Source organism: Pogona vitticeps, chromosome 6 (genome assembly GCF_051106095.1).
Source record: "Pogona vitticeps strain Pit_001003342236 chromosome 6, PviZW2.1, whole genome shotgun sequence".
Lineage (NCBI taxonomy): Eukaryota > Metazoa > Chordata > Lepidosauria > Squamata > Agamidae > Pogona > Pogona vitticeps.
Window position 1 is genome coordinate 102,047,812 of NC_135788.1, and position 257,850 is coordinate 102,305,661.

The 257,850-nt window shown below is 42.8% G+C and overlaps 8 protein-coding genes and 1 long non-coding RNA gene across 25 annotated transcripts; 5 read left to right on the forward strand and 4 right to left on the reverse strand.

Annotated features, from left to right (window-relative positions):
- The first annotated feature begins 3,631 nt into the window (after positions 1 to 3,631).
- Positions 3,632 to 25,588, forward strand: ASPDH (aspartate dehydrogenase domain containing). 3 transcript variants are annotated; one of them, XM_020808208.3, is made up of 8 exons: positions 3,633 to 15,589; positions 16,985 to 17,047; positions 19,060 to 19,204; positions 19,783 to 19,867; positions 21,193 to 21,342; positions 22,812 to 23,038; positions 23,148 to 23,287; positions 23,954 to 25,588. In XM_020808208.3, exons 2-8 carry the CDS (start codon positions 16,993 to 16,995, stop codon positions 23,989 to 23,991), a joined length of 840 nt encoding a protein of 279 aa, XP_020663867.3. In that variant the 5' UTR covers positions 3,633 to 15,589; positions 16,985 to 16,992; the 3' UTR covers positions 23,992 to 25,588. The 3 variants fall into 3 exon arrangements, with proteins under 3 accessions (XP_072860538.2, XP_020663867.3, XP_072860537.2); XM_073004436.2 differs by having other exon boundaries at positions 16,988 to 17,047; XM_073004437.2 differs by lacking the exon at positions 21,193 to 21,342 and having other exon boundaries at positions 3,632 to 15,589.
- A 6,695-nt stretch (positions 25,589 to 32,283) lies between these two features.
- Positions 32,284 to 50,361, forward strand: JOSD2 (Josephin domain containing 2). The gene is made up of 5 exons (XM_073004438.2): positions 32,284 to 32,421; positions 37,024 to 37,210; positions 41,614 to 41,739; positions 43,895 to 44,089; positions 48,479 to 50,361. The coding sequence occupies exons 2-5, from the start codon at positions 37,068 to 37,070 to the stop codon at positions 48,579 to 48,581; spliced, it is 567 nt and encodes a 188-aa protein (XP_072860539.2). The 5' UTR covers positions 32,284 to 32,421; positions 37,024 to 37,067; the 3' UTR covers positions 48,582 to 50,361.
- Positions 50,362 to 61,947: 11,586 nt separating this feature from the next.
- On the forward strand, positions 61,948 to 108,252 carry LOC110086939 (RNA binding protein fox-1 homolog 3). Of its 4 annotated transcripts, none has more exons than XM_073004440.2 (12): positions 61,948 to 62,239; positions 77,894 to 78,118; positions 92,595 to 92,738; positions 93,476 to 93,529; positions 95,111 to 95,203; positions 96,297 to 96,357; positions 98,207 to 98,260; positions 100,645 to 100,780; positions 101,764 to 101,803; positions 102,543 to 102,625; positions 102,711 to 102,783; positions 104,537 to 108,252. In XM_073004440.2, the coding sequence occupies exons 1-12, from the start codon at positions 62,153 to 62,155 to the stop codon at positions 104,579 to 104,581; spliced, it is 1,095 nt and encodes a 364-aa protein (XP_072860541.1). In that variant the 5' UTR covers positions 61,948 to 62,152; the 3' UTR covers positions 104,582 to 108,252. The 4 variants fall into 4 exon arrangements, with proteins under 4 accessions (XP_072860541.1, XP_072860542.1, XP_072860540.2 ...); XM_073004441.2 differs by lacking the exon at positions 61,948 to 62,239 and adding an exon at positions 76,750 to 76,837; XM_073004439.2 differs by lacking the exon at positions 61,948 to 62,239 and adding an exon at positions 76,832 to 77,608.
- Positions 87,104 to 91,564, reverse strand: LOC144583679 (uncharacterized). Its single transcript, XR_013537605.1, has 2 exons — positions 90,523 to 91,564; positions 87,104 to 90,167 (listed from the first exon to the last, which is right to left on the reverse strand). It is a non-coding gene; the product is annotated as an uncharacterized LOC144583679 (long non-coding RNA).
- Positions 108,253 to 126,551: 18,299 nt separating the features above from the next.
- Positions 126,552 to 134,772, forward strand: THAP7 (THAP domain containing 7). 3 transcript variants are annotated; one of them, XM_020808246.3, is made up of 5 exons: positions 126,552 to 126,642; positions 128,908 to 128,987; positions 129,240 to 129,392; positions 131,519 to 131,635; positions 134,010 to 134,772. In XM_020808246.3, the coding sequence occupies exons 2-5, from the start codon at positions 128,908 to 128,910 to the stop codon at positions 134,560 to 134,562; spliced, it is 903 nt and encodes a 300-aa protein (XP_020663905.3). In that variant the 5' UTR covers positions 126,552 to 126,642; the 3' UTR covers positions 134,563 to 134,772. The 3 variants fall into 3 exon arrangements, with proteins under 3 accessions (XP_020663905.3, XP_020663906.3, XP_072860544.2); XM_073004443.2 differs by lacking the exon at positions 126,552 to 126,642 and adding an exon at positions 127,472 to 128,740; XM_020808247.3 differs by lacking the exon at positions 129,240 to 129,392.
- A 2,638-nt stretch (positions 134,773 to 137,410) lies between these two features.
- Positions 137,411 to 168,233, forward strand: LOC110086936 (olfactory receptor 6N2). 9 transcript variants are annotated; one of them, XM_078378023.1, is made up of 5 exons: positions 137,414 to 137,667; positions 140,187 to 140,565; positions 142,572 to 142,676; positions 157,438 to 157,494; positions 159,599 to 163,840. In XM_078378023.1, exons 2-4 carry the CDS (start codon positions 140,289 to 140,291, stop codon positions 157,446 to 157,448), a joined length of 393 nt encoding a protein of 130 aa, XP_078234149.1. In that variant the 5' UTR covers positions 137,414 to 137,667; positions 140,187 to 140,288; the 3' UTR covers positions 157,449 to 157,494; positions 159,599 to 163,840. The 9 variants fall into 9 exon arrangements, with proteins under 9 accessions (XP_078234148.1, XP_078234149.1, XP_020663866.3 ...); XM_078378022.1 differs by lacking the exon at positions 157,438 to 157,494 and having other exon boundaries at positions 137,411 to 137,667; XM_020808207.3 differs by lacking the exons at positions 157,438 to 157,494; positions 159,599 to 163,840 and adding an exon at positions 144,097 to 146,518 and having other exon boundaries at positions 137,420 to 137,667.
- A 175-nt stretch (positions 168,234 to 168,408) lies between these two features.
- Positions 168,409 to 181,761, reverse strand: LOC110091313 (long-chain fatty acid transport protein 2). The gene is made up of 10 exons (XM_020815385.3): positions 181,033 to 181,761; positions 177,767 to 177,976; positions 177,296 to 177,451; positions 175,595 to 175,719; positions 174,571 to 174,765; positions 173,233 to 173,323; positions 171,510 to 171,708; positions 170,280 to 170,377; positions 169,944 to 170,074; positions 168,409 to 168,747 (listed from the first exon to the last, which is right to left on the reverse strand). Exons 1-10 carry the CDS (start codon positions 181,508 to 181,510, stop codon positions 168,571 to 168,573), a joined length of 1,860 nt encoding a protein of 619 aa, XP_020671044.3. The 5' UTR covers positions 181,511 to 181,761; the 3' UTR covers positions 168,409 to 168,570.
- A 1,232-nt stretch (positions 181,762 to 182,993) lies between these two features.
- On the reverse strand, positions 182,994 to 204,681 carry LOC110091316 (long-chain fatty acid transport protein 2). 2 transcript variants are annotated; one of them, XM_073004447.2, is made up of 10 exons: positions 203,679 to 204,681; positions 200,236 to 200,445; positions 198,676 to 198,834; positions 195,543 to 195,667; positions 194,461 to 194,655; positions 192,538 to 192,628; positions 191,010 to 191,208; positions 188,293 to 188,390; positions 187,546 to 187,676; positions 182,994 to 184,277 (listed from the first exon to the last, which is right to left on the reverse strand). In XM_073004447.2, the coding sequence occupies exons 1-10, from the start codon at positions 204,154 to 204,156 to the stop codon at positions 184,101 to 184,103; spliced, it is 1,863 nt and encodes a 620-aa protein (XP_072860548.2). In that variant the 5' UTR covers positions 204,157 to 204,681; the 3' UTR covers positions 182,994 to 184,100. The 2 variants fall into 2 exon arrangements, with proteins under 2 accessions (XP_072860548.2, XP_072860550.2); XM_073004449.2 differs by lacking the exon at positions 198,676 to 198,834.
- Positions 204,682 to 211,328: 6,647 nt separating this feature from the next.
- On the reverse strand, positions 211,329 to 234,514 carry LOC110091312 (long-chain fatty acid transport protein 2). Its single transcript, XM_073004446.2, has 11 exons — positions 234,408 to 234,514; positions 233,620 to 234,178; positions 225,109 to 225,318; positions 223,900 to 224,058; positions 218,570 to 218,694; positions 216,169 to 216,363; positions 215,530 to 215,620; positions 214,531 to 214,729; positions 213,957 to 214,054; positions 213,619 to 213,749; positions 211,329 to 211,716 (listed from the first exon to the last, which is right to left on the reverse strand). The coding sequence occupies exons 2-11, from the start codon at positions 234,095 to 234,097 to the stop codon at positions 211,540 to 211,542; spliced, it is 1,863 nt and encodes a 620-aa protein (XP_072860547.2). The 5' UTR covers positions 234,098 to 234,178; positions 234,408 to 234,514; the 3' UTR covers positions 211,329 to 211,539.
- Between the last annotated feature and the right edge of the window lie 23,336 nt (positions 234,515 to 257,850).

Genomic DNA, 257,850 nt, shown 5'->3' on the forward strand with positions numbered 1-257,850 from the left:
ACTTTCGCCTGGTCTGAATAGGCTCCTTAGATGGAGAAAGGGGGGGGGGGTTGAGTGAAAATCCCACATCTGCAATTCTTCTCTACCCATTGTCATGGGTCATTAACAGTAGTTAACAGTGGCCTACACCCCTAAGGAGTGAGGGATTTTCTATATGCACATCTATGGCCTCCCTGACCCCTCTCTCAAAACATCTATCTTCTTGGTCCAAAATAAGTACATTTCAGTGGTCTTGGACACTCATCCCTCACTCAACAGGGGTGGAGGCCTTAGATACTATCTGTCTCCTATTTATCATGCTGCCCTTTTGTCTGTCCCCAGAAAGATCAGGACCACACCCACCAGAAAGACCACTGTCAGTGACTGTTAACAACCCATGACAATGGGTGGAGGACTGCAGAAGTGGAATTTTTACTCAACCCCCCCCCCGGTCCATATAAGGAACCTATTTAGACCAGCAGGAAGTGAAACCAACGTGGAGGATGTATCGGGGATTTCCTACCAACCCTTCTCAAACGGAAGAAGCTGTACATTGCACAAATAATATTTATTAAATAAGAATGGAAGGGAATCCATATTTTTCATCTCTCCATTTCACACACATCTGCATACAGGCCAATATCCTATTTAATGCCAGTTAGTTGAGACCCATTAACTCAACAGAATTCACAACAGGTTGATTTACCATTCAGCAATTGATTCAGTGGGTCCACCCTTAACTGGCTATATCTTTGTTTCTTTATTCATATCAGAATGCTGCACGATTTAAAATTATGAATGTATATAAAATATATATAGAATTCAAACAAATTATACAGTATAATTAAAACAATTAGATTTTTTTTATCCAAAGCCGGCTACTTCAATAGCATTATCGGCCATTTACTAGATCTTCTCTAGCTGCCTAGAGTGGTCTTATAGACTAGATGGGCAGGGTACAAATCAAATCAAATCAAATCAAATCAAATCAAATCAATCAATCAATCAATCAATCAATCAATCAATCAATCAACCAACCAACCAACCAATCAATCAATCAATAAAATTCTTTTGTACATATGGTGGGGCATAAAGTGCATGCACATATATGCTGCACTGATTGAATTTTTCCACAGTCACAGAAAATTTGTCCCATATCCAAGCAGCCCCATTTTACTTGATTGATCTACCTACTCTGCTTCAATGTCTATTAAGTGACTTCCAGATGGTCCAGTTAGAGTTTTGTCCTGATGGAGCACACTCTTCAGCATTCATCCAATTGGCAAGGTATGTTGTTTTTGTTCTCCGTACCCTCTTCTGGTTTAACATTTAGAGCTTGAGAGGTGTTCAGAAAATCTTTCCTCAGCTTTAGCTTTTAGTGGGTGGGGAGTGTTTGGGAATTTTATGTGTGTGCATGTGTCTGGTCTCTGGGTGTCTGTGAATTTCGTTGTATGTGTATATACTTACAATGACAATAAATTATTATTATTATCTGGGCGACTGGAGTCCACAAAGTGGATGGGTTTGATGCTGTATTACCTTAATTCATTCATTATTTGCTAGCATCTCTTGATGTACTTCTGGAGCAGCAACGCCAGATTTTTTTCATGGGGGGTAGGTTTCAGGCAACTATTAATAATCCTGCATGATTCATTAATAGCTACATCCGCTCGTGTGGCATGTGCTGATTCATACCATATGACACTAGCATACTCTGCTGTGGATTAGCACAATTTCTTAAGGAAGTTGTTTCTGACAGCAGCTTTCTAATTTATGTTTGGACAGTTTTTTGTTTTTGTTTTTTTTGTAGGTCAGGGTTTGATCCAAAGTGGCACCCAAATACTTTGGGGTAGGGCAAAGTTCCAATATATTGCCTTCTTAGCTAACTCATAGCTTCCTCTCTGCTACCATGTTCCTTAATTGGAAAGCACAGGCCTGTGTTTTTAAAGGGCTTGGTTTCAGCTGGTTGCTTTTATAATAGAAGGAAAGATTTTCTAATGCAAAGGTGAGCTAGTGCTCAGTGGCCTCAAAGGTTTCCCCCTGGAGTGTCAAGGCAAGATCATCAGTGTAGATTAAACTTCCAGTGTAGTTGGTGCTAGCAATAAGATACTGACTTTATTATTTTTAAATTGTTGCACAGTGGCTCCTGACTCTTTAAATCACAAAGGCTTCCTCTAAAATCTGAGGGAAGAAGAAGCTGCTGCCCTAGCAAGTCTAGCAGATGACAGAATGAAAGACAACTGGGATAAAAACATATTCTTCTCCTCAAATTAAGTTTTTCACATGAAAACAAACATGGATGTTTAGGCAGGCCTTCCCTTCCAGTTAATTCCTGTCCTCTTTCCTTTTCTCTCTCTCTCTTTATTTGATTTATTTTTATTTTTCCCATCTTATAGAATCATCTAATTAATTAATTGTTATAAATTTTTTAGAACTTGTTATCAATTGTTGTAAGCCGCCTAGAGTGGTCGAAATGACTAGATAGGCGGGGTATAAATACAATAAATAAATAAATACAAATAAATAAATAAAATAAATGAGGTGTTTCTGTGGCTTCAGGTGGCTTCAAAACCGGGACTTCACCTGTGACTTTAGGTAGTTTTAAAGCCCATCATGCGGCAAAGGAAAAGCTGGTCTGAGAAGAAAGTATACCCAGTGGGTCTTTGTTTAGGGACCAGCTCTAACTTTAGGCAAAGAGCGTCAGCTACCCCAAATAGCTGATGGTGAGGATAGAGAACAATTTCCAGTAACCTCGGAAATTCGCCCTGAGCTTCCATCCTTTCCAGATTGTCTCCAGGAAGAACTGGGAAAGAATCCCACGGGAAGCCTTGAAGAGCAGCTGCCGACCAATGTCAAAAATACTTTGCTAGATGGCCCAAGGCCTTGTGCTGATGGTAAAGCAGCTTCCTCTGTTCCTCATTAGCAACCCAGTCTGCTTTAGTATGTGGCTGGGTAGGCAGCACAGTGAGTGAGGTTTGCAGCTGTGGGGCTACAGCTTGAGAACTAGATTCCCCACTGTGCCCCTCATAATCCAGAACAAAGGGAATGGTAAACCACTTCCAAGTGCTGTATACCTTGAAAACCCTGGAAACGGTTGTCATAAATCTGAATTATTTATTAGTTGGAGCAAGGAGTACTACATTATCCCTTTCCTTAGACAACAGCCTTTCCTGGGCCACCCTTGCCCTTGTTGTCTACAGTCTCTTTTCATCCTGGCTGTGATGCTCCTTGTTCTTAGTCCTCTCATGTCTCTCTTTGAGGGTTGGACCAGTGAACGCCCACCACCGCTATCAAGTAGTATCCTATTAGATGGCCATTGTGCATCCTCCAGACCTAAAACCTTGAGGCCTCCTTCCTTCACAGAATCTCATGTATAATTTCTTCCCCATGGAGTTGAGCACCAGGCACATGTGTGCACACACACAGGTGTGCATACATCCTCAGAGAGGGAAAGGGGTGGGATCCGGGTTCGGCATTTCTTTGCAGATCTCTGCATCTCTTGGTCCAGCCTTCCCTCCCTCCCTCTGCATCACCGTTGCTGCTGCGGTGCTGTGCTTTTCACTGCCTGCCAGCGTGACCATGGCAACAGGCTGGCATGGCAACCTTCCTGTTCAGGAGGCAAGCAGGAGGAAGGGGAGGGATTGTCAGATTGAGAGAGAGAGAGAGAGAGATGGGGAGCAGGGAACGGGGTGGAGAAAGAGTTGTCATGCTTGGGTGCTTGGATGGACAGATTCACCAAGGGAAAATGACGGAAGATGGATTGCAAGGTCCAGAGCACCAGCAGGGCGAGACGCCTGTGGATTGGATGCACTGAGTGGAGAGAGAGAGAGAGAGAGAGAGAGAGACAGACAGACAGACAGACAGACAGACAGACAATCAGTCAGTGTCAGTTCTGTTGCTGGGTGTATGTCTTAAATTCCTTAATCTTTAAAAATTGAAATGGATTGTATTATCCTTCCGATTGCTCTTTGATTACTTCTCTTGGGCTTTCATCACTGTAAGTGAGCATTTACCAGTTAGGTGGTACATATATTTGAGGGAGCAAAGAATCAATCAGTTACTCAACATGTGTTTCCTTGACCTCATAAGAATGTGAATGGGTTGTAATTTTCTTTCACCCGTGTCAGGTTGCTGCTATAGAGGGCCCCAGTCTCTTGCAGAGAGGTCTTTGGGATTTTCTAATAAAAGAGGAAGGTTTAATGCTTCACCTCTATCCCCCATGAATGTGTAGGAAACAGTTTATGGGATGTAGGAATGAGATCTGTAGATGTGTAGAAGTGTTTCTTTTTATTGTGCCTGAATAGAAAAGTTTGTATACCTATGTAAAAGATCATCTTAACATTGCATGTGGGAATTATTAATGCCCGCAATTATTCCTCTTGATTGTACCTAAATATATTAATTATGGGACTGAGATATTCAATGTGCTTGTTTTATTACAGACCATTTTAGCACATAACATTTCACATACAGAACTTAGCCTTCTACCTGAAGTACAAAATAAGCTCCATTGAAAACAGGTGATTTATTAACGGGTAAACCTGCACTGGATTGTGATATAACACTGCAATTTCAAGAAGACGCAGAGCGTATCTGCTCAACCCAATCATAGCAGCTTGATGTCACTTTAGCTTTCATGGCCCCGTTATACAGAATTCTAGGACCTATACTTTGATTGAGTATGTAGTCTTCTCTGCTAAAGCACTCTCGTGCATCTCTTTAGATGGGAATACAGCAGAGAATTCTAGGTGTCACATGAAACTGCAAGTCACCAAATTTAGTAGGGTGAAACCAACCCTGTCAAGTGGTATCAGACTAAAGTAACTGCATACTTTGCCTAACAGGTGCCCTGTTACTAGGAGATCGCTCTGTTGATCTCTGTGGGGCTTTCTTTCCAGTAAACATACTGAGGACTGCCATACAGACAAATAAATACATTTTGTCTGTCTGTCTGTCTATCCATCCATCCATTCACCTATCCACCCAGTTATTACTCAGCATAAGCTAACAGAACACAGTCACATATAAATTTAAATGGATAAAGAAAGCATGCCATCAGTTTGCTTCATGTGAGTGTATGTGAACTGTACACTCCTGTGCACTGTATGTTGAAACACTCAGTCCAGGCTATTTGCACATTTCTGTGGCAACCGTGGAGCAGAGCAAGGAGGCCAAGGGTGGTCATGGAGCAGAATAGCAACCCCTCCCCCCCCAAAAAAAAATCATGTTAAATCTGACATTGGTGGAGTAAAATATGTTAAAATAGAAAATGATGCAAAGCAATACACATGGGGGAAAGGAAATGGAAAGTATTGTCCCCTTATAAATAAGTTGAGCTGGAGAAGACCAACAGCTACACCTCACAGTGAAAGCCAAGATCTCCCCTAAACACTCCAGTTGTGAAAACACTGGGAGGGTCTCTGAGTAAAGTTGATGGACTGTGTTCCTTGCAGTCCCTCACCATAGCATTTGGCTTAGCTGTAATGCAAAGTAAGGGATTTGCGTCAGTGTAGCATATTGTCTCGACCATGGATTTCTAAGTTCCCTCTCTTCTTATTTGCTTATTATAACTTACAATATTATACTTCTGGGTTCTCTCTCCCTCTCTCTCCCTCTCTCTCTCTCTCTCTCTCTCTCTCTCTCTGTGTGTGTGTGTGTGTGTGTGTGTGTGTGTGTGTGTGTGTGTGTGTGTGTGTGTGAGAGAGAGAGAGAGAGAGAGAGAGAGAGAGAGAGAGAATGGCTGCAGTTTTGTACGAGTTTTAAGTGGTTAGGCCAGAAGTTAGGACATTAGAATCTGTCTTTCTCCTCACTCCCTCTCCCCTCCCCCTTGGCCTATGTGCTAAGCAATAAAATGAATCTCTTCCTTCACTTTTTTTTTCACCCTTGTTGATATCATACAAAAGCCAAAGGACTGAACCCATTCTGTCTGTCTGAAATCCAGTATTCTAAGTCACAACTAGAGTAGGCCCATTGGATCAATGGAACTTACAGAAGAGTTGACTTACCAGATCTCCATTTAGACAGTGGTCCAACTCTGGGCGCAAGCTTACTAGAAATACGGTAGATTTCAACCTTTATCTTCTATTTATATTTTGCACTGCATCTGAAGTTTTCAGGACAGGAAACAGATAATGAAACACAGTTAAACATTTTGAAGCATTTTAACAGTTTCAAATAATGTAAAACTATCAACAAAATAAACTAGTGTATGTACTATATACAGTACTAAATCAGAACACCTGCAATTCACCAAGCAAAGATCACTAGGCTACAAGTATGGTAGGAGTCAAGTATATGTCAGCAAAGATGGACACTCCATCTGGATAGCCTTGGCATACACTTGAAAAATTTTCCACAGTATAAACTCTGAATCTAGTACGCAGTTTCACAGGTCGTTGATTGGGCATGTGTATAATTGCACATATTTAATATTTGCTTACAAAGTGTGAAAACTACAGTGAACCCTCGACTTACAGACGGCTCCACTTACAGATTTTTCGAGTTACAGACTTCTCTGGATGCAAAATTTAGTTTCAACTTGCAGCCGGAGAATTGACCTACATACCGGAAAAAAACAAAAACAAAATGGAACAAAAACGGCCGGTTACAGGATTAATCGGTTTTCACTGCATTGTAGGTCAATGGAGCCTCGACCTACAGACTTTTTGACCTGCAGCTACCCTTCCAATACGGATTAATTCCGTAAGTAGAGCATCCACTGTACTTCATAGCACATCCTTCAGCTGAACATTTCAACTCTCAGAAAGTTTATCTTTGAAAGCTTGTCTTGTCCTCTCCACAAAGTTCAACAATATTTTTACCTTTGGGAAGAGCGGAGAGCTTGGCAAAGTAACATTTTGAATTACAACTTTCAGGGTAGTTTAGTACAAAATTTTCCCACAGTCTGCTTAGAATAGTCCTGTTAAAATAATCAAAAGGACTTGAGTTGTGGCATGACTTAATCTGGATGCAGCCCCCTGTTTTGTAGCAACCTGAGTTTAGATGTCCGCTTGTTTACATGGTTTTGTCCCAACAGGTGGTTCATCTGAAGAAGCTGGTCATTCCTTCTGCCAGGTAGTGTTTGCCTCTGATGATATGAGATGCCATTTTGCAACTCTTTCTTCTAAATGGACATTTGGTGTGTAAAGAAACAAAGCAGAACTCCAGGAACTAGATAACAGATTTTTTGATGATTCAGTTTGGTGGCTAAATCAGTTGCTGTGTGGTGTCAAAAAAAGATAGATGCATGGCAACATCTATAGTATATGATCCACCTCCCTTTTACCTTGAAACAAGTGACTATACAAGCAATATTGAGGTTGTTTTCTCTGGAGGTTAGAGTTCATAAATTGACCTCTGTTGTCATTTTGAAGAGAGGAAAAAAGAGGAAAAAAAGTAGAATTCTGGGAGCGGTAGCCCCAAAATGTTACTTTATGTAGCCCCTCCAATGCTCTGAGCACTTACAGAGGGAGCTCTTATTGCGGCCAGTGGAAAATATACATATGGCTGTTTCTAGTAGCAGCTTTGTGGGATATTCTTTGGGACAGCAGAAAGGGAATTTAAAGAGGGCTATTATCAATTAAAAGAACACAAAAGGAACATCCTGAGACTTGAACTTGTAAGGGAAGCCCATGCAAAGCATCAGAACAAGGCCAGGGCTGAGCGGGGATTTGAACTAAAAACAGCCACCTCAAAGGCCTGTATTCCATGTCAGAATAGCTCTCCATGAACTTGCTGCTTCTATGAACCAGCTGTAAAGCTGCTGTGACAACACGAGGCTGGGAAAAAAAAGATAGAAAGAAACTTTCTGCTTGAAGGCAGAGGCTCTCTCATCCTCTCAGAGGATAAAGAAAACAATAGGTGGAAAGAAGCAGAGGTGGTGTTTCAGCTGTCAAGCCACCTCTTTTGCAGCTGCAAAAGAGATCAAACCAGAGATACCTAATGAGAAAGAAGATACTGTACCTACCAGCTGGGCTGGATTCCCCTCCCTAGGAGACTCTCTCTTGTGCCCACTTCCTACTCCACTTCCCACCCATCCATCTCTTTGTCTCCCAGCACCACACGGTGCTTCCTATTTAGGCTGTGCCAGCTTTCGTTTTTCATTCCCCTCCCATCCCCAGGCTGATGTTTCGTCTGCCACTATCTTAATCCTGGTGGTGGGGGCTGATGGGAAATGTCACGTATGAAGAGCACCAGGAAGGCTGATTTCTAGAATGTGTTAGATACAGGAAGGTGGAGGTATGAGTTCTTAATAAGAACAGTAATGTGTTGCCAAGTCAATTCTGACAGTGACTTTTTCCCCCAGGGTTTTCCAGGTGGAGAGTACTCAGAAGTGGTTTCCCACTCCTTTCTTCTGGAGCTGCCCTGAGATTGTGCAGCTTGCCCAAGGCCACCCAGGCTGGCTGTACTTGCAGGAGGCAAAGTGAGGAATCAAACTCTCAACCTCTGGCTTTGCAGTCAGATACCTAACTCACTGAGCTATCCAGTGAGTTAAGAACTCGTGAAGAACTGAGTTCTTAGCTGCATCTTATAACCTCCACCTACAGTATATACCCTGCATCTCTATAGCTTTAGAAAGAAACATGGGGGTTTGGGGGAGGCAGGTAGACCGTTGCCTCAGCACAGGAACTTAAATTAAGCGGCTTTTGCTGCCCCTTCCAAATTCTGCCATTCACTAACATTTGGAGCAAAGCGCCTGCTCTGGTAAGCACAGCAGTTTCTTCAGAAATTCCATCTGTTTGTTGTTTTCTGCCTGTTTAAGCTGATGAGATCACGGTTTCGTGAGGCCAGAAAGAGACAATTAACATCTTTGCGAAAACTGCAGCAGAGCGAGGGAGGGGAGTTCTCTGAGTGGCACCTGTTTGCCTGGTGGTCTGCCTTCCAGCAGTGTCACGGGAACAGAGGGCAACATCTGGAGACAGTTGTTCTAGGCATGAAGGGGAGCAGAGGAAAGCTACAACTCCCCCTGGTGGCAGGAGGGTCAAGTGCCAATGAGACACATCCCAGTTGCAGGGGAGTCCATAGAAAGGAGAGGAAAGAATTAAGCTGTGCACCTTCTGATGCCTCACAGACAGAATCATAGGATTTTGGAGTTGGAAGGCATCCTGGGGATCATCTAGCACACCTCCTTCCTTCTATGCAAAAGGGCTTCAGAGCTACAGCAGAGAAATGGGCATCCACCATCTCCTCTGAATAGCTGCAGTGGAAAGGATTCCACCAGGGCACAGATACTGCTGAGGAACTGATCTTCCAGCACAGTCAGAAAAGATGGCATTGCTGTCTAAATGGGGTTTGCTTCTGCTGGACAGATGAGAGGAGGTGAAGACAGGGACCACCACTCTCCAACTTCCTTTGTAACACTTAGAAAATCTCTCCTCTCCACCTACTGTATGTATGCCAGAGAGCTTTGGATGTTCCTCGGAAAAATAACATGATTTAGGCATTACTCATTGTTTTTTGAAGTGGTGCATTAGTGAGCTTTTTGCTTCAAGCTCAAAAGTAATGCATTAGTGACATGATTGAGTTTCTTCCTTCCTTTCTTTCTACAAAAATAGGAAACGTTCATGTTTTAAAGTGGGGGAAATGAACCCAAACCCTACCGAGTTCTTCTTCTTTTAAAATAATACTTCTTTTAAAGAAAGAAAGATGCCCCAAATTCCCCTAAAGGGGCGCACCATATCTAGTATTTTTGTTGTTATTATTGTTATGTGTTGTCATGTCACCTCCAATTTATGGCACACCTATGCATGAGCGATCTCCAACATGTCCTGTCTTCAACAGCCCTGCTCAGTTCCTGCAAACTCAAACCTGTGGCTTCCTTTAGAGAGTCAGTCAATCTCATCCTTGGTCTTCCTCTTTTCCTGCTCTCTTCAACCTTCCTTAGCATTATTGTCTTTTCCAGAGAGCCTTGCCTTTTCATGATGTGCCCAAAGTAGAACAGCCTCGGTTTCAAATCCAAATACTGATAAATCATCCACTAACAATATTTTAAGAAGCACCTTGATAAAGCAGGGCCAGCACTGCTGCTTCCGAAAGGTTAGAACAGCCCCCCCCCTCCCATTTTTTTATAATTCCCAGAATGTCCTAGTTTGCACAGCCACAAAAAACTACCTTTTCCAAGCTCTGGGTAAAATGATGTGGCCACCTCATGCAGCAGATGCTGGAAGAGCAGAGAGAGGCAGCAGCATTTTAGTGGAGAGCACCTGTAGAAGTTTCTTCTACTGTTGAGCCCAGAGATATGCTTACAGACCCATCTGCCAGCAGAAGCTGGCAAAAGAGCCAGCTCTTGATCTGCTGGCAGAGGAGCCTAATAACAGGAAGTCCTGGGGAGTCCTCCATAATCTGGAATAGGGCCATCTCTTGGTCTTAGTGTCCCATTAGGTTTGCACTGTTTGGCTACAATCCTGTTCCCATTGCTCTGCAAGTCTGTCCCATTTAATCTACTCTCTAGATACATAGGTATTGCCCTTCTTTGCTACATGTGGACGTGTGGGTTAACTCATATTAGGGAGCTATTCCGGCATGATGCTGATTGTCATAATGTGCTTAATGCACGCTTTAAAATAATGTAAATAGCTGTGTGTGCATGTGTACATACATACGTATACACATACAATAAGCAGCACTATACAATCGTGATAACCATTTTCTTCCATGCTGTGGTCCAGTGCACAAATTCCAGCCATCCACCCAGACACAACAATAGGACTGCTGAAGAACCCTAACAGACAGCTGTTATCCATGTGAAAATAAAGGGTTTCTTTCAAGGTGTAAATAGCAGCTGATGGGAGGATGTTCACTGGACGAAGAGAGAGGCGAAAGAGTTAAACTTCCACTTCCCAAAGCTTTGGACCTGGTGTTGATTCATGCAATAAATCTCCTTATGCCTGCTTTCACCCTTAGCTTCCTTTCCTCCTCTGGATTAAATTTCACCCTTCGTTCTGCAAAATCCTTGGTGGTCTGACTTTCTCACAGTGTGCAAGTTCATGAATTTTCCCACCCCAGCAAACTGTACGTATTTCAGACACATTTTTCTGTTCTGTGCAGATGATCCTGCCATAGACCCATGAATGTATGTAACCCAGCCTTCCTTAATTGGATGTCTTCCAGAGACACTGGACAACAGTTCTCATCCTCCCGAGACATAAATGTTCCGTAACATCTCCCTGAAAGCCTCTCTCTGGAGATTTAGGAGTTTTTCTCAGCCTTGTCTGGAGATGTCAAGAATTGAATACAGGACTTCTTGCATGCAAGCCATGTGCTCTGCCAATCTAGGATCGAGGGCTGTCTGTACTTCCTTTGAGAAGAAAGCATATTAAGGCTCAACTGGATGTGAATGTGTGTCTTCGCATTTATTACTCTGGTTTTAAAAGTGGAAATGACCAACAATAGATACTGTGTGCCTGTGGGTTATTGGGACCCTAGGAGGCTTGAATGAGAGGTAACTCCTTCCTCTCCCACTATGATCTTGACGTAAGAGAACTTTTCTGAAAATGCTATTGCCTTCTAATCCACTCATTAATTCCTTCAAACAGAGAGTGCAATCTATTTTTTCCCTACAGGTCACATTTTGGGCCATACTTTTCGGTATAAGGCATCTAATTTGTCTGCAGGTTCACCGGTACAACTGTGCAAATTCAGTATTTATTTAGAATAAAAAATTCAGCATCTTCTTCTTCTTCATCATCATCATCATCTAGACAGAATAGAGCCAAGATTGGCAATATCGTAAAATCATTATCAAGTGATGACAATTATAAATACTTTGGCATACTAGATCATTTCCAGCATACAGAAGTTAAAGATTTGACACAAAGGGAATGCATCAAAAGACTGCAACAAAATAAAATAAAAGCAAAATTAAATGATGGAAATACAATCAAAGCCATAAATACATGGGCAGCTCCAGTAATTAGATACCCAGCTGGAATAATACATTAGACTCAAAGTGAGTTAGAAAAATCGGATTGAAAAATGCTGAAATTAATGAACATGCATCACACGCTGCACTCCAGAAGTGATGTGGACAGATTATATTTAATGCAGGAAATTGGAGGTCTTGGGTTACTATAAATACAACAGATAATAAAGGAAGAGGGGAGGAAAGCTTAAATGATCATATTAATAGAAGTAGAGAAAATTTCCTTAAAGCGATGGAAATGGAAACATCTTGAAAATAATGGAAATGTAGGTTGAATACAAGAAATAACAATTTGAAAATAAAATAAATACCTGGGAAAATAAACCACTGCTGGGACAATATCTGAGGGATATTGTTACGACAACAACTTAACTTGGGCATGGCTAAAACTGGGGACCATAAAAAAATAAAAATAAACTGAAAGCTTGATCTTTGCTGCACAAAAACAAGCACTTAAAACTCATGTCATAAAAGTTAAAATTCAAGGAATTCATATAAACAGCAAATGTCGACTCTGCCAAGAAAAAGATGAAATTGTGCTACACCTCATCTGCGAATGTTCAGAGACTGAACAGACAGAACACAAAACTAGACACAATAGCAAAATTAATACAGTACACTGATCATTATGTAAAAAGTATAATCTGCCAAGATCCATGAGAACATTAGGTAGAGAAGATGTCAGAAAACAACCAAGTGGAGATCTTATGGGACTTTTGGATTCAAACGGACAAACATCTTGAGCATAATGTACCAGACGTAACAGTAATAGAACAAAGAAATGTCTGGATTATTGACACTGCAATTCCAGGAGATGCCTGAGTTGAAGATAGAAGAATAAAATACAGAGACCTCAGAATAGAAACAACTCACTTCTGGATGAAACACATTTCAGTAGTCCTCATAGTTATCAAGGCATTGGGAACAACATTGTGGAATTTTATAAAATCATTATAATCAGCTGCAGATCTCTAAAATAACAGCATCAGAGCTGCAAAATATGGTGATATTGGAAACAGCATACGTATTTATTATTTTTGAAAACTTGGAGCACTGGGTAGTTAGGACATACTTGCGCAAAGAACATTATTACACCAATATTTAAGTAATACTAAGGTTTTTGGTTAAAACTTGTATCTGTTATATAATACCAGTCAAAGTTTGTCTTTTGAATTTAACAACAAAACAACTTTTTTTAAAAAATGCAACCTTGCAAAACCCATGCTTGCAAATGAGGGAAGAGGACTACAGACAGTAGAAACAAACCAAAGTGGACTTAGAGGAGCAATAGTCAACTGAAATTAAAGGTGATAAATGTGCCAGTTAGGATACTTCCTGGGACTGTAACTGGAGAATTTCGTCCTCTTGGGAAGTTACTCATACCAGGGCCAGTCAGACAAAGAAAAAATAGAAAATGTATTGGTAGATTCCAATCTGTTACTTGTAGATGAGTGAGGAACATGCCTGGTTACCATTTCAGTAAAAACAAACTAAACTTTTGCTACTTGAACCTGAAAACAAATGAAAACCTCACACCAAAATTCTGTATTTCTGAAGACTGTAATGCATTTCAGAGGAAGGAAGGAAGGAAGGAAGGAAGGAAGGAAGGAAGGAAGGAAGGAAGGCATGTGCTTAGATGACCATAAAATACATTCTTATTTCCCCTTCTCCCCTATTAATAATTCTTGAACTGGGCTTCAGTCACACTTAGAACAGAGAGTTTGAAATCAGTATACTTAAGTTATTCATGACACAGTCAACCAGCATTCCTCAGCCATGATGTAGGCCCTCCTACATCATTGTAGGAGGACAGTGCAAATTGTTAGTCTGACACATCAAGAGGATTTACAGATTTTTTTTCTAAATAAAGAAGCTTTAGGATGCAGTTTTGCCACTTTTGCCCCCCCCCCCTAGTCTGAGGAACTTTTTTCAGAACAAACAAAAAAGTCCAAATGTCATGTGTAACAGATATCCTAAATCAGGTCTGGGCAAACAAAACCTGGGGACATGAGATGAAATTCTCCCTCTAACCCCTAGAGCAGTGGCTCCCAACCTTGGATCTCTAGATGTTCTTGGACTACAGCTCCAAGAAATCCTAGCCAGCATAGCTAGTGGTGAAGGCTTCTGGGAGTTTTAGTACAGGAACATCTCGACAAACAAAGTTGGGAACCACTACCCTATAGTCTAAAGCTTTGAGGTTTATAAAAAAAATCTGGGTTCCTGGGGTCTGCCCTCTGCCCTCACCACTGCTACATGTATGTATCATCTACCAGTTAATGGCTGTTGGTAGGCATGGAGATAGACATAGAAAGAATCTTCACCAGGATGGTAACAGCAGAGTTGGCTTGGCTACCAGATTAAGAAGAAAGGGTCAACCATTTGGTGGCAGACACAGCAGTTCCAAGGCTGAATGAGCTTCTAGTTGTTCATTTCCTTGCCTCGGAGAACAGAACAGAGATGGTCATACAGCTGGGTCTCAACCCTTCAATGAGCTTGATGTCCCCAGATCAGATCATGCCAGCTGGAGGATAACAGTAACCTCTGCACCATCCCCAAATAAGACTTGGGAGGAGTTCTCATTGTCACCCGTAGAAGACACACATACCCAGGACCATAATGAGGGTGGAGAAATTTGGGTTTTTGTTCCAAGCTGCCAAAAATATCTGCTGCTAGGACAACCAACCCTACCCATTGCCAGCTGCTGTGGGATGGGCACAAACTAGAGATGGACATGAAGTACTTCGTGTCCCTTCATCACAAGTTGTTTGCATGTCAGCACAGCTACTGTGCATTTCTTTCCCCACCCCTTGCCAGCTCATCCACTGACCTGATGGCATGCACTTCTCCTTCTTTCCCTGTCATGTGACCATGCAGTCTGGGCAGGAGCCTAGACTTCCCTTCCCCACCTCCTCCAGCAGCTGGCACTGCAGGAATCCCTGCCTGGTCTCTTTGTCTGGGTGGTCAGCTGCTGGAGGAGGTGGAGAAGGGAGGTCCAGGCTTCTGCCCAGACTGCAAGATTGTGCAATGGAGAGGTCAGTGAGTTTGCTGGGGGGAGCTCAGCCTGGAATCAATATGGCACTCAGATCCTGGCATGCCTCTTCCTAGATCCCCTTCCCGTTGCAGTTTGGCACATACCACAGCAGCAATAGCAGCTCTGGTGGAATTTCTTTCAAATTGTGGCAGAGGGGGGAAGGGGGCTATTCTCAGTGACAGAAAATCCAGCAACATATGCACTGTTTGAAACTGAAGGTGTTGCTCTGGAAGAACAGGAAGTCATCTGGCTTCTGCTCTACTCAGCTTCTGTTTGCAAAAACCAGAAGGAAACATGTCTATGATATCCACACAGACGTCTCCTGGGAGTAAGCTGCTCCTTGAACTCAACGCTCAGAAATGCAGAGGAGTGTGTGAGGACGGCAACACAAATGTTTCTACCTGTGCTGATTCACCTGTGAAGGTGCATTCACATATCTAAGGCACTACTTGACAGACCAGCTACCAAGAAGCCAGTTGGCTGAATCGGGGAGCGCATTCTGGTAGCATCTGCCTGCCAAGAGCTTTATTCCCTGTAGAATTACAGAACCAGCCGAGGCTAATCATTAACATCCCCCAGGGACTGATCAGACCAAAGGGCACCTTTGTCTACTGGGATCCTGGAGTTGTTTGCAAGAAAAAGACAAGCGGCAAGCTCAGGTGAGTTTATAATTGTGGAACCGAACCTGGGGTTAAAGGACTATAGGTGAGATGAGACATGGGGAAAGTGTGGTTATAGGAAGCATGATAAAAATCACTACTTAACTTACAAGGAGGGCAAATGGGAATGACAACAAAATGTTGCAGTGCAGAGTATTCTCCATTAAGGATCCCACCAGCTCCATTCCATCCTGATCCCCTAGTAGTCAGTCAACATTTGGTGGCTACTGAGCATGGCCAGCCCTCACTGAAATGTTTTCATGGTCCTTTTCCCCAGCTTCCCAATCTTTCTCACTTTGGGCTCTTCCCACCCTAAAGATCTGCTAATACTTCTGGATATTTTTACCTCTGGGAAGGATGGAATGAAGGTACTCTTCCAGACAAGACTCTTTATTATGCAACTAGACTTTTTTTTTAGGGGAGGGCAAGACATGTTCACCTACCACTTGTAACCACTGTGTTTACCTGCCATTTCATCCTGTTTTTCTTATTGCAGAAATAATGTTAAGGAGGAAAGGATGTGATAGCTGTTTTGGGGTGTCAGTTTAATAGTGCTAGAAGTGATCTATCCAAACGTAACAAAAGAAGATGGAGTGAAATGATGGGTCGGGAGTGGAAAATCAACATATTTTCTTAAGTCTGTTTCGTACACTTGCCCAAAACAGCCTCTCCTTATGACCTCCTTATGACAGGCTACACAAACAAGAGCGTTCTTATCATCTCAAAAACAAATGCTTTACTGTGGAATCTGTTCATACATCCAGCTGGAGAATGAGAAACCCAATGGCAGATATTCATGTGGAAACACACCTCTTAAATTTATGATGCTCATTCAGTGACAATCAGTGGTGGAGTTGGATTACTTTTGAAATGGAAGTTCATGAAAGTCTCCAGAAAGAGTTCTATCATCATCAATAACGTCATTATCTTGAAATTTTCATCTTTACATCACTTCATCTCACACAAAAAAGCAAGTCTTTTGTAAAGCTGATGGATCTTAATTCCCTATTCAAGGCCAGGCCTTCCTCTCCCCCACTGCATTACAAAAAAGGGAAAGATTACAACTGTGTATTGTGACTGGAAAAATAAATCCGCCACTACCCTACAGCTATTTTAATGATTGCAGCCAAGCACAGAAGCAACATGGAAGCCTGAGGGGGGTGGCAGATGATATAACCATCCCTGCCAATCACAGTGTCCCAGTGCTTCGCTCCAAGAGATCTGGCTACACTATAACATGGCAGCCAAAGTGGCGAAAAGAACGGGAGCTCTTTCTGTATGTGTTATCTTCTATAAGTGCAACCTGTTCACAATAATACACATATACTGAACATTCCATATTCTCTGTGGCAAACCATATCATTTGGTGTGTTTTTTTTCCTGTTTATACTGCAGCAGACCAAATGTCTGGAGGACAAAAGAAGAGACGGGTTGGAATAGTGGGCTATGGACACCTAGGTAAGTAGTCTTGAATCAAGAAATCGCCTCCATCCATCGTAATTGAAATATGGGTCTGTATACCCCCTCCCCAAGTTGCCCATATAGGTCCAAATGTAACAGTTGAAGATGAGGTGGGCTACAACAAGAGCGTTGATTCTAACACCATCAGGAACTGCAATTTTAACCAGGCCAGACGTACCTTCTCTGACACCCGTTGTCTCACAGCTGTGGGGAGCGGTTCACTTCACCCTCTCCGTCTCTTCCGTTTTTATTGTTGGCCAGAGGCCCAAATGTGCTGCCCAAGACCACACCTTAGAGCGGCTTGAACCTCAGCCTCCAGTTGGCGGAGATACTGAAACTGGTGTCTACTGATGCGGGAGGCTGAGGTGACAGGACGCTCCCCAAGAATGGTCAGAAAACCATTTGGATCCATCAGCCTCCTGGGGTGGATCATCTTAATTTCCACCACCACCACCCCAAGGGATAACGATTTGTCCTTGATAACGGAATGGTAGAGAGTTCCTCCAGAGCTAGATCAACAACATCTACCCCAGTACAGAAAGCCAGTATTAACAGTACTAGGTATCTGTGCTAAATTTTGGCAAAGTTTTCAGATATTCTGTAATAATGTAAGCCTCTTCTTTCCAGGTCTGCATGGGCTCAAAACCCATAGTCACCATCCCATCCCAATAATTGTTCTCTCCCATCCACCAGACTCTTCTTCCACCCATCAACCACTCTCTGAAACCATGTTGTCTTCTTTCACCTTCTCTCTCCTTATCCACTTTGGAGCTCTTTCTCTTCTCTCGCCTGTCCAGGTGATCTTTCTCTCACCCTAGTGCTCTTTCTTTTCCACTTTGCCCTCTATTTGCTCCTTCCTCACCATCTTTTCCTCCCTCCACTTAGTACTCTTTGGGTATTTCCCTCTGCATACTTTCCAACCTCTCTCTGACTACAGCCTCCAGTCTGATGTCTGCCACCTAGGGCCTGAAGATGGTACTACAGGTTACTGACTCATTTTTATTGACACCATGGAGAGTGTGGTGACTGTGAACGCACATGGGCATCTCTAAAACAGTGGCAGCTCCCTGGGAGCTGATCCTTCCACACAGGAAGCATCATTGATTAATTCTGGCATGGATAACAATAAATTAATTACTCCATTTTTAGGGACCAATTAACCGTAAGGATTTCACCTTAGTACGCCTAGCAAATTTTAGGTGTCTATCTTTTGTCAGCTTTGAAGCTATTTTGAAGACAAACACACATGCACATTTTACACAATCTGGGTCTGAGAAGATAACTGTTCATAAAATGAACTGCAGCAGTGCCCTTTTCATCTGACAGTTAAATGCTTGGCCCATTAAGCTGGTGATGATGAGCCTTCCCCATGAGTGACTTTAGTGATGATTCTTCCATGCCACTGAGCTGGTGGGCCACAATGGCTCTTGTCCTTCCACTGGCATCTATTCTCTCCCTTGTGACCATAATAAACCATATCACTTACTTAACTTTATTTGCTCTTCATAACCGGAGGATAAAGAGCAGGCTGCCAATCCAGGGGCAAAGAGAGGAAGCGAGGTGGAATTGTAGACTAGGAGGAGAACAGAGCGCTCTCAGCAGCATGCCAATTTGCCTTACCAGTTCTGGCTAATGGCAATTCTTCTCGATCTGTGCTGAGGGCCAGTTGTACATTTCTCTCTGTTCCTGTATTTGTGTCCCTTCCATGAGAACATCGGAATGATCTTGCTGGGTCAGAACACCATTCTGTTTCAAATGGTGGACAGCCAAATATTTCTTGATACTCACGCATGAGACTCCTCCATCAGTGACTCTCTTTTTTTTTAGGGGGGGAGGGGTTGGCTTGGAATCACTTGGTCTGTGATTCAGGAGTCTTTGTAAATGGCACAGGGTTTCGTAGGTGAGTGTTGTCCTTCTGCAGGGAACAGATCTGGCACGCAGCAGGTGTGGGAGAAAAAGAGCCAAGGTCTGCCTTTGTGATGCTTCTCTTTTCTGCCTTCTGTCTCCAGGGCAATACCTTGTGAAACAGCTCCGAGATAATGGTGTCCAACATGGCTTGGAGCTGGCCTTTGTTTGGAACCGGGATGCCAGGAAGCTGGAGGGCACGGTACCACTGGAGCTGAGGTTGGCAAAGCTAACCAATGTATTGGACTGGTAGGTAGATAAGTCCAGCGAGGGACTATTTATTGGCGCAGCAAGAAGAAACAGAATGAACCCACCATGAGCCTACAGTTACCTTTTGGACTCTCATGCCCACAATATCTTACATACACAAATGCATGCACACACTCAGAAGCACTTCATGCATCTGATGAAATGGGCCATAATCTAGGGAAACATACCCGTATTTTTCGCTCCATAAGACGCACCTTTCCATAAGATGCACTATTTTTTTAGGAGAAGAAAACAGGATAATATAATCTGTTTTCTTCGCTCCATAAGACGCACAGACTTTCCACCCCCCTGTTTTGTGGGGAAAAGTGCATCTTATGGTGCGAAAAATACGGTACCTTTTAATCATTTTTGTAAAAATGACCAAAACTTTACATTCATGTATTTACTTCATCATAATTTGTTTTAGTCACTGTTGAATAATAAGAAAGGAATGGTTTATTTTTTACAATTGCAACTATAACTGTAAGTAATTAGTTTTAGGAAGATGAACTGTAACTAATTCCTACCTAAAAGCAACACTGGTGTTCTCACTTTGTCTCCATCTTCTCTCTCCGAAGGCATGCCGACATCATTGTTGAAGTGGCACATCCCTGTATTGCCCAAGAATACGGGGAGTCTTTTCTCAAAGCTGCAGATTTTATGGTGAGGGCTCCAAATGCCTTTAGAGAAAGATCAATGGGGATGATGCTCTTCCCTCCCTTCAACATCCTTTTTAGGACATATATAAAATATAGACAAAATTAAAAGCAAATGACAATGCTAAGATAATTAGATTTAAAAAAAAAAAACAGGAACAGGCTACTTTAATACCATTATCTCAGCCATTTGCTAGACCTTCTTTTGTACAAGTGATGGGGCGTAAATTGCATGCACATAAACACTGTGTTGAGGACATTTCTCCACCAGTCACAGAAAACTTTTCCTGTATCCAAGTAGCCCCATTTTACTTGATTGTCTACTTCAAAGTCTATTAAGTGGCTTCCAGATGGTCCAGTTAGAGCCTTATCCTGATGGGGGGGCACTCTTCAGCATTCGTCCATTGGGCTAAGGTGTGTTGTTTTTATTCTCCATAGGTTTAGCCAAACCTCTTCAAGTTTAATGTTTAGAGCGTGAAAAGTGTGCAGAAAACTTTTCTTCAGTTTTATTCATCATCTTGGGCTTTGGTATCCACAAAGTGGATCAGTTTGATGCTGTATTAGCTTGGCAATAGCAGCCAAATAATAGACTTTTTCAATGGGGGTAGGTTTCAGGCAGCCGCTAATAATCCTGCATGATTCATGAAGAGCTACATCCGTTTGTTTGGCATGTGCTGATTTACACCACACTTTTATAATTGCTCAAGTTAAAATATTCTTTCCTGCCTATTGCTACAAACATGTCTGATCTCAAAACACTTTCACACATCAATATCAAGCTTCCTTACTTATTCTTCCCCCTCTGGCTTTCCAGCTTTTGACCACCATTCAATAGATTGTTTGCAGGCTCGCCCAAAACCATATTGCTGTCTGAGCAGAACAAAAATTGGTGCCCTCGCCTAAAACTTGGCAAGTTATTTTGGCACCTGAAAACTAAATAATTTTTGATACTTGACAACTAGAAGACCACAATCAGCCCCACCACACCCCATGAAATAAAAATGCAGGGATAAATCGAGTGTCAGGTCTATCTTCAACCAATGTGTTAAATGCAATGTGTTATTGGCCACTCTAGGCTTTTGTTTCAATGAGTCTCCTCTGCCTAGAGCTAGCGTTAAATCCAGCTCACAATAACATTACTGTCATTGTGAGCTGAATTGGGCACCCAAAACCTGCCCCCTGAGGCAGCATTTCCTTCTTCCTCATGGAGGCCCTGCCCCTGATAACCTGGCACTCAATGAACACAGAGGCAAGAATCATACCTCACCTGCACAGTGGGGCTTCCTCAGACTTCTCAACATTAACCCCTGCAAACATCTCCATGTCTACTAGGTGGGTTCGCCGACCGCCCTGGCAGATGTAGGCACAGAGCAAAAACTACGAGAAGCTGCAAGACGAGCTGGGCACACCCTCTACATTCCCAGTGGGGCTCTATGGGGTGGCCAAGACATCCAAAGGTTGGATAGGGGAGGGATGCTTCAGGTAAGACCTTCCTATGGGAGAAGATACGAAGAGGGTAACTTAATTAACAGAAGGGTACAGAGAAAGGAATACTGAATATCTTAACTAATATTTAGAAAATGTTATAGTGTTAACACTTATTACATGTACATAGCACCCTTTTTGCATCATGGAAGACAAGGGAGCATAAACAGGATTTCCAGCAGATCCCTGATCCTGTAGTGGTCCAAATACTGCACTGCTTAATCTTAAACTAGGTGGTTGAATCACAGATCTTCTGGATGATTTCCAGAAGATTCTGTCAACACCTGAAGTGTAAGTCAGGATTTATGAGAGCCTTGCTTGGGCAAGCCATATTCTATGTTCAGAACTGTTTCGAAAAAGGAACGAGGGAAATACTGTATTTATCACATCTATTACTAATATAATCCCATATGTTGCATTATCAATATCCTGGCAACTGTTTTAGAGGTCGGGTGGAAATCATGTGGTGTGAGAATAGGAGGCATCCCTCAAGGCTATGTCTGTGATCCACAGAAACCCTTCCTTTCTCCAGAAAGCTCCAGGGCATGAATGTCTCCCCTAAAGCAAAGCAAACACATCCTGTACCTTGTTTTAGCACAAGATGGCCTCGTGGCGCAGTGGTTAAAACGCTGTACTGCAGCTAAAACTGTGCTCACGACCTGGGGTTCAAATCCCAGGTAGCCGGCTCAAGGTTGACTCAGCCTTCCATCCTTCCGAGGTCGGTAAAATGAGTACCCAGCTTGCTGGGGGGGCAATGTGTAGCCTGTATAATTAAATTGTAAACCGCCCGGAGAGTGCTTGTAGCGCTATGGGGCGGTATATAAGTCCAATAAATAAATAAAAATAAATAAATAAACGTCTAATGGTCTGAGGTTCTTTTTTTTTTTTTTTTGCCCTTTTCCAGACCATAAGGGGTTACACACATGCACAAACTCTTTTATCTCTTAAAAAAAATTAACACACACATACACCATGGGAAACCTGCACTTCCATGTCCATTCGCTTCCAGTTTGATTTTTTTTTTTAAGTCTTGTTTTGGCTTCACCAGGTCCAAGGAAGGAATTGTATAAAACTGGCAGACTGTGTGCCCCAGAAGCTTCTGGGGGCATGATTTTGCCATAGGGTGGCAACACTGTGGGAGGTTGGTGAGTTATAGGCCTGTCTCGGGACTCCATAGGGGGCCCTGGGAGGCAGTGATTTGGCCACCTCTGCCTCAGCTTTTAAAAATCTGTTTTAGGCCTTAAAAAAAAAAAGAAACCAGATTTTACATTCCAGTCACCTCCAGTTTCACTGGACAGAGACAGACGGTGATGGATGGCTGTGGGTGATGGGACATGGCCCTCAAACCTTAATGGTGGAATAGCATTAAACCAAAGAAGATCCCTGCCTCAGGAATCTTATAAACTTATAAATTTGGGAGGTTTCTGTCATTGCCTTGACTTTGTTTTGCCATTTTTTTTCCTTAGGCATTAACCGTCACCATGGCAAAACACCCGGACAGCTTCCGGCTGGGTGGGCACCTGGGGGAACTGGCTAAGGGTGCCCGGCAGGAACGTGTGGTGCTCTACAAGGGACCTGTGAGGCAACTCTGTCCCCTGGCCCCCAACAATGTCAACACCATGGCAGCGGCCTGTATGGCAGCACCAAGCCTGGGTTTTGATGGTGTACAAGGCTGCCTTATCGCTGACCCCGCGTGAGTGCTTAAGCTCGTCTGCAAGGGAGGTTGATTCTGGTGAGGAGATGGTCTGGAATGATCTTCCTTGGAAACCATGAGCCTAATGGACTCTGGTTCTTCTTTACAGCCTCTCCAACCACCACGTGGTAGAGACTGAGGTGACTGGGCTTGGAGGTTTCTCTGTCCACACCAGGCGCAAGAATCCAGCTGCTTCTGGTGCTGTCACAGGCGAAGCCACCTTTGCTGCTTTCTGGAGCAGCCTCTTAGGTGAGGATAAAACTCTCCCGCGCCTTCTGTATATCTGTAGTAGACAGACAGTGACATCATTTTGGTACCACTTTAACTATCATGGCTTCGTCCTATCAAATCCTAGGATTTGTGATTCAATGAGGTGCTTAAATGAGTTTAGGAGAGATAAATAAAAATGGGTAAATATTCATCCCTGGTGTCTTAGAAAGCCCACGCAGCAAAGCAGAAGCCATTGAGGTTTTCATAGTAGCACAGTTTGTATAATGATCGTTCTCACCCATATGAGAAAACGTGCAGATAGCCCTAGGAAAAATATCTGACTGCCTTGCTGCTGTAAGTGGTAAGCCAAATAAATAAATAAATAAATAAATAAATAAATAAATAAATAAATAAATAAATAAATAAATAAATAAATAAATAAATAAATAAATAAATAAATTTTAAGTTCTGCATCATTGCTTGCAAGGCTAAGACAAGCAAGAATTTATATCCCAGTCATAAGTTACTTTTTAAAAGTAACTTTACAATGTTGTAAAACCCATTTACAAGCTTTACTCTGAAGGCCAATACTGTACTCAGAAAATCTGGATGTCTTTTAACTGGACTTTTGAGAGGCCACTTTTCTCTCGGAGCGGATGAGGCAATTCTCTAGCCTCCGGCTGATGTCTTCTTTTCTCTCCACAGTATGTCAAGGCCATGGAGGCCAAGTCTTTCTTTGCTGAGCGGCTACACTCTCAAGAGGATATGCTTTTGGTGCTGGAGATTCATTTACACTGAGCTGGCAGGGCAGCAACCCTCAAGCCAAGACCCCTCCCCAATCTCCTCCCACACCTTGTTGCATGTTTTAGTAAAATGGCGGCGAACCTTTTTCGGGCCCAAGTGCCCAAACTGGGGGCGGGGGGTGACTAGCAGGAGGCATGCTGCGGTAGTGGTGGAACCAGAAGTGGTGGCGGAAGGGGGAATCCCGGGCATGGAGGTGCCTTGAGACCCCACTCTGGATCCGCCGCCAGTGCCAGCTGCTCTGGATCCTGGCCCCCCACCTGTCGAAGTGCCAGCCATAAGTTTGCCATGCCATAAGTTTGCCATCGCTGTTTTAGTACATGAACAATCAAAACATGCATCTGTTAATCCTATAACAAATCTAATCTGCCTATCCATGCTAGAACTGTCCCTGAACAAAGAACATGCTCGGGTATCCGGGCCAGCCCTATTATTAGGCAGAGTGAGGAGCATCGAATGTGAGTAATGGTAGTAGCCCCGACACCCTCCTGGCTGTTTTCAGCTGAACTCCCTGACTGTCTCTGTGGAAGGAGATTTCTTGGCCACACAGCCTGTCTTGGAGTGTCCCCTAAAATAAATGAGTATAATGCCTTCGATGGACAGGGTACTAATCTCTCACCAATGTTAAATTGAGTTTCAATCAGAGCTTCGAAACGTTGCTGTTTAAAATATAACTCCTAGAATTCTTGCGATGCTGGCTGGGTAATTTTAGAAGTTGTAGTCCAGAAAGTAACTCCTCTAAGTACTGGTTGAAACGGGCCCTCCCTTTTGTCTTCTACAGCAGTGGTCCCCAACCTTGGGCCTCCAGATGTTCTTGGACTTCAACTCCCAGAAATCCTGGCCAGCAGAGACGGTGGTGGAGGCTTCTGGGAGTTGTAGTCCAAGAACTTCTGGAGGCCCAAGGTTGGGGACCACTGTTCTACAGGACTATCTTGGCCTTCACTTCAGCGGTGCCCAAAATGCTACATATTCCACACTAGATCTTCAATTTCTTTCTTTCTCAACTGGCTCAGCTCTGGTAGACAAAAACTGCAGACGGTCAGTGGGCTCAGATCATTCAAGGCGATGGACTGGTCAGACTGATATTGTCTTGTGGCTACCCAGTATGGGAAAAATGGGGTTACCCCAGTGTTGTTGGACTGCTACCCCCACCAATCTCTCACCATTCCATGTGCTGGCTAGGGATGATGGGTCCTGCAGTCCAGCAGCAGTTGATGTGGCACAGGTTCCAGAGCCCTACCCATAGTAGAATTTCTTTACATTTGCCTGAATCAAAAATAAGCAACAGAAGTCTATACAGAGATTCAGAAAGCTGCTTTCAGGGTGGGGAGTGAGGGGGATATTTCCATATTTCCACATTCTAGGCTTACACTAGGGCAAGCTATCCCTCACCCCTCCTCCCACCTATAAAATGCTAGTTTGCCAAATTATTTTTATGCATTACTTAAACATGTAGGCTCATTTTATCCCATAGCAACTGTCCATTCTTGAACTTCTCTCAGTTTTGGTCTCTAATAAAAAGACTGATTGAAAACTCAAGTTGATCTGGTTTATTGTCCACCACAGGGTTGCCCTCACTGTGAACCTCTTTAAATTGTTAAGGAGTTTAAAAGAAGCTCTGGAGAAAAGTCAGTTCTTTTCCATAAGCGGATTCTTCTCACATATCTAAAGTTTTAAGAATTGTTTCAAAACAGGTGACTCATGTTTCCACCTCAAAGGAAGAGGCCAAAAGTTGTCTTGCAGCTTATCCTACCCCTTGAGTCAGAAATACAGAGATACCCATTGGTCAGAAACAAGTTTAGCATAATTTCTGACAACTGTCGTTCAAAAAGCAAGTTTTTGAAGCTCTGGTTTAAAAAAATTGTTTTATTCCATTTATATCTCACTATTCTTTCCATTATTTCAGAGCGGTATACCTGGTCTCTTCCCCATGACTTGATCCTCATCCCTGTCCTGTAAAGTAGATCAAGCAAAAGACTGTAATGAGCCCAGGGTCACCTAGGAAGTTTCCTAGGGATTTGAACCCAGCTCTCCTCCCTCTTAATTCTAACTACTATGATTACATCTCAAGGATGACGTCTCTCTTTATGGTCCTGCCCAACTGTTAAGATCATCAGGAGAGGCCTTTCTCTCGGTCCGACCACCCTCACAGGTGTATTTGGTGGGGACACAGTAAAGGGCCTTCTCTGTGGCTGCTCCAAGACTTTGGAACTCCCTCCCACAGGAAGCCCACCTTTGCTGTCCTTCCACAAAGAACTTTCTCCTCAGGCAAACTTTCCCTTAATGAGTGGGGTTTTTTAATGGCTCGTTGTGACTTACTGCTTTGAACGTGGCTTTGGTATTGCTTTTATTTATTATCTTTTAGTAGTGGTCTCTGTTTGGTTCTTTTTAGTATTTGTATACTGTCTTTTTTTTTAGCTTTTAATACTGTTTTTAGTCATCACTTTGGGTCCTTCCTGAGGAGAAAAGCGGCATAACATTATTTTAAATAAATAAATAAATAATAAATCAATCAATCAATTTGTGCCCACTTCCCGGGATAGACAAGGACCTTTCGTTCCCAAGCTTTCCCATCTTCTCAGCTCTCCAGTCTCGTAGCCTTCGTTCCATCAATATTTTTTTTTTTTTGGCACGCAAAAACAACTTTAAGGCTGCAGCCCTCGGAACGCACTTTGGAAACAAGCTTATGAGAGAGACATCTCAAGAGAGCCTTTCTTATAATTCATAGGTGTTTTAGAAAGACAGGGAATTGCTTTTCCAAGTGGCACTCTAGGCAGCACTTGCTATAACAATGAAAAGATCATATCCTCCAGCAATTAGGAAACAGACAGAACACGCATTGTCAATTTAAAAAATAGAAGAGAAGGAAAAGCAGGCTAGGGAAAGAATGCGCTCTGATGCCCCCAAACCCTTCACTGAATATCTGCCAATCATAATAAAGCTGTCTGTCAGAACCAGCGGTTGGAAAAATTACACTTTGGGTTGACAATTCGATTCCTGGAATTCATCTTACCACAGGGAGTTACAGTCTGAAAAAGGAACTTTTATGAGCGTTCAGAGCCCTAGCTCTGAAATAATAGAGCCCAGCTTAATGAGATTTGACATGCAATAAGGAGACCATGGGAGTGAAGAGACAGGGCACTCAATTTTAAAAACACATTGTTTTTAATGTTTCTGTGGCCAGTACCTTGTAACTAGCCTCATCTAGGTAGAAGAGAGATTTAATAAATTGTCAAACAGTAAGTCAACATTTAGGTAATCCCATCAAGTCAATGGGTCTACTGTAGCTTGTATGGTCAAGCCATAGTACGAGATTCTAGCATCCTCACCAATCACATGGGGATAGACATCCTTAACTAGCACATAGGTTTGCAAGAAATACAGACTGAGATATGTGGGGTGGGCAGTGCAAGGGACAGATATATAGCTCTCTTTCTTTACATTTTAAGCAATAATAATGTGGGTATCCAGTAAAGAACATTGTACAGTAGGACGCCCATATCTACAGGGGATTGGTTCTAAGCCTCCCCGCGGATGCTGAAAAATGTGGATTATAGCAAATGCTATACATAGCATGGTCTCTGGCTCCATCTAGTGGCCAGTTCTGGTAACTTCATAAATTAAAAATACTGTATTTTTGGAGATTTTTCTTCTAATATTTTCAGACTATGGATTAGTGAATCAGCAGATACTGATCTTGCAGATAAGGGGGTCCAACTATACTTCAAATGTTACATCATGGCTTCTATTCTAATATATCAACTCTGCTGGGCTGGGGGAGACGTAGTCCTTATTCTGATGAGAAAAAAGAAAGAGTCCAAGAAAGCAACTTTTCCAAGCCATGGTGCTTCTCTTGTACTGAAAATGTGAAGCTATGCCACGAGCTATTTTTCAATCTAGTGAGATGCTTCATCCACTGAAACAAAACAGAGCTTAAAATTGATATTTATTATTTGCCTTTAAGTATGTCATTTTCCTCCAACATATTCAAGGGAGAATAACGGTTTTCCTCCCCATTTTCTCTGCTCAGCAACCCTGTGATTTCAGTCGGTTCTGAAAGACAAGGGACGGATCCAGTGGGAGACGTGAAACCAAATCTCCAAAATCTTAGCCCGTTCCTCTGACTATTGCATCACACTGGCTGCACAGTGTGTGCGACCGGCTGTGATGTAATAGAGTGCAGCCAGCTGGGAATGATGGGAGTTGTAGTCCAACACAACCAGAGGCTGCTGGGTCCGGCTGCAAGAATGTTTAGAAAGCCGTTATTTCAAACATCATAATGCAAGAAAAGGAGTGCTTACCGAAAGTCCAAAAATAGTGTCCAAGTTGTACGGCATTCTTGGTAATGAATACATTTTACGTACAGTAATTGGTGTGCAAAGGGCTTAAACAGCGAGAATGAATTATTTCAATTCACTCTCCAGACCGACTGACCTCCTGCTGTGAGGAGAAAATGGAGCGGAAAAGATGCCCACCTTAACATAGTGAGGAGGTCTGATTGTGTCAGAAGAGCCGAAAGCAGAGCTGTCAGGATGCTAGACTCCATTAAGAGCCTGGACTCCTCCTAGCAGGGGCAACCAAACTCTAATTGTCACACCTGGAAACACAGGAGTATGATGCAGCCACCCACTCCAGGAGTAACAGCAACATCAGCAGAAGAGAATGGATAGTTCCAAAGGTGATGGGAGTTGAGAAACATCTGGGGGGGACAGTTATTGGGCAGCAGCGATCATGCTGGTGGGGGATCCTTGACAGACAATGGCAGTGACACTCAAGCTAACTCTTGTTAGTACTGCACAGAAGATGGCAATGGCAAACCAATGCTGAACATTTCTTATTTAGAAAACCCTATGATGAGACAGACTAAAGTGGAATAAGAGATAGTGCTGGAAGATGAGACTTTCAGGTCGGGAAACACTCAAGCAAATACGGGGAACAGCAAAGGACAAGTAGAAGCAGTGCTGTCACTAATGGTGCAATTAGATTAAAGCCAAAAGGATGTCTAGTGGCTGATGTACTCATAACTGAAAGTCTGATGCTGCATAATATGTACAATTGGGAAATGGAACATGAGAAGCATGAATCAAGATAAACTGGAAACCGCAAAGCAAGAAATGGAATGTATAAACATTATACTGCCTGGTGGCAGTGAAAACTAAAGTGGATTGGAACAGGACATTTTCAGTCAGACAATTACAAAGTGTTTTACTCTGGAAATGAGAAACTCAGAAGAAAAGTGGCTCTAATACTGAGGAAAGACGTAGCACTGGCAGTTGGGGGCTATAACGTAATAATATCCATCAGACGTGGGGAAAATCTATCAACATAACCATCATTCAAGTCTATGCTCCAACTGCAGATGCTGAATAAGATGTAATGGAAAGCTTTAATGCAAGCATTCAAGAGGAAATTGATTACACGCCAAAACAAGACATGCTTATAATCATAGGCAAGGTACCATCTAATTTTCACCCCTACCCCTGCATGTATGCATGACTCTCCCCCGCCATGCTGGGTTCTATTACGACCAGAACCTAACGTGATCACTACGTGGAGGAGGAAGATAGCTGTGCGCTGGGAGGCAGAGATGTCCACATGCATGTTCAGTTTAGCAGGAACCTTGATCATAAGTGATTGGAATGCTAAAACAGGAAATTGACAATCTGTTTATTGCAAATACATGCTTTAACCAATACATGCTTCAACCAGTCAAACAACTGTACATGTGGACATCCCCAAATGGCCAATATAGAAATCAAGTGGACTACATAATTGGAAGAAGATGGAGACGCTGTATTCTCTCTGCCAAAACAAGACCAGGAACAGACTGTGGTACTGATCACAAACTGTTAATATCAAACATTAGCATAAAGCTGAAGCAGAGCACAAAAAGAATCCTTGCGCCAAAATTGAATTTAAACAATATTTCTGATTAATTAGAAGTCCACATAAAGAACAGATTTGCATTACTAAACTCAATTGACCATAGTTCTAAAAGAAATGGGTGTGTTTCAGCACTTGATTGTCCTGATGCATATCCTGTATTGTGGAGAAAAAGCTACAGTGAACATAATATGGCGAGACAGAATAGTTGCCTATAACCAAAAGTGTTGGGTAAGAGTGCATCTCATCTCGCTATCTGTTTGATCTGTTCACAGTGTTTCCCAAAAATACGACAGTATCTTATATTAATTTTTGGTCTAAAAAATCCCATTAGGGCTTATTTTCAGGGGATGTTTTATTTTTTTCATGTACAACAATCTGCATTTGTTCAAAGACAGTCATGTCATCTTCTTCTGGTTGCTGCACAAGGGTGGAGGGTGGGGTTTCACTTAACTGGGGCTTACTTTGGGGTTGGTCTTATTTTTGGAGAAACAGGGTATATGCTGAACATATCGTATGGGAAGTTGGGCTAGATTCAGCAGGAGGAGGAGGAGTGAAAATTGTCGGAAGAAACATCAATAATTTAAGATATGCAGATGACACCGTCTTACTAGTCGAAAGCAGCAATGACTTGACTTGAAAGGATTTCTGATGAAAGTGATAGGACTGCAGCTGAATATTATGTAAGACCAAAGGAAATACATAACTGTAATGTTGACAATGAAGATGCAGTATCTGCAGGTATTGGTCCCACACACACACACACACACCACGAATGCAAAAAAAAAAATGGAAATATTGATACACTGCATGGTCTCTGGCTCCCTCTAGAGGACAATTCTAGTAAACACATCCTGGAATATGTATAAATATTCTGGGGTGTTTTAGTCATTTCAGGCAGTGGATAAGTGACTTCGGCAGATACCCACAGTAGTGCCCCATATCCATGGGGATCTCTATCTGCCTGAGTTAAACACACTGTGTTTCCTCAAAAATAAGACAGGGTCTTATATTAATTTTTGCTCCAAAAATGTATTAGGGTTTATTTTCCGGGGATGTTTTATTCTACAGTCATGTCATCTTCTTCTGGTTGCTGTACAAGGGTAGAGGGCAGGGTTTCACTTAACTGGGACTTAGTTTTGGGGAAGGGCTTATATTACGAGCATCCTAAAAAATCATACTAGGGCTTATTTTCAGGTTAGGTCTTATTTTCAGAGAAACCATGGTTTTCAGTATTCATGAGAGATTTTGCAACCAATCCCTAGATATGGGGTCCCTATTGTACTGCAACTTCCACATTTATTATGCTGGATAAGGTGAACAGGGGCTATAGTTAAAAGTCATTCGTTAATCTAACGAAGCTGCCCATTCACTCCTGATTACGAGGCATGAATGATGGGTGAGGCTGATAGTCACTATAGTCTACGAAAACCTAGTGATTCTTCCATCCTTTTTTTACATAGAAAATAATAGGTTCAATGTTTGTATAGCTGTATAATGTTTCTACACTTATTGTTTTAGTGTCAGTGTTGTCTTTTAAAGATGTAAAGCTGCCCCTTTATACTCACCATTCTTAGTTTTAAATACTGTATTTTAATGATATCAACCACCCTTTCATACTCAATTATTTTCAGCTTTAAATGTTGTCTTTCAATATTATGAGCCGCCTCGGGTCCTTTTCAAGGGGAAAGGCGGGGTACAAATATTTTAAATAAATAATCAAGGAAATATCAAAACATTTAGATATGAGGAACCACCATTACCTCGTGGCGCAGTGGTTAAAACGCTGTACTGCAGCTAAAACTGTGCTCACGACCTGGGGCTCAAATCCCAGGTAGCCAGCTCAAGGTTGACTCAGCCTTCCATCCTTCCGAGGTCGGTAAAATGAGTACCCAGCTTGCTGGGGGGGGCAATGTGTAGCCTGTATAATTAAAAATTGTAAACCGCCCGGAGAGTGCTTGTAGCACTATGGGGCGGTATATAAGTCCAATAAATAAATAAAATAAATATTACATATGTTTATTTATTAGCCGCCTAGAGTGGTCTTAATTGACTAGATAGGCGGGATATAAATAAAATAAAATAAAATAATAAATATTTATTTGTTTGTTTATTTATTTATTTATTCCATTTAAACCCCCTCCTCATGAGAGAGGCTGGGAACTGTAATACTGTACACAGGAGGAATCTCGACGTTCACGGCTATCCTCTACGTCCAACGCTCCTCCCCCGCCTTCTCTCGGTGCATTCTGGGATTACTAGTTTTCTCAAGGCATTGCTGGTGCATTCTGGGAACCGTGGCTCTCCGCTTTCTTCTTCCTCTTTCCTAGTGCATGCCGGGATTTGGAGTTCGTGCGTCCTGCCCAAGTGCCTGCCGGGAAGAGTAGTCTCCCCTCCTCTGCACAGTCAGCCTGGCCACCAAAACAACCGTTTCGGGGCCAGTCATGGTGGGGAGTTTTCCTTCCTGGAATTTTTCCAGCGTCTCCAGGGTAAGATGATGCGCCCCGTTTGCTTGCTTCTTTTTCAATTCCCCAGGACACGGGTGTCCCCCAAACTGGCTGGATGGGGGGAAAGGAAGGATTAAAAGTCAGGAAGATGTGCAAATGGGAGGCTAGGAGCAGATGGTTTTGATTATCCCTAGAGCTTGTGATGGGGGTGAAACATTCGAAAATAGTGGTGCTTTAGAGCATGTACAGAGTGTGCTACTAACTTTTAAATTACTTCTTCTGCGTTACTAACGGAATGAGTTGGGACTGCTTTGCTGGTCCATATTTGCTGGCCTTTGGTAATTTGGCCGGCGGGGAAGTGGGTGGAAAAACTAGAGTATTTGCAAATTAGAGATGGGTGCTTGCAAATATCTGATAAAATATGTAGCTGATGAAGTGGGCTATATAATCTTGAAAACTTCTGCCAAACCACCACGAAAGTCTTAAAGTGCCTCAGTACTTTTCCTTATTACTAAAACCAGCAATCAGCTTTCTGATCTCTAAGTGCACTTGTATTCTCTTTAGCGTTGTGGATAAATGAGTATTTTCGATGTAATGGGTCATAAAATTTCCTGTGTTTCAGAACAGAGAGGGCAACGATGAGGATTATAGTTTAGAGGAGGGGTTCCTGCTAGAGTTAATTTTCCATCAGCTCTAACTGGCATGGCTGATAAGTGGGTAGGGATGGGAGTTATGGTCCACAGTGTCTGGAGAGTCACAGATTTCCTGCCCCTGGTCTAAAATTTTATCCTTTACAAATTTATCATTTCATAAAAACTGCTTTGTGAGGATTCTGACTTGCAAATTGGGCTGCTTTCAATGGTCACACCTACAACATGTTCACCCATTAGGCAACACAAGACTTTTGATGTAGATGGAAATTTCATTTCAGCCATAAATTTATCTTGATGATTTTTTAAAGGGAAAAACCTCCCATCTTTCAACCATTTTTACAAAATATTAGAATATATTTAGTTTCTGTGTAGGTTCATGGTGTGTGTGGAAATTTTTCCCCTTGCTGTTCTGCCTTACTGTACTACAGTATACAGTATTTGAGTTTGCAAAGATTTGGGCAACACATCTCTTTCAACTGTTTACTGGACTACAGTTCCAATGATTCCCTGCCCACTTTGCTAGAGGTGAGGCTCATTGGAGTTGGAGTTCAACAATGTCTGGATAGAAACATATTGCTATGCCTGAACATCCTCCTAAGAGCCCTGCAGATGTTTATAGACCTGTGGGGGCAAATTACCTATAAAAAGGGATAATTCCAGAATGAAACCAGAGAACAATTTCCAGTCATAGCAAAAATTCATCTGGGTATCAAGATATAAGTCTTTTCATTGTTGTAATGATCCCAGGCAACATCAGCATGTTCAGTTCTATAAGCTTTATTTTTCTATGCTGTGTCTATGCTCTATTAACCACAAAAATTCTTCAAAGCTGTTGAAGACATCCAGAAATCTTACAGATATGAAAAACTGTAGGCACAAACACTTAAAAATATTTGAAAATTAAACTTACATAAGTTGCAGGCAAACACCGAAGTCCGAATTCAATCCAGAATTCAGGAGCATAAAAGGTACAATAAAATACCAAAAAGAATATTTTAATTACATTCTAAAAATGCAGACAACAATGACAAAATAGCCTAAAAGGCACAATAAAAAAAGCAAAGAATGCAACCCTAAAGGACATCATTTAAAAGTAAAAAAGCACTATAGCTTTAAGTAATCTTTAGCCTTTGACTGTATTGGTGAGCACATACAGAAAATTATTCTAAGTGCTCGCCCTGCCAAACCAGTTTGAATCTATGATGGAATATCCATGTTGTCCTCGTTGCTTCTGTTGCTGCTACATGACGCCGCTTTGATGTCTGTGTTATTGGTATCCAGTGTATGCATTGTGTTGTTGTGTGTCTCCTGCCTTCCTATACACTATTAACATTTCTCTCAGACATAACCTACTGACTTTTGCTGGACCAGTAAGTTACAGGGTTTTCATCCACAATGAAAAAAACTTAAAAAGGGAAATTTCTATTGCTTTTACAACTCCTATAAATACAATTCCTGTAAATCAGAATCTGGCAAGCTGCTACCATGATGATATAAGTGTTATTACTTTGACTAACAGTTACTCAGCCAGTGGGTTACACTGAGTGTAAAATAAAGGCAGTGTAAATTACCGGATCTAGTAAAATAGGATAGAGCAAGTTAGTGTATCTGCAAATGCCCCCTACCAATCATGTTAACATTTTACATATTGCAAACCAATTATTTCAATACACTTTCAGTTCTCTCCTTTGTTTACTTACTGAACTGTCAGCCCTGAAAGACATTCATTTGTAAGGCAATGTTATTGTACAGTGACCTTGCTTTCAGACTGGGCTGTGGAGCGGGCTGATTGTTTCACCGTTATTTTTTAGTAAACAACTGTTCCAACTTCATTGTAAAAGAACAATACACATTTTGGGGGGGGGGTTGCTTTTTCTACATCCCTTTAATCAATTAAATTTTTTATATTCAAAATTTTACATATTGACATGTTATTGAAGGAATTCTTATCATGATATTCTTTGGGCTCTCATGTTGCTAATGATGAGTATTGCGTTGATGTCTCTGCTGAGGGTTGGCAGATCTTCCCTGGGAAAGTACAGTGGTGCCTCGCTTAACGTTTGCTTCGTTTAACGTTTTTTTCGCTTAACGTTTATTTTTTCAGAGGCAGATTGTGCTTCGTATAACGTTTTTCCCTATGGGCGATTTTCGCATAGCGTTTTTGGGACCATGCTTCGCTTAACGTTTTTGGTTTTAGGTCCCCTGCTTCGCTTAACGTTTTTTTTGTTTTCAATTTAAAAAGTGTCTTAGAAGGGTCCAAAACGGTTCTAAATGCTTGGATTCGTTAGAGGACCCCTTAAGTCATGTGCAAACCTGATTTGGCTTTGATCTGACGTTTCGTTAATTTTTTGTGAATTTTTGTTTTTTGGCCCATAGGAACCAATGGACCTGTCATTGGTAGCTCCATGCTTTCCTATGGGGGAGAAAACAATTTACAAAAAATTAACGAAAGTTCAGATCAAAGCCAAATCAGGTTTGCACACAACTTAGGGGGTCCTCTAACGAACCCAAGAATTTAGAACAGTTGCTGAGTCTTCATTAATTTTTTGTGAATTTTTTCTTCCCCCATAGGAAATAATGGAGCTGTCAGATTTTGACAGCTGTCAAAAGTTGGGGGAAAAAAATTCACCATTAATTAACGAAAAGTCAGATCAAAGCCAAATTAACTTTTGCATCCGTTTTAGAGGGTGCAGAAGCTAATCCAAGCATTTAAAACCATTTTTGACCCTTTTATGACACACTTAATTTTGCAAAAATTGACTTCGCAAAGCCATTGAAACCTATTGAGTCAGCTACAATACATTCCAATGGAGGATACATTGTATCGTTTAACGATGTTTCCTATGGGTTTTTTCGCTTAAGGACGGCAATCCGTGCCTATTGGAACGGATTAACCGGTTTCCAATGCATCTCTATGGGAAATGGTGTTTCGCATAAAGTTTTTTTCGCATAAGGTGTTTTTTTTTGGAACCAATTAAAAACGTTATGCGAGGCACCACTGTACTTGGTCAAGGAACAGAAGCGTGTTGATAGAGAAATACAGGGATGAAGGGCAGAGGAGAAGGCCAAAGGAAGGACTCCCAAGGCGCCAAGGACTATGAGAAAGAATGAGTAGAGGCAGCTAAAGATGGCAAGGGGGGGACAGGGGTAAGCCAGACAAAAGAGAATTTACTGATATGATTTGACCTGAGCTTGGAGAAATTGGTGTTGGAATTTTATTTTATGATATTTTTAGGCTACCAGAATCTCCCAGCCAGGGGAGATGCTGGGATTCTTGGAAAAGCAGTCCTCTATATATATATCAATACATGCATGCATGCATGCATGCATGCATGCATACATACATACATACATACATACATACATACATACATACATACATACATACATACATACATACATACATACATACATACATACAGTGGTGCCTCGCTTTACGATTGCCCCGTTTGATGACGAAACCGCATTACAACGAAACTGCATTACGATGAGCTTTTGCGATCGCAAAACGATTTTTCCAGTGGGGGAATTTCACTTTGCGATGATCAGTTCCCTGCTTTGGGAACCGATTCTTCGCAAAACAACTATTTTCCAACAGCTGATTGGCGGTTTCAAAATGGCCACCGGGTAAACAAAATGGCCCCCCGCTGTTTTCTGGGACAGATTCCTTGCTTCACAGGCAGCGAAAATGGCCGCCCTATGGAGGATCTTCGCTGGACGGTGAGTTTGCAGCCCTTTGGAATGCATTAAATGGGTTTTAATGCGTTTCAATTGGTTTTTTCTTTTCGCATTACAACGTTTTCGTTCTACAGCTATTTCGCTGGAACGAATTAACGTCGTAATGCGAGGCACCACTGTACATACATACACACAGAAAGAGAGAGAGAGAGAGCTTTTGATATAACTGGCCAAAACATTAGGCCGCTAATGGGTTTATATTGATCCGTTTAACTTCTCCATCAATGCCATTCTTGCTTTTCCCACCTCCCAGGGCTGATTTCTCGGAGCAGGACTTTCCGGGCTTCTGTAAATGTAATGTCTGGAAGCTCAGGACGGCATGAGGCATCTGGGATTTATCACGAGAGGCAACGCCTTGAACTGTGCGCTGTCCATGCCCTCAACAACGTTCTGCAGGAACGGATTTTCACCCAAGAGGCGGCTGATGAGATCTGCAAGAGGTGAGTCATTTGTATGCCTAGTATTTTGCTTCTTGTCAGTACCTCAGAGGTGGGCAAAGTGCTTCCCACTTTGGGCGACTGGAACTCTCATCAGCCCTTCCCAATGTAGCCTGTAGCCTAGAGTGCTGGAAGCTGCAGTCCAAAATCTGAAGGGCCACACTTTACACATATTTTCACAATCCCAAAAGGAGGCAAACATGATCCGGTATGAATATTCTTAATAATCTGAGCCTGGTAAATGTCTGTGTCTCATACTGCAGCCTGCCCCCCTGTATCACCTGACCAGTAGTTACCAAATGTGAGTGTTCACACATTCTTGGACTACAGCTCCCAGAACTCTAAACCAGCACAGCCAGTGGTGAAGGCTTCTGGGAGTATTAGTCCAAGACTTCCGGGAACCCAAGGTTGGGAACCTATGGCCTAACCAATCTATGTTTCCTGGTTGAAAGGAAAAAAAAACAACAACTGTATCAAGAATTCTTATTCTGGAAATAGAAACAAACCCCAGACTTCGTCATATGGAAAGGGGGACGAGCTGTTGGTTCTCTGGATGGTTTTGGATAATCTCCCAGCTGCCTTATTTATTTATTTATTTATTCATTCATTCATTCATTCATTCATTCATTCATTCATTCATTCATTCATTCATTCATTCATTCATTCATTCATTCATTTATTTATTGCATTTATATGCCGCCCATCTAGACATAGTCTACTCTGGGCGGCTCACAACTTAGAAGATAAAAACAATTTAAAATATACAGTTTGACATTAAAAACAAAATGATATAAAATGTAATATAAATTTACAATTTTAACAGTTAATTTAAAGCAAATAGTCCCAAGATGGCAAGAATCCCATGGTCCATGGTAAGGGATTCTGGGAATTGTAGTCTTCTAAGACGTTGGAAGAGCCCAATGTTCTGCATCTGACTGAGATTCAACTCTCGTCCCTGATGTTTATCAAGTGGTAAAACCTAATGCCACAGAGTTGTTTCTTTTGCATACACCTACTCACTAACATGACCATAATTTAAACCTCAGGTTTCTGGAGTCTGCAGAATGTGGAAACTGGGTGTTGGTACAGGAAGTGCATTTGAACTGGCAGACTGACTGAATCTTTAAAAATGAGCGCATGGCCAATCCTGAGGGAGGTTCAAATGTCTGTGGGGCTTCTGCATTTAAGTCCTAATTGTGGAAATGGGCAGGGCCGAAAAAGATGGAACTGGGCAGATTTTCATCTCTGTTAAACCGTCTGCTTTGAGCTTCAGGAAGACAAATAATTGCCTTTCATTATACCTTGGTTCCACTTGGGCAGATATTTTGGTAGGAATGGAAAGAGTGATTCACAAGTTTTGGTTCTGGTTTCCATGGAAGTGGCTGTGGTGGTGGAGGGCGGAGGTCGAGTACAGGCCTCCTCCTTCCCTCCATCTTGACAATCATGAGGACTAGAAACAAAGTTCTATATGGAATTATGCACATGCTGAACTGTGGAGAATAAAAAGCCTGTCTTATACAAGAGCACTGTAAACAGCCTAGCTTCTGGATCCAAATGCAAATTTCTGTTCCTTTCCTACATGTCAAATGCAGAAGAATGATGGGGTACAAATATTTTAAAGAAATAAGTAACAATGACTTCTGTTTAGGCTTTCTGAGGGGCTGTTTTTCCCCATCTCCCATATGAACATGCCTGGATTTTAAGATATTTGAGGGAGCATTTGCTCTTGGTCTTACCGCTTCTACAGGCATACATGGAGCAGATACAAGAGGGCCTTTTTGGTGGCTGCTCCTAGGCTTTAAACTACAGTATCTTCACAGGAGACCAGGCTAGACTTTTCCCTGCTGTCTTTCCACAGGCAGGCAAAACCCTTTCTTTTTAGACAGACTTTTCATAAGAAAATGGTTCCTAATAAAAGGGAGTTGTTTTTCCTATATTTTATATGTGTTTCAAAGTGGGTTTGCGTAGTACTTATAATGATGAATATGTTTAATTTTTTTCTAATGTTGCAATTGATTATATATTTTATTTTTAATTTTTGAGTAAAATTGTATTTAAAATAAAACACTACAAACAGACAAAATAAGGGTCAGCAGCCCACTGCTACAAAACACTGCCCCAATCATTACCAAACAACAATTGATTATATTTTAAACAATTGATTATATTGATTACATTTAACAATTGATTATATTTTAAATTGCTTGGGTTTGTTGTTTTTTAAATTTTTCTAAGCTGCCTTGGGTCCTTCTTATGGGAGAAAGGCTGAGTTCAATTAAACTAATATGTAAAAATAGATATAGAAATAAATATAAGAGGTTTCACTCTACTTTCTTAAACAGCTCCTCTTCAGAAGCATTTGAGCAAAAGGATACTGCATGTACACAAGCTCATGCTTGGCAATACTATAAAGGAGGCCCCTTCCTCTCAAGTGCTGTGAAGCTGGCAGGATTTTACCAGACACATGGACGTGGCTTTATGGGCCCGTAACTAATGGGAGAGCCACCTGCGCTTTTAATGAGTGGAACTAGCAACTGCGCTGGAATTTTGCGTGAGAGGCTGGGATTTAGTTTTATTTAAAACCATTGGTCATCAGGACACTTTAATTAGCACAATCCTGATAATATCTTGTGCTCTGTGACCACTTCAGTGGAACAGATATAAAGTACCGAAGAAAGCCTGTGAAATACTGCTCCTTCTGCAAAATGGGAGTGTTGATTTATTGTTCATTTATATAGTGTTGTTCTGGGGCAAGTAGGAGCCTGGAAGGCTTCCCTGGAGTTCAGTATTTCTTTGCAGCAGCTAGGATGACAGTTGCATAGAAAAAGAAGGATGCCCCCTCTGTTGGGGATGCGTTTTCCCAGTGTAATTCTCCTGGGATAAGATTTTCACCAGCTTGAGTAAGCAAGCAAACAATAAAATAAAATTAAAATGTGGAATGCATGTTTGAAACGCACATAACTTTATTTTGGACAAGTTTAGGGTAATCTAAATCTGCAACACAAGAATAATAATGTTGTGCCATCTGTAGGCATGGTATGTTAGAGAAACAACAGAAAAGCAGGTCTTTGCTTGGAGGAAATGGGTCTTAAATTCAGCAGTGGAGGAAATATGGCCCTCCAGATGTTGTTGGATTCAAGTCCCTATCATCCTTGACCATTGGCTGAGGCTACTGGGAATTGGAGTAAAGCAAGCAATTATTTGCATGTTTCTGCATCTGAGAACAGGCAAATAGCAGACAAAGATGGAAATAATCATGGCTAATGCGAGAAGAGGGTGTGTTATTTCAGTTCAAAGTACTGGGATTTAAGTGTCGTTGTCGTTTAATCGTGTCCGACTCTTCGTGACCCCATGGACCAGAGCACGCCAGGCCCTCCTATCTTCCACTGCCTCCTGGAGTTGGGTCAAATTCATGTTGGTTGCTTCGATTTAAGTGTACTGTAGTACAGTTCAAAGACTGAAGAGTGGTGCAGAACATTCACACCAGCTGATGATCTGCTTCATCCATCATGTCTCACTGATAGGTGTGATGGAGATTGGATTTCTACAAGAATTGGGGGAAATCGGAGAGCAGCTAAATCCTAGCTTGGGCAATGGCTCTCATCCACAATCAGTGTGATGATGAGGGTTGTCAAGTATGTACTGTAAGTATAGCAGCAGCATGCAGGCATTCTGGGAGGCGGTTCTCAGGCTAAGAGACAGTACAGAGAAAGTACAAAGAGGGCTACCTCCAGCCCTTCTGTGTAACCATCCTGAGCAGAATTTTCCCCTCCCCAAGCAACCATTCTACAAAGCCGATGAGCCTCTTAGCATTAAGAAAACAACCCCGAGTGTTTCTTGTTTTCCCTTCTTATTTCCATCCCCCTTTTCTCTAGTGACGCATCTTTTTCAGTAGTTAGTCTGAAGTAAGGGACTGTCTTTATCTCCCCCTCCCCCCAATCAGTATGCAAAGGCATGTTTATCCTTGAGAAACGAAGACTGAAGGGAAATATGATAGCACTTCTCAAATACTTGAAAGGTTGTCATACAGAGGAAAGGCAGGATCTGTTCTCAGTTATCCCAGAGTATAGGACACATAATAATGGGCTCAAGTTACCGGAAGTCAGAATTAGGCTGAATATAAGGGAAAAACTTCTTAACTGTTAGAATAGTATGACAACGGAACCGGTTGTGTCAGGAGGTTGTGATCCCTCCAACGCTGGAGATACTCAAGGGAAAATTGGACAACCATCTGTCAGATCTGCTTCGACGTGAATTCTATGATTCTACATCAAGAAGATTTCCATATTCTAAATGTTATAAATATATCCGAGGAAGCAGAAGACTTCCATTGGGCTCACTTCTTCTGCGTCACTGTGTACTTTTTGTTTGTAGGGAAACTCTCTCTGATGCTTTTTTTTAAACAGGCTGGCCCCTGACACCAGGTGGAACCCCCACCGCAGCTTCCTGGGAACAGGTAACTACGATGTCAACGTCATCATGGCAGCTCTCCAGAGTGTCGGGTTGGAGGCCATCTGGTGGGACAAGCGCAGGTGAGGAGGTGGAGCCATTGCCTTAACCTTTCCCCCCACCCCCCCCACCCACCCACAGTATTGCCTTCCAAGTTCCAGCTTGCTGACTCTTTCTCCTGTAACTGATTTGCTAAACTTCCTTCTGTCTTCCAGTGGCTTCCTCCTACATTTTGGCTTGCCTGTTAATCAATCAATTCAGATGCTGTATCATAATGCTTTAGAGCAGGGGTGGGCTACCTGTGGCCCTCCAGATGTTGTGGGGCTGCAGTACTCATTACCCTCATCATTTATCATGGCACCCAAAGGCTGATGGGAGTTATAATCAACCAACACAGGCAGCGACAAGTTGCTCATCTCCTGGACCAGATCTTATTAGAGCCTGCTTTTTCTGATCTCTCTACCATTCCTTCTCTCAGACTTTTGTTTTATCATTTTCCTGGATTTTTTCTGTTCTCTAAATCCTTGAAATTGTGGATGTAGTGCATCTTGGAAATGATAGACATCATATGTTGGTTTTGTGAGTTTAGGAACATAGGCAGATGCTGTATATCAGATCACCCTATCAAGTTTACCAGTGTAAGGTTCAGAAAATGATCTTTTTTTGGGTTATGATTCTCAGAATCCCTGAGCTAACATGGCCGCTGGCTGGGCACATGCTAGCTGAAAGATTCTGGGACAAGCTCCGTTTCTCTGGCAATGGCTTTCTGGTCTCAAGCAGGAGGTCTTTCCCGCCATCTGGGAGACAGGCAGCCTGTAGCTGTCCAGATTTTTTTTACTGCAACTGCCATGAGCCCTAGCCATCTATAGCCAATAGTGAGGACTCGTGGAAGATGCAATCCAGCACAAGAGAGAAAATTTCTCAGATGTCAAATCCAAGACTGCCTATGTGCAAAGCATGTGCTGTTTATAGAACTCACTCTCTCTCTCTCAATCTCAGTCTCTCTCTCTCTCTCTCTCTCTCTCTCTCTCTCTGTGTGTGTGTGTGTGTGTGTGTGTGTGTGTGTGTGTGTAAAAGTAAGGGAATAATAACACAGTGGTTACCAGCAGTAGGCTCACAGGTGTTTGGTAATACTCTTTCCAGAAACCCTCAGTTTTGGCTGCTGACTAGGACTTCTGGGAGTTGCAGTCCAAGAACATCTGGGGCTAGAAGCCACTGCTGTATTATTTATACTCACATGTTCACACATACACCCCCCTGACTTGGAACCCTAGGTGTTCTTGGATTACAGCTCCCATAACTCATAGCTGCCATAGCCTAAGCTTGGGACTTCTGGGGATTGTAGTCTGAGAACATCTGGAGCCCCAAGTTTGGAAATGACGCTAATAAATTTTAATTCTTGCATCTCTTTGGAAAGGCTTGAGAGTTCATAGAAAAGTCTATTTCAGAAGCAATATTGAAATGTACACCTATGCTTCTAGAAAGTATTTCAGTGGAAGACACTGAACAATTAGATGTTGCTGCGGGCAGACCTACAAGAACGAGAATCTATGTTGCTTAATAAGAGACCTTGCAGGGGCAACATAGAACCTAAAGGGACTCCCTATATGCACAGACTTTGAGAAAGATATATTTATTAAATTTAGATCTGGCTTTCCTTTGAAAATCTACAGCTTACTCTCAGACATGGTTAAGAAAGGAATACCGTGGATGTTCTAAAACCTGTATTTTGTTGTTGGGATCCTGAACAATATCAATCCGTGGTGCAACAATTTGTTGCAGGTTTCCATGGCTTTTTATTCCTTTCCATGTAGATCACCCCACCGGTTTTCCATTTGAGCTGTGAGTAGGTCAGCTGCCCCCACCAGTGATACTACAACACCCACCATGCCTTTTTGGTTTAGGCATTGCAGCAGAAGAGCAACAGATTGGAAAAGTCTGGATTAATAGTGCCAAGTGGCAGCATCTTATTAGGAAACTACCATAGATGGAGTCAGATCATGGGTCCACCTGTCCCTCTGTTGTTGACACAGACCGGCCGCAGTGGCTTTCCAGGGTTTCCGTCCAGGTTCTTTTCTAACCCTAGAAAGTGAGACTGGGCTCTTCCATAATACGTGCAAGGCACGGGTTCTGCCTGGAGACTATGTTCACTGGGGCGCTTGCGAATGATCTGTTTTTCTTCTTTCAGATCAGTATGCATTCCTTGCCAAGCCCCATGTTTTTCTCTTTATCTCATAGACCCTTAGAACAGCTGTCCCTGGCAGGGGTACTCGGATTCATCATCAATGTCCCCTCCAATGTTTGTCTGGGCCTCCTCTCCCTTCCTGTGAGGCGACGCCACTGGATCGCAGTGCGTCAGCTTGATGGCATCTACTACAACCTCGACTCCAAACTGAAGGCGCCTGCTCCGATCGGTGGCGAAGCTGACCTCAGGTGCTGATAATACGGTGGTTTTAAGGGGTGGGGTGCGTGTCTTGTTTGATTCAAATACTCTATTTTTCTGTTTATTTTGTTTTTTAAAAACTTCTCATTTTCATGACGTGAGTTCATGGGGGCTTACATAAAACATTTATTGGAGTAAATAAGAAGTGTGACATATCATACAGGCCAATCAAATAGCATTAATTAAAACAGCAGTCATGGATGTAAGTGTCACTAAAATAACAAGGATAATTAAAAGCCTTCTGGAAGAGTCGTGTTTCTCTCAGATGTCAGAATACACATTTCTCTGCATTTTTACTCCAAAGCGAGGGATGTGGTGGCGCTGCAGGCTAAACCACAGAAGCCTATGCTGCAGGGTCAGAAGACCAGCAGTCGTAAGATCAAATCCACACGACGGAGTGAGTGCTCATCGCTTGTCCCAGCTCCCGCCAACCTAGCGGTTCGAAAGCATGCAAATGCAAGTAGGTAAATAGGGACCACCTCGGTGGGAAGGTAACAGCGTTCCGTGTCTAAGTCACACTGGCCATGTGACCACGGAAGATTGTCTTCGGACAAAACTCTGGCTCTATGGCTTGGAAACGGGGATGAGCACTGTCCCCTAGAGTTGAACACGACTGGACAAAAAAAATTGTCAAGGGGAACCTTTACCTTTTACCTTACTCCGAAGCAGTAAGTGGGACTTACTCCAAGGTAGATATTGATAGTTGTTGAGGCCTGGTGAATCATTGTTAAGCAGATATTCTATGAAGTGTGAACTACTACTCAGCCCTCTCTGTTTGTATTGGCTGCTAGTTATATTTCGTTCAGTAACTGCCTCTGGTACAAGACCTCAGGTATCAAACAACAGAGTATGAAGTGAGGGACGTGTGAAATAAGATGGTCCTCAAGATAGACAGGTCAAAAGAATAGGTTAGGGAGCAAGAATAAGTTAGCCTGGCCATAGACTGTGTTGCCTGCTCTGTGAAACAGCGAGGCTTCTGTTTATCCCCATGTACCTGTCCATGGTTGTGCCCTTTGTGTGAAGGGTTAAGCCAAAATAATACAGGTACTTTAGACCTGTAGGGTTATAATTTTATTTATTTTATTTATTTTATTTTTATACCGCCCATCTGGCTATTAAGGCCACTCTGGGTGGTTTACAGATTCAGGCATTATAAATCAACAATACAAAAAAAATGACCAGATCTCTCTTCGTATTTTGGACCAATGCTGTCCCCGCCCAGTCTCAAGCGACCAATGGTCCCAAGTCTGTCATTGACCCGCTGAACTATCCTGGGAGTTACATCAGTGTTGATTTATAATCAGCAACTGTTTCAGTGGGTTTATAACAAAGGGAACAGGTTATTGGAATTAGGCCTTAGAACAGCCAAGGTCTCTGAAGAACCCCTTTCCCTATATTAGGTTGTGAACGTTGTCTGTTTGTCTCCCTTCACTTCATTGATGGGAACAACCTTTCGCTAAGGCTGTTTTTGAGGTTATTTCCAGGTGCCTTCTCCTCTGGAGAAGAGGTAGGTAGTGCCTGTAGGCACAGTTTTCTCTGTGGTAATGCCCCAGCATCAGGGATAAGGCTGTTTCAGTGGCATTCAACCAGTCTAGTGCAGTGGTCCCCAACCTTTTTGCCTCCACGGACTGGTTTTAGCGTGAGGTTGGGATGGCGGGGCATCAGTGTGTGGGCGGGGCCGTGCATGCGTCTGCGCATGCGGGGGGGGGAACAGGAGATTTGTCTCTGCAGCCTGATCCTGGCAAGGCCGCGGACCGGGATCAGTCCGCGGACCGGGGTTGGGGACCCTTGGTCTAGTCCAGTGGTTCTTAACCTTTGTTACTCGGATGCTTTTGAACTGCAACTCCCAAAAACCCCAGCCAGCACAGTTGGTGGTGAAGACTTCTGGGAGTTGCAGTCCAAAACTCCTGAGTAACCCAAGGTTAAGAACCAGTGGTCTAGTGCAGTGGTCCCCAACCTTGGGCCTCCAGATGTTCTTGGACTACAACTCCCAGAAGCCTTCACCACCACCTTTGCTGGCCAGGATTTCTGGGAGTTGAAGTCCAAGAACATCTGGAGGCCCAAGGTTGGGGACCACTGGTCTAGTGGATGGTGTAACAAAAATTATACATAGCAAGATGCATTTGAATCACTTTGAAACTGTAACAAACTGTCTGCACTGTCAGATATGTTGACAGCCCCTTAGCATTAGCAACCAAGAACTTTTTAAAAAATGTTTCAGTGTTACAGTGTAGCTCAAGGTAGAGATTTTTGCTCCACCACACGCTTGGATGTACAATTCCACCAGTCCCTAATCATTGGCCATGGTAATGGGGCTCTTGGGATTTCTCAGAAGGCTTCCCATTACCCATGCATGCTACGTGTAATATAAGGCTGACTGTCTTCTGATAATTGTACCACTATATTTTGTGCATTTTGTCTGCATAATGTAGTAGAACACTCAGAAGAAGCATATTCTCAGAGAATAATTGAGTTGAAAGGGGCATGTAAGGCCATTGAATCCAACCCCCAGCCCCAGCCCAGGAATCAAAATCAAAGCAGCTCTGACAGATGGTTGTCCAATTTTTTTCTTGAATGCCTCCAGCCTTGGAGTGCTCACCACCTTCCAAGGTAATTGACTCCATTGTTGTACTGCTCTAGCAGTTGAGAGGTTTTTCCTGATATTCAGGATATTCTCCTTGGGCTTGTGTTGTAAAGGACTGAACAGCAAGTAATTCCCAAGAACCTCAGCTTGCATCCGAAATTGGAATTTTGTGGGGTTTTTTTTAGAAAATAGATTAAAATATTGCAGTGATGCTTTAATCCCATTTTGTTTTATTGAGTTTTTAATAAGCAGGAATGTGATTTTCCCCTAGTGTTTCTCTTTCTCTCTTGTTTCTGTGTGTGTTATGATTTTTTTAAAATTATGTGGACTTTATATCTTATTTTGGATTGTCAGTCACATTGAGTATTTGACAGGTGGAAGTGCAGGAGTATTAAAATTATATTTTTTAAAAAAACATATGGGAGCTAGCTAGCAGCCTTGTAGCCAAGGGATATTGCAGGCAAGAACATGCATTGCTAGATTCATGAAATGGAATAAGAGAAAGTGATAGGTGTGTTTCTGTGTGTGTGTATATATATATATATGCCTGGAAGGTCAGCGAAGGATCAGCTGAGCTAACAAGATAAGGAGACATAAGGTAGGAAAGCGAAGAATGTAATCCTGGCATCTAGGGTGTGAGGCACGAATGAAACCCATAATCAAAACAGTTGCCAGAGCATCAAAGCATAAAAGCTCAACATAACCTCTTGCCCTCAGAGCCACAGCAAGCCAGTTTGTCTCCAAAGGCAGTGAAGCGCTGTGCTGCTTCTCTGCTGAAACCCAACCCATTCACTTTCCTGGAATTCTGTTCCTTCTCTTGAAACTTTGCATCTTGGGTAAAGTGCTATTGCTACTGAACTGAATGGGCAGAGCTTAGAAATTTTGCTTGTTTGTTGGGAGATAGTTCAAAGAACTTCTGAGGTCGCATGCTGGCTGGGGGGGCGGTCCTTTTGCGGTCCAAAAAAGAGCATGTTTTCCAGGTTCCAAGAATAGGTAAGTTCCCATGGTCTGGAAATTGGCACTGATCAAAGATGGAGTTTGGAGAGGGACTCTGGTCTTTGGAAGCAGGATCAGGAGTGCCAAGAATGGGTTTTTCTAGCTAGCTATAGCGATGAAACCAGAAGATGCCAATTCACCATAGCATGTGATTTCCTTCATCCATGTATCTTGTATTTAATGTGCTTTGTTTTGTGATTGGTCATTAAACAGTAGCCATGGGGCTTTCAGGACTTTGGAGTTTTTTAAATTATAACTACCACAATTCACCAGGAATTCCTCCAACCAGAATAGTGGCAGCTGTAGCCAAAAAAAATCCAAGTCCTCAGAGGATTCGGCATACACACCTAAGGCCCACCATATTTTTCCTGCAGCCATGGAAAAGGGAGAGAGTTGGTGGGACTTGCTAAGCTCTATGGAAACTGCAAGGAGTTGTAGTACTGGTAGCATCAGCTCATTAGGCTTTGTATGCATTGGCTGTCAAAAAAAACTACCAATCCCACCATCAGTTGTAGTTTAGCAAATCCACCCTCCGCAGGAATTCCAACTGGGGGAACTGTAGTAGTTATAGTGAAAAAAAATTCCCAAAATTGCTGTGCCTGTTAAAACAGTAATTGCAGGCTTAATTTGCAAGTCTGACGTTGAGACGCAGATCTCTGAAGAGAACAGAGCTGCAGGAGAGAAAATAGTTTATCTGTAGGAAATACACCATCCTCTTATTTGACCCTGGGTTGCCTCCAAGTGGCCCAGTTAAATTACTGACCAGGTTTTTTATTCTTTTATCTCCCTTTCTGTATAGGGTGTTCCTGCAGGAGATACTGTCCGAGGCCCCCTGCGAGTTGCTGCTGATTGTGCCCCACGAGACAGACGAAGCTGGAAACTGGCTAAGCACAGTGAGGTGATCGCCAGTGCCCGAAGATCCATCTGGGCCTGTGGTTGAAGTGCTCTGCTCTATCCCCTCACGCTGGCTGCTGCATGTCTTACAGAGAAGAAGGGAGTGACAGGCTCCTGTTTACACACTATCGCTTTAGGAGCAGACTACGAAATCTGTCGTCCTCTCTCTGCCAGGAAAAAAAAAAAGGGATTTCCTGCTCATTGACTTTGCTTTTTAAAGACTAGATCTGTCACAAGTCTGTATGGAATAAAGGATGTGGTATCCAAATGGCGGAGGGCCTTCTCCTAACATGACCAAGTGGAGCATACAAATCATTGTGCAGGGTTTTCATACAGTGACAGAGTTTACTCTTGAAAGAGATTGTGCGTGGGTAAGTGGTGGGGTTAGTGTATAAGCAGGGCTTGATAGTAATGCACACCCCATGTTTTGTTCCCAAATCTGTATCTGTCAGCGTAAATGCGCCTGAAACCTGGAGGTTCTGCAGCTGGCCATTATGGCAAGCTGTCTTCCCTCTTCTGCAGTATCTGTGATATTTTTGTAAAAGCTATTTCAGTTCATGCATGCCCAGTGGATTTATTCAATTTGTTTTAAGCCTGTGCACCTGTAATTTTTTTTAAAAAAGGTTGTTCTGAAGGATATTTGGAGGTGGAGGGAGGACTAAGGTGTTGAAGAGCCCAAGACACTACACTGTTTCTTTAGGGAGAGACACTTTTCTGGGATTGGGGGGGGAAGTGAGAAACAAGGAGGCGCTTGGGAACTCTTGAACTCAGAACAGTGGTGTCTTTAGTTAAATGGAAACATACAGAGGCAACCAGGGCTCTTCCTACTCTTTGGGGGAAAACAGGAGACATTCTACAGCAGGCTATAGAGAATATGGGATGAACAGAGTAACTACAAATGAAATCAGAAAGGGAGAAAAGAGGAATAGGGTGGGAAGTGGTGTTGGGTTTGGGATTGCAGTGCATCGAGGAGGAGCAGAGACCCAAGCCCTAAGCAAGGCTTCTGCGCTGTTAACAGCAGGCTGTGGTGCCAGCCCCAGCTGTTTTGCTGCCTGACCTAAAGGATAAGATGGCCACCCCATCCAACATTTGGAGCTGTGACTGGTAGCTGGTGGAGTACTGGTCATGGAAAAGTATTGCCTGGCACATCTGAGGATAGCAGGCTGTTTTAGGGAATCCCAGTGGGGTTATGGTGCATATTCACCTCTGTCTCCCAGCAAACGGCCAGGGGGCCCGGGATCAATAGCTCTGGGGCTGCCATTGTTGTCTCCCAGCATCTACCATCTGAGGCATTTGCCTCACTCCACTTGATAATAGGGCTTGACCCTGTTTAGCTGGTGGAAATTCACGTTGGTTTTGGGGGACCAATGCCGGTTGAATTTCTGCCTGTCGCTCAGCTCTTAAAACACAGAGACCTCTTGTAAGGCAGGAGAAGGTGAAAGTGGCCCTTTCTGTGCTAGAGGCTGCTTTTTTAAAAAAATGTGTGGGTTTTTGTTTTGTGTGGGTTTTTTTTTTTTACTTTAAATAAAAGCACTCTATTTCTCTGGTAGAAGGGTCCCTTATGCCTCTTGTGAAAGGTCAGAAACTAGCATGAGGACTGCACAGTAAGACGCCGTGGTGCTGCTGAACTCTTTATCCTTCCATTTTTATGCCCTTCCTTTAAAAAAAAAGTTACTTCACTCCTTCAGCCAACCTCCTTCAGCCACTTCAGCCAACCTTGAAGTTCTTCGCAAAGCTGAATGAAAAAAAAATATTCCATGACGCAAAACAAATAAAATGTGTGCTAGAGTCTGTGATTCTTCCATGTGGAATGTGATGGTGGAGAGTGGGGAAGAGGTGGATGGGTATGAGTAAGCCAGCCATAATAGCTTCCTTTTCAAAACAGAGCAAAACACGGGGACGTGGAATTTCCCAGTGGATCAGCTTATACTTGGAATATAATTTTTGATACCTCAAGCGTTGAGCAATATTTGGGTGGCTACAGGGGAAGGAAAAGAATTTACTGATATTTTTCATCATGTGCATTTGCTTAACATGTGCAGTACAATCATCATCTGTATGAATCACCACCACCTCAGTGTGCCCATTTCACTCATTGCCAAAAACAGAGAACATAAATGTTTGATCATTAGTATATGTTGGTTTGTGAGTATAGATGTGAATGTGAGAATACCATAATTCAAGGATGGGGAGACTGTTCCTTTCCCAAATGTAGATGAGCTGTTCCTCTTGTCATATGGAATCCTTGGTCATGCTGATGGGAACTGGTCTTCGGCAACATGTGGAGAGCCACAGAGTCTGAAACTCAGCTATAATTGATATAGTAGGGAAGACTACATCCAGATGACCATGTGGTGTAGAATCTGGATGCTCCAGTCTACACTGTAACCACCATACCATACTGTCTCTGGCATGAAGATTTTAAAAAAGAAACAGGAACCTTGAGGTTGCTGATCAATATAATCATCCTTTTAGAACAGCAGAGCTGTGCAAACTGCTTGCCAGCTGCTGCTGAATAGCTCAATGGTTTAGGTGAGGTTGGGAGTTTGGATGCCTACTCTGCCTCTTTGACAGGAGCTGGACTCAATGATCCGCAGGTCCCTTCCAGCTCTGCTGTTCTAAAATGATGGTGATTATATTGATCAGCAACCTCAAAGTTCCTGCTTCTTTTTTTAAAATCTTGATGCCAGAGACAGTATGGTATGGTGGCTACAGTGTAGACTGGAGCATCCAGATTCTACACCACATGGGGGGGGTCTGTGAATCTCACCAAGTGACCTTGGAGCTGTCAGGTTATCTCTGTGGGAATTACCTCACAGGGATGTTGTGAGAATAAAACCATGGAGAACGAGAGCCATGTACGACACCTTGAAAGGTGGCATATTGTACTATAAATGGTCCAAAAAGATAATACAACTGGGTCAGACAGCTCTTTAAAATAAGAGCACAATTTCTAGTACAAAGCTGTCCTCTGACAGCCTTTCAGATAGGGGAGCGTCCTTTGTAAAGTAGGGCACATGGCCACTCCTCGAGCAGAAGAGAAATGGGATTGTGAGCATGTGCGCTTATGCAGATGCTCTAGCTTGGCAAACAGGAAAGATGAGCATCCCTGTGACTCTTAACCTCTTCTTTTTTAAAAAAAATGCCCTGAGGCTGAAAACTAAAAGGATAGGCCTCTCTTTCTGTCCTAAACACCCTTTGGCCTCCTCCAGCCACCTGGGGAGCTAGTTTGTCTTGCTTTGCACCCTGTAGAAAACTGTGGATCCTTAGAGACAGGATATGGGAGCTTTACAGGTACAACTGGGTCAAAATAGTTAGTAGCCAGTTCTGCCAAACAAAAGCTATTTCCCCTAAGTGATGGAAAGGAGAAATAGAGGACAGCCGCAATAGGGGAAATGGCTGAGCAGTTGTTTATCTTTTCATTTGACCTCCTCTCCATTGCGTTCTTTTGTGTTTCTTAAAATAATTTGTATACCTTTTCTTCTAGCTTGATTACTAATTCTTGGTTGTTGTGACAAGGCGCTTTGCTTTTGCAATATATTGATTTCTTTTTATCAATATTAGCAACACCACATCCTAACAAAAAGAGCATTCTTGTTTTTAATGTCAAGCCCATTTTGGTTCTCTGTTGCTGCCTTGCTCATCATGATAGGAAAGTCTAGGGTATTTTGCCATATTCTTTGAAGTTTCACCACATTTTCTCTTTAAAACATCACTTTTTCCTTTTATCCCTCACTCATCAGTCAGTAGCAAGACCAGTAGGCAGTCTCTAGCCTTGTAATAATGATCATGTGCCATCAAGTTAATTCCAGCTTCTGGTGACTCTTTTCAGGGAGATCTAGATAGAGAGTAATCAGAAGTGGCTCTCCATTCCCTTCATCTGGGGGCATCCTGGAGCTATGCAGCTTGCCCAAGGCCACACAGGCTGGCTTTTCTGAGATGTACAGTGAGGAACTGAAATCCCAACTTCTGGTTCCACAGCCAGAGACCTAACTCACTCAGCTAGAATCCTATTTCCTTACTTGATTGTGTAACAGCAGTTGAGTAAGGATTTCTCCTGCTCTTGCAATACCTCATTCATGCTACCTGGCATATATTGATGATAAAAACAATATTTTTAACCTAGCATTTAGGTGTCAGCATGCTCTGGGTAAGCAAGACGCTTTCATATGGTCTATTTAAATGTGGATGCTGCTCCTATTTAAGTATGCTTATCATGGCATAGGATTAAATTGTTAATTGCCTAAATGAAGAATTGGTGGTTTCAGCTGTATTTTAATTACATTTTTAAGACTTAAAATTTTAAGTAATTATGTTTTGCAATTTTCCTAGAATAGCCCCGAAGATATTAGCAATTTTCAGTGTGGAAACAGGCCTTCATGAAATTGATACTGAGCTAAAGCTTTATTAGGAAGGACCAAATAGCAAGTTTTTTTAAAAAAAAAAAACTTCAGAATACTGCATCCAAGAGCTGGTGAAGAGAAAGTTAGCTTGATGTTGAAACTGCATTTAAAGCTGAAATCCAAGTGGTGTTTCCTGCACATGTAGAAGCATTTTCAGGAGCACCTTTTGCATTTTCCAGGCTGCCTATTATGTGACCAGTCACAACAATGACCATGAGATCAGAAGAAAACTTGGGAATCTAATAGACAGCTGGAAGAACAGCTTGTTTCACCTGCAGGATTATCTAGCATGATTCTGGCTCACATCTCTTGTTTAAATACTATGGGAAACTTTGACGGCTGGCTCAACCTTTTGATACTGTGTGGCTCTGGCATCTAACCAGAGATAAGAGCTATTTTGCCACATGGATTGCCACACCTCTTCTAAAGGGGACCGCTATACTTAGGTGTGATGGAGAATCCTAACCTTCCTAATCTAGGATCCTAATCTTCTCCAAAGATGGAGAAGCTGTATCAGTCAGCAAAAATAAGACCTGGAGCTGATTGTGGCTCTGATCATCAGCTTCTCATAGCAAAATTCAAGCTTAAATTGAAGAATGTAGGAAAAACCACTGGACTAGTCAGGTATAATCTAAACCAAATCCCTTATGAATACACAATGGAAGTGAAGAACAGATTTAAGAAACTCAATTTGATGGACAGAGTGCCTGAAGAACTATGGATGGAGGCTCGTAACATTGTACAGGAGGCAGCAATAAAAACCATCCCAAAGAAAAAGAAATGCAAGAAAGCAAAGTAGCTGTCCAACGAGGCCTTACAAATAGCAGAGAAGAGAAGGGAAACAAAATGCAAGGGAGATAGGGAAAGTTACAGAAAACTGAACACAGACTTCCAAAGAATAGCAAGGAGAGGCAAGAGGGCCTTCTTAAATGAACAGTGCAAAGAAATAGAGGAAAATAATAGAAAGGGGAAAAACCAGAGATCTGTTCAAGAAAATTGGAGCTATTAAAGGAACATTTTGTGCAAAGATGGACATGATAAAGGACAGAAATGGCAGGGACCTCACAGAAGCAGAAGACACCAAGAAGAGGTGGCAAGAATACACAGAGGAATTATACAAGAAAGATTTGGATATCCCGGACAACCCAGATAGTGTGGTTGCTGACCTTGAGCCAGACATCCTGGAGAATGAAGTCAAGTGAGCCTTAGAAAGCATGGTTAACAACAAGACCAGTGGAGGTGATGGCATTCCAGTTGAACTATTTAAAATCTTAAAAGATGACGCTGCAAGGAGAACAAACCCCTAAAGGAAATCAACCCTGAGTGCTCACTGGAAGGACAGATCCTGAAGCTGAGGCTCCAATTCTTTGGCCATCTCATGAGAAGAGAAGACTCCCTGGAAAAGATCCTGATGTTGGGAAAGTGTGAAGGCAAGAGGAGAAGGGGATGACAGAGAATGAGATGGTTGGACAGTGTCATCCAAGCTACCAACATGAATTTGACCAAACTCAAATTCATGTGGCAGTGGAAGACAGGCGTGCTCTGGTCCATGGGGTCATGAAGAGTCAGACACAACTAAACAACAACAAAGAATCCTCACCAAACAACAGCACTGAAAGAAAATTCTACTGCCAATCCGGTTAGTTTCCGGATGGCAAATGGAAGTGAGTTTTGCAACACTGCATTTGCCTGAAGCAGCAAAATATTTTGGGCTAATCATGGGGTCCAGGCCTTGTGCCTGAATGCTGACTTCATTGCTTCAGCATAAAGCCAGTGTTTGTCTTTTAGTTTCCTGTGACACTCCTTTGCTTAACCTTCAGCCTGAAGGAGAATTTGAAAACTGTTCAGGTCATCCTAAGAAAGGTAGTGGCTCTATAGCTCAGTGAGTTAGGTATCTCACTGGCTGGGAGTTTGCTTCCCCACTGTGCCTCTCAGTAGGAGAGCCAGCCTGTGCAGCCCTGGGCAATGTGCTTAATCCCAGAAGTGTATCCAGAAGAAGGGAATGGTTAAACTGAAATACCTAACACTGAAAGGGGTTGCATTGAGTCAGAATACCTTGGATAACAAAGGTAGTGCCTGGCCATGATTCCGTACCCCACCCCCCTTTTTAGTGTGATCCTTGCTATCTTTCTTTTGTACTCTGGGGGGCAACAGAGAACTATACTGATTGATAGTACCTCATACTTAAAGAACCACAGCCCTGAGATGTGATAAGTACTGTAATTAGATTCATTGTTATGTGCTGTCACGTTGCTTCTGAAGTGTGATAACCCCAAAAGAATGTTTAGGGTATATGGGATGTTCAAAGAATAGTTTACCATCACCACTCTCCAATGAATTTTCATGAATGAATGTGGATTTGAACCCAAAGCCCCTGAGTACGAGTAGGATACACTATCTGCTCTACAAAGTTGTGTTTCCCATCACTATAATGTTAGCTTTCCCATATCATGACATGTTCTACATAATTTTTAGTCCACAGATTGCCCCCTCAAAGAGAGTTTAGTTTAAAAGCACATAGCATATCCTCTGGGTTGCCCATTGTTGCATCTGACGAAGTGGGTTGTATTCATGAAAGCACTCACTGAAATGTGGTGTGTTTTTTTAGTTTTAAGGGTGTTCCATTACTCGTTTTGTTTTTGTTGGTTATGAAACAAACTGACACTGCTACTTGTCTGAAAAATTAAACAACATACATACCGACATCATTTGGTAATAAAATAATGGAGGATCCTAACCAAAGCCAGAAATGGCCCTGAAAGATTTTTCAAGTGGATTTGTTTGTTTGTTTAGTCATTTAGTTGTGTCCAACTCTTCGTGACCCCATGGACCAGAGCACGCCAGGCCGTCCTGTCTTCCACTGCCTCCCAGAGCTGGGCCAAATTCATGTTGGTTGCTTCGATGACACTGTCCAACCATCTCATCCTCTGTCGTCCCCTTCTCTTGCCCTCCCTCACACTTTCCTAACATCAGGGTCTTTTCCAGGGAATCTTCTCTTCTCATGAGATGGCCAAAGTATTGGAGCCTCAGCTTCAGGATCCATCCTTCCAGTGAGCACTCAGGGTTGATTTCCTTTAGAATGGATAGGTTTGTTCTCCTTGCAGTCCAGGGGACTCTCAAGAGTCTCCTCCAGCACCACAATTCAAAGGCATCAATTCTTCGGCAGTCAGCTTTCTTTATGGTCCAGCTCTCACTTCCATACATCACTACAGGAAAAACCATAGCTTTGACTATTCTGACTTTTGTCAAGTGGATAGCTACTGATAATGCAAGATTTATTTGAAGGAGCAGGTCATAACAGCCCTTTTAACAGAGAACAAGTTCTCACACTGGCTTCATGGTAACAGCCAAGAGTAGAGAACTGCTGGTGAGCTTAGTGGTTGAGGCATCTATCTGCAGAAGCAGAGGCTGGGAGCTTGATTTATCACTGTGCCTCCTTGACAGAGGTTGGACGTGATGATCTGTAGAGCATTGGTCCCCAACCTTGGGCCTCCAGATGTTCTTGGACTGCAACTCCCAGAAGCCTTCACCACCACCTCTGCCGGCCAGGATTTATGGGAGTTGAAGTCCAAGAACATCTGGAGGCCCAAGGTTGGGGACCACTGCTGTAGAGTACCTTCCAGTTCTGCATTTTAAGATTCTAAGTAAGAGGCATGCTGTGGTCAAATCTCATCTGGAATTCCATGTCTAGTTTCTGGGTACCACCATTTAAGAAGGATGTCCACAAACTGGAAAGTATCCAGAGGAGAGTGAAAAAGATGATGAAAGTTTTCAAAGAGGCAGCCATGTTAATTAGTTTCAGCACACATTTTGCTAAAAAGAGTTGTGATACTTTTAAAGACTAAAGGTTATTTCAGCATCAACTTTGGTGGATTGTTTTATTTATTTATTTATTTAAAGTATATTTGCGCTGCCTTTCTCCACAAGAAGGACCCAAGGTGGCTTAAATCATTAAAAGACAATATTTAAAGCTAAAAACAGTAAGTATGCAAATATTAAAAAGCGCCAAAGAAATACCACACTAAAAATGGTAAACAAAAGCAATATAATATAATATAATATAATTAATATAATATAATTAATATAATATAATATAATATAATATAATATAATATAATATAATATAATATAATATAATATAATATAATATGGGTCATCAAATCCAGCCCCTTTCAAAGAAGCACATTGGGAAATTGAACTCCCAACCGATGCCTAAATTACTGAGCTATCCTGCAGTTCTCTCTCAAAGACTTTCAAAGCAGTAAGGCATAACAATCAATTTGAAAACCCCACTCAGGCAGCCAGTCACTGAGGTAACACTTGTCTGAAGAGAAAATCTTTTGCCTGCTTGCAGAAGGACAGCAAAGATGGTGGTCAGCCTGGTCTCTATTGGGAGGGAGTTCCAGAGTCTGGGAGCAGTAACAGAGAAGGCCCTCTCCTGTGTTCCCACCAAATGCACCTTTGAAGTGGGTGGGACTGAGAGAAAGGCTTCTCCTGATGATCCTAACACCCAAGCAGACTCATAAAAGAAGACGGATTCCTTGAGATAACTTGGACCAAGCCATTTGGGGTTTTATAGCTTAGAACCAGCACTTTCAATTGTGCCTGGAACCAATTCGGCAGCCAGTGGAACTGCAGTAACAAGGGAATTATGTGATCCCTATGATCAACCCGAGTTAACACTCTGGCTTTAAGCTTTTGGACCCACCGAAGTTTCTGATCACTTTCCAGAGGCAGCCTCATGCAGAGTGCATCCTCAGAAAAACCTTCACTGAAGTAGATTATAACCCACGAAAGCTCACACTGCAATAAACTGGTTAGCTTTCAAAGTGCCACAACTTTTGTTCTGAAAAGGTGATAAAGGATCTGGAACCTAAGCCCTGTGAGGAACAGTTGAGGAAGTTTGGTATTCTAGGCCTAGAGGAGGGACCATCAAGAAGTGGTATGACAGCCATCTTCAAACATGTAGAGACAAGCAAGCTTGTTTTCTGCTTTTCTGGGGGCCAAGACCTGAACCAATGGATTCAAATGACAAAAATGGGGATTTTGGATAAGAATTTGCTGACAGGGAATGCTGTCTAACAGCTGAAAGGATTTTCTCAGAAGGAGGTTGGGTGGGCTCTGCTTCCATAGAGGTTTTTAAAATAGCCCTGGAAGGCTGTTTGTCAGGGGTGATTTAGCAATGGATTTCCTGCATCAGCAGGGGCCTGGACTAGATGGGGTGGGCAGGGTGAAGGGTGGCCCTGAAGCAACACACAGTCCTTCAGCTCTTTTCATGGCCTGTCCTGGCACCCATTTCATTCAACAGCAACGTAAGAGTTAATTGCAGGTCCTAGAATCAATGAACCTTTTCAAAAGGCCTCTGTAACATATGTTGTTGTTACATGCAATCAAGTTGGAACTGAGTTATAGTGACCCTAACAGGGCTGTCAAGATAAGTGAAATATTTAAGGAATGGCTTTATCAGGTCCTCTCCCCCAGCGAGCTTCCATGGCTGAGCAGGGATTCGAACCCTGGTCTCCAGAATCCTAGTCCATCATTCTTTTCACTACACCACATTGTGTATCCTCCTATAGCACTTAACATCCCTCAAATATCAATTTTCCCAAACCAGAAGTAGACTTTTAACCACTTCTGGTTATATGTGAGCTTGTGTGTCTGTCTATCTGTATTTTTCAATCTGTGTGATTTCTAGAGATATCAGAAACAATTCTGGCGTGAACTGAAGTTTCTCGTGGAACTCTTCACTTCTACACCTTTGTCTATAAAAGTAGTTCAAGTCTTACTAAGATGTTATGTTGTCCTTAGAGCACCATTTAAGCAGGGTGAATGTTCCATGTGGCCAGAATCAGGTTAAAAAAAAGGATTGACATGCACAGTACCATGTTTAGTGGTAGAATATGCCAGAGGTTTGTGCCATGGTTAGATATGGTACTGCCAAGACTACACCATATACTGTATGTCTAAGCAGTACTATGATCATATATCCTACCTTAACAGATGACTGGCTTCTATTGGGAGGATTCTCCCATCTAAGTCTGGGATGGTGGTGGTTGTTATTATTAATCAGTTTGTCACATTTCTATCCCACATTTCCTCTAGTGAACTCAAGATGATATACCTTGTTTCCTTCTTCCCTGCTTTACCTTCAAAACAACCCTGTGAGGTAGATCAAGTTGAGAGAGTGTGACTAGTCCAAGGTCACCCAATAATTTCATGGCTGAGTGGGAATTTGAACACAGGTCTTCCAAGTCCTTGTCGAACCCTTTCACTCTGGCTAGAGAGCCATGAGAAAGGAGAAGAGCCGATATTAGCACATCTGGTCAGTCTTCCCCACTACATAGGCGTGCATTGTCTTTCACTTTAAATTACAGTTGTTTTTTTCTAAATGTGCATTGTTTTGCATATACAGAAAATCAACAAGTGCAAACTTGATGCAATTCTGTGTTTGCTTTAGTCCTCTTTGTTCTGGTGATGCAGTTCCTCTTTTTTTGGCAAAAGTCTAAGTAAATTAACAAGTACATGCATAAACTAAGGACACAGCAGCTGTGAGGCTGTTTCCATGAACACCAAAGGCCACTGCTTTTCATATGTCACATCTACATTGCCCCACATTAAAAAAGATGCAATTATCTCTCTGTCTTTCTCTTCCCAGACACTATGGTATTCTTCACCTATTATCAGTCTCTTGATTGTATGCAGTTATCATGCTGCAGAGTGGAAGAATACAGATTTAAGCTACATTTTTTTAAAAAAACTGAAAAACCTATGGATATTTTTGGCCATGGGCAAGAGTACCAGGAACTACTGACCTAAATACACTGTTGTGAATCCATTTTTCCCCTCATGCAGCCAGATGAGATACTAACTATGGGTATCTCACAACCATAGTTTGTTGTAAGAGTTCACACAGCATTAGCTTGACAAGATCAGTATTCTACAATACTGTCGCCTGAAGAGTTGTAAATGATATTCCAGAGTTTGAATCATTCGGTCTTTTGCAAACAAAAAACTGCTGGGACTGCCTTAACACCAGTGTTTAAAGCTTGGTTTGTATCGGTTATTTGAATTTTTGAACTAAGAAAAAGGATGGGAGAAGTGGTGGGAAACATGGAAGAATTATAAATAGGTGACACTGGCTGGACTTGTGGGCAGCCCTACCATTGGGCAAAATGAGGAAGCTGCCTGAGACAACAGTTTCTGAGGGGTGGGTCTTCTAACATCACAGAGGTGCAACAGGCAAGAGATGGGAGAGTGAGTGGAATTGCTTCTGGCCCAGTTGATTCTGGAAATGGGGGCATGATATACTCCCTGCCTTGAATCAAAGTGCATGCAGCCCTTCCTTCCTCTCCTGGCTTTTTAGGGCATTGACACTGCACAACACACTTGGGGGGGGGGGAAAGCAGCACAAAAATGTAACAAACAAAGAAAGACCTCTGAGTTAAGCCAGTGTGCCCTGAGGGCAGCTAGGAATGAGTGGTTGTGGTGACCAGCTTTAAGGCCGCTTCATATGCCGAAATCACATTCCTCGTTCAATCCGCCTTCAGAGGCACTCACCTTGAGATCTGTCTCCCCATCTGGAGAATAATAGCCATTCCCTGAGACTTCATCCAGAGCCCTGAGACCTGGTAACCTGGCAGTGGTGCCAAAGTATTGGAAGAGAGAGCCATGTATGATATACAATCTCCTCTGTTCCTCTTAGATCTAGCCTGCGGTCTTCAGGTGCAGTGGAAGATGTCCCATTGTTTGAGCTGAAGAAAGAACCAGATAATCAGCTTTTGTAAATAAAATATGAGCGGCAATGTCATCGCCTTTGCCTTGGGCAGCAAAATAGCATGGGATGATCCTGGATGAACCTTGTCTAAAATTCCATGTTTGGGATGGAGTAATGTCAAAACTTCTTCTGAAGGTACAGTACACTGCAAAATAGCTAAGGTTGGAAAAATCTCTGCAAAATCTCTGCCTCTGCTTTAATAAGCTTTTGTGTGTTTTATATGTAAAAGATTTGTAATCTTCCTGTTAGCTCAGTGGTTTCAGATTGGGAGTTAGATTCTCCACTGTGCCTCCTGAGAGTAGGGCCAGCTTGGATGGCCATGGGCAAGCTGCAAAGACCCAGAAATACCCTCAGAAAAATGGAATGGTCAACGACGTCAGAGTATTGTCTACCTGGAAAACCTTCAAAGAGATTGCATAAGTCAGAAATGAGTTGACAGAACTATTATTATTATTATTATTATTATTATTATTATTATTATTATTATTATTATTATTATTATTATTATTATTATTGTTATTGTTGTTGTTGTTGTTGTTGTTGTTGTTGTTGGTGGTGGTGGTGGTGGTGGTGGTGGTGGTGGTGGTGGCGGTGGCGGTGGCGGTGGCGGTGGCGGTGGCGGTGGCGGTGGCGGTGGCGGTCGTGGTCGTGGTCGTGGTCGTGGTCGTGGTGGTATTGTTATTGTTATTGTTTATTCACCCTCCCTGCTTAAAGGCTGTGGGCAACACAGTGTAAAACTATGAAATACTGAGGGTACAAGCCAATCGAAGTCCAGCATTTGTAAAGTTGCTATCCTCAACACATTTACTTGAACAGGGAGTTGTACTAAATCCAGCAGGTCTTGCCTCTGAGCAGACACCATAGGATAGTGCTAGAAGTGCCATTGATTTTTTTTCCCACAGGAAGAGATATAAGCCTATGTTAAATAGTTCCCTTGAAACTGGATAGATTTAAACACATTTAACTCAGCTGGATCATGTGCTATATAACTTATCAATTGCAAATAAATCCCGGTAAAATGGGTCGATAATAATAGTTCAGAACTTTTAAAAGATTGAAACATAGGCTACTTCTCTATCCCTGCGACAGAGAGATAAAATATAATGGTGGCAAGGTAGCCATAAACTTGTGGAGAAGCCACGTTTACTGCAGTACCTCATGTTTACTCTGTGCGCCTCATAACATTACATCTCCCTAGTGAGATTCTACCCCCTGATGCAGATGCTTTTGCCCAGCCGGTTTGTGACAGGAGCTTGTGTTCTCAACAGCTGTTGGCGTCTTTCAATGGCACCGTCCCATCTGCCACTCAACACTCCCTCAGCCGGTGCCAAAGCTGCTCCGACAGAGGTGCTTTTGACTCCTATTGGGACTGGGCAGTCAGGCCTGGACTGTATTATGTGCCATGCTCTCCCCTCCAGCTGTGGTTCTGCACCCCTACAGCCTACCTGTCTACCCGCCGGCACCTCCATGTTACTCCGGGCTGGTTCAGGTACGACCCTTTTCCGTTCTCGCGTGTGGGCGTCGGTGTGGGTCCTGCTGGCCGTGTCATTGACAGGGCCCAGCTGTGGCTGGCTGGTGGTCTTGAGGGGACAGCTGATAAAGCCTCCCCCCACAGATAAATCCCTTCATTCCTGAGTTATTTTTACAGAATTGCTCAGAGAGAAATGGGGAGGAGAGAACGTCTTTTCCTTGTAAGGGGAGAGATATTTATGGCTCATGTGGGAACAGAGATATCAAACCTTTTTTTTTACCTGATTATATGGATTCTGTTCAGTATATCTATCAAATGGACCCCGTTAATAGGCAGGCCTCTCAGGGGTGAAATCCCTGGAGGTTTAATTACTCACTAATAAGACAGTTAAAATGGGGATGCCACACAGAAGATCGTCATGTTGGTAGATAAAGACGATAGATTTGACAAAAGGGAGAGACCTTGTGAAAAAGAGTACATACTGCTCCAACTTGGGGGTTTGGCTTTCTTTTGGAGGTCCATCATCCTAAGGACCTGTTTCCTTAAACTCCCTAAGTTAGTAACAGTGGTGCCAGTTGCTTTAGATTGAAATGCCGTATCTGAACTGTTCAGAGTTGACGACATGTCTGTTTACATGCACAAATTTAAATGTTTTTCTGAACTACTTGGAAGAGAAATAGGGTTACGTAGGTTGCCAGATCTCAGGAGTCCTGGATGAAATTTCAAGAAATTGCTATGCTTCTCTGGGTCTCTAGGCAGGAAGACAAATCTCAGGGAAAGTGGCTCACTAGGGTCAATAATGGTCTGTTGTTGTTGTTTTTAAAAAATGTGAGGTGACTTGAAGGGCTGGAACATTCATCTCTACCCATCCTGAGCTGGCACCAGGTTCAGTGGTTCAACACAAAAGTGTTTTACTGGGTGCACAAGCAGTGTACACCAAAAAGCCAGGAGGAAGAGACAAGGCTGGTGAGAAAGCTCTTGCTGCAAATAGGCCCATTATGCCATTTGCAGTGAGGAAAGGATTATTGTTATTGTTGTTGTTTCAACTTACATAGCACCCTATAGTCTCTGAACATTTTACAACATAGTTATACAAGGAACACTTTGCCCCCCAGCGAGCTGGGTATTCTTTTCATCAACCTCAGAAGGACGGAAGGCTGAGTCAGTCTTGAGTCAGCTACTTGAACTCATTGGGACCGAACTCAGGTTGTGAGAAGAGGCTTGACTTCAGTACTGCATTTATACACTGCATCATAGGGAGTAAAGTGTCAGCACTGTAACTCACGAGCCTTCTTGTTTCACAAGGCCTGACGGCACCACTGTTGAGCCTGGGGGTGAGTGGGACTTAGGCAGACAGAGAGCCTTCTGCAATTTCCAGCAACAGTGTACATCCTTGGAAAAGCTTGCCATGTGCCATGTGTGCTAGTCATCAGTCCTCATTAACTGTGAGCCCTACCAGGAATGATGGCAACTGCTCAAACGGCTGAGTGAATTTTGCTGCCTGCTCGATTTTCAGAAGAGCACTTCGTCCCCAGTTCCAGATTGCCATGTTGCCTGGTTAGCCAGGCTTTCCTCAGACAATTAACCTCAATTCCCCTTGTATCAATTTCCACAGCTAGCTGTTCACCTGGCAGCACTAAGTGTATAATGACTAACTGGGCAGATCACCCAGCATATGTAGGGTTAGTAAAATTCCTTCTGATACTAAAATGACTCCACCATACTGTGGTTACATGAAGGATGCTACTGAGGCACATCTCTTGAACCATGAGCGGCTTTGTTGGTAGCTCCAAAGAAAATGGCTGCTATCTTAAGAATTTGTTTCCATTGTGTACAAGATTTGCTCCCTTTGGATATTTGCACACTGAGAGGGATAGCACAAGTTTGTTTTTCTCTCAGATTGTCTTTTGTGCTTGTTTTAGTTTTCTCTTTCAAATAATGTAGCGGCGTGGCCAAAATGCTCCCAACAAAACCAGTTGTTTGACATGCTTGTGGAATTATTCGTGACTCTCAGCTTCTCTTACATCTGCCAGAAGGCAGAGAGGAACACCTATATTTATTTTACTTATTTTAAGACTATTTTTGTAAAAGAGTTTCTCCTGTCATGTTTATAACTGTCCTTTCTCCTGAATGCAATGAGCAAAGGTGGCTTGCGGGATGGTGAAAGCCATTCAAATCCCCACAGAAAGCCACAATTTAAAGTGAGACAACAAAGCCCACAAGTAACATGGCAACAAAAGTGGACACATCAGAGTTAGGCAACAACAGTGCGGATGACAAACCAAGGCAGGCCCCAGAGCCATTTCAGGACCCAGGCAGAACACCTACTGTATAGGATGGGAAATATAATGGAAAAGATATAGTTTATTGACTATTATTTATCCTTTACGGTAGCCTAAAAATATGTTGCCCAAGGCTGCAGACTGCACTTCTTCTGTGCCATTAAAGTAATGCAAATGGTCTGAGATTTTTGTTCTTGTATCCAGGAGGCAGGACATAATTATGGCTGTCTTGTGCTTTGTAACATCCCAGATCAACTTCAATATACTTATGGAAACCAGGCAGGGGGGAAAAGGCCTTGGTGAGCTTTCTAAATATTAAGCTTTTCCTTCTCATATACTATAATAGGCACAAACCCATCCCCCCAAAAATTTGGGGTTGGGAAGGATATTTTATTAACTATAAAACATTTGGCAAAAATCAGCCCGTACAAACACTTTTTTCCCAGCTAGAAAACAAATTATTATTATTATTACAGTATTTGTAATTATATCCAGCCTTTTCTTGCAATGAAATCAAAGTTGCAATCATAGCAGTTTGACTCTTTACCTTCACAACAGCCCTGTGAAGTGGATCAGTCTGACAGAGACAGATTGAGCTAAAGTCACTCAATATAGTTGTTAATTCACTGAGGTCTATAAACTGAAATCTCCTTAATCTTAATCCAACATTTGAACCATTACATCACACTGTCTGCCCAGTGTGGTCGTTACTAGCAGAAGACAATCTGTCCCAGGCTTTTTTTTATATATACTCAGAGGGAAAAGAAGGGAAAAGCTATGAAGCAGTTACTGAGAATGCATCTAGGCACATATATCTTTGGTGATTCTGGTGCTGCAAGGGAGGTGAAACCACTCCTGGTTTTACTCTAAACTTTATGGGTCCTTTACACAGTTGAGTCAGGATAGGATAGTGCACAGAGTACTGGACCACTGAAACTGAGGGGACCTGCATTCAAATCCCCACTTAGGGGGTTGGCAATGGTAAAACCACTGCATAAATATATCACTGACCTTGGAAACCCTACTAGGATCACCATAAGTCAGAACCAACTTGGTGGCATATAAAAACACACATCCCAAATGCTAACTCTTGTCTTGTATATCCAGTAGTAGAAGACCTGGAATGGATCCACTGCCACCAGGACATGGGAGCTACCAGCCTCCACTGCTTTAGTGACGGCTGGTGTCCATTGGGAATGGTGGGGCTGAAGGCACAATGGTGGGAGGAGGGTGACAAAGCAGAGACGGGACTATTTGAGTTGGCATATTTTTTCCTCTTCACAAATAAGCATGCATTCCCATGCAAGCATACACATGCCTCAGCCTAAATGCATAATGTTCCTACTTAACACTGCTTCCTGGTGTGCCTTATTACCAATTTAGGCAGTTGAGTTGCTCACTTGCGTTCATGCTCTTCCTCCCTTCCTCCCCCTCAATGTGATGAGGTCTACAGTTCCGCAAGAGGTGATCACGGGAAGGACCTTGATCCTCCATGTCAGGAGAAAGAGGAGACCAGGAACAGGTTTACTGGGTGTAGCCTAAGCCTGAGGTGGGGCAGTGCCCCAATTATACTAAGTGTTTACATTAGTGTGGACTTACCAAAGTCTTATTGATTCAATGGGTCTACTTAGTTGGGACTAACAAGTGGATATAGCCCAGTAAAACGGATCCAAGGTCCCCCAGTATGTTTCATGGCCAACTGGGGATTTGAACCTAGGACTTCTTATTCCGAGTCCAGTACTCTAACCACTGCACCACACTCCCTGTATGCCTAGTGTGTTCTAGGAAGCCAGTGAATGGACAAGCATAACTTGCAACATTTCATAGTTGTGAATTGTCTGTGTGTACTTGCAAGATTCGTAGTCTCATACTGAAAATTATTGCCTAAATGTGAATCTTCCCCTAGGAATGTATACCTCCCATGTATACATTGTTCATCTTCTTCTGCCATCGTATACATTTATTTATTTATTTATTTATTTATTTATTTATTTATTTATTTATTTATTTATTTATTTATTTATTTATTTATTTATCTATCTATCTATCTAATCTATCTAATCTATCTATCTATCTATCTATCTATCTATCTATCTATCTATCTATCTATCTATCTATCTATCTATCTATTTATTTATTTATTTATTTATTTATTTATTTATTTATTTATTTATTTATATTTACTTACTTATTTTATTCTATTTTATTTTATTTCTGGAGCTTTTATACCACCCAATCCCATATGATATATCCATGGCTACCTCTGGGTCATTTTAGAAGGGGATTACAGAAATTAGGAAATGAGGAGATGATGCTCTTAATGACTGCTAGTCAAACTGGTTACATACTGTATTACCTTCAGTGTTAGACACAAGGAGCCTTTCAATAGCAGCTGCCAGGGATCCACAAGTGGAAAGGGAAAGTCATACCGTTGTCATTTCTTGTGAGCTTCCTTTTGGGAAATCTGCACAACCACTGTTGAAACCAAATGGTGGACTACATAGCTCTTTGGCATGGCCCCACAGAGTTTGTCTCGTGATCTTGGATTCCTTTGCAATTAAATAGTCCATCTTGGCACTGCCGGAGCAGAAAACTGTGTCAAAACTCACTACAGCAGCTTGTACCGTATTTTTCGTGTATACGATACCCCCACGTATAAGACGCCCCCACTTTTCTAATCCAAAATTAAGAAATCTAAGTGGGGCTTAGCAAGTGTAGGGGGAAAGGGATAAAAGTGCTACAGAATTGCTTTGATCTCTGCTTTCCCCTCCATTTGTTTTGTTCTCTCCTCAGCTTGCTTCCATGTATAAGACGACCCTCAATTTTTAGTCTAAAGATTTTAGACAAAAGTATAGTCTTATACACGGAAAAATATGGTAAATTGCCATCCTTCAATGGCTTGGGTGGCATTTGTTGTGAATTACCTGTGACTCAGATGTATTTTGCAGGACTTCCTCTTTAGGTAGGAGGGAGGTTATAGGCAGATCTTGGAAACAACAGCTAAAATCCAGTCGCGTAATTTACACCACGTAAAACTGATGACTTCACATTCAGCAGCAGTTTTTTTGGAAATTAAACATTTCTGATCCTCACATCCACAGAAGATACCAAGGTTTCATGGGGATCCCTTTCAGGGAAACTGCTTGGGATTGTACGATGGGAGGGATCTTTAATTTCTGAAAATTTCCACCAACACAATGATCTTATAATAATCATGTGCCACCAATGGGTCAACTGTGATTTATGGCAACCCTTTTTCAGAGTTTTCTGGATAAACACAGAGAAGTGGTTTACCACTCCCCTTTTCTGGGGGCACCCTGAAACTATGCAGTTTGTCAAAGGCCTGACAGGTTGGCTCTACTTGCAGGAGACACGGTGGGGAATTGAATTCCCAGCCAGATACCTAAACCACCGAGTTACCCAACCAGTTAGAACGATGATCTTACCTGATCATTACATTAAAATTTAATTTAAAATGTCCACCAAATTCCTAATTTCCAAAAAATTACCATGCTAGACAATGTCATCAGCTTTGCACAACCTAACTTACACTACTGGAGTTCAGCCAATGTTTAAATTTAATGCATTGGCATGAAAGTTGGTGGTGATGAGTTAAAAAGGAGGGCAAGCCAATTAATGTGTCCAAAGAACAATGTTTTAAAATAAATGTTTTCATTCTACTTTCAAATGTTATTTTCCTGAGACTAGATGCTTTCCTCTTGGTCAATGCAAAAGTAACCATTTTAGCCTTGACATGTTATTTCCAAGCTCTGGTTATAGGAAGTGGTATAGTAACATTTTGGATCCATGTGCATGAATTTGTAGATCCATGCTATAAATCCCCAGGTGGACTCTCAGAAATCGTGACCAGCACAGCTAGTGGTGAAGGCTTCTGGGAATTTTAGTCCAAGAACATCTGGGAACCCAAGGTTGGGAACCTCCTAGACCCGTTTCTCTCCATCTTTCCTCACTGCTCAGATATATAGCACAAAGGTAGATGTTAGTGCATTTCTAGCATGTCCCTGAAGTGCAAAACAGGGCCAAAGGATAAAATAAGGACTGCCTCTGGTATATGATAAAAACTGGACATAAACACTAGCACGCTCTTACAATGTGTCATGCTGTAACACTCTATAGCATGGACTCCCATCACATCCCAAGCAAGCATGAATCTTCTCAGTAGCTTTGCACACTGGAGGGGACCCATTGTGCAGGCTGGTCTGTGTCCATTCTGCAATTCTTAAAATGCACACACATAAAATCAGAAAAAAAAAACATGTTAAGAGACGGAACGTGATGTTCATCAACTTGAGTGACTTTAAAAGGCGATTAAGAAATCCATCATCTGATGAATTGGGCTTCAATCCAAAAGAGCACATGCCAAATAAAACTTGCTAGCCATTGTGATGCCAAAGGAATTTTGCGGGTTTTGTTGTAACAGGCGAACTTGGCTTGCCTGCTAGAAAATGCACGCAAGATGAGGCTCTCAGGAACCATATCCTACATAGGACGACCAGTATCTACTTGATGAAGAACATGGGCAGATGGGTTGTGTTGCATTTTTACATTTTTTCCCTGCTTGTGAGTTTCCCACTGGGCCTTTTGGTTAGCCATTATGGCAACAGAGGTGGACAGCAGTCATCTTTAACACAGCTTTGCTTATGTTCTTTGAGACTTGTAAGGTCACATATCTTTATCTACTTGTTCACAATTCTGTTTCTTCAAATCCCCCGCAAAATGCAACTGCTTGTTTTCAATACAGTCCAGAAAAGAATGTTCCCATCATCATCAGTTCTTAATGTTGTTGCCAGTTCCTGTAGGAGGTGGAAGATTATTTTAATCACACATAGTGTCAGGGCAGGACAATACAGTTAACACATTGTTTGAAACTTCCTTAAGAAGAAAAGACTGTCTGCTTGTTCTAACATGAGCTTGTCTGCCCTTGTTATATAGTTGGCCATTGGGGGACAAGCACGGCTTTGGCTTCATGTATGGTTCCTTGGGCAAATGGATCTGAAAGAGGTGCATGCCAGCAGAGATTATACTATAAAAGGAGAACATACACGTTTGCCTTCGTGTACAATCTGTCCTTTAGTATGACAGTGGGACATTGGAAGCTGCTTTATAAAGTCAAACCATTGGTCCATTGAGTTTAGGACTTTCCATTCTGACTGGAAGTAGCTCTCTAGAGTCTCAAGTAGCCGTTCTCTCCATCACCTGGTTTCTTATTTTTTTTATTATTATTATTTTATTTTAAAAGCCAGGGATTGTAACTGCATGAAAACCCTGTACTCTAGAACTCAGCTATGATCTCCCTTTCAGTCTGAAAAACTAAAATAAATCCTCCCCTCTGGGGGAAGGAGGAAGAGTAAGACAGTTATTATTTCAGCTCATAACAATGGAAGGAAAGCATGTAACTGAAAGTAAGTCTGGCGCTTTATAATGTCTACTTCCCAACCCCGAACCTCCCTGATGTGGTAGATCAAAGTTCCTAGTTATTTGCTGCTAGTCTGACTGGATAATATAGTCCAACACTGGGAGATGGCTGGACTAGAAAAAGAAACTGCAAAGCAGTTTGTATTGTGCTCAGTAAATTAAATTAGGGTAAAGGAATAAGGCCTGTGTAGCCAAAGAAAGAAAGAAAAGTCTTGTTTATCCAGCTAATCTAATCTGGCTTCCATCTTCGGTCTTTAAAAAGTGTCCCTGTATACGTGCTGTATTTAAGACTCTGGACCCTCAGCTGCTTCCCTTTTGGGGGCCCTCTTGGCCGTGAATGACAAGAAGGCGCTACAGTCAAGTGGGGAGCTATTTATAAGGATGGGAAATTGAGCCAACCTTGATAAGACATGGTATCTGGGAGAGCTGTTTTTCAAACCATCCAGTGATAGTGTGTGGGTGTGTGGGTGAGTGAGGAGGGCTAAATCCTGGGAGCAGGTTGCAAGCCTGGAAAATGTCATCTATTTGTTTGCTCCCTTTGTTTCCTAAATGAGCATGCAGCTTTATAGGAAACAGGTGCCTCTCAAATATGCTTCGCTCTCCCCCCCCTCCCCGATTTGCCTTTCAGATCAGATGTTCCCTATGAGACCCTGTGGATGGACCTGTTTTCTCTAGTGCATGTGGTTATGATCCGATGAAAAGTGAATTTGAACTGAGGTTTTAAGGTTAGCATTGAAAATGCACTCATTTCAGCCATCTTAGAGTGGTCTTGACAAACTATAAAAAAAGTGTCATGACGTGTACAGTACTAGGAGAGTGCTTAAAGTAATGCAACCATGAGAGTAATGTAGGGCTAAGATACTTTTCTTGATTTCTTCTAAAACAGAAGTGGGCAGGAGGTTGGACACAATCATCTGTTGCAGAGATGGGGAACCGGAGGCCCTCTAGATGATGTTGGACTCCAGTTCCCATTAACTGCCTGGCCAAGAATGAAATTGGTTGTTAATTCACCAACATCTGATAATTGCAAATTAGCTAGACCTTTAGGCATTTTGCCATGCATTGTCAAAAATTTCCAACTCTACAGCATAAAAAAAGGAAATAAAATTGCATGTGTAAAATAAATTGTGTTTTAGTTGGATGTGGGATGAATGGGAGAGAGTCCACTTAAGGTGAATTTCAGATGTTTAAGAGCTGGTCTGAATTTTCCATTTGTGTTATTTAAGGAATCTAAAAACACAAATGGAAAACTCAGACCAGCTGTTAAACATCTGAAAATTGAAAGTGGAGTGGTCATATAATCTGTGTCACAGCAGAAGGATACTCAGAGAACAACCCTCTATTTGAAAGAAGTGCCCAGTCCGTGTCTGGCTGAAAGTTCAAGAAGCATAAGAAGGGAGAATGAGGCCAGTTCTCCATCAACAGTAAATGTGTGAAGGAACCAACCAAGCAGACATGCAGGTCATCTGCTCACAATTTTTCTTATCATGACAAGTTATATTGTAATTCAACTTAAATCAGAGCAGGCAGTCTCGAAATTCATTTTACGCTGATTTTATCAAAATCCTTCTCTCTCTCTCTCTTTCTTTGGATACATTTCCTTTTGGTGATAAGAAAGAATAATGCTTAAGTGCCCATCCTAGATGCCTGTAAAAAGTGAGGGAGAGAAGGAGTTAGATCGGATATGCATGAAATAATAACTTCTGAGTACAGATGCAAAAGCAGCCTGAAAGGTCCTTTCCTGCAGGGTAACAATATTTACAAGCAACACACTCGTCTTCCTGTAAGGTAAGGGTAAAGGTTCCCCTTGACATTTTTAGTCCAGTTGTGTCCGACTCTAGGGGGTGGTGCTCAAGCCGTAGAGCCAGCGCTTGTCCGAAGACAGTTTCCATTGCCACATGGCCAGCTTGACTAGGGAACGCCGTTTCACCTTCCCACTGAGGTGGTACCTATTTATCTACTCGCATTTGCATGCTTTTGAACTGCTAGGTTGGCAAGGAGCTGGGACAAAGCAATGGGAGCTCACTCTGTTGCATGGATTCGATCTTACGACTGCTGGTCTTCTGACCCTGCAGCACAGGCTTCTGCGGTTTAGCCCACAGCGCCACCACGTCCCTTGCGCCACCATGTCCCTTGCGCCACCACGTCCCTTGTATTCCTGTAGATGATACTAAAGATGACTTGGAGCCTGCCCTGACCTTTTGCCTTTCATGAAACAAAAATTTAATGAAAGATTTCTATAAAAACAATTCAAGCACGTCTCAGTGAAATAGCAAGATACATTCCAGTAATTAAAGAAATTATATCCCCTCTTGCCTACTAGAGCTGAAACAATAAATTCATTTTGGTCAATGTGTCAGTTTGTGAGATTTCTAAAGCTTCCACGAGCCATTCTTTGACTGTTCGTTGGCGTTATTATTTACGTACACTGGTGAAGGGTGTCATATAATTCACAAAGCAGACGGAGAGCTAAATGTATGATGTAGCAGATAGAGATTTTGCTGCCTTCACACATCCCCCACGTCCCAAGGCTGCAACCTTTTCTTGTGAGAATAGATTGTGGTAATGGACAGGTAGAGCAACCTGTTCCCCATTTGCAGGTGTCTGGCTGTATAGAATCTGTGATGAGAGGAAACTGTCTATCCACCCTCTAAAGCACTTCTCTCCCAGACACAAGGAAAAACACATGAACAGCCTCCAATGTATTTGGAGGAAGCACTGTTTCCAGGGACAACCAGAGCTTTCAGATCTCAGCACTGGCAGTCCAAAGCTCAAATGAAGTCTCAAAGCCATCTCATGTGGCAGTGAAAACAGACAATATAGACGTATCAGTGGAAAGTTTGCATTGAACAACCTGCAAATGCACTGAAGTTCAGTTCACAGTACTGGACATCCTTGATAAAGTTAAGCTGCAGTCTTCCCAATGTTACTGAACTCTAATCCACAGCATTCCTGGCTACTGGAGATGATGGTTGGGGAAGATGGGAGTTGGAGTCTGCCAATATTTACCAGGAAGCAACAGTTAGAACTGGATATGGAACTAATGATTGGTTCAAAATTGGGAAAGGAGTACGACAAGGATGCATATTGTCCCCCTGCTTATTCAACTTATATGCAGAATACACCATGTGAAAGGCTGGACTGGAGGAACCTCAAGCCGGAATTAAGATTGCCGGAAGAAACATCAACAACCTCCGATATGCAGATGATACCACTCATGGCAGAAAGTGAGGAGGAATTAAGGAACCTTGTAATGAGGTTGAAAGAGGAGAGTGCAAAAAACGGTCTGAAGCTCAACATCAAAAAAACTAAGATCATGGCCACTGGTCCCATCACCTCCTGGCAAATAGAAGGGGAAGATATGGAGGCAGTGACAGATTTTACATTCTTGGGCTCCATGATCACTGCAGATGGAGACAGCAGCCATGAAATTAAAAGACACCTGCTTCTTGGGAGGAAAGCGATGACAAACCTTGACAGCATCTTAAAAAGCAGAGACATCACCTTGCCAACAAAGGTCCGCATTGTCAAAGCTATGGTTTTCCCTGTAGTGATGTATGGAAGTGAGAGCTGGACCATAAAGAAAGCTGACCGCCGAAGGATTGATGCTTTTCAATTGTGGTGCTGGAGGAGACCCTTGAGAGTCCCCTGGACTGCAAGGAGAACAAACCTATCAATTCTAAAGGAAATCAACCCTGAGTGCTCACTGGAAGGACAGATCCTGAAGCTGAGGCTTCAATACTTTGGCCCTCTCATGAGAAGAGAAGACTCCCTGGAAAAGACCTTGATGTTAGGAAAGTGTGAAGGCAAGAGGAGAAGGGGACGACAGAGGATGAGATAGTTGGACAGTGTCATCGAAGCAACCAACATGAATTTGACCCAACTCCGGGAGGCAGTGGAAGATAGGAGAGCCTGGCGTGCTCTGATCCATGGGGTCACGAAGAGTCGGACACGACTAAACGACTAAGCACACACACAATATTTACCAGACTATATGCTGCCTGTCCTTGTACTGTTGAAATCCAAGTGCATTAACTCAAGTTGTTTACCTTGAAAATCTACCTTGAAAAGTGTGGAGCAAACAGTAGTGAAGGGAGGGGAATTTTGAAGAGGAAAACCAGATAGGAGTAACTTTAAAAACTCCCTGCCGGGAGGATGCGTTATCAGCTCCCCACTGTGGCTGTGTTTGGAAAAACACAAAATGCTGAGTGAATCCATTACAGATCTCCTGTGTAAGGTGCAGTTTATCATCATAATGCAGGTGAGGGCTCACAGTGAAACACTGCTCCTTGGGAGTGAAAGATTTTTACGTGCAGTAAGCTAGTGTAGCAAGGAGAGGGCTAGACCTGGCAGCAGCCTTTGATCTAAGCACTAAAGGTAAGACATCTCCCCTGCCCCACTGAGATCACAGGATGTCTCTGGATAGACTAAACCCCTTTTCCCGAATTCTGTGTGAATAGTATGTTTTAGCCTGGAGGAGCATTTAGTTCAAGACCCCTCCCCATGCAATCTAAATGGTACACTCCAGATGCTATTTTACCCTGTCTGTGATGACAACTTGGCCAAAACTCTCTCCTACGTTTTTGTACGACATCCTTGTCAAATAGCAATGGAGACATCTGTGGAAGAGCTTCTCCTCCCATCTGTTCCAAGCTCTAGCAAAGGAGATGTGTGGGAAGCCAGCCCGGAAGATCAAGCCCAAGCTGGTGCAGGGATTGTGTGTTTCACTTGTACCCGAGCACCAGTCTCAGTAGGAGCGGCATAAAATCTGTTTGGCACACGCAACTCACAATTCACAGCATGGGTTGCATGTATAAATGCCTATTAACTTCCTGGACCCCCTGGTGTGCTGAACGATGAGGGCACAAGAGAGCCATCATTTAAAAGAGAGCCTTCCAGTTGAAGACTTTTTTTTTTTGACCAACCAGAAAAAAACCAAAATCAACACCACACCTTTAAGTCCAATTAATTTATTTCAGTGTGACCTTTCATGGATTATAGTTCCCTTCTTGAGAGACAAAGAAAGAAGTGTCTAAAACGTGCATAAAAATATTGTGGCGTTCAGTCCTGTGCGTGAAGAAGTAAATTGAAATCCACAAAAGTTGACACTACAATCAATCAGTCTTGACAGACTAATTAGTCTTGAAAGTGCTAGAATCCTTTTGCTTTTGCTGAAACAGAGTAACAATGCTGCCTTTATTAACTGTCTTTTTAACCAACTAATTAAGCTGTGAAAATAAATGCACATACCACCTGGAACTTTTTTTTTTAAGGCCTTTTTGGAGATGTTGGAAAAAGTGTGAGATAACAGGCAAGAGCTACCATATTATTGCTAAAAAGAAGAAGAAGAAGAAGAAGAAGAAGTAAAGGTCATTTTAATTGTTCCTTTTCAAGTCCAAGCTGAGAAAGAGACAGACATGCTGCAAGCAGATTTCAGATTTGTGAGATCTATTTTGTTGCTCCATAAAGCCTTGGGATACACTAACCAGAGTCCGGTGCAAAAGATTAAAGAAACTGATCCCAGGAATTTGTTCAGACTGTCAGAGCAGAGTGTAGCTTTATAGCACTTCTACACATACAAAAATTCACCCATGTTCTTTTCAATTTGTCTTTGTTTCAGATGTATATGTTGAAATAGATGATATTGATCTTTGAGCCCACCAGGAGAACAGGAGAATAATTAAATATTTAATTGCTGCTATTCTTAAATAAATGGAGGTCAGAATCTGCTCAGTCATGTCGGTAGACCAAGATCTACTTTCTACAGACATCTGACAGTATAGTGGCTAGAATCTGAGATTGGGGAGGCTTGGATTCAAATCCCTGCAACCTTTATGCACATTGAGTGAACGTAGGCACTCTCTTGCACTGTCCTACCTTACTGGATTGTTGTGAGAATAAAATGCAGATGGGGAGATGCATGCTGCTCCCTGTACTTGTGGCACAATGATTAAACTGTAATGCTTCAGTCAAGACTCTGTCCATGATTTGAGTTTGATCCCAGTGGGTTCAGGTAGCTGGCTCAAGGTTTACTCAACCTTCCATCCTCCTGAAGTCAGTAAATTGAGTCCCCAGCTTGCAGGGTTGCAGGGGAGTGTGTAGCCCACAGAATTAAATTGTAAACCACCTAGAGAGTGATTTAAGTGCCACAGGGCAGTACATAAGCAGTACACACTTTGCCCTGTGGAGGAAGGATGGGGCAAAATGTAACAAACAAACACAAATGTGTTGATAACTGACATTAATCAGTTTAGTTCACTAAATTGGTCAGCTAAAGCCTCACTTAAGTAATCTTACCAGTGATAGCAGTACACTATTGAAGACATTTTGTACGTGTCAGGAGCCATCTGTGTCTTTTAAAAAAAAGGTTGAGTGGGAACATGATCTGCCCTTTTTTAGACTGAGGTACCAATACATATGGGAGAATTTTCTCTCACTACATTCTCTGTTCTGTTCCTTCCAGGATTAAGCCCCTTGGCTGGCTCAGAGATTAATCCCCCCCCTCTGCCATTGGACAGGTGGGGCAGGTGCATGGGCTGCAGAGCTGAGCCTGTCTCACAAACTGCACATTCCAGGGAAATCTACAGCTGTTTGCTCCTTTTATCTGCCCCCCCCCCACAACCCAAAACCCACAAACAGCTGAAAGACAAAAGATCATCCACTCCAGCAACTCCAAATAAGGCGAGGGGACAGGGGGAAGGAATAGATAAGAGGGTAGCCAATTGGGGAGCGTTCCTGGGTTGTCATTTCTCCTCATTGGTTGCAAGAACTGCACCAGGGGTGCCTTTATAGTCCTCCTTGGTGAAAAGAAGCATGGGCTGGGTTCCCCCACTTTCTAAGCATCCTATCCTGTTAAGAGTTTCTGAGAGGTGGCAAGGGATGGGGCCTGTTGGAGTAGGTGGGTGAGAACCTCCAGATCTTTCCCTGAGACCTTTTCCTAATTGTCATCTCTTGGGCATCGGGAGTTTGGACTCGGGTTCTGCATGCCGAGGGAGGGATGATGCTAGAAAGCACCAGGAATCACTTTGAGCTTTGATTCCTGGATTCTCAAGGGCAAAAGGGAGGGATGAGTTTAGCAAGCAGGCTAGAGTGGAAGCTCTCTCTGTGTTGCAGTTTGGAAACATTGGGTTTTTTAAGACTGCAACTTCCAGAATCCCAGCCAGCTGCTGGCTACGCTGGCTGGAGCATCCTGGGAGTTATAGTCTAAAAATCCCAAAGTTACCAAGTTCTGGTGGGACTGGAAGTCTTTTTCTTTCTTCTAAGGACATGAAGATGAGATGCACGGTTCCAGCGTTTGTTGTCAGCTTTATAGTGGAGGTCCAATTGGGCACAAATTCTAATAACCTTATAATGCATGGATCCAGACGCAAAGCAAATTTTATTTGATTTCCTTTCTATTATTTTTCAAAATGTCTTTCTGTGCATTGCGAGGGGAATTACTTTATTCAGGTACTGCTTTATTCTGGAAAGCGAAGGGATGTTCATAGCTTTTGGCAGATTCTTAAAGGGTCTATTTCAGGATATTGAGGATGTGCTGGGAAATTCTCCCTCAAGGTCTCATTTCCCATGGATGAACACCGAATGGCTATGGAAAGGTCTATTCCTCTTCCCAGCTTCTGATCAACATTATAGGGATCATAGCGGTAGCCTGCCTCACAGGAATGTTGCAGTAAGGTGGTTAGATACAGAGGGAAGATTGGTGCATAGCAATTCTATTATTCATTGGATCTGGCACAAAAGAAAGCTAGAGCCCCTTGAAATGGCAGCAGTATATTAGAAAGGGTTAAGGGTTACTGAAGTGTTTCAGAGTGAAAAAGCAGATATGAAGACAAATTGTCTGCCCAGTTCTGTATCCGCAGGTCCCACTCACCTTTTTCTTAAGGGCCTTCCTTTGCTTTGGCCTTCCTGGTGGTTGCGATGCTCGGTCTCACACTTTGTTTTTTCTTCCTTTCAGGGTAGTCCAGATGCTGCTGTGCCACCCGCTGAGGCCATGACCCAGACGTTTCCGGCTCAGTACCCTCCACCCCCACCGCAGGCCCGGCTGCCTCCGCAGTACCATCTCCACCCCAGCGCCCCCTCAGAGTACCCGTCCCCGACAGCCCCGGAGCACAGCCTGCGCATCTTCCCTGAGCAGGGGGCGGCTGCACCAGAGCCATTACCGCTGCCCCCACCTCCTGCGGTAAGGGGGAACTGTAAGGCCATAATGTCTGGGCTCATGCTTGCAGATCAGGGGCTTCTGATATCTAAAATTAGAGATGGGAGGGAGAAAGACTTCCAAAGGGAAGAAAAAAAATCAAGCTCTGAAAAATGAGTTTTAAAGACAGCCATTCCCAGAATTTCACAATGGCCATGGGCTGTGCAGGCAGGAAAATTCTGAGAGCTGTTGTCCCAAAAAGTGAGTTTTCTAAACTCTGACTAGGGCTTAGTCCAGAAATGTGTCACCAAAGGTAGCAGAGGCAACTCGGGGTTTGAGAAGGTCCTCTGCAAAAAATGTCCTCTGGCAGGCCTCCTCTTATATGGCTTGCTAGGAGGTTTGGAAACACCATTTTAAATTGCCACAGTGTCTCTGGTACTTTGCCATTCCTGAACTTTCTGGGATGTCTAAAATGGAGGCTCCCAACTGCTCAATACAGGTGGTTTGGGGAGGTGTCGAGACACTGCTGGGGCCTTGGCAGCTAAGTAATTTAACAATACCTTTGCTGCTGGCAGGACTGAATATTGGAGTTAAACTTAGTTTCCCATTTTTTTTCTCCTTCCATATTTACCCCAGGGTTTTCTCTTAGCCCTGTCATTTCCAGACATGCTGCAGGGGTCTCTCCCTCACCCCATGACAACAGAGCATCGAGTAGTCTTTAAATACTCATTTTGTCACTTTTGGACACACCACAGGCTACCCCTCAGGAATTTCCCTGATAGAATTTCCTTCTCCTGTGGTAGGGCATGAGTAACGTGAGGGGAAGAGAGAGGCCAATAGATTTTTAGTCCTTCTGTGGGCTAGGGAGGAAAACCACCTCGGCTGAGGTAGGGAGACTCTAAAATATTACTGCCTCTTCCCCCCACCCCGCACCCCTGGTCCTGCTTTCTGTCACTCTCTGGAGGCTTGCCCCCATCTCATTTCCTCTCTGATGTGCTTACTGTGTTTTGAGTTATAAGGTGTTAATAGGGACTAGAGACCTTGAATATTTAATTACTGCCATTATCTATGGGCCACGTTGGGCTGGATGGGAAGTTGTGGTACACCACATCCTCCAACCCTTTGGTGAATGGTATCCTTATGTCTTTTTGTATAGTAGATGATGTTGCAGAGGTTTTTTCAATTTCTGGTTAAAATTCCTCTAGCTGTGCAGTAGAAGTACAGTGATTCACCAAGCAGAATAGTTTCAATTCCCTCAAAGTAGTCTTTTCTCTTTAATTGGCACTTACAGTCTCAATAACTCACTCTGAGACAGAAAGAATAAAAATAATTCATTGACTTACAGATGAACAGATCAAACAGGAAACTGACAAACATGACTGCTTTCAGCAACAGACTTCAATAGACTCTTGAGAGGGAAAGGATACACAGAGTAGAGAGGCAGGGCTCTCTTTGAAATCAAAGGCAGGAAGGAGCAAATGGTTAGAGCTGGATAGATTGGCAGTCATCTAACCCAGAAAGATCCCTCCCAGTCAAAGAAACTGAAGGCACCATGCAAAGTTCTAAAATCTCCAGCAAACTGGTGGACCACTACACTTCCCTCCAGCTTACCTTTTATTTTTAGGGTCAGGGGTTTGCTTCTGCACTCCAGTCTCAGCATTAAAATAAGTAACTGAGATTGGCAGGAGCTCCTGAGTGAATACTGTACAGCCTAAAGCAGGAGTAGGGGAAGTACAGTATAAGTCTCTGTGTTGTATTAGATTGCAGTTCCCATCAGCCTGCCAGTATAGGCTGTTTCGAGGGATGATGAAAGCTGCAGTCCAACTTCACATTGCCCATCCCTTAACAGGTAAGTTGGTGTGTGAGTGGATATCTGTGATCAGGGAACAAGATCCTACTGACCTGGCAGTGATTTGGGGGGTTTTCTTCTCATTAGTGCTCTTGGCATGCACCGATTCTCCCCCTGATGTTTCACAGTAGCCTTACCTGAACTCTTTTTATGTCTTTTCTTTGAAATGGCTCAAGATGTTGAACCCAAGAAGAAAGCTCAGCCAACTCAGCTGGAGCTTGGCTGTTACTAAGACAGTGTGGTAGGAGAGCATATTCAGTGTCAACGTGATGAGCACCAGGTGACAAAAGGAGTTTGAGTTAAAAATTACTGCTTGTATTAAAAGTGGCTATGCTACTTGAAGGATTCCTAGAGAAGTAACTTTTTGAGATCCTGACAACACTTCAGGGCCCTTCTTGCCTCTCCGATGTACTTGCGGCTTCTGGTGGTAGCTGGCAGTTTCCAGTGTTGAATGTCATGGCTCTTTATAGAACAGGTTGCGTAAGGAATAAAAAAAGTGGCTAGCTTATATAGCAGCTCCCATTGCTGCCTGCTACAGATCAGTTTGAGCTCTAAAAGCTTCCAGGTGATTCTGTTCACTTCCCTGCTGTGAGAGGCTAGACCACTGGTTCTTAACCTTTGTTACTCAGATGTTTTTGGACTGCAACTCCCAGAAGCCTTCACCATCAGCTCTGCTGGCTGGGGTTTCTGGGAGTTGCAGTTCAAAAACACCTGAGTAACAAAGGTTAAGAACCAGTGGGCTAGACTATCTGAAGGAGGACTCTAACTAACGCATCTTCCCCCCCCCAGTCCCTATATATGTATTTATTTATTTATCATCACAGTCATTCATATGCTTTACCTTCAGTACGATCAAGGTGGCATACATGCTCTCTGTTTTCCCCCCATAAGAGCCCTGTGAGATAGAAAACTGGGGGGAGATAGTACTTTTCAAATACTGTACGTACTTGAAAGGTAGACACACAGAGGAGGGGCAGGATCTGTTCTTGGTCACCTCAGAGTGCAGGCCACATAATAATAGGCTCAAGTTACAGGAAGCCAAATTTAGGAAAAACTTCTTAACTGTTAGAGCAGTATGGCAATTGTAGCAATTACCTCAGGAGATTATGAGCACTCCACCACTGGAGATATTCAAGAGACAATTGAATAACCATTTGTAAGATCTGTTTTGATTTGGATTCCTGCATTGAGCAGGTGGTTGGACTCAAAGGCCTTATAGGCTGTTTCAAAGTCCATTATTCTGTGATTCTGTAGGTCAGCTGGCAAAGGGACTAGCAAGTTGTGAGTTGAGTTAATGTGAGTTGAGTTAATGAACTGAACATGGTCTTTTGGCAAGACTGTAAGAGGGAGCTGGAGCGGTCTGTTACAGATAGTGACAGAGAGACTTGTTGGTTGTCCCGGGAACTCAGAATTTGCAAACATTATTTTCCTGGACTACAACTTGGCTGAGGTGTTGTCGTCCAAAAAAGTAGCATCTCCAAGCTGGTTCTGAATGCTGATAGCAGAATGAAAATGTAGAGTCATGCACTATAGTATAGATTAATGGTTCCCAACCATGGATAACTCAGGTGTTCTTGAACTGCCGTTCCCATATATCCTGGCCAGCACAACTGGTGGTGAAGGCTCCTGGGAATTGCAGTCCAAGAAAAATCTGGTTACCCAAGGATGAGGACTACTGCCACAGATGTCTTGTGACTGGAGTGGCATAGCCTCGCCTGCAATTTTAGATTGAGGCACACACCCTTTCACCCTAGATAGTATCGCTACCAATGTACAATTGGTATATACCACTTTTAGGTGAGTAGATATCCCTACCAACTCTAAAGAAAGAGGAAGATCTTTGCAACTAAGAAATCAGCATTACTAGAAGTTGTTTAGTGGAGAACTCTCACCCCTAATGTATTTGGGTTTTGAAAAACTTCTACGTGTGTGTATAATATATACTCTTTAACATGGCAGAATGCCTATAAGTGTATCACTTCTCATACAGCTGGAACAGCATGACTTGTCTGCCATTTTAATGTATCAGTAGGGTCGGCTTGAATGGTGGGGCAAAAGGCCGTCCATATGGACAAGGCACTTTCCTAGATTGTGGTAGTATGAAAAAGAGGACAGGGCTTTGGCACTTGTTAATAGCTGCGTAGGAAAGAGAATTTCAACAAGTGTGGCTGAGCATGCAGAATAAGCCAGCCAAATTTCCCTCTCCATGCCCTCCATTGAAGGCACAGGAGTCATACCTTCTTTTTCACATGGTCGCAGGCGTTGCATCATGGCCTCTCCCAATATGAAGAGACCCTTGTCCAGCAGGCCGAGGCAAGCAATCATGAAAGCAACAAAATCAGGGAGCTGGACAGAGGACAGACTGTATTTGTCTTCAGTGTGGAAGGGACTGTTGCTCTCAAATTGGCCTTCTCAGCCACACTAGATGCTGTTCCAAGTCCTCCATACAGAGCACGTTACCATAGTCTCTCGAGACCGAAGGATGCCTAATCTAAAGGTTGAAATAAGTCCCTAGAAAATCTTAGGTACTGTACAGATTATAAGTTTCCCCCCAAATGCTTAAAATTTACATAACTCATTTCATGTTTTCAGAGCACTCTTTTTGTACATCCTCAGTAATCTTCACAATAGCCATGCAAGGTAGACTTCATATTTTCCTAAAAGTGCAGATGATGGGACTGAAGTAAAGAGAACAGTGGCTCAGCCAAGGGCTCCTCACAGCCCAGCCATCCTCTGTGCCTTTTCAGAAGTCAACTTCGCTTTGTGTGCTGGAACTTAACTTCCAGATCTGCAGCCATTGTGGTTCAAGGGAGTTTTCAGCAAGAATTCCTGACTCAGGTGCTCCACTGTAGCCTGGCACAGAGGGAAAAGACAGGATGTGGACCTTCTCCGGAGAGCCCTTGCCTGTAGCGATCGCCTTATGGAATTAGTGCTAACTTAACGAACCATAGTTCCTGAGATTCCTCAGGGATGCCATGACAGCTCCTAGTGCTAGAAAGCTGAAATGTTCCTCGTGCCTTACAGATGACAGTCTCAGGTATCTAAGCGCTTCCAGATGCCAGCTCTTCCAACACTATCAAATACAGGGTACTTCCTAATGTAATTATTTAGCTATGAGTGAAGTGGGAAACATAGCTTTGTGATAAGATTCGTGTAGGTTATCTCTGCTGAAACTCCCTCTTTCAAACAACTATTAAAAGCTTGTCATTTAGGGGAAAAAACGTGGCCAGCCTAATCAGAAGAGGGAGCAGTGTTATCTTCCTCTGGTTTGAAAGGATTATTGTTGTCTGTGTATTGAATTCTGCTACTGAATGAAGTTGCACAGGTCTTGCGTATTTTTGAAATGCTATGAAAACCTGTTTATCAGGGAGATGAATGAACTCCAAGGAAGTAACTGGTTAACCTTATAAGGTTATTGCAACGAGAGGGATTGAGATAATGTGTGTGCCAAACGACTTTGGACAAGTGCTGAACACATGTGAAATAAATACACCCACAAAGGTTGCTAGTCCTCAGTGAGGATTTAATAGTTTTCCTGCCCATATATCTCTAACAGTTTTTTAATTAACGAAGAGTGGAAAACATATCTGCCTAGCTGCGTGCAGGCAGCTCTACTCACCATATTAAATGTGTGGCTTTTTGGAATTCAGCAATTTCAGCTCTCATGCCCTATTGCTGTCTCCAAAGGTAGTAGTAAGAATGGTAGAAAAACAGCATGGTATGATGTCAATGAAATAGAAGCTGTTGGGAGGTTTCCAGTTAGGTGTAAGGTCACTTTTCTCCTGAGTAGGTAATCTCTAAGTCTTAGTTAGAAGGACGAAGAGTGAGGTCTACTTTTCAATTTTTATACATCACAAGGGCCCCCTCTCTCTTTCTTCTCAGCTCTTCAGAGTAACACATTCTTCTTTTCCTTTTCCCTGAGTCAGTGACTCTGAGGAGATCGCCTCTGTGCCCATATTGGGTAACACTTTTTATTTCCAGCCAAGACAGCTGCACCCCTATCAGATTCCCTCTCCTCTCCCTTTAGTCTCTCCGCCCCCAGCTTTCACCATCTTCACCAACAACTGTTTATCTCTGGATGGGACAAGTGGTGTGTTGTTGATAGCCCCTTCTCAGGGACACTGTGTCCTTTGAAAGACTGTAAACAGAGACAGCCAAAGATGCTATGTAAAGCAGAAAATCCAGATGGTATCCCTCTCCCCCACCTTGTTGTAAAATATAACAACAATTAATTAATAAAGTGAAATAACTGCAACTGACAGCTTTTCATCGGAATATGAAAATCTGCCCCTTGGGAGAAGCAGTCTCATCCTGGCTTCTAGTAAGGTCATCGCAAGATTTCTCTAATTTGGTTTCTTTGCTCCTCTGGGTGCAGTTCAGCCATCAACTGTGCACTTGTGCTTCTCACAGCAGCAGAAGCTACAGAAAATCAGCAAGCATGTTTTTATTTCATTCAACCTAATTATGATTGCCTGTTCATTTTGGCAAGTCAAGCTCCTACTAAAAGCACAGTTGCCATAGCTGGTTCCAACGCTGGTAACCCTGCTTTTAACAGCACAGTATCTGGTCATCATCACCTTAGAGCTGCAGAGCTGGAAGACACCCTACAGATCATTGACTCCAGCCCCTGTCAAGGAGGCATAGTGGGGCATCGAACTCCCAACTTCTGACTCTGCAGTCAGATGCCTTTAAAAAGCAACAACAACAAAACCCACAAAATGTTATAAGCCGCCCAGAGACCTTTGGGTAGTGTGGGCGGCATATAAATTTAATTAATTAATTAATTAAAAACCCCACACTGTTCTGCTTATATACTGCCCCGTAGCGCTTAAAGCACTCTATGGGTGGTTTACAATTAAATTCTGCAAACTACACATTGCCCCCACTCCAGCAAGCTGGGTACTCAGTTTACCAACCTTGAAAATATGGGAGGCTGAGTGAACCTTGAGCCAGCTACCTGGGAGTGAACCCAGGCCATGAGCAGAGCTTTGGCTCCCGTGCTACAGTTGAACCACGGTGTCACAAGGCTCCTAAACCACAGAGTTATGATATTTCACTCCTTTGCCCAAATCAGGCTACAAAATACTTCACGAGGAAGCAATCCTGCTTGATCCTCTGCCTGCAATTCCTTTCTTCTAGCTAAAAAGGCCGCTCTCAATTCCTCCACCCACCAGGCAAAGGCTTTGGAGAATGCATGCCCACATTAGGACATTTGATAGGGTCCCGAAACCACTAGGACAGCCCCTGGACGTCCTAATCTCTACTTTGCACAGGAAGCTTGAGAAACAGAGTTGTTCGAATTGACTGAAATGTTATGGAGTCTTGAGGCCCAAAGACAAATCTCTACATGAGCGATGTTGGAATAGGGAAACACTGGTTTTTTGTGTGTGTGTGCAGTATTTTTTAAAACCTGGGTAACTATCTTCACTCATTTCAGCTGTGCCAGGCCTCAGTGGTTCAGCAACCAGGGATGTTGCACCTGTGAAATGTTCACATGCCAAAAAGTCAGGGCCAAGAAAAAGAGCCTGGGGAGAGGGCACCCTTTGAAACAAGACAGAGAGGGCACCTCTTTTTGCCAGCATCAGGATGTGTGGGTCTCCTTGGTACAGAAGCCTGGGCAACAGCAGTACAACGACACTCATGGCCAAGTGGGAAGCCCCAGGAGAAACCTAGGGAATGTGGGACAGAAGCCACTTGTGATGTAGGTAATGACACAGAAGGTGCGAGTCCCAGAAGGTATGGTGGCAAGCACAGTCGTTCCTGGGTCCATTTAACCACCTTTCTCACTAATTAAAACTAAAATTTTAAACTCTAGCCATGGGCCGCCATGCTATTTGATTATCCAGAGTTTACTTAGATTCTCTTTCTCTCTGTTTTTGTTGTAGAGCTTTGAATTTTGGTTCAATTCCATTAGCTGAGCTGCAGAAGTGCAGAGACGTACAGAGCAGAATGCCTTCAAGTTCTCCAGATTAGTCCACCTCCTTTTCTCATTAACTGGCCATTGCATTCTCAATCACTCACTCTGAGACATTAGTAAGAGAAAGAATAAAAGGATTCATTACTTACAATTGAACAGATCAAGCAGAACATTGACAAACACGATTGCTTTCAGTAACAGACTTCAACAGACTCTTGAGGGGGAAAGCATGGAACAGAGAGGTGGGACTCTCCTCGAATTCAGAGGCAGGAAGGAACTATTGGTCAGTGTGAGATAGATTGACGGTAACCCCAGTATTGTTCATCACAGACAGGTTCATGGCTGTTAGCAGCGGCACAGCATGCAGGAATCCACGGCCAAAGATATAAGCTTTGTCACTTCTTAGTGCGTGCACATCTACTATGCAGGGAGTATCCAGTATGAACACTGATATCTGTATGCTTCTTTGTCTCTCTGTACATCTACCCAATCGCCACATGGGTATTACGTTAATGTCATCAACAATTAGCACCTGAACAGCAAATTGAGCAGACAGATGCAATGCATTTGTGGTCACACTGTCTCTCCACTCTCATCGGTATTCTTAATTTGAATTTGTACATATGCATTAGAATATGCAGATTTCATGCACTTCTGTATCTCCCCTCCCCCAGCTCATAACATGTATGAGGGAAACCTAGATGCTTCCATAGTGGATGAAACAGACACCGCCAGGATTTTTATTTATGATTTTTTAAAAATATTTTTACCTAACTTTTCTCCTTTAAAAAGGACACAAGGTATCTTGCATCATTAAAAACACAATATTAAAAGCTAAAGACAGTAAATTATTTGAGTATTTTAAAAGGAATTAATAATACTACATTAAAATTTTAAGTAAAGCTACACAATGCAAACTATCCCGATTGTAAAACCTCTCCTAGACAGTCAGTCACAAAGGAAAAGGCTGCCTGCGGAAGGACAGCAAAGATGGGGCCAGTCTGGCCTTCTGTGGGGGGGAGTTCCAGAGTCTGGGATCAGCAACAGAGAATGGCCAGGGATGAGAGCGATGTGTGTGAATATATGTCTTTCCCTTGCTTTTTCTTCCTCTCTCCTTCTGGACGGTTCGTGCCAAGTACCAGCTGCAAAAGAGTTACTGGTTTGTAGCAAATCCACCCCTGCAATGACCTCTGTGTCTTTTCTGGATTAGGGCCTTTCCTGGGGTGTTAACAGCGGCCTTCGTGGACCTCCCGTCAAGCTCAGGTTTTTGTCCCAGGCATCTTGGACTCCGTCACGTTTCTTTTGCTCTAGTTTCATTAATACGTGAACAGTTAACCTCTTACTCACTGCGCGCAAGTGCACCTGCCTGTCTTCTCGGCCTGACACCTCCTCATCCCACCACTCCCGTGCATTTCACCCTCCCAGCATACTTTGGGCCTTGTGGGGGAAATATAATCCCGGTTGAACTTGTCTTTATAAGCAAAGAGTCTGTAGCATTTGAGAGTCGCTTCTGCCTGAGGGCACGGGAAACGATGTTGAGCGGGGCGGGTGCAGCGGGAGGGTGGGTCACAGAGAAAGGTCTAGAGAAGACCAAAGGGGGCTGGCTACTGCCTGGTGGATTGTTTGCATTTGTGATATCCTGTGTTTGTGTATGTGTTGTGTTTAATAGCAACATTTCAGATAACTTCTTGCCCAAGGCACAGTGTGCTTGGATAGATACACTCACAGCCCAGCCTCTGAGCCTATAAGCATGCTCACCTGGTGTGTGTTCATTGTGGAGTTCAACAAGTCACCTACACATGTATTGCTCCTTGCATATTGGAAATATGTCTTGTGTGTGGACGTGGCAAGAGAAGAGCCACAATCTGGGATAAGGAGAGAAGAAGCAAAAGAGACAATGTGATACGTAAAATAAATAACAACAGCCAGAACCCTTTTCCTGAAAACTTGGGCCCTGATTAAACTTTGTGCATGTCTGTTTTCCCCTTGTGCGTCTCTAAAGAATATCCCAGTGGGTGCCATATTCGAGAGCCCATTTATTTCCCTTTTTCCTGGCCTCATTGATTCATGAGGGAAACTCACAGGAAAGGACTAGAGAGAGAAAAAGATTCTGGATGATGTGTAAGAAAGGATGAGGTGTGGACCTGCCATCATGTGCAGTCTGAAGCAGTACAGTCCAAACACACATTGACATCCTTGATTGCTGTTTGTGAGAACAAGGTCACAGGTTTAGCCTTACCTGTCATTCACTTATTGTGTGCCGGCAACTATCTGGTCTGCTGATAATATGACACTCTCTTGTGCACACATGCAGCCTCTCAAAAATCCATTGTACATGCCTGTTGTTAACTGTTGTTCCCATTGGTAGTTATGCATGTCCCAAATAGATTCTGACCCTTTTGACTTGATTGTATAGACCCGTGCTTCCCAAACCACTAGAAATCCCTTGATGTGGTTGGACTTCAGTTCCCAGAAGCCTTAGCAAACTTCCATTTGTTAGGCCAATGGGCTTCTAGAAAGTGAATTGCAACAACATGTAGGGAACCAAGTTTGGGAACCACTGGGAAGAGACTAAGTAAGAAATTCAAAGACAAGTTCAACTTTGTTGTCCCGTGCCAGATTAATCATTTCTCTGGCTCTTCTCCCCCACCCCAACCCCTGGCACTTAAGACATTGCAAGAGAGGCTGCACACACTGTGCTGTGCCATTGGAATGTTGCATCATGGTGGTGTTTGCATCGTGACCCAAGCAGGGGCCATCTGCATGTAGAAGAGGGAGGTACAAGTTTGGGGTGGTTCCCTTCCCCAGTGTTCTCCTTCAAATGCCATAAATTGTGTCCTCTTTCCCTTAGTCCTTCTTTTCTTTCCACTAATGTTTTCCTGTGTGTTTGGTGTGTGTGCGCGTCTGTCTGTTCTATTCATTAACCCAAGATAAAATGTTTATGTTTGGACTGGAATATTCTCATCCTGGATGATGGGATTGGGGGAAAGAAGGAGGGTGGGGGGAGAAAAGTGGATCTGATTTTCAGCAACGAGGTTTGGTGGCATGGGAAAGAATGAGCCACGCTTGGAACCTTTACGTGATATGATAAGAAGAAAAGGACCCAACAGAAAGCCATGACATTCATACGATTAGCAACTAACTGTATGAGTGGTTTCTCAAAAAGTAGCAATTGTGAGAAATTGATCTGGATTGGAAGCCTATGAGCATGAGGGTTTATCTCTTTGACCCTGCTGCAGTTTAGTTCTTGATGGCACTCTCCAAATTTGTTACTTATTCTTAAATAATTGTTCATGCAATTACCAACTGCAGAAAGGTCTCGTGTTTAGCTGTGCCGTGGTTAGTGTGACATGGCTTCTTATGTGAGAAAATAATACAGCTTTTGCTGGACATCATTGTTTCAAATCTCCTTCCACAGAAGAAAATATAAATGTAGATGAAGTACTTCGTAAGGAGAAAATTAGGCTCATCTTTTTTGGCACAGTATGTTCTATTATGGAATAAGTTCAGTGTTGTTTTTAATTAGCAGAGTCAAATGACAGAAGACACTGAACCTGCACTTAAACGCTTCTATCTAATGTGAGGCTGATAGTTTCATTTGGGTTGACTTTCACAGAGCATAATTTGAATCCTGAAACTTTCTGGTACTAAAAGGTCTATATCATAATTATATTAATGTGTTTTTGATATACTGTTGTCCTGCTAAAATGCTGCAAATGGTTGGCCATGTAAGACTTGACAAACACAGTACAAAAGGAAAAAAATGACCCAGAAGTGAAGTAGGGAAAATGTTAATTTGGAAATAAGTTAATTCATGTTCTGTCATAATGACCAGTAGAACAGCTACTGCAGAAGATAGTTCTGGAGTGGAATGAATTTTTTTGTTCTGAAATTATGGGAGGAGACCCTACTCTCATTCATAGACTGGCCCTTGGTTTTGTCTAAAGCAGTGGTTCCCAACTTTGGGCAACTCAGATGTTCTTGGACTACAACTCCCAGAAGCCTTCACTATTAGCTGTGTTGGCAAGGACTTCTGGGAGTTGCATCCAAGAACAACTGGGGACCCAAGTTTGGGAACCGCTGATCCAAAGAAGCCTATTTCTTGAATGGTTTCTCAGAAAGATCAGAGTTTTCATAACACTAATGGGGATTTTTCATCCATCCAAACATTTTAGACTATGTCTCCATTGCCATTGGCTTGTGTGGTCAGGCTTTTGGAAGCTGAAGCCCCAAACAGGCAGAGGCCAAATTTGTCTTAGGACTTGAATCTAAGTATAGAGCATAACAGTCAAGTGTTAGCCGTAATACATTGGGATGATTTTGATATTCTTACTCCTCCGTATGTGGTGACGTGGTGGCGCTGTGGGCTAAACCGCAGAAGCCTGTGCTGCAGGGTCAGAAGACCAGCAGTCGTAAGTTCGAATCCACGCGACGGAGTGAGCACCCGCCACTTGTCCCAGCTCCCGCCAACCTAGCGGTTCGAAAGCATGCAAATGCGAGTAGATAAATAGGTACCACCTCGGTGGGAAGGTAAACAGCGTCCGTGTCTAAATCACACTGGCCATGTGACCACGGAAGGATTGTCTTCGGACAAACACTGGCTCTATGGCTTGAAGAGCGGGATGAGCGCCGCCCCCTAGAGTCGAACACGACTGGACAAAAATTGTCAAGGGGAACCTTTACCTTACTCCTCCGTATATCTGCTAGTTTAGAGGAAATTGAGACTGGCTACCCAGCCCCAAAGCAAATGTTCTTCCATCCCATAAAAATGCAAATAATTGTGTGGCATCTAGTCAGTTCTGACTTATGAAGATCCTTTATAGGATTTTCTAGATAGTATTCAAATGTAGGTTATCATTCCCTTCTTCTAGGGGCATCCTGGGACTGTGAGGGTTACTCACGGTCTTACAGGCTGGCTCTACTCGGATGCACAGCTGGGAACTAAACCCCCAACCTGTGGCTCCACAGCCAAGATGCCTAATTCACAGAGCTATCCAACCGGCTATTCCATCCCATACATGCATTGAAAAGGCAGTCACAGAAATCACCAGTGTTCCATGAAGGTTTCAAATGTCCTGCTGTGCTGTGACAATTGCAACCCCATACCAAAATACAAAAATAAAGGGCAATAAATCCATGTCTTTGCTGAATTCGCTGAATGAGCAAACATGCAGGTTGTACCCTACAGAGACTGAATTGAATATTGATTTCAAAACAAACAATCCCAGACCGTTTTCTTTCTTTCATGTCCTTTTATGAATGTTCTACAGATTTACCATATATCGTTTCATACTCTGTCCTTGCAGGGGTGATGGTTAGTTGAGAAATAACCGTTTCCCAAGGCTGCCTTATCAAATTATATGTCAGAGACTACAGAATATCAGCCTGGGTGTCTCATGGTCCAATCCAATACTTTATTTTCTCAATTTTATCAGATAGCAATGGCACTGAAATTGATGGTAAAATTCACTTCTAAGCAGAACTTGGGAAATCACCTTTTTTACAGGCAACTTCCTGAATCATTCCCCCCAACTATGGCCATGCTGCTTGGGGGATTCTGAGAGCTGTAATCCAGATTGTCAGTTGTAAACATTTTCCTTTAATGTTAAGGATGTTAATTGTCAGTTGTCCACATTTTCCTTTAATGTTAAGCAGTTTCAACCACTGACATGTCAGGTAAGAGATACTGAGAAAAGATGGGAAAGATGTTGTGACAACCCCAGACCTACTGGAGTATACCACCCTTTAGTTAAGCTGCCACCAACCATTCCCTATAAGGAGTCACACAGACCAGGAATGGATTTTACTAAACAAAAGAACAAGGTTTATTTAAATAACAAACAGGGTAAATAAAAAGATCAGGTAAATAAGATACTGTAACGTGGCATAGTCCAAATCATATACATACAACAGTTTGGTTCCCACTGAACCCTTTAAAGTAAAGCACAGACCCTGAACCTATCAGTTCTGGCTACCTATATAGAAACCTGAACCTATCAGGTATGTACTAACTGACACACAGTTGTACTCAGTCTGACACACAGACTCCAACTCCTAACTCTCCACATCAGCTCCAACTATATATACAGTACAGCTCCTCCCCCCTGATGTCCCGCCTTCCACTCCCCATAGGATGGAACTTTCCCTCCAAACCCATGACAGACAGGTACCATCAGTGCTGTATGTGACAGATGTCTTGCTAGAAAAACAGATAGTTTTGGTAGATGGACCAGTAGTGGGATCCAGTGAAAAGCAACTTCAAACATTCAATGTGGGGATGACTGATAGTGGCCAGTTATATCTAGTAACTGGATTAGAGTGCAAGGTGTACCTTACACATAAGCATTGGCTTGCCTGCTTTCTCCTCTGGAGCTCACAGTAAGTACAGTATTCCATGGAGTTGCTGCTGGATGTGACCCGTCCCTCCATAGTAGTGGGTCTCTCCTTGCATCCATCCATCCCCTCCCCTACAAACTTTGGACTTTCTAGAGTGCAGTTGTAATGTTGGAAAACTCCATCTCCTCCCCCGTGACCAGTTGAAACATGGATTAGATACCACCTACTGCAAAGAGTTTCAGCCACCTTTTTTTTTTTTTGCCTCGTGCCTCGACAAAGCCTTCAAAAATGCCAGCCTCCCAGGCCCAGAATTCTGTTATGCCGCACACCCTCTGTGCAAAGGAAGGGTTGCCACAGTGGTGTTTGTGATCCTGCTTCGTTTTCCTCTCCACCCGACCCCTCTCTACCCCTCCTCACAGCAAACAGAAGAGGTCCCTGCACCCGAGCTGTCTTCTGAGACTGAAGAAACAGAAAACAGTGAGAACAAGTCCCAACCCAAACGCCTCCATGTTTCCAACATCCCCTTCCGCTTCCGAGACCCAGATCTTCGACAGATGTTTGGGGTGAGTCAGTCCTTCACCACTCCCCTGTGAAGACAATTCTAGGGTTATAGATAAGGAAAATGCAATTGAGATCTGTAGTAAAGAATGCTACTAGATGACAAATTCTAGGATTCCTTAGGATGGAGACATAACAATAAGTATCAGGGTGCAACGACATAATGAAGAAAATGCAAATAAATTCATGTTCATTCAGTCACACTGAGGAGACTTTCCAATGGAGGATTTTGCTTCACCTTCATGATAAAAAAATTAAAAGGACCAACTGGATTCGCTCGCCATTCCTGAATGTGTGCTAGCCCAGCTTTTCTGCATTGGTTCATGCGATTACATGCCTGAATTGATGTGAATTGATTTGTTGCTTTAAAAAAGTAGATGCCCCAGTGGTAGAGGGAAAAGTCATGGATGCGAAGGGGGGCGGCGGACAAGGGAGAATCTGACCTGATTCACATTTCTCTTTGCATCATGTGATCAACCAAAACTGTGAATCAACACACCCCATTCCTGTAGTATTTTCCACTTGCCCCCTCCCCGTATAGTTACAAGCTCAGTTAAATCTCCGGTCATGCTGAATATAATTGGACATGGTTTGGGAATATTGTCAGGAATACACCTAAGTATTTGTTAATTGACCCTGGCATAAAATCATAGTTTGTGGTTTTTACACAAATTCTGATCTCAGAGCAGGAAGGGGCTGGCTACTGCGCCTGGCAATGACTGTCTTTCCCTTTCTTTTCCAGCAATTTGGGAAGATCCTGGATGTGGAGATTATCTTTAATGAGCGTGGCTCAAAGGTATGAAGCTACCAGCTGCTGAGAAGAGTAAGCAAAGAAGGCCAGGGTCCGCTGGGCAAGGCTGTGCCACATTTTAGAATCTCACCATTGCTCAGTAGAAGGGCAAGATTTTTATGTTGGCAAGGCCAGTTGAAGAGCACTGGCATCATCAACAGCTATGAGAAAGATGCAGCAGTTGTGGGGGAGTGTTGTGAATACTGTGCGCAGTCTCATTGATAGTACCCCAGCATCTCCTGTGACATTGAAGCATCTCTCTTGGGTCGTGGGAGGCAGCTTTCAAGGGTGGCAAAATCCCTCAAGATGTTCTACACATCTGAACTTCAGATGAGGTATAAGCAGAGCTAGGAAAAGTTATATTTTAGGACTACAATTCACCAAATACGCCCATGCTTGTCTAGAAGTTTCATCACAGAAAGAAAGGTTTCCAAGCTTTTATAAGAAAATTAAGTGTGCTTTATCAGCCCCAAAGTCTAATTTGTGTGACATTCTGCTACCTGCCATGACTAATTAGGGCTCTTTAGCAAGTCCACAAGCAATGTTTGCAAATGGTATAGCCGCCCCCCCCCCAGCCACTGGCATTGATGGCAGTGGTCACTGACGGTAGTCTGCAGAGCCCTTGGGGCCAGGAGCAACTGAGAAACTATGAGTTTTTAAAAACCCTCTGAGACACTGTCCATCGTCCCTTCTTGAGATAGTGAATTCCCCAAGTCAATCACATACTTTCTGAAGAAATGTTTTCTTTTCACAATCTAATACTCTCCATCTCCCCATAGGTTTTAATCTTAGGGGGAGAAAATTATCTTTGTATGAACTTGATTCACATCATCCATTATTTCATAGCCGTCCCAAATGCCTCTCACTTGTTGCCAAAATGAACATTCCCCACAAATGCTACTCTTTTAAATGGTGTTTCAACATAATTAATTTTTTTTTGCTTTCTGCTTCTTACTCTCTTTTCAACCCTACATCATTTTTTAAAAAACAAGGAGTGACCAAAATTGTATATAGCTTTATAAAAGGCAGGTTTCTAGCTCTCATGACTGAGAAGAGGAAAGCCCGAGGACATGTAGCTACTGTTGGAATTCTGCAGGGCTCTCAGACGTTAAGGGTGGTTTGGAGAGCAGTCTCAGTAAGATTCCCGGTGTTAAAGCAGGGAGGCCTCAAATCTGTTTAACAGATGCAAAATAACCCCCTTTAATTCAAAATGCCTTAGTATGAGCTCTTTTGCCTTGAAACTGAAATTGAAGTTCAAACTTAGAGATTTGTTTATAATGTACTCCTCCAGCCACCGGGATGAGACTACAAAGTACAGATGAGCCCCAGCTCAGTAGAAGCACCATGATAGCAGGGGATGATGGGAATTGTAACCCATCACCCCTGGAGGGCATTGGGTTGAGAATGACTATGGCCTATGCTTCTAAATATATATTCCTAGCCTACTAAATACAAAGGGTATTCATGCTGACAGGAGAACGTACAAGAAAGCTTTAGGCGTAGAGATGGGCAGGATGGAATTAGCAAAAGATCCTTCAGATGTCTTAACTTTTTCAGTTTTCATGCTTACAAAGCTCTCTCCTTCAGGGTTTCGGCTTTGTCACCTTTGAAAACAGCCAGGATGCTGACCAGGCACGGGAGAAGCTGAACAGCAGCATTGTGGAAGGGAGAAAGATTGAGGTGAAAAATTACATGCACATGCTCCTTAAAACGATGTCTGTGTTTCAGAATTCATCTGCTAAAACTTTGACAACCTAAGCTGCATAATATTATATATTTTTGAAAGGGAATTTAGTTTTAATGATGCTGTATAGAGAGAATGTGTATGCATGTATATGTGAATGAACATTTAAATATGTTTGCTAGAACCAGACTGTTGTATTTGTATATGACATGATTCTAATCAATCAGAATGAGACTGTAGACAGTCAGGCTGCTATATAAAGCAGGCATCAGTTAGAAGTCTGTTAGACAGGAACTGATAGGGCTGACAGGGTTAAATGTATAAGTAAGACAGGGTTTAATATGACAATATGTACAGTGCTTCAGACAGGAACAAGGATGTAACTGATTAAAATATATAACAGGGCTAAATAAGGCTTACAAGTATAACAATAGTACAATGAGATAGTTATTTACCAGAGAAAATATGTCTGTCATACCAAATGTCTAAGCACTATAAGTTATGTTTTATAGATATCTATATTTAGTAAAAGTTATTTCATATTTTAACCAAGTCAGTGGTTATTTGAATATCACTTGCTCGCACGAACACATATATGGGAGAACAACAAAGTTTACTTTGTATAAATAGCAGTTTTTATCTAAATAAATATATGCAAATTCTGTTAAACGGTACTGTAGGTTATAATTTATTTCTTATAACCAAAAGCCAACATGCACTGCAGCATTCTCCTACTATCATATAATCAAATCCAGACACACATAAGACAAAGGTAACTACAGATTTGGGAGGTCCTCCAAATTTACAGGGGGGGGAAATGGAGGAATATTCTAAATACTGTATTCTAAAAAGATCCAAGACAGTTTCTTAGCGTCTTAGAACTGCAGAGCTGGAAGAGACCTTATGCATCATTGAGTCCAGCCCTTGTCAAGGAGGCAGAGTGGGGAATCAAACTCCCAACCTCTTGCCTAAAACATGGTGGAAGGGAGTTCTGAAAATGTTGTCTGTCCCACTACTTTGGGGTGGCGGGGATGACTGATGGCAACTTCATGCAAGTGATCTCATTTCTTGCTTCCATCTCCAATCCAGGTCAACAATGCCACGGCCCGTTTAGTTACCAAGAAACCTCCAGCAGCGCCTGTAGTGAATGGTATGTAGCAACAGGGATATGTTCTGCTCAGCCTGGCATTTCTAAAGAGAGAAGTGCCATCGTATGCCAAAGTATCTTCCCTACTCTTGGAGGTGGAAATCTCTTCCCCTAATCTCAGTTATTCCATGGCAATTGGCAGATACTGACCATGACGTTCCCCTTCATCATATGTCTTATGGACAGTTCTGCCACTGAAAACTGGTGCTGCAGCTAAGGTTAGTAGCATTACTAGTAGGCATTTTGGATTTTTTTTTTTGGACCATTGATCCTATAATTCTCCTTGCTGAGAGTCCCACCGCCCAAAACCAGACCTTAGTAAAAGTAAAGGTTCCCCTTGATATTTAGTCCAGTCGTGTCCAACTCTAGGGCGCGGTGCTCATCCCCATTTCCAAGCCATAGAGCCAGTGTTTGTCTGTAGACAGTTTCCGTGGTCATGTGGCCAGCACGACTAGACACAGATCGCCATTACCTTCCCACCAATGTGGTACCTATTTATCTACTCACATTTTACATGCTTTCAAACTGCTAGGTTGGCAGGAGCTGGTACAAGAGATGGGAGCTCACTCCGTTGCGTGGATTCGATCTTACAACTGCTGGTCTTTGACTTTGCAGCACTGAGGTTTCTGTGGTTTAATCCACAGCCTCACCACGTCCCACGTTCTGGAAGGTGGAATCCCACCTCCCAGAACCAGACCTTACAGACTTCTAAACTGTGGTCACCTGGAGAGAAGACTCAACCAGCAGGCTTCAGGCCTAAGATAGGCCTAAGTTCCTGTTTGACAAGAAAGATGGTTGCTGGGTAGCCTCTTTTTCAAACAGGAAGCTAGGCCTAGCCAAGCCTGCCAGTTGGGCCTTCAGTCCAGGTGAGCGCAATTTAGGTGCCTGTGGGATCTGACAGGTGGGACTCCCAGAAAGAAGAATTATGAGATATGTAGTACACAAAATGCAAAACACTCGTCCTTAGTTGCTAGGTCAGCAGCATGCCAGTCCTGAGATCACAAGGTCAACCCCTAAGTATAGACCGTCTTGATATCACAAAACAGACTCTTGTGATACTGGGGGTGTGATATTGTTAAGCTTTTTTTATTCATGCAGGTAACCTCTACCAATAGGCCATTGTTACAACTGTTTTTTGCCCAGTCTTTAGCTCAAGTGTCTTGGCAGAGATGTAAAACAGACCCAGATCAAAGCCTGCCAGTAGGCTCTGGCTCCATATGAGGGACATCAGCTCTCAGACATAGGCCTCCTCTCAACCAGTAGCTGCTACACCAGGGGTAGGCCCTGTGGCCAATTTCCTGCCTGTAGGACACTGTAGAGGCTACACAGAGTGACACAATGTAAAAGAAGTGAAAACAAATATCTCTAGAAGTCCACTCGTAGCTTTAAGAAATGCAGTATTTGAGGGTGTTAATCACTGCAGGGTTATGTATAAAAAGGTAAATCACAGCTCAGGGCAATTCCCAGGAGCTGAAATTCACCAGGTCAGTAAATAGAATGAAGAAGGACTCCTCCTTGTTCTTTACCTCAGAAGGCAAAATGTCTTCAGTCATTCCTGTGGCTTCCTGCGTGTTCTGGTGACATCCTTCAGGGGTGAGGTCTGGCTTGCAATGCCCAAGACATTTTGCTACATAGAAGTAGTGCTCCCCTGTCAAGAAGCATCATACCCTGAAGCCAGACAAGTTATTTGTCCCACCAACATCTCTCTTCACTCTCATGATAGAAGTTTATTAACAACAAAATGCTTAATGAACCATGTTCAGCTCTTGAATGAAGCCCCAGATCATCCATCTGGGAGAGCCTCCTCACTTTGCCCTTGAATCCTGATTCTCCTCTCTGCCTGTCCTTGTAGGATGGAAGATCAATCCTGTTGTTGGTACTGTCTATGCTCCTGACCTGTACACAGGTAAGTAAGTGCCTCTGTGGTGAAGGATATATAGTGATAATTATGCTGTAGCACTCTGAGGTGGTGCATAAGCCAAAACAACAAGATTTCCAGGAGAAAGCCCCTGTTAGCGTGGGAAGATAGTGGTTACTGTTGAGATGGCTGGTTTTTGTTAGGGCCTCCAGACCTCCATTCAAGTTTATTTGTAAGAAGTTGTTCTCTGTTTTTACTGTAAAGCAAAAAAAATGGCAACAATAGCAAAGGAAGATCAGCCCTCCCCCATGCTAAAAACCAAAACAGATTTTGTATACTCCCAGTTGTGTGGGTCCCCTCCCCATTCCTTCTGCCAAGTAGTTTGCTTTCTTTAGTTTCGTTTTGTTTCCTGACGGTGTTCCATTTTTGTAAAAGATTATTTGTAAATTAAATACATAGATTTATTCGTCTATGGGCTTTGAATTCAGGCTTTATTCCACTGTTAAGTGGATTTTGTGTGCTTGTGAGGAGGGATAATTGGTCTATAGACTGTAGGCATCTCATACTGTTTATTTTTGTAAGACATGATGCCTTCAAACTGTTTTCAAGATGTATGAAAGTACTATAACAATCAATCATTCAGTTAATGATTTGGGTTTTCTTGTACTAAAATGTATGCAAAATGTGTATGAATAGCCTAGTGTTACTGTTGTATCAATTACCTGCTGTTCAGTACTTTTTAAATGTACTGTACGTAGTTTTCTTGAAATTAAGAGCACTCCCCTGGATCTCTGTTACAATAAGCCCTTTTAGTGTTTTCTCTGTTCCCATGTTTCTGCTGTCCTTTATTAAATTTCAGTTGACCTGTTGTCTCCATCTTGGAGGCGGGGTGATATGTGATATAAGTTTATATTTATGATTTTTGTTTTCTTATTTTGTTATTGTTACATTTATTTTTATGCATCATTTATGTTCAATGCTGTCTTGTACGTTCCTTATAAGTTCCCTTGTAAGCTGCCCAGAGTAGTGGTTCACCACTAGATGGACAGGATAGAAGTTCAAAAAAACATCATCATCATGTTAGAACTGCAGAGCTGGAAGGGACCCTATGGATCACTGAATCCACCCTCATTCAAGGAGACACATTGGGGATTCAAACACCCAAACTCTGGCTCTCTAGTCAGATACCTAAACTACTGAGCTATCCAGCAGTGATTAATAATAATAAACACCTTCATATGCTGTTGACAGCAGTTACTATCCCTGTACCTCTTTCTGGCGACATCTTGTGCTCTGTTCTATCATCCCACTTTTTCACCAATATCCATGCCCTTTATTAAGTCAGAAATAATGTTTCTGTCACTACAGGCGTTGACCACAGTGGCCACCAAAATGTCTGTTTGCTGTCCCTAAACCTACTTATAGAACCTCATAACAGAATCATATTGTTTCTTTCTTGCCTGGAAAAAAAATCCTCTCTATTCTTCTTAGGATCCTCATCAAGAGATGGTGTAGGGCCAAACTATGCACCACATTGTTAGAAGCAGAAAAACGTGTAGAGCAGGAAGGGACCTCAAAGATCATTGAGTCCAATCCCCCGCTGAAGTCAGAAGTCCACAGCTAAAAGCATACCTTATTTATTTATTTATTTATTTATTTACAATATTTTTTAGCCGCACCATTGCCAGTGGCTTCTGATATATTCTCAGTTTAAAATCTCCAGCAAATGAGGTTTTTAATCTCAGTTTTAAAACCTCCAGTTTACTGGTATTGGACAACATTAAACATCTTTCAGTGTTCCAGAGATCTGGTATAGGCAGTCTTTCGGTGAATGAGCAATCAGCCATGCAAACAAGGTCTGTGCTTACCATTAACTAACCAAACAAGCCAATTTGCAGTACTAAAGGAAGTATGCAATGTTCCTGGTGTGACAATCAGCCTTTTTCTGCACTTGGAGGAATTTTTTTTTCCTGATCACTGGGCATCTCTACTCAGGATTCAAAGGCAGCATTAAGATTGCCTTGGTCTTATAAAGTCTCCCTTTTGTGTGGTTGTTTCACTTCAGAATCTGATAAGCTAGCTCTGCTTCATTTGGGTACCCTCCACATTGGAATGGATCTCAGCTCATCTGCCCCAAAGATGGGATATAGGAGAGCCAAGGTGTATAGTGGTTAAAGGCTGGGTACGTGAGAGATGTGGGTTCTAATCCTGGATGAACCATGAAACATACAGGATGAGGTTTGGCCACTCCCTCTCTCTCAGCCTGACCTACTTCAAAGGATTTTGGGGAGGAGAAAACTGGGAAAGAGGAGAGCTGTATACACCACTTTCAACAACTCAATGAAGGAAAGGAAGGATGTGCATGTAAATAATAATATGATCATTTTCTATCTCTGTTGTTCATGGGATGTACCTTATTCACTCTCACCCAGTGGCAAGCATCCCTTACCCCATGATGGCTCCAGCTGCCCTGGCATATCGTGGGGCTCTGCGTGGACGTGGCCGAGCCACCATTTATAATCCTATCAGAGCAGCACCTACCCCTTCTCCAGTTCCAGCCTATGGCAGGTGAGCAGTTTGTAATCATCATCATCATCTTAGAACTACAAAGCAGGAAGGGATCCTACAGAATAGATCATGGAGTCCAATTCCTATCAAGGAGGTACAGTAGGGGATCAAACCCCCAACCTCTGGCTCTACAGCCAGATGCGTAAACCAATGAGCTATCCAGCCATTCAAGGAGACAGTGGAAGCTGCCCTGTACACAGATTTAAAGCTGTGGTCCATTAGTCCAGTTTTTCCCATGCCAGCCAGGAACCAGAAATCTCCAGGGTTTCTGGCTGATCTCTTCCCTAGCTCTGGGGATCGCTGGTACACCCTGGTGGTTTTCCATCCAAGTGTCAACCCAGCCCAATCCTGCCTAGCTTCTGAAAACATTTGAGACCAGTCATGTTAAGGATGGGATGGTAGCGTTGAGAGGAGGTGTCAGACTGAGGAAGCAGCTTGATAGTATTGCTACAAAGGCAGCTTTCCCCAACCTGATATCCTACAGCTGCTTTGGACTACAACTCCTAATTCCTATTTGCAAATCCAGTCAATGCTGGATGGGGATGGTTGGAGTTGTAGTCTGGTACACACCCCTTAAAAATATGCCCAGGCAGAAGTGCTCGCTGAGTCGCAGTCATGTCTGAAGCAAAGGTCAGAAACCTGTGGCCCTCCAGATGTTGGACTATCTTCTGGCATAGCCCATGCGGAGGGCAGCTATAGTCTAGCAACGTCTGAAGAACTGTGTTCTCCACCCCACCCAACCAAGTGTAATAACTTATTTCCTTAAAAGGCTTACACCAAATATACAGTAGCATTTTATGCTGACTAAATGGGGATGGAGGGACACTCTGCATATGCCCAGAAGCTTTTTCATCTTCCTGATAGGCTTGAAGATGAGGCTGTGTGATATCTGGAATTAATATTGCAAATATGAACCAGGGGATGTAAGGAAGTTGCTGTCTGCACACTGACTTTTCTTTTCTCCCCCTGCTCTGTCTATCCAGCGTCCTCTATCCAGATGGCCTGTATGGTTCTGACCTCTATGTAAGTCCTTATCTGGGTGTCTTTGGGGTTTAAGCGGTCTCGGGGAGGTGCCCATGCTGGCAGTCCAGGAATGGAGGAAGGGAGTGGCACCGGCTTCATGGGGTTTGCAAAGACAGAGCGAGAGCCATGGGGTGGCAGATCTTTGGGATAGCTCACAGGGTGGGGAAGTGTGAAAATAGTGCTATTACCAAACAGCACACAGTGATCAAATAGCAGATGGATTGTCCGACCACATAAAGTTGAGAGTTCTTGTGGCTGGTAGGTCTCTGGGATGACAGATGTATGCCCTGGAGGACAGAAATCCAAGGTGTTCTTTGATGCAAGGCCAGCCCAAGACATTTTGCTGCCTGAGTCAAAGGGTAAAAGCCAGTTCTTTGGATTGGCAGCTGGATCTTTCTTCCATACTGGTGATGGAGAAAGCATCTCCACTGCACCTGAACGTAGCAGGCCAGTTCAGGTCTATCCAGCACAAGGCTCCTTTTCTGGCCATACTTTCCTGCTGCCCCCCAGTATCTGCCATTTGAGGCAGATGCCTCTGTCTGTCTAATGGCAGGGCCGGCATGGCTTTGTCAGGCAGAATTACAGCTTGGTTTTAGTTATGTTAACCTAGCTTGCTTGGTTCAGGATTGGGGAAAAGAAGACCTGTGAACAAAGCTGCAGTTCTCATTGGAGGGGTTTAATGGGGAAGTCACACACATTGTGGACTATTGACATGAATGTTGTGTCCTTTGGGTTGCAGGGTTATCCTGCAGCATACAGAGTGGCCCAGATGCCAGCAGCTGCTGCAGCAGCCGCAACAGCGGCAGCCGCCTATAGTGACGGGTAAGTTGGAAGCTGGTGAATCTGTAATGTATTCAGTGTTCCTAAAGCTCTGCCTACAAATATGTCCTTGGGTTCCTTGCCACAGGTATGGAAGGGTCTACACTACGGCTGAGCCCTATCACCATACGATGACCCCCACCTATGGAGTTGGCGCCATGGTAAGACATTGCATGGGCACCGTTCACAAAGGAAGATGTTTTGGTCTGTACGGTACGTGGCAGGCAGGTGCTCACATAGGAACAAGGAAAACACCGGTCAAAAAACGATACGTATGCTCCCACACTTCAGTAAGAGATAAAACACATCACTGGGTTTTTGTAATAGTGATTTTAAATATTTGTAATTTAGGATTTCAACTATATTTTTAATGTGAATTGTTAGCCATCTTGGGCTCTCCTGTGCAGCAGCAGGATGTAAATTGTTAGAATGATTATAATTATAGCAAAGGCTGAGGTCTTTTTGGTACAGTGGTGCCTCGCAAGACAAAAGCCTCGCAGGACAAAAAAAAACCTCGCAAGACAAATAGCTTTGGCAATGGGGGTTGGCAATGGCAAGACAAATGTTCCTATGGCCGTGCTTTGCAAGAAGAATGTTTTTGGGTTTTTTGTTCCTGCCTCATGTTTGCTGATTTTTAAATCAGCAAATCATTTTAAAATGATGTTTAAAGGATGTTTAAATGACGTTTAAAAAGTTAAAGTTTTTTGATTGAAAATTTTTAAATCATCTGCGTAATATGTATGGCTTTAAAGAGCACTTAATAAACCCTTTGTAAACCAAATTTGACTTTGTTCTGACTTTTTTTTGCCCATAGGAACGCATTAATTAGATTTCAATGCATTCCTATGGGAAAACCCGTTTCGCAAGATGAATTTTTCGCAAGACAACATTAACCGCGGAAGAAATTAAATTCATCTTGCAAGGCACCACTGCGCTCTAGTCTCAAGTAGAGTTTTGGCAGAGTTGGAGAAATTACTTTTTGGAATTAAAACTTTTAGAATCCTCCAGCCTGGCTCTGACTTTTAGAAACTCTGTAGCTTTAATGCGTCCTTTCAAAATGGCCAGTAGATGGCAGTGTTTACCAGCCAGTGTATCATAAAATTGAAACATGTTATGTTATGTTATGTTATGTTATGTTATGTTATGTTATGTTATGTTATGTTATGTTATGTTATGTTATGTTATGTTATGTTATGTTATGTTATGTTATGTTGATCTTCCTCGAGATTCCCCAGATTTTTTTATGCTGCATTTGGCAGTTTAAGAAAGTTTCAAGGGGTTGGAATACTGGGTTCTGCAAGCACATCCAGAAAGGAAAACTCCCTTTCTCTGATATGGGAAAATGCACAAACATTTTAGATGAGGACAGCCATGCAGCTCTCCAAAGAAGACTGTATGGACATTCTGTTTCCAGTGGGCAGGTGAAGAGGAGAGACAGGAGGCATGAGTCAGCCACGCTTCTCATCCTACCCCCTGGCATGGGGTGGGGGGTGCCTTTTCTTTCTTTGTGCCATGCTGTATCCAGAGTAAAGCTGTTGATCTGCGTATGACTGGTTGTTTGCTTGCTGGAGGATTCTGGGGAGTTGTAGTCCAAACAAGGAAATTATCCAGCTTCTGTCTGGACCCATAAACAGAAGCACCCCGCATTGTATTACGTATGTCGTGGTAGGTACCATCCCCTGCCCCACTTTGAGGTACATCTAATGTAATGAAAGTTCAGAATAGAATAGAATCCAAAGAAGAGGGGAGAGGAAGCTACGTTCCACACAGGCTGGGTTATAGAAGCACATCATGATTCTTGAGATGCAGGGCTTCTGTATTCCTTCCCATTCTTTGATTGTGAAATACACACACACACACGCACACAGCTTTTGGATGTTAAGATCACATGTGTACTTTCTCTCTTTCTCACAGACCAGCTTATATAGAGGAGGATGTAACCGCTTCACTCCATACTGAAGGACCAAGTGCTGGTGTTGAGCCACTAGGAGGCGCCTGTGAGCTGATGGCAGAGATGGTGGGACCGGCGCTGAGACTTGTTTGTGTGTGTGTGTGTCTATGTGTGTGTGTTTGTATGTGTGAGACATTGAGTGCAAAAGGCAGGCAGGCGCTTGGTGCAGGTCACTCCCAACCAGCAGCACACTAATACTGGGGACAGCTTTCAACATTGTTTCTGATCTTTCACTGCTGGATCCTAGTGCTGGACAGCAAAACAAACTCGCATGCAGTACAGACCAAGAAATATGCAACCACAGCTAGGTTCTTGGCCTTGGAATCAGCGAGGTGCACTGGATTAAAACTATGGCTGTCCTCTGCGTTTGTTTGTGTGAACTCTGAAAGCTGTCGAAATCCTTTTCTGAATCACATCCCGGAGCTCCTTCTGTTCTGCAGTGTATGTACAGAAGTTTCCAAACTTATTATTGCATATTCTTTAGTTCTGCAGAGCATGGAGCAGTTACTTTTCGGGATGACATCTTCGAGAATCTTCCAGGCAGCATTGGAATTCTGGGACTTGTAGTGTGAAAAGTAACTTTTCCAAGCTTTACTTGTACCACATTTTTAAAACAGTTTCCAAGTGAGCCTCGTGGTGCAGTGGTTAAACTGCAGTACTGCAGTCAAGCCTCTTGCTGAATTCAGCCCCGACAGGTTCAGGGAACTGGCTCAAAGTTGACCCGGCCTTCCATCCCTACAAGGTTGGTAAAATGAGTACCCAGTGTGCTTGGGGTGCAAGTTGTTCCTTGCATATTTATGTTGTAAACTGCCCAGAGAGCATTCTAGCACTATGGGGCAGTATATAAGTTGAAACAACAACACGTGTTCAAACCATTATGACAGAAGACATAGGGGGGAAAAACAGACATTAAAGATAAATTATAATTAGAATTGAAATCATGCTAGCATTGAAGCCTCAGAGAAACATGAGAAATCTGAATAGAAAGCAATTCTGTGCTAAAAACCCTGAAGACCAATTACAAAACAAGCTAATTGGCAGAACCCAGTAAGTTAAGAGAAATTCTGTGGTGACGCACCAATCATTTCCTAGGAACATTTCTCTTAAGATACCCATTGTGGTGTAGGGAATGGAGTAATAGACTAGGACTCTATAGAGACCAGGGTCCCAATCCCTGCACTGCCGTGGAAACTCACTAGAGGAGTGGAACTGATACAAACCACTCCTTAAATATCTCACTTATCTTGAAAGCCTGGTTAGGGTCGCTGTAAGTCCTTTGGTCTAGATGGGCAGGATAGAAATTCAATCAATCAATCAATCAATCAATCAATCAATCAATAAGTTTCAACTTGACAGCACATAACAGCAACAACGATGGGTTATCTTTAAAAGCCTGTTTCTGCCACAAGTCAAATAACACAACAATTAGAACACTTGAAAGCAGTTTTATAATTGTGGTACAATCAGAGCTTGGGAAAGTGACTTTTTGCGCTAGAACTCCCAGCGTTGCCATGGTGGTTGGCAGATTCTGGGAGGCCTCATGCAGCCTTGTGAGCCATACAGATAGCCATGTTGTATCCCTAAGCAATGATATCTGGACTATTTGCCACAAGATACACTAACTAGTGTACCTAAGACTCTGGCATTTACATGGGTGGGTGGAAGGACAACGACAACTTATTTCAAGCCAGTTTCTGCATTTTTATGCACCTGTATCCTTCATGGCTTCCCCAAAGATCTTGGGGAAAGTGGCTTTAAAATGCTATACTAAGGCTCCCAGGATTCAAGGGGCAGAAGATACATTTGTTTTCTCATTTGCTGCATTGTGTTATACATTGGAGGGAAATGTATGGCCTTCAACATGTTGCTGGACTACAACTGCCATCATTGGTGGCTATAGAGCATGCAGATTGGGACTGATGGGAGCTGGAATCCACACCCCTTGACAGGGCCTTAGATTTCCTGTCCCTCCCATATGGGTTCCTCTCTGGAGTTCTCCCCTTGCTTTTCTCATTCCCTGTCCTTTTCCTTCTCTCTGATTAGTCTTCGATATTTTTCTCCTTCATGACGTGCTAACACTATGCTTCTTTTTGTTTGCTTTCCTGCATCTCTGATCTGCTTTGGGCATCACCTCAGGACAAGCAGTGGCTGAAGCCAGCCTTTTATTTTTCTGTGAAAACTTTCAGAATTTTTTTTTCTAAAAAGTATTCTCCTTGTTTTAAATTCTGAGGGAAATTGGTAATATTTTGTTCAGGGTTTTTGCGCTTGTTGTTCTCTCATGAGAAAATGGAATTTGCATTTTAGATTGTTGTTTTTCTTTTGAAACAGCTAGGAAGGAGAGAAAGGGCTCTGAGTATGAGGATAATGGAGATCTTTGTTGCATCAAGAAACATCAAACACATTAATGTGAGCGGTTCCTCTGGAAACTACTCAATTTAGCAGCAAAAAACCAAAAAGGGACATGTTCTCTCACGCATCCAAAAACAAGGACGGGTAGTACCTTTAATAGTAAACTTAGAACTGCAGAGCCAGAAGGAGCCCTCCGGATCATCAAATCCAGCCCCTGTCAAGGAGGCACAGTGGAGGAATTGAACCCCCGACCTCTGGCTCCTCAGCCAAATGCCTAAACTGGTGAACTAACACCTATTGGCAGAAATTAGCATCACAGTTTCTATTTAGGCTCACTTTGATATATATATATTTATAAATACATAAATGCCCACCTTATTTTGCCTGGGCTGCTCCTTTAAAATCAACAAAAGTATTTTTTTTTAATGGGTATATTTTATTTTTATTTGTTGTTAAATCCTGGGAATGTTCATAACTGGAAAAGAAAGGAACAGTACAATCATCTTCATGTCTACCAAAGAATTGAATAGGGATTATGCAAAGGTAAATATTATTGTATAGGTCTCTCTCTCTCTCTCTCTCTCTCTCTCTCTCTCTCTCTCTCTCTCTCTCTCTCTCTCTCTCTCTCTATCTATCTATCTATCTATCTATCTATCTATCTATCTAGTAGGACCTCCTTATCTGTGGGATCAGTATCCACTGATTCATTTATCCACAGTCTGAAAACAGAAAAAAAATTAAAAGAAAAATCCTAAAAATATATATTTCTAAAAATGCATATACCAAAGCCAGAGACCATGCTATGTATAGTATTCATTATAATCCATGTTTTTCAGAAATTATAGGTGTGGTGGGTTTGAACTGATCTTCTTCAGATACGGGGTCTTACTGTAGATAGATATGTATACACATGCGCACATACATACATGCAGAACATACGAAAGATTCAAACTAGTAATGCTGAGAACCTGTTTTGACTGCTCAGGAGGGTGGCTGTGTGGCACTCATTGACATGTAGGCTGCCCAACTGGAAAAGCAAAGGGGCATTAATGAATGCAATGTAACGTATATGCCTCGGTATAGGATTGAAGTCTAGAGATTTTTTAAAAGCAGGAGTCAAAGAGCAAGCCTCCTCCCTCCTCTTGCTAAAAGCTGCTGATCCCAAAGCAGAAACAATTTCTGTTCCTTGCCATTTGCTTCATGGGCTGGAGTGCCTCCAGCGATACCTGCTTACTTCGTCATGCAATATCTCAGGGAAACCCTTCTACACAAACGCTTTGTTCTTTTCAGTGTTTCCTTGTTACTGTAATAAAATCCTTATTCTGGCTAACTTCTATTACTCTGCCTCTTCTTCTTCTTCCTCCTCCTCCTCCTCCTCCTCCTCTTCCTCTGCGGCTGCATAGTTCCTCTTTTCCTTCTCCAGCCCAATGACTTGCTTGCTTCCAATTCTCCACTCTTGGTTGGCAGGGAGTCAGAACATGGAGAAATTTAAAAACAAGAACAGATCTCATGGCCACTGTGTTTATCTGGTGGCTTGGTGGGGGTGGGGGTGGAGACCTGAAGGTCTGGGAAAAGGAATGGCAGTTCTTTATGCAAATACTCACCCCATTTTTTGGTTAAATTAATTCAGAAGGTTTCAGAGGTTGCAGTTCTGAGTAATTGCTACCTAGAAAACCCTGAAAAGGGTCACCCTAAGTCTGAACTGACTTGATGGCACACAATTATTATTTATTGTTAAAGAAAGTCTATCAAACATTCTTGGCCCCAGATAACAGTGGAACAAAACTGTGTGTGTACGATGGGACATAATACCTCTCTCAAACCACTTTGTACTGTTTCCAGTATATGGATAACTGAATGCTAGTGGTAAAATGGTGGACACTTCCCTACTGCTCTGTGGAAATGGAAAAGCCAGGCTGTCCACATTTTGGAACATTTCCCTACCACACAGGTGTGTGTGGGGGGAATGAAGCCTCCAGCTCAAATGTAGGCTTCAGCGCCCACAGTGTGAGCCCCTGAACTGCTGTCCTTTGAAAAAGAGTTAACTGCCCCTCCCCAATGGCCAATTATGCCCCTAGATCAGTGGTTCACAACCTTGGGTCCCCATATATTCATGGACTACAACTCCCTGAAATCCTGTCCCATGTGGCTCATGGTGAAGGCTTCTGGGATCCAAGAATATCTAGGGACCCAAGATTGGGACTCACTGGACTAGCCGGTCACTTCTTATTTCTAAAAAAAGGGGGCATCTTAAAAAAAAACTCACAGAAGTCCAGGACAAGAGGAGAAAGTGTACTTTCAGTGGCAAATCACACCTCTCAGAAGCTTCTGAGGGCATGATTTGACATTTTGGTGAAGGACAGTTCTGAGGGGTTGTGTTGAGTGTACACCTCCCCTTCAGCTATATTCTGTGTTTAGTCTATTGCCTGATTCATCCGTGTATTATTATTACTAGTGATAATGTGTAGAAACTGTGAGGATATAGGTTTCGTAGTACATGTTTTTCCATTTTTGTCCGAAAAAACAAGTACTACAAAACCTATATTCTCAGTTTCTACATATTATCACTAGTAATAATAATACACGGATAAATCAAGCAAACCACTAGGTGACTAGGGGAAGGTGCCGACTCTAGTTCCCAGATTCCACCACCTTTTTAAGTGGTGTAATCTAGGAACTTGAGTTGGTACTTTCCCCCAGTGGAATAACACCTTTAAGGAGGCACATTCTTTACAGAAACAGAGTTTGGAAAAGGGTCCCCAACACCACCATCATTATAATTCTCCAAATCATCCCATTCGCCATGTTGAAACTTGCAATAAAAAAAAGGATCTTCTCCAAGCTCTGGGACAGCAGTTGATTTGAAATGATCCCAACATTCTTGGTGAAATCTCCCAAATATGCTTCTTCTCATAAACAAATGCTTTGGTTTGCCTTGTCAGGGAAAGTTGAGAAATCGCCTTGTGGTGCATTTAGGGGACAGGGCTTGTAAAACATTCTTTTGACAGCAAAGGGGTACCTTGATGCCTTGCTTCATGCTGCTGCTTCTTTCTCACTTTACATTTCTCCCCCTGATTATCTTTCAATTAAATCAGCAACAGCTGCATCTTTTTCTCACATATCCTAACCTTTGCACAAAGTATTTCCTTTCTCTTGTAAAGTTTATTTCTGGATAAAGCCTATGGCATTTGAACTGCACATCTTTCCCTTGGTCTACAGAGGAAGTGGTGTGAGGCATCTGAATCTTGAGGTAGTGTTTAAAATGAATTTGTACTGCTAGAAGATCCAAGCACAAAAGAGAACGGGGCCCTTGCCCCTTTAAATTGTTGCGAAGAAGAGGGAACACAATTATTAAAGGTGCAAAAGCCTCAGCCTCTTTTGCAGCTGGTAATCCCAGATACAGCTCACAGGGGATATCTCTACAGTTTATTTTTGCTTTACTGTTGTAGTTTCAAGTGTTAGGAAACAAAAACACGCACATGAAGGTGAACGATCCTATCTCAATTCAAGTAGTCTGACATAGTATCTCCATTGCATTTTCCCATTTCATTTTGTTTCACGTGCAGAACAACCCGTGGAAATGAGACAAGGAAAATTTAATTACAGTATATGTGTTGGCTATTAAACTCTGCTTAACTCAGTATTCCTGAGTGAAACTACAAGTCTGCAGTATCAAAAAGTGATATTGGTTTAAATAGATTCCCTTGCATATATGAGTGTGTTTTTAAATTCTTCACACTGCTGTCTGTTTCCGTTTAAAATTGTGTTCTACTCTGGATTGGAATTCTAGTTTTATCGGATTGGCAAGTGATCTCTTGCAGTACTTATCGTGACAGACTTGCAGATTCAGTTCTGTCCATGCTAGGTGCTTGGGATTGATTTTAGCTCTAATTTAACACCTGGTAGTAATTGACCTGAAAGGGACAGACACCTATAGGTTCAAATGAATGACAGAAAGGTCTCTTTGTAAGAAGTAGCCTTCCTTCAGTGTTAAAAACAACTGGATCATAACCCCTTGAGTTTCTCTGGTCTCCCTTAGTTTGCAAATGTTTTGTGCTTGGTCGTCAGGCCTTTGTTTGCTTTCTGATTGACCAGATACTGCTGAAACATTAACATGTTTTGTTCTTCCAATGATATGTGATATCTAGTGTCTGATTTTACACAGAATTTAAAGCAGAAAAGAGGCATTTTGCCTGAAAGAAAGAGGTGGACCATCTTTCTACATTCTTCTCACCCATTTCCTCTCATTCTCCTTTTCTTGGCTTGTCTGCTTCTCTCTTTCTCCTGCACCTTCTTTCCTTGCTCACATACTTCTGTGCTTTCCTTCTTATTTCTTCACCTTTCAGTGGCTGATTTTGTATCACTCCTGTTTCTGCTTCCACAATCGCTTATTCCCTGCATTCTGCTTACGACCTTCGATTGTGTATATACTCCCTCTTTTTTCCCCTTTTCTTCTAAAGCCAAAATTAATCTTTGCATGTGATTAACATAAGCAGGGAAAAGAGGGAACTCTTTAACTCCTCCATTTTTTTCCTGCTCAAAATCACCGTCTCTAAGGCGGGGGGGGGGGGGAAGGTGCACCTTGCACCAGAGAAGACAGGCTTAATAGGAAAGAATTTGAACAGAAAAATCTCTGGAAGGGAATGGCTTAAGCAGTCCCTGTTCCCTCTCTTCTCACCCTTTCCTCCACTTGTACTGACTGTCCCCTTATGTTGCATTTTTATTAAAGAAAATATACCGGGGCGGGGAGATATACGGGGCCAAGTATGGAGCAAAAACAAAAGTACTAGAGCTTCTTTAAGACTAACAGAAGGAGCCTTGTGGTGCAGTGGTTAAACTGCAGTACTGTAATCAAGACTCTGCTCATGATCTGAGTTCAATCCCAAAAGGAATCAGGTAGTTGGCTCATGGTTGACTCCGTTTTCCATCCTTCCGTGGTCAGGAAATTGAGTATCCAGCTCACTGGGGGTAGGTGGCAATATGTAGTCTGCATAATTAAATTGTAAACTGCCCAGAGAGAACTTTAAGCGCTACGGAGCAGTACATAAGCTGCACACTTTATTTATTTATTTCAGTGTGAGCTTTCACAGTCTGCTTCCTCAGATGATATGGATTACATCCAGAAACACACATGCTGAAATCAATCTGTTAAAGTTGCTACAATTCTTTCTTTCTTTCTTCCTTCCTTCTTTTTATTTTTATTATATAGGTTGAAACAGACTAGCATGGCTATCTCTCTGAAAACTGATAGGTAACCATTTGCCTGTGCTCTATCTAGCTTGCCTCTCCACTGAGTTCCTGCTATCTCTGTCCTCAGCGTGTGCTTTGAGTCTTCTTTGCTTCCTCTCTCTTCATCTTCTCTTTCTCTCTCTCCTTCTTTCCTTCTGACTTTCAGGTTCAGACTAGACAGTTACAGTTGTGTGTCATTGGAAACAGAGCTTGCTTAAGTATTGAAAGAGATCTGTTTGTCATACCACTGCTTTCCTTCAGCTCAGTATCTTGAACTCGGTGGACTGTGATTGGGCAGTAGAGGATAATTTTTAATTTAACCCTTGGCATTTCACTTGATCTGTTTTTGTCTTTCTGACCTCTTGTGCTCTCTGCACCAGCTAATGCACTTTCTTGCTCTCGTTCTCCCTTGCTCACTTCACCTTTACTTTCTCCTCCACTGATTTCATTTCTGGTCTTCTTATGCTTATAGTTTCCTGTGGTTTCTGCTCTCCTTCTGATCACAAACCCTGAATCCTCATGTAAAGGTCATCATCCTGTGCTACAGAATTACACTGTAAAAGTGAGAAGCCATGGTTTCTTCGCCTATGACCGGATATTGCGTGTGGTTTCTCTCTTACTCAAATTCTTAATACTCCCTGGTAAACAAACAGGGTGTGTGTGTCTTCCTGAATTGGGCAGCATTCAGAAGAAAAGGCTGATAACCTAAAATGATGATGATAAGTTACCTTGTACTGCCAAGCTCTACCACAATTTAAAGTATATATATTTGTTCTTTAATTTTTATTTTTATTTTGTTTATAACCTCCAAAATTAAAACAGAATTCAGCTTCAGCACGTTTAATTTCTTCCTTGCAGCTTTGTCTGTGCTCTGTCTAGCTTGCCTCTCCACTGACTTCCTCTTATCCCTGTTCTCAGTGTGTGCTTTGCATCTTCTTTGTTTCCTTTCTTCTCCTCCTCTGTTTCTCTGTCCTTCTCTCCTTCTGCCTCTCAGGTTCAGACTAGACAGTTACATTATGTGTCACTGGAAACAGAGCTTCCTTAAGTACTGAAAGAGGTATGTTTGTCATCTGCTTTCCCTCCACTTGGTATCTTGAACTTTGTGAACTGTGATTGGGCAGTAGAAGGTAAACATGGGCTTCATTTACAAGTCTAGTTATCCAGCCGCTTATCTCTGAGGAAATCATATTGTGGAAGCAAAACCAAAGTATAGAACACAATTTGCTTAATGTCTAGGCTGACCCTCAAATTCATGCATTTCCCACACTTTTTTAAATCCTCTTTTTGCTTTTTCAATTTTTTTCATCATCTTCTCCTTCTCTTTTTCGTTTCTCTCTCTCTCTCTCTCCCTGCTGCACGTTCTATCTCACTGCTCTCTCCTCCAGCTGCATTCCTGTCTGGGCCACCATTTTTTTTCTTTCTCTGCACTCTCTTTGCTTGCATTCTCCACTTGTCTCAAATGCTTGGCATGTCTTTGCTATCTCTTTATCTGCCTTGCATCTCCTGTTTTCTTCTGCTTTTCCTTCTTCTTTCCCACCAGTCATTTGAGCCCAAATGAAATGTGTACAGATTTGATAAACATGCACTCACTGTTATCACTATGGGGTACTTTTTTTAATCTAAAATTTAAATTCTTATTTGGGACACAAGCAGACCCACCCCCCTTTTCCTTGCTACATCTGGTTCTGTTGCTTAATTCCTTCTGTCTCTACCTGGAAGACATCCAGTCAGAAAACAATGTCTTCAAGTAGCAGAGCCCAGGAAAGTAGAGATCTCTCCATGCAATGACAATAGTTGAGTACCACTTCTTGCCCCCTCTGGCAAAATTTCTGGCAGGAGGATGTTTTGAAAACACATGTGCTTGTCTAGTTTGGGCCTCAACTGTCAACTATTATTGCCTGCTTGCCCTCTTTTCTCTTCTTGCTTGCATGCTTAATGCCGGCTCATCTCTCACACTGCATTTTGCTTCCTCTATTTTTCTGCCTTTTATCTGCGAGGAAAGAAACAGGAGTAAATGAGCGAAAATGAGAGCATTTTCCTGTTTGATGTTGTTGGGTTACACACAGTCACGTTATTGAGGGCAAGTGTGGGTTCTTCTATTATGGAGTAATGTCTGTTCCTCCTTTCCCTCTTATATAGTGATTCCCAGTCTTGGGTCCCCAGATGTTCTTGGACTTCAGCTCCCAGAAATCTTGGCCAGCACAGCTAGTGGTGAAGGCTTCTGGGAGTTTTAGTTCAACAACATCTGGGGACCCAAAATTTAATCTAATAGCAAATATAGAGCCTCGACATTGCATTCGTAGTGTCCAATCACATGGTTCACATAGTGATTGCACAATCCATTGTGTGGTTCATATTGGGACCATTGCATGATAAACTTGCAGAGGTGCTTTGGGGATATTACATCCACCTTTCCAGGATTTCGTCTGCCGCTTATGTTAAACTTAGACTTAAGCAGGTGTGCAACAGGGTTTCAGCTAATATCTTCTCAGTTTCTTAAGACTCTTATTCCTTTTGTTTGCATACTTCCTTTTTCTTACAATCTTTCTTCTTTATCCAGATCTGACATGATGCAATTGCCATTTCTTTGATGGATTCTTGGCTTACATGATGGATCTTTTTTCTATGGCTTCAATCTCTTTCTTTTCTGGCTCCATCCTGTCACATTGCACATTTTCTCGCTTATTTCATACTACTTAGACTTATGCAATTTCTTTCTCATACACTGTTTCTATGCACAGTTCTTTGTTTGCTCCTTTTCTTTCTTTCTTTCTTTCTCTTTCTTTCTTTCTTTCTTTCTTTCTTTCTTTCTTTCTCTCTCTCTCTCCTTCCTTCCTTCCTTCCTTCCTTCTTCTTTCCTGTCTCTTTGTCTTTCTCTGTCTTATTAAACACATTTCTAACATTTGCTTTTTTAAAAAAATATATTTTGTCTAAGGAAACAACATAAAATTAATTAGGCCAGAAGCTATAATTATTATATTATTATTATTATTATTATAATGAGTGTACCTTCCAAAATCACATGATTCTAAATGCCCTTATTCCTGCCTTACTTCTGTAGCCAATATACGCACTACTCATTAATCGCTCTGCCCATCTTCCACTTTTTTCATACCACGATTCTTCAGAGCTTTTATCCACCTCGTAAGTGCAACAGAGGACCCACTTTTAAATCTCTAACCCCATACACCCAGCCTTCTATTTCTTCTCTCTAGTGATTCCACTTTCTTCCTCTGTTTTATTCTTTTTCCTTCCAGTTCCTCTCTGGCTCTTGAAACAGAAACCCTTTTTAAAAATACACCAAACATTATGAGACTTCTGTTTAAGTTGGGGTGCAATTCACTTGTGAACCTAAACCTGAACAGACCGAAGACTCCCTGCCCTCATTTCTCGTATCTCCATATCTTTTACTTGCCTTATGCCTATTGCACCTGCTCACTTTCTATCTTCCTTTTACCTGCTTGTTTTGATACACTAATTTCTCCTTTTTGGCTCTCTTGATTTCTCCCTGCCATTACCTTTCTCTTTCCTGTCTCTTTCTTCTTCTCTCCTCTCCTCTCTTTCTGGGCCATTTCCCCTGACAATACAGATTGGATGTGATTAAATGGGCCTGTTTGGTCCCTCTTCTCATTCAAGCATGAATTGGTTGAAGTAGTTCTGTTGGATTCACTCCTACATCCCACTGACAGCTGGGTATGAGTGTACGTTTCGTTCACTGTACCCAGAGTGCTTCCTCAGGTAAACTGAACAATGGTATAACAGAATGTGGACACACGATGAAAACATGAGTATCCCTGTGTCGAATAGCCATGTTTGTCTCTTCAGTGGTGGCAACAAAAAGGGGTCCTATGGCACATAATGGTCTAACACTTTTATGATGTTGCTTTAGGGATTAAGGGAGCAAAGGTGGCATTTGACTTTGTTGCAGGACTTTGTCCCTTGGTTTTCTATGTCAGGTGATGGCCTCCTCTTGTTGGTGGGTAGCCATGATAGATTGGGGAAAACTGCTGGTAAGAAAGAACAGGCCTATCACCCCCATTTAGTCATAGATCTGATGAACTCGTATCTGCGGCTACAATAAATCTGTTAGTCTTCAGGGTGCTACAGGTGTCACTTTTCTTTCTTCAAGATACCTCCCTGGGTTGTTCTTTTTTTCATATGCTGGTATCAAAGAAATCTATTCAGGCTGAACAGCCTGTTTTCAGCCCATGCCACTGCTGTATTGGTTGAGTTATAAGCCTGCTCCATCCCATTTCCATTTTCATCTGCATCTTGTCGAAGAAAAAAAATTGTGTGAACATCCTCATTTAAATGTTTATTTAAACACTGGCGGCTATGTTGTCTAGAAATATGTGTTTATGGATGTATTTTCTACCTCCAAAACTGTTTTCAAACATGATTTGATAGTTTTGTTTGTGTCAACAACTGTGGCTGGCTTTTAGAAAAATGTTGCATCTCACAGGTAGTAACTATTTTGTGAGGTAAGCATTAATCCAGGAGGTATAGATCAGGTCAGTTCCTACTGGTACATGTTCACAAAGATCAAGTTCCTTAATCATGCATATTCTGTGGTCATGTGCCTCCACTCACTCTCTCGCTCTCCTTGTGCTTTCCTACTGGTTTCCTATTTTTTGCTGAAATTTTGGCTCACTTTTTCTGCTCCTTTGTGCATGCTTCTTTACTTCCTTTGTCTCCATCAATATGTGGCTATCTCTTTCCTTTCTTGCTGATGCTTCTGGCTTGTCCATTTGTTTCATTTGTCTCTCTGTAAACACTCTATTTCTCTGCCCTTTTCAACTTTATCTCAGCCTTCTTTATCCATTTTCCAACTCTGCTTGTGTGTGTCCACTCTCCCTGCTTCCTTTCTCAGGACTGATTTACTGTATTCAACTCTCAGGTGCAGTTATAGAATAGGAGAAATAAAGTTTTAAAAAAATCTGTGAAGTTCACTTGGACATATCACTCCTCTTGGAAAATGGAGGATGGGCAATAGTGTGTGTGGATGAATAAATTCTGTATGGGACATTTCCCCTGACAAAGGCAACGTTGAAATGTAATGGGAACTGCCTTATATTGTTAGGAACAACTTGATACTGAAAGCACATTTTTCTATCCTGTTGGCTTGAATATATAGGCTAGTGTGATCTTTGGAGCATAAGGGAAATCACACAGTTTTTTCCCTGCTCTGACAGAAGCCCTATAGCATACACTGTCTCCCAACCAGTGTGAGACTGGTTATGCAATGGGGAACGTGGTGAAGACTGGAGAACCCTACATGGCCTTGTAATCTACAAGATGCAATGCCATATACTGTACGTAGTTTTAATCTATTTCCTCATTATGATTGTGTTACTCTTGTCCCTCCCCCATTATTTTTTAATAGACCTGAACAGATGCTTCCCTGCATTAGTATATGAACTGTTACACTACAGTGGCACACTGCTAACTCCATGTTTAAATTTGCAAAGTCTATCTAATGGTCTGAATGAGACCATGCTAATCCCCAACCTTTCATAACCCCAATACTTCCTCTTCTGGCCATATTATCCCTCCCCAACGTCTCCAAAGAAATGCTTGGTGTTGCAAAGTTACCATTCATGTCTCCTAACAGGAAACACCCCAGAGATGGAAGTATCAAGACAATACTAAATTAATCTCATAGAAATATCAAGACACAGAAAAGAATTGACTTTACAGTAGCACAGGTGTATATTCAATATTCAGGGCACATAACAGAATATAATCCACCATTCTTGTTTTTATTTGCAAATCTTGCTTGACTTGGCAGCTTTTCAAATACTTTGTGACATATTATTGTATTTCCTAATAAAAGGGAGCTGCATTGCACTTGCGTTCGAAATGTTCTTTCTTTTCCTTCAGAATTTGTAGTGTTTGCTGGGCACCTATTCTCTGGGTAAAAAGGTGGGGGACTCTCTGTGCCCATGCAGGGTTTGCTTTGCTTGGCATACATTTACTGGAAACTAGCACTGTATAATACTGTACTTTAAATGATTTACATATATAGAAGCCAAGTTTTTCAAAAAATCTCATGAACAGTTACAAAAGTTTGTCCTGAATGATCTCTAAAACAGTAAAAGCTACAAATATGACACTTTGGGAGGATCCTGCTGATGTTCCAGCTTTAAAAAAAAAATTGAAATGTTGTATCCTGAGATCTATTCCTCCAGAGCCTCAACTGGTCCTACTAATAATTAGTTTTTGATAGTGTACTGTAGATAAATTTCAGTTCATTACAAAATCCTTCTGTTTTGGTTGCAAACTCTAAGTAGTTATACAGATTTTTTTAAAAAAATCCCCCTTAGATATCTGAAACAATAACAGCTAGATACACATGAATTTGCACAGCTAAATCTGACTGTAATCTCAAATGCTTCAATTTATTATGCTGATGAAGAAGACAAAGAAGATGAAGTCGAAAAACTGATTTCCCCAGAACCTCAGTTGGGTCCACTGATTTTTAGGTTTAAATAGTACCTGATTACAACCAGGGAATGTCGTGGCACTGCAGGTTAAACCACAAAAGCCTCTGGGCTGCAAGGTCGAAAGACCAGCAGTTCAGATCCACGCAACGGAGTGAGCTCCCATTGCTTGTCCCAGTTCCTGCCAATCTAGCAGTTCAAAAGCATGTAAATGCGAGTAGATAAATAGGCACCACCTCGGTGGGAAGGTAACAGCATTCCGTGTCTAGTCGCGCTGACCACGTGACCACAGAAACTGTCTAGGGACAAACGCTGACTCTACGGCTTGGAGACGGGGATGAGCACCGCCCCCTAGAGTCAGACACAACTGGACTAAATGTCAAGGGGAACTAATTGGAACCACTGGGTGAACTGTTGTGTGTGAAGCATGTCATATAAATTGCAACTGTGCGATTATTTCCCTCTGACTATAAACTAAGCGCTCACAGAAAATATTTTCTATTCTCACAGAGGATAATCTCTTGGGGAGCAGCCCTACAAATGGAGGCTACATTACTTAAGATAAGCATTTCTCTGAGGCCCCGAGGGTTGCCACACCTAATACTTTAGCCCAAGGCTACAATTTAGGGCTTCGTTCCTTGAATTTCAAGATTTGGCCCTGAGATGTCAAAGAATCAGATACTACGATTCATTTTGGAATGCTGCAGATAATCTGCAGAGATCTACCACTAGATCACAGGGGAATATGGGGGCTGGGGGAGGGCTTAGAGAGATCTGCCAATCTGGATCATTGCATCCTGGGCCATTTCCCTCTTGATTTTCCAATTAGAGGAAGGGGCTCCGGTTCCAGGTATTGATAAGGACTGGGGCCCTGGGAGCCACAGCAAGTCAAACACATGGGGAGGGAGGGATCTTCTGAGAGTGAACAGGATCCTGGAGCAGAGTGAGAGCGGAGATGGCAATATTGAGGCAAATAACAGTTTGTGGAAATAGTTCCTGATATTCATTTCCATCTTTCTGGCAAGTCCACTGTGGCTTGTATTCAGGAGGGCTCATGGCATTCTTCAGACACCGTTGTTTTTTTTGTTTGTTTGTCTGCTTTTTTGGAGAAAGCAAATTTGTGAAATATATCTACACTTTCTTAGTACATATGTAGGTATAAGTACTGCAGTCACAGAGTTTTTTAAAAAAAGAATAGAAAAGGGTTTAAGTTGCTTTGGGAATAAGACCTCTGTATTAAAATGGAAGGTAAAGTTTGGTATGCCTTTTGGTGATTCGTTCTGCAGAAATCAGGGTCATGGAACATTAGGAAATGCAATGTGAAAATAGATGGCTCTTTCTGTTATGGATTACTAAATAATATTTGTCTTATTAAATAGTCTGTGCATTTTATGTGTTATCATGTCTTATCTAACTTATAATGACCCAAATAGATTTTTCAAGGTACAGTGGTGCCTCGCATAGCGATGTTAATTCGTTCAAAAAAACACATCGCTATGTGAAACCATCGCTATGCGAAACACCATTTCCCATAGGAATGCATTGAAAACCGGATAATCCATTCCTATTGGAACGGATTATCTGGTTTTCTCCCCCCCCCCGCGCGGCTTGGATCTGACCCCCGGCGGCTACCTCAGCCGTGGCTGGACTCCCTAGAGTCCGGCCATGGCTGGGGTAGCCACCGCGGCTCGGACCCAAGCCGCGCGGGGGAGGGTGGTGGGATTGGAATGCCTTTCAGGCATCCCGGGCTTGGATCCCACCCGCCGCCAGTTAGGGTAACCGGCGGCGGGTGGGATCCAAGCCCGGGATGCCTGAAAGGCATCCCAATCCCACCACCCTCTCAGCCTGCCCCCACAGCTTGAATCCAAGCCGTGGGGGGATGCTGGGAGCGGACACCCCCCCACCCTGCAGCCGCCGCTTGAAGCCTCCCCGCGCTGCTTTCCCCAGCCGTTCTCGGACGTCTCCCCGCGGCCGCTCCGAAGCGCCCGCCCGGAGAATGCCTGCAGGCTGGCCGGTGCTTCGGAGCGGCCGCGGGGAGACCTCTCCCGCGGCCGCTCCGAAGCGCCGGCCAGCCGGCCGGCATTCTCGGGGCGGGTGCTTCGGAGCGGCCGCAGGAGAGGTCTCCCCGCGGCCGCTCCGAAGCGCCCGCCCGGAGAATGCCTGCAGGCTGGCCAGCACTTCGGAGGGGCCGCGGGGAGACCTCTCCCACGGCCGCTCCGAAGCGCCCGCCGGGGGCCTATGGGGGAAACATCGCTATGCGAGTTTCCTCCATAGACAGCCTCGCTATACGAGGCAGTAATTTTCCCGGGAAACCCCCTCGCTATGCGAATTCATCGTTAAACGAGGCATTCGCTAAGCGAGGCACCACTGTATGTGAGATCTTGAAGGAGGGGCTTTACCAGTGCCACACTTCCAGGAGGTTTCTCCCCTTAAAACATCTTAAAATTATCTATTTGACCATGTTTTACCTAGATTTTAGGTATATCACCCTGTTCCAGTTCAGACCATAACCTGGCCTGGGTTCCAAGTTTTCATTTTCATGTTATAGTACATCCCTAGCACTTATAGATACAAGGCAAAATCTATGGTTGTTGTGGGTTTTTCGGGCTCTTTGGCCGTGTTCTGAAGGTTGTTGTGAGGATCTCCTCTGAAGCCCCTATTCCCCCAGGCATTCAGTAGGTTCTCGCTCTTCTTCTTTCTTTGCTGCCACCAGGTATTGCTGCTTCAATACCATTCAATCAAGGAGACACATGTGCTTTTAAATTTTAAGTTATTTATTAGATCAGGGAAGTTCACATAGGATTATTACTCAATAGGTAAATCACAGGTTGCTAATCACTTGTATCTAAGTCAATTCTACTTTAACTTTAAAACTCTATTAGCTTTCTGTTCCATTCAGTGTTCTTACAGGCCTCTAACTCTAAGTTCAATTTTCCAAGTTTCACACTGTCCCTCAATCACAGAATCTCCCCTCATACTCCATACACCAACCTTTATATCCAGCTCCTCCCCCTTGGCTCCACCTTCCATCCTCTCATTGGCTCCTACTCCACTGTTCTGCTGTGATAGACAGGTGAGGGCAGGGCTGTTCGCTACAGTTGTTCTTCCTGACCTTTCACCAGTCTCTGTGGCCAGCATCTTCAGAGGACTGGAGTAGGAACTCAGTCCATGCTCAGTTCCTACTCCAATCCTCTGAAGATGCCAGCCACAGAGACTGGCAAAATATCAGGAAGAACAACCTTCAGAACATAACCAAACAACCCGAAAAACCCACAACAACCATCACATCCCGGCCCTGAAAGCCTTCAAGAATACGCAAAATCTGTGGTTGAGACCAGCTCCTTTGCAAGAAAAAAATGCTAATGCTGCAGTTGAGAAAAGCCCTGTACTTTTCACTTTCATGCAGGGGTGAAAGATCCTCTTATCTCCAAAGAGATTTACGAGGGTGCCGGAGACTGGGATGAGTCCGAAGTCCAGACAAACCTCTGACTGCTGAGCAGAGCCCTTAGGTCTCAGCAAGGTCCTGTCTAACCCTTCTTCCTCAAAAGCCAATCTCCTTTATTAAGAAAAACAACACACACAGACAAATTCATGAGTTATACTCAGAATAATCTGGCTCTAAAACTTTGGTAGCAAACACACATGGCCAATTAGACGTTCAGCTAGTCTGTACAAGAACCAGTGCATGCAGATCAAATCATTACTGCTTTATTGAAAAGAATTGCTTTAGAAAAGGTTTCAGTTGATGGTAAAATAGTTCAGTAGGTACATTTTCATATCAAGACAAACAGAACACCCCCCTTCCCACTCCAGCTATAAAAATAAAGAAATGGAATTATGCTAACTAATAAAAAGCATAACACAGACCATCTCACGTGTCTTGGGTCTTCACAGGCTGACGCTAGATGAAATCCAGTTGACTTCCATCAGTCCATGGTAGGAAAAATAGTCCATAGCAAAGTTATAATCCATTATGGGAAAAAGCACGTGTCTGACCTTTCTCAGTCCAACTCCATCTTTTTCCAACTTCTCCCAACTTCCTTCTTCTTCCCAGAATTCTCATAAGGAACACCCCCTCCTGGGTCTTGTTGTCCCACCTAACTTTCTCATGAGAGCTTGAGAGTTGTTATCATGTTTTGTGGCAGAATTATTTTGACTACGAAAGTATCTGCTCTCTGCTCATCTTAGCAACGAGATAACCAGAGAGCGAAGCTTCTCTGAAACAGCATGAAAAACTTTCCTACTACAGAGCAGACTTTAAATCAAGATGGATGCTGTCAAGACAATATTATGACTACAAAACCCATTCTAGCATCTCATAAAAACACAGATCATCACAACTGGGTGGTAAATTGACAAGATAATTATTTTCAGTGGTGGTTTGTGATGTCTTGAGACACTTTTTTTGGGAGTATGAGTAAATTCATACTCCTTAAAATCATTAGCTCCATTGACTGTGACCCATGCTTACCATCTTCTGTTCTCTATTCCAAATTGATCCTCCTCTTCTTCTTCTTCTCTTTCTCTCTCTCTCTCTCTCTCTCTCTCTCCTCTCTCTCTCTCTCTCTCACACACACACATATATACAGAGAGAGAGACCCTTCTCTTAGCTAGAGAAATGGGTCACCTCCCTCAAGCGCTGATCATTTCCCTATTAAAGTAATCCTATAAGGGTAGGGCCCAGACCTTTTGCTGTCCGAAATAGTGCAGTAAATGCCATCTTCTCACTCCCAAACCTGAGCTGTGTAATAAGCCAGGCAGACAGTTTCACAAACCTCTCTCTTTATGGCCAGGAGGACAGAGAGAGAGAGAAAAGAGAGAGGCTTGTAAGGCTGTCTGCCTCACAATTTGATAATCAAATACTTAAAGCAATTAACTATTTGTTGTTCTTGGGGGGTGGGGAATCTGCTGTCTCAAGCAACTGCTTCATTCTTCTTCCTAAAAGGAGCCACCCTGTTCACCCAACAGTACTTTCTGTGAACTTGGTATTTAATGCCACACAACTCAGGCACTGACACAACCTAATGACCTAACAAGATGTTCAAATCTCTTGATCTGAGCATCTCAATCTTGCCAGAAGACTTCTTGTTCTGGGAAGAAGACTGGAGCATCTAAGCTCCTAAATTTGAGGGTCCAGAATATGGTTCCTCTTATCTGGAAAACAGTGTTCCAGCCTGTTTTCCCAAATGTGTGTGTGTTTGTAACCTGGAATGAGTAGCAGGAGGTGGATTCTATGGATGTTTTGTCTTCTTGACTGTCTCCAAAACCATCATGAACCACCAGCAGTTGGTGTGGTTAGCTGAAAAGTTGGCATTGAGAGCTCTATTCTAGAGGAAACATTATCTTCTTAGAACTAATACCAGATTTTGGAGTCTGTGGAGGTTTTGTGGCTTTCTGCATCACCCCCATCTAGTTGTACACAACTGATGATTATGGTTGCTTTGGTTTTCTTTGACCACAACTTGTTGTGCTCCTGGGTATATGACCACTCAGGTATGTAAAAACGAATGCAACCAGCACCTCATTAAGGTATACCAATTTGCCACCAAGACTAAGGGCCTTTCCAGATTGGTATGTGGACTGCTTGTTTGGATCATTGTTGGCGCAGTTTGGTTCCAAACAAATTCCAGTGTGCACACGTTTCTGCTTAGATCAATCCATCCCTCCCTTCAAGAGCTGACTTGCTCTTTTTTTAGGACTGTGTTAGGAGCCTTTTTTTGTATGATTAAACATGTTCCTAATTATACATTTGTCTAGGGATTGTTTGCTTGCAGGGATTGTTATTTCACACCCAATGGGAGCTGTGGGTGGAGATATCTGAAGTGACAACCCTGTGACCTATTCGGTGGCTTGTGGCATTAAAAGGGAGGAGGGGGGGGAACCCTCAAGAACACAGCCAGATAGCCCAAAAAACCTGCAACAACCATTTCTTCTATATCCTTCTTCTTCATTTTAATATCTCCCCAACCAATTCTACTACTATGCTAGGTGGATGCATTGCTGTTTCAATGTGCCATTTTACTTTATTTAACAACAACGGAAATGGGAGACACCACAGTCTGCTGAATGATGGGTCCGAGAAAAGTCAGAGAAGGGGGCTGTGTCAGCTCCATGACTTCTGCCCCCATAAAGCAGAGCAGCCCCAGCTGAGAAGTTAGGAAAAAGGGGATCACCTGCCTTCCATCACCCCATGTTTTCCCCTCTTGCTGCCACTGTCCTCATTGGCCGTTATCGTCTTTAGTTAAGGTTGCCCTTGACATTTATTCCAGTTGTGTCTGATGCTAGGGGACGGTGCTCATCCCCATTTCCAAGCTGTAGAGCCAGCATTTGTCCGTAGACAGTTTCCGTGGTCATGTGGCCAGCACGACTAGACACGGAATGCCGTTACCTTCCCACCGAGGTGGTACCTATTTATCTACTCGCATTTATTTACATGCTTTCGAACTGCTAGGTTGGCAGAAGCTAGGACAAGCGACGGGAGCGTCCTGTGGATTCAATATTACGACTGCTGGTCTTCTGATCTCTCAGCCCAGAGGCTTCCGTGGTTTAACCCGCAGCGCCACCACATCCCTGATTTACCTCATTACTCACAAGTAAATCAAGAAAATGCATGCACCTTTCCATGATTTCCTTCAGGCAAGTATAAACCAGTAAGAGAAATCTGCCCTTGAGTTCTAAAATACTGTTCTCAAGTGTTATCCAACACCTCCTGATGATTTTTGGCACCGATTTTTACTGTGCACCGCTTGGTCCGCCTTGGATTTTAACCAACCCCTAAATAATGCCCCAGGTGCGACACCTTCCCCCTCTCTCCCGCACTGACAGTCAGCCCTCCCTCCCCCCTCCAGGTGATTGTGATTGAAGGCGACTTGGTATCTTGCGATTGGTCCAATCTCTTCCTCGGGGGCGGGTGTACTCACGTCTATCTTTTTATCATGGTTGGGTTTTTTGATCCCGCCTTCTATGGTGACGCAGCAACCGTTGATTGGTTCTTTTCTTTTGCGTATGAAAGGAGGGCGGGAAGGCGGGATTCCCAGCGTGGTGTATTAGTAGTTAGCGAACAGAGTGCCGGCTTAAGCCTCTGAGGCTGACGGTTCGAATCCACGCTCAGCCAGGGAAACTCATTCGGGCAGTGGAACTGGTAAAAACCACTCCTTAACTATCTCACTTATCTTGAAAACCCTATGAGGGTCGCTATAAGTCGGTTGCGACTTGATGGCACAAACACACACATACACACATGGAGGGATCCCAGCTCAACCACTGAAGCAAAGAAAAGACTGCTGGGCTTGCGAAGGAGCTGGAGCTCGGCTGCATGGACACACAGGAGGCAGCGTTAGGAGGATGAAGCACGCCGCCCAGATCTCCGCTAAGGACTGCGAGCCGCCCTTCTCCAACTTTAGCTTTGAAAACCCCTTTTAAAAACAAGTTTTCTGTCTCGAGGTTGGCTCTCATTCTCCAAAGCAGCAGAAGCGGCCAACCTGACCCCCCAGATCATGCCGGAGGGAAACTCTCTCGTCAGCCCTCGGCAGCATAGCAAGGAGGATCCTCCAGCGAGCGCCAATGGAGATGTCCACAGAAGCTCGCATTAAAATATAATTGTTACATCTTTAAGGTGCCACCCGTTTTTTGTCTTGTCTTCTTTCTTTGGATTTCGCCTGATATGCTTCCACCCTCAGGAAAGTCTCCAGCTGGCCACCTGCAACCGAAGACCTGGCTTGCTTTAGAACCACAGCGCCTGTGTGGTTCTGAAGCCGTTTCTTTGAGCGCCTTTCTTTAGAGTTTTTTTTTCACCAAAAAAAAGCAAAAATATTGTAGTATCTTAAAAGACCAAAGGATTAATTTTCCTTTCCCGTCCCACTGGGTCTCCTTGTTGAGTTGAAAGCTTTTATCAATGTCCTACCGAGTGGGGCTACTCTACCCTCTGCCGCAGGTATAGCTCTATGCGCCGCTCGAACTCTCTTCTCGCGAGAAGAGGGCGGCTTTCCCCCCCCTTTCCCTGTTTGCTTCGAACCCGCGTCGGCGGTTCTCCGAGCAATGGGAGCGGGGAGGTGAGAATGAATACGGGGAGGGGGGCGGGATCGATCGCATCCCCCCGTCCCCGCTCCGGATTCTCCTTGGATTTGTCTCCTCCGTCTCTGGAGGGGGTGGGGTGGGGGCGATCAGGCAGCGTTTCAGGCCTGTGGCCATTTTTTTGTGGCTTCGCCTGGGGGGGGGGGGGGAAGGCTCTGTGGGGGAGGGGCGACCTAGATAGGCTCCTTTGCGGGAGGGGGCGGGACTTGGAGCAGCCACGCCCCCTTGCCCCCCCACACGTCATTCAAAACCGGGGGGTTCTTCCGGATCCCAGGATAGTGGGTGGGAAGGAGGTTCTGGTCGCTCCCCTTTCCTTGATGGGTTTAGTCTGGCCTTTTAGTCCCCCCCCCCCGGCCCTTTTCTCTCATTCTTGGTTTCCCGGGTTAATTAATCCAGAATAATTATCCCCACACGACCCCCCCATTCCTTTTTATCACACCAATCTAGTTTTGGACCTTCCTGGTTCAGTGGGCAAAGGTGTAAAAGCAATGGGTAGCGGCTGCCTGATGGGCTTGCATGGAACTGCAAGGCTTGATATACGGGGGAACCTGGGTTTTAGATCCCCGCTCAGCCCCAAAGGTTACAGTGGTGTCTTGCTAGACGATGATAATCCATTGTCTACCGAAAAGCATTTCCCCATTGGAATGCATTGAGACCTGTTTAATGCGTTCCAATGGGGAAGAATCGTCGTCTAGCGAAGATCGGCCATAGGAAAGCCACTTTGCGAATCGCCGATCAGCTGTTTAAATCGCTGTCTTGCGAAACTTGGGTCCCGAAAACACCCGTTTTGCGAGCGCGGAGGGAGCTGTCAAAATCGTTGTCTAGCGAAAATTGGTTTGTGAAACAGGGACCAAACATTGTCCAGCAAAATGCCCCCATAGGAATCGCTGTTTTGCGAATCACTATAGCGATCGCAAAAAGTCAATGTCTAGCGAAAAAACTCATGCGGGGTAACCGTCTAGCGAGGCACCACTGTATTTCGTCGCTTTCATTTCGCTGTGAATTTCAGTACTCATCCAGGTGACTGTGTTCAGTTCTGGATCCAGCACTTTGAGAAGGATGCCAAGAAACTGAAGCAAGTTCAGAGGAGGGCAACAAGGATGATCAGGGGGTTGGAAACCAAGCCCTACGAAGAAAGTCTGGCATTGTTTAGTCTTGGGAGAAAACTGAGGGGAGATATGATAGCACTTTTGAAATATTTGAAAGGTTATCATTCAGAGGAAGGGGCAGGATCTGTTCTTAGCCATTCCAGAGTGCAGGACATGTAATCAAGCTACAGGAAGCCAGATTTAGGATAAATGTCAGAAAAACCTATTAACTGTTAGAGCGGTACAAGAACGGAACCTTGGGAGGTGGCGGGCACTCCCACGCCGGAGGCATTCAAGAGAACATTGGACAACCGTCTGTCAGATTTGCTTTGATTTGGATTCCTGCACTGAGCAGGGATTGGACTTGATGACCTTATAGTCCCCCTTCCAGCTCTGATATTCTATGATGCTACGATGTAACCTGCTTCACATAGGCATTGTTGAGTGTGGGACAGAGAATCAGAGCGCTCTGAAAGACTTTTAGGGGGAACAACAGAGAGTGAAAGAAGAGCCTAGAGGTCAGGGGATCAGCAGATGGCTTTGGGACACATATTAGGAGCCATGAATTGTATTTAAGAAAACCATTTCTTGTAATCTTCTGGTATTGGAGCTATTGTTTATTTCCTGGTTTATTAGGGAAGTTCTTCCCAATTTCTACTTAACCTATAAGATAGTGGTTTATTCTCCTTATACTTTGTACTGATTGTACCTTTGGTTGATTGGATTCCATTGCTGTTACATACCTTGAAATTGCTGTGGGAGATGTAATTTCTCACAAGTGTTGTTTAAATCATCTTGGCCAACTAAGCAACCTCCTGATATATTGGATCACAGCTCCCATCATGTCACAGCTAACATAGCCATGCTGGCTGGGATGTTGAGATCTATGGTCCAGTGCAGCAGTGTGTATGTCAAGTTGGAGACCGCTGGTCTAGAAGGTGATGGACCAAACTGGACTTCTTTGAGTTGATTTCAAATAGCAAGTCAGGTATAGATTTCTTTGATGTTTAAAGAAGTATTGCATCCACTCCAGTCAATGTTCTGTTTTTTGCCTTGGCAAGCGAGATGGAAGTTACTGAAGCAACTATCTCTGGACTATTCAATTTATGGAAGATGGCTAATAAGCTGGAAATGTACTTGTCCTTCCTCTTACAGATGCCCCGTCACTGCTCTGCCACTGGCTGCTGCACCCGTGACACACCTGAGACACGCAACCGAGGCATTTCCTTCCATCGGTAAGAAGAGCCTATGCCATTTGGCTCTTCTGTTGTCTTTCATGTATAGATCAGTGATTGTGTTAAATTGGAGACAGGCAGAGGTTAGTCTGATGTTTTGCCTGGGATTGTCGCATACCAGATAATTGCTTTCATGAAATAAATAATGAGGTTTTGAGAACATTTTTCTTGTGTCTCTGAAGAAAGCATTCACAGCATTGCATCTGCATTTCCACCTTGCCACTCTGTCTCACATCCTTGCCGTTTTTACAGTTTGCCGAAGGATAACCCCCGGCGAGCCACATGGTTAGAGAACTGTCGCAGAAAGGACATGACAGGACAAGGTCTCTGGGATCCTGCCTCCAAATATGTTTACTTTTGCTCCAAGCACTTTGAGAAGAGTTGCTTTGAACTGGTGGGCACCAGGTAGGTCATCAGAAGATGACAAAGCATGCAAGGACAGGTAGAATAAAAACAGGCAGATGTGGCCACAGCTGGTCAGTGACTTAGGATGGGATGGGAAGATGGTTTAGTGAAGTTGCTGCCGGGAAGCTGAATCCACCTATAACTTCCATATTTTTAGAGGGTTCATGCAGAGAACATGGGGAAGAGAAGTAAAAATGAAGGCCAGAAAAGAAAACAAGTCTTGAAGGCAAGAAGATCTACCGTATTTTTCGCTCCATAAGACGCACCTCTCCACAAGACGCACCAGATTTTTAGGAAAAGAAAACAGGAAAAAAATAATTTGTTTTCTTCTCCTAAAAATTGGTGAGCCTTATGGAGAGGTCCATCTTATGGAACACACCCTAGGACCCTTTGGAGGCTCACCCTGCCCCCCCCCCCCCGGGGTCAGAGGGTGCGAAATCGCCAGCTTCTGGGACTCTTCTGAAGCTTCCCAAGCCTCAAAAGAGTTCCAGAAGGTGGCAATTTTGCCCCCTCTGGCCCGGCGGGGAGGGGGGAAGGGTGAGCCTCCAAAGGGTCCTAGGGTGTGTTCCAGGACCCTTTAGAGACTCACCCTGCCCCCCCGGGGTCAGAGGGGGCGAAATCGCCACCTTCTGGGACTCTTAAGAGGCTTCCCAAGCTTCCAAACACTCCCAGAACCTGGCGATTTCGCCGGCGCTGGCCCCGTGCGGGGGTGGGAGGAGCGTGGCAAGTGTCCTGGAAAGCTCCCTTGGACCCTTGCGACGCTCCCCCCACCCCCCACGGGGCCAGGAGGGGTAAAATCGCCAGCTTCTGGGAGTGTTTGGAGGCTTCCCAAGCTTCCAAACACTCCCAGAACCTGGCGATTTTGCCGGCGCTGGCCCCGTGCGGGGGTGGGGGAGCCTCGCAAGGGTCCTGGAAGGCTCACCCGCACCCTTGCGACGCTCCCCCCCACGGGGCCAGCAGCGACAAAATTGCTGCCTTCACTCCATAAGACACACGGACTTCCCCCCCACATTTTGGGGGGGAAAAGTGTGTCTTATGGAGCAAAAAATATGGTAATTTAGTTTATTCAGTGTCACCAATGTTCAGTTGGTAATCTCATTCCAGTTGAGATTTTTAAAAATTCCAACATGAACAAACACTGAGAAAGTACACCTTGACAAATCCATGTTTAAAAATGAGAGGCTTTTGACTTGCGACAGTCAAAGTGACTAGTTCTTGGGATAAATTCTGTCAGCACCAGGAGTAGAAGATTCATGTGATAAATGAAGAGGCTGTCTTGTCCTCTCACATGGATAAATACGCTTGACAAAATAAAGAAGGTCTGCATGAATATGTATATGGAGGCATTAGAATGAGCTAAAACAGCAAGTCCTAGCTGTGAATTCTACTTTGAGTCACTGAAAGTGAATGGACAGTAGTGGGCAAAGTAGATTAGCAGTCTACCAAAGTGAAAAGCAGTTTCATATTTTTATAGGAAAGTGAGCAAGCAACAGACAGAGATTGCAGTAATCAAATTAGATTATTTCGGTTGGCTTCTGGGGATAAACCTGAATATACATAACATGTAAGGACTGGGCATGTTTTGGACCTTGTATACATAGAGATACTTGCACAGTGATCTGGTCAAATAATATTGCAAAATGGAATATATGCTGGCACATTCCAGATTCTTGGAGCTCTCAGAAAATCTAACTCCTCCTCACTGGTCCAATCTTCGTATTACAATAGGAAGCTGTATCCATGGGGAATTGGTTCCAAGCATCCCGCAGATGCTGAAAATGGTGGATAATAGCAAATGCTACACATAACATTGTAAAAGAAAAAAATACAGAAGAAATATTTTCACATATATTACCAGAGCTGTCCACTAGAGGGAGCCTGACACTACGATGTGTATTCTGAATAGATAGGATGGTCTCTGGCTTTCGCTTGTGGCCATTTCAGGTAAATTCATATTTCTCGGTTTTTTTTCTTTTAATATTTTTTATATTTTCAGAATGCAGATAAGTGTCACTGTGGATACGGATCTGATGGATATGGGGGTCCTACTGTACAGTATTTCATTCTGTAGTGAAATGCCAAGCTAGTCGAGTAGCTGATAATTTATGAATCTACTTCCTTTCTAGTGGTTACCATCGGCTCAAGGAGGGGGCTGTTCCCACTATATTTGAGTTTCATGCCAAACCACGCCAAAAATCAAAGCTAGGCAACTCCAAACTTGCAAAACGTCAGCAGAAGCAGAGGTGAGTACTGCCTTTCTGCCCTTGTGTGCACTTCCTGTGAAAGGTGTTCTATTTCTCTGCTGTGCAGTCTTCTGCATGCTTTTGTTGCTGTTCAGTTGTTAAGTTGTGTCCGACTCTTTGTGGCCCCATGGACCTGAGCACGCCAGGCCCTCCTGTCTTTCACTACCTCCCAGAGTTGGGTCAAATTCATGTTGGTCGCTTCAATGACACTGTCCAACCATCTCCTCCTCTGTCGTCCCCTTCTCTTCTTGCCCGCACACTTTCCCAACATCAAGGTCTTTTCCAGGGAGTCTTCTCTTCTCATGAGATGGCCAAAGTATTGGAGCTTCAGCTTCAGGATCTGTCCTTCCAGTGAGCACTCGGGTTGATTTCCTTCAGAATGGATAGGTTTGTTCTCTTTGCATTCCAGGGGACTCTCAAGAGTCTCCTCCAGCACCAACTCAAAAGCATCAATTCTTCGGCAGTCAGTCTCCTTTATGGTCCACCTCTATACATCATACATCACTACTGGAAAAACCATAGCTCTGACTATGCATACTTTTGTTGGCAAGGTGATGTCTCTGCTTTTTAAGAAGCTGTCTAGGTTTCTCATCGCTTTCCTCCCAAGAAGCAGCCATCTTTTAATTTTGTGGCTGCTGTCCCCATCTGCAGTGATCATGGAGTCCAAGAAAGTAAAATCTGTCCCTGCCTCCATATCTTCCCCTTCTGTTTCCCAAGAGGTGATGGGACAGTGGCCATGATCTTAGTTTTTTTGATGTTGAGCTTCAGACAGTTTTTTGCACTCTCCTCTTTCACCCTCATTAAGAGATTCTTTAATTTCTCCTCACTTTCTGCCATCAGAGTGATACCATCTGCATATTGGAGGTTGTTGATATTTCTTCCAGCAATCTTAATTCCGGCTTGGGATTCCTCCAGTTCTGCCTTTCGCATGATGTATTCTGCATATAAATTAAATAAGCAGGGAGACAATATACAGCCTTGTCATACTCCTTTCCCAATTTTGAACCAATCAGTTGTTCCATAGCCACTTCTAACTGTTGCTTCCTGTCCCACATATAGATTTCTCAGGAGATAGATAAGGTGGTCAGGCACTCCCATTTCTTTAAGAACTTGCCATAGTTTGCTTTGGTCCACACAGTCAAAGGCTTTTGTGTAGTCAATGAAGCAGAAGTAGATGTTTTTCTGGAATTATCTGACTTTCCCCATAATCCAGCGCATGTTAGCAATTTGGTCTCTAGTTCCTCTGTCCATTTGAAATCCAGCTTGTACTTCTGGGAGTTCTTGGTCCACATACTGCTGAAGCCTACCTTGGAGGATTTTGAGCATAACCTTGCTAGCGTGTGAAATAAGTGCAATTGTACGGTAGTTGAAGCATTCTTTGGCACTGCCCTTCTTTGGGAATGGGATGTAGACTGATCTTTTCCAATCCTCTGATCACTGCTGAGTTTTCCAAACTTGCTGGCAGATTTTGGTGGGCAGTGCCTAAAAACTATGGATGGAGACTCATAACATTGTACAGGAGGCAGCAACAAAAACCATCCCAAAGAAAAGGGAATGCAAGGAGGCAAAGTGGCTGTCGAACAAGGCTTTACAAATAGCAGAGAAGAGAAGGGAAACAAAATGCAAGGGAATAGGGGAAGTTACAGAAAATTGAATGCAGACTTCCAAAAAATAGAAAGGAGAGACAAGAGGGCCTTCTCAAATGAACAGTGCAAAGATAGAGAGGAAAATAATAGAAAGGGAAAAACCAGAGATCTGTTCAAGGAAATTGGAGATATTAAAGGAACATTTTATGCAAAGATGGGCATGATAAAGGAAACAAATGGCAGGGACCTAACAGAAGCAGTAGACATCAAGAAGAGGTGGCAAGAATACACAGAGGAATTATACCAGAAAGATCTGGATGTCCTGGACAACCTAGTTAGTGAGGCTGCTGACCTTGAGCCAGACATCGTGGAGAGTGAAATCAAGTGGGCCTTAAAAAGCATGGCTAACAAGGCCAGTGGAGGTGATGGTATTCCAGTGGAACTATTTAAAATCTTAAAAGACGATGCTGCCCTTCTTTGGGAATGGGATGTAGACTGATCTTTTCCAATCCTCTGATCACTGCTGAGTTTTCCAAACTTGCTGGCATATTATGTGTAGCACCTTAACAGCATCGTCTTTTAAGATTGCCTTTTAAACTTGCCTTTTAAACTTGCTTGTTGGTGTCATCTCTCCTTGGGGCTTATGGGCCTACAGCAGCTGCGTACTCAGTCTGGTTGCTTTGCTCGTCTCCTGCTTGACTCTCCTTCGTGCAGTTGTGCAAGAGGAGGGTGGCAGATCTTCCCCACTGCGGCCCTGCCTTGACTCTTGTTCTTGTCCTCTCTCACAGCTGTGCTCCTTGTCCGGAGGAAGAGTCGGCTTCCTTGGCCATGGATATCTCGTGTTTCCCTGCACAGGAGCTACCAAGCCCTGGGGCTGCTCCCACTAGCGGTGAGCCCCGAAGCCAGCCTGTTGTCCCTGGGCCGGAGTCGGAGCACTTGGCTACCCTGTCAGACATTCCCCTGGAACAGTCGCCCGTTGCCACAGGCCAGGAAGACGCTTCTCCTTCTCCAGCTCTCCCGGAAGCTGTGGATCCCTCCCATCCGGTCTCCCTCTCCCTTTACATGCTGCGCCTCCCTCCCCCAGCGGGTGCCTACATCCAGAACGAGCACAGCTACCAGGTGGGGAGTGCCTTGCTGTGGAAAAGGCGAGCCGAGGCCGCGCTCAACGCGTTGGGGAAAGCCCAGCGGCAGCTGCAAGCCTGCCGGAGGCGAGAGCAGCGTCTCCGCCTGCGCATCTGCGAGCTCCAGCGCGAACGGCAACCACACAGCGCCAACACCCATCGAGGGCTTAAGGAGCACCTGCAGGTCTTTGAACTGCAGCTTCTCAATGACCTTGAGTAACCCTGGGTTGGGCCAACACCTGTGTTTTTTCCTGATTGGCAAAGTCATAGCCTGGAGCTGTATCCTTCTGTCAGCCGAGCTGTGTCAGAGCTTGAGGCCGTACGAACTGGTGTGCCACTCAGCACTTGCCTCCTTCCCCTTTGTGTTTACTCCCTACTTGTAAATAAAAGTTGTTTTGTATGAGTGGGATGCTCCCAGCTCAGCTGTAAATATCTGGTGGCTTGTGGACAGATTGATGACAGCTTGGTGCGAGAGCATATCGTTTCTATAAAGTGGCCGTTCAGTCTCACTCATGGGTGCTTTAGGCTTAATTGGAGGGGGGTAAGCTTCTTGAAATATAGGGCAAAAACCCTCTGTTTTGTATCTTCACTTTTGCTGTCATGTGCCATCACATTGCCTGCAACGTATAGTGGTGCCTCGCAAGACGAGCGCCCCATTTAATGACGAAATTGCATCACGACGAACTTTTTTGATAGCAAAAGTGATCGCTTTACAATGGTTTCAATGGGGGAATTTTGCTTTGCGATGATCGGTTCCCTGCTTCAGGAACCAATTCTCGCAAAACGACGATTTTCGGCCAGCTGATGGGCGGTTTCAAAATGGCCGCCAGGTAAAAAAAATGGCTCCCCGCTCTTTTCTGGGACGAATTCCTCGCTGCACGGGCAGTGAAAATGGCTGCGCTATGGAGGATCTTCACTGGACGGTGAGTTTCAAGCCCATAGGAATGCATTAATTGGGTTTTAATGCGTTTCTATGGGCTTTTTTATTTTGCATTACGACATTTTCGTTCTACAGCGATTTCGCTGGAACGGATTAACGTCGTAATGCGTGGCACCACTGTATGGCGATCCTATGAATGAAACGCAACCTCTTTTAGGCTTCATTTAAGGAGTCCTATTCAATGTACCTTTCCTGTATAAGGATCACCAAATCCAGCAGCTGGATTTGTATTTGAACTATAAGAAGACTGAGAATGTCATTCTAAATGGATAAGGGGCAAAATGGGGTTGCACTTGTCTTTCTTCCTACATTTGCAACACCACTCACCTTGGGAAGGAGAGCATTTGAACCAAAGTGCCCCAGATATCTGAACACCATCATGGAGAAGGGAATGAAAGAACTATCCTTCTAGCTCATCCTCAGTTTCCAGCTAGAATTGACAGAGAAGAGTCAAAGGCAACTTGACTAGTCATATTAAATGGTCCTGTGACCTCACATGCCAAGGGTGCGGTCACTTGGGAAAGTGTATGATCCTCTAAATAGGATTGCTTTAATAGTAAACAACCTGGTGTCTCCCAGAATTGTTGGGCCAAGGTTTGTTTGTTCCAAGCCACTGGTTGTGCTGATTGGCACTGAAAGTAATCCAACATTTCTCAGGGGTACTAGGTTGCCTGTAGGTTAAGATCTGGTTCTGCAGTGAAATGTTTACTGAGCCAGCAGGTTGTAGCAAATTAGCAGGGGCCCCTGAGCACACATTTGCAATGGAGAATGTACCTAACCTTCAAGACACTTTCGCACTGTGACTGATTCCAATGGCAGAGGTATGTCCAAGCTTTAAATTGCTCCCATTCAAATCAGTAGAATAAATTGTTATTGGGTGGATTCATGCTCCACGTGTGGGCATACCTCAGTCTTCCTGCAGCGATTACTGGCAAAGCAAGAGATCACAAAACAATTTGCATGTGAATTGAATAAATCCAAGGCATGAGAATATGCCGGTTGACCTCTGCCTGCAGATCAAGCTGGTGCTGAAGAGAGGCCAAATTAAAGTATCTTTCATAATCAGTTGACAATGTTATTCTGTGATATGCAATGGAAGGTATAGCAAAGTCTTTGCACCTAATGTTTTTATTCTGCAAAATGCAAACAAAATACTTGTGCTTGAATAAATACAAAACTAGCCTGATAAAAAGTTCTGAAAGAGACTAGGACCCCGCTATCCACAGGATCGCTATCTGTTGATTCATCTGTCCGCTGCCTGAAAATAGTTAATAAAAAGCCCACAGAAATGTGTATGAATAGGTGTATTCATCAGAATGGGCCAGTAGAGGGAGCCACAGACCAATGTATATGGATCCTTTCCATGTTTTTCAACATCCGCGGAATGCGGTCCTATTGTATGTATCTAGTTATTATTACATTTACACCCAACTTTAGTGCTCAGTATCCCTGACAGACTTTTTAAAAAATAACTTAAAATCACATTTAGCAAAATAAAAATAATAATGTAGTCAGGTAAGCCAGCTGTAAAACCATTAAAATCAAGTAAACACGTTAAAACCATTGAAGTCAGCAAATAATGCAGTTTAAAAAACAACGCAGCAGGGCAGGTTAGTAAACAAGAATAATAGAGACGTTCCCATATACCATCCTATGGGAAGGGTTGCCACGATTTTCCATATTCAGCCAGAGCAATCTACCCCACTCCAAATTAGACAGCACGCTATAACATAATATTAGGGATGTGGTGGCGCTGTGGGCTAAACCACAGAAGCCTGTGCTGCAGGGTCAGAAGACCAAGCAGTCGTAAGATCGAATCCACGCGATGGAGTGAGCATCCGTCGCTTGTCCCAGCTCCCGCCAACCTAGCGGTTGGAAAGCATGCAAATGCGAGTAGATAAATAGGGACCACCTCGGTGGGAAGGTAACAGCGTTCCGTGTCTAAGTCGCACTGGCCATGTGACCACGGAAGATTGTCTTCGGACAAAAACGCTGGCTCTATGGCTTGGAAACGGGGATGAGCACCGCCCCCTAGAGTCGAACACGACTGGACAAAAATTGTCAAGGGGAACCTTTACCTTTACCTTTTACTATAACATAATGGACTACAGTGTCCATTATCCCCAGCCAAGCTAAACTGCTGTGAATGAGAGCTGTAGTCCGGCACATCTGGAGGATCCTGCCCCCTTGTGGTGGGGGGGGAGGAAGGACGGCTCTAGGGCACCTTTCCTAGAAAGCTGGCCTCTTCTGGCTGTTGGGAAAGGACGGACGGTCTTACCGCTGGCGCCGCACATCTGGCGGGGAGGGAGCGGCAGAGGAGGACGCCAGCGGTCGTCTTACTTCTACTTTCACTTTTGTCCGGCGAGGGCGACCAGGAGAAAGAGGGCAAGTACGTTTCCTTCACCATCTTACCTTTTTCTGCCGAATTAACCCGAGCCTTAGGTGTCCCGGGGGGGGGGGGCGGGAGAGAGAGAGAACTTAGCCCCAAAGAGGCTGCGTTTTCCCTTGGCGGTGTGCGTTCATTTGCTTTTGTTCCCTTGCTCCCTCCCTCTGGGTTAAACAGGTGCGGCAGGATTATGAAACGACGGGGGGGGGGGAAGCCTGCGTAACCGTTGTGTCCCGACCAGCTAGCAGTTTACCGCAGCCCTTTCAACCCCCCCCCCCCCTTTTGAGTCCTTTTTCGGAGAAAGACAGGGTAAAAATGTTTTCAATAAATAAATAAATTGGCAGCGGTAGGGGGGTGGAGGAGACAAGAGATCCGCCCGCTTTCTAGGCTTGCCCCCCCCCCCACAGCCCGGCGTTGTTTTCTCGCCTCTTTCCATCCTCGCCGCCTTCCGCGATTCCTTTCTGACCTCGGCCGCCTCTCTTCTCTCTCCTGGATCCATTCCCACGTTTCACGTGGCTCAGCCTCTCGCGTCTGGGCGCCTCCCTTGTTGGCCTTGCCCTCTTTTAATCCTGACATGAGGAAAGTTACTCTCTCTCTCTCTCTTTTTTTTTTTAACTTCAAAGTGGGTGCAAGTCAGCGGAAAACGTCCCCACAAACCTTTTGGGAGTTGCAATAAGAAAAAATTAACTTTGCTCGCCTCTGTTGTTTCCATCCGGCAAGTGATGGTTGTCCTGTGCTGTTAATCCTCTTCTAAATTAGAGCAACACTGGTAGGGATTTCAAGTGATGATCAAGGAGTGGTTTAGCACTGCCATGCCTGGTCAGTTTCTATGGCCAACCAAGGATTGGAACTCAGGTCTCTTGAGTCTCCGCTATGCTGGCTACCTACAACAAAAGTCCTTCTGGGTTACAGTGTACACTCCCTGTTTCAGCCCCCTATGTCTGTTTCCCCACTGAGCATGCTCAGTCCTAATTAAGTTGCTTTGAGTCCCCTGACCAGGTGTTTCACCTAAAGTTGGTTTACTTTCCATTTTTCAGCTACAGAAATGGCGACACCCATATCCTATCTAAACCAATGGACATTGAGAATATGATCCTTTTCTGTGGAGATGCTCAGACTGATCTTGATGCATTCTTAAGGTGCCCTTGCTAAAACTTAAAAAGTGGGGGATGCATTTTGCATTCGTCTGTTATTTTTATACAATTAGTAAGGAGTGTTTTCATGGCAACATCACTGTCCACAACCTAGGTAGAAAGAATATATTTTTTAGAAAATCAGAAGCAAAAGAAACTGGCACTTTTTATGAATCTGATGGTGCAACATTTTTTCCACTGGGCTCTTTGTTTATTTAGGAATCTGTTGATGAGCCTTGCAAACACAATTTTGCAAAATGAGTCTCTTCTTATTCACAGTTACGGTATATAGCAGACAACATGGGCAAGTGTAATGGCAGCAAAATGCTACAGTTTGTGCAGCCAGGCCCTCTGCAACAGCACCAACACAGAAATTGCTTGTAGAACTGCAAAGTTCAAGTGTCCTTTTGAATTCAATTTCAGACAAAAATCCAAGATATCTTCCTCAACTGGGTAGGGCATCCGTAACATAGAAGGATCTGCTCCACATGCAGAATCTTCAAAGCCCTAGAATAAAATATCAATTTCATATACATTACATGAATTCACTATGTGGGTTCACCCCTCCAGCACAACCATATCGGAATTATACCTACTAGACCATTTTGGTGAGCGCTTTATCAGTCTAAGTGGCGGCAGCAGCTCTGCCCTCTTCAACTCTCCTGCTCTTCCTGATTCAAATCTTTTACTCACAGCTCTGCTCTTTTTTTTAGTTCCATCCCTTTGGGCTGAACCAATATTTTATAGTGGTTACAATGTCACAGACTTATTTATTCATTTAAAGTATTTTACCTCTGCTTTTTGGGTTCTAACATAGAAGGTGCCACTCAAAATTAAAAGGGCTGATGAAGGAAGCAAACCAAGAGGCTAGTTTGTAGTTACTACATATAATAATTGCCCTTGCAGTAAGAGGAGGGGATACCAAATTCCTTAAAAATAGTTCTGTGTCTGGTCCTTGGAGTGGACCAGGCTGGTCTTCCTCCTGTTATACTTCTTGGAAAACTAGAGCAGGGACATTTGTCCCTGGACAACGATAAATGTGGAAGTTGCCCCATTCAACTCTGCCATTGCACAGCAGCTGACACTTGAAGTCAGAAATGGGAATATTTTTTTTGTGGTGGTTGTTTAACAACAACAACCAAAAACATGTGTTTGTGAGTTTTGGAGGGAAGGGTTAAAATTCCCAAAATATTCTGGCCAGTGGCCATGCTGGCTGGAATATTCTAAGACGTATAATTCAGAAATGTAATTTTTTCCAAACTCTTGATGTAGCACTGCGTTCTTTCTTCTCTGACAAGCTACAATCTGTTGATATGCTCCCTTTTACACAACTGGCAAAGATACCTAATTGGAATTTTTCCATTTGGCTCCCACCCACTTTATAGAAACTGGCGTTCGTTTCAGAACAAAAAACAGTTCCTGTTCTCCTGGAAATTCAGAGTGGCTCATTTTCTCTTCCAGCTGTTTCTTGGAATAGGGCCCCTGAAATGTCTGACAGTGTCAAATGCAAACTGGCAGATTATCTTGAAGATCTGCTAGTGAAAGAATTCAGTAAATTTAAGATGCACCTGGAAGAATACCCGCTGGAGGATGGCTACAAACGCATTCAGCGCCGCAAAACTGAGAAGGCCGATGCCATAGATATAGCACGGCTCATGGTGAACGCGTATGAAGAGCGGAAGGCCTTGCAGATGACGGTCAACATCTTTGACAAAATAAACAGGAAAGATCTGTCAGAAAGCGTCCGAAGAGAGATGCCCATTTGTAAGTAAATCAAGACACTCTGATACACAACAGCACCATGAAGGCTTTGGGGAGGGTCCTCCTTCTGGAGGAATGAAGCCTAGTTTGCTGCAGATTCTGACTCTAGTCTATGATCCAGATTGCGCAAAGCATGAGCCTCCAGATGTTTTTGGTCTATACCTTCTATCAGCTGTAGCCAACATAGCCACTGTTGGGGAATGCAGTCCAACAAGGACTGCACTTTGTCTAGCTTTGATATGCAATGCCCATTGTACATCAAACATGATGGAAAATGCCTATTGGCTTTCTAATGGTAGCCCCACCACCACAATTCAGCTTATGTCAGTGGTTCCCAAACTCAACTGGGTTGAGAACCCCTGGTCTGTGTGATGACCTTCCATTCATGCTGTTCAGGTATGCATGTCTCACTTTGGACAAGTGGGAGGTTCCAGACAGCTTTCTACCTCTCACCTATGGTTCTTTACAAGGACAACATATGGCGGTTTTTCACTATATAAGGCTTATTTATGAAACTCCCTTCATTTACATTCTTACATGCATGTACCCTACCAAAGTCATCCCCTCTTTATTTATTTATTTATTTATTTATTTATTTATTTATTTATTTATTTATTTATTTATTTATTTATTTATTTATTTATTTATTTATTTTATTATTATTATTATTATTATTATTATTATTATTATTATTTTATTTTATTTTATTTTATTTTATTTTATTTTATTTTATTTTATTTTATTTCAAGGTTAAGGGGAAATAGATCAGGATAAGAGGGAATATATCATGCCATACATTGTCACATATTATTCATACTTAAACATATCATTACATTAAAAATGTTTGTGTCTGTTAGTTGTCTATATAATTCCAACTACAGTTATTTGACTCTTTTGTACAGTACTAAAATTATCACATTTGGCTTTCAGCTTATAGAATGGATCCAATTATATATCGGGTCCTATTTTTCAGTTGCTTCTTGGATTGAATTGTCTTTCAAAGCTTCTGTTAATATGTTCATCTCCACCAATTCCATAATCGTTTCCACAAATTTTTCATGATTTGGTACAGTGGTGCCTCGCTTAACGGCGATAATCCGTTCCAGGAAAATCACTGTTAAGCGAAAACGTTGTAAAGCGAAAATAAAAAGCCCATTGAAACACATTGAAAACTGTTCAATGTGTTCCAATGGGCTAAAAACTCACCATCCAGCGAAGATCCTCCATACGGCGGCCATTTTCGCTGCCTGTATAGAGAGGAATCAGTCCCTAAACACAGCGGGGAGCCATTTTAATAACCCGGTGGCCATTTTGAAACCGCCGATCAGCTGTTAAAAAACATTGTTTTGCGAAGAATCGGTTCCCAAAGCAGGGAACCGATCATCGCAAAGCGAAAAAACCCTATTTAGACCACCCTATTTAGAACATTGTTGTGAAGCAGATTCATTGTAATGCGAAGTAATCGTAAAGCGGGGCACGACTCTATTTTGGTTTTCTTCCATTTCCATGCATATATTATTCTGGCTGAAGTTATTATCATCCACTCTTAATGACTATACTCTACCAAAGTCTGCTGAGGGAATCTGGGAGTTGTAGTAAAACAAACAACCAAACAATTAACAACAAAAAAACAGTGTTTCCAAGCTCAGTCTGGACTCTCCTAGTTCTCATCACAAGAGTGGCTAATTGTAATTGCTTGTGTGTAGACTACAGAAACAACAATGAAAGCAAAAGTTGTTTGTCATGTTAAAACCAATCCATATCCTCTTCTTACACCAGTTGTTCCCCTGTGCACGGAAATCTTTCAAAGCTACCTGCCTAAGGTATCAAACATGTAAAAGAGCTCTCTCAGAAACCAGCTGTAACACAAAAGCAAAATAATCTGCCAAATATAGAATGAACATTTTTTTCTTTTTAAGGGAGCATTGCTTTTAATGAAGGGTTACGTGTTATGCCTTTTATCTTCTAAAGAAGGAGAGCAATCGTGTGTTGGATTGTTTTTAAAACAGATTTTCGTCAGCCTGCAAGACCCTTGACTGAGGAAGAAGAAAGACAACGGGAAGAGAAAATACTCTCAAACCTCCATGACAAATTATTTGGGACACAAAAGAAAGGTTAGTTGATGGCAAATGAGTTTAAGGCACTTCCAGATAGAATTATACTCCAGCAGAATTAGCAGAAGGTAGATCCAAATCTACAGGGAAATCTTCAAGTGATTCCCTACAGATTTGGAAAGATTTCCAACCCCCTGTGTTGAACAACAGCTATAGCCAAAAGGTTCCTTCTCCTCCTAGCAGCTTCAAATAGCCACCAGCAGCAGCGCTACTGCAGCACAGAGATAGGTAAACATAAACACGGCCAGGTCTACTTTAAGTTAAGACAAAGAAAGGATTTTTCTTTTTTATATAACTGATGTGGTGCATTAATATTGGTCTATACACAGTGGCTAATTTTAATTAATTAACAAGGCACAGGGGCCTATCTCAGTTGTGTGGCTGGTCATGCGTTGAGATGTGCACCTTCTCAATTAGTCACAGAAAGTTATAGAAACTTTATGGTAACAACAACAAGATTCTGGTCCTTTGTTTCGTTAAGGGGACAGCTATACATGGGACGTGGTGGCACTGTGGGTTAAACCGCAGAAGGCTCTGGGCTGTAAGCTCAGAAGACCAGCAGTCGTAAGATCAAATCCACGTGACGGAGTGAGCTCCCGTCGCTTGTCCCACCTCCTGCCAACCAGCAGTTTGAAAGCATGTAAAAATTTGAGTAGATAAATAGGTACCACCTCGGTGGGAAGGTAATGGCATTTCGTGTCGCACTGGTCACGTGACCACAGAAACTCTTCAGACAAACACTGGCTCTATGGCTTGGAAACAGGGATGAGCACCGTGCCCTAGAGTCGGACACGACTAGACTAAATATCAGTGAGAACCTTTACCTATACATTAAATTTAGAATTAATGTTTAACATACCGTCCAGCGAAGATCCTCCATAGGGGCAGCCATTTTCAGGTGCCTATGCAGCGAAAAATGGCTGCTGAACACAGCAGGGAGCCATTTTGAGCACCTGGTGGCCATTTTGAAAACCCAGCGATTGGCTGTTTTGATCGTGGGGAAGCGAAAATCAGTTCCCAAAACAGGGAACCGCTCATCACGCAGCGAAATTCCCCCATTCAAAACATCGTTTTGTGATCGCAAAAAACTCGTTGTAATGCGGATTCGTCGTTAAACAGAGCGCCCGTCTTGCAAGGCACCACTGTATGTGTTTTCAAGATCACATAGGTAACATTAACCCACCAGAACCTGCTCTGTTTCCACCAAATCTGTGCAGATAACCTTTGTGGGTTTTTTTCAGCAAATGGTGGGTTGGAGCCAGACTTAGTCCTATGTAGAGAAGACCCGTGGAAGTACATGAGGCGTAATTATGCCATAGGCTTCAATGGGTCGAGTTGAAGTATGGATTAACTCTGGATCAATTCCAGTGTGGGGATGCTCTTGATAATTGTCACAATCATCTGTTATTTCTGTCTTTAGTGGAGGTGACGCTGGATCCCCAGACAGCCTTCCCCACCCTCATCCTTTCTGAAGACCGAAAAATTGTATACCTGGGTAGCCGAGCCCAGCCTCTGCCTGACAACCCTGAGCGCTTCAACGTTTTGCCATGTGTCCTGGGAGCAGAAGGCATTGGCACGGGAACTGTAGAATGGGTGGTGGAGGTTGGCAAAGCCAAAGGCTGGGCCATTGGTGCAGTCCGGAAATCAATAGATAGAAAAGGGTACCAGTACATCACTGCTACAAAAGGGTACTGGGTGTTGGAGCTGAATGATGGAAAATACAGGGCCTCTACCACACCTTCGACTGATCTAATCCTGTGGAAATCACCACGACGGATCAAAGTACACCTTGAGTATGATTTTTTCATCCTTTCCTTTTATGATGCTGACTCCATGGAGCATCTCTTTACCTTCAACTATCCATTCTCTGAGGTTATCGTTCCCTTTTTCCAGGTCTGGGACACAGAGATTCCTCTGAAAATTTGCCCACTTGATTAATAGGGGCTCAAAATAACTTGGACTGGGACTACATGGCTAAATACAGTAGGACCCCTGTATCGGTGAGATCTATATCCACAGTTTCACTTATCCATGGTCTGAAAATACAGTATTAAAAATACTGTATTAAAAAGATCCAGAAAAGGCTATTTTTCACATGTATTACCATAACAGGCCACCAGAAGGAGCCAGAAACTATTCTAGGAATACTTGTTAGTGGAGAATACATTGCATGGTCCTTAGCACCCTAGATAGTTCTGGTAACACATGTGAAAATATATTTTTCCTTTTTTTCCCTTTTATCATGTGTTTTATATACAGTGGAACCTCTACTTAAGAACTTAATCCGTTTTGGAATGGTGTTCTTAAGTTGAAACGTTCTTAAGTTGAAGCAAAATTTCCCATAGGAATGGACTGAAAACCAATTAATCCGTTCTGGCTGTTGTTGTTTTTTGTTATGTAGAGGTGCGTTCGTACATTGAAGCATTAGTTCCCATAGGAACTAATGCAAAGCTGGTTAATACGTACTCTACCACTAGGGGGAGAATTTTTTTTTAACCTAAGATGACCTAAGGTTAAAAAAAGAGCAGGAAAGTTTTTTTTTCCTGTTCTTATCTTGGATTTCTGTTCTCAAGTAGAAGCAAAATTTAGCAAATGGAGCTGTTCTTAAGTTGGATTGTTCTTAAGTAGAGACGTTCTTAAGTAGAGACCCCACTGTATATAGTGTTCACTATTATAAATTGTTTCCAGCATCCACAGCGGGAGCTTTCATGAAACCAATACCTAGTGGATATGTGTGTCCTACTGTACCGCAGGATTTGCTCTGCTTACAAAACAGGTGAATTTGAAGGGTTTTTTTCCTGACCACATGATGCAAAGGCTGTTTCAAATTAGTCCAGCCCTTTTTGTTCCAAAGTGGCTTTCCCCCCTTCTTTGCCCCAGATGACTTCTAATTTTTCAAGTTAGAATGATTTGATGGTTAGTTGTGAGATATTCTTGTAAAGAAAGGGGGCATGTCTGTAAATCGTGCTTTGGTGATGTTGTACACAATTGGAGCGTGGTGTTCAGGACTGGTCACATATTCTTTCCTCTCCCCCTGATTGTCCTCTGAATTATTTTAAAATGTTATACACTGTGAAGAAGAATCAATTAAACAGATTAAACCTGAGATTGAGTCATCTCCTCCATCACCTCAGGCGGAAGGATATCAACAAAGAGCTGAGAGCTCTACAGGGTGGGATTCAAAGTATGACTTTGGGAGAGGATCAGACTACTGCAGGAGAGGAGAAGAAAAGGGTGGGAACAGAGCAATCAAGGGTGGAAGGTTTTCTAGTAACCAGAGAGTGGGAGGAAAAGGCAGGAATAGGAAGGAGTTGGGGTTCATTGGTGAGTTTAGCGGCAATAGAGGAGGAAGAGGCGAAGAAGAGAGGGAGAGAAGGAGAAAAGACTGAGAAAAACCATATGTCTTTCATGTACCCGAGAAGGAAGAGAAAGGGTTTGAGAAGGGTGGAAAGTCTATACTGAGACCGGCCCCAACAGGGATAGAAGTGTAATTAGGAGAGTTGGATCCAGTAGAATGGACAGTGTACATTTACCTGAGGGGGAAGGGTCCCTGGAGGAAGGTGGTGCGTCCGGAGCCTATTCCCACTGGCAGGACCCAACGCGAAGGGGACTGGGCAAGACACCCATGCTGTGGGACCATATGCGCAGTTCGAAGCACCCCTTTGAGGAAACCAACCAACTGGGAGAGATTTGGGATGGTGCCGCATTAAGAGAAGCTGTTATGACAAATGACTCTGACACCATGCAGAATGGTTTACCAATGTTTAATAGTCCTGTTGGACCAACAGAAGTTGTAATACATCCCTCCCCTCCTCCCAGTACTAAAGGTTTTGTTAAAAAGATATTGCCTCCTGTCGTCACTCGTGTAGAAAAAGGGGAACTGCTAGTTTTACAAAGTGAACCCGATCACATACATTTACTGAGATAACAGAAGTTTTATTTTATTATGACAAATTTTCTAACTAAATTGTCTATATAACTTAGTATCTTATAATTTTAACCCTTTGTGAGCTGAATATTAGCTCTTGTTTTTGTTATCATCTTGTGTTTATTTGAAATGGTCTGAAGACTTCTTCAATAAAGTACTTACCATACTACTACTATAGTAGTATATGAGATTAGCACTAGATCACACTACCACCTTATAGCTGGGTCATAGTTATTATTTCCCATATTTATGCCCCGGTCAGTTCCATGTTAGATTTGCGGAGTTGGGACCAGAGGAAAGAAGGAAGAAAAAAAAGAGTGTTGTGGGATTCCCTCAAATTCATGTGCTTGTGTGTTTTCTTCATTGTGTATAATGATGGTTTTCACATAAATAATAACCATTCTTAGGACCTCTGTATATCATATTTAAATGGCTTGTGTATTTTAAATATGATCACTTATAAAGCCCTAAACGGTTTGGTACCTCAATATTTGGCAGATCGTCTTCTTCCACCCAGATTTACCCGAATCACCCGTCACCGCCAGCAGGGGCGGCTGAGGGGTCTGACGCCGAGAGAGGCTGGGAAGGAAAAAACTAGAAACCGGGCCTTCTCGGCGGTGGCCCCTCAGCTATGGAACGCCCTTCCTACAGAAATTCGGCTGGCACCCTCGCTGGGTGTTTTTAAAAGACAGTTAAAAACTTGGTTATTTAAGCAGGCCTTCCCTCCAGTCAGCTAAGTCTTTTATTTTTCTTTTCCCCATCTTATCCTATTGGCAATTCTTTCCTAAATTAATTGTATTAACTAATATACCAATTGTATTTTTACGATTATCTATATTTTATATTGTCTTATTTTATGCTGTAAGCCGCCCCGAGTAGACCTGGTCTAGAGGGGCGGTATATAAATTTAATTAATTAATTAATATTTGGTTTTTAAAAACCATTTCACTTTTCTTTTTTTTACCATGGGCTGTGGAAGTTTATTGCTTGACTTGCTGAAGCTGATTAGAAAGGATCTGTTCATTTAATCAGGTGTATCCCAGGATGGAGATGAATCCACCAAGGTTTCTTCAACACTGAAGGGGAATGTGCGGTCTTTGCTCATGTGTCTCCCAGTTGTGCTTTGGAACCTTGTGGGACTTGGGTCTACTGCAATTACTTAATTTTTGATGAGTCCCAGGCTATTTTTCTTATTACCAAACAAACTACTGTGAAACAGGAATAGATTGAATGGAAATAATACTCTCTGAACTAAATGTTCTTGTTTGTTTTTAACAGTCTTCCACAGCCTTGTACCCTTCAAGTGTTACTGCAGCTTCCCTCCATGGCCCATCATGACGTCCAGCATCCTTATGTAACGGACATGCTGGCTGAGCATGATAGGACCTGTAGTCCCCATGTTAAGGAATGCCACTTTAAATAAAGACTATATTTTATCTTATTGTAGAAGGCATATGGTGACTAAAAAACATGAACTATAAAACAAAGTTGTGTTGGGGAACAGGGATACTAAAATTGGTCGAACAAGTAACATACAAAACAGAAGAAGAAAAAATTAATTTGAGAGTAAGAGAATTTTGTGGCAATCCATTTAAAGCCTTCAGACTAAACAAGAGATGAGGATGTGTGCAGAAATCTGAAAAGCAGGAGGAAAGTGAAAGCAAATGCCAAAGAGCCCTTCTGACAAACATAGGCACACACAACACAACACAAAAGCAAAGGGAGGCTGCAAGCCAGTTTTTGAAGCTACACTATTTGAGGTACTGTATATCCTTGAATGAATTCTTTTGGCTGGTTTGCCAGAGTGAGACACAAAAAGACTCGTTCTCAAGAAACAGCATGGGTCAAAATGCATTGGGTAGTCTCCACATAATCCTGTTGTTTGCATAAGATTCGTGCAATTTGCCACAACTAATGGCAGCTAGTGTATAAGATGCTAGGGTATTTCTCAGTTGAATGTCTGGTCACATGCCTGTGGGTGCAACCAAGATATGCCCCATCAATTAACTGCAATTAGCTGTGGTGCCACTATTACATGAATACCAATAAAATTCTAGCTGATTATTAGTTTTTCAGCAATTCTTCCTTAAGTCACTTCATGGGAGAAAGATGGAATAGGAACACAATCAGTCAGTCAGTCAGTCACAGTCAATCAATCAATCAATCAATTGACTTGGTTGTATGCTCTGTGGGAAAGCTGGAAGAATGTAAATATATATAATAATTGAAGGGTTTTTTGAAATAATACAATAGACATAACATAGTAACAGAGTAGAGAGATACCCAATCAAGCATTGTTCCTTGCATATAAAATCCTGACAGGGGGAATCTCTTTCAGGAATACATGTCTGCTATCAGCCCCAGCTAGGAGAACACTAATTCATGGATTTAGCACATACTGGAAGCAACCAGATAGCACATCACAGCAAGAACAACAACATCTGCTCCAGTGTGGACAACATGTGTATTGAAATATCTGCCTCATAATATGTTAAAACCACTGCAAAGTCTTCCCCTTTTTTAGATTATAGCAACAAAGGCTAATTACTCTGGTTTTGAAGAGGCACTTGAATATACAGTATTTTAGTGAGATGGTCCAGAAATTTGGATAGCTCCTGTATGGTTCAGACTCAAAACCAGAATAGATTTACTGTACCCATGAAATTAGAGTCACTTTCTTCAACTGGAGCACACTCCCATTTCAAAGTACTGGTTCCAACACACATTTTGAGACAAACTCTAATAATAGCAGACACCACCTCATCTGAGTGATGATGAAGCTATCCATTTCCTTTGAGCAGGAATGATGGTGTCACTGTCCCTTACTTCTGCAAAAACATAAGGAGCTCTATACTGTGAAGTATATGGAATCCTGTCCAACCTGATATTGGCTGAAACCCTGTTGCATAACTTAATGCTTGCTGAAATGTGATGACATCACTGACAGGGAGTGATTTTGGGTGGTTAAAAACATTCTCTTGCTGTTCTACAATTTTCCAACTTCCATGTAAACTCTTTCATCCTGCAGAATCCTCAGGAGCTATGGGACAGAAGGGGGAAGATTTTAATTACTGAAAATTGCCACTGCTGGATAATGTTACTCGTTGGGATTATTTTCAGTAAAGACTCCTCCTTCCATCTCATGACTCCTAAGGCTTCCAGACAATGAAACGGATTAAATGAGAGTTGGAAAACTGAAGTAGGAAGTTTTTAATTGCTGAAAATTGTTTCTTGCTGGTAACGGTACAGTGCTTCATAAGTGTAAGTTACACAACAGGATTTTAGCCATTCTTTACTGAAAGGAGCAGAGGAATCCAGCAATAAGCTGGATGAGGAATTTTCAAGTCCTGAGAAAGATTTTGCATATGGCAAAGGAAAAGTGTAAAGGGTCAATCTATGTAAATTCTATTTGCAACCAAAACAGTGCAACCCAATTTCAAACATAATCATGGGATTCTCAGCTATTTATTTATTTAATTAATTAATTAATTACTTAATTACTTAATTACTTACTTAATTAATTAATTAATTAATTAATTAATTAATTTCATTTTCATACCACTCCACTTAGTGAAAATCCACTAATCTGGGTGGTCTCACAAACAGAAATCAGCTTCTCACCCCAATTCTCCAGAAACAAAGGAGAAGGGAAAAAGAAACCAAACAAATAACTGAAACCAATGACTAAATTATGCCAATTAACCACTAAGATAAAAAAATTAAGCCATGGGTCAAACTACTACCTCAGGGGAAGGATGTCCTTAAAAGCTTTTAAAAAGAATTTGGTTTTTACTAGCTTCTGGAGATAGGGGTCCTCCCAAATCTCCAATGAGAGACCGTTCCAGAGTGACAGGGTCACCACCAAGAAGGCCTGATTCCTAGAGGAAACCCTCCTCACCCGTCTTGGCATGGCAAGCTGTAACAACAAGACCTTGGACGACTGGGTGGAATAAGCAGCAATTCTTTGTGAAAGATGCTCTGGCAGATATCGAGATCCCAAACCAAATTCTGAATCCAGTTTCCATATCTGATTCAATGGCAGCTCCATGTAGAGCAACCAAGCTTTGAGACTACCATTGCATGAACCAATGTTGTCAGGGACCCCCTGTCTGATAAGGGCACAATTGGGTAACCTACCAAAGCTGGAAAAAGGCAAACCTAGCCACAGCCAGTATCTACTCTTCCATTGAGAGAGCTGGGTCCAGGAGAACTCCAAAGCTGTGAACTTGATTCCTAAGAGGGAAAGTAACCCCATCCAACTTAGGGAAATTCCCACCCAACTGGCAACAGGAAGATCTCCATTTTGTCCAGATTCAGTTTGAACTTATTGACTTTTGTCCTATCCATCACTGAGGCCAGGTATTTGTGAGATCCCTAACTGTGCCTGTCATGTTCCATACTCTGTGTGTGTGTGTGTGGGGGGGGGCTTGAACATTAACTGCCAATGAATAATAACCTATAAAATTCAGCTGTATTTAATACTAGGTCTAACAAATATGTTAGTACACTATATTTTAAGCACATATTTTAATGATCTGATAGGCAAATAGCATCTGTGCTGACTGCTTTTGCAAATTTCTACCATGCTCTACTTCTATGTACAATAAAAAGATAATTGGAAAAACAGCCAAAGCTTTATGGTTTTTTTCCTCTTAAGACAACAAATGGTAAATTCCATAGATTACCTGTGGGTGACAGCACAGCTGGTTTCAGCAGCCACTCCTGGTTCCTGCCATTTTGATTTTTCAAAATGTCACTGGGTGTTGTGTCTGTTACATAACAGCACTGATGTTACCTGTCTGTCATGGGTTTGGAGGGAAAGTTCCATCCTATGGGGAGTGGAAGGCGGGACATCAGGAGGAGGGGCTGTACTGTATAAATATGTGATGCCTGTGTGGTGAAGAGGAGATGCTGAGACAGACTGTGAGACACTGGGTTGGGACGAAGCAGCAGCTGGGGAAGAAGAAGCTGTTGTGGGAGTCTGGGTGTCTGACAGGGTACTACTGTGTGTCAGAGTACCAACCTGATAAGTTCAGGTGTCTGTGGGTTAGCCAGAACTGATGGGTTCAGGGTCTGTGCTTTAAGTTAAAGGTTCTAGGTGAACCAAACTGTATGCTGGTGTGTGTGAAAATAAGCCACGTTACTTTATTTTATTCACCTGATTGCTTATTTTTCCCTGTGTGTATTTAAAATAAACTTTATTCTTTTTGTTGTTTAAAAATCCATCCCTGGTCTGTGTGACTTATTATAGGGAATGGTTGGTGGCAGCTTAGTAACTGTGTGATAGATCCCAGTAGGTCTGGGTTTGTCACATTGATTGGTGTCCAGCGTGTGGGATACGACTGGTCCAGTTGTCCAGTGGTCCAGCAAAGCCTTGGCAAGTGTGCCCAGAGCAAGGGGGGTCTAGTCAGGGACAGTCTGAGGCGCGTAGGTAATCTTCTAGGTGTACCTCACGGGGAGGTGCACTAGTAGAAGAACGTGCCAACTGGGGAGACTTAGATTAAGGTGCTCTGAGGCAGCCTAGTTTTGGCGGGAAAAAGCTGAGGCAAAACTGCGTAGCAACAGTGAGCTAGCTTGCCAGCTGAGAGGCCCAGCAGAGGGGGGTAGGCTCTGACTCGATACTGTTGCAAGTAGTGCTGAAGAACAGCAGCAATCTCTAGGGAGAGCTGGTTCTGAGGCAAGAAGGAAAAAAGTGGTCATTTTATTTTGAGGCTTGATTTTTAAAGCAGCCTGTTCTGAGGGGGGATTATGCCCTTGACTCGAAGCCAGATGGCCGATATGAGTGAAGTGAAAGACCCCCAGATTGACCAAGGTTCTGAAGATGAATTTGGCTCAGTGCAAGGTGACAGCACAGGAGAGCAGAACCCAGAACTTAGAAAATTGCTCATAGCCCAACAGCATGAACTGAGGATGAGGCAATTTGAAATGGAGGAAAGGGAAAGAGAAGAAAGACATGGGATAAATGCAGAGCAGCTGAGACAAAGGTTCAGGTCCCTCACCAAGAAGCCAGAACAGACTTTTACCCAAGTGGGGGCCCAATTGGTGAGGCTGCTTGAGAAATGGCTGTCGCAGGAGGGAACAGAGACCTATGAACAGCTTAAAGACTTGATAGCCCTGGAACAGTTCTATTCAGTTCTGCATGGGGAATTGAAATTCCAGGTGAGGGAAAGGAAACCGAAATCTGTGGCAGCAGCCGCAGAAATCGCGGATTTTATCTCCCAAATAAGAAAGCCCTTGGGTGAGGGGAAATCTGTAGGTAAACCCAAAGAAACCTACAGCAAGTACTCTCAGGGACCAGGGAAAAGCCAGCAAGGGGGAGGGGCCCATGGTGAAGGGAAGCCCTCAGGCATGAAACCAAGCCCTCAGAATTTGGAGGGAAAACCCAAACAAGAGGAGAGAGAATCAAAATACACCAGAAAATGCTATTTCTGTCAGGGAAAGGGTCATCTGATCTCAGAGTGTGAGAAATTGAAGCAGCTAAAAGGAATGGTGCCTCAGAATTCTAGTGGGACCAAGCCAAAAGCTGTGTTCTGTGTCCAGCAAGAGCAAGGCTCAGTGTCACAGAGGGAGCCTGTTGCCATGGCCACTCAGTCTGGAACAGCTACCTATGCTGAGCAGGCTGAGGAAAATGGTCCTCTTGTGGAGGTAAAGCGCTGCTTGCTGATAAAAACAGATTCTCAGTTGTTTGAGACAGCCGGGGTGGACGTAGGAATACTTGACCGTCAGTATAGGGGGCTGCGGGACACTTGTTCCCAGGTAACCCTGTGCCATCCCGATATCATTCCTCGGGAGTTTATAATCCCAAATGAGAGCATAAAGGTGGCAGGGATTGAGGGGCAGGTAATCTCTCTCTGCCAGTAGCAGAGGTACCTGTCAACTTTCAAGGCTGGAGGGGAGCTTGGCGGCTAGCGATTTCATCGACTCTGCCAGCAGCCGTGCTCGTGGGAAATGACCTGGCTGAACATGTGAAACGGGTGCTAGTGATTACACGCTCACAAGCCACCACAGGGACAGTTCAGGGGGGTAATGATGAGCCAGAGACGGAAGCAGAGGGGAGTTCAGAAGCTGTGGTGGAAACCTTAACCACAGACAGCAGATTTGGACAGGAGCAAACGGCAGACGCCACTCTCCAAAAGTGTTTTGAACAGGTGACTGACGCCCAGCTAACACCTGAAACCCCAGTGAGATTTCTGGAGGAAAAGGGGATTTTATATAGAGAAACCCTGAGGAATATCTCAAAAGGGGGAGAGGGGATCAGAAGTCAGCTGGTGGTACCTGAAAAGTATCGCCCCATGATCTTACAAAGGGGTCACTCTGACATGTTTGCTGCACACTTAGGGGTGAAAGGGCCCCTTGATTTGATCGAGCAGGGTTGGGGGCAGATCGCCCAGGGTGACCCACAAGACGTTGTGACATATAGAGACTCTTTAAGGAATGACCTAAAGCGAAATCTAGAGCTGGCAGCAGAAAACCTGCAAGCGCAGAAGGTCAAACAGAAAACATGGTATGACCGCAAAGCTAGAGAGAGGCACTTTGACCCAGGGGAGGAAGTGCTTTGGCTTAGGCCCTGCAGAGAGAATAAGCTGCAGCTCAAATGGGCAGGACCATATAGGGTCATTTCCAAGATGTCAGACCTGAACTACCTAATAGAGCAGGAGGAGAACCAAGCAAGGAGGGTGGTTCATGTGAAGGCCCTAAAACCCTACTACAGAGGGGAACAGAGGGTTCTATTTGCTATAAAAGCAGCTGAGAGTGAGGAAGCTGAATTACCCTTCTGGGAGGGTAGAGGGGAAGTAAAATACAACCCAGAGGAGGTAAAGATCAGTCCTGCACTCACCCAAGACCAGCAGCAAGAACTAAAAATGCTGCTTAGCAAATATCAACAGGTGTTTTCCAACAAGCCGGGGATAGTGAAGGGAGTGATGCATCGGATCCACACAGGGGATGCACCCCCGCAGGCAGTATCCCCATACCGAGTAACGGGACCCTATAGGGACAAGGTGCGGAAGGAGCTGGACGAAATGCTGAGGGAGAACATAATCGTCCCCTCTTCTAGTCCTTGGTCCTCTCCGATAGTCCTTGTGGACAAGCCTGATGGGAGCATTAGGTTTTGTGTCGATTACAGGAAATTAAACCGTGTAACCACTCCTGATGCCTACCCAATGCCCAGGCTAGACAACCTGATTGAAACCATAGGGGGTTGTCGGTTCATCTCATCATTGGACCTGGTAAAGGGATATTGGCGATTAAGAATTGATCCCAGGGATCAAGAAAAGACTGCCTTTTGCAGCCCTTTTGGTCTCTATGAGTTTCGAGTCCTGAGCTTTGGTCTCAGAAATGCACCAGCCACATTCCAAAGGCTGATGGACCAGACCTTGGCAGGGCTCAGTGACTTTACAGTGGCCTACATTGATGACATAGGGATCTTCAGTAATACCTGGGAAGATCACCTGATACACCTGGAGTTAGTGCTGCAGAGGTTAAGTGCAGCAGGGCTAACAGTAAAGGCCAGCAAGTGTCAGCTGGGTAGCCCAGAAATAAAATACTTAGGTCACATGGTAGGGGGAGGAATGATAAAACCCCTGGAGGCCAAAATAGAAGCTGTTCGAGATTGGCCTAGACCCACCACCAAGAGAAAAGTCAAATCATTTCTTGGGTTGGTGGGCTACTACAGAAAGTTCATCCCGAGGTTTAGCGAGATTGCGGCTCCGCTGACCGATCTGACGAAGAAGACGGCTGATGACCGCATCCCGTGGACCAGCGACTGTGAGGCGGCGTTCCAGAGGTTGAAGGAGGCGTTAATCAACTATCCTGTCCTGCGTGCTCCAGACTTCGACCGGGAGTTCATCATCTACACCGATGCGTCTAACAGCGGGGTAGGAGCAGTTCTGTGCCAGGAGGATGAGAATGGTGACCAACATCCAGTGTCCTACCTGAGTAGGAAACTTCAAAAAGGTGAGAGACATTTGGCAACCGTGGAGAAGGAGTGTTTGGCCATAGTCTACGCGATCCAGAAGGCCAAGCCTTACATCTGGGGAAGACATTTTGTTCTGTGTACTGACCATTCACCATTGCAATGGTTAAAGACGATGAAAACCCACAATAGCAAACTTATGAGGTGGGCTTTGAACTTACAGGACTATGACTTTGAAGTGAAGGTGGTCAGAGGGTCAGTGAACTGTGTTGCTGACGCCTTATCAAGAAGACCTGAAGACTGAAGACGGCGAAAGAACATGGACTATATGTATATAATGAAAACAAAAAGTTAAAATGTACCTGGTTTTGAATTTGGTTTGTATTAATAAAGGTAAATTGATGTACTGTATATGGTAAAATGTTTAAATGCATATTTGCTATGGTTAACTTGGAGTGTAAGTATGAGTAAGTATAATATGGTATGTATAACTGTTTTTGTGTATTTTATACAGGTTGTTTTTTGGTGAAAAGCACCTTAGCTTTCCCCCTACAAAACAACTTTTAAAGAGGGGAGGTGTTACATAACAGCACTGATGTTACCTGTCTGTCATGGGTTTGGAGGGAAAGTTCCATCCTATGGGGAGTGGAAGGCGGGACATCAGGAGGAGGGGCTGTACTGTATAAATATGTGATGCCTGTGTGGTGAAGAGGAGATGCTGAGACAGACTGTGAGACACTGGGTTGGGACGAAGCAGCAGCTGGGGAAGAAGAAGCTGTTGTGGGAGTCTGGGTGTCTGACAGGGTACTACTGTGTGTCAGAGTACCAACCTGATAAGTTCAGGTGTCTGTGGGTTAGCCAGAACTGATGGGTTCAGGGTCTGTGCTTTAAGTTAAAGGTTCTAGGTGAACCAAACTGTATGCTGGTGTGTGTGAAAATAAGCCACGTTACTTTATTTTATTCACCTGATTGCTTATTTTTCCCTGTGTGTATTTAAAATAAACTTTATTCTTTTTGTTGTTTAAAAATCCATCCCTGGTCTGTGTGACTTATTATAGGGAATGGTTGGTGGCAGCTTAGTAACTGTGTGATAGATCCCAGTAGGTCTGGGTTTGTCACAGTGTCTTCTCAGGCTATTTGTAATGGGAGGGTGGAAATCACCCCACAGGTACAAGACATTAGATAATGGATCCAAACAACTTTGTCTAGGACCTTCTGAGCTGGCATGGCTTGTAAACTAAGTGAACGGGTCACCCAAAAATTGTAAAGTGGCCTACCCTGTATCCTAGTCATGAGTCACTTACGGTACATTTCTGGGGAATTAAAATGCCAGCCACTAAGAATTGCCACTGAAATTGGTTCTCCCATTGGAGAAAGGTAGGGCTTGTATCCTGAAATGAATAACAAGTGGGTATGGATGGAAAACCAAAGCCTGTATCCATTCACACTTGTTAGGTTTATTTCATGTGTGTGTTTTTAAAAGTATGACTTCCAAGTTCAGATGTCTGTAGTAAACAACGAATCCCATCTCTTCCCATTTGCTTCAATCTTCTCTTTGTTTATTTGTAGATTTGGCTCTTGGGGAGCAGAGGAACTCATGAGTGATTGTCTGCTAATTTGGAGGCACTCTCTGGTGAATTGCAGAGTGAATTATCTCCCTATGGTTGAGATGATAAACCTGGAAAAATAATCACATGAGACTATTCAGTTATCTAAGAACTTAGATGGATCAGTATATTTTATTTATCACCTGTGAAAACTATTGCAAACGTATTGCCTTAATGGAAGATATGAAGCAGTTTCTCCCCTAATAAAGCAGAAAACATATCATTTTAACTTCTTTTTTGTTGATTATCTGCGCCAAAATACAGCATGCTACCTATCATTTTTGGTTGATTTGTTTGCTTTTTGTTCTGTAGAAGTTCCATGAAGTGATGCCATAATAAATGTAAAAGAAAGAAAAGGTCATTGTAATGGTGAGTTACTACCTTTTCTAATGTTGTTTAACAGGAGCAATAATTTTGAAGAAAAGTTGCCAGGGAACGTGAGTCAGAGAGTGCTGACATGTTTATGCTCTTCTTTAGCAGAATGGCTGGATAGCTCAATGGTTTAGGTAAGAGGTTGGGAGTTCGATTCCTCGCTGTGCCTCCTTGACAGACGCAGGACTCAATGACCCATAGGGTCCCTTCCAGCTCAGCAGTTCTAAGACTATTATGATTATACAATGATTTGATCCTTCACTATGGACTAGAAAGCACTTTGCTGTCAATCAGTAGGGCTTGTTTTATTATCTTTATCCCCACTTCCCCAAGTACAACATACAGTTTATTTTTGACAAAAAAGTAATACATTAAGTAATTGTTAGATCAGGACAACGGTCTCTGTAGTCTAGCACTCTGGTTTCTAGGAATGGCCGCCAAGCATGAAGATTTTGGTTTCTTCCTGGTAGCTTGTTCTCATTATAGGATATTCAAGAGTATTCTCTCTCTCTCTCTCTCTCTCTCTCAGACACACACACACACACACACACACACCACTGTACTCCCTTTCTTTTCTTTGGGCTGGACTGCATTGAAGAACTAAGTATGTTGTTCTTGGATGTTTTTATTTTCTAGCAACTGGGTGAAAAAGAGAGATGTCAAGGCAGAAAAGGAGAGAGAGACAAAGAGAGAGAGATTTCTCTGTATATTGTCCTCAATCCAGATTGTGCCCTTGGTAGGTTAAAACAGCAGGATTCATCTGTTTTGAAAATGGGAGGATTTAACAGTTAGTGAAGGAAAATGTGAGAATTTTCTATTACTTAACTTACCCAATTTCACAGGATTATTGAGGTCCTTTAGAAATGGCAGGGCAAAATCATAATAATGTGAAGATATAAACATCTGAGGTGGAATTGTTCAATTGCAAACACGTATTGGTCAGAAATGAGAAGGATTTACAGATTGTTTTGATCATCTAATATTTGTACTAAGAAGTACAAATTGCATTGAACAACCCTAGTATGATACAGACATATCTATTCTATACCTGAGAAGCAACAATAACTGAAATCCAACCCGGAGAAGCTGTGAGTCACTGGGAATTTTGTTTGTTCTAGCTTTAGAGATAGATAGAGGATGAAAACCTGGATGAGACTGAGGAGATAAAAATTAGCTGAGTGCTGTTAGACGCTGCTTGATTCATTTATATTTTTGAGTTCTTAGGAAAAAAGAGGATGAAACAATAGAGGAGGCCAACCTCAAACTCTTTTTGGGAAACAGCCAATTACTATGTGAAAACTACTCTGTTTGTTTCAACCAATAGTTTTCCTCAGAAACAAACATTTGTCTTTTGCTCTGGTCTTGCACTTGAAGTTACTTGCTTAAAGATGTATTTTCTGCACACACAAGAACACTTTCAAGCAATCACCAGATAGTTTAGGTCTCTGGCTGTGGAGCCAGAGGTTGGGAGTTCAATTCTCCACTGTGCCTCGTTGACAGGAACTGGACTTGATGATCTTGTTCTGCAGTTCCAATATGATGATGATAATGAGCATACAGCTTCCTGGACATATTATGTTACATACATATACTGCTGGGGTTAGTGTTTCCCTTCCCTTTTCACCTGCCTTTCTGATTGATAGAAAATTCTCATTTCACATTTTCTTACCCTTCAGCTTTTCATTGTATTTCTATCCTCTCCTTCCACCCTTCCAGTAGCATTTCCCAGCTTCTTGCTTTGTGTTTTATCTGTGAGCTTAACTAATTTTTAACATCTCTGACTTATCACCCTGCCTTTAAAAAAAAAAAAATTAGTACTCTATTGTGTAGTCATTTAGAAGCTTCTGTGATGAGGTAAGAGATACACCATGGCACAAAGCAATATTTCCAACCTAGGTGTCTTTCAGACTACAACTCCCATCATCCTCAGCCAGACTGAAAAATGCCTATCACCATTGTTTCATGGCCAGACAAAACTGGAGGCGCAGTCCAATATGCCTGAAATGGACAAGGTTGGGAAAGACTGAGATAACTCAAAGAACCAACCAACCAACCAGATCAGTCAGTACTATTTCCATTCCATCTATTTCCTGTTTTACAGTGATAAACCTTGAGGGGAAAGAAGATGGGAAGAAAAGAGAATGAAACCACCCCAACAGAATTCATCCTACTGGGCCTTTCTAGCAACCCTCGCATGAAGATTGCCATTTTTGGTCTCTTCCTCCTCGTTTACCTCATCACTGTTCTCGGCAATGGTCTTCTCGTCCTCCTTGTCATGGTGGATTCCCAGCTGCACACCTCCATGTATTTTTTCCTCAGCAACTTGTCCTTCCTTGACATCTGCTACACTACCAGCAGCATTCCTCAAATGCTGGCTCACTGCCTGACTGCCTGACTGCCAAGCCTACAATTTCCTACTCACGGTGTTCTGCCCAAATGTATATTTCCCTCTTCCTGGGTGTGACTGAGTGTCTTCTTCTAGCAATGATGTCCTAAGACCGTTGGGTGGCTGTTTGTAACCCGTTAAGGTATACGCTTATCATGAACAAGAAGGTTTGCATTGTCATGGCTACTTTTTCATGGGGCAGTTCTCTGTTCCTCATTTTGCTGCCTTCTATCACCTCACAAGTCTCCTTCTGTGGGCATAATATTATCAATCACTTTTCATGTGAAGTGCAGGCCATGCTTAAGCTGGCCTGCTCAGATACTCATAACAACCAGATTAACCTTCAGAACATGGCCAAAGAGCCCGAAAAACCCAGAACAACCATTAGTCTTGGATATGTTTTCCCCACCACATATGCAGCAGAACTTTGCACACACAGAGCAGGGCAAGTCAATTCTGTCCAAAGCTAGAATCCTTCCGAAAGTGCAAGGACTAAAATTTGGTGGTTGCTTTTAAAGGAGTAGATGAAAGAAGGACACTAACTCCTCGCTGGAGATTAGAATAATAATAATGATGTAAGTTACTTGTATCTAATATGAAATATGAAATACTGATGAATATACTAATGAAAATATCAGTGTTTTGATTGTACATGACCTTTCAGTACAAATATTCTTCCTCACTTTTACGAGAATAAATTAGAACTTTTCTGATTGTAATTTGGCAATGCAGTACAATAGATATTTTTTGTTATTTTTTATCACTGCTTTTTATGAAAACATATTTGCAAGAACTCAGCACCGTTGATTCACAACATGAGACTCAAAAGGGACTTGTGCTTGGGAAGGGGAAAATTCACCAAAGTTTGTAGCTCCCAAGAGCCAGAAAAGGAAACCTCTCCAAAACAGAGGACATGTACTTGACAGAAAATCTTCAACAAGAAGCAGGGCCTTCTTGGCAGTGGCACCATATCTTTGGAATCGCCTCCTGGCTGAGCTACACCTGGCTCCTTCCCTCCCTAGTTTTAAGAGACTGCTAAAGATGTTCTCTTTTGAGAGGTCTTCGAAGGCAGCCCCTCTTGAATTGATTCAGCGCTGCGGTGAGGCTTGGATACACTGTGCCATCTGAATTCAATGCCGATCTAATGTCTGCTGGTTGTTATTTTGGATTTTTTAAAAAATCTTAGGTTATTGTTTTATGATATTTGTTGTTTTTATATGTACGCCACCCAGAATAGTGCTGTGCACGAATGGGACAGTGCATAAAAGAAATAAAGAAATAATTATATTAATGTGTATGTATAGATGCAATTTCAAATATAGTTACTGTATTACATTTTAGTTCAGTTTCCACCAGCAAAGATTCTTCAGAAGCGTGAACTATGTCAGACCTCACCAACAGGCCTTATACTTAAGGATAATGGTAGTTGTAATTGAAAATACTGTATCTTGGAAGCAAGTTGATTTGAAATGGAAGGTTTCTCACCATGCTGGGGAGGAAGATAGTGAGCAGGCAGTCTCTAGCTCAGGGGTCCTCAAACTATGGCCCGTGGGCCACATCCGGCCCACCTTGCTATTCTATCTGGCCTGCTGGCTCCTCCTCCACCCCTCCTGTGCCCCAACAGATTAATGGTGCAACCGAAGGCTAACTTGATCAATGTCAAAGCCCTGCTTTACCTTGGGGGGGGGTGTTGTTCAGTGCTGTCAAGTGAGAACCGACTTATAGCAACCCTAATACGGCTTTCAAGTTAAGTGAGATAGAGAAGGAGTGGTTTGATCAGTTCCAGGCCAGCGCATGCACAGAGACAGCAGGCCTGGCTCCCAGGAGGGATGGTAGGCTTCTGTCACTGAAGATGGCGGTGGCGGAGGAGGAAGAGGATGATGATGCAGAAGGAGCAGGTAGAGAGGTGATGGGGAAGGGGGAAGGGTTGTTAGGTTCCCCTCCCCCTAGGCACAAACCTGAAAAAACAAATTACGAACCAGTTCATTTTCTCTGGGTTTAGGGGTGGTTCATGGTGCCATGAACCACGAGCCACCTCGATTAGTCATTTTTCTGGTTTGTGCCCTTCTCTAGCCATCACTTAAAAAGTAAGTCTTGTGTGTGCCTTCTGGAGAAGCTCCATAGAGCTGTTTAAATATGAGATTTGAAAGCGTTAAGGTTAACAATTTCCTCCCAATAGTATCAGGGCTCATTGTGTTTTGTTTTATTACTTTGACCCTTTCTTTCTGAGGTGAAAGAATAATCAACAGTCTTGAGAATAATTACAGTCCCTTAGAGGGCCTTGGGAAAGAGTTTTATTTATCCCTCCTAAATGAACTAAACCTGTCTTCTGCAGATGATGAACTCAGGTATCACATACCTTTATCTATTTTAAAAAAGATGTATTATATTAAGATCTGTTTGTGTGTGAGCATGTGTAAGAGGGAAAAGGAGAAAGAGAGAAGTGTTACTCAAGGTTTTTCTTTTCTTTTCTTTTCTTTTCTTTTCTTTTCTTTTCTTTCTTTCTTTCTTTCTTTCTTTCTTTCTTTCTTTCTTTCTTTCTTTCTTTCTTTCTTTCACTGTATCAGCAAGGCAACCCATAGCATTTTGCAGCAGGAGGCAGGCAGCCACTTCAGGCAGCTAGTTTTCTGTCTTGTGAAAAGCAGCAAATTGTTAAGATTTTTTTAAAGATATTATTGGGGCAGGAGGCATGAATGGGGTTTTCTGCCCCGGCATCAAAAGGTGTGGGCATTGCAGAAGAGAGCTATAGTTTGCTCAAAGAACAAGATTTTTTTTGTCCAGCTTTATACCTTCCCTCCCTCCCTTCCTATTGTAATATTCTACCTGCTTAAAGATGTGTGCTTTTATATTTGTATGTCGTTGATTTTTAATTGTGCCTTGTGGAGACCTGTAGCAAATGCTGGAGGAGGACAAGTTTTGTTTTTTAAGTGTATTCTCCTCACCAAATTAAATTCCCATATGCTGGGAGGAGGGCAGTATTGAAACAAAGACTTTCTGCAGGGCAGGGGTAATGTGTATCCACCTTTATACAATAGTTCTCATCTAAATCTGTGGACGGATGCTGGTGGTGTATGGTCACTTGACTGTAAAAAAGGAATCATCACACAAATTGTATTTAATTAAATGTACAATCTGATTTTATGTGAGGTGTTGCACAGGTAGAACAGTTGCCTGGAAGCGTGAGGTATCTTCAGATCAGTGTCCACCTCATGATACCTGTTAATTAAAATCTTGTAAATTCTAGTTTATCAACCTTTGCATCATCTACATGCTTTCAGGATGGGCTTCTGCCTGTTAAAAAAATAGCCTGTCCCATCATAGTCACTGCTTACTTCATCACTATTCATTTTTCACAAATAGCATGAAGTCATACCGGGTGCCTTGTTTTTTTCTATAGCTGTTTTTTTTTTTTTAATTTTGGAAATGTTATCAAATACAGTCATGGCCAAAAATATTGGCACCCTTGCAATTCTGTCAGAAAATGCAACCCTTCTCTTAGCAAATTGTTGCAGTTGCAAATGTTTTGGTACTCACTTGTTCATTTCTTTGGTTTGTGTTGGAACAACACAAAAAGACAGAGAAGAAAAGTCACATCTGATACAATCCCACATAGCAATCCAAGAATGCACTGGCCAAAATTATTGGCACCCTTAACTTAATATTTGGTAGCACCCCCTTTGGAAAAAATAACAGAAATCAATTTCCTGTAACCATGAATGAGTTTCTCTACTGGAATTTTGGACTACTCTTCTTTTGCAAACTGCTCCAAGGTCTTCAGATTTGAAGGATGCCTTCTCCCAACTACTGTTTTGAGATCTCTCCGTGGGTGTCCTATGGGATTCAGATCTGGACTCATTGGTAGCCATTTCAGAAATCCCCAGAACTTTGTTTGTAACCATTTCTGAGTGCTTTCTGAAGTGTGTTTCGGGTCATTGTTCTACTGGAAAGCCCATGACCTCTCGTGGAGATGCAGCTTTCTGACACTGGCCACTATGTTGCACCCCAAAATTATTTGGTAATCATCAGATTTCATGATACCGTTCACACAGTCAAGGCAACCAGTGCCAGAAGCAGCAAAGAAGCCCCAAAACATCTTTGAACCTCCACCATGTTTGACTGCCGGGACTGTGTTCTTTTCTTTGAATCCCTCATTTCTTTTTCTGTAAACAGTGTCATGATGTCCTTGACCAAAAAGCTCTACTTTTGTCTCATCTGTCCACAGTATGTTCTCCCAGAAGGATTGTGGTTTTGTCACATACATTTTGGAATACTCCAGTCTTGCTTTTTTATGCCTTTGGGTCAGCAGTGGTGTCCTCCTGGGTCTCCTGCCATCCATTCAGATGGCAACGGATAGTGCGAGCTGACACTGTTGTACCCTGTGTCTGCAGATCAGCTTGAATTTGTTGGGAAGTTAATCTGGGTTCTGTATCCGCCGTTTGAACAACCCTTCATTGCAATCTTTCAGTAATTTTGCTCTTCTGTCCACGTCCAGGGAGGTTAGCTACAGTGCCATGGGCTGTAAACCTCTTGATGATATTGCGCACAGTGGACATAGGAAATTTAAGATCTCTGGAGATGTAGTCTTGAGACAATCGATGTTTTTCCACAAATTTTCTCTCAAATCCACAGACAACTCTTTATACTTCATTCTTTTATCCATGCTGAGTATCACACCAACACAAAGGTTGAGTCAGCTTTTCTCCATCTTAACTGGTTGCAAGTGTGATTACTATATTGCCCACACCTCTTATTTGCGACATGTGAGTCTAAATACAAATTAAAGGAGCATCACATGCTTGAAAAGCAATTATTTCTTACAATTTAGACAGCGTGCCAATAATTTTGGCCAGTGCATTTTTGGGTTTCTGTGTGGGATTGTATCAGATTTGACTTTTCTTCTCTAGTTTTTTGTTGTTGTTGTTGTTGTTGTTGTTGTCGTCGTCGTCGTCGTCGTCGTTGTTGTTCCAATGCAATGAGTACCAAAATATTTGCAACTGCAATGCTTATCTGAGAGAAGGGTTGCATTTTCTGACAGAATTGCAAGGGTGCCAATATGACTGTAAGTCTTTTTACCTTTGGTTAGCCGATGCTTTTATTTGTCCTGTTTAACCCCCCCCTTCTCTCATAGCCATACACTTTTTATTCTGACCACAAACCTGTGAGGGATGTTATGCTCAGAGTTTAGAAGTAACAAGTTACAAATAACTATTTGCTTGAAACACATGCCTGTACAGGCCAGGCTGATTACTGGAGGGAAATCATAGAAAATGTGGCTTATATATTTGTAAGGTGTGTAACCTTATAAAATGGTGCAGGGGAAATGTAGCCTTATTGTCTTGTCTTGTGATATATTTTGGGTGCTGAGACAATGTTGGGAGCAGAATGCGCTTGTTGCATCAAAAAAAATATTTTTAGTTGTATTTCAAATGCCAGGAAGGTAAAGAGGGTTTTATTGTTGTTGTTTAAATATGTTGCCATGACTCAACTTTCAGATAACCTCACCTAGATGACTGAGAATCCTCACAGATATAGGCTACCATAACAGTAACTACTATGGAGAGCAGTGGGAGAGAACATTCATCTGTAATGCTAACTTAATGAAGTTGTCAGAGCTATCATTAAGAACTTTGGTCTGGTCCCTAAATCATAAGTGATTATGTAACAATAACCCTCAAAATATTACCAATACTATAAAATTTTGATAGGCACATGAAATCTATGTCCTTCTAGAGTTTGTCATCTTCATAGATCTACGTTTATGTCCCCACTCCAAAAATCTTCCCCCTCTTCTCTTTCTTTTTCTTTTCTAGATTAGCTTTTCCAGAATGCAGGTGGAATCTACCAATGACACATTAGTAACTGAATTTGAGCTGGTTGGATTTCTTGCCGTGGAGGACTATGCTGTACTCTTCTTTATCTTTTTACTTGTGATCTACCTGCTCATCCTGACAGCCAATGCCACCATCTTCTTCATCATCTACACCACCCCACATCTTCACATTCCTATGTATTTCTTAATTGCTGTATTGGCGGTCTTGGAGGTGTCCTACACAACGGTCACCATGCCTAGGATCCTGGTAGACCTTCTGAGAAGCAAAAAGTCCATCTCCTTCAGTGGCTGCCTTCTGCAGATCTATTTCTTCCACAGCCTGGGCATCTCAGAGGCATGTTTGCTTACAGCAATGGCTTATGACCGATACTTAGCCATCTGCAAACCGTTAAATTATGCAACTATCATGACAACCAAACTTTGCTGCCAACTTGTGCTGGTGTGCTGCCTTTGTGGCTTTGCCTGCCCTTTATCAGAAATCATCTTGACTGCCTGGTTGCCCTTCTGTCAGTCCAAACATATAAATCACATATTCTGTGATTTCCCTCCAGTCATCAGCCTGGCCTGTACGGACATAACACCCAACATTGTGGTAGATTTCTCCCTCCATACTGTTGTCATCATGATCCCTGTTTTTCTTATCCTTCTTTCATACACAAAAATATTGAAAGTTATTCTCAATATCCAGAACTCAGAAGGCCGTCAGAAGGCTTTTTCCACCTGTGCCTCACACCTTACTGTGGTTCTCATTTTTTTTGGCACCATTAGTTTCATGTACATGCGCCTGAGTTGGATGACATCGGTCCATTATGACAGGATCATAGCTGTGATCTACGCTCTCTTTGTCCCACTCTTCAACCCTATTATTTATAGTTTGAGAAACAAAGAGATCTGGAAGGTGATACAAAAGATGATCAGTTGCCCTACTCCAGCATGTAGCAATAATATGTGACTTGTTCCCACAACCTCTTGGGGGGTGGGAAACACTGACTTAATAATAAAAAGGTTTGTTGTTACAATGGCCAATTCCATTGCCAAAGAGGAGGACATGAGGTACCAGGAACATCAAAACAGAGGACATCTTTGCATTAAGTTTGCATATGCTGATTTAAAATAATATGCACATATATTATCACAATTAGACATTATTACCATAATTGAAGTGGACATACTCTATTGCTCCCCATATTTCACAAGACTGTGATTAAGGAACTGTCACAAGACTGGATCCTTTGGAGTCCTTATCCAGTGGTCTCCTTGGTCCTCACCATCTTTTCCTTGGGCTGCAGTATAACCCAAGAAGATTGTTAGAGGGGAGTACCTGCTGGACTGTCAAAGGTGACTTGCTTTTAATTTTGCTGCCACCCCCACCCCGCCAGATCCAATTAGGAAACTTCCAAACTATTAGACTAAAAATCTGCCCACAAAATACTCAAAAAATGCTCAGTAGGTACCCAAGAGCTAAGGATCTGGATTCGGAGCCTATGTATGTCTTCAGTACCCCCAAAATTATTCCAAGGCAAGGAAGGAGTTGAAGTTTATTAGTAAAGAAGAAAATATAAAGAGTTAAACAAAAATGAGTACAGGATCAAATACAAACTCACGTGAAAATAACACACAAAAATAAACAGGCATTGGAGTTTGACAAGGAAATTACACACAGAAAATAACAAGTTTTTTGCTATTCTAACTACTGTACACCTTAGGGCTGAATGTTTATAGCCTAAAGGCAGATGATTAATCATTCTCCTGAATGGTCTTTTCTCCTTATTGTTTACCCCATCTGATTTGAGGTCAAGAAACTGAGGTCGACATTTCAAAGAATCCTCGGAAGTTATCCTCTGAGGCAACTCGCCCCCACCCCACCGCTTTTTAAATGGGTTTCTCACCCTTTGTCATTTGGCTAATATCAAACTCTCACAATCACAAGTCAAATGAATAAACATTCAGAGTCAAGCTCCCTCTTTGCCCCCCTCGCGCATGCCCAATTCTGCCACACATGTGGGGTTCCATTGTGACTGGAACCAAAGGGATGAAATTGATCACTGTCAGTGCATGGAGGAAGAGGAAGGCTATGCGGAAGTTGGGTAGAGTCGCGGGCATGCAGGTGCGCATTTTAGAGAAGACCTTGTTCAGAGTTCACATGTCTTACATTCCAGTTTCTTGACAATAACCAGCTTGGGCACAACACAGAAACAAAGATAGAATATAAATCAAATAAATAAATAAGGCACAGTGCTCATTATCTCTTTGAAGTGTATTTTCTGCCACTTACTGAAAATGAATATATGTAGAAAGAAAATAAACGGAGGCAGTGTAGTTTTGGTGAAATATCTAGCTAAGCAACAATCAGTTATTTTGGAGGAATTGTCTGAACCGTGAATGTTCAGTTGTGATGAATGACCTCATATCTGGAATTTATTTATTTTATTTGTTTATTGAGCTTCTAGGCCACCCGACTTAGTAACATACTCCTTTTAGCAGTTTATATAATCAAACATACAAACTAAAATAATAAAAGAATGTGTATATAATACCACAAACAAACAAAATCAAAAACCTGAAAGGAGACCAAGGATGGCCACCTGGTGGCTTAGTTGAAGTAAATTATATAAACCAGAACATAATAAACAAAATATCTAACAATATAATAAAATAATAACTACAATAGCATATGGATCTCAAAAATTGTACTCTGGTCCATGGGGTCACGAAGAGTCAGATACGACTAAACTACTAAACAACAACATGTGGTTTGTGCTTTTTCTCACTAACTCGCCCCTGTCTGAATTATTCTACTTTAAGAAAAATTAGAGGAGGCTGTAAAAGGGTTGAATGATATCCTTGGTAGCCCCTTTCACAGTTTCAGCTTATCCTCTGCAATGGAGTTGAAGATCTGCAGAGTCATGGGCACGTAAGATTTTTCTGACTCATCTAGAAAATAGAGGGGGTCATTGATGACAGCAGGGTCGAATCCTTCCTGCACCAGTTGACCTTTGATCTGTTTGAAGGTTCCTGTGATTTCCAGGACATCCTGCATGGAAAGCAAGAGAGGAACTCAATTTCTTCTGCCATATAAGAACTGAGGCAGGTCAAGAGGGATGTACAATACTGTGATGATTGGCCTGATTATGGTGCACGCATAGACTACAGGCTGGGGCTGGGGAAGAATCTGGTGTCCTCCTGCACATCTGGTTACACTGGCCTCCCAAGCAGTGGTGCAGTAATAAATTTGGAAGTGTAGATGTGCATCATAAAAGCTCCCCATAGCTAGACCCATCCAGAGTACAGTGGGGTCTTGACTTGAGAACTTAATCCATATTGGAAGGCGGTTCTCAAGTCAAAATGATCTCAAGTCAAATCTGCATTTCCCATAGGAATGCATTGAAAACCATTTGATCCGTATCTGCTCTTTTCCGTCCATAGAAACTAATGGGAAGCTGCTATTCCACCTTTGACCACTAGAGGGGGATATTTTGTTTCTTTTTTTCTTAGGTCAAGAAAGGTTCAGGGAAGGCAGGGAAAATACAGTCCAGGCAGTACAGTACCAGGCAGTCGGAAGACTGTCTCCCAATCCACTCTCTAAACGCTGGGAGGAGTGAGGAAGCAGACAGGCACCCTTTTCCCTGGCCAACAGTTAACTGAAAGTTCAAATTTTGCACTTTCCCTGCCTCCCACGTGGGTTTTTTTCAGTTCTTAACTCAAATCTAAGTATGTAAGTCAAGTCAGTATTTTCCTATGAGAGTGGTTCTTAAGTCAAAATGTTCTTAACTCAAGCCGTTCTTAAGTCAAGACCCCACTGTATTGCAAAAACATAGGGAGCTAGTTTGAGCCATATTGACAAGTGAGGAGGCGATATTTTGCAAAGCTAATGACTACTGATTCCTCATTTCAATCAAGACAAAATCACCCTCAGATGTTTTGTGTTACAACACTCTTACATTTATATCTCAGCTTCTTTCATGGCTCAGTGCAAACTAAAACCTGGATCTTCCTTCTACCATCCAATGTAGCAATATATGATTGGAAAGAAAATCCATTTATCTCCCAGCTATTCTGACAACTGCAGCTAAGCTCAGAAGGAACAGGGAAGGCTGAGGGTGGTGGCTGATGAGGTCTTATCCCTCCTAGTCAGAAAGCCCTGGGCTTTTGATCCTAAAGCCCTAAATATCCACCATTGCCTTCACTGAGGTTACTGAGAAACTCTAAAGCAACAGAGGAGATTCTCACCCGCATACGAACGAACCGAGGTATGGCATAGTTTGGCAGATACTCTTTTGCATGTACATATAGTTTCTTTCCATCAAAGAGGAACCCCTCCTTCAGCCGTACTGCAGCCATCCCAATCTTTCCTTCATGCCCTAGGTGGAAGCAAGACAGGATGATTATACATAAGAGTTAACATGTTACAGGCGAAACCCCACCACTTTCAGCTTCAAAGACAGGGTGGACCACATACCACCTGTCTTTCGGTGGTGGTGAATCGTGGTGTTGGACCTGTAGATGTTAACTGCAGCATCACCAAAAAAAAATATGCTTTGTTTTTAAATGGGCTTTCAGACTTACCGGGCACTGGTACACCATATACATTTACTTCCCAAATGAAATCAAGAGTTGCCAGGATCGTCTCGACCTCAGTCGTTGCCACATTTTCTCCTTTCCAGCTGCAATGAGAGAAGAGTTGTCACCATTCTTGGATTTGGTAGATAAGAGAGTTCATAATAATACCACCACCACCACCCTTTCACGTTTATATCTCAGTTTCTTTCATGGTTCAATGCAAACTGAAACCTGGATCTTCCTTCTACCATCCAACTCTACAGTTGTTATGCAATATTGGCTTTTTGGATGGGTGCAGGCCTCAGTTAGGGCATGACAAGGCAGAGGTTCATCCTAAATTCACGGGAAACAGAAACCAGAGAGGTGAGCTCTCCCGATTTATAGAGGTTTCCACGGAGGGAGGCAATCTGTTGCAGCAAAAACATGAGACATAAGATTGCCAGTTTCTAGCTGCAGCCTGCAACATCCCGTTTTGACTCATCTTTCCAAAGGAAAAGGCATTTTTGCTACACACAGTAGTGTAGCAATATAGCAAACCTGCAGAGATGCACTGAGTAATATATCTAATGAGATACAAAACCTCTGTCTTTACTGAAGCTGAGATTCAGCTGAACCTCTTGATGGACTCTCTCTTTTTTAGTTGTTTCTTTCCCGTTGGAATCCATCTTTGAAGTTCTCTTTTCAAGGATACCGACACTAATCTGAGAGAGAAATTCTACTCTATACTTCTAAAGAAGCGGCGCATACTAGCTATGGCAATACTGTATGCACAGCTGGATTCCGTTTTGTTATTGGTGTTCAACTGGTTTGCAAACAACAACAGTTCCTAATAGAACTTGCTAGTCTTCACAGTGAGACAAGGTTCTTTGTGGTTTTCCTGATTCATACTCTGTCTCTTGTTTTAGCTACTTTCCCAACTTAGCTTTCCAGGGCATGGCTCACATTCAACGTTTGTACATGTACAGTCCTAAATGGAGAATTACTTTTAAGAAAGTCACCCCAATTGACCACAAAGGGCAAGCTGACATGCAGGTGTGCATAAGCATTGCCATAGCTAGCACAAAACTAACAATACTTATTGTGTTGACTTCTTAACAATATTTATAGCTTACACTCATATCTAGGGTGGAATACAAACAAATCTCTAGAAGTCTTAAGGTAAGGCGTTGCCAGCAACTTTACATACAGTGGCCATCACACTCAAGCACAAAAAGAAAAGCAGCAGATCCACCATACCGGAAAGTGTCTCCCACCCGATCATGGAAATATAAAAAGCCTTCATGGTCTTGCATGAGAAGGTCACCCGTATTGAAGTAGGAGTCCCCTTTCTTTAGGACATCCCGGAGAATCTTCTTCTCAGTCTTCTGCCGGTCACCCATGTAGCCTTCAAAAGGGGAACTCTCAGTAATCTTGATCACCGTTAAACCAGCCTCACCTGAGAAGTGAAAGAGGAACAGATGGAATCAGTGGGCATCCATCCTCCAACTGAACCAAGATAAAGGCTGTTGCCTCCAGTGGTTCAAGCAGGAGTCAGGCAATGTTAATAAGGAATCACTCTGTCAGTCTTTTAGTAGGTATTACATCTGGCTACTAACTGTACTATTAATAATCCCTACCAGGTTTTGAGAGCACAATAGGAAACCTCTGGATTTTTTTGGACAAGAACTATATCTTTGTGTAGATAAGCTATATCTACAAATATATACCATATTTTTCTGTGTATAAGACTATTCGTTCGTTTAGTCGTGCCCAACTCTTCGTGACCCCATGGACCAGAGCACGCCAGGCTCTCCTATCTTCCACCGCCTCCCGGAGTTGGGTCAAATTCATTCTGGTAGCTTCGCAGACACTGTCTAGCCATCTCGTCCTCTGTCGTCCCCTTCTCCTCTTGCCTTCATACTTTCCCAACATCAAGGTCTTTTCCAAGGAGTCTTCTCATGAGATGGCCAAAGTATTGGAGCCTCAGCTTCAGGATCTGTCCTTCCAGTGAGCACTCAGGGTTGATTTTCTTTAGAATTGATAGGTTTGTTCTCCTTGCAGTCCAGGGGACTCTCAAGAGCCTCCTCCAGCACCACAGTTCAAAAGCATTAATTCTTCGGCGGTCAGCTCTCTTTATGGTGTATAAGACTACACTTTTGTCTAAAATCTTCAGACTAAAAATTGAGCGTCTTCTTATACACGGAAGTAAGCAGAGGAGGAAAAAAAACAAGTGGAGGGGAAAGCAGGGATCAAAGCGGCGCTGCAGTGCTTTGATCCCTTTCCCCCTGCATTTGCTAAGCCCCAGTTAGTTTTCTTAATTTTGGACTAGAAAAATGGAGGGCGTCTTATACATGGGGGTGTCTTATACATGGAAAAATACGCTAGTTGACTTACGTAAGTTATAATATACAAGTGCTATAGGAACTCATTCCAAAATTACACCAGAGCTCATAATGGGCACTACCCAATATATACCCATAAGATTCCTGCAAAAATACACGTGTTCTCAATCGTCCTGTTGGGAACAATTTCAGGTCATGTTCAGCTATTATAACCTAGTGTGTTTTGGCTTCACTAAATGAATCTTATGAACTTGATAAGAATGATAAGAATTTTCTACTAAATCCTAACCTCGTTCCTTTCCTTACATAATGTTTGCCTCTATAGATCTGCTGCTAGAAGAGGAGAGGATAAAGATAGGCAAAATATGTGACAGAGGCAAACCTTACGGATACACTGGTGGGAATGAAAACTTGTTTACATTTAACATGAATCATGACATGGTAAAAAAATGAGGTCTCACACATTCTCTTTTCATGTTTCTGCTATCATCTTTGAAGAGAGAATAAGCTCCAGCATTTTGCATGGAAATATACAAGCAATTTCTGTGTCTGGGAGTAATTATGTGCCTGTATGGCAATGCTCTGACAATACAAACCCACCCATAGTCCATGTGTGAATGCGTATTTCCCTCCCTTACCTGTTGACACTGGAATGCAAAGTCCTTTCTTGTTCCTCACAGGCTCATCCTTCTCAATGTCATACTGAATAAGCTCAAACTGTGTCATTTTCTGAAGTAGAACAGAAGGGAAGTGGACATGTGAGCCCACAAGACCAAAGTAACAAACTCTTCATCAACTAGGTCTGTAATAAAGCATTGTGTGATTTTCATCTCAAAGCTGTTAAAAGCTCAAGACAGCTGTAGTATTAGATAGGCCAGAATGAATTTTAAGGGAAAGGAATGTAGAGTTTATCATTCTTATCTAGGAATTATAGCAAAACTTTAATGACTGAAAGTGGCTTCTTTTATCCTCATTTTATCCTTACAGTGACACTGTGAGATAGGTTGTGCTGAACAGAAATGTTTAAAGTTCACTGTGGAAGCCTTCTAAGGTCATGCCGTACGTATGATACAGTTATATGATTCAACTGACTTCTTCTGAAGTGTCAAAGCTCATACTTTCAATGAACACCATTTCTTGTCTCCCAGTGGGCTTTGCTTTGTGATTGGTCACTGTAAGGTAAACATGGGCTTTATTTGCAAGTCTCATGGTTTAGGTGCTTATATCCATGGAAATAATTTTACAGGGGAAGAATGCAAATTCAAAAGAATTTACATATAGGATGGCAAAGTTTACCAGAAAATTGAACCTGGCTTCCCCTGCTTTAAGTTGTGTGATCTAGCTGCCACACCTTACTATGCTGTCACTGTGACAATATGCATAGTATGGAACATCAAGAGAAAGAAAGCTTAGAGTGGAACATGCTAGTAATAGCTCTTCACCAACAAAGTCTGTAATAAATCACTTCGTGATTTTCATCTCAAAGTTGTTGAAAGCTCAGTGTTAATTGACACCTAGAGAATCCACTCATGAAAAGCCAAAGAAGAGGGCACAGCTTTGTATGATATTTGTGCGTATTAATTTATATATATAAAAAACAAGTAAATTTTAGGTACAAAGCTTTGAGTCTTCTCAACATATTTCCCTAGAACCAATTTGGTTACCAGATTGAAAAAAGTTCCTCACCCCTCATATAAAGAATCTTTAGAGTCTAACTATACATGACACGTAATTCCACACATACAAGCTGTGTGCCTTGAAGTGATAAAAAGTATCTGATCATCCTAACAGAAACTTTTCTCACATAGTGTATGTAGTTTAGATTTCATTTGCAATCTGCCTGTTCAAACACAGAATACTGAGACAACCCCTTCACTGGAAGACAAATGTGCTATTACTTTCTACTCAAAATCTTAATGTCCCTGCCCTTAGTAATGTGTAGATGTCATGCAAACATCCAGTGCAAGCCTCATTACCTTGTAGATGAAGTTGGTCCTTCCCACAGCGCCCACTTTCCCAGTGTAGTTAATGAACCCATTATTCCCCTCTGTAGATCCATACATCTCAATGATTTGGATGGGTCCAAAACGGTGCAGAAACTCCTTCCAGACCTCCACTTTCATGCCATTGCCAATTGCCATTCGCACAAAGTGGTCACGGTCATTGTCCTTCTGCAAAGAACACGTGGGCAACAGAATCATGGTTGAACTAAATCCATTTGATTAGTAGCTGTTAGATAATCAAATAGGGTTGTGAAAATTTATTCTGCCCTGATAACATCCTTATTAGACTATTGATAACATCCTTATTAGACTATTGATAACATCCTTATTAGACTATTGATAACATCCTTATGAGACTACTGTAGTGCACTCTGTGAAGGATTACTTATCTGGATTGTTCGGAAATGTCAGCTAGCTTGAGTACAGTTATGGGGCTCTATAGACAAAACAGGATTCTACACCAATGGATACCATATTATGGTCTCCTGTTCTACTTGACATACAGGCTTGACATCCATGGACAACACTCCCAAGCAACTACCAAGCATCTAATGCCAAAGCAGAATCCACTATTGATGCCTGCCTTTGGCCTTCGATGAAAAACAACATCAAAAATTCCAGCTGGGAGTTACTCCCCCCCCCAAAGTTTGGGGCCCAGCTGTGGACTGCAGCTCCAGATTCAGGGTGGCCAGCAAGCTTGTGTGGCAATAATCTTCCTTTTCCACAAAAGCATGTCCTGGAAGGTGAAATAACATTGAAAAAGGGGAGCAGTATGGCCATATGAATGGAAGAGGAATGGATAGAAGAGAAAAAAAGTTGAGAAACATGTGCATTCATGATAATTTCTGAACTGGGACAATGTCTATATAATATCTTATTGACCCTATTAGTTTCCAGATCTTTTATCTATCTTAGTTGGACTCAACTGTGAGAGAAACAGTCAAACAATCTATTTTAATTCTTTATCCAAATATATTCAACCTCTCTCATCAGATACCTTTGGTGTATTACATAGGTAGCGCATAATTTCTCCTATATACTGAATCACAGAGATGCGGTACCGTCGGCAGACATCCCAGTATGTGGTCACAGAGAACTTAGGGGTCAAGACACAAGTAGTTCCTAGAAAAGGAGAGAGAGAAAATAAAAATGTTGTTTAGGAATGGCACGGTTAGAAGCGTCGTTGGTGGCTAAGTGAAGGAAGATGCCATTTTCTAAACACCGTGTGTTAGACATCAAGATAGTGCTCTCTCCATGACTCTACCAAGTGTTTGGAAAGTTTAGCATGCTTGTATCTGGAGCTTTTATTTCAAACATTTAACTAATAATTATATTTTGGCATCAAAACTACACCACCCAGGCATAATGAAGCAATTATTAGGATCCAGAAAATCCCAAAGTGTGAAAAAGATAGGATGGGGGACATTGCGGGGAAGGGACTGAGGGTGTGCACAAACTTTCAGCTTGTCTGTTGGCAGATCTTAGCTGCTGGCTCAATTCTGCAACCAGACATCTGCAGGCAGATCACTTGAGATCAGTCAGCAGAAAAGCGTTCTGTTAGCACCAGAGCATTTCTGCCCATATAAATAGAAAGGATTGTCCCTATGCCTAAATCCCTATAGAAGGTCCATCGTTGAATTAGGATTGCACTGTTAGGCCACAAGGCTTATTGCAATTACAGTGGTGCATCACAAGACGATTTTAATTCATTCCACGAAAATCATCGTCTTGTGAAAAAACTGTCTTACGAGGTTCCCTATGCATCGGTCTCAAAAAAAAAAGTCCTGTGAAGCATTGGTCAAAAAAAAAGTCTTGCGAAGCACGGCCATAGGAAAAAAGTCTTGGGAGCCACCATAGTGATCGCAAAACCAATCGTCTTGCGGGTTTTTCGTCCCGCGAGGCAATTGTCTAGCGAGGCACCACTGTACTTATGTCTTACCTGTCAGGATATCATTCCTTCAAAAAGCAGCTTACAAGCAACAACAAAAATATACCATTATGAAACTGTAATAAACAATGCTCACATGTATTCTTGAAAGCTTTTATGGCTGGGATCCAATGGTGGTTGTAAGTTTTTCGGGCTCTTTGGCCGTGTTCTGGAGGTTTTTCTTCCTACCGTTTCACCAGTCTCTGTGGCTGGCATCTTCAGAGGACAGGAGTCAGAACTCTGCCTTCTATACCACTACACCAAAACGCAGGAGTTCTAGCTCCTGTCCTCTGAAGGGGCCTGCCACAGAGACTGACAAAACGTCAGGAAGAAAAACCTCCAGAACATGGCCAAACAGCCCAAAAAAACTACAACAACCAATGCTCAAATGGTTTAGGCTCCATTCCGGAGGATTTTTGGTGATTCCCTTAGGATTTTTTTTTTAATTTTATTTTATTTTTTGGCACTGTTGCATGAACTGAAAAAGTCCAACTGGAACAGGAGCAGAGCCTGAATATGTAAATAATTGTAAGACCATTGTCTCCATGTGCTTCTTCTCTCTCTTTGAATCCATTCTACGGGGCAGTGTAATGGAAGATGGCCACGTGGGGAAGGAATACTGTAGAAGATAACAGTCTAGCTAGAATAAAGCTCAGATGTCTTCCATGCCTTAATCCCATCATCAAATAAATGATGTAAAGTAATTTCTGCCTGTCAGTCAATCACCAGTAATGGATGTGTGTCCAACTGTCATGGAAGTTCTATACGTACCCATGTCTATGCATCCTGCAAGCCCAGTAAGCGCAGCTGAATGGTACAGTGGGAGTGGGGTATAAAAGATGTCTTTGGCATGGATCCCGCAGAAGAGGAAAATATTGGATAATAATAATATCTTTCTTTGGCTGATGACAGCAGGTTTTGGTAGGCCTTGAGGTAGGTAGATAAAGAGAATAGGAGTTTTTTAACAATCTTAAATGACTCTCAGAAGCAAGAAGCAAACTTTAGCACTCAAATCACCTGGTCTTTCCTATCACCTGTGTCCTGAGTTTCTTCTTTTTAGCTGGAGATGTTAGGGTGGTGTATGTGGTGAACCACTGGGCCATGGTGGCGCATCTTGAATGGATGTCATCCAGTGTCCCCATGGGTGAACAAGGGAGAAACAAAGAGGGGAGCAAATTTTCAGGCCTAATTGTACCTTCTGGGCATAATCTTGACTACCATCTTGCCATTCTTCTGCCTCACCTGTGGTGCCAGAGGTGAAAATATACAGGCATGTTGATTTAAGTGTGACGTTAGCTCTGAGGGAAGCAGGCAGTGGTTCAGCTGAGCTGGATTTAATCCTTCCCAGCAAGGCTTCTGCATCTTCAGTTGGGGACTCGTTGCTGAGATAAAAAACACGTATTCCTTCATTCTTTAGAGCAGGTAGGACATCTTCAATGGCAGCTTGAAACTCTGAAGAAAGAGGAAAAATGGGTTCAGTTAAGCTTCATTGCCTGGGCCGAAGCCCAAATGCCATCTTGGTCTAGATAGTCCTTCTTACAGTGTTTGCAAAGACAGTCCACAAATTCTACAGTGAAAATTGATGTGGTTTGCTTAAGAGGAATTTTCCACCACTGTAGTCTTATTATGAAGATTTTCCTTATAGCTTTGCAGAATCTCTTGGCTGAAATCCAGTGCTAAGTTGCAACTAGACTAGGCCCATCAAATCAGTGGCACTTAACAGGGGAGCTAACTCACCAAATACCCATTGATCCAATGGACCTACTCTAGTTGCAACTTACTACTGCTTTTCAGCCCTAATGAGCAATTAAGCTGCCAGGCCATTATGAAATTGCAGCTGTCCTGTTTTGGGTAAACATACGGGCTTTTTGGTAACACTACGTTCAAGGCAAATTGATTGTGATCCTAGAGGTATGACAGGAGGAATGGAAGATATTTGGTAAGCAATTGGCACACCACTCCAACTTTTGTGGAATAACAATTGGCCACAATTTTATTGGTTATTGGCCATTGAAGAGCTTTGGTGCAGCAGGGGGGCCATAGATCGAAGTATTGGATGACTTGCCTGTCACTTAGCAAAGAGCTATCAGCCCTGCCCACCTGCTGGGGAGGATCTTGATGATGGGAAATGGAGCTGCCTGAGCATACAGCTTCTGCATGGATCCAGTGCCACGGAGGAGGTGGGTATGGCAGCCCCTAATTTAGAGCTAGCACTCAGCCAAACTAGCAAGCTCTTGTCAGGATCTGGCCCACACCACCCTGGCAGCTGCAGGCTCAGGGCCAGCCTGACCCAGGAATGGCCTGGTGTTTGCAGGCTAAGGCCCTGGTCTGTGTAGCAGCTGCTGGGCCACTCATGAGGCTCACTGGGCAACCTAGAGGGAAGGCCTATTTAAGGAGTGGTTCTCCCTCCCAGAGCTTGCCTCAGCAAACTGTCACAGTCTAAGATATCACAGGCAGCCTCTCACCATGGATAAGGGCACCAGGACCTTGTCGGCCATGCAGGGTATTGAGTCCAAAGACACTCGCTGTGCAGCTGGCCGTGACCAAGTAGAGGCAGGGGCACCAGGCTGGGAGCCAGGTCACAGGACTAGGAGCAGGGAGCTGGAACAAGGCGCGGAGATGCAGGAGGCCAGCAGGGGCAGGAACAGAATGTGTTGTCAACAATTAAATTTATTTATTTATTTATTAAAGAAAAGAACAGTCTGGAAAGCTTTGATTTATCCTGCTTGTCACTTGCTTATCTTCACCTGTTGTTTACAGCAGTTGCAAGAAAAGTAGGCAATGACTGGAGAGAAAAAGGAGTTTGGGGACATCCATTTCTAACATCACAATAGATGTTACAAAGCCCTTGCCTACCCATCTTCCAGATGGGTTATTTGCATTTCTGTTTATCACTTTCTTTGGAGTTGGGAATTCATGGGATTTACTAAAAGTTACCAAGAGCCATGTCCTGGTTTAGCAGTAGACCAGCTCACTACTTTGGTGCCCTTGGAGGAGCAGTTGCAATGATCTGCCGGTGTTTTGCTTTGCTTTTCCTATTGCTGCATGCCTCTGCAAACAATCTGGACTTTGTTCCTGAACTGTTTCTTTCTCTTAACTTCTCCTCTCTCATTCTCAGTCTCTCTCCCTCCCTTTCTTTCTACCAGGGTCTTATATTAATTTTTGCTCCAAAAAGGCATTAGGGCTTATTTTCAGGGGATGTTTTATTTTATTTTATTTTTTATGTACAACAATCTGCATTTATTCAAAGACAGTCATATCATCTTCTGGTTGCTGCAGAATGGCGGAGAGCGGAGTTTCACTTAATTGGGGCTTATTTTTGGGGTAGGGCTTATATTACGAGCATCGTGAAAAATCATACCAGGGCTTATTTTCAGGTTAGGTCTTATTTTGGGGAAAACAGGGTATCTCTCCCTCCCTCCCTCTCCCTCCCCCCCCCTCTCTGTTGGGGAAGCACAAAACAACCACCACTACTTTTTCAAGTGCTAAGGTCATCTTGAAAAATAAACAAAGGGATAGCCTGGAACTGGGAAAGCAAGTACTGTAAAACTAAGTGACACTAGAGAAGCCAATGTGTTTGGGAAATATTTTTTTAAAAAGTGAAAACATGAAAAAAATCATTTTCATATGAGATAAAGGGAATATTGCCAGGATGGTGGGAGCACTCCTGTTCAGACCCATGCCTAACAGGGAACTTGAAAAGGCTGTTCAGAACTGCACCACCTGGTCAGTCCTGCCAAATAACCACCTTTCAAACACACGTTGGATTTAGTAAGAAATCAAAAGAAGCTGTTAAGTACAAGTAAATACATGAAAGAAGGTCTGACGAGGTCATAAAGATGCAGGAATTAAAAGCACAAAACAGTGATCACAGGGCATCCCCAAATTGCCATAAGGAGGCTGTGTCAAAGAGAACACTGGAACAAATTGTTGAGCAAATGTACTGTATTCGCGAAGGCTTTCATGGCCAGGATCTAATGGTTGTTGTGGCTTTTTTGGGCTCTTTGGCTTCAGAGTGCTGTCCTCTGAAGATGCCGGCAACAGAGACTGGCAAAACGTTAGGAAGAACAGAACACAGCCAAAGAGCCCGAAAAACCCACAACAACTGTTGAGCAAATGTCTGTATTGTGTAGCAAGACCTTACAGCTCTACAAATGCTAACTGCTTTCCTTACAGATGCTAACTGCTTTCCTTATGGTTAGCATGTTTGCGTTCTTGTTAAGTGTAATTAACAAGCAAAATACTTTCTGTATCCAGTTTCATCCTGACTGTCAACTCACTACCATTTATACTGTGAGCTTATAGCCAAAATTTTAGGGGTTCTTCCCTATTTGTACCATTAGTTTGTCCATGTTCTACCCCAATCTTACTGGAATTTCTCCTGACAGCCAAACGACATTCCTCTTATTTCTCAGATGTAAGAATAATATTATTATGTAATATAATAATATGTATACCCAACATTCCTTGTTGGGTATAACTTGTTCCCACTTCTAGGTGGTCCTTACCTGGAGTTGTTAGTAGCACTTTGGCTTCACAGGAGCTGAGCACATGTAAGAGAGACTTGGATCGGATGTTATAGTTGATACATGCCATGACGCAGCCAATCTTTAACAAGCCCATCCAGACCCACACATAGGCTGGGGTGTTTTTCAGGAAGACTGCCACCGTGTCCCCTTCTTTCAGCCCTACGGGGTCCTGGAACACTCTAGCCACCTGGCTGCTGCACCGGTCAATCTCTCGATAAGTATAGACTTCTTCTCCAAAGAGAATCAAAGGTTTCTCTGGGTACTTCTGGACTTTGTTGAGGAAGACATCCAGTAACGTCAAAGGAGGGTCATGTTGGGCATATTGGTGGCATTTATATCCTATACGCATCAAGGTGAAGAGGAAGACCAGGTCTTGCCAAAGGTAGGGGAAGAAAATACTCCCCAAGAGGGGCAGAAGCATCAGGAGCCCCAGCACGATTGTGCACAGGGCCACCATGGCTGGCTTGTAGAGTCAAACCCAGTGCTCTGGAAGCAACAAGCACAGCAATCTAAAAGAACACCAAGAGCCTTCTTATGTGGAAGACAAAAAGGCAATAAATGAAAAGCAATTCCTCTTTTCTTGTCCCTTTGTCCCTGCAGATTGATTTGAGGAAATCACGTCAATAAATATTAACTGGCTAGAGACAGTCCCTGAACGCTGTTGAGTTCTTTGCTCCCTGGCACTCCTCTCTGGCGTTGCTGCCTTTTGCTTGCAACGAATGGGTGGGTAGCAAATAAAGAGACCTAGCTGATTGGTGAATCAGGAGTGGTTTTATCAATATAGCCTGGCAGCAGCTCTCTGGGGTTTTGCACAGTGCTCTTATTCACCCCTCCTTAGACCTGCCACAGATTGGATCTAGGGCTTTTTACATGCAAAGCATGGGTTCTCCTACTTTGGTGACAGTCTATTCTACACACTGTGCAGAAGGATGGATTTGATTCAAATTAAATTGAGTTAAATCACGATTTAAATCGCAAAAATCAAATTTTGATTATTTATTTATTTATTTTATTTTAGTTAACTTATATGCCGCCCACACTACCCAAAGGTCTCTGGGCGTCTTACAACAATTAAAATACAATAAAAAAATAAGAAAATTAAAATGCAATTAAAATATATACTCTAAAAATTGCCATCAGGACCCACAGTTGACATTATTCCAATTAAAAGCCTTCTGGAACAGGAAGGTTTTGACCTGGTGCCAAAATGTTGGCGTCAGACGAATCTCAGTCGGGAGGGCATTCCATAGTCTAGAGGCAGCTGCCTAAAAGGCCCTTTGTCTACAAGCCATCCCTCTTACCTTGAGCAGACCTGGGCAAAGTGCAGCCCGAGGGCCACATACAGCCCGCAAGCCGCTCTTGTCCTGCCCGCCGGTCATTGCTCCGGTCTGGTGTTCAAGCACTTGTTCAAGCCCAAGACAGACTGGATTTCTCTCACTGAACAAGTTAACATCAAAACCATTTATAGCTTTTTGTCTAAAGTTGATCAGTTGCTTATCTTTAACATACCGCAAAAAAACTCTTTAGTATTTGTGAAGATTAACAAGTTTAAAATAAAAACAATCATAACATCACTGTTTCATTTTATTTATAAGTAAAGTTGGTTCGGCCCCTGAACATAATTCAGATTTTTCATGTGGCCCCCCCCCCGTAGAAATTAATTGCTCACCCCTGTCCTTGAGTGACGACTCTTTCATTGATTTTTATCCACCCTGCTGTGCAGCCTCCTTGTAACCTTATGTCCTAGACAAATAACAAGTTGAAACCTTCTGTTGCCAACAGAATAATGGAGTCAAACTCAAAAATTTGGAAATGTACTGGCATTTGAAGAACCAATAGTTTCTGAGCTCTAGAAACTTGACCTGTGTCAATATGTTGTGTTGTGATATGTTTAGAGTACAATAGTCATTGTAAGTCATCATCAGTTGGAGGGAGGATCTAAGCCCAAAGACTCATGAAATACTTTGGTCATTAATAAGAATAAAAAGCAGGCTGTTACAGCAGATTTTTCAAAATAAAAAAGGAAAAATGTACGAACGAGAAGAACTCCTTGTCTGAAGTGCTCGGAGACTGGTTTGGATGTAACACAGTATCATTATTTAAAGCAAAACTAATGTTGAATACCCATGATGGCTTTGACATACAGCCTCCAATACAAGAGGAAGAGGAAGAAAAAAAGGAAGATGATGGTGGAGATAGGCTAGTTGGTGACTATAAGGAGAAAGATACATGTCTTATGCCGTCTTCTTGCTGCCGATTCACCTGAATTTAAATGACAATAATTACAGGTTGTGCTATCAGTTATAAATATCACACAGAAAGGTATCAGTAAATTTTTGCCAAGCAAGCCAGATGATACCATCCTCTGGCAATGGATGTTTTAATTTAATATAATTAAATTAAAAAGTCCCGTCTTCACCTTTATGGTTCCAAGGCTCCCTAGAGATCCCTTTTGCCCTTGAGAAGCCCTAGCTTCAGAACATGGAGTGGGAGAGATCTTAATATCAGAAAGTAACTGTCAGTTGTCCCAATCCAGCTATCGGATCATCATCAGCAATTTTCTGATATTAAAGGTTCCTCCCACCTCTGTACTGAGGCTCCCAAGGTTTCAACAGGGTGAAGGGATCTCTAGGGAGCCTCGGAACCTCAAGGAGGAGATGAGAAGTTTTAGATTAAATTAAATTAAAGATATCCATTGGCAGATGATGATTTCATCCACTTCCATGGCAGGAGTGATAAAGGCATCTTTATCACACACATATTCACCCACACAATCTTTTACTGTATGTATATAATCACATGGTGTGCTCTGATCCATCGGGTCACGAAGAGTCAGACACGACTTAACGACGAAACAATAACAACAATGTAATCACAAAGTCATGTACAAAGTCATGTCCTAGTCTGGAAGATATGAAACTAATCCCTCCTTTACTACGCAAAAGCCAAAAGGTTCAACGCCATTGCTGTTCCTGGGTTCTCTGAAGTTCTGTTGGCCTCATTGGCATATTAAGGAGACAGTCCTATGACGCTTCTTAGAAGTTCTTTCACAATTTTAGCTTCTTCTTTGCAATGGAGCTGAAGATCTGCTGAGTCATTGGTGTGTAGCATTTTTCTCTATCATCTAGGAAATAGAGGGGGTCGCTGACGACGGCAGGGTTGAATCCTTCTTTCACCAGCTGACTTTTGCACTGCTTGAAAGTTCCTGTAATCTCAAGAGCCTCCTGCATGAAAAACAGCATATGAGTTCAAGTCCTCTTATTATATGATACCTAGAACAAATTGAAGGCCCAGGCAAGACTGCAAGCATTGGTAAGACTGCTCTTCAGGAAGCTGGCATCCTCAGCATCTTTGAGATAAAGGAAGTAATCCTTATTTAAAGCTTAGTGATCTCCATTTCTATCGTACTACTGTGAAGGCAAGAGGAGAAGGGGACGACCGAGGATGAGATGGTTGGACAGTGTCATCGAAGCAACCAATATGAATTTGACACAACTCCGGGAGGCGGTGGAAGATAGGAGGGCCTGGCGTGCTCTGGTCCATGGGGTCACGAGGAGTCGGACACGACTAAACGACTGAACACACACTCTGAAGGTCAAATCATGTATGCTTCAAGAGATCTATGACTGACTCTCCTAGCTGTTAGCCTATGTGACTCCCATTTGAAATGCATAACCAGGTAGCTCCTAAAGTCTGTTGAACTGACTGTTTCTCCACATTGGGCTTTCATGACTGTAAGCAATATTATTTCCTCTACACTTAACCCACAACGAAACAAAGCCCAAACTAGGAGAGCCATTTATGAAAAAAAAAAGAGGAAATGCATCTCAGAGGAAAAAAAACAACAAAAAGGGGGAACCACATTTTTTTCATAAAAACTGTTTATGCGAATTTATGTATTTGTAGAAATAATGTTGATGTTGCAATGTCCTGTCAAATGGTTTCCAGGACCTTAGACATGGAAACAACTTGGTGGGACATAATAGGGTTTTGGAGGTATGTGAGATCTTCAAAGAATTTGACTGCCACAGACACACACTGGGGAGTTTCCATGGCTGAGTAGCGAAACCGCAGAAGCCTGTGCTGCAGGGTCAGAAGATCCAGCAGTCGTAAGATCGAATCCACGCAACGGAATGAGCTCCCGTCGCTTGTCCCAGCTCCCGCCAACCTAGCGGTTCGAAAGCATGCAAATGCGAGTAGATAAATAGGGACCACCTCGGTGGGAATGTAAACAGTGTTCCGTGTCTAAATCACACTGGCCATGTGACCACGGAAAGATTGTATTCGGACAAACGCCGGCTCTATGGCTTGAAGAGCGGGATGAGCGCCGCCCCCTAGAGTCGGACACGACTGGACAAAAATTGTCAAGGGGAACCTTTACCTTTTTACCTTCTGAAGTCCTAATCCAACAGTCTATCTGCTCTACAATATCGGTCTCAGAAACAGTTATTAGCATTTAAATAAAACTGTTTTGTCAACACAGTTGAGAACCCTGTAAGTAAAGCCCTGTTCATGCATTGAGTTGTCTAGAGTCTAGAGCCGCCTAGAGTGGTTGCAAGACCAAATAGGAGGGATATAAAATGAATGAATGAATGAATGAATGAATGAATGAATGAATGAATAAATAAATAAATAAATAAATAAATAAATAAATAAATAAATAAATAAATAAATAAATAAATAAATAAATAAATAAATAAATAAATAAATAAATAGTCTAAGTGTGTCCAGCTACCATGTGTTGAGAAGAACATGCAAGAGGAGTGAAAGTCTGAAGAGGAAAAGGTTATATCTGGGTAGCCCTTCTATGTGAATCACAACCATGATTTGGGAGATTCGAATTGACACACAGAGGGATTACCCAGATAAAGCAGCCTCTTTCTCTTCAGACTTTTGCTTCCAGGTTTTAAAAGTGACGGTGGAAAATAGTGGGGCCTGTTCACTCCCCTGAACACATGTGGGGGTGCACAAACCAAGATAACTCCTGAATAGGGCTGTGCTTATACTATCAGAAAGTAACTTAGATTTTTCCCTTCTTTTGGCTTAATATCTTTACACCAGACCTGGCCTAGGCAGCTCTTTATACACAGTAGGCCCTTCACATATCATTGATGGGAACCTTCCAAGAGGTCTTCACATAGCAAAAGCGTAAAGCGTGCTGCTTATATACCGCCCCATAGCGCTTCAAGCACTCTCTGGGCGGTTTACAAATTAATTATGCAGGCTACACATTGCCCCCCCCCCCCAGCGAGCTGGGTACTCATTTTACCGACCTCGGAAGGATAGAAGGCTGAGTCAACCTTGAGCCGGCTACCTGGGATTTGAACCCCAGGTCGTGAGCACAGTTTTAGCTGCAGTACAGCAGTTTAACCACTGCGCCATGAGGTGGCACTCTTCTGTACAGCTTGTGTAAAAGAGGAAACAAGTAAATTTATTGAGGCTCAAGCCACATTTTTGGTATCACCTGGCAGGACAAAATCCCAAATAGAGTAGTCCTAGATCAAGGTGGAATTTTTAGCATGTACACATTACTGAAACAGCGACATCTACATTGGCTTGGGCATGTTGTAAGAATGGCTGATGGCCGGACAACAAAAGATCTCTTATATGGAGAATTAGTGCAGGGATATCGCCCCAAAGGGAGACCACAGCTGCGATACAAGGATATCTGCAAGTGGGATCTGAAGGCCTTAGGAATGGATCTCAACAGATGGGAAACCCTGACATCTGAGCGTTCAGCCTGGAGGCAGGCCTCTCCCAATTTGAAGAGACCCTTGTCCAGCAGGCTGAGGCAAAAAGGCATTCATGAAAGCAGCAAAATCAGGGAGCTAGACAGGGGACAGATTGTATTTGTCCTCAGTGTGGAAGGGATTGTCACTCTCGAATTGGCCTTCTCCGCCACACTAGATGCTGTTCCAAGTCCTCCATACAGAGCACATTACCATAGTCTCTCGAGACTGAAGGATACCTATTCTATTCAAGCCGCACACCTGTTACCATAAGCGGGGGGGGGGGAGTGATACAGGTATCTGCACTTTTTTCACTGAGGGAGGCAAGAGCAGGTGGGCAGCTGGGATTTAAATGTCCTTCTTGGCAAAAAAAAAAAAAAGGGGGGGAATCCTTTCCACTGTCCTGTTGCTATTGAAACAGCATACACCAGACCCAGCAGAAGACTTGACCCAATGCTGTACTTCAGTGCTTCAGTGTTTTTGCTAATAGATGCTTTGAGCTTCAACATAGGTTTGGGCTCACAGTCTGTATGGAAGGGTAGGTAGCAATTTTCCTCAACTCCAAAATAGGACAATGGGAAGGTTGGGAGGCTCCCTCGCCTCATGTCATGGTCCCAGTTTGGCTAAGGGTGCCCCATGCATGCTCTTTCTATTTCTAAAAGTCACACAAGGACCCATGCAGTGAATAAGATCACATCTTGGTTCACGTCTGTAAAGGGAGAGGAGCAAAACAGAAAGCACAGCAACAGACTATAATTCTCACCCTGAGGCGGATAAAGTGGGGGATGGCATAGCTTGGCATGGAAGCCCTGGCGTGTTCATACAGTTTCTTCCCATCAAAAGTGAGCCCTTCCTTCAGCCGTACGGCGGCCATCCCAATTTTTCCTTCATGTCCTAGAATCAGTCAAAAAGGGTTGTTTCAAGGGTTGGGCTGCATGTTTGAAGTTTGGAATGCGAGTAAGAAAAGGAGGACTTATTTAATTAATCAGTCGTGATGAAAAATATGTAATCAACCTTAACTTTCTAATCAACCTTAACTTTCTAAGGCAGTTTGTAAGGCCACTGCATTGCCCGTACAGCTAGATTATTTGGTAAACTGCTTCAAATGTTGCACCATTAGTCATAAGTATTACGGGGGGAATGATCCATTACACATCAAGAAGCGTGAAGAAGTCCCAATCAGGAGATGTAGGGCTGGTGTTAGTGCTGGGATTGGGATTAGATTTATAGTTAAAATTGAGATTAGGGTTGGGGTTAGGGTAAGGGTGGCTAAGGCAGTGATCAGTGGGGCAGACATAATGGCTACAAATAAGTTAGGGTTAGAGTTGTAATTTTGTTGGGATTTGGGGTTAGGATCAGGGCGGTTTAACCAGTGATCAAAGTGAAAGATACAATGGCTACAAACTGCCACTTCCATCATGATGCTGTTGGGGAACCAATACTGATCTCATATCTTTGAAAATTAAATCTCATTACACAAATATTTAAAATGATTTTTTTTAAGGCTCACCGGGCACTGGTACCCCATACACATTGATTTCCTGAATGAAGTCCAGGGCTACCAGGATTTTCTCCACTTCTGTAGTGGCCACATTCTCCCCTTTCCAGCTGTCAGGAGAAAGGAGTTCGTAATATTTAACTTAAAGTTGAATTAAAGTTGTTTTTGTTATGTGCTGCCAAGTCGCCTCCCGTTTATGGTGACCCTCCTCAATTGCCCTGCTCAGCTCTTGTAAACCCAACCCTGTGGCTTCCTTTAGGGAGTCAGTCCATCTCATATTTGGTCTTCTCCTTTTCTTGCTGCCTTGTGTATTTCATAATGTTTTACTGTTCATTGTACAGTGCTGCCTCGCTTGACGATGTTAATTCGTTCCGGCGAAAATGCTGTAGAGTGAAAACATCGTCAAACGAAATGAAAAAACCCATTGAAACACATTGAAAACCCTCAATGTGTTCCAATGGGCTGAATACCTGCTCGTCCAGTGAAGATCCTCCATACGGCAGCCATTTTCGGTGCCTGTAAAGCGAGGAATCCATCCTAGAAAACAGCAGGGGGGCATTTTCTTCAGTCACCGGCCATCAGCTGTTTGCTGATCGTCATAAAGCGAAAATCAGTTCCCGAAGCGGGGAACTGATCATTGCTAAGCGAAATTCCCCCATTTAAACCATCGTTTTGCAATCGCAAAAGCGATCGCAAAAACGTCAGCGTAATGCAGATTCATCGTAGAGCGGGGTAATCGTCCAGCAGGGCACGACTGTATTTGGTAAAGGCAAATGATCATCATTTAGTTAAGAATTCTTAGTATGACGTTAGTTGCTGGGGCCTGACAATACTGATACATAATGATGGTAGAATCAAATGGGACATTTCTGTTTTGTAGCTCTCTTTTTCTGTGATCACTTTTATTCATTGGGTATGGGCCACACTCTGCATTTGTGCATATGCAACCCTAGACATACTTGGATGTCAATCAATTGATATTCAAATGATCAGTGATCATTTGCACACATCTGACTTATCTGTTAAGAGTTTCCCTGTAAATAACTATAGGGTTGACCAGTGGCTCTGCTAAAGCTGTTTTCACCAATAGCAGGTCACAGATACAAAAGGACACCTCCAACACTGTTACCCCAGGATAAATTTTAGGATAAATATTCCAGATTCAAGTACAGTGGTGCCCTGCATAGCGAGGTTAATCCGTTCCGGATTAACCGTCGCTATGGGGAAACATCTCTATACGGAACGGAAAACACCATAGAAACTATGGCTCTTAAACTCACTGTTCTGCGAAGTTTCTCCATAGTGCCACCATTTTCGCGCCCTCGGTAAGCGAGGGCAGGGTGCAAAAATGGTGCGGGCAGCCATTTTCTGCACCCGGCGGCCATTCAGCTGTTCCCAAAATGGCCGCCGGGTGCAGAAATGATTGCAATGCGATGTTTAGCCTATCTAAACATTGCAATGCGATCGCATTAGCGACCCCAAAAAATGGGTCGCTATGCGGATTCATCGTTAAACGGTGCGCTCGTTAAGCGAGCCACCACTGTATGCAGTTTCTCAAGGCTAGCTCTTCCCTCTCATATCAAGCCTAAGGGGTTGATGCCTGTGAAGTAGCTAACAAAACAGTGAATTAAGTATACTTTACTGTGTAAAAGAGTTGTGTAATAATCAATGAAATGTATCTAAACAAACCTATGCAAGAAAATTGCTGTATAATCACAGTCCAGCCTAAATTGAGTAGTTGTGCATGATCCCGCCACTTTGTGCCCATGTGTAACGATGTAGAAATGACGAAAAGAACTGTGAGCAGGCAAAATGGGAGAAGATAGATATGTGCTGTTCCATAAGCTTGATTTTCATTGGAGTGGTCTTCTCAAAGTCCCAGTCTATGTGGGGTGCTTCCTTTTTCCCCCCACAACTCCTTGGATATCATATTTTGGTCAGTTTCAGCAAGAATGTTCTAATCAACTGGGATTATTTGGAACCTGGTGTGAGTTTCAATTACAAAGTGCCTGTTGAGCATGTCCTCTCTGAAAAATGAGGCAATCATTTTGGAGCTGGTGGTCTATAGAGACAAAATCCTGGGCTAGGGTTCATATTAAGAGCTCTGTTGCTAATTTCTCGCTTTTTCTTCCTTCCTGCCAGGTTGTGTGTGCTTCCTCTCTCTCCCTCTATATGTCCCTTTGAGTCCTTCCTGAATCCAAAATCACTCCAGATCCAGCCTGGATTAGGCCAGATCTACACATGAGACAACAGGAGTGACTCCAGATTCATAAAGGATTAGAAGGGACATATAGATGTGACCTCTGTGTGGCCTCAGTCCATGCCTTTTCACATCCTATACATACTTCCACTAATTTCAACAGATTCAAATTAACTTTTTAAAGATGGGACTGTTTAGCCTTGTCTTTCAGCTGATTCTAGTTGTTTAAATGTTTCAATACTCACCCATACTTTGAGGTTTAATTTTGGGTATCTAGTAAACCAGTTGATTTTCAATATATGTATAGGGCTTCATACATTTGAATGTGCCACCCACTAGTTACAAGTCATCTATACCTGCTACATTGATTACAGATACACTGGGGTTATTGATCTAATTTAAAATATAAGAACCAAAAAGTTAAAATAGAAATGTAATAAAAACAGAGTAACAGGCTAGCATACCTGCTTCTCTCAGCACACAAGGCAACAAATCATCTTGTCCCCACTAAGTATGACATGAGACTTACCGGAAAGTATCTCCCACCCGGTCCTGGAAATACAGAAAGCCTTCACGGTCTTGCATGAGGAGGTCACCCGTGTTGAAGTAGCAGTCCCCTTTCTTCAGGACATCCCGGAGAATCTTCTTCTCAGTCTTCTCTCGGTCTCCTGCATAGCCCACAAATGGTGTCACCTCTGTGATCTTGGCTACAAGTAAACCCGTCTCACCTGGAAAGTGAAAGAGGAATCAACTAACATCCATCCAATAGCAAAAAGATAGGTTACGATAGACCCCAAGTCCTGTAATGTTGCTGGGAAATGTTCTAGAAAAATATGGCAGTCATGAGGTGAAAGAAGTACAGTTTATAATTATTTATTAATTATCATATTTTATTTAACTTAATAAGCAAAACTAAATAACTAAGAGAAGGAGAGGAATAGTTATATAGCAGTAAATGAGGTCAAGCATCAATCTATAAGGAAGGACAAGGCAGCTGGTGATACAAATAAGGTCCACATCAGGAACTGTTCTTACCTCAGTTATGACCTCTTATGCCAAAGTCGCTTACAAGTAGAGCAGCCCCATTGAGTCAATAGAACGTATGGATGAGTTAATTCATCAAATCCCCCCAATTCACTGGGCCTACTCTAGTGCAGTTTACTGTGCTGAGCAAGAGGATTTTAGCCATTGTTACTTGTGCAAAGATTTTAGTACTTGACTAAACTGTTGTCTTCCTTGCCTTTAGATTGGCATTTGCAGTGTGACTTTAGTTTTCCCTTCATAGAGTGGAGTTACACTATGAAAATGTACAGGGGTACCTCGACTTACGAACTTAATCCATATTGGAATGGCGTTCGTACATCAAAAAGTTTGTTAAGTCAAGGCAAACTTTTCCATAGGAATGCATTGAAAACCATTTAATCCGTATCTGCTGTTTACCGTTCATAAGTTGAGGCACTGTTCATAGGTAGAGACATTAGTTCCCATAGGAACTAATGCAAAGCCAGTTAATCTGTACTCTACCACTAGGGGGTGAATTTTTTTATTTTTTTCTTCTTTTGACCTAAGGTGAGCTTAGTATGTTTTTAAGATGTGGTGTATCACAACTGAAAGGGCTACACTAGTTTTTAGAATTGTTGTGTTTGAGGCTTTGTCCTGTGCCCACCTGCCTTGCCCTCACACTGGCCATTCATCCCTGCTGCTTTGATGAGATGAGTGGGAGGGAGAGGGAGAGGGAGGGTCTGCTGACAAAGCTGCTTCTCCCTTTGTTTCAGTTCTATCTGTGTCACAGTCATGTAGCTAGCACAGCACCCAGCTTCATTTCCCCAACTCAAGATGTATACAGTATCCTTTTACAAAAAAATCTTTTCTTTTTACTTAAAAGAACCTTTGTCATTTATTCTAAGCATTAATGTCCGTGCATATCTGGCATATATATCATTTGTCCATGAAGAAAGATTTAAACAGGAGTCAAGACAATAGGACTTCTGTCTTAAAAACGTCTCTTCAAAAAAGCCTAGTGGGAAAACCCACATTGTAGACGTTACTAGTCTTACCTGGGGATACAAGCACACAACATCCTTTCTCATCCCTCACAGGTTCATCCAGATCAATGTCATATTTAATAAGTTCAAACTTTGTGACTTTCTGAAACAGACAAGAAATAGAAATGCCAGTCCAAATAACAAAATTGATTTTATGAATCAACCATATGACTCCAGTGCACACGATCTTTGTCTAGGAGTCATAATGAAAGCTGAAGACATGGACAACAACCTGTCCAGCCCAATCTGGTCCAAAGAAATTCCTCATTCAATCCTCATCTGTGTTAGCTATGAACTCATTCCTTTGAAATATTGAGTAGTTAACTAATGGACTCAGCTGTCTGAAATAGCAGAATAGTTAGTGAGGTACTCTCTACCCTGAAAAGCAATACACCCATCTTTAGGTAAATAAGAAAACTATTTATTAAAGAAATACATTAAAGTAGGAAAGATCACAGGGATCCTAGTTCTATATAATTAAGGTGGAGATACAAGGCTGTTGCACTCTCTACTAGGGAACAAAGAGACAAGATCAGGAGACACTGGAGGAAGTGTAGTACAAAACTGTACTACAGAACTTCCACTGGAGGAAGGACATGAGCAACTTTTTGAGCATCTGTCTAGGCTGAAGGAAAGTCTGTATAAATTATAGCAGACAAAGGCAGCCTAGGAAACCTCAGGAGGTCACTGTCTCCCTGTCAGGGCCCAAATACCTCACTAAAGCATTGCTGACAGGTGACCACCCAACCTTGATTTTAAACATTTCCAGTGAAGGAGAGTCCAGCACACTCTGAGGTAACTCACCCCATTATCAAATGACTCTTACGGGTGGGGTGTCCTTTCTAATTTTTAACTGAAATCTCTTTTGTTGTAGCTTTAGCCCTTTTAGGTCCCATTTAAGCAGCACCTTGTCATCCTGTTTGGACAGAAACTGCCATTTCTTCCATTCCTTTGAAATACCACCCAAATCACAATTTACGGTCCGTAATTGTCATGCTAAACAGGGATGCTAAACAGGCACAGTATTTGGAGTGATCCTTGCATCCACGTGGCATCTTGATTTTCCCACTGACTGGCTCTTTACTAATTGCTGATAAATCATTGTATGATTTTCTGTTCAAGGCTCAATTTACAAGATTTCTCGACACCCTGTGCTTTCTGGAGCAACCAACAGGTATTACCTTTCCTTATTGTGTACATTTACTCATTGTTATCTCCTGTCCTAAAATTTTCCCAAGCTTCCTGATTCAGCTTCCCCCCCTTTTGGGCTACAAAGCACAGCACCCAGATTGTACACTGGAAATACAAAGTCTAGTGATGGTATGATAATATGATACATGGGCTGTGGATCAGCTTGCTTTCGAGCCTCAAACCCCCCCCCCCAAGCTTTTTCTCCAGATGAGCCACATTTAGATGTTTTTAGGTATGGATTCATTCCCCCCTATCAGTTGGAACATCCTGAATAGAGAATTATAGAATATGTTGTTAAAAAAAATTCCAAAAATTCAATGCCTGAATTCATCATTCATAAAACTTGGAAAACAATTTTTTAAAGGAATTAGAATTACGGTTCCAAGATACTAAATAGTGATTTGTTATCATTAGCACTATATTGAAAAATTAAAAACAGCTCTTTACTTTGTTGTTCATCAAATGTAACTGCAATAAATACTTCTAGTTCCTTTTTAAAACACCTATCACAGTGCTATAACCTGTGGCGCAAGACATATCTTAACAGCTATAAAAATAGATCTGGGGCTATAAAATAACTAAGAAAAAGTTCTAATTACACCACAAAATTATCCTGAGTTGTAACAGAATGTTCTTAGTGTTTCTTATTGCACAAAGGAATTACTTACAAACAACTTATGATGGGTACTGAGTTACTTCCATACTCTGGACATTCACCAAAGACTTTCAAGTTTAGGACATTACCTTTAGGAGGAAGTTAGTCTTTCCTACAGCTCCAATTTTTCCTGTGTAGTTAATGAATGAAATATTCCCCTCTGTAGCTCCATAGAATTCATAGATCCGGATGGATCCAAATCGGTGCAAGAACTCCTTCCAGACTTCCCCTCGTATGCCATTGCCTATTGCTATTCGGACGCAGTGGTCACGGTCGTTGTCCTTCTGCAAAACAATATGCCAAGTGATCAATCACTACAGTGGTAATGACACCTACCTCCTCACCTATGTAGAGTATAAATGAGGTCCAGGGGATTAGTCTGGAATGGTGTTCAACAAGTTGTGCAATATGCCCCAGTAACATTCCAGTATGTACTATATATAAAAATGTCCATGACATCTGATCATAAATTTTCAGTAGTATATCTGAGAAATTATTAAATGTACAGAGATGTAGTTGTATTCATTGGTTTCCTGGACAATTCCAAAGTCTAGATAAATTCTGAATTTATAAAGCCCTAAACAATCTAGAATGAGTGCATCTGCTCCTAAACTTAGCTACTTGAGCTTCGCTGGAGGACAGCAGTGCCTGAAATGAGGCAGGCAGCTGCCAGAGAGAGATTCTGCTCTCCTCTCTGTGGTGGCACCACATTTGCAAAGCTCATTTTTCAGATGCTTTGTCCAGACGTGGAGGCACATGTGAATTGGATTCTGCTGCTTTTTGTGCCCAGGTTCTGAGAAATATTCTTTTTCTGTCCCAGTTCTCTACTGGGATGTGTGAAAGTTTCTCCCTGTTCCCTTCCTGTACACTCCACATTTTCTAAATGTAACCTGGACATTTGGAATTCCTCACTCCATGTATGGTAAAAGTCTTTATGGCAAAATCTTGAGCATTATTGTGATTGCAAAAGGAATTAATATGATGGTCCAGTCATTGGCAAAATCTTTGCTATCTTCTTTTTTTTCAGATTGAAATGAATATTTGATGTTTCCAGTCATTCACAGTTCAGTTTTCCATATTTATTTGCATATTCAGATTTTGATAGGTCTGTATATCAAAATCTGAAGCTCTGCTGCACATAAACCCAACACATTTGGCCTCTCCCAGTTACCTTTGGTGAATTGCACAGATAGCGCATCAGTTCTCCCACATAGTGGATCACAGTGACCTGATATCGCCTGCAGTCATCCCAGAAACAGGAAGCAGAAAACTTAGACCTCAAGACAAGAGTGGCTCCTTATGAAAAAATAGAAAGGAGTGATAATTTTATGAGTATCAATATGGTGAAGGCAGGTACAGCGAGAAGATTAATTATGAAGTACTTAAATAGCAGTTTTTGGCATGGTTACAAAAAACACTAGTTATCATGTTTGGGCCATTCCTTCCAGGAAGGGGAAATTACTGCTTCTTTTTATTGTGGGGTTGACCTGGGGGTGGGAGGCAAATAGCAGTTATGGAGGGGGTTGGTTTTCAGCAAAATACAGAGTCGGGAGTATACAGTAGGAACCCTGTATCTGCAGGATCAGTATGTGCAATTTTACTTGTCCACAACCTGAAAATATTAAAAGGAAAAAAACTGGATACATGTATTTTCACCATGTATTACCAGAACTGGCCACAAGTTGTTTTTGTTGTTGAAGAATACATAGCATGTTCTCTGGTTCCTTCTAGTGGCCAGTTCTGGTAATACATGGGAAAAAATTCTTGAATGTTTTCTTTTACCTTGCTATGTATAGCACTTACTATTATATGAGGTTTTCAGCATCCACAGGGAGGCTTGGAAGCAATTCCCTGTGGATACAGGGGTCCTACTGTATTCTAGATCTAGCACCCAAATGTGCCTTTAGACACTGTGAATAACATTTTGTTTGGCCACAAGAGATACAATCACACAGTAAGAAAGGATCACATCTGACCATACCAGAAAAGATTGCTTTGCTGGGAGCAATCTCCCTTAGAGCAAACCCCACCCCCAATCTGTGCAAGAATCACTCCCGCCTGGCTCCAAAAAGCAGTAGCCCTGCTGCTGGACCAAAAAGGTCCAAACTGGGCATGGGCCAGGATTCCTCCGAAAATAGCTTGCAATGGAATGTATCATTAAGAGATCCATAATACCAGCTATTTTCCCATGTGACCACACCTTTAGTCACTCTGAATAAGGAGATTTATTAACTATATATTGAAATTCACAATTTATAACAACTTCATTCTAACACAAAAATATTAACTAAGAGAAAGTTATTTATGGAGATGATGAGCTGGATCCAAATATAATCAAATTTAAAATACTTTTGTCTGTTTGCTTTTCTATTTGTTTTATCAGAGTTGTACAGCATCTGATAACCAGACTTTTCTGAGCAGTGTACAGGTAAATTAAAAATACAAAATAGTAAACCTATTTTTGTTTAAAATAGTAAATAGTAGACTTACATGTTTACTATTAGTAATAATTCATAAATATTAATAATATAACTATGTGCCATCAAGTTGATTCCTACTTATGGTGATCCTTGCTGAGGTTTCCTGGGTATGAAGTACTCAGAAGTAGATGGCCAGTTCTTGCTTGTGGAGGTGTAAGGGATCATGCAGGCTACACAGACTAACTCTTCTCCTGTAAGGCACAGTGGGGAATCAAACTCTTGACTCCTGGATTGATAGCCAGGTACTGTACTCCAACTCACTGAGTTATTCTTGGGGCAGAGGGATCTCCTCTTTAAATAAAACTTTTTTGGTTTACAAACCCTAGTTTCTTTCTTTCTATCTATCTATCTATCTACAGTGGACCCTCTACTTACGGAATTAATCCGTATTGGAACAGTGGCTGCAGGTCGAAAAGTCTGTAGGTCGAGTCTCCATTGACCTATAATGCGTTGAAAACCAATTAATGCCGTAACCAGCCATTTTTATTCAATTTTTGTGCCATTTTGGTTTTTTTCTGGTCTGTAAGTCGATTCTCCGGCTGCAAGTCGAAGCTAAATTTTGCGACCAGAGAAGTCTGTAACTCAAAAAGTTTGTAAGTCGAGCTGTCTGTAAGTCGAGGGTCCACTGTATCTATCTGTCTATCTGTCTGTCTATCTGTCTGTCTGTCTATCTATCTATCTATCTGTCTGTCTGTCTGTCTGTCTGTCTGTCTGTCTGTCTGTCTGTCTGTCTGTCTATCTATCTATCTATCTATCTATCTATCTATCTATCTATCTGTCTGTCTGTCTGTCTGTCTGTCTGTCTGTCTGTCTGTCTGTCTGTCTGTCTGTCTGTCTATCTATCTATCTATCTATCTATCTATCTAATATCCCGCCTATCTGGTCAGTTAAGACCATTCTAGGCGGCTATTTTATAGGTAGCAATCCTAAGATCTTATATCCACATATACCAGTGGTCGTTATGACACATGGTTTAGCCAGTGCCATCAGAGTAAACAAAGCTGTGTTTCACCAGAAACATTATTTCTTTAAAAGGGGGCAGTGTGAAGTCAGCCCTTAATTGCGGCAGAGTTAAAGCAGCAGTATGAAAGGAGACATTGGCTGTTTGCCTGGGTTTATCCAAAAGAAGCCCCTGTTTAAAAGTTCAAACAACAAGCCCCAATTCATGCTGGAGTTTTTACAGTCTCGCATGCTACTTGTAGTTTGTTTGGCTGGAAGGGACTTTTGTGGGTTTGGGTGACTGTAAATCTATCCCGCACTAGCCAATGTTTTGTTCCTGTCTCTGAAATCAGAGATAACCTGCCTGTCTGCTGAGTGTTTCTTTTCCCTCTCTCCAGTCTGTTGAAGCAGTCAGCCAGCCATTTGTTTGTTTGTTGTTGATCTGTTCACAACTGCAAGTAATGAAATATTTTTAGTCTTTCTCCTACAAACATCTCAGAGTGACTTACTGAGACAAGCACCAGTTAATGAGAAAGGGGTGGATTACCTAGAGCAGTGCTCCCCAACCTTGGGCCTCCAGATGTTCTTGGACTTCAACTCCCAGAAATCCTGGCCAGCAGGGGTAGTGGTGAAGGCTTCTGGGATTTGTAGTCCAAGAACATCTGAAGGCCCAAGGTTGGGGACCACTGACCTAGAGGACCTGAAGCTATTATCTTCTGCAAATCTCTGTACTTGTACTGCATAGCACAAAGAATTTTACCAGAAATTCAAAACTCTGCAACAATTCAGTGCAGGTGTTTGAGAATGGCTGACACTTGTGCAGCACCACACACAGGAAGAATAGCTTAATGAGTGCACCAGGGTTGACAGATTATCTATACATACCAACTTCTATACATCCTGCAAGTGCCACAAGAAGAGCAGCCGAATGATACAGTGGCAGTGGAGTATAGATGATGTCACTGGAATGTATCCCAACCTGGCCTAACATGCAGGAAATAACAAGCACCCTCGTTTGGGTCATGATGGCAGCCTTTGGTAGCCCTTGAGTTCAGTAGGAAAAGAGAAGGGCACATTTAACAGCTTTAAACATGTCTCTCAAAGAATAAACAAAAGACACAGCAATCACGTTTCGGATCAATAGTCGGAATACTGGTTATCTTGTAGTCAGTAGAGAGCTAGAAACATGACATATCCCAACCAAATGAAAATGGGGCAACTGGAACATATAATTGCAGGTTGCAAGCATACAACTTGTGGTGGCATGAGTGGAATGTAGTGATTCCAATGTTGTGAGAGTGGGGAATAAGTTCCATGTCTTCACGTGGACATTAAAGGAGCTATCTCAAGGGGTGAATCCCATTCCCAAAATCGGTTCAGCGCATCTTAGAGGGGTCCTTTACAGTTCAGATGAAGCTGTATGGGTTTCACCACCCATACAGCTTCAGACCCAGCCATCTCCACTGGATAATCCTGTAGCTGTCATGACCATTTACAGCAGTGGTTCCCAACTTGGGTGCCCGGATGTTCTTGAACTACAGCTCCCAGAAATCCTGGCCAACACAGTTAGTGGTGAAGGCTTCTGGGAGTTTTAGTACAAGAACATCCAGGAACCCTGTAGCGGGCACGCTGAAGCCTCTACCAACTCAGGCCTCCAGGAGCGCTCACTCTTCTTCTCAGGTAGCTGCCACCAGGTATTGCTGTTTCAATACCAATAAATCACTGAATCATGTGTTTCTTCAAAACTTAAACTTGTTTATTTGATTAATAAAATAAAGTAAGTTAATCACAAGAAGTTAATCAAGGTCTCTCACTCACTGATACACACAAACTCTTCAGTCACTGACTGTTTGTCTCACAGGTCCATAGACACACTCATCACTCACTCTCTCAAAATCTCTCTCTAAAATCTCCTTTCTTACATCATACACCCCCTTATATATTCCAGCTCCTCCCCCTTCTGCACCACCTTCCGTCCCCTCATTGGCTGATGTTCCACTGCCCAGCTGTGACAGACAGGTGAGGGCAGGGCTGAATGCTACAAACCCAAGGTTGGGAACCACCAATTCACAGCAAGGCACTTGGTCAAGAAACAGCCCAAGAACCTGCACAGCTTGAAGCTGCATGCCTGTGTGGATAATATGAATTGAATCTTTCCTACATTTGTGTCAAACTGTGAGTACTGTCTCTTCTTACCTCAGTGGCTCTCCAAGAAAGCCCATCATCTCCAGTGGACTGTCTATGGTCCTTTTTAGCTAAACATTCCAGAGACAGTAAGGCATTTTGTCAATCCCGGATCATGAACCTTCTTGAAAGCACATCACAAAAAAAAATGCTAGGGTGCCGTTGGAGCAGACAGACAGACACACAGAGGAAGACAGATTTTTTTCGTCTAATGGTATGTTAGTCCTTGTCATGGCAACCACTGCCAGTCTTGCTCCTCACCTGTGGTCCCAGAAGTGAAAATATTCAGAGAGGTGGATTTAGCTGTGATGTTGGCTCTGCACGATACAAGCACTGGTTTAGCTGAGCTGGATTTAATGTGTCCCAACAGTCCTTCCACACTTTCTGTTGGAGAGTCATCACTGAGGGAGAAAACCCGGACCCCATTCTCCCTTAGTGCAGGCAGGACTTCTTCAATGGCAGCTTGAAAATCTGAAAGAAAGGAAGAAAATAAGCTTGATGAAATCTCAAATCTTAAACTTACCTCAGAAACTTTGTGTATTTTAGCAAAATTCCTCTTACAGGTCCACAATCAAGTAAGCAATTAAGACTTAAAGGGAGGGAAAAGGAAGAAAGTAGGACCTCATTTTCTATCTTTATATTTGGGGATTCCACTACTCAGAAGGCAAACCTACAAATTCCATATTTAAGAATAATGTGATTTAATTATGAATACAGCTGGGGAAATTCAGGATACAGGGAACAACATTTGGGATAGTAGATGTTTTGGAACACATTCAGTTCAGGTCTCAATACTTGCTATGAATGATGCTGTACAAATGTTTAATTCATGAGCCAAACTTGTGAGGAAATAAAGGACATGGCATTAGGCTTTGGAAGGGTAAAAGGTCAAGGTCAAGGTCCTCCTTGACATTTAGTCCAGTGGTGTCCAACTCTAGGGGGCAGTGCTCATCCCCGTCTCCAAACCGTAGAGAGTCAGCGTTTGTCCATAGACAATTTCCGTGGTCACGTGGCCAGCACAACTAGACACGGAATGTATTACCTTCCCACCGTAGTGGTGCCTATTTATCTACTCACATTTTTACATGTTTTTGAATTGCTAGGTTGGCAGGAGCTGGGACAAGCGACAGGAGATCACTCCGTCACATGGATTCGATCTTACAACTGCTGGTCCTTGCAGCACAGAGGCTTCTGCAGTTTAACCCACAGAGCCACCCTGTCCCTTTGGAAGGAAGGGAGAGGCAATGAGGAAAACAAAGTCAAGATTCTGTTTGGGGGCTATTTGTGTGTGTGCATGTTATATGACATCAGGTGACATCTGACTTATGGTGACTCTAATAACATTTTCAGCTGCTCAGAAGTCCCTGTGTAGGTGAGGAGAGTAGGATAATTACCATTTTTATTTCCTCTGTGATGGTTTTTTCTCATACTGCTCTATCTCTATTTTGTAATTTGACATATTTTTCTAAACACATTTTCTCCTTTTAATCTGTCTTTCCCCTACCCTTTCAGTAAAATTAAATTGTCTCTACATTTGGTCTTCTTATTGGAATTGTGTGTAGAGACAGTTGGTCCTTTACTTCTTGGTCATCTACAGCAGAGGTCCCCAACCCCCGGTCCGCAGCCCTGTGACGGTCCATGGCCTGAGTCAGACCGGGCTGCAGAGATAGACTTCACGCCTCGCCCCCCCCAATGCACTCACCCCCACACAGCTGATTCGTGCATCTGTGCGCTCCAGCATTTGCTCATGTACGATAGTGTGCACTTGTTCGTGCATGCGCATGAGAGCAGGGGGTGCCCTGCCTTCCTCAGCTGGTCCACGGAGTGGAAAAGGTTGGGGACCCCTGATCTACAGAGTTAAATGGTTAGATGTTCTACCCTGCAGGGCTAGTGTCTGGTTCCAGGGGAAAGAGGTTATTGGGCCTGGAGTGCCATCTGAACCAGCCATGGGTGTGCGCTAAGGGGAAAGAAACCACCAGAAGAGTCAAGGCTTTCAATGCCTATTCCTGGACAGGCTCAGACACTTCGGGCCAACCAAACGATCATTAACATGAACTTTGGCCAGTCATTTTCTCTCAACCTAGCTTTTTTCACAGGACTGTTATGAGGAGCTGAGTTCAAGTAGAGAAAACCTTGTAAAACATATCACATACAGCACTATCCATATAATGCCTGTCTTCTTTGGTGGCATCATCATCATCATCTTAGAACTGCATAGCTGGAAGGGACCCTATGGATCATCAAGTCCAGCCCCTGTCAAGGTGGCACAGTGGGGAATTGAACTATGGCTCTGCAACCAGCTCGCTAAAGCACTGAGTCATCCAGCAGTTCATTTATCATTTCCTTGCCATCCAAACTTCGTTTGAGTCACCTTTCCCTGATGGCCTCCGTGATCTGAAATGAATCAATTTTATTTATGCTGGTGTTGGACCTGCCGAGTTATCCATTATCATTACCTTGTCTCATCATCTGGGCTTTAGTGAGATGATATTCTGAGAATTTCTTCATGAATGGTTGTCATTTCATTACAAAAGCACTGAGGTCAATAAATGTACCCACATTATGGAAGGTCTTTATTCAGGCCATGTGACTGCCTTTTGAGTAAATGTAGCAATTTGCTCAACCGTCAGGTCTTCAACCTTACACTCCCTGTTGTCCATCTGTTTTAAGCAATTAGTAGGATTATCCCACGTTGCTGGTTAATAATCCATTTGGAAATCAAAGTCCATTAGTTTAGAACTCCATCTATAAATTCCTGGTGTCAGTCAACTGAGTCCTCAGGAGATAATAAAACTCATAGAGTTCTATGATCTGTGAATTGAATTTCCTTCACCAAACAGACCCGATGGCATAATCTAAAGCAGCTTTCAGGTGCTGAATACTCTAAAAGAGCTACATTTGCAAAGTGACACCAAGCAAGGGGAAATCCCAGAAGCTGACACCTTTTTTCATCAGTTAACTACTTCTCATCCAAATATGAAACAACTGTCAGGGCTATTTTTCAAGAAGTATGAATGGTACTGAGCACAAGAAGGTGTCTGTAAACCATCTTGACTGCTGCCATTAAAGGCTGCACTTTGTTATGTAAAGCTTCACATTCTTTTTCCTGCTGGCAACGTGGACCCAGTATTGTGTGGCAATATCAGACCATTTCCTGGGGTTTTGAATCATGGCAACAAGCACCACAATCACATCAACACAGATTTTGTTCAGGATCCTCAGAGAGGTAGGAAGAGAAATTCCGGACTTAGACCATAAAGGTTCTAAGTTCACAGCATTGGCCACACGTTTATGTATTTAGTTCAGTAGACAATTGCTATCTAATAAAGAGAACTCCTAATTAATATAGCACACTTTTATGCACTTTGGAAAACTAGACTTTGTGTTTGTATTGTTGTACACAGGGCACAATGCGCTAACTCTGCATTAACATTAATACTGAAGTACAACTCCACTGTTACCATATGTGTTTACAGCCTTGTTATGTAAGCTTATATAACAGTTTCCTAAAGCTTCAATAAGTGCTGAAGTTTCAATGTACAACACAGTGATCAATATATTATTTCCAGTACAGTATTGGGAAAAGATGCATCTAAAAGGAGAGGAGCAGGGGCCGACAGGTCATGATCCCTTGCATTGAAGAGAGCTGTCACCCAACAACACTGGCTTCAAAGCTTCCTTTTTGACTCCTACATGGTCCTCACCTGGAGTTGTCAGCAGAACTTTGGCTGCACAGGACCTGAGCACATGTAAGAGAGACTTGGACCGGATGCTATAGTTGACACATGCCATTGTGCAGCCAATCTTCTCCAGACCCATCCAGACCCAGAGATAAGCAGGGCAGTTCTTCAGGAAGACAGCTACAGTATCTCCTTCTTTCAGCCCCAGATGGCCCTGGAACACCCTGGCCGCCTGGTTACTGCGCCGGTCGATCTCTCGGTAGGAATAGACCTCTTCTCCAAAAAGAATCAGGGGCTTTCCTCCATGTTTCTGGACTTTGGCTAAGAAGACCTCCAAGAAGGTAACGGGAGGGTTACTCTGGAGACGCTTACGGCATCTGTGTCGCATATGCAGGTAGAAGAAGAGGAACCTCAGATCTGGCCAAAGATAGGGAAAGAAAACATTCCCGAGGAGGGGCAGGAGGATCAGGAGCCCCAGCACAATTGTGTACAGGGCCAGCATGACTGGGATCAGAAGTCAGACCCAACACTCTGGAAGCAGCAGGCAGATCTCAGTCCAAGCCATTTAAAACACAAGACAAAAAGCAAAGAGCCAATGAATGAGGAGGAATCCCTCGTCGTCTTTGTCCCTGCAGGCAGGTCAGAGGAACCGTGTTGTTACTGCTCAGTTAACCTTTATGTACTTTGATTGGCAGAGATCCCCCCTTGCCTGCTGGTGCTGCTCCATGCTTTGCTCCCTCAAATTGCCACTCTGCAGCGCCCCCTCTGGCTGCCACAGGAGGTTCGTCTCATGCAAAACGCCTGAGCATCCTCTTCCGCTGAGAAACAGAGCTGCAAGCTCAACAACCTTCCGGATTGGCTTGGAAAAGATTAATGATACTAATCCACTTGAATTAATAATTAATAATATTGGTACAGTACTCCATGTTCAAGCCAACCAGTTAGGCAATCAACAGTACATCTTCTGGGAGTGAATTGTATAATTTAATTACGTGCTGTGTACATGTTTTTACAGGTCCTCTCCAGCCCTGCAGCTTCAGTAGATGACCCCAGGTTCTCGTCTTACATAAGAGAGTGTGTGCGTATGTGCATTCACCCTAGCTATTCTCTCCATACCATGCATAATTTTATAGCCTTCTGGCATATCCCTCCTTGCTTTTTTTTTTCTCTAAGCTCAGTAGCTCCAAACATGTGTAATTTTGCCTCATAATGGAGGTGATCTGGTCCTCTAACAATTTGGTTGACTTTTCCACAATATCCTTTCAAAGCTTCAGTGACCAGATCCATGCACAGTATCCCAGATGTAATTGCACTAAGGATATGTATAGAAACGGGAGGATGCTGGCATTTCTTCCTCTCTTTTCTAACATTGCCTCATATGGAATTTTCTTTTCTTTTTCATTTTTCTTTCTTTCTTTTTAACAGTAGTCACCAGATCAGAATTTTCACTGACCTCACAGTCACAACACTAGGATCACTTTTCTGGTTAGCTACTGCCAGCTCAGTTCCCATCCATGCATTATCATCATCATCTTAATTGTTGAGCTGGAAGGGACCCTATGGATCTTCAAGTCCAGCCCCTGTCAAGGAGGCACAGCGGGGAACTGGACTATCAGCCTCTGGCTCTGTGGAAACAGATGCCTAAACCACTGAGCTATGTTTTGGCTCCAGTATGCCTTCCTTTCTACTTGCTTACACGGACCTTCATTTGCCATTTTGCAGTCCATTGCCCAATGACGGAGTGATTGTTTTGACACCTATTTGTATTCTTACCAGCCTAAATAATTTTGTATCCACAATGAATTTTAGTACCATCTGTGCTCATTGCCCTTGTCTTAGATTCCCCCTCTCTCCACTCATTTGCTTTATATATCTGTCTATCAATATTCCATCCATGTCTATAGTCCACCCCAGTCTCGGTGGACAACTCCCTCATCTTCCTCTGCCTTGATCCCTAATATCTGTCTGTCTGTCCATTCTCTTCCATTGTCCGCCATACTGGATAATGTGCTCAGCTGACCAGTGGGCTACCTAACAAAGACTTTCTTCCCAACACTCCGTTGCTACCTGCGTTAACAGCAACTCACAAACTATGTGGTCATCTGACACAGTAAATCTGTGGTCTCTTGTGATGCTACGTAGAGCTCGTGATTCTAAAGGACATTAAGGCTTATTGGACATTACTGGTCTTAAAATGAAGTGGATATTTTTTTTTAACAAAATGACAACATTTTGGCTTCCGTGCTCTTTTAAACAAGATTTGTTGTGTTGGTTGTTGTTCACTATAACTTTATTGTGTTTATATGGTGAGGTATGTTTTTCTTTCAGGCCAAGTAGAACATGCAACAAATTTTCCACGGTGGGCTTTTCATGTTGAGGACCTGAGGAGTCATGCCCTGTTCCAGAACATTTCATTCCATTCCACTTTCAGCCATAGTTTTGTGTCTTTGCTATCACCAGCTGACAGCATTCTGTGGCTACTGAAGTTGCCAAGTCCTTATTAGGTATTTTCTTTTGCCCCTTAGGTTCTTCCTGGGCTCCATGATCACTGCAGATGGAGACAGCAGCCACGAAATTAAAAGACACCTGCTTCTTGGGAGGAAAGCGATGACAAATCTTGACAGCATCTTAAAAAGCAGAGATATCACCTTGCCAACAAAAGTCCCAATAGTCAAAGCTATGGTTTTTCCTGTCGTGATGTATGGAAGTGAGAGCTGGACCATAAAGAAAGCAGACCACCGAAGAATTGATGCCTTTGAACTGTGGTGCTGGAGGAGGCTCTTGAGAATCCCCTGGACTGCAAGGAGAACAAATCTATCAATTCTAAAGGAAATCAACCCTGAGTGCTCACTGGAAGGACAGATCCTGAAGCTGAGGCTCCAGTACTTTGGCCATCTCATGAAAAGAGAAGACTCCTTGGAAAAGACCCTGATGTTAGGAAAGTGTGACGGCAAGAGGAGAAGGGGACGGCTGAGGATGAGATGGTTGGACAGTTTCATCGAAGCAACCAACATGAATTTGACACAACTCCGGGAGGCAGTGGAAGATAGGAGGGCCTGGTGTGCTCTGGTCCATGGGGTCACGAAGAGTCGGACATGACTAAACGACTAAACGAAACTTAGGTTCTTATCCCTCGTGTTTCTGTGCCTGCACTACTTCACCTTTTATGCTTTTGAAAGTCATTATACCAAACTGGCATAAAAGAGGAACCTTAACAAAGCACTGAGTTTGCAAACTTATACAGTCTGGGAAATTAGATCTGTGTGTGTGTGTGAGATCTTCAGGGCACAGTGAATGAACTTTGCACTGAAGCCCAACAGCCTGATCGCCAGAATCTCCTTTACCCATTTTCCCTTGGATCTACAGAATTTTAGCTCCAGGACTGTATTAAGCACCCCACCGCATCTTTTATGTTCCTCTTTAACAAAACAATCCTTATTGTTCAGTGGGGGTCCGTTCTTAAACTTCACATTTCCTCTCGCACCTTCATGCAATTGGGTTCTAGGCAGATCCGCACCTCCGCCCATTGGCAATTACAGATACAAATGGAAAAGTGGAAATTCAATCACTGTAGGTTGAATTGGGCACAGCTTTTACTGCCCTGATCGCGCCGACATCCACTCCTATTCTATAGTATTGCAAGACAGACAACCAACGGTTGAAGGGCAATGAACGTTATTCTCTAACTATGAATCTTGCTCCTTTTTTCCTGGCTGAGGGGGCATTTGTCTCCAATTTTTTTTAAAAAAAATGCTTGTTTCTCCTTAGGATCAAGCTACTCAAATATATGATTTCCTGGGTCTATTTCAGCCTGTTCCCATGTATGAGACAAGAATATACTGCTTTAGCTTTCTGATTAATGGATCCTCTAAGATTCTATGAGTAGAGAGACCCTGGGATCCTCATGCATGGATAAACAAATGCACAAGCCCCACCCCATATTACTGTAGGACCAATAGGTTTATTTCAATGTAAGATTTCGTGGCTCACAATCCATTTCTTCTGACACAGCATGACATCCCGAGCTTAGCAATTAGAAAGCTGGATATAAATATAATCAAGCTGGCTTGATAGCTCAGTGATTTAGGTACCTGGCTGCGGAACCAGAGGTTGGAAGTTCAATTCCCCACTGTGTCTCCTGGGTGAAAATCCAGCCTGGGTGGCCTTGGGCAAGCTGCACAGCCCCAGGGTGCCCTCAGAAGAAAGGAATGGTAAACCACTTCTACGTAAGTACTCTCTGTCTTGAGAACCCTGAATAGGATCCCTATAAGTCAGAATTGATTTAACAGCATATTATTATTATTTAAATATAATCAATTGTTTTGAAGTGCCCCATTAACTGAGGAAAGATGGTCATCTGAATAGTCAAATAACTCCACAAATCACTGGTTTATTCTTTTAATAATTATTTTCTTCTAGCATTACTTGGTTATGCACCTCAGGTATGTTTCTCTGAATACAGTCGGAAAGAGAAATGCATAAGAACTAAAATAAAGTGTTATTTCACATGGAATTAATATTTCAAAATATATGTCGATTTTATTTGTTTTTAAATTGTCTTTCCTTCTAGTTTAAGTTTGTTGCACCTTGCCTACCTGGACTTAATTCCCCTGGCTAGAATCCTCTTGGTGTTTTATGCATGTATACATAAAAGTGTGTTGCCACTAATTAATGAGGTGCCAGTTTCATTAAGAGGAGTATGCCCAAATGTGCAGCTTGCGTGTGCCCAATAATGTGATTGGCTCCTCATTAAGTTATGGGATTTAACTTGCGATGCATACATCCACAACAGGATTCTGCCACATGATGACCTGCCATTTATGCTGGACTGAGGCCAGCTCAAAATGTTCCCTTTGATGACTTAAAATTTGGACTGTTTAAAAACTGGGCCTTAGTTATCTCTGTTACCTGTTATGTCAGACGTTCATCAGATGTAGCAGTATTTACTTGGATAACATCCTGGGTGGTTGATCTAGCGCTGAGCTAATGCTTTGCTTAAACCAGCAATCCCTCAAAGTTATCTGCCTGCCTCATTCTCACTTTCTGCCTTTTTTCCATTGGTACCTGGAATATCAGAGGAAGGTCATATGGATTGTGGAAGAAATCCCTGCAAGATCCATGCTTGACAGAGAACTTGGAGAGGTACAAATGCTCCCTCTGGAAAAGCCCCTTTCCTCTTAGATTAAGATTTTATCAGGATTTTTAAATGTCTGGCGAGGCTGGACAAACACCTCAGCTGCTAACAGTTGAGTAGGACATGTGATACCATTAGTGGAAATTAACACCACCAATTCTTCATGTTCAGCCACATCATTTGATGATTTTTCTGCCATGAAATACTTTTATGTTCAAAAATTGTGGTTTGCTAAAACCTTTATTTACAACACATCGCAAAAAAGGGAGATTCGGGTTCTCCAGAACTCTTCGTTAGGCTGGATATTATAGAATTTGAGTTAGATGAAGAAAAAGAGACATTGAAAAACCATCCAAATGGTTGCTGGACTTTTCTGCTCCTTCACACAACCTAGGTTCTCTCTTGCCCACCTTCATGAAGCAAAGTATGTTGCTTATACACTTGGTGCTTAAAACACTTTCAGAGTGGTTTGCAACATAATTATGCAGGCTACATATTGCCCACCTGACACAAGCTGGGTACTCAATTTACCAACCTCGGAAGAATGGAAGACTTGAGTCAACCTTGAGCTGGTGACCTGAATCCATCAGGACTGAACTCAAGATTATGAGCAGAGTCTTGGCTGCAGTCCTGCAGCTGAACCACTGCACCATGAAGCTCATGAAAAGTTCTGGAGAACTTGAAAGCCTGTCATTCGTTTTGTAATGTCTGGTGGTCCAACTCTAATTTTTCATTTTCCTCATGGGCCACACCATTGTTCCTTTTTTTTTCTTTTGCTTTTGTATTCTGCTAATTTATGCCATTCCAAAAGAAAAAGAAAAAAACCTCAACAACCAGTGTTCATAATATTGCTTCCTTCTTTTGAAGAAGAAGAAACAAGCAGCAGAAAGGATAACACCTCTTCTATATCATCCTAAACAATAATCCTGCTTGACAAGCATCTTTTTTTTCCAGCAGTAGGTGAGACAAAAATTCTTTGCCAATCAAACACTTTGGCAGGTTTTTTTTTGTAAATTCTGGAAAAGACCACCAGCAGATCTCCTTGCCTTCTTAAGGTCCAAGCAGAAATTACAGTGAGTCCATCATTATATGCAAGCATCTCTTAAGAACTTAGATTCATTTGCATATGCAAGCAAATGGCTTCTTCTTGACCATATCTTGATTGAAATGTATATGCTGATGACTCATTGGTTGATAGTGGTTCTTGGTGTATGTTTAACCCAGGAGAATACTCTAAGGCAGTGGTCCTCAACCTTGGGCCTCCAGATGTTCTTGGACTACAACTCCCAGAAGCCTTCATCACCACCTCTGCTGGCCAGGATTTCTGTGAGTTGAAGTCCAAGAACATCTGGAGGCCCAAGGTTGAGGACTACTGCTCTAAGGCAATGGTTCCCAATTTTAGGTCCCCAGATGTTCTTCAACTACAGTTCCTAGAAATCCTGCCTAGCTCAGCTAGTAGTGAAAGCTTCTAGGAGTTTTTGTCCAAGAACATCTGGGAACCCCAGGGTTGGGAATCCCTGCTCTAAGGTGACAATACTATCTCCCTAGCCTATCTAACAGGCTGAACAGATCCTATAATTTTGTACTAGATTCTGAGATGACTGGAAGAGCCCTACTGAAATGAAGACATCTATTCTGTTTTTTTTTCCCTGTTGTTCCAGCTGTGTGATGATCCAATCACATTGCAAGAATTAGGAGAGGAGGTGATATCCCCTTCCAGATGGGCTAGGTTAGTTGAGGCTCAGGAGGTACCTAATTTAGCTGCATAAATATCCTGCTATGTCTTCGGAAACTCAGAGTTTAAATGGTGACTTGGCTGAGTTTAAATGGCAACGTATACACACAAATGCCATTAATTACAAAAAGTACAGAGATATATGCTTCTGTAATAAACATGAAAGTGTCCATGGGAAAAGGTCAGGTCAACTCTTTTCCTGAAAATAGATTCTGGACCCTTCTCTCTATTGCCTCCTGGTTCACATGAGGATCCAGACAACATATAGGAGGCTTTCTCCGTGTGCACAAGGACGATATACACCAAAAGCATATAAGAGGGACCCATGTTACATGGAAGGCAGGGGACCCATTTTACTGCTTCTTGTATATATAGTAACCTATTGATGGGGGTATTTGTATTTGTATACAAATATGAATATCCCCCCCATAGGTGCAGATAATGAGGGTCCGGCCCTGGGGCCAGACCATCCACTCACAATGCCGCCACTGCTGCAAGCTCCACGCGCCATTCCTATCACTCCGGAGCTCGCAGTGGATTAGCCACTTCTGGCAGAAGGCAGGATGACGAGCCTCTCTGCCAGGTTGAAGAGTGGCTCACCGATCGCAAGCTCCAGAGTGATAGGAACAGCGCGCGGTAGAATTGTGAGTGGGGGCCGGACCCTCATTATCTGCACCAGTGGGGGATAGTATACGAATATGAATACCCCCATATACTTGCAGTGCCATCATATGCGCACAGACGATTGTGTAATTTTTCCGGGAAAAAGAAAAGGCACTGTTATAAACACACGTATTCACATATGTTTCCATAAAGATGATATTGGTTGTTTGTTTTTTGCACAGAATTCTCAACACACACATATACACACACATCTCAGAGATAAAAATAATTTTCTGGCAATCCTTTCTTTCTCAGAAAGAAGCCAAGAGGCTCAATACTATACTGTTCCTAGGCCCCCTGCTCCACTAGAACCAGTAAGGAAATGGCCCACACAATATGCCCGGACACCCCTTTCACAGTTTCAATTTCTTCTCTGCAATGGAGTCCCAGATCTGCTGAGTCATTGGCGTATAACATTTTTCTAAGTCATCTAGGAAGTAGAGCGGGTCGCGGATAACAGAAGGGTTGAATCCTTCTTTCACCAGCTGACCTTTGCACTGTTTGAACGTTCCTGTGATCTCCAGGGTGTCCTGTGGGAAAAGGAAACAAATGAGCCCAAATCCTTCCACCACAAAGTAATCCTATTCTTAAATCCTGACCCTCCTCTGAATGACAGCTTTTCAAGTACAGTATTTGAAAAGTGGTATTATGTCACTGAAGCTACCAACATGAATTTGACCAAACTCCGGGAGGCAGTGGAAGAGAGGAGGGCCTGGCGTGCTCTGGTCCATGGGGTCACGAAGAATCAGACATGACTAAACGACTAAACAACAACAATAATATCACCCCTCTGTCTTTTCTCAAGGCTAAACATGCCCAATTCTTTCAGTCTTTCCTTACAGGCCTTGGTTTCTAATTCCCTGATTTCCCACCTGTGAACTTGTTCCAATTTGTCAGCACCCTTTTTGTAGTGTGTTGTCCAGAACTGGTCACAATACTCAAGGTGAGGCCTAACCAGTGCTGAATAGAACTAGCACCTCATAGGATTTGGAAAATATACTACTGCTAATGCAGCCTAAAATAGCATTTGCCTTTGTTGTAGTCAGTTCACACTGTTGGCTCATATTCAGCTTGTGATCCAGGAGAATTCCAAGATCCTTGTCGCTTGTAGTATTGCTGAGCCAGGTATCCCCCATCTTGTAACTGTGCATTTGATTTCTTTTTCCGAGGTGCAGTACTTTGCACTTAATATATAACTGGCCACAACTGCAAGGTATCCAGTATACTCCTGCAGTGGTGAGGGGATCCCTTTTGTCCTTAGCTGACTGTAGCATTTGTTGTATTTTTGTGGTGGGCTCGAATACTGTTTATAAGTAGTGTTTTTTCAAAAGTTTCCCCATGCGGTCCATGACCCCTTTGATGTATGGCGGAAATACTTTATTTGTGGGTGGCTGTTTTTCCTCTTCAGTTTGGTGTTGTTTTCTTGGTTTGATGGCTCTTGAGATTTCATTTTTGGAGTAGCCATTTGCCTGTAGGGCCCTTACAGTTGTGGCCAAGTATATATTGCACAAAATGCAGCATCCACACCAGAATCAAAGAACGTGAGAGACACTGCAGACTAAAACAACCAGAAAAATCTGCAGTAGCTGAACATGCCCTAAAACAAGCTGGACATGAAATTCTATTTCAAAATACAGAAGTACTGGACAAAACCAGCAATCGTTATGTTAGACTGCATAGGGAAGCCATTGAAATCCACAAACACCAACAGAGCTTCAACAAAAAAGAAGAAAGTTTAAAACTCAACGAAGCTTGGCTCCCAGCACTGAAACATACAGCCTGCAGAAGCTCAACAAACTCTACCAAACTACTGCACACAAAAAACCAGCTAATGACACCCATCAATCACAGTGACAGATTATCTCTCCCCCTTATCACAATACATCCACAACAAAAAACAAGCTGATTACCACAATCACCCATCTCCTGAAAAGGACAAAAGCCGATCCCAGAGCTATAAATACTCAACTATCCAAACAAACTGCACCAGAGCACAGACAAGAGTTCTGAGTCCTGCCCTCTGAAGATGCTGGCCAAAGAGACTGGTGAAACTTTAGGAAGAACAACCTTCAGAACACGGCTAAAGAGCCCCGAAAACCCACAACAACTAATGTACCCTGAGGACAGGGAAGTCTGATGCAAACTGGAGACCACAACCTAAAAATAAAGACTCAGGGACACCTTCTGCCCACCCCTGCATGTTTAGAAGATGTATAGTGTGCTTCATCTCTCGGTTATGACTGATGGTGGCCAAGGATTAAAGCCCCTGCACCCCAAAGTGAGTCCAATCAGGCTGTGGGTGCCCTACGCATGCTCTTTCTATGTCTAAAACCCACACATGGACTAAGGCTGTGAATAAGATTATATCTTGCCTCATTCCTATGAAGGGAGGGGAGCAAAGCAGAAAGCATGGCAATAGAAAAAATTCTCACCCTGAGGCGGATAAAGCGAGGTACTGCGTAGTTTGGCATGGAAGCCTTGGCGTGTTCATACAGCTTCTTCCCATCAAAGGTGAGCCCCTCCTTCAACCGTACAGCAGCCATCCCAATCTTTCCTTCGTGCCCTGAAACAAACCACCAAGGCTTGTGGAACAACACATTACACACCAACAAGTGGGGGGGGGGGAACCTCAGTGGTTGCTTTTTCTAAGTGAGGAATGAGTAGCTACATGAGTCTCTCTGCTTTGCTCTTGCATAATGTCCTAGAATTTGCAGATAAAGATATTGTAACTTCAGACATTCATATCAAAAATAAATTATTTCAGGCCTACCTGGTACTGGCACCCCATAAACATTGACTTCTTGAATAAAGTCCAGCCCTGCCAGGACACTCTCAACCTCTGTAGTGGCCACATTCTCGCCTTTCCAGCTGCAAGAAGAAAAGAGCTTTCAGTTCTGGATTTCTTTTGCTCTTGAATTTTGTAAATATGAATGTCCATCACCAAGCTACAAATAATGCACCACTGTAATCTGCATCTTTCAGCTTCGGGGGGGCTTGGAACTGATCCCCCATGGATATGGGGAATTACAGTATTTTACTTTTTAAATCTTTACATTACCCAAAGAACATGAGTTACTGCATAAACAGTGATATAGTATAAATCCAAAAACACTATTCATATCAAGCAAACTCCAATTCCTTCCTGTAACTACAATCCTATACACTCTACACTTAAGTGAGAGTAAACCCCACTGAATACAGTGAGACTTACTACCATGAAAGCAACATAAGATATCTCTATGCATACCCTACACTAGCAGCAGATACATCAGTCCTCAGCCCAGCTCTTCCAAAGCACAGAGTAACAGGTCACCCAGACCCTGTACAGGTGCAGTGAGACTTACCGGAAAGTATCTCCCACCCGATCCTGGAAATACAGAAAGCCTTCACGGTCTTGCATGAGGAGGTCACCCGTGTTGAAGTAGCAGTCCCCTTTCTTCAGGACATCCCGGAGAATCTTCTTCTCTGTCTTCTCTCGGTCTCCGGCATAGCCCACAAATGGTGTCACCTCTGTGATCTTGGCTACCAGTAAACCCGTCTCACCTGGAAAGTGAAAGAGGAATCAACATTCATCCTCTAGCAGAAAGCCAAATTCTGTGGGGTTTCTGAGAAATGGTCTGGAAAAAAGAAAATCAGTTCCCTTCTAACAGAGATAAAAGAGGCCTAGTCTTCTAGACTTCTGTGATTAAACAGGCATACTAGCAAATGAGACCTGTATACACTACAAAAGTGGGTAAACCATCAGATTGTTATTAATTCTTCTTTAATATTTAAATAATTTGCTGTTTTTGGCTTTTTGATATTGTGCTTTTAAGGATGCAAGCCACCTTGGGTCCTTTTTAAGGAGAAAGGCAGGGTAAATAAATAAATAAATAAATAAATAAATAAATAAATAAATAAATAAATAAATAAATAAATAAATAAATAAATAAATAAATAAATAAAATGCAATACGGTATCTTCAAAATTTAAACAATTCTCTCTTCGGATCAGCAATTTATAGTTTGGCCATGGGATCAGCAACACTATGCTGCAAAATCATGTTCAGAGGATGCCAGCCAGTCCCATGCCTTCTTTAGGATACTACATGCCATTCTTCCTACCCACATAAGAGCAAAACATGTACTGTAAATTGATAAGTAAATTCAGTCCTTGTTGGTCTGTACTTTTTGCCCCAAAGGGACTTCCTTCCTGCCCCAATATGTGTTCAATTGCACATGCTAAATTTACTCTCCAAGTTTTCTCTCTCTAAAGACTGGCAGTAGGATTAGATTAGATTAGATCTTCAGACAAATGAGACAGAGACATATTCATTTGATTGTGTGTGACAAATATAAATTTACCTGCAACCACTGGGATACAGTGCCCTTTCTCATCCCTCACAGCCTCATCCTGGTCAACATCATATTTAATAAGTTGAAACATTGTCATTTTCTAAAGTGAAACAGAAAGGAAATGGAAACATTCAAGGCCTCTGCAATGTACACAAATCATAGTGTTAATTTTATGATTGAACATTTTATGATGTTCTTGGCTAGGAATGGTAGAAAATCTTAAGAGAGGCATAGGGAGTCTTCCCCTTCCCCAGCTATCTTGGTGGTTCCTCATCTAGCCCTCAAAACATCTCTCCTTGGTTTCTCCTCACAATATATTCTTTGGATGCTATCATGGAAAAGAATCTCATTTCTAGACTCTAGGAATTCTAATCTAATTCTATCCCCAAGAATTCTTTCTCAAACAATTAATGAGAAACTATTAGCATGATGTTTGTACTTCCATGTGGAATGGTGAGTGGCGCTCTGTGGAATCCTACTGCTACCTCCACTAATGGATAAAAAATGAAGGGTTTTGTTTAGCACATTGGATGAACCCTAGAGGCAAACACCCTTCAGTGACTAGCTGGAACCATGGTCAATCCCTACAACAGTCAGTTGGACATTCATAAACAAGATGTTTGGTGACCTTTCAATGCAGCCCATCACCTTGTGTAAGTAATTAGTCTTTCCCACAGCTCCAACTTTGCCCGTGTAGTTGATGAATCCAACATTGCCCTCCGTAGCTCCATAGAACTCATAAATCTGGATGAACCCAAATCGATGGAGGAATTCTTTCCAGACTTCCATACGCATGCCGTTGCCTATCGCTATCCGCACACTGTGGTCACGGTCATTGTCCTTCTGCAAGGCAAAAAGTCAAGGGGAATCACTGTGGTAATAAACCAGCGTTATTAATGTTGTATGAGAGAGCAATAGATATGTACTGTGCAACAGAGCAAATCAACATTCCATAAGGCAACTCAAAAAAACGGGGTACCCCAAACAAAAAATTTTACATTTTGAAACCTGAATTTGGATCAGCATCAAATTTGGCACAGATGTAGCAGATAGCCTGCTCTTCCTCTATGACACACTTGGGGGTGTTAGAGCAAATGATTTTTTAGTTGTGATTTTTTAAAAGAACATTTTCGTCATCTCTATTCACTGTGGCATCTCTGCTGCCTGCCTAGGCATGTAGCCGCAAATGAAGAGATTGATTGAACTGATGGATCACCTGCAATTAGATGAACCTGGCTAACTGCAAGGAGTTTGTAACCCATCCGCTTCAGAGATAGGAATCTGGTCATGCACCAGGAGCCTTTTCTATGGTGAAATTCATTTGCAGAACTCATATCTCTGCTTCCAGGTGCCAGGCATTTCTCTGTGTTCTACCCAGGCATGTAACAGCATGTGGAGTGATTGATGAGTCAATTTTGCTGCTCTGTTTATCTGTTAGTAATTATTATGACCTGTGATTTTTGCCTCACTGGCTGTTTTATATTTGTGTTGCATGCAAGAAAATACTATATAATGAATAGCATGTATGAGCAGTAGGTATAAGTATTTTAAAGACATCCATCAAAGCTGGATCTTTTCATTTTCCTTTCTTTGTGGTCATAAATTGAGTAACCAAGGTATGCGAAGGTGGAAGTATCTGGAACAGTTACCTTTCTCAACTTATACAGTGGTGCCTCGCTTGACGATGTTAATTCGTTCCAGCAAAATCGCTGTAGAGTGAAAACATCGTCAAACGAAATAAAAAACCCCATTGAAACGCATTGAAAACCGTTCAATGCATTCCAATGGGCTGAATACCTGCTCGTCCAGCGAAGATCCTCCATATGGCAGCCATTTTCGGTCCTGTAAAGCGAGGAATCCATCCTAGAAAACAGCAGGGGGCCATTTTCTTCAGCCGGTGGCCATTTTGAAACCCGACGATCAGCTGTTTGCTGATTGTCGTAAAGTGAAAATCGGTTCCCAAAGCAGGGAACCGATCATCGTTAAATGAAAAAAAACCCATTTAAACCATTGTTTTGCGATCATAAAAGCTATCGCAAAATCATCGTATAGCGATTTCCTCATTAAGCGAGGCAATCGTTAATCGAGGCACCACTGTACTTCAGGCATGGAATGATAAACACATACCTCCACCATTCAGGGCTCAGAAGACCTTTCTACTTTAGCTACCCCTAAATGTCTGCTCTACTGATGCCAGCTCCAACTGCAAATTCTTCTGGGTGTTATTTCTTCCTTTTTTTCTTTTCCCTTAAGGCATACTCAATGCAAACTTTAATTTAAAAAAAACAAAAAAAAACAGTGGAAGTAGAACTTGGGGCCTAATCCTATGACTATATGTTTTTATTCTGGCTGTGATTTTCTGTATCCATTGAATAGCTTTAACTAGAAGGGCTTCAGTGAAACAATCCTGCACTTTGAGATGATCAAGAACGGATCCTGCCCCTCAGCTGTATGATTACCACTCAAGTATTTGAAAAATGTTATCATATCACCCCCCTGTCTTTTCTCAAGGTTAAACATGCCCAGTACTTTTAGTCTTTCCTCATAGGGCTTAGTTTCCAGTGCCGTGATCATCTTTGTTGCCCTCCTCTGAACTTGCTCCAATTTGTTGGCATCCTTCTTAAAGTGCAGTGTTTAGAACTGGACACAGTACTCAAGATGGAGGTCTAACCAGTGCTGAATATAAGGGGAATAGTATCTTGTGCGATTTGAAAAATATACTTCTGTTAATGCATTCTAAAATCACATTTGCCTTTTTTGCAGCCAGATCACACTGTTGTCTCGTATTCAGCTTGTGATCTACAACAATTTTAAGATCCTTCTCACTCATACTATTACTGACCCAAGTATCCTCCATCTTGTAATTGTGCACTTAGGTTCTCCACCACCACCACAGGTATAGAACTTTGCACTTATTCCTGTTAAATATCATTCTGTTGTTATCAGTCCATTGCGCAAGCCTATCAAGATCTTTTTCAATTTTGTTTCTGTCTTCCATTTTAATTATTTACAACATTTCTTCCAATGCATTTGGGACTCTCCCAGTTACCTTTGGTGAATTGCATAGGTAGCGCATCATTTCTCCCACATATTGGATCACAGTGACATGGTATCGTCTGCAGTCGTCCCAGAAATGGGAAGCAGAGAATTTGGATCTCAAGACAAAAGTGGCTCCTTTGGGGGGGGGGGGAATGAAAAGAAAGATTGCTGAGCAGTGGTGTTAGTCATATGGTTATGGTGAAGAAAGATGCAGTCAAACAGCAGAATTCATAGCAAGTCTATCAATAACTGCTGGGTAGCTCTGTGGTTTAGCTCTCTGGTTGGGAGTTCTGTTCCCCACTGTGCCTCTCTGTCAGGGGCTGGACTTGATGATTTATAGTGTCCCTTCTAGCTCTGCAGTTTCAAGGTTATTATTATTATAACTCTGAGGAAAATCCAGCATGACAGTTAACACAACAAGCATCTAATCCCTCATATTACAAACAGGTTTGGTCATCAGATTTGGTACTCTTCCTATCTTCCAATACAGGGGTTGCTGGCAATTAATTTTATAGGTATTGCAAATTGTTGTTTTTAGACTAATGTAACATGGAATTTGACTCATATGTCACTCTGGCTAAGGAGTCTACAAACTATATGCCAAGAATTCACATTTTATCATGCTTGGCGTAAGATAAAAATAAATGTTAGAAATCTGTCCCTAACGTAAACCAGAGTAACTGCAATGATTGTAAACCACAGTAGCAAAATGGCCACTGGCCATTGTCACCACCAGTATTTTTCATTATATACCAAATCACATAACTGACAGACAATGAAGAACACCAGCAGAGACTCCTTAACTAGCATCTGTTTGCCATGCGTTCCCTTGCCCTGCATCTCTGGCCAATGACCCTCTCACTAGCCAGCACACACTACTCTCCTCCTCCTCTTCAGCTGTTCAACCAGACACGGGCAGGAGCATGGGTTTACCTGCCCTGCCTCCATGTCTGAGTGGGTGATCCACCAAGGAGGCGGGGCAGAGGAGTCTGTGCTCCTGCTAGAAATTGGTCAAACAGCTGAAGAGGAGGAGTAGAGGAGCATGCACCGGCTGGGGAGTGGGGGATCCAGCCAGAAGGTGGGCGAGATTTGTGCCCATATCTAGAGTCTCTTCCAGCTCTGCAGTTCTAAAATGATGGTGATGATAATTAAAAGGAGTCTGGCATTTCTGAAATAATAAGGAAAAAGCAACTGAATTTGATGACTTGGGATCAAGCTAGATGTGGTACGTGTTGCATTCTTTGTCCTTGTCTAGCTGCTTTATCATGGATTGCTGCCTTGTCGTGGCAAAGGGGCTTGAGTAACTCAGGGAAATTATGGGCTATGCCATGCAGGGACAACCAAGACAGACAGGTCATAGTGAAGAGTTCTGACTAAACATAATCCACCGGGAGCAGGCATTGGCAAGCCACTCCAGTATCTTTGCCAAGAAAACTCCATGGACAGAAACAAAAGGCTAAAAGATATGACGCTGGAAGATGAGACCTTCAGGTCGGAAGGCATCCAACATTCTACTGAGGAAGAGCGGAGAACAAGTACAAGTAGCTCCAGAACTAATGAAGTGGTTGGGCCAAAGCTGAAAGGAAGCTCAGCTGCGGACGTGCCTGGAAGTGAAAGGAAAGTCCGATGCTGCAAAGAAAAATGCTGCATAGAAACCTGGAATGTAAGATCTATGAATCTTGGGAAGCTGGATGTAGTCAAACAGGAGATGGCAAGAATAAACATCGACATCCTGGGCATCAGTGAACTAAAGTGGATGGGAATGGACGAATTCAGTTCAGACAATTATCATATCTACTATTGTGGGCAAGAATCCCATAGAAGAAATGGAGTAGCCCTCATAGTCAACAAAAGAGTGGGAAAAGCTGTACTGGGATATAATCTCAAAAATGATAAAATTATTTCAATAAGTATCCAAGGCAGACCTTTCAACATCACAGTAATCCAAGTTTATGCACCAACCACTGATGCTGAAGAGGCTGAAATTGACCAATTCTATGAAGACTTACAACATCTTCTAGAACTGACACCAAAGAAAGATGTTCTTCTCATTCTGGGGGATTAGAATGCTAAAGTAGGGAGTCAAGAGGTAAAAGGAACAACAGGAAAGTTTGGCCTTGGAGTTCAGAATGAAGCAGGGCAAAGGCTAATAGAGTTTTGTTAAGAAAACAAGCTGGTCATCACAAAGACTCTTTTCCAACAACACAAGAGGCAACTCTACACATGGACATCACCAGATGGGCAACACCGAAATCAGATTGATTATGTTCTCTGCAGCCAAAGATGGAGAAGCTCTATACAGCCAGCAAAAACAAGACCTGGAGCTGATTGTGGCTCTGATCATCAGCTTCTTATAGCAAAATTCAAACTTAAACTGAAGAAAGTAGGAAAAACCACTGGGCTAGTCAGGTATAAATCCCTTATGAATATAAAGTGGAAGGAAAGAACAGATTTAAGGAACTCGATTTGGTGGACAGAGTGCCTGAAGAACTATGGATGGAGGCTCATAACATTGTACAGGAGGCAGCAACAAAAACTATCCCAAAGAAAAGGAAATACAAGAAAGCAAAGTGGCTGTCCAGCGAGGCCTTACAAATAGCAGAGAAGATAAGGGAAACAAAATGACAGGGAGATAAGGAAAGTTACAGAAAATTGAATGCAGACTTCCAAAGAATAGCAAGGAGACAAGAGGGCCTTCTTAAATGAACAATGCAAAAAAGGGGGAAAATAATAGAAAGGGGAAAACCAGAGATCTTTTCAAGGAAATTGGAGATATTAAAGCAACCTTTTGTGCAAAGATGGACATGATAAAGGACAAAAATGGGAGGGACCTAACAGAAGCAGAAGACATCAAGAAGCGGTGGCAAGAATACACAGAGGAATTATACCAGAAAGATCTGGATGTCCCGGACAACTCAATTAGTGTGATTGCTGAGCTTGAGCCAGGCATCTTGGAGAGTGAAGTCAAATGGGCCTTAGAAAGCATGGCTAACAACAAGGCCAGTGGAGGTGATGGAATTCCAGTTGAACTATTTAAAATCTTAAAAGATGACTCTGTTAAGGTGCTACACTCACTATGCCAGCAAGTTTGGAAAACTCAGCAGTGGCCAGAGGATTGGAAAAGATCAGTTCACATCCCAATCCCAAAGAAGGGCAGTGCTCCGACTACCGTACAATTGCACTCATTTCCCACACTAGCAAGGTTATGCTCAAAATCCTACAAGGTAGGCTTCAGCCATATGTGGACCGAGACCTCCCAGAAATGCAAGCTGGATTTCGAAGGGAAGAGGAACTCGAGACCAAATTGCTAACTTGTGCTGGATTATGGAGAAAGCCAGAGAGGTCCAGAAAAACATCTACTTCTGCTTCATTGACTATGCAAAAGCCTTTGACTGTGTGGACCACAACAAACTATGGCAAGTCCTTAAAGAAATGGGAGTGCGTGACCACCTTATCCATCTCCTGAGAAACCTATACGTGGGACAGGAAGCAACAGTTAGAACTGGATACAGAAACACTGATTGGTTCAAAACTGGGAAAGGAGTACGACAAGGCTGTATATTTTCCCCCTGCTTATTTAACTTATATGCAGAATATATCATGCGAAAGGCTGGACTGGAGGAATCCTAAGCCAGAATTAAGATTGCCGGAAGAAATATCAACAATCTCATATATGCAGATGATACCACTCTGATGGCAGAAAGTGAGGAGGAATTAAAGAACTTCTTAATGAGGGTGAAACAGGAGAGCACAAAAAATGGTCTGACGCTCAATACCAGAAACTAAGATCTTGGCCACTGGTCCCATCACCTCCTGGCAAATAGAAGGGGAAGTTATGGAGGCAGTGGTAGATTTTACTTTCCTGGGCTCCATGATCACTGCAGATGGTGACAGCAGCCATGAAATTAAAAGACACCTGTTTCTGGGGAGGAAAGCAATGACAAACCTAGAGAGCATCTTAAAAAGCAAAGACATCACCTTGCCAACAAAGGTCTGCATAGTCAAAGCTATGGTTTTTCCAGTAGTGATGTATGGAAGTGAGAGCTGGACCATAAAGAAAGCTGACTGCCGAAGAATTGATGCTTTTGAATTGTGGTGCTGGAGGAGACTCTTGAGAGTCCCCTGAACTGCATGAAGATCAAACCTATCCATTCTGAAGGAAGTCAACCCTGAGTGCTCACCGGAAGGACAGATCCTTAAGCTGAGGCTCCAATACTTTGGCCATCTCATGAGAAAAGAATACTCCCTGGAAAAAAACCCTGATGTTGGGAAAGTGTGAAGGCAAGAAGAGAAGGGGACGACATAGGACAAGATGGTTGGACAGTGTCATTGAAGCTGCCAACATGAATTTGACCAAACTCCGGGAGGAAGTGGAAGACAGGAGGGCCTGGCGTGCTCTGGTCCATGTGGTCACGAAGAGTTGGACATGACTAAATGACTAAACAACAACAACAAGCTGTTTTATATATATTAATCATATATATATATATAAATTTTAATATATATTAAAATATATATTATATATTATAATACTTATAATATATTTAATATTTAGTATAATATATATTAAAAAGCAGCTAGGCAAAGACAAACAGTGCAACCCATACCACATCTAGCTTATATATACAGCCAGTTTGGAGGTGGGGCACACACTGAATCAGACTGTGGAATGCATGAAAATTCTTGCCTAATCCCAGTCTAATGATCAACAAGAGGAACTTTGATCTTTAAAAGATTAGGCAACTTTGGGGACTTCAACTTAAAAGTGACATATATTTTAAAGGTTGAGCAAAGTAGTCTTTCTAGAAACATGTTTAGATCCCCTTGCTCTAGCACTCCTTTTGATTAATTCTGACTTTCATAATGGTACAGAAGTTAATGCTAAAAGATTAAAATTGTCTAAAACATATAGGTTTGTTTCAAAAGGAGGGGAGGGGAAACATACATAGAAGATAAATTCAGGATGTCCCACTGACAGCATGATTTTGCACGCAGTACAAGAAGAGAAAAGTCTAATGGTGAAATCATTCAACTTAAATCTCACAATTCAAATTCTGAAATCCACATTCATATATGAATATTCAAAGTCTACAGATGTGGGTGTAAATTTTGTATTCCCAAATCTTATGCACACATATATCCCATTTCACTGAAATTAATTAATTAAATATAAAAATATTTCTATCCCACCTTTCTCCTTAAAAGGCTGCAATATCTCTCTGTCTCATAAACACCATCTCTCCTATCCTCCTAATATGTGGCTACATTATCCCTTGTCTTTCTGTCACACACCTACAAGTGGATCTGTTTTTAGACCCCTCGTGAACATTCTGTACATACCAACCTCCAAGCACCCTCCAATTGCAATGAGAAGCGCAGCTGAGTGGTACATTGGGAGTGGGACATAGATGATGTCCTTTGGACACACCCCACAGAGGCGGTACATGGCAGACACAAGAAGCAGCTTTCTCCGGGTGATGATCGCAGCTTTCGGTAGCCCTTGAGGCAGGAAAAGAAAGGGAAAGGGCTTGTTGTAACAACCTGAAGTGACCCCTCAATCAAGAAATAATATACAATTTACAGTCATACAAGTCTCCTTCCCATGCCCGCAATTCTAATATCCACCCAACTCAATCGTTAATTATTTAATGGCATACACAGGATCTCTGAGAGGACTTTGTTTTTGAAGAGGGATGGACAAAGTATGGCCCATTAGCCACACAGGACACTCTATAATGCCCCTCTCAACACCTCGACCTATTCTCCCTCCCCATCCCTTTAAAATCCATCACATACATTAGGCCCAGACTCTAAAAAATAAGTTACTTCAGATGACTTTTTAAAGAAGGCTTTGTCTCGGCCTAAAATCAGGCAGGAGGCCCTAAAAGCTTGCTCAAAACTTGGGAGAAGTTGGCCCTTCCTCGTACCACTTGTGGCTATGGGGTCCTTTCAAGTAATTTTCTTTTTTTAAAAAATGGGGTGGGAGGTTCTGAAGGCATGGGGATGTCACCCCATGTTTCGATTATCATACAATTTTTCAGCAGTGAATACTAAAGAAACAAGACACATCCACCCCTCTTGGTTGTCTGTTGAGTGGGACAAAAGGCAGGCACATGTAATGTCTGGAAAACGGACATCACCCTCATTTGCAGCAGTGCAGCTGGGTGAAGAAACAGGTTGAGAAGCAGGACAGTTGACCTCACAGGCCTACATGGACTGTAATAGTTCAGACTGGTCCTGATTCTAGAAATGAGCCAAACGAATGGCCCCTCTAGTCCAGTATTGCCCCTCTGACTCTCAGTAGCTGTCCACGACTTACCTATCTCCTTGGAAACAATGTGTGAGATCTTGTTTTTTAGCTGGAGGTGCTAAGAATGGGAAGGCGTGAAGCCAACAGTAGGTTATGGATCTTCTGGAATGATCATCAGTGATCATCAAAAGAGTCCAGGGAAAGGGCTGGCAGAAACCAAGGGAAAGGTAGACTACTATGCCTAACAGCTTGCTCTATCCTTCAGGTCCTAGTCACAGCCACCATCTTAACATTCTCACCTGTGGTCCCTGAGGTGAAAATATATAAGGATGGGGATTTAGGAGATAAACTGGACCTGCAGGAAACAGGCACCGGTTCAGGTGAGCTGCATTTGATGTGTCCCAGCAAAGCTTGCACACCCTTGGTTGGAGAGTCATCACTCAGGTAGAAAACCTGTATCCCCTCTTTCCTGAGAGTAGGCAGGACGTCCTCAATGGCAGCTTGAAAATCTTAAGAAAAGGAAGAAAATAAGTTCAGATTTTTTGACTAAATCTTATTTGCAATTAATTTTCGATTGGAGACCTCTACTTTTCTGTACAGAATAATAGAATAATGGTGTTGGATGAGGTCTTTAAAGCCATCAAGTCTAACCCCACCATTTAAGATAATAATATGAATAACTATCCTGTGCAGTTCGGTACACAGAAAATCACATTTAGAGCAGTATTTCTTTGACATGAAATTCTGGTTCCAAATGGTGACTCCAAATGCATGGGATCAAACTGAATTCTATTCGGCTTTTATTTCTTGTACTGAAGAAAGAATGGGTACCACTCCCTGGGATTGTGGGGAGTACTTATTTTTGTTTGTTAGCAACAGAGTCAGATGTAACTTTGATGGCTACTCTGGATGTCCATTTTCCTTTCCCTGAATGGTCTTAGTTGTGCTGTTCTTACGCATTCTGTTTTTAAGAAAGTAGCAGTCATTATTCAGGGAGACAGGATCTTTTGTCCTGTGGTTAACGTTGTTTTCCCCTGGAACAGTGCAACAGCTAGTAAATTCTGAGTAAACAGAATGGTGCTAGTCACATCCAGCTGTCAAAATCAGTTCCACTTCCACTGCAGAAAGCAGAAACTAAGGGCCTAATCACATGGGCCATTTGAATCACTTCAATTTCCTACTTCATTTATACTGATATATATTTATCTTTAGTCATGTGATATACAAATTGCCGAGCTCTCTTTTCTTTCAATACATTTCTTGAACTTTGAACAGGTTTTGTAGGCTATAAATGCCTACTCAAAAAAATTAACTCATTTTCTTTTCTGTTTAGTGCACTGCTCTTAAATTGCTGTTTTTTAAAAAAAACTATATATCACTGAAGTAACGTTTAAATTTGTGTGAAGGCAATACAGTGGGGTCTCTACTTAAGAACTTAATCTGTATTGGAAGGTGGTTCTCAAGTTGAAAAGTTCTTATGTTGAATCTGCATTTCCCATAGGAATGCATTGAAAACCATTTAATCCGTATCTGCTCTTTTCCGTCCATAGAAACTACAGTGGAACCTCTACTTAAGAACTTAATCTGTTTTGGAATGGTGTTCTTAAGTTGAAATGTTCTTAAGTTGAAGCAAAATTTCCCATAGGAATGGACTGAAAACCAATTAATCCGTTCTGGCTGTTTTTTTGTTATGTAGAGGTGCGTTCGTACATTAATCAAAGCTGGTTAATACGTACTCTACCACTATGGGGAGAATTTTTTTTAACCTAAGATGACCTAAGGTTAAAAAAAGAGCAGGAAAGGTTTTTTTTCCTGTTCTTATCTTGGATTTCTGTTCTCAAGTAGAAGCAAAATTTAGCAAATGGAGCTGTTCTTAAGTTGGATTGTTCTTAAGTAGGGACGTTCTTAAGTAGAGACCCCACTGTACTGTATTGGAAAATGTTTCATAATACAAGGCCCATGACAGAAAAGTTGAAAAACATTGATTGGTTGGCCAAATAAATTTATCTTATACAGTACACGTGTCATGTGAATAGAAATTTATAAAACCATTTAAATAACGGCAGACTTGGTATAAATGCAGTTCTTATGGTCCATGTGATTGTGACCTAAATCAAACAAAAATGTTTGCAACTTGTATTCAACATATGTAAGGTCTATATGTGCATAGATTTTGGTCAGTACGCTTATCCAGTTATTCTCCGGTAGCATCCAACAGCTGTATATGGGACTGCTGACGTGAACATTCATGTAGCAGAGTGTACATATGGTCCAGTTTTTTATGCAGTAATCCTTTTGCTTTGTCATGAATGCACCTTCCCTGGAGTAAAATGTTGCAGAATATTACAACACTTACAGGTCTCTTGCAGTATTTAAGCTTTTTTTTTTAACAAATTACAGAAATTAAGAATTTAAAGTCAAACAACACCAAGTACAGGAGGGAACTGGGTCAGATAAATTGGTGATTCAAACAGGGTCTCAGCTAAATTCTCTCCACTGCTACTGTGCAGTGAACTGGGATGAAACTAGTCCATATCAACAAATGAGGAGCAGGTCTTTTAAATGAATCACTCTTCATGGCCCATTCAAAAACAAAAACCACTTTTAAACACTTTGCATCCTAACAGGGATAGCATGCAACAATACAGTGTTCTTGGCAAAAATCCATTTCCTTCCCATTTAAGAGGAGTCCAGCTAAGCCTAGAGGCAACAGGGAAGTCTAAGGGGTGGCAGATGATGTCTTAGTCTGTGGTATTCAGAAAGCCTTGGGGTTTTGAGCCTGAGTGCCCTGGCTCCACTGTACCATTGGCTATGTGAGGGTACTGGCTGCGGTTCTGTGCTTCATTGTCTTCTTTAGTTAGTGGTTTTAATTTGCACGTTTGCCCCTCATCTTCCCCATATGCCCCCCTCCAAAATCTGAAATTCCTCTCGGTAATTAGCTCTCAGAAAAGTCTTCTTCAGAATCTGTTATAAAAATTGCCCAAAAACAAAACAGATTGCACTCCAATCATTCTGCAGAGGGGGCAGGACTCTGTATTATGTAGTTTAATGAGAGGAGAAAAAAACCACAATGAAGACTAAAGGCAAATAATGAAACATCCAGGATTCTAACCCAGGAACAACAAATGTGATTTTACTGAATGAATGGCAGAACAAAAGAAGATTTGATGGTGAAAAGGAATGGAGTAAGGCAGCTGTGGTAGGAAAGTTGTACAAACACGGAAGGGGCCAGAGGAGTGAAGTTTTATTAGTAGCTATACAGCGGTGTGGTAAATTTGGAGGTGTCCTTGTATGCACCATGAATGTCTCCTTAGCAGGTTCTACCCTCCAAGACATTCCAAAAAATGCAAACAGATATGTCTGTATCAATAACTTAGGAACAATGGTTGTTGTGGGTTTTTCGGGCTCTTTGGCCGTGTTCTGAAGGTTGTTCTTCCTAACGTTTCACCAGTCTCTGTGGCCAGCATCTTCAGAGGACAGCAACCTGTGCTCTGGTGTAGTTGGCTTGGGGGTGCAGTATTTATGGCTGTGAGATAGGCTTTTGTCTTTTTTTGTAGATGGGTGATTAGTGTGTCTTGTTGTGGGTGTATTGTTGTGCTAAGGAGAAGAGATTATCTGTCACTGTGGTTGATGGGTGTCATTAGCTGGTCTTGTGTATATAGTGATCCCCTGTCCTTGTGGCTGTGTAGAATTCGTTGACCTTTTGCACGCTGTATTTTTGATAGCTGGGAGCCAAGTTTTGTTGAGCTTCACATTTTCCTTTTTTTTTTGTTGAAGCTGGTGCTTGTGGATTTCAATGGCTTTCCTGTGCAGTCTGACGTAATGATTGCTGGTGTTGTCCAGTATTTCAGTATTTTGGAATAGAATTTCATGTCCAGTTTGTTTTAGGGCATGTTCAGCTACTGCAGATTTTTCTGGTTGTTTTAGTCTGCAGTGTCTCTCATGTTCTTTGATTCTGGTGGGGATGCTTCATTTTTTGGTTCCGGTATAGGAACAAGTCTATTGTAAAGCTAATGACTCTGAATTGACTGTTCCAAGACCAATCACTTTCAAATACTTTGCACTACAAAGGAGGTAGCTTGCAACAATGTACAGTACTGGGAAATCTATTTCTTTCCCAGCTACTGTGTGGACTGAAGAACAGAATCTTGAGCAGGGTGGTATAGGATGTCATTGTCCCTTGCTAAACACAAAGTAGGTACAACCAGATGGCTTCAAAGACATGCACTTGATTGTAGCAGAAAGAGTCACTTTAACAGCAGCAATCTCCCTTAAAGTGGTTGTTCCATCTGCTCCAGCTTGGCCACAAAAAGTAGAAGCCCAACAGCTGGACTAAAAAGGTCCAGCTAGGTCACAGATTGGAATCGGTCTGGAGCCCATTCCCCTGTGCTTCATGGATGAGTTTCAATTGAGTTGAGACCTGAGGATGTGACCAGGGTGCTTGGATCTGTCTGTTCTACCACCACTCCACTCAACCCTTGTGCATCTTGGCGAATTGGAAGATCTGCCAGGGGGGCTCGCACCTGGGTGCAAGGAGGCTGTGAACGCCTTTTTGAGAGATGGAGTGGTCCCTACCACCTTGAAAGAGGAGGTAATTTGGCCACTCCTTAAAAAGCCTAACCTGGACCCAAGGCTAGTGGTTAACTATCGACCAGTAGCAAACCTCCCTTATTTGGGCAAAGTGCTGGAGCGGGTTGTGGCCGGGCAACTCCAGGTGCTGCTGGATGAAATGGATTTTCTGGATCCATTTCAATCGGGTTTCAGGCCAGGTTTTGGTACGGAGACTGCCTTGGTTGCCCTGTGCGATGACCTTTGCCGGGAGAGAGATAGGGGGAGTGTGACCCTGTTAATACTCCTGGACCTCTCAGCAGCTTTCAACACCATCAACAATGGTGTCCTTTTGGATAGGCTGGCTGGGTTGAGAGTTGGGGGCACCGCTTTATGGTAGTTCTGCTCCTTCCTAGCTGACCGTGTCCAGAGGGTGGTGCTGGAAGACAGTTGCTCTGTCCCATGGCGTTTATGTCATGGGGTTCCTCAGGGCTCGATACTGTCCCCCATGCTGTTTAACATCTACATGAAACTGCTGGGAGAGGTCATCAGGAGGTTTGGGCTGAGGAGTCAGCAATATGCTGACAACACAGCTCTACCTCTCATTTTCCACCAATCCAGGTGAGGTGGTTTCTGTGCTGAACTTGTGTCTGGACTTGATAATGGACTAAAGGTAAAGGTAAAGGTTCCCCTTGACAATTTTTGTCCAGTCATGTTCGACTCTAGGGGGCAGTGCTCATCCCCGTTTCCAAGCCATAGAGCCAGCGTTTGTCCGAAGACAATCTTCCGTGGTCACGTGGCCAGCGCAACTTAGACACGGAATGCTGTTACCTTCCCACCAAAGTGGTCCCTATTTATCTACTTGCATTTGCATGCTTTCGAACCGCTAGGTTGGCCAGAGCTGGGACAAGCGACGGGCACTCACTCCGTCATGTGGATTCGAACTTACAGCTGAAGGTCTACAGATCTTACAGCACAGAGGCTTCTGCAGATTAACCCGCAGCACCACCATGTCCCTCTGATAATGGACTGGATGAGGGATAAAAAATTGAAACTCAATCCAGACAAGACGGAAGTGCTGTTAGTGGGTGCTTCGCCAGACAGGCTGGAGGGCCATTTCCCCGCCCTGAATGGGGTTACACTCCCCCTAAGGGACAGGGTCCGCAGCCTGGGGGTACTCCTGGACCCCAGTCTAACTCTGGAAGCCCAGGTGGACTCAGTGGCCAGGGGCGCCTTCCTTCAGCTGTGGAAATTATACCAGCTACGGCCCTACCTGGATGAGCGGAGTCTCATAACAGTTACACACGCGCTGGTAACATCTCACATAGATTATTGCAATGCCCTCTATGTGGGGCTGCCTTTGAAGACAGTCCGGCGACTGCAACTGGTCCAGAATTGAGCTGTGTGGCTGGTGAGTGATGGGGCCGCTAGGGAACACATCAAGCCGAATCTGTTTAATTTACATTGGCTACCAGTTGTTTCCTGGGCCCAATTCAAAGTGCTTGTTTTGACATATAAAGCCCTAAACGGCTTGGGCCCTGGATACCTGAAGGACTGCCTCCTTCCATATGAACCTACCTGGCAGTTAAGATCTAGCCAGGGGGCCCTTTTGAAAGAGACGTCCCTCAAGGAAGTAAGAGGGACAGCTTGTAGAGAAAGGGCCTTTTCGGCAGCTGCCCCCAGACAATGGAATGCCCTCCCAACTGAGATTCGTCTGGCACTGACGCTGATGACATTTCTGCGCCAGGTCAAAGCCTTCCTGTTCCAGGAAGGCTTTTAATCGAAATAATATCAACTGTGGGTCCTGATGGCAATTTTTAGAGTATATATTTTAATTGTATTTTAATTGTCTTACCTTTTTAATTGTATTTTAATGGTTGTAAGCCGCCCAGAGACCTTTGGGTAGTGTGGGCGGCATATAAGATAATAAATAAATAAATGTAATCGCTGGGACATCGATTGCATCAGATTGTGACCCAAATTGTGATCTTTTCCCATGTGAACATACCCAGAGTTTTAACCCTGCAAGCCCTGGTTCCACAACACCACTGGGTTCAAAGGCACTTTGAATGAGAATGTGATAATGTTGGGCCATTCCTATGTCCCCTGACACCTGTTGGCCTATGGAGGCTTGTGGGTGCTGGAATCTTGGGCCTCTTCCCATTCTAATTCTCAGTGCTCTCAGACAGTACTTACAGGTATTCTGGAGATACAGTACTGTACAAGAATGGGATATTGTGAACTTAGGCTGGTACACTGCAGGCTTATGGATAAGCCCTCTGAAGGGAGATTCACCTGGCATCTCAGGGACATTGCCAGTTATAAACATTTTACATAAATAATGAACTGTAACACAATCTCTGATGGCAGAAAGTGAGGAGGAATTAAAGAACCTTGTAATGAGAGTGAAAGAGGAGAGTGCAAAAAACGGTCTGAAACTCAACATCAAAAAAACTAAGATCATGGCCACTGGTCCCATCACCTCCTGGGAAATAGAAGGGGAAGATATGGAGGCAGTGTCAAATTTTATCTTCCTGGGCTCCATGATCACTGCAGATGGAGACAGCAGCCCTGAAATTAAAAGGCGCCTTCTTCTTGGGAGGAAAGCAATGACAAATCTTGACAGCATCTTGAAAAGCAGAGACATCACCTTGCCAACAAAAGTCCGAATAGTCAAAGCTATGGTTTTTCCTGTCGTGATGTATGGAAGTGAGAGCTGGACCATAAAGAAAGCAGACCGCCGAAGAATTGATGCCTTTGAATTGTGGTGCTGGAGGAGGCTCTTCAGAATCCCCTGGACTGCAAGGAGAACAAACCTATCAGTTCTAAAGGAAATCAACCCTGAATGCTCACTTGAAGGACAGATCCTGAAGCTGAGGCTCCAGTACTTCGGCCATCTCATGAGAAGAAAAGAGTCCTTGGAAAAAACCTTGATGTTAGGAAGGTGTAATGGCAAGAGGAGAAGGGGACGACCAAGGATGAGATGGCTGGACAGTGTCTGCGAAGCAACCAACATGAACCTGACACAACTCCGGGAGGCAGTAGAAGACAGGAGGGCCTGGCGTGCTCTGGTCCATGGGGTCACGAAGAGTCGGACACGACTAAACGACTAAACACACACACAACACAATCTCAAAATTCAACATTCCATTTTCTACCATCAGCTAGCTTTCCTTTCCCACACATATCAGCAACAGTTATTTTTTTTTTTACTTTGACATGCAAACATTGTTATCATTAAACTGAGCTACCCAGGATGTTTTCAGAAAGCGAACCATCTAGGTCAAGAACTGCCCGTAAACAGGAGTTGCTTTGTGCTCTTTTCCAGCTCAAGTAACCCTAAATTGCTTTCTCTACTATTTGTCTCTCACTCTCCAATATCGCACTCCTTTCTCCTGATATACAAAGGGGTTTTTCCCCCTTCAATTGAAAAGATTCATAATTTGCCCATCAAGATATGAAACAACATTAAGACCTCTCACCAAAAAAATCATCATAAAGTCAATGCAAACTTTTTTTTTAAAAAAAAGACCATAAATTATACTGCAATGCAAGACAAACAAAACTGAAAGGTTAGCAGCACAAGTTTCTAAAATTCTCACACAAAGATTATTATACCTAGCCAAGTATCTGATTCCACAGCGTTTGATGAATCAACATTGTTTTATCAGATAAAACATCAGCCTAGCAAATGCTGGTTTCAACAAGCAAGTTTCTGTGTGGAATTCTAAGTAGAAACAAAGCAATAACTCCTTCAGAAATCCTATAGGCAGCCCATAAACAGCTCTGATTTCATAGCTTCAACATTGTGAGCAGAAAAGCAAAGCAAATAGGCACAGAAAAAGGAATGTAGTTAAATACTCATTTAGTGTGCAAGTTTAGGAACACTCAGCTTAACACGATTGTATTGTTCTGATCAGGGCACAGTGAATTAATTCTGTGCTCAGCTGCAACCCGGTCTTTAGAAACTTTCATAATTTTCTTCCTTTGGACTAGCAGAACTTGTGCTACAGAAAGCATTTGGAAACTTTCCATGCAGCTAGTGAGACCTCCTTGGGCAAGTTTGTTAACCCCGGTGTGGAGTTTCAATCAGTAGTCAAATGTCAACAGTTACTCTGATAAAGGTTTGTTGTGGACTTCTTCTTTTTTAAATCTGGGAAACGAAAAATGTACATTGGGATGAAAAGAAGAAGAAGGGAAAACCTGAAATAAACATACCTTTAATTCCCCCCTTAGATATAACCACAAGGTTTATAGCTCACCTGGTGTTGTCAGCAGCACCTTGGCCTCACAGGAGCTGAGCACATGTAAGAGAGACTTGGATCGGATGTTATAGTTGACACACGCCATCGTGCAGCCAATCTTCTCCAGACCAAACCAGACCCAGATGTAGGCAGGGACATTCTCCAAGAAGACAGCTACAGTATCCCCTTCTTTCAGTCCCACATGGCTTTGGAACACTCTGGCCGCCTGGCTGCTACGCTGGTCGATCTCTCGGTAAGAATAGACTTCTTCTCGAAAAAGAATCAGGGGCTTTTCTGGGTGTTTCTGGACTTTGGCCAAGAAGATGTCCAGTAAAGCAAAGGAAGGATTGCGTTGGACATACTTGTAGCATCTGAATCCTGAGCATATGGTGCGGAAGAGGAAGACCAGGTCCAGCCAAAGATAGGGGAAGAAAATGTTCCCCAGGAGAGGCAGAAGGATCAGGAGTCCTAGGACAACGGCATATAGATCCGGCATGGCTGGGCTCTGAAGTCAGACCCAGCAGGCTGGAAGCGGCAGGCACACTGCTTGTGGCAGCCTCTGTTGAAGCCCTGCTGGCTGAAAGACAGAAAGCAACAAGCAACAATGAAAGAGATGGAATTCCCCACTCTTCCCTCCCCTTTGTCCCTGCAGGCTGTTTTGAGAAAAAAAATCTTGGTTTCAAGTCATTAACCTGCAAAAAGAAAGAACTTGAATGCAGTTATGCTCTTTATCCCCAAAGTCTTGCATTTCCAGCTCTGCCTTCGGCTTGCAACACAAGGCACCTCGTGTGACTTGAGCAACTTACCTTCCGCCTGAAAAGCACGCCTGAAAAACCTTCTTTGGCAAAGCTGGCTTTCAATATGATCAAAAGCAAGTCTGGTGCAAGAATAAGGGCAAAACGGGGCAAGCGCCTCTCGAACAAGGACTTGACTCCTCCCAGCCTCATTGCTGGACTTGCCTCCTGCAAGTAGAGCCAGCTTGTATGGCCTTGGGCAAGCTGCACAGTCCCAGGGCACTCCCAGGAGAAGAGAATAGTAAACAACTTCTAAGCATTCTCTACTTGGAAAACTCGGAAAAAGGGTCACCATAAGTCATAATTGACTTAACAGCACATGATTATTGTTATCACTCTTTTTATGTAGGAGTGCATGCATATATTATCACCTGTCCAGCCCTTCGGCCATTTATCTACAATTACTGATATACTCTTTAGGAGACCAAAAGATTAGGGGCAATCTGCAAAGGGTGAAGCATCTGACAACAGAGGAGAGACAAGAAGAGCCACCACTAGGGCGGGGAGCTAGGACTTTGCCCCAGGCACAGACATTTTGAGAGTGCAAAGCTTTGCTGCTGGAAGACCACGAATCCACTATTGGTATTTACTGAAGGATGGACACAAAGCTGCCTACACTACATCCCGTCATTCTTCCTTGAGTAGAAGGAAACAAAATGCTTGGAGGGTTGAGCATGGTACCAATATGTCTCTTGTGGGCTCAGATCTAGTCATTCCTCTTCCTCCTCTCCCTCCATGCAAGCTCATGTGACTCATGACTGAACTGATGGGGCAGCAAAGCCTTAGCACCAAAATGTTCATGACTCTGTAGATAAGCCAGGGAGGTATAGACAGGTGCTTTGCTGGGGGCAGAAATGGACTAGAGCACTGCTGATTTTTCATGAGCCCTCCTTGGTATCAACTAGATGGGTAATCACTCATTGCTCTTTTTTAAAATACAATCATAGCCATCATCAATGCATTCCCACAATGGCACTCCCACTGGGATTATGGTAGCTGTTGATGTCGTCACTGGAAGGTTACAACTCATACTCCCAGGTCAATGAATTAGGAAATGCCTACTCTTAAGGCAGGTTTTATTTCTTAGAGAGAGGAGATCAAGGAGGGACAGTTTACAGCCACCATTTGTACTCTCTGTGTTGGAGTCCCACTACAGAAGGCATCATCCTTGAGTGAGCACCATCTACAAAATATGTGGTCTCTCTCTCTCTCTCTCTCTCTCTCTCTCTCTCTCCCCTGGTTTTCATTTGCACTCTGCTTGTAATCTACAACTAGAGTTTCTCCACACTGTAGTGATTTCAGACACTAATAGCTTAAGTGTGACTTCAGCAAATTCCACATATTATGTACCATAGCTGCCACAATACTTCCATCAAGTGCCAAATGTGAATGGACATGTATGTGCCTACAACAAATAAAGACGTGCTTAAGAAGTAGTAGGAGTCATGAATGATGACTTAACACTGTCATATTGGCAAGGAGCTATTCAAGACTTGGATCATGATATGTTACCTATCATTTTTTGCAGGTATGCATAAGAACAAACATATTCAGGACATGGGCTCAAGTTACAGGAAGCCAGATTTCAGTTGAATATCAGTGGGGAAAATAGAGAATCATTTGTCAGATATATTTGATTTGGATTCCTGCACTAAGTAGTAGGCATCCTTCAGTCTTGAGAGACTATGGCAACGTGCTCTGTACGGAAGTGTTGGAACAGCGTCTAGTGTGGCTGAGAAGGCCAATTCAAGAGTGACAATTCCTTCCACACTGAAGACAAATACAGTGTGTCCCCTGTCCAGCTCCCCAGTTTTGTTGGTTTAGGGACTGCCTCTTTACCTCAGCCTGCTGTACAAGTGTCTCTTCAAATTGGGAGAGGCCATGATGCATCGCTTGCCTCCAGGCTGAACGCTCAGATGTCAAGGTTTCCCATCTGTTGAGGTCCATTCCTAAGGCCTTCAGACCCCACTTGCAGATATCCTTGTATCACAGCTATGGTCTCCCTCTGGGCCAATTTCCCTGCACTAATTCTCCATACAGGAGATCTTTTGGAATCTGACCATCAGCCATTCTCACGACATGACCAAGCCAATGTAGACGTCGCTGTTTCAGTAATGTATACATGCTAAAAATTCCAGCTCATTCTAGGACTACTCTGTTTGGAACTTTGTCCTGCCAGGTGATACCAAAAATGTGTCAGAGACACATATGGAACATGTTCAGCTTCCTCTCCTGACGTGCACAAAGGATCCAGGACTCATTGCAGTACAGGAGTATGTTCAGGACACAGGCTCTATAGACCTGGATCTTGGTATATGCCGTCGCTTCTTATTAAGCCATACTCTCTTTGTGAGTCTAGAGAACATGATAGCTGCTTTGCCAATGTGTTTATCCAGCTCGACATCTAGGGCCAGAGTGTCAGAGATCGTTGAGCCAAGGTACACAAACTCATGAACAACCTCCAGCTCTTGCGTGGAGATGGTAATACAGTGAGGTGATTCCATGCCCTGGCCCATGACTTGTATTTTCTTCAGGCTGATGGTTAGTCCAAAGTCTTGACAAGGCCTTGCTAAAATGATTCATGTGTTGTTTGTTGGAGGTCTTCAGCAGAGTGGGCAACAATGGCTGCATCATCAGCAAAGAGGAAGTCCCGCATGCATTTCAGTTGGACTTTGGTCTTCGCTCTAAATCTAGAGAGATTAAAGAGCTTTCCATCTGATCTAGTCCAGAGACAGACACTTTCTGTTGCAGTTCTAAAGGTGTGCTTCACATGACAGCAAAAAAGATCCCAAAAAGGGTCGGCGCAAGGACACAGCCCTGTTTCCCTCCGCTTCGGATGTCAAAGGGATCTGATGTTGAGCCATCAAAAACTACAGTGCCCTTCATTCCCTCATGAAAGAACCGGATGATGTTAAGGAGTCGAGCTGGACATCCAGTCTTGGGAAGTACTTTAAAAAGGCCACCCCTGCTAACCAAATCAAAGGCCTTTGTGAGATCTAAGAAGGCCACAAAGAGCGGCTGTTGTTGTTCCCTACATTTCTCCTGCAACTGTCTGAGGAAAAATACTGTACCATGTCAGTGGTGAGTCTATTAGCTCGAAATCCACACTGTGATCCACACTGTGATTCTGGATCTCAGTAGAGAATTTAATGTGATGGCCTCCTAGGCCCAAACTAATTCCATGATTGTATGATTCTGTGATTCTATGATTCTTTAGATCTGCAATCCTTCCAGTCCTTTTCAGCAAATGACAATCTAACCTGGCTGGAACTAAAGAGGGCAATTGCGGTTTTGCCCAGGGTGTCAGATCTAAAGGACACTCTTCCCCTAGATTTCCAAAATTGACCTAGCAGTCTGGTCTACCAGCATAGGAAAATACAGTGGTGCCTCGCTTAACAACATTAATTCGTTCCAGCGAAATCGCTGTAGAGCAAAAACGTCGTAAAGCGAAATAAAAAAGCCCATTGAAATGCATTGAAAACCAGTCAATGCATTCCACTGGGCTGAAAAACTCACTGTCCAGTGAAGATCCTCCATTGGGGCGGCTATTTTCGGTGCCTGTAGAGCAAGAAATCCATCCAAAAACACAGCAGGGAGCCATTTTGAGCACGTGGTGGCCATTTTGAAAACCCGATGATCAGCTGTTTTGATCGTAATGCGAAGAATCGGTTCCCGAAGCAGGGAACCAATCTTCGCAAAGCGAAAAAACCCAATTTAAAACATTGTTTTGCGATTGCAAACATCATCGTGAAGCAGATTCGTCGTTATACGGGGTAATCATTAAGCAGGGCACAACTGTAGAGCAATAGACTAAGTTTCTAGAATAAACCAAGTTGTTTTCAACCAAGAGAATGCAGTGAGTAGACCAGGCTGCGGTTGGGACAATGAGTTGGCCACTGTGGAAACAGAATGATGGAATAGAGAGGCCTTTGATCTCATCCAGCATGGTTCTTCTTATGTTCTTATACACCTTCTGTCCTTATCAAGAAAAAAACACATCTTTTCACTACGTGTTACCTTCTGTTCTCCTTCACTTTGCTTTTGTTTGAACTGCTATAGGCTACCCATGTTTAACTGCACCCTGTTTCATTATTTGTACGCCAAGCACAAAGTGTTCCAGCCTCTGGTTTTTCAGCATAGTGCTCTATTCATACCAGGAGGCTGTATCAACCTGCCCTGCTTGCAATAATAGCTCGTTGCTGGGGGGGGGGTTGTTCCTATAATAACACAATGATTCTCTTAATTGCACATCCCAAAATATTATGAACATCCTCTAAACAATTGCATTAATGAACATCTTGGTGAATAAAGACAATGGCTGTGAGCTGTGGCCTAGAGCAGTGATTTCCAACCTTGGGTCCCCAGATGTTCTTGGACTAAAACTTCCAGATGCTTTCACCACTAGCTGTGCTGGCCAGGATTTCTGGGAGTTGTAGTGCAAAAATATCTGGGGACTCAAGACTGGGAACCATTGGTCTATGGCAAGGGGGGTTGCCTCAACTTGTTGCAGTGAGATGACCTCGCCTCTGTCTGCACTACAGTTGTATGGTGAGAAACAGAACATTGCAAGAGGCTCACAAGAAGGACGAGCAAGTGGTTATTTTTCTCCACTACTGATCCCCAACTGGAATCTACTGGTATAATGCCTCTGGGCAGGAGGACTGCATGCCAAACCAGAAATGGGACAAGTTGTTGCTTGACAGATGTTGTTGAACTCCCATCTTCCATGAGTTCTAGCCATCCTGGACAACCATGGATTACAATGGAAGTAGTAGTTCAACAACACCCATAAGATTTAAGGTTCCAAATACCACCATTCAGCTAACACAGGTAATAATCACTGATAGGATTCTGCTTCATACATTTGAGTAATCTTTTCTAAAAAGCTATCTAAGCTTTTGACCAGTCCCCTAACTTGTGCCAAAGTAAACAACAACAATAAAACTTGTTTTGGACCACCAAACCATCACCCTCACCTAACAAAGGTGAGCATGTCATCATTCAGTTGAAGGTTGGAGATTAGCTGGAAAGGGGAGGAAACAGGAAAGTCTTAATATTATACCAGCCAGATGTTAAAGACAGAGCAGTGGTTGCCAAACTTGTGTAACTCAGGTGTTCTTGGACTGCAACTCTCAGAAGCCTTCACCACCACCTGTGCTGGCTGGGGTTTCTGGGAGCGGCAGTTCAAGAACACCTGGGTTAGCCAAGGTTGGGAACCACTGAGCTAGGAGATCCAGAATTAGACTGGATTTCCAAGACAGTATCCCTACTTTTCACCCTACCTCATGCTAAAATTGGGCATTGTCTGTGTGTCTGAGTGTGTCCAGTAGTGATTAACTAAACTATATTTGCTAAATCACTCAGTGGAGATCTGAGCAATAGGCAATAAGTTGCTTTCGAAAAAAATTACCATTTCCAGGCTGTACGTTTTAGGGGGGGAAAATGGAACAACAGATATCATGATCCCTGCATGGAGATGTTTGTATTTGTCCTGGAGGTGCAAAGAATGTGGGGATGAAATCAAGAGTAACAGCATAGGCACGCCTTAAACTAACTTTTCAGATCTGAGGCCTCTTTTATTTTGCAGGTAACTGCAGTTTTGTTACTGGGGTTCCGCCAGATTAGCTGACATTCCTCAGAGACCTAGCACAAAGCCACGAAATCGCTTTCACAAACAACCTGCAGTCAAAGTTCAAGTTCTGCCCTGATTATACAATTTACTCCTCACCTTTGCCTTCCTTTGAGTTAATCAGCAATGAGCCCCATGATAATATCCTTTCACCTAATCATCTAGAATGCTGTAGGGTTAACCAACTGACCCACCCGGGAAAATGGGCTTGTTTTTCCTTCTCATCAGTTGCCAGATAGGAGGGGAAGGGCAAGCATTGCTTCTTATTTAATACAACATCATTTTTTAATCAGATTTTTTTATTGCAGTGTTTTGAACATGGGTGAAAAAGCTTGGAAGATAGACGAAAACCATCAAACACAGCCTGCTTTGCAAAACCTTCAGTCCAAGATTATTTTCTCTTTATTCAGCAAAATTTGTAACAGCCTCAAGTAGCATGTCTGGGTTGCACACTAAACATATCATAAATCTAAGTCCCAGCCTACATAAAAAGTTAACACAGCCTTTATGTTGCAGACGGGCTTGTCTGTTCATGCCTGATGCCAAACTTCTGAAACCAAGCTTTGAGAAATAAATCCACCCTGCATGTTTGCTTGCTTGTGACTGTTGCCTCTAAAAGTCACAACATATGCCCAATGAAAGGTATCTTTCCTGCTGTTGCAGAGGTTCCTTCCCAGGCTCATTATCCCCTTTGTTATGCCTGGTTCCAAAACATGCAAGAAAGCCATTGTTTACACTCCAGAGAGAATTCCTATGCATTTTTTATTTTTATTTTTTTATTTTTTTTGCTTTTTAAAGGAGCACACCTTCAAGGTACAGGATCATCTAGTAACATCCTAAGGCAGGGTGGGCAACTTCAAAAGACCTGGGGATCATTTCCAACCCTCCCATAAAAAAATAAGAAATGCACCAAGCGCCCATTTTGCTAAAACAAGGTGGGGAACTTTTAGAAGAAAGTCAAGCTCCTGGCAGCTTTTGGGAATTTTCTCCAATTTTGGTTGTTGTTTTATTTTTTTAAATAATACTTCTTTGGCTATGAAAAGCTTGTGAAGCAAAAAGACAGCTGTAAGGAACTCCATGTGACTTGAAGAGCATGTGAGTCTCACTGTTACTTTAAGGAGTATTAAATAAAATCTTTATGCAATATAGACTGTAAATGGATATATTGGAGAAAATAAAAAACAAAATAGTGCACATTAATGATAATATTTTACTTTGGTCATATTGGCAATTTATTTGACTGTTCAAATTGCCTCATGCGTCCAAGGGTTCATAGAGCTGGATGATGACATTTTGCTGCCTGAGGTAAAGAACAAGATGGCCGCTTCTTCCATTACTGATTCAAAAACTGGAATACCAGTTGAATCTCTCCTGTTTCTTCAAAAGTATCATCTCTCTTCAGCAGGGCAGCCAGGGCTTTGCTTCAGAGCGCTGAAATTAAGGGAGCTCAAAAAGGTGTGGCTGGAAGAGTCCAAAGCTACCTCTTGATAGCTACTGTTGCAAGGTTTAATAAACACACAACAGCCTCCAGCTGATCTTCACTGGGCATAAAGAAACAGAACACAAGTGGGCCTAGTGTGGCGCTCATATAGCAACTGCATGTTCAGATGTAGGCGTTTCCTCCATCTTCTTCTTTTCATTCATGCCGGTTTCACGTGACCAAAGCACAACCAAATATGTCAGCAAATCCCCAGGTGCCAAAATGGGAAATGATGGCTCTAGTTCACATATTTGCAGCAGAGGGGAAGGACTGCCTTCCCAGACAACATGGAAATTGAAGCCATTCCTAGACTATTAGCAAGCTAGTAAAAAGATGGGTGGGCTAGTAACATTTATGGGCCTATTTACAAGACTGTGTTAAATATGAAATCTGAGATCACACACCATCATCATCTATCCACACCTTGCAAAAAGGCGTCTGCCCCAAAATCGAAGTTGCTGGTGCTTAGAGCAAAAAAACCTACTTCCTCTTTTTATGGCCTCCCTCAAGTCCCACATGAAATTGTTGCCACGCTTCTATGGGGCCAACCTAGACATTACAGAGAATCCACCCGCATAGCTGAAATTACATTTATGTTTCAGATGCTTGTTTGTGGGCAGCCTTTCAAGTCTGAGAAACCAGGCTTGCAAAGGAAAGGGAGGGGGGAGTTTATGGCATGAAGTCCAGTCACAAAAATAAACCAAGCTGGTTTCAGGAGTTTCAGGAACTGAAAAAAAAAACTCTTGCTGTGAGAATCACACGCCATCAGCACTGGAGAAACTCCTTCTTCCAATGATCGGTTGATTATCTGTGACATGGTCTTGGGATACTTACTGTATCTTTTTAAAGATCCTGAAAATGGCACTGGGTCTTCTCCAACTCACGGGGGGGGGGGTCTGCACTACCAGCACCAACCCCAACTCCCCAAAAGCCGCATTCCAGAACTCGCTTGGGATCGTGATTTTGCTTTAGGCTAAGTCATATCCTTCAGCCCAGACCCTCTTTTTTAAGAAAAGAGCTGCTTCAAAACTGTCCTGCTGTTGAAACTCACTGTCATGGCAGGGGCGCTGCAGCAAAGCGCCCTGCTTAGTGAGTTGATGATCCTATGCAGCCCCCAGAGAATCCTCAAGAAGCTGCCTGCATTTGCAACAGGAACTTTCCTCCCAGAGAACTACAGTAGCAGCCTGGGGGAGATCTATGACGGGTCATCCTTGTCAGCAACATGGGCACAAAGGGGAAAAACAATAACCTGTTCTATCACATGCTGTAGGTCTTATCTTGATCAGGCGGCTTTGTAGATTTCTGGTTTTAAAGCGCATGTAAAAGACATTTTTGCATTTAACAGAAGGATTGCCACTCCATTTCTGCCCTAAGCTGTAGAAGCTGTGAAAGCACAAAAACTGAGGAAAACACCTAAGGTACTAATTGCCAGTCTTGTAGTGGGACCTGGCATGTACCTCTCCCACAGTTAGGTAAAGGTACAGGTTCCCCTTGACAAATTTTGTCCAGTCATGTTCGACTCTAGGGGACGGTGCTCATCCCCGTTTCCAAGCCATAGAGCCAGCGTTTTTGTCCGAAGACAATCTTCCGTGGTCACATGGCCATTGCGACTTAGACACGGAACGCTGTTACCTTCCCACCGAGGTGGTCCCTATTTATCTACTTGCATTTGCATGCTTTCAAACTGCTAGGTTGGCGGGAGCTGGGACAAGCGACGGGAGCTCACTCCGTTGCGTGGATTCGATCTTACAACTGCTGGTCTTCTGACCCTACAGCACAGGCTTCTGCGGTTTAGCCCACAGTGCCACCACGTCCCTCTCCCACAGTTACCGGAGAACAAAGTCCTCTGCTTTTATCTGCAAATGTACTTTTGACACTTGCCTCTCAGCCGTAAGTGAAGAATGTGGTGCTCCTGTATCCCCTAAAACTTTTTGTGCTGAAAAAATGTTTTTTTAAACAATAAACATGATGATAACACATTTTCAAGAATGTGGAAGGACAAAGAACCAAATTAACATCTCAAAGCATATCCTTTGCACCTGTATTTCACCTTCCCAGAGAGCCACTGTTAGGGCCAAACTGTATACAGGTATTACAGAAAAAACAACATTGGAGGAGAGAGGCTCTGAAGTGTCTGTTGTGTGAGATTGTCCCAATAGGAGCTTTTATCACTCACACCAATGCTGAGCCATACAAATAAATTTTGTTTTATGATTGCTCTTCAAGACATTAGCATACTGATTGTTTGAAAATCTGAGTTCTCAGGCACAATATAATTTGATGCTATATATAAATATTTGCCATTTTATATCCCCTTCACTTATGTCTGAGGAAGTGGACTTGTCCATGAAAGTTCACATTTATATATATAATGGAAGTAGCACTCTATGTGAAGACCTCAGCTAAGGATAGCCCTAGAGTGAATAGATGGAAACATCCAGGAAGTAGGTCTCACTTAATCAGTAGATTTACATTACACATTAAAAGAAATTTTAAAATCAGAGGAACAGACAACCTGAAGACGTATACCTCACTGGAGATATTTAAACAGAGATTAGACAGCCATCCATAGTTGCATCATGATTGTAGATCTTTCACTAAGCAGGGGGGCTGAACTCAAAGATCTCCAACTCTTTTTCTATTTTAATAGTTCTATGATTTCTGAAACAAGCCACCTCTTACAAAGTACAGTAGCTTGGAACTGCATGAAGGCGGGCTAGGGAACGTAGCTTGGAAACATGAGCTGCAGAATAAAAACAGGCACTGGGACAGAGATAAATAACCGCACCCAATACCTCAGGGGAAAACATTCTCTCCCCAGCTGTTCTTCCTGGGGGGGGGGGAAGAGTCAGTGAAGTTTGGCTAGATATATCTCTGACAAACATACAAGTTTTCTGTGTATTCGCGAAGGCTTTCACGGCCGGGATCTAATGGTTGTCATGGGTTTTTCGGACTCTTTGGCCGTGTCCTGAAGGTTGTTCTTCCTAATGTTTCGCCAGTCTCTGTGGCCAGCATCTTCAGAGGACAGCACTCTGTTTGAAGAGACATACCGTGGGGTCTTGACTTGAGAACTTAATCCGTATTGGAAGGTGGTTCTCAAGTCAAAAAGTTCTCAAGTCAAATCTGCATTTCCCATAGGAATGCATTGAAAACCATTTGATCCGTATCTGCTCTTTTCCGTCCATAGAAAGGAATGGGAAGCTGCTATTCTGCCTTCGACCACTAGAGGGGGATATTTTGTTTCTTTTTTTCTTAGGTCAAGAAAGGTTCAGGGAAGGCAGGGAAAATACAGTCCAGGCAGTACCAGGCAGTCTGAAGACTGTCTCCCAATCCACTCTCTAAACGCTGGGAGGAGTGAGGAAGCAGACAGGCACCCTTTTCACTGGCCAACAGTTAACTGAAAGTTCACTTTTTGTGCTTTCCCTGCCTCCCACGCGGGTTTTTTTCAGTTCTTAACTCAAATCTAAGTACTTAAGTCAAGTCAATATTTTCCTGTGAGAGTGGTTCTTAAGTCAAAATGTTCTTAACTCAAGCCGTTCTTAAGTCAAGACCCCACTGTACAAGTTGTCTCTTCAAATCCGCTGTTCCTTAGAAGCAAGAGTCAATGTGGTTTTCCCGTATGTGTCTCTGTGTGACATATGATTTGGCCTCTCCCAGCTGCCCCCTCCCCCCCAAAAGAGGGTGGGAAACTGTGGCCCTTCAGATGCTTATGGAAATACATCTCCCACAATCCCTCACCATCTGCTATGCTTTGTAGATCTGATGGGAATTTTAGGTCAAAAGCATCCAGAAGACCACAGTCCCTCCCGCTCCCCATCTTTGAAAAAAAGGGTAGTGTGTTTTTTTCTTACACATTTTTTCTGTGCAAAATATAGTTTGGCTCTCAATATTGACAACAAGGATTTGACCGTCTTATAGAGGAGGTTGAACTATTGGATAGCTTAGTGGTCTGGTTGTGGACTCAGAGGTTGACAGTTCAATTCCCCACTGTGCCTCCTTAACAGGGGCTGGACTTGATAATCCATAGGGCCCCTTCTAGCACCGCACTTCTAAGATTATAGAGGAAGTACTGTGTACACAACTTCACTTGCCAAAACATTAGAATATAACATAAACCAAAGGATGAGATTAAGATGCTTTAAAAGCAGCGGCTGAGTTCACAATATTGATTTCGTTAACCCACATTTAGTTCATGGTGTTCTGCTTCACTCTGAGCTTTTGCCCCACCCCCCACCCACCCCTGCCCCATAACTGGATTCTCAGCATGTGCTGTAGAAACCAAGAGCCCTCACTTAGGAATGTAGGTCAGGCATGCTGTACAAGACAAAGAATCTTGTGTGTTTGCTTCCCCTGGAGGGGGATCCATACCCAATAGGAGTCAGGGAAGCACACCGCAAATAAGAGAGACAGTCTGCCAGTTACCTTGGGAAGACTAGAGCAGTTTGTGTGCTGGTCCGAGGGACCATGGGAATAGGAACTTGCCATATCAGGGGAGAGGTTACTTACTGTAGATTCATTCTTAGGCTGGTTATTTTCCTAAAATCTTTCTTTTTTAAATAACCAACCAACCTTCCTTCCTTCCTTCCTTCCTTCCTTCCTTCCTTCCTTCCTTCCTTCCTTCCTTCCTTCCTTCCTTCCTTTCCTTCCTTCCAACAACAGCGCAAATACTTCTAGGAAAAACAGTGTCCTTGTGGGGGAAACACAGCTCAGAATACACTAAGTGCCCCTAACCTATGTCAAGTTTAAGACATCTTAGGGTCTGCCCCCCTCCACATACGGTATTTGTTCCATAAAATGACCATACCCTTGTGGTTTGCATAGTAAATCACTGACTCGTTGGGGCTTGGTAAGTCAACCTCTCCGTAAGTTCCACTGATTCAAATGGACCTATTCTAAGTGAGACTTACTTTGCATTGTGTAATTTCATGGTTTAAATCAGAGGTTGCTAATTTTTGGTTCCCCAGAAGTTCTTGGACTGGAAGTCCCAGAAGCCTTCCCTCTGTTATCTCTTCAAGCACAAGAGGATGCTACATTCCCACACTTGCTTCTGACTCATGCTGGTGGCAGCTGTTAAATATGTTGATTTATGTAAATATGAAAAGTGACTTGTTTGGCGTATATTAGAACAGTAAGTATGGGAGGAGAGGAGAGAGTGTGGAGCATGGCATATTGGTGAGAATAGTAGGGGTGAGAGGCGAGAGGAGGGTAGTAGAGGTCTGAGAAGACTACACTGAAAAAAATGGGGAGGTGGATATGAATTAGATTAGGGTTAGGAATAAAGCTACCTTTCATGAAATCGAAGTTAGGTTGTTGTGATCAGATGGGCATTAATAACAGAGTTTGGTTCAGGTTGGGGACAGGCTGATTCACTCCTTTTCCCAGTGACTACATGGTATAAACACATCATCACAAAATAATAAACCATTCTGCCCTGATCAACGCCTGTCCACACTTTTTGGGTCCCCGGCAGGGACTTTTTTTTAAAATGCAGGTAGGATTGCTCTGTTTTGTTTTGGTTCCAATGTGTGTAATTGCTGGGATTAAACCAAAGCAGCTGGCTGGCTGTCCCTTTGCTGAAGTTGCTTAATGGTCTTGAGAAATGGGAAACTTCCTTGTTGCTCACCTGCAGAGGGGAAGGGAGAGGAAGTTTTCCTTTTTTAAAAAAATTGTTACTAATGCGTCAGGAATGCTGATGTGTTGTGTCAGTTAGCAACAATAAAAAGAATTGCAAAACCTTATGTCCCTTCCCCTTAACAGGTCAGGTGAACCACAAGGAAACCATTTCTCAAGATCATTAAGCAGTTTAGGGAAAGCACAGAGGAAGAGACAGGAGGTGATTAGCTTTCTTTTCCTTTAAAGATCAGTCTCTAGATCAGGGGTGTCCAACCTTTCGCCTTCCCTGGGCCACATTAGAAGATGAAAATTTGGTTTGGGCTGCACATACATTTGGTTTGGGCCACATGGGGGGGCAGCCCTAGCTGTCCTTTACAGCCCCGCTCCAAGCGCGCTTACCGGCAGCTGCGATCTCAGACAGTAGAGGCTGCCAGCTTCGACTCCAGCAGCTTTATGGGGCCGGGAGGGGGTCCACCTATTGACGGGGTCAGCACAATGCAGTCATGCAGCCCCCCTGTCCCCTCCCCTCCCACTCCTTCCTTCCTTCCCTCTCTCCCCCTCTACTGTTGTGACATGCCCCGGCCACATTCCGGATGCAAGCGCCGGCAGTGTAACTTGAAACTTTGGAATTTCTTTAAAAATAAAAAATTGCACTGGGCTGCATTACGAGCTGATCTGGGCCGCGTGCGGCCCTTGGGCCGCGGGTTGGACAAGCCTGCTCTAGATCATGCTAAACAGAATTGTTGGAAGTGCAGACCAATCAATCTTTGCATATAGATGCAAGGATCGCCCCAAGAACATACCACACCTCAGAGCACTTCTGTTTAGCAAAATCTATGCTAATCCAGGTCAGTATAACTGGACGGTCCTGTCACACCCTCTCTTTCTTAGCTCAGGCCCAGCAGCACATTGATTACCTGAGGGCTAATTATGTGGCCAGAGTGGAAAATGCCAGTGAGAGAGTGATAATAACTGACACATAGGAGCAATTAAAGATTAGCGGCAGCCACTGGTGAAAACTGTAAAAGAAAATAATTTTTAGACTCCCAACTCTAAGGATTCCCCAGGCAACACAAAACCCTGGGGAATTCTAGGGATAGTGAGTCCAAAAATCCAGATCTGCCTAGGTTGGTCTCTTTCTTCAGAACTACAGAGAGGCAGCAAGGCTGATCAGACAAATAAATGTACATTATTAGATTTCTTTTTTTCTTTTTTTTTAACCACAGCACTGCCAACCAAGATATCTGAGGGGAAAATGAGTACCATATTTGCCAGCGTACAAGATGACTTTTTTGGCTGCAAAAACATGCCTCCAAGTGGGGGGGGTCGTCTTATATGCCCAGTCGTTTTGTACGTGGACAAATACGGTATGTTATTCGGTGCTAACTTTTGTGGAATGCAGCCCACTTTGTCAGATGCAAGAACAGAGGGTGATAATCTTAGCTGTAATAATGAGACTGGAAGTCAGCTCTGTAAAATACTTTGTGCCAATTCCCAATTAGTGACTCTTCAACAGTCTTTGTCTGGCCTATGGTAATGGGTCTGGAAACAAAGCCCTATGAGGAACCATTGATTGGGACCAACCTGTTTATCATGGACTAGAGAAGACTGGGGTGGCATGTTATTTTCAAGTGTTTCAAGATTTCCACACAACAGGTAAAATCAGCTTGTTTTCTGCTGCTTCAAAGAGCAGGATCCAAGCCTGAGGACTCTGATTACTTGATTTGTTTAAGGATAAAAAAAGCTGCCAGATTGAAGGATTGGATGGTTAAAATGTGTTCGAAGGATCAGATTATAGCTAAACTTCAAACTAATAAATTATCATGGTACAATTATATCCAATTAGACAGATGGACTAATGAATGTTTGAGGATTAATGGCAAATGTGGAGAATGTACTATGAACAATTTCTATCATCACATGAAGACATGCAGAAAGATGCTTCGAAGAAGGAAGTAGTAAGTAAAATTTATAACCTAATTTTGGACCAGGAGGAAAATGAGATTGAAATATAAGGATTAAAATCAATTTTTTATGCTATTTGGGGTAGATTTATTGAATTTGTATTAGTGAAAGGAAAGGGGAAAGCCTCTAAGCAACAATCAATACAATTTTGGAAAAGAGGTTCGTAATAAAAGAATTACTCCAAAGGATCCCATGGGTATGGGGGTACAGTACACTGTGTTTTAAATTGTTAGTCAGTATTTTGTATTGTTTTGTATTGATGTATTTGTTTTGGAAAATAAATTTTTTAATTTTTTTTAAAAAAAGGATTCAGATTACAAGAAAGGAGATTCCACTGAGCCCCGTGGCACAGTGGTCAAATTGCAGTACTACGCAGTCAAGCCTCTGCTCACAATCTGAGTTCGATCGTGATGGTTTCAGGTAGCCAGCTCAAGGTTAGATTTCCATCCTTCCAAGATTGGTAAAATGAGTATCCAGCTCGCTGGGGCAGGGCAGGGGCAAGTTGTTGCTTGCATAATTGTGTTGTAATCTGTCCAGAGAATGCTGTAGCACTATGGAACAGTATATTAGTTGAAACAATAACAAGAAATAAATACTAAGACGCGTTCCAGATGGTAAGACATTTTCAACAGTAGAATGGACTCCCTTGCTAGGCTTTGGGCTTCACTAGGGATTTTCAAACACAGGCTGGATCTGTTTGGTGAATTTCCTCCATCATCAGAGATTAGAATAGATGACATTTGGGTTCCCTTGCTATAATACAATACTGTGATCCCATCCTTAGACCAAAGCTGAACATTTCTCATGCTTCCCAAGTTTACTTAATATCTACCTACATATCCATCAACCTTAGCATCAATGTGGTTTGGGAGAGCAACACAACAGAGTGCTCTGCTCTACGACCAATTCTCCTGCATATCTGGCTTTTTTCCTCTCAAATTAATGGGGCTCACTGAGGATCCCACAGCTGAGGACCCGCCCACCCCAATTTAGAATACAGCACAGATGGTCTGCCTTGTTGTATTTCTCAGTGTTGAAGAGCACATTAAGCCCGGCAGGCCTCTCATTTGAAAGAGCTTGGTGGTGATAACAAGACTGAAATGAGGCTCCATGAAGGAATTTGTGCCAATCTCCAATTAGTGCCTCTCAGACAGCCTTTGTTCAGCCTATAGAAGTGGCTGACACAAATGTGTGTGTGTGTGTGTGTGTGTGTGTGTGTGTGTGTGTGTGTGTGTGTGTGTGGTGTGTGTGTGTGTGTGTGTGTGTGTGTGTGTGTGTGTGTGTGTGTGTGTGTGTGAGAGAGAGAGAGAGAGAGAGAGAGAGAGAGAGAGAGAGAGAGAAACAGATGGGCATAAAAGAAAAGTGTTCTGTAGTTCAAGGCAGGACATTGCCTAGAATCAAGCCACTTCCTCTAATTTCTCTCTTTTTCACCAACAATGGAGCCAGTGTGCTTTGGCCTGGCTACAGATAGATCCAAGTTTTCTTCTAGACTTTCTATTTTCAGAAACAGAGAACCAAACTTTTCTGTCTTGCTTGCTTTCAGATTTTCCAGAGGTCACTTCAGGTTACTTCCCCATGTCTTCCCCCAAATCACATTCTTTACTAGATCTCCATTTGCAGTCTGTAGATTATCGCTCCTCTCTCCACTTCGGGAACATCATGCCTTCAACATCAACCTGAAGGTTTTCAAGTTAGTCCTCCCCCCACCGCCTTCTCAACATATTAGCACAGGACAAACACTAACTGTACACTGAGCGGATATCTTTCTCCTTCTCTTCCTTTGCTCCTGGACTTTTTTCAGTCTCATCCTATCACATTTACTTAGAAGATGTTACATTCCATGCTTCGTCCTATAGACTTTCTATAGCGCAAAATGTCCCCATTCTAATACGAGCGCACAGTATTATTTTCCCTAGTTCTATGCATGAATTGTTTTATCCCAATCTTGGTCTTCCTGTATGAAACCAATATTTAGGAAGAAAAACCTCAAGAACATGGCCAGACAGCCCAAAAAACCTACAACAACTATCGGATCCCGACCGTGAAAGCCTTCGAGAATACAATATTTAGTAGTTTGGGGTAGCTGTATTTAATTATTTTAATAAACTGTTTGTAAGAGGCTTTGGATTGTCTTTTGTAAAGAAGAGGACAACACAAATAAAGGCAGGCTATTCATACAGAGAACCAGTGTGGTGTAGTGGATATAATGTTGGACTACAATTTAGGAGGTTTTGGTTCAAATCCTTGCTTACCATGAGAATTCACAGGGGGTGGGTGGGCTGGTGATGGTGAACCAATCCTTGAACATATTTGAAAACCTCATTAGGGTCACTGTACATATTAAGGGACTTGATGGAATCTAATGGCACAAACGGTTTAGGACCTCGATATCTAGCAGAGCACCTTCTCCCACCCAGTTCTGCCAGAGTCACTCATTCCAGCCAGGCCAGGCGGCTGAGGGGCCTAACGCTGAGGGAGGTCCAGAAGGAAAGAACGAGGAACAGGGCCGTCTCGGCAGTGGCCCCTTGCCTTTGGAACAACTTGCCAGTGGAGATCCGCCTGGCTCCCTCTCTGGGTGTTTTCAGGAACAGACTTAAAACCTGGCTATTTGCGCAGACCTTCTCTCCTGCTGTATCTTAATTTCTTATACTTACGCCACCTTGGATCTATAATATATATGTTTTTGGTTTTATTGTTTTTAAATTTGTAAACTGTCCAGAGTAGACCTTTGGTCTAGATGGGCAGGATAGAAATCCAATAAATAAATTATTGAACAGTTGTTGCATGCTGTCAGGTTGGAACTGATTTACAGCAATCCTAACAAGGATTTCAAGGTGAGTGGTTTTAACACTTCCACACCCCCAGGGAGCTTCCATGGCTGAACAGGGATTAGAATCCTGGTCTCCAGAGTTCTAGTCAGTCTCTTCCACATTTCTTAATGTAAGAAAAGAAGAAAGCAAGTGTTTATTAGAGACATACATTGAGAAAAGACAAGAGGAATCTTGTTGCAGCTAAAATAGGTGCTCAAGGAGTTATTACCTCTTGAAAACAAAAGCAAAATATCTTCTCTCTTCTCTCCCAGAAGGAAGGAAGGAAGGAGGGAGGGAGTGATCTCAACAATTTAATGGCTTGCCTATACAAGTCAATCGGAACAGGCTGAAATGGGCTAATTAGGGCCATTTAAGGTTGGGGAGCGGTCTGGTATGCCATTTAGTGTGATCCTCGCATCCACATGCCACACATACCTCCAGCAACCCTACTTTGTCCACCTCTCTTAAGAAAACAAAGAAAACAAACAAATCTCCTTCATTGCCTCCTTCTCTATCCTTCTCCTCTTGGGAGGAAGCTTAATTTTCCCCCCTGAAAGGTACAGCACATTAATGCTTTTCTAACAGGCTCTAAAATAAAAACCAATATTCCTTTGCTTCCTTCCCTTGGAGCAGAGGAAGTTTTTAATTTCCCAATAAAATGACATGACTAAGCTGTCTTTTTATGCCATTTAACAATATGGGGATATTGAAAGCAGAAGGAAATGTAAATCTCCAAGCTCCACTTTTGTTTGATCCCAACGATCACATGTTCTGGAAACAAAACAAAATGGAGAAAACTTACCATATCTTAAAAGACAGTATCCCCTGACAGCCACCCAGAAAGGTGCAAGCAGAAACACTTTGGGGACAGGCTGGTTTGCAATGCCATGTCGTCTGATTGCTGGCAGGAGAAGTGAACCGGCCCATCCCCACAGTGGGCTAAACAGTGGTGCAGATGCCTGGGTAGTCAATTGAAGTAAGGTCAACCTAGGTCACAGCAGGTAAAGAGGAGTTTCTGGAAACTGAGGATATTATAGATTTTTTTTTCTCTGTTGACTTCTCCTTTTGCAAAGGTGTGTGTTTTCTTTGGTGTAAGTTTATTTATTATTTATTTATTTATTGGACTTATATACCGCCCCATAGCGCTACAAGCACTCTCCGGGCGGTTTACAATTTTTAATTATACAGGCTACACATTGCCCCCCCAGCAAGCTGGGTACTCATTTTACCGACCTCGGAAGGCTGAGTCAACCTTGAGCTGGCTACCTGGGATTTGAACCCCAGGTCGTGAGCACAGTTTTAGCTTGCAGTACAGCGTTTTAACCACTGCGCCACAGGGCTCACCTCGTTGAGGTACATCTAATCACCTCCAAGGAGCCACATGTGGTCCTCTGCCTATTTGTGTGGTGCCCAGAATCCCTGCACTTTCCCCATTCAGTGTAATTCAGCAGTAGAAAAACTCTTGAGCTTTTTAGAAAGAAGGCACACAAGGAGCCTGTGCCTTGCTTTAAAGGCCAATTGTTTTCCTGGAAATCTCCAAGTGCAGTTATTCTTGGAAACCTTCTGTAACTTACTCACATACCCTTTTCTAACCCCACCTTCCTGGTTCTTAATCTCCAAAGAGTGTATGATAGCAGGTGTATGGCCAGTGATAGCTCCATGTTGTTGTTGTCTAGTCATTTAGTCGTGTCCGACTCTTTGTGACCCCATGAACCAGAGCACGCCAGGCCCTCCTGTCTTCCACTGCCTCCGAGAGTTGGGTCAAAATTCATGTTGGTAGCTTTTACACTGTCCAACCATCTCGTCCTCCGCCGTCTCCTTCTCCTCCTGCCTTCACACTTTCCTAACATCAAGGTCTTTTCCAGAGAGTCTCCTCTTCTCATGAGATGGCCAAAGTATTGAAGCCTCAACTTCAGGATCTGTCCTGCCAGTGAGCAGTCAGGGTTGATTTCCTTTAGAATGGATAGGTTTGTTCTCCTTGCAGTCCATGGGACTCTCAAGAGCCTCCTCGAGCATCACAATTCAAAAGCATCAATTCTTCAGCGGTCAGCTTTCTTTATGGTCCAGCTCTCACTTCCATACATCACTACAGGAAAAACCATAGCTTTGACTATGCAGACTTTTGTTGGCAAGGTGATGTCTCTGCTTTTTAAGATGCTGTTGAGGTTTGTCATCGCTTTCCTCCCAAAAAGCAGACGTCTTTTAATTTCGTGGCTGCTGTCACCATCTGCAGTGATCATGGAGCCCAAGAAAGTAAAATCTGTCACTGCAGCTCCATGGGGCAACTCAAACCCACCAACTATGCTCTCCCTTGTTCTGTGGTGCCAAGGATACTTAACCCTCGGATAGAGTTTGGGGAAGTTACTTTTTTGCACCATGACTTCCACAATCTAGTGGCCATAGTACCAGCGAGCCTCTTGGCGCCGAAGTACAAGAGGACTATTATTCCCGGTGGCTTCTTTTCAGTGCCCTAGAGCTATTGTTGAGACTCATATTCACCGTGAGGATTCAAGGTTCTCAGGGCCATACTAAACTCTGACCCTGGAAAACTATGGAGAAATCTGAGATGTTGCAGGCCGGGTAGGTGAGGCTTGTCAGCCATGGAAGGCAGCCCATCTAGGAGAAGGAAAATTCCAATTTCAAACCTCCACTGCCTTGTGGCTATATCCACTCATGGAAAAGGCTTCAGGAGTTAACCTAGAGGCAAAATCCGGAGCTGGAGTCCCGAAGGCAGTTCATGTTGTTCTGCCAACTCCTGCGACATTGCTGGAACCAATTATATTGGCTCTTGCCTTTCCATTGGACCATTTCAGCAACGTGGAGAGGGGGGATTTGCTGTTTGGGTAACAGCCTATCCTCCATATTACTTTACCCAGGCTTCATGCTCTGGAGAGGACACTTCTCGATACAGAGCATGTTACCATAGTCTCTCGAGACTGAAGGATGCCTATGAGAGAGAGAGAGTGTGTTTTTGGGGATGGGTTATTAGCCAGTTTTCTCTTTTTTGCCACAAATGAACTCCTATTTCCTTTCTCGTGCCCTCTTTCTGCGTGACAAATATGAAACAGGAAGTCCCAATCCAGCTACGCAGAGGATCCCTCTATTCTTTTTCTATATCTGTGCTTCTCTTTCCATCGCCTTCCGTTCAGCCTCTATGATTGTTAACTATGTGAAGGGCAGGTGTTGTAATACAGATGCTTTAAAAACAAACAAAGGAGACTCTTTAGCGTTTGCCTCTCAGTATCGTGCTGGGTTTAAGATCTGTTTAGTCAGCCGAGTTTAGAGGTTTGTCTAGCAACTGCTAGGTTTTTCCTCTATGATCCCGTATCTGGTAGCATTACAGAATACAGATTAACAACTTCTTCCGTCCGACCTGTTTTTCTCCATGGTTATTTAATCTTCCTCCTGCTTTTCTCCTACTGTACTCATAAATTAGTAAATAGTGTAGCAATACAGTTTCCGGGTAGTGTAGTGCAGCAATACAGACCCTTGTCCAGCAGGCTGAGGCAAAGAGGCAGTTACAAAAGCAGCAAAATCAGGGAATTGGACAGGGGACAGATTGGATTTGTTTTCAGTGTGGAAGCAATTGTCACTCTCGAATCGGCCTCCTCAGCCACACTAGACGCTGTTCCAAGTCCTCGATACAGAGCACGATACCATAGTCTTTCGAGACTGAAGGATGCCATCGATCGACAGTTTCCGGGTTCAGTACAGCGGTTTCCCCCTCCTCTTCCTGAAGTGAACGCTGCTGTCCATAAAAATAAACGAAACCCATGATTTACGTTTAGTGTGACCCGAGGAACTAGGAGAAATAGGATTCTGATCCTCTTTCGTTTGTGCATTGTAAAAATTACTGCCAAAAATATTTAGATCTGACCGCAGGCAAGATCTCAGGGCTTCTATATGCAACTGAGCATAGAGCAGCCCCTGAGGAATCAGTTTGATTAACCAACCTTTGCTTCATAATTCCCAATGATATTTTACACAGATAACAAACACTTTTCCAGAAATAATAATTATATTTATTTCTATTGCACTCTACAACACAGTGAATTTCAATAAAATCCACAATGTAAAAAAAGCAACCTATTTACCCACAATCTTAATGTCATTTTAAGCTGGAGTCCCGAAGGCAGTTCATGTTGTTCTGGCAACTCCTGCGATGTTGCTGGAACCAGTTGTATTGGCTCTTGCCTTTCCATTGGACCATTTCAGCAACGTGGAGAGGGGGGATTTGCTGCTTGGGTAACAGCCTATCCTCCATACAGTATTACTTTACCCAGGTTTCATGCTCTGGAGAGGACACTTCTCAATACAGAGCATGTTACCATAGTCTCTCGAGACTGAAGGATGCCTATGAAGGAATGCCATTCTGTGTGTATGTGTGTATGAACCTCTGTGTGTGTAGCAAACTTATAGTGGCTCTAACAGGGTTTTCAAGGTATGTAAAATATTCCCAGTGGCCAAGTGGGGATTCAAACCCTGTTTTCCAGCATCGTAGTCCATCACACCACACAGGCATTCATGAACATAATATTCCTCAAAATAAGCAATGATCAAAAAGAAATCCAAATATTTATCTATTTATTTTATTTATTTATTAGATTTTTACCCCACACTTCTAGACAACGTCTACTCGGGGCAGCTTACATAGATAAAAACACATCAGAATAACATATATAAAAATACAGTTATAACAATGAATTCTAAACAACACATTTCCAAGATGGCATGACTCAAGAAGAGGGAAAAAAATTAGAAATCACTTAATTGACTGGAGGGAAGGCCTGGTTAAATAACCAAGTTTTCAACTGGCTTTTGAAAACACCCAGCGAGGGTGCCAGCCGAATTTCGGTTGGGAGAGTATTCCACAGAAATCCAAACAGACCTGGGCCCACATCAAACATGCAATAGTGACACAGAACTACAAAATACAAATGCAACAGTAGGCAATACCTTTATAGAATGCTTTAAAAGTCACCATACAATATATTTATTTTATTTATTTATTTATTTACAATATTTTTAGCCGCACCATTGCCAGTGGCTTCTGGGCGGCGTACAGCATTAAAACTTAGAAACATTAAAAACATTTTAAAAGACAATATAAAATAGCATATATTAAAATAATACTTAAAATATTAAAATTAATAAGTCCTGCTGCTCATATGGCCAGCTAGGGGATATTAATTAAAATGCTGATTGAACAGAAAGGTCTTTGCCTGGCGCCGGAAAGCCAAGAGTGTTGGAGCCAGGCGGATCTCTCTAGGGAGGGCATTCCAAAGTTGGGGGGCAACAGCCGAGAAGGCCCTATTTCGACATGCCATCCCCCTCACCTCTTTCAGGGATGGCACCTTCAGAAGGGCCTCCTGGCCTGATCTTAGAGGATGGGCAGGCTCATATGGAAGAAGGCGGTCCTTTAGGTAACCAGGTCCTAAGCCATTTAGGGCTTTATATGTCAAAGTAAACACTTTGAATTGGGCCCGAGCAGCAACCGGAAGCCAATGTAAATTTTTCAGAACCGGCGTGATATGCGTACGTGCGGCGGCACCGCTTACCAGCCGTGCAGCCCGGTTCTGTGCCAGTTGCAGTCGTCAGACCGTCTTCAAAGGCTGCCCCACGTATAGCGCATTGCAGTAGTCCAGTCTGGTTGTTACCAGTGCATGAGTGACTGCTGCTAGGCTCCGTTCATCCAGGTAAGGGTGAAGTTGATATATTCTCCGCAGCTGTAAGAAGGCACCCCTGGACACCGAGTCCACCTGGGCTTCCAAGGTCAGACTGGGGTCCAGGAGCACCCCCAAGCTGCGGACCCTGTCCTTTAGGGGAGTGTAATCCCATCTAAAGTAGGGAAATGGCCCTTTAACCTATCTGGCGGGGCACCTACCAGCAGCACTTCAGACTTGTCTGGATTGAGCCTCAGTTTATTGACCCTCATCCAGACCATTATCGAGTCCAGGC

Bases quoted from the DNA above. Each gene is read 5' to 3' on its own strand.
- ASPDH (XM_020808208.3), top strand. From the start codon at position 16,993: ATGTCTGGAGGACAAAAGAAGAGACGGGTTGGAATAGTGGGCTATGGA. The intron at 19,205-19,782 runs GTAGGTAGATAA...CTCTCTCCGAAG, and splicing joins CTAACCAATGTATTGGACTG to GCATGCCGACATCATTGTTG. The intron at 21,343-22,811 runs GTAAGACCTTCC...TTTTTTCCTTAG, and splicing joins ATAGGGGAGGGATGCTTCAG to GCATTAACCGTCACCATGGC.
- JOSD2 (XM_073004438.2), top strand. From the start codon at position 37,068: ATGTCTGGAAGCTCAGGACGGCATGAGGCATCTGGGATTTATCACGAG. The intron at 37,211-41,613 runs GTGAGTCATTTG...TTTTTTAAACAG, and splicing joins GCTGATGAGATCTGCAAGAG to GCTGGCCCCTGACACCAGGT. The intron at 44,090-48,478 runs GTGCTGATAATA...CTTTCTGTATAG, and splicing joins GGTGGCGAAGCTGACCTCAG to GGTGTTCCTGCAGGAGATAC.
- LOC110086939 (XM_073004439.2), top strand. From the start codon at position 77,294: ATGGATCCAGACGCAAAGCAAATTTTATTTGATTTCCTTTCTATTATT. The intron at 95,204-96,296 runs GTGAAAAATTAC...TCTCCAATCCAG, and splicing joins TGGAAGGGAGAAAGATTGAG to GTCAACAATGCCACGGCCCG. The intron at 102,784-104,536 runs GTAAGACATTGC...TCTTTCTCACAG, and splicing joins CCTATGGAGTTGGCGCCATG to ACCAGCTTATATAGAGGAGG.
- THAP7 (XM_020808246.3), top strand. From the start codon at position 128,908: ATGCCCCGTCACTGCTCTGCCACTGGCTGCTGCACCCGTGACACACCT. The intron at 128,988-129,239 runs GTAAGAAGAGCC...CCGTTTTTACAG, and splicing joins CGAGGCATTTCCTTCCATCG to TTTGCCGAAGGATAACCCCC. The intron at 129,393-131,518 runs GTAGGTCATCAG...CTTCCTTTCTAG, and splicing joins TTTGAACTGGTGGGCACCAG to TGGTTACCATCGGCTCAAGG.
- LOC110086936 (XM_078378018.1), top strand. From the start codon at position 165,709: ATGCAGGTGGAATCTACCAATGACACATTAGTAACTGAATTTGAGCTG.
- LOC110091313 (XM_020815385.3), bottom strand. From the start codon at position 181,510: ATGGTGGCCCTGTGCACAATCGTGCTGGGGCTCCTGATGCTTCTGCCC. The intron at 177,977-181,032 runs GTAAGGACCACC...CTCTTTCTTCAG, and splicing joins AGTGCTACTAACAACTCCAG to AGTTTCAAGCTGCCATTGAA. The intron at 170,378-171,509 runs GTATGGTGGATC...CTCTCATTGCAG, and splicing joins CGGGTGGGAGACACTTTCCG to CTGGAAAGGAGAAAATGTGG.
- LOC110091316 (XM_073004447.2), bottom strand. From the start codon at position 204,156: ATGCTGGCCCTGTACACAATTGTGCTGGGGCTCCTGATCCTCCTGCCC. The intron at 195,668-198,675 runs GTATGTATAGAT...TTTTTTCATAAG, and splicing joins TGCAGGATGTATAGAAGTTG to GAGCCACTCTTGTCTTGAGG. The intron at 191,209-192,537 runs GTAAGACTAGTA...TTCACTTTCCAG, and splicing joins TTGTGTGCTTGTATCCCCAG to GTGAGACGGGTTTACTTGTA.
- LOC110091312 (XM_073004446.2), bottom strand. From the start codon at position 234,097: ATGCCGGATCTATATGCCGTTGTCCTAGGACTCCTGATCCTTCTGCCT. The intron at 214,730-215,529 runs GTAAATTTATAT...TTCACTTTCCAG, and splicing joins CTGTATCCCAGTGGTTGCAG to GTGAGACGGGTTTACTGGTA. The intron at 211,717-213,618 runs GTGAGAATTTTT...CTTTTCCCACAG, and splicing joins CTCGCTTTATCCGCCTCAGG to GACACCCTGGAGATCACAGG.